This window comes from Rhodnius prolixus, unplaced genomic scaffold (assembly GCF_049639745.1).
Source record: "Rhodnius prolixus isolate KJV_2025 unplaced genomic scaffold, Rpr scaffold_25, whole genome shotgun sequence".
In the NCBI taxonomy this organism is placed as follows: Eukaryota; Metazoa; Arthropoda; class Insecta; order Hemiptera; family Reduviidae; genus Rhodnius; species Rhodnius prolixus.
Window position 1 is genome coordinate 1,316,238 of NW_027411585.1, and position 205,693 is coordinate 1,521,930.

Here is a 205,693-nt window from a genome sequence, read left to right on the forward strand (position 1 = left end):
CACCAGCACACCCACGCATTCTGACCTCAATGTAAAGAATGTTTTTTTTGGGGTGGGAGGTGGAAGGGGGTACAAGGAATCTGAACACGGATATTTCCGGTGCTAACCCGAAGCTTTCGAAAAATCGAAAACCAATGAGAAATATTCGTCACAGCATGTTTTTTTCATGAACTGTACCTTCACTGACGGCCACTAGCATGTACGAAATATGCATAGAAAAATTAAAAAAAAAAAAAGCTATGCGGGCGTTGCCAAATAAACCAGCTGGAACTGATGATTTGTATCTTGCTTGAAGATTACAGCCAGCTAGCGGAGCTGGTGTGCGTATTATGTAGCAGCGATAGAGGGAGGACATGGCCTAGGCTCCTGTATGACGACGGCAGCGCCTTACAAGGTATATACCGGTCGGTATGGAGTGTTCGCTCTAAGGATACCTGTTTCTGGCAACTGAATAGATAGCCTTCAGGCTATATATCTCGCTCTCATCTGTCTGGAACACTCGGCCTCCACCGCCTTTCTTAATCCGCAGTCCTTTGGCCCTCTCCTATTCGGGCCACTTTATTTCAACAAATACAATCAACCCTAACTGTATAATACCTTTTTGCTATAAATAATAATAAACGTAAAAGTCTTTTTATTTCCTGTTTACTGGCTTGAACAGGAAATACTTCGATCTTACACAGTACAAAATATTGAGTCCCGTTTAAGTCCTACATTGAGAGCACCTTGCTAGAGAGTCCCACACTCCTTCCAATGGCTGCAGGATGAGAGGGAATTCTATAATTTGTATTCAATTTTGCGTAAAGCGCTAAGCAAAAGATTAGGCGTTTTTTATTTTATTTTTATCAAATAATTGGGACAAGATGAATCATGTCCGCGCCTTCTAGGAATAAAACCTTCAAGTACTATCCTGTTGAATTTACCCGGGAAGCCAGTTATTAAGGATGAAGGATAGAAGAGAAAGTTAAGAACCCAGTAGGAACAAGAGGAAAGTTGGGAAAAAGACAGAATCATAATAGTGTTTTCCCAGAATGAATCCCACAGTGGGATTGGGTGCAAGGGTGTCACTTCCGGGTCCAATGTCCGTTAAATGTGTTTTTCCTGGAAATTCGCAGAAGAAAAAAGAAAGCCTCGGAATGTCAAGATCTTTCTAATTCAGTCAGCAAGATACGAGTATATATTTGGGGCCGTAGCAAACTGAATTTTTCATCATCCTGCAAATAAAGTTTGATTTTTTTTTCAGCAATGAGGTGTGTATTATATCGTACAATCAACAATTAATATTTTCATCCACATCTGCAATCAACCATCTATTTGAAAATCAACAATTATCCCATACAAAAAAATAAAAATAAATTCTACGAATTAAACACATTTTGTATTGAATACAATTTAAAATTACCAATAAAATTCAATTTAAAATTTATTAGTTAATTAGTTTAAAATTTCAAATTGCTTTTGAAGGTCAATTAATGTTTGATAAGCAATTAAATTGTAGATAATGTTTTATGCAAATAAAGCAAGTATCATATGGTAATGAGCATGTTGAAACATGTTTGTTGTTACTGAGTCGTAACTCACTCTCACACCAGATGGCAGTTTAGTTTCCTGTTTCGGATTTAATTTGGATGTTCAATTATGTTAAAATTTGTCCATTTGTAACTTAAATATTGTGTGTTTAGGGTTATTTAGTAGTTTCTAGCTATCAATATAGCTGGTTTGAGATTAAGAGCTGTTTATTTCTCAGGTGTTGGACAAGGGAAATGCCCTTATAAGATGGGCGATGGTAGGGACAGGTATACAGCCACCGGAGTAGTCATTCTTGCAGCTTTACGCTCTGGAACTCCCTAGATTAGATTTTTTAGATTTTGAACGGCGAAACGGGACCCATGTCCCACGGTACTGCAGCCACCAGAGGCTTATTGTGCCTTCCCCTTTAAGTCTAGTATATGAAACCTCCCCTTCTAAGGAGGTGGAGGGCTTTCCCTATCAGTTCCTTCTGCGCTATAATCTTCTTTGGTCTCAAGGTACCAAAGATATCGTAGCGCAGTCTCTCGATTGCAACGCAATCGAATAACGGGAGGTGAGAGGCCGTTTCTTCCTCAGCAGAACTGCTTCCTGAACCTACCATGCCCTGTGAATAGGCCTGTAATCGGAGTAATCTGATTCCTGCCCAAGCCCAGAGAGTCTCTTTGGTTCTTTGTTTGCACAACAAGGGCATGACCCTCTTGCTGTGGTTTACCCCAGGAAGCATCACCCAGTACTTTTCATGTTCTCTCCAGATCCAGTCTCTGAGAGCCTCACGAACTGCACCCCTAGTGATCCCCAGGACTGGTTCCGGGCCAATGAAAGGAGTACTAGCTCCATTTCTGGCCAACTGATCAGCTATTTCATTCTGGAATTCCCTAAAGCGTCAGGATTAACTACCAGCTATTTGAGGCTTTGCCTTCTTCCCCCAAACAATTTTTTTTTTCTGGATTATCCTTCATCAGAACATCTTGGGAGGGAAATGAAAGACAGTATTTTCACGAAGAAGTGGCTATTCCTGAATTCTCTCGCCTTACTTCAGATTTTTTTCTAAAATCCCTGTAAAATAATCAGAATTTGGAGGTGACGGAAACCTCTTAGAACATTTCCAGATCCTCCTATTTTGGGGGTAGCAGACTTAATAATATCTAGCTGTTATAAGAGAAGAAGAGCAACAGGAAGTGACGTCCTTGTTCGCCGCTCCTCTGGGAACTTTCCCAGAGAGCCTGCGAGAGTAGAAGGGCGCGATGAAAGCATTGAACCCAACAACAGGACGTTTTTCCAACAAACAAATCATTTTAGTGCAGAGACTAAATTTGAATAAAACATTTTCATCATGGGAAAGTAAAACTTGCGTGAAAAACCAAAATTTTGATAACCTTTCGCAACATGAAATACATAATGGAACGTCATAATTAAGTCCTATGGTAGAGGGGTACAACATTCAGCGTTGTACAATCCAGGGCAAAAAGACCCTGATGAGGATTCTGGACAAAAAAAAAAAAAAAAATAGCAACAGAAATCAAGCCAGGGTAAAAAAGTTAAAAGGGAGAAGGGATATACAGTGAAATTACATGAACTGTTGTGAACAGCGAACTGATGTACATTCTGGCGGCCATGATGGGGAAAAAAAAGCAGCACTTTGTTTCTGCAGGAACAGATTAAAGTGGAAACTTTTGCAAATTCCCGGCATCCCGTTCCAATTTCTCTTACATAATCATGTCCCGTTGCTTATTTTTTCCCTGTGGTGTTTATTTTTTTTAGAAACCTGCTCTTTCATAACCTTAATTAGGAGTTTTTTTCTCAGAAACTTTTTCATTTTTTTCGTTTTAACTGGAAATAAAAACCTTAATGGTGTCATGGAAATCTCACTACGTAGTCCCTTTTAGATAAAATTCTAACATAACGATCTATGGCCGTACCCCTATCTAAAGTACCTTGTTGGGGTGTAGAGCAACAGGACAGTACATGGATAAAGTGGTTAGTAGACCACTTCCACTGCAATGCTTCCACCAAATTAATTCATCATAATCTGGGAGAGTTCTGGGAGAGGCAATAGTCTCCTGCAACTCTTCTATTAACATCCCAAGCGAGGGAGGCTGGGAGCCGATAATCATCGGCTATCTCTCTTCCGTTTCCTGCATCGCTCTCTTCCAATGCTTTCCCTGCATTTGCTGAGAATGACACGGTTTGGCCTCGTCTCTACCAAAAGTTTTTTTTTGTTAATATCGTATCTTGGAGGAAACTTTTAAGACGTTTTGGCGTCAACGAAGACGTAAGAACTGGGCCATTGAGGTATTCACCCACCTTAAGGCCAGATATAGTAGAAATAAAGAATTTCAAGTAGAACTAACGAAAATTTTTCCATTTTTCCCCTTTTTTTGTGAACTTCTACCTCCAAAACTAGCCGACATAATGTAAATGATCAAGCTCTGGTATCAAAATAGAATTTTAGAAGTAGAGAATAAGGAATTTTTAGTAAAATGTAGCAAAAAAATTTTATTTTTTTTTTGACCATTTTTCTGTAGCTCTAAATCTAGAACTAGCTGACCAACTGTGCTTTATCCAGCCCTGGAATTCGTAAACAGAATGTCAGAACGAGAAAATTAGAAATTCCCAGTAAATCTAGTGATTATTTTCTAATTTTTCCAACTTTTTCGGAACACCTACCTTTTCCAAAACTAGCAGACGTAAGGCATATTTTTCCAGGTTTTTCTTTTTTTTCGGAACTTCCAACTTTTAAAATTAGCCGATCTAAAGTGTATAATAAGTTCCGGCATAAAAATAATTTTCTTGCCTGTAAATATAATCTATGGCAGCCTAATTATTCAATTAGAACTATCTAACTCAGTCAGTAAAACTCTAGTATCTTTAGGAAATATTCTTAGGTAATAATTCGATCAAGGAAAACAATCTTGTGAGGTTTATTATTGGCGTTTTCTAAAACTAAGTTTGTGGCAGTAAAAATAGCGAAGTATTTTGAAAGCAAACCGTCGTCTCTAAAGGCTGTCATTTCCTATTTCCTGTTTTTATTTCCGAGAGATTGTGACGTTGTACAGATTGCCTTCATCGGTGGCCGTGACCAGCTACAGGATGTGGATCCACTTAAAACACCATTTTTTGGATTACTTTGACCATCTTTTGGCGGTAAACAAAATGTCTTTTCTTTTCTTTTTTATTTGTATTTATATAAATGTTAGTCTATATTATTATTCATGTGGGGCTTAACGTCCAAATTAGGTGTCGTGGACGGAGGCGACTAGCAAACATACTTTACTGTAAATTTTTTTTATTAACCATTAAATAAAATCCAAGGCCTAGACCAGGAGAATCGAACCCACTAAACCAACAATACATCTTAGCATTGCGGGTCTAGTCTCTTAACCGCTCGGCTACAGTGGCGCCCAATGTTAGTCTATATTTCATAGCTTATAGTTCTCAATAATTTGCCCTAAAATGAAGTTAAATTTAATTAGAATGTCGCAAAATTTAACTGTTGCGACAAGAATGTGTTTTGTAGCCTTGACCTGCATAGGGAACGCTTGCAGAAATGCTGCAGATGCAGGTATTTTAGAGTTTTCTGGTAAATTCGTTACTAAATGTTTTTTATTACAACACGAGCATTATGCGGACAATGGAAACCATTTACTACACTGACCTGGTGAGCCTAAATACTTAGTCCACACTCAGAGAGCGCCAATCAGAATAAACTACCAGCCAGCGGGAAATGTACTGTTGTAAATTATGACGTCATTTAGAGTCATTAATTATTAGGTAATCATTTGAGAAAATGGTAGTTGTAGTCCTTGTGACGGCCGTTGTAGTAGTAGCGTTTTGTTTGGAGCGTTATTTGTAACGCGATTTGCGTTTGTGTGTCGATCGTACTTATCTCAATTACACCTAATTAAATCCATTTGGTTATAGTTCAGTTCAGTTCACCCCAACTCGGCTTCATCAGGCTAACAGAATTGATTTTATGAAGTTGCCAAATTTGTAGTTGTCTATGCTCGCAGCATCCCTGATGAATTGAATCTTTATTCAATTTTGGTACTCTTTTTTTTTTTTTGACAACTGCCACTCACGAGTCTTGTTTTTGGAAAAGTTTTCTTTGAACATTGACTTCTTAGTTGTATGTCAGTCGGTTTCAGTCGTATTCACTAAAGACTTCTAAGAGAAGCGTGACATCCCAGAACTCTTTCCTTGAAATCAATGTTCATGAAAAGAATTTAAATGCAAGCCGATAGGACTTTCAAAATACATGAATTACTGTAAAAGAATTACTTCTCAATATTTCACCATTAATTTTATTTCAATATTTCGTAAACATACGATCAAAAAGTTTTAGAAACTTTGGCGGACCAATGAAAAGAAAGTATTGGAAGGCCCATTTACGGTTTGTTGGACTAATGTAAAGCTGGAATTGTTTTTTTTTTTTTTTTTAACCACGCCCATAACAAGTTGGCCACATCCATTACAAATCAACTTCCCCCATTTTCTTAGAAGGTAGGCGTGGATAAAAATTTGTCTAGAGTCAGGTCCTTCTTTTTCTTCTTCTCTTTATTTTGACAGTAAATTCTTATACATGAGTTTGCAGGTACTTTGTTAACTTGTGAAATTGAACTCAATAGTGTATAACTGTCTATTTACGTATCCAACAGTCTTCAAGAATTGTGTACTAGAGGGAATTTCAAAACAACATACGAGTAAATATTGAGGTTAAACGGGCGAAATCAGTGAAACTACTAGTTACTAGAAAATTTTTACTTTTACTAAAGTGCTGGACAATTTGAGTTTACTGAGTCGAACACATTCACTTACAGAGTATGTGCTTAGTGTGAGGCATCTTGGTAAATGAGAGTTTAAAGTGAGTTTGTACACATTTATCATCATGTTAGGTAAATAATATAAATAATCAGAATTTTAATATTCACTATAGATTAACCGTTAACAGCTCGCGGTTGCTCTAAAGGTGAGATCTAGTTGTAGTATCTAGAATTAATACCCTGAGCAAGTGCTGCCCCTTTTGGCAGACATTTGCCCATCTAAGCGTGTGGTTAGTTGTATAGACGCTAGATAGCAGCATCCCATGATCTCACCACGCGCTCATTGTGGAGCTAATTGGCTGAAATTCTGCTATTGTTTCACTAAGTTCAGACTGTCAAGTTAACTGTATCTAACAAATTGCTCCTTTCTCAGCAACAACATTTACGACTCTAGAAACTCTGCAATTATTCATTACATCCGTAGTTCTGCTAACTGCTGTAAAGAAGCAGCACTTGTTGTTTCCAATATTTCTTCTACATATTGCTACTAGATTGTGCCAGTTTTAGTTCAGAGCTGTGAATACAGCCCAACCCTTGTGGATAGCGCCACCAGTCAACGCAGGAACTATGGCACAGTTTTAGAATTTTTAAGTCCTCTAAAACCCATTTTATTTTAACAAAAATGATTTATTTTTTCAACTTTTTTTTTTTTAACTAGTGCAGTACATTTCTGCAACTAGTAAAACTGGGACAACGTGACACAAATAAATACATAAGTATCATGACGGGAGAATTCACTCAATCGTATAACTCCTAAAGAACGCGATGGCAGGATTGTGTGGCAAGAGATGCTTTGGCAATGGCTTGGATTCCGCAACTGGAGGGCGGCTGCGCAGGAAAGAGACGCCTGGCGGCACGTCTTGAGGAAGCCAAGACTCTTCATGAGTTGTAGCGCCATTTAAGAAGAAGTATAACTCCTAAAGAAGAGCATTACCCTACTGAGCACTGGCTCTCTTTTCACTAAGAAGATCACAAGGCCGCCGGCCTCTTCATCCTTCTTAGTGGATTTCCTAGCAATACAATAAGTTGGGAAACGGAATGAAAAGAGGGTTAGGATTTGAGGAAACTAGGCATGGAACTTGTCGTAGCGACCTTAGGGATCTTGCAATTTCAGAAACATAGGGAACAAGGAGATCTCGGCGCTTTGGTAGAGTTAGAAACACAGTAAGTGGAGCATTAGCGATTCTATGGGTTGTTTTTGACTGAAAGGATTGGATTCTAAATTGGCTGAGCCCCAAAGTTCCATTCCGTAAGTCCCCAGGCAGGTTTCAGTATCATTGGGCTCTTCTAAGTCTTTTGTTGTTTAATGAAAGTTTCGATTGTTTGTCGAGAAGTCTGTGAGAGAAGTTTGAATCGTCTGTTTCAGTTCTTTCCGTTTAAGTCTAGTATGCGGATTCCAGGCGTTTGTCCTTGAAGAGTCCTAGGTACTTAACACAAACATACTTCCCCCTGTTTTGGGAAGAGGAAACAGGTAGGCTAGTACGTCTTGAGGATAATGTAGTGTGATTAAATTTGTTTTCATTTTTATAATTCCCTATTTTTTCTTTATCAAGGGATTCTACGTAGGCCTGACGGGAGCGATGAGCAAGGACTGAGTATTATTGAAAGGAGAGGATTGCCGGGTCCTCGGCGTAAGTAGGAAGGATAATTTAGGAAATCTGACATGACGTTATTCATTTTCTTACGAGAAAGAGAATGTAAAACCAAAATCAACTTTTAATAAAGTTATTTTAAGGAAATCCTGAGGTTTCCGGGCACTTCCGGCTCACTTTGAAAGGGCCTCAAAGAATTTCCGCTTCCTACTATTGAAACATTTTATAAAGTTAAGCGATGAATTAAATAATATTCGTTTTAACTCCCACATTTTAGAAATTATTATTTTTTGCTCATTCGGTGGCAAGCGAGTAAATAGATTACAGTCTAAGAGTTTACAGTTTCGACGGGAGGCAGGGCCGGTGAAATTGAATCGTTTGATTTTGCGGTGCAAACGATTTTAGTGGTTACAGCATTGGATTGTTATACACACACACGCGCGCGATCGCTCTGCAGTGCTCGTATGAAAGTGCCTTGTTGCCAATTTACTAGGATAGGGCCAGTTGACCTTTCACATGTGGATATCTCCGTCCTTCAGCTAATGGTAGTGCTGGAGAACTAAATTGGCAGGTGTTATCTTCTATGAGGTCGTTACTCCCCCAGTTCCTACGGCCTTAGACTATTGTCTAACCTGCAAGACATTACAGCACGATATCTCCAGTAGCGACTTTCTGACGTTAATCTCCAGCACTAATTTCCGGCTTTTACAAATATTATTTAAAAAAGTATCATAATTAAACCATAACTTCTACTTTCACTTACTACTAAAAACACTTGAGTATTGTAATCACATAAATCGATTTTTGACAGGAAACATCCGCTTTGATTTGTGTGTGTGTCTGCCGGAACTAAAAAAAAAAAAACTCCGGAAGATCAAAGTTGACATTTCACTGAGGAGAGGCTCCTTGTGTTTTGATCAAAATAGGTCTGCCGGAAGTAACGTTTTACTGAATTGATTCTTTGTTCGACCGTTTCTGGCCGCTACGATTAATTTAGTCACGGTACACTAATTAGACAGACACATGTAGTTATGTGTGACGTTTATTCACATTTTTCTAAGTGAATTTTTATTTAGGGTTCCTAATCATTGAATTGGTCATTTTTTCCTCTGAAGGGTCCCTTTTGGGTAGCAGTACTAAGGTACACTGGGTGCGGAAAGGTTAAATGAGTCCCGGAAAATCTGAGTTGATAAAAATTGCTTTTCTTTACGGATTCACCACTTTTTTGAGACTGTTTCGTTTTTTACATAAACTTTATATACTTGACGTAATACTTAGATATACAGGTTGATCCATTTAAAACGCACGAAGTAAACTATATGTTTTTTTGGGCCTAGTTTTCAAATTTTTTACCTCCGATGCTGTATCTTAATTTTTGGTGGAGTTACGGCCAAAAACTTGATTCGAGTTTCATAAGGACCACTGGTTTTGACAATGATTATGAAAACTACATAAAAAACTGTGAAAAATGACGTTGATCCCGTTTCGATATCCGTAATATTTTTTGAAATATTTAAGATCAAAGTTACAATTTTTTCTATTCGTGAACGGTTTTCAATATTAATTTTCCACCAGAAATACATGTTATGGGAGGTCCTCTGATTGCAAAAAATCATCAAATCATTTTAATGCACCCAGTATGCAAGACTTTTTGACTTATGATTTCGGTAAGAATCTCTTGCCAGGATGTTGGTCTAATGGTCAAGAGCGTGGCTTTGTAAAAGGGAGATCTCCCGTTCGAATTCCGCGTACGCAGTCATTCGTATTACTTAAAAAACCATACTACTTGTTTAAATAAAATGTAGTCATACGCGGGATTCGAATTGGAAATCTTCCACTTTACAAAGCCACGCTCTTGACCACTAGACCAACACCCGCCCATCCTTTTGCAAGATATGCTTACCGTAATCATAGGTCAAGAAGTCTTGCATACTGGGTGCATTAAAATGATGTGATGGTTGCTTTTATTTGATGATAAAACAAATTTATCCTGACTCATCCATAACCACTACATTACACTACACGTTTTAAAATCTTCAATTATTATTATTTTTCTTCATGCGTCACAAATAACATTTTTCGCAATCAGAGGACCTCCAAAAACGTATATTTCTGGTGGAAAATTAATATTGAAAACCGTTCACGAATAGATAAAATTGTAACTTTGATCTTAAATATCTCAACAAATATTAGGGATATCGAAACGAGATCAACGTCATTTTTCAAAGTTTTTTATGTAGTTCTCATAATCATTGTGAAAACTAGTGGTCCTTATGAAACCCGAATCAAGTTTTTGGCCGTAACTCCGCCAAAAATTAAGATACAGCATCGGAGGTAAAAAATTTGAAATCTAGGCCCAAAAAAACATATAGTTTACTTCGTGGGTTTTTCCAAAATTCCTCTTTAATAAAAAATTATTAGCGATTGGTGCGTTTTAAATGGATCAACCTGTATATACAGTACATAATATTTCATATTCACTTACTAAGAGATTTTGGACACGATTGCAATACTTCTCCCAGGAAGAGGAAGTAATGAGTATTACAAGAGGAAGAGCGGTTTGCAGCAAGTATTTGACCTAGATGTGATTAAAGGCGGACAGGCGAGTTGGCAAGCGTATTCAACAAGCATGCTTATCATGGAGGCAAGTTAGCTGGGGGAGCGGTGCGCGGTGTTGGCCTGATTGTGAGCTCTAACCACGTTCCCTACAGGTGGTGTCTCGCTGGCCCCCGCTTACCTCAGGCGCTCGCTCTTCATGTGATATTCAGTGGCCTGGTCCGAAGGCGCCGCCGTAATAGGCTCCACAGTGGTCTACCTCTGAACGTCACATTATGCAAGCATCGTACAGGATACTCTGTGTCCAGTTTACGCTCGTCAGCGTATCTTCTGCGCTTGTTTTCAATGGTAATAATTTATCGTTACTAAAATATACAATTCCGTTTTGCCATTTTCCTTTTGTTTTTCAGCGAGAGGAAACACAGCATTCGTGTAGATTGAAAATTTCCTGTAGATATACAGTAAAACCCTGAGTCTGAGAATATTGATTTTTCAAAGATACTATGCTGTGTTTCCGGGCTCTTACACTCGAACAGCGGAAGATGACAAGAAGTACAAAATTTCTGCTGATTATAACGGGTTATCTTTAAATCTTACGTATAGTTGTAATGGTTAGATGTAGCGAATAGAGGAGTAGTGGGGGCACATGCATATGGCGAGAGAGTGGGGACAGCGAGGTGCTGGTCAGAAAGGCCTAGGCCAGAGAGACGTGCACTAGTCTATGTGTCCCTAGAACCTAACAAAAATAGAAAAGGGTTGAGAGAGAAATTAAGAGGAAGTCCCGCACTGGTTTCCGGTTTGAGGAGGTATTATCGGCGGTGGGTGAGTTCTATGTGGTGGAGGATTGGCGAGACAGACTTGGTCGTTTCGTGTGTTTCTGTGCAGCAGTAATATTCGTTATTTTAGTTATTAATTATTGTAATATTATTTATTAAAGAGATTGTTTTTCGGTTAACATTAAGTATATATGTTATGTAATTAAATATATTAGCTGTAATAATTAGTACATCTATTAGTTAGTATTTATTAGTTAAGTAAAAAGTACGTAGGTTAGTTAGGGCCGTAGTGTGGATGAGTGTGAGTCTGTTTGTCGGTTTGTCGGTTAGGGCGGTGTGTTTGTTTCTGATTACTGTTAACTTGTAAGATAAGGAATTATTTGTAAATATTGTAAATAAACTAACTGTTAAAAAAGAACTGTTTTGTAGAAAGCCCTTGGCTCCGTAACCGCTAGCTAGGCCGGTTACAATAGTTATTAAGGGTGTTCCTAGAGGGCATTATCTAAACCGGGGTTTTACATTTATATAAAGACTAATACGTGAATATAAAACCCTGGGGCAATCAAAATGCGCATATAGACACGAGTGTGCGCGTGCGGAAGCGGCTAAATCTTGAAACGAATTCCTGAGTAGTTACTAACCGAGGGTGGTTAGGAGGCAGTGCAGAGCCCCCCCTTTGTAGAGGAGAGGGTTTCTACGGAGCTGCGTGACCCAAACACATACTCCAAGGAGACAATGCAGGGGTCGTGCGCCTTGTAGTACTTCTTGTAGTCTACAATAGAAAACTCTAGGGCAGTGTAAACAACATCCTAAGGCGCTCGAATATAAATTGCCCTTTTTGCAAAAGGATTGCCACTATAAAAGTGAATAATGAACGAATTCATCTAAATTAGTTTACTTTAAACAAATGCTTGGCAAAGAAAAGAATTTTTTTCTGCAATTTTTGTGGTCATTTATGGGGAATTTCAAAGAAATGCAAAGACTCTCGTGCCTGAGAGTCATTAAAGTGAAATAAAAAAAATGATGTAAGATTAACCAGAAAGCGAATTGAGAAAATCCTTTAACCGTTTGCAATTACCACTTGAGTTACACTAGTCTAGATGAGATAATTTAAAGTTAACTCCGAAGTCGTGAATCCATCTCGATGTGGTTTTTATAACCGTTTCCTAACAGCGTCGTGGTGGCACCGGAACCAGCGTTTCCGGTCTCTTAATAAGAGGCGTGTTTATAATAATTTTACGAAATCAACCGAAGTCACGGATTATTTTTCACTTTGATTAATACCCGATGTTAAAAAATCGCTAATTTTTTTCAGGGTTGGCTTAACCTCCAACTACCAATTAGGCATTACGAACGAGGGTGAAAACATACGTATTATCAATTTTCCTAACAAATAAAAATTAGGTACACCCGGAATTCGAACTGGGAATCTCCCTCTAACAACCACTACACCAACACCCCGCCTCGATTTCAGGAAACAGTGGAGCGGCGAAATCAAACACAAGTTAACATATGGGACCGCGCGTAGTGGGGAGCAAAGCGAAGAGCTCGTAGAGCAACGCTATCTATAGAGAGGGTTTGTTTTCGCCGCTTTGCTCTTCGCTATCATCGCCGCTATGCTCGCCGCTCCACTATGTTTCCAGCCTTATAGTATTAACGCAAAAAATAATTTTTGTTAATTATTCTATTTTTTTTAATTGTAACTGACTGCCAACTTTTCGACAAACATGTTGTGGTCTTTATCAAGCTACACCTACAAAAAACTTATTATTTCTCTAAACCTAAAGGTATTCTTCAAACTTTAAATTACTTTTCAGTAAATTTTAATGAATGCCTCAATGTAGTTTTAGTAAGATAAATTTGGATATTTAAGAAGAGACACTTCTAGACAATATTCAATTTGGTTATCGCCATAAGCGTTGAAAACGGTCTACAAATAATTTAGATGCAGAAAAACAAAACTAAAACAATAAGAAATACTGTAGAAAGCAATAGAAGTCAGTTAAAAGTAAAGCTCCGCCGTTGGATACTTAAATACAGACTTATTAAGTGCGGAGTGATATAGTAGGACATTTAAAGCCAAGCTTTACTGTAAGTTCTAAATCTAACTTTGGAAAGGAGACCCTTGTTAGTGGTGCTTGGAGAATGAAGGTCCAGTTTACACATGGTAATAGCCTGCCTTATCCCACAGTCACAGAACTGGACCTAAGAATGTGGATACAACCAGATAGATACAACCAGAGAAGGTTTTGGTTTTGTTAGGGTTAGGACCGCCGCTCTAGTTGACCATATGGTATGCGAAACGGGATAAGTTAGATTCACAATATAGCGGCTTTACATGTTCTCCAGGCAAGTGTGTAGATTCAGTGAGTGTATAAACAGATTACATTACCAGCGTACAAGGAATTTACCACAAACATTACTAAATACCTAATTTAGCGAACTACCTCTGCGACCCAGTTTGCAAATCTTCTAAGTTCTTACTTTCCGTTGTGAGTAGCTGTCAGGAAACTGCGATTGTTTTCTTCTCTTAACCACAATTTGTACTTTTTCTCAACACTGTTTGCCTTGAATTCCTTTGTTAGCCGATCTCTTACAGCCAATAGTGTAGCGAGGTTTTAATTTTTCTTTTTATTTGGCTGATCCCTAGTAGATCACGATTTGTTGGACAGTAAAAACTCAAAACGTTGACTTCCTTTTTTCTGTTATTTGGGAAAGGATAAAGGAAAAAAGGGAAAATCCAGAAAACTTGTGGCTTATCAGTGCGGATGATTCAGGATGAAAAAGCCGTAGTGAAGGTTTCACGTGGAGGTTCACGTATTTGATTAAATTATGGCTCGAACGATGCTAGAATCGTGGCAGCACGGGCGATCACTGATATCGATATTAAACGCAGAGGGATGGGAAAACTTCTGAGGCACTTTCCCAGCGGTGGGGTGGGGGTAAACAGAGTTTCCATTTGTGGTGAAGCTGCCGGCGGCGACCGTCCCTAAAAGAAAAACTTTGTTCCAGATACTTCCATCACTTCGTCAGTTCCCGGTAGACTGCCCTATATTTAGTCTTGCACTTCAGTTCAGGGACTGGTCTAATTACTGTCACTAAATAAGTGTTTCTTTACGTCACTTGTTTACTTATTTTTGTTTCCTTTATCTGTCTAAATGAGCCTCAGTTATCACCCTTTATAAACGATAATTCCTACCAATAGCTTCGCGATTTCCTTTCTCTTAGCGATGTGTGCAATTAGCTTACAATCCTAGGTCGCTTCTGTGGTTAGATCCGCAGTGTTGGATAATATCGCTGATTTATCCATTGTGATTGGAAATTCTATCGATTCTATGAAATACGAGCTAGTCCATAAAAGTAAAGTAACGTAGTACCCAAACAGATGTACATGATGCCACGAGCTGGAAAGACCGTCCAAACACGCCTACAGACTCAGTGACGTAGCACAATTCTGACTGTATTTTCTGCAACACCATCACGACAATAAATCATGCACGTCCTTAATTAGCTTTCCCCAACCCCCCTTTGGAACTTCGTCACCACAGGTATGGCTGTCAATTCTAATATTAGATGACAAATTTGCCACAATATATCGCACTGTTCTGTGTGATCTATTCAGCAGGCTGCCAGTCGGTGAATCTCCTCACTGATAAATGTTTTCATTGTTAGGGTCTGGCCCCCTTCTCTTCCTTGATGATGTCATCAGTTGCTACGTAATCATGAATGATATTCATAATTTATGGATATTTAAGGACTTTATGTGTGACGCAACTTCCTCGGCAAGTTTTCCTTAAAAAAAAGCCCGATGTGATCCCTCACAGGACTTCCGTTTACTGCTGCTCTCAAGACATGCTCAGTTTCCGCATACCTCTCATTTTCAATAATGTTTCTTACTTCATTACTTGTATTTTATAGTAAAATATGATCCTCCACACTTTAAAATCAATTGACTTCCTTGAAAAGCGAGAGCATTCACCCGAGTTCTGGTATTACGTACTCCTCCTAGGATGCAAAGGATTCCTTGCAACCCCTCTCTTTCTCAGACATTCCAAATTAGGAAGTTAAGAGTATTCTAAGGAGCATATACAACCCTCAAATCCTAGTATAAGACTCGCTGCGGAAATCTCAAGGATGAGGGAATCCAGCAGGTTGGAATAACCACTTCCTGTTACCTGACTCTCTTCCTGAAGAGATTCTCCACTACCCAGTAAGTAAGGGGTTAAAAAAACGCATCCAAAATTTATAAGAGTAAAAATTTACATGCTTTAACTTGCTCGATTGCCCGTCCGATCTTTGAAGTACTAAACCCACATTATTGAAAAAAGATTTCAAAAGAAATAGTATCTTACTAAGTTCACGTTAGGTCTTTGGAACATGGGTGTTCGTTACCACCTAATTGATGTCACTGGGATGGACACTTTGGTTGGGATTAGAAGAGCTCTGTTTTATACGACCCTCAAGATATCTCCGTGACCACGCCCACGAGCGTATAACCTGATTGAGCTTGAGTAATGCATCACTGAGACATGTTGGACCATGTAAGGAATCCTGGGAACTCGAGGACTTGACGATGATTACCAAGCAGTGTTGGCCGTTTACTGGTAAGTCCATAATCAACAATTACAAAAGAAATCTCCGAGAATTCAGGTGAACTAATTCGTACTAAGCTAGGTCGGCTTAATTCAAGCAGTCCTAATTCGACGATTTAATAGTGTTGGTCATCAAAGTTACGACGCTTAACCATTTTTCAGACGACTCAACGAAAAATTGATGAAATTCTCCCTTTGATGGCTCAATCATTGTTAAAACTGAAGCCTTCCCTTATAACAACCCTTTATAACTAATAAATACCTAATCAATTATAAGTATACCGTATCGCGTTTATAAAACCCTTATTAATATTATTGATGAAATGATGGCGATTGAGTTGATTGACGTTCATCATTATCCAATTAGCATTCAGAGCTTGGCACAGACCGTCTAATTCAAGAATATCTTTGTTTCATCAAGTTGCTAGGTTATTAGAGGATTGGCTGCTCAGTGGTAACGCCCCCCGTTATCTGTGCAACAGTCTAATTGGCTTTCAGCCCCCCTTCGTCTTGCCGCTCAATGTAGATCTGCTAGACTTAGATAGAAGGCTCTATGTGGATATTAAAATATCGATCTTTCTATTAATTATACCATAGTTATTATTGCAATTTAAACAGTGTACCCTCAAATTAGTGGGCTTATAATTGGATTTTAATAACTGGTTAGCTTTAATTTTATTAGCAATTTTGTCCCAGTAGTTTAATGGGGGTGACATTCCCAAACTGGTTGGGGGGAATCTCTGGAGATTATATATACCTGCCCACAAATCAGGTAATTATCATAATCCCATTTTAGATTGAGTTTATTATCAGATTTGTGGGATTCCGGTGTGAAAACTGAGGATGTTTACTAAATTCCACTTTCTTTCATTTTTAGTATCACTAAAATAAAATAATCATCGATAGTAGTTTGGGTTCCTCGATAACTTCCTTATAATCGTGGCGAACAAGAAGAAAGATTGCCGGTAAGCAAAAAACAGATAGCAGCACCATCTGAATAGAGCGGGTTTCATAGATCGGGGTAGTTATGGTCCAATCTTGGTGGGCGGGAATGACATCTGTTGGGGCGGTAATATATGGACAACATGATAATGCTGAACTCCCAGGGCGAGTGTAGGACCTCTACACTCAGAGCGGAGACCTACTCGAGTGTTAGCGATCCGTGAAGGTAATTTGTGTATTGGATCCATTGCGAACACTCCAAAGCTTCTGCCAGCCCTCCAAACCCTGACCTGCCACCACTATTCGACATCAGTGTAATGGCCAGCGGAGTCTGTTAACTCACTACTGAGAATGTTAAGCACTTATGAGTTAATTTATGAGTAATAAAGGTAACGAATGCGAGCAACCCGACCGGACATGAGAGCTGTGACAAGTGCCTTGTGAATTAGTTTGAATGAGCTACAAACTTGCACCATGTGCTAGATTACTGTATTTAACACCCACTCTAGGACACCTACTAAATGTTCAAATTAGAACGTCATATTACAGGTTTACTGCAGCGGAAAGCGTGAATATTGTTAGCTCTAACTTCCTGCAATATGGTGGTGTTTTTGTTAGCATACCTGTGTAGTAATAATGGTTATTATTACAATTTGTGTAGCGCCGACCTGCCTTTCTAAGTTCACTCGTGCTAGGATGGCGCTTTCTTTTCTTTCTGCTATGCTTTATCCATCGAATCTAGAGAGACGCCTTGACAGAGATGTCTTGTCATCATCATCATCCTACCTGAAAAAAAACTTTGAAGGGCTATAATAGACCTTCCTAGGCAAGGACGATATCAGGGAGAGCAATATGGGAAAATAAAGGTGTACAGACAGATAAGGGGAGACCGGTGTGGTGGACGCCACAGCCACCCAAAATATCTTCACAAGAATTAGATAAAATAACACTATTTTATTTTACGAGTAAAATACAATATTTTATACAATACAATATTTAGTTTTATACAAAAAATACAATATTTAATAAACGAGTAACACGCTTATTGGTTGTTGACTTAATTTTTTTTTTTTTTTGTAATCTTTTATTGCAATTTAACACTGCAACAGTTGTTGCAACAAGCAAATATGGTGAAAGGGAAAAGAAATAACGGAAAATCATGATTGGAGAAGGCACCCAGTGGTGCCACTCCAGTAACGTGCTTTGCTCTCACGATAAGAGAAGATCACGAGGCCATCTTCTCTTCAATCTCCTTAGAGGTGTTACCTGGTAATGTGGAGGAAGATAGGTGTTCTATGAGAGAGGGTTAGGATGAGCTGCTGTAGAGGAATGAAATTTGAAGAAACGAGTGTTAGCAAGATCTGTAATGAAAGGGATTTTGAGGTCATTATGGATAGTGAGGTTAGATACATAGAACGGAGCGTTAAGAAGTTTTCAAAGTATTTTTGACTGTAATGCCTGGAGGCGTGTAATGCTTGGATGTAAGGATGTGAGTTGGAACGCTTAGTCGATTCCCATACTTCGATGCCGTATGACCAAATAGGTTGCAGTAACAGTAGATATAAGAGTCTTTTGTTATGTAGGTTAAGTTTCGAACGTTTGTCTAGTAGTCTGGCGAGATGTTTGTAGCGTTGGTTGGTTTCTTGTCTTTTCAGTCTAGTATGGGGATTCCATGTCAACCGTTTGTCTAGGTGCAGTCCAAGGTAGCGTACTTTGTCCACAGTTGGTATAGGAATTTGGTTCAAGATGATGGGAGGTAGGATTTTCCGTCTGAGTGTAAATACTATAAACTTTGACTTCGTAACGTTGGTTTTGATTCTCCACTTGAAAAGTATTGACTTAATATTTAATTATTATTTCTAAAAATATGTACAAACCTGCCTGGCTAATTCAAAAGGATCATGACCCAATACACAAATTAATTTAAATCAATTTACTTAAAGACAAGTAACACAAACTTGACAATTCACAACTTAATATGGAAATAGTTTTCAACTGGCAACTTAAAGCTAAATTCAAATATCCAGACGGTCAACAAGTTCAAAATTATTACTGGCCAAGCCGAATGACGCTATCAACACTTCTACAAATGGCGGACAGACGCACAAGCCAGATAAAGTCAGTAGTTACCCCCTGCTCTCTTGAGATGCCCAAGGGCAACTGCTAGAACTTCCAGGCACAAGCTGGAGCCCCCACTCCTTCCTCTTCACCAGTTCTGCCAACTGGGCAATGATGCGCTATCAGCGCCAAAAGACAAATTCTATGCCGGGGGGGGCCGCACATCCTTTCGAGGATCGCCGCGTGTCTTTCTTCTTTCTTGAAGCTGTACTCTTGCATAACTTTGAGCCAAAGCCGACCTTTTCTTTACGTCAATTTGCCCCTCTAACCTTTTTTTTTCAATTAATGAAGAAATTTCCAACTTGTGTTGTCGTCAAAAACTTGACAGATACATCAGAACATTTATGGCCATCCGGCGGAAGTATTCACCTTAAAACAGTGCACTTCCGGAACATTGACGCGATCACAATACTCCTCTTAACAGACAGCTGATTTTTTTTTTTGTTATTCCCCCTGAAACGAATACTTCATTTTGAAAGAATTTCCTCCTCAACAGCTGACTATAAAAAGTTGGTTCGGCAGTTTTTCACTTATTTACTTTGTTGGCCTCTAACGTGCTTGCCACGCTTGGTAGAACTTTTTTAATATTGTTTTTTGCCCTTCTTTCGCCAGAAAGAACTATTTATTTTTACATCATCTCCGCTTCAGTGAGAAGCAGACAAGTTTGTATCTTAATAAAATTTATTTTATGGGCCGAAAATAAAGACCCCCCCCTTTATTTTTTCAGAAATTTAAATAAAAGAATAAAATAGTAATTTTTTTTAAAAAAATAGGTAATTAATGTTCATTAAATTTGGACGACTAATTAATTATTATGGAGGTAAAGTATGCAATTAACTTGAAAAATTAATTTCGAATTTGACAATGGCGATGTTATGAAATGTACCTCTGTCTATCAAGTTGATTTACCATCATGAATTTACAATACAAATAACAAAACTCTTAAATAACAAAACTTGGCAGGTCAAATCAAGTTTAAATGAACACTTTTTCAATTAGGATGAAAACTATTTAGGGTAAGGAAAAGACATGTGAGTGTACAGTCCAGATTATCGTCAGAAGGCTCCACCAAATTTTGGGGGTCCTTTTTTTCCCAGTACACTGCCAGGATCCGATCAGTGTTCTCTCTCTCTTTATTGGCAACACTGTCCATGGTCAGTGGGTGAGGCACATTTAGGGCTTGAATCCGCTAATTCCGTTTGAGATTCTGGGGACAACCGATCACTTTTCCGAGCCAATCCATGCCGGATTTCCATTTTTTGTTACTTTTCCATTTTATTGTCACTCAGTAGTTCCTTGAAAACCTCTTATTAGCCATAATTAATATCGTTCATTATACACGTTAACATTATTAATTACAAACAGAATATCTTATACGGCCAAAACTTACTTGTACAGCCAATAATTTAGAAACGTATCTGTGCGACTTGACTGTTCTAGAAGCTGTTCATCATCAAGACCAAAAGTCTCTGGATTTAGCCATTGTCATGGAAATACCAAAGGTTGAACCAGTATACAGTGGGAGATAGTGGGTTTTGTGAGGGCCGAAGACAGAGAGTATAGGAGACGAACTCTGTGGGGAATAGAATACCAATCAGCTCACAGCCCCAGAGGAAATCCACAGCCTGTCCGCTTTTCCCTTTCCCTACACACACTATCCTTCCTTCCATTTAGGGAAAAACAAGCTACAAAAAAAATAATCCTTTTTTCCCATAGAAAGTTATTATTTATTGACGTGGAAACTTTTTCTTATTCTAAAATAATATTTACGGGGAAATCTATTAGGAAAAAACATTTAGTTTTTCATAATGAAAGAAAAACAATCACAGAAGTCTGAACAACAACACGGCCATTCTCTTTCTGCTTCTTCTTTTTTCTTCTTGCTATGTTCCAGATTGTACTTCCTTCCGGTCATTACACGGAAGTGGCACTAAAAGAAAACGTACCTGAAACTGCCCCAAAAAATGTGGTTCCTAGAAAAGTGATTGAAGTAAATATTATAGATCCGAATTTATAAGAGACGCCAGCAATCGTCTGGACCAGTTGGCAGGAAGTATATCAAAAACTCGGAAAATCAATTCAGTGAAGTGTTTATATTTTATTTACTCTTGGAATTTTAGCTGGAAATTCAATTTTTCTTAACGGTGGAACACTAACTGATGGAACTGAAGAGCTACAGAAGAAAGCCTGCCCACTCTTTCTCAAGAAGGTCCTGGAGGAATGCTTCAAATAAAAGTTGTAGACCCACCACACGGTTCCCCAGTGGAAGTCCACAGGAAATGGTTGGAAATCGGTTTTCCACTCAAGTATAGGGGGATCTCAAAGGAAATTTCCAATGAAAAGTCATTGACTTTCCTTGAAGCTTAGAATTAGAATTTAAAACCTAGTTAGCCTGAATACTTTACCAATAATAATAAATCACCCACCGAAACGATATTCAGTGATTTTTATGCGATGTTATGAAAATCCCATTTGCTCGCGAGTTAGGACTTGAGTAGATCTATAAAACGCCAAAAATCCTACAGCATCTCAAAAGATCTTCCGCTTAAAATTCATGATACAAAGTCACACGCCCCCCACCGCACATAAACATATAAGCCAAAGGCTAAATAATATTAAAAAGGAACCCTTGCTCCAAGATAAAAATGCCAAAGCAAGAAAATAAGAAAAAAGAAGAAAGAAAATCTTCCCTTTATTTTCCTTTACCTCAAACCCCCCCACCCATTCCTTGCGAGTTTTCCAAGTTTTCCCTTGGCCCTCCTAGGCTCCAGCTCTACCAGTTCTAGGTGTATATGTGCAGTCGCAAAGAAATCTACAGTTCTTACAAATCTGATAAGAGGACTAATACCAACAACTTGCTTGTATCACGCAAATGCAAGTTTATATCGTCTGCTGTTATCCTGTATTTTCGTCCTGCCGTCACATTCTTATCCTGCGAGTGTACACACATAAAAGAAATAGAAAATTCTCACTTTTTTCCCCTTCTCGGTCTCCTCTAAATATTTACATATTTCCTATGCGCATTATCAGGATGTGGTTACATCCATATCACATATGTTTATTGTAACTCTTGACTTTTTGTTGTGTTATTTTAAAACCAACCTTTTTTAATAAATTCCAGATTTTCATTGGGCTAGCACCCTAATTAATATCACATTTTGCAATAAATGTAAAGAAAATCTTGCAAAGTAATACTTTTCACTTCCTCCTATCCTTCGGGAATACAGGAAGTGTCGCAATCGAGCAGATATCGACTACAAAGCCATTGCTCAAAGCCGTACATCGTGTTATTTCGACTGATAATTTCGATTAATCATAAATACTATAGGTGCACAATACTTTGAAATTCCGCAACATTTCCGGTCTGCTAGTATTTCTCGAGCATAATTGTGGAGGCACCATACTGTGCTACAGCAGGAGAGCATGTCCACATACTTCGAGTCAGACTTATTTAAATAAAATTGGTTACTTAGTTGGTCAAAAGTAATGTTAAGTAGAAAAGTAAAAAAATACAGATAAATTAAAAAAATACCATTTTATTACAGGCCAAAGAGGGCGTGGCCTGAGATGCATGGGAGTGGGCGTGGCCTGATAAAAGTTCTCGCTTCTGATTGGTTTTTCATCCAACCTATTTTTCACACTTCCATTCTTCACTGAGATTGGCCAATTCTTTATCAGTAATTATTTCTAAGAAAAATACAAGTTTAATTTTTTTCACTAATCCCCCCCCCCCGTAGGTATTTGATGGAGAATCAAATTATGTAATAAAACATTTTTCTCAATAAAAACATAAAAAATAGAAGATTTTTCTCTCCTAATGTCTTGTTTTCCACACTAAGAATGCAAGGGTAAACAGGAAATTGGGAATAATGGTTATTTTCTTGGGAAGTAGGTAAAAGGAAATTGTGGGTCATGTTTCATCTATTGTTCCCCGCCATTTTGTATGTTTATCTGCTTAGGGCTGTTATTTATCGATTTTTCGAAGATTTATTGATCGATAGTATAATACTTCTTATTACAGTCAATCTAACTTGTATTTTGTAGATGAAAATAGCCAACATAAAGTTTTATGACATCTAATAAATTCTAAACAATATTAATGAAAATTTAATACAGTAAAATTACTTAAAGATATTGTTATAAAACTTCCAAAATATCCAAAAAGCTTTATGAAAAGTTTTTATCTAACTTGTCAATCTAACTACAAATATTTTGTAGATGAAAATAGCCAACATAAAGTTTTATGACATCTAATAAATTCTAAACAATATTAATGAAAATTTAATACAGTAAAATTACTTAAAGATATTGTTATAAAACTTCCAAAATATCCAAAAAGCTTTATGAAAAGTTTTTATATGGCTGAAATTACGAGCTAAAGTATGAATGAAATCCTGGTTACTTGTTGATTAATCACCACTTATACTGAACTCTTTGTGGCGCCACGGTAGCCGAACGGTTAGAGGCGAGACTTGCGAAGCTAATATGTGCTGTGATACTGGGTTCGATTCCCGGACTTAGGCCTTCGATTTTATTTAATGGTTCATAAAAGAAATCTACAGTAAAGCATGTTTGCTAGTCGCCTCCGTCCACGACACCTAATTGGTAGTTGGACGTTAAGCCCCGCCTGAAAAAATAGGCGATTACTTTACTTTTTTGTACCTTGATGTAAACAAGTTGAAATATATCTAATGATAAATAAATATTAGGATATCTAGAATAATTAGGCTGACTTACGCCGAGTGTAGAGGATAAAAAGTATTTATTAATTGAGATTCTTGGCGCACATATAAATAAATCAATTGACATCAATATCATAGAATTCATTAGAAACAACCAAGATGAATAGATAATGTCCAAAACATACCAGGAGATCTGTCTGCAAGAAAAAAAAAAGAATAAAGGAAACCAAAGAGTTAAAAGAAAAGGGACCAGGGCCTTTTTGTAATAAAATAAAACTAAACAATACTCTGACATAACTCCTGTTTATTCTGTTGTCCTGTTTTTGTTTTCCCTTATTATTTTGTTTGTTTGTTTACTTATGTTTGTTTTGTTTTACAAATAATATATATATATATATATGCTATTTATGTACACATCGACAAACAATTTTTTGTTTTCGTTTTTTTACGTTTTTCTTTTTTATTTATTTATTTTAAATTAAAAAATTATTTTTAACAATATAATTTATTTTATTTTCAATCTAAATATCATATACATACATTTATATACAGACAGAAATAACTTTTTCTTTTGTCACAATATAGAATTTTAATTACAAAACTTTTTTTTTTTTAGTTTTTTAATTTAGTTTTTTATTACAAATGACAAAATTATTAATTTTCATTTTTTATACAAATTACATTATAATTAATAAAAATCGAACAGTTTATTAGTGATAATGTTCCATATACAACAACAGAGACACTAACGCTATCTATGTAAACACAGATGCACTACATTCAGTGCTTTTTCTTCTATTACATAAATTATAATATTTATAGAGAATTTTTTACACAGTTTTAAACTTTTTCCCTTCAACTTTTCAATTTCTTCAATTTTCTTTATTTATTTATCCTTATTTTATTTAATTTTTTTTTTTTTTTCTTGAGCAACACATAAATTATGTAAAATAAGACTGTTTTTTTTTTTATTATAAATTTCTCTCACTTAAGGTAAAGAAAATTAAAAGATGTTCTATGAAATTCTTTGGAATGAAATCAAAAGAAAACCGAAAATAATTTGTAAGAAAAATGTTTTAATATCGTAAGCGGTTTTGTTAGCACGATTGTCCACAAGTGGTCCATGTGCCATAAACCATTTGGGGCGCACAGCCTCAGCCCGGTATGGAGAACCTATGACACTTGGGTCAGAGGTGACAGGGGAACTCATTTTGGGTGCCACTCATCGACAGAGACAATATAAAATAATATAATTTTCCCAACAAAATATAATTTTAAATAATAATACAGCGATTTGTGGAGTACTAATGAAGAAATTACAGTATTTATTGAGAATATGGATCTGGCAAACTTTCCTCAGATCAATGATCATAAAAGTGGGTCAATTAATAGATCTTATTTTTTACTGTGGTTGCAGATATCAAAAAATTAGGAATATTTCTGTATGTGACCCAGCAACAGAGTTAAGTTATTGTTTTTTTTTTCAAAATTTGGACACACCCAGCTCAAAAGATTCCCTAGCATTGTCCTAAGCCCAAAGAACGGCCTCAAAAAATAATAATAATGCTAATTTTGTATTTTTTTACTCAAAATTTTGTAGCGGTACAGCAAATGTCTTTGGATTTGCTTCTTTCAATAAGTTTAATGAGCTGTTTATTATATAAGCGGTGAGACGCCGACTCTTAGGAATTCAGATCACTCTTCAGTTGTGACCGTACGCATTGATTTAATAAGATATAAGTTGAAATAAAATTTCGAAATTGGTTGCAATATGATTGATTACTTTAAAGACATCTTCCAAGAAATTTGTAACACAGGAATTTCTAACATAAAGACCATAAACAGCACAACCTGGCAGTTGGATGGCAGTTATAGAGCAAAAGCAGCTGTCTTAAAATGGGCATCCCTGTAATGGATTCCAAAGTTTATTCTAAGAGCGTGTCTAGATACCCAGGCCCAGCATGAAATCAGAAAATATCTCCACAGGGTTTTCTGCAGTAACAAGGGCGTCCCGCATTGTAGGAGGTTATCTTATCGGTCTACCGTCCAGATAGCGTTCCAAGCAGATCTGAGCAGATAATATACTCGTACAAGTGGTGGTACCTTACAATCTCTCCAACGTCTTAAATACTTTACATTGCAGCATAGATTATGGGTTCGAAACTAGTTACAGGCTCTTAGATTTTCTCTGATTAAATTAATAAAATTTAAAATGTGGCTCAATTTAATACTTATTAAAATAAATATTTCCCTTAAAAACCAACCCCCAAAATATATAATATATATATTGTTTTTTTTGTTAAAAAGAACATTTAGTAGATTTACATATGGTAATAATTGTACTAGCTGGCGACCAGATAGCTTACTAAGAATGTGATGACCCAACAGTGTAGCGAGGATCTCGTACTACTGCTTGGCGAAGTCACTGGAACAAAAAAAAACAGCAGAAATCAAGAACTTTGTTAGTTTGATGAAGAATCGATTTCATTGCAATTGGTATATACTCGTACAAACATACATATACGATGTATGTAATTAATTGGACCAAAACTGATGGAATCAACCAATCGATCAGAAAGGGATCACAATGTGATCATGATTTGAGATTAACAAAATTACAGATGCACACACGTAATAAAATCGAAGATCCTATTTTCGAATAATCTCAAGAAAGTGAAAAAACAAAAACAAATGGAGTACTTCCGGCTAAAGAATTCTCTTCAATCAGAATTTCCTCTACGAACATAACTTTCGTTTATTTCATTTAAATGGTATGAGTGTACACTGCACTGAAATGGAACTTCAGAGGAAACTCACATAAGCCCTTACCTTGGTTTACTGAACTGAAATAAATGTTACAGAAAAATATTTCCAGTAAAAGATGTAGGGTCTGTAGCTGGAAATCGATGGAGTCATTAAGATATTTCGTTAAAATAAACGAGCAAAAGTAGAAATACCTTTTTTCGACTTCATGTCTTCGACATCAAAATGTTTATTTAATGGGAAAACCCCCAAACACCAGAACTTGAACGCAAACGTATGGTAACCTTCCAGAAGAAGCAGAAACAATTGAAAGGTGATATTCTTCCATTAATAGCCAATCAGGAAATGTAATTTTTATTTTTAATTTGAGGCGTGTCAACATCTAAGATCATTGGTGACCGAAGCTTTTCTCAGGGCATTCCCTGCCTCCGGTCAGTGTTCTCTTGTAATAGACAAAAACTGCCCATCACTGGTAAAAAGTTTGCTAACGACCTAGAATTATGGCCCTTGGCAGTGCCAAATAACTGTGTAAGTAGCATGAGCCAAAAGCGGAAGTATGAGAATGACAGAGAGAGGATTAGCGGGGGCCATTAATGTTGAGCTTCAATTTGGCTTTAGAAAATGGATTGGCAGAACTGCAGCTCCGTGAATCCATCCGGTGGGACTGTTCAAGGATGGTTGAAGACTTGAGCGTAAGCAGGGAGTCTGGAGCACACTCTACTGACTCTAAGAGGTACTACTGGCCATATCTGCGGGTGTTAGGCGGACGGGTATGTGTACGTATTGCCCTACTTCCAGAAGATCGTTCTGCTTCCCATCCCATGACACCGCTATCTATATAACACTCTGCTGCCAGGAGTATCTGACAAGGTAATAAATTTACTATCAAGCCGAAACACCCGTGGACTTGGCTAAGCCCTAGGAGCTACCTTGATCGCTAGCAATTTGTCCTTACATAAATCTGGCACCTTCCAGCAACGGACAGGCTCAACAGAATCCTCCAGCAACACTGTCCAGGTTACTGTAATTTGTTTTAAGGAATGATTTCAACTTTATTGTTTGTCTGTGAGTTGGATCTTTATTGATTTTTAGGGCGGGGAGTGGGGGGAAAGAGGAGGATAGATCTTGATGGGGTTTTCTGTAATTCTATTTTATTTCTTTTAAGCTGCACGAGAGAGTTACAACGTTTTCCCATCATTCCTAGACATTTTGACATCGCTTCAGTTGTACTCTTTTCAGATAATTCAACGAACTATAAAACTGACATTCGCAGCTAATTCGTAACAGAATGACAAACATACGATATCTTAGTTAAAAAGCGGCTAATCACAGAGAATGTAACCACAAATAAAACCTACCAACAATTACGCCATCTTGGTATCTATCTATTAGCCATCGAAGATATAGAAAAAGACAACTCCATCCAAGGCGCCACGGTAGCCGAGCGGTTAGAGGAGAGACCTGCGAAGCTAAGATGAATTGTGGTACAGGGTACGATTCTCGGTCTCTAGGCCTTGGACTTTATAGAATGTTTAATAAAAGAAATTAACAGTAAAGTATGTTTGCTAGTCGCCTCCGTCCCACGACACCTAATTTGGTAGTTGTACCTAAAGCCTGCCTGAAAAAATAGGCAATTTCGATCTTAACTTTACTTATTACAACTCCATCCTTTCGTTTAATAGCCAATCAGGGACTGTAATATTTGTACGTTTAATTTAAGGCGCGTCAAACATCTGAGATCATTGGCGCCCGCGCAGCTTTTTTTTCATTGCCGGTCTCCGGACAGTGTTCACTCGTTGCTGGCAAAACTGTCCATCACGAGTAAAAAGTTTTTGTATAAAGTTTACTAACGACCTAGAATTATGGCCCTTGGAAGTGCTAAAATATCGTAACTACGCGAGTAAGGGAAGGACAAACTCGTTGGTTAGCGAACACTGGCTGCACGGCCCTTAGATTTCCTCTTCTTACAGCTTCCTGTCCGGTGATGCAAAGAGAGAGAACCCGTGTCCCGAGGCCGACAGTGCACCAGGCGCCAACGACCACCTCAGATGTTGAAGCGTCTTAAATTAAAAATTAAAAAGGAAATGAAATAAAGATTTTAATCTCAACTCGAACACCGAATTAACTTCATTACATTGGACAACCCTTGCAAAATTTAGACAAAGGGATTGATCAATTTCAATGCTGCCCATAGAAATATACACGCCATAAAGTATATATAGTATTATATTATTACTTTAGGGAGGCCCTTTAATTGTAATCTAGTGGAGTTAAAGCCAATATCCCAGATATGAGTGCTGATTGTATCGTAAATATGCGAATGAAATCACACATTCCTTCTTTGTTATTATTAAACGTATGAATTAGCTGCGGTGAATGTGGCGTAACTATGGAAATAATGAAAATTAAACTTCTGTTCTAGCGTGATTTGCAATAATAGGACGGACTTTAATGAGTATCTCACATACGCACACTAATATATACATGTATAAACGCCTCATTAAAGTTATTGTATTGAATATAAGCTGCCTAACAAAGCAACAATGGCATTGGGATTACAATCTGGTACAGACTCCCATTCGCGTACAATTACAGCCAGATATAATAAAATTACAGAATCGAAAACCAACATTTGGCTCGGCTCCGTCGGGAATTCAATGATCATTAGTGGAGAGGTCCGGGGATATTATCTGCAATTATACATTACATGCAGGTTTAAAAGGATTGTTCCTGTACCAGATGGACAGGTTAGTTCCATACTATATTTCCCACTATATCTCTGTCAGAATAGAACACAGTCTAGACATGGTAATGTGAAAGTGTTCATTTATTCATTAGGCACATACGAGGTGTGGCTATTAAATAACGAGACTGATGCTGCTACAGAAGAACTATGCTTACCCCAAATCCTAACGACCGACACAGCTGTGCAGCGTAAAGCCTTCTCTTTCGATTGCAGCGTCTCACGTGTTTTGTAGAGAAATCTGTCTGACCGGTCACCGTCGTTTGTGTAAGAGGTGTTAGTTTCGTTTTGCCGAAAACATGATACTACACATATGTAGTAGAGCAACGAATTGTCGAGAAATTTCACATCAAAACTTGGTAAAACCTCTACTGAAACTTATCTTTTATTAAAAGAAGTATATGACGATGAATTTTAAACACGTGCGCGAGTTTTTGGAGTGGTTCAAACGATTCCAAGATGGCCGAGAAGACGTCGGAGATGATGACCACCCAGGTCGCCCTTCCACGTCCAAAACGGATGAAAATATCGATTATAATTAATCAACATTACTACCTTGTGAGGTGCTTGCTCAACTCCGTGAAAGAGTCAAGGAAAAAAACGCCCCGATTTGTGGAAGAACTTTGTCCTCAGGGGTTTCCATCAAGACAACGCGCCGGCTCACACTGCATTATCTGTCAAGAAGACGTTTCTAGCCAAGTACAACATCCCAGTTTATAAGGCCATCCGCCTTATTCGCCTGACCTGGCCCCATATGACTTTTATCTGTTGCCCAAAGTCAAATCTGCATTAAAAGGAACACGATTTCAGTTCATTGAAGCTGTGAAAGAAAAAGCGGCACGCGTCATGCAGGAGCTCAAAGAAAAAGACTTCCAGCACTGTTACTGAACAATGGTAAATTCGCATGGAGCGTTGTAGGGATAGGGGAGGGGTGTATATTGAAGGTGATAATAACTAAATATGTATAAATTTAAAATAAAATGTTTTATAGCAATAGTCTCGTCATTTAATGGCCACACCTCGCATATTCACAAATAAATAATTGTACATGTGTTTGAACATACATTTTTGTAAATAACAACTAATTTCTCTCATCGCTATTTACGAAAAAGGAGACAGCTTATTGCCAGTTACTGTCATAAATTTGCATTTATTTTTGGCTAAGTTTTCGACTAAGGAGCTGCTAGGTCATCTTCAGATTAGTGTGGGTTTAGTCCGGACTTCTTCAAGAGTCACGAGTGTTGTAATTGTTAATAGCATAAGACTGATGATGACCTAGTTCCTAGGCCGAAAGTTTGGTAAGGAAATATAAATATGATGACCTAAATTGGTATTCTTTCTTACTTTTTACAATATTCCATTTTCTTTTCTTTGGCTCGGGAAAACTTAAAATTGAACTTCTCTTAAGTAAGAGAAAAAATGAAAAACAAGAGTTACAAGAAAGTAGAAATGCATCCTAAACTTTGGTAAATTAATTATCCGGAATGGAGGGGGCGCAGCATTGTAGTTTGGCAGCGTTACTGTCCGGGTCAGAGCTGGTGGCGTTCCCAAGCGGATTAATGTCCAGTCACTAGACAACCGACCGCAACTGCACCAATCACCAATTGTAATTAGCCAAAAGCGGAGGGGATAGACAGAGTTCTCACACTAAATAACCTCCCACTAATTATAATATGTAATCCTTTCGTGATTGGCTCATTCTAATTAACATAGTTTTGGCTTTCTTTTTTTTAAAAAAAGAAAAATTTACAATCTTTTTTTAACGGAAACGTAGTTATGACGTCCCAGATTAGGAATAAGTAGCTTGATCTCTGCAAATCTTTTGTTGCTTCGACGTATATGTAACCAATCGTAACACCGAAAATACCAGAGTATTGGCACTTCATTTGGTTTAAAAGTAACTGCTCTGAGGTCTAGACAGTAACCTTTCGGACCAGAATCAGCCAACTAGAAGAATTACATTAATGAATTGAGTTTGCTGTTTTCGTGGTTCTGTTTCTCGATTTCTGCAACTTTTATTTGAAACATTGTTTTAAGGAAATTCATTTAAGGAGAACGCTTAGGAGGAGATGGATCTGTAAATAGGAGGATTAGACTCTTTAGTGAGAGGATGTCATTGAAGATTTTCCCAAACAATGGGACATGTTCGAGAATGAAGGTTTTAAAAAAGTGAGGAATATCAGGGGGCTTTGAGGAGAGGTTTTGAAGGAGGATGAAAACTAGAAGAAATAGCTCAAGAAGTCAGTAACAAAATAAAGAGATATTTAAAGGAAATGGGAGAGCTGAACTGAAAAATAACACTGCCTAAAACAAATTTGGAAAAGCAGACTGAAAATAAGAATTAGACTAGAAAAAGCAGAAAATCTAAAGGGCTGAGGGACGCCACCAACACACTAACTAACAGAGAATATGCAGCAAAAATATTCTTTATCTACAATTAATTCAGTTGTACATAAACACAGAATAATGAGGTATAAACCATAAAAGATATAATTAAACAGACTTACAAATTGTGTACCTTCACAACAAGACAAATAGTTGCAATATTAGTACGTGCTTGGCTTTTCATTACAATTTATGTTCCTTTGCTATTACACACCTTGACACAATAGAGATACACTTCGCGACATCACTAGGCAAGAATGGCCATTAAATAATTATATTGTAAGTATTTAAGGGGGACACAAGACTGGGGACCTACACCGGTATGGACGGGACGACATCTTGCAAAAACCCCAGGGCAAGTTTGGCTCAAACTCCCAGGCACAAGCTGTAGCCCCCACTCCTTCCTCTACCAGTTCTGCCAACTGTTGATTTTTATAAGCGGAGGGGGGCCGAATTTCTTTTCGGGAATCGAACAGAGAACATTATCAATATTGTTCAAAACAAGAGAGTTTGTAATTGTTTAGATTATTGTTGTATTGTTTCAGGGTGAAGAGCAGTTGTACAATATCCTGTAATAATAAAAGGTGAGACTTTGCAAAAAGTCCTGGAGAACTGTAGTGGGAGGAACTGGAGCTGTTTACTGGAATGTGAGGGTGTGGAATAAAATCGAAAAAAATAAAAATAAAAAAAAAAGATCAAGGTCACTTGGAACAGGGTCGATCTAACTTTTATGGACTGTAATCCAGACGGCTGGATGATCCATGGCCATGGATCGAGACCGAAGGGATTAAACATTAACACACAGGAACCTTGGAAAATCATTCCATTACACAGATGAAAAATCTATTAACATTTCAGGTCCTCTCCTGCAAGAGACAGGTTTGTTTCAACTGGAAGCCCCCGTTTCCTCCCTTGGGGATATTTAATAGACCGACAGGAATGTGTGTGTGTCTGTTCGTGACCCTACCCTGGAGTTCATGGTCGACCGCTGTGAGTGAATGCGGCTGACCCATCCAACTAACACCACTCCTTTCCACGCTACTTTTTTAGATCCGGTGGGTTATTGTTAAACCCAGGTCTTTGAGTTCAACAAAAGGTTTAATATGTATTAAATTTACTGTTACTGTGTAAGACGATAAAGTAGTTTTAGATACAGAAACCGTCATGGACAATACGTCACAAAGTATTTTCCATTGTGATCCTTTGTGAAGATGTCTTTTCCAAACGAAATACTCTTATATATCCTTATAAAGGAAATGTGTTTTCCCCATTTTCCTCTTTGTGCACTACAAAGACGATGCTTATTTGGGGTTGTCTGTCAAACAAACGGCCTGCCCATTGTATTGTACTTAGTGCACTCAATAGACTAAGTGGATGAGATGGACTTAATTTACTGAAAACGATCATTTGAGTTAGTTCAGTTCAGCGCCACTTACATTAAAAATAAAAAACTTGATGACCACCATAATTTTGTGTTTCCGTTAAGATAGTTAAGACCTGATGCTTTAGTTTTCGACTAAATTGATTGTTTAACTTTAGGGTCTAGATTTCTTAGTTTTCCGGTCGTTTATCGCAGGAAAACAAGAAGTGGGTCCCATTCCACAGGCATTGCAGCAGCATATTGTGCAGCTCCTGAAGATCTTAGTAAGATCCCGCTTCATGCAAGGGCCACAATGTTTACTCACCATTCGTTGTAGCTTTATTCAATCAATCAGGATATGAAATGAGAGGTTTTTTTTAAAAACACAATCTGCGAATTTTCTACCTGAAATACCATTCCCCGAGGGCCTTCAAGTGCTCCCAGCTTAAGGGGCACCTCCTGTACAGCCAAACAAGAGACGAGGAAGTTACAGAAGCTGACAAAGCGAAAAGTGAGATGGTAAAGCTTTGCCTTAGTGATTTTTTAGTACACCATATCCGTTATCATTACGAGTATTAGTCCAGCTGCCTAAAATGGCGAGTTTCAAGGACACACCATTTGCGCCCAACCTGCAGGAAGCTCACTCCCTCTCTCTCACTTTTCTCAAGTCTCAATATTCTCCAGGGAAATCTGTATCAAATGATACATGCTTTAAAAAAAGTGTTACAAAAATAATCGCTTATTCTCTTTCTCTTCGACTTGTGAGAGAAAGCCGCGAAGATTTCCGTTTTCGAGTACTCACCGGAAATGCCCGCTTTGACCTTCGCCTCTTCGATAAAAAAAAAAAAGAAAAATAGTTCTGACAGAAAATTTGTCTGTGAGTGCTGCGCGATATTTATGTTCAAAGTTTAAAGTTGCTGTTACGAATCGGTGCGACCATGGCGGCAGCTATCAATAATCAGCTTGAAAGCAAAACCTCCCTACCGGAAGTGACTCTTTATTGGATCTAATGAAGTTATCGTTTTGTTTTTATCTCGAAAACCATCCCAATGACTTTCAATGCATTTTATACGGCTCAATGCACACATTTGCTCGATAAATGTAATTTCAAGCTTTTTTTTTTTTATCAATAGAGTGGAGAAAAGCTGGATTATGATTCTCTCTAACGTGCCGTACAAGAATAATGAGCGACTTCACCACCTGCATAATATTAATAGAAATCAAATATTTCAGTTAAATTGAAAATAAAAAAAAATCGATTGAGTGAAAGCACCATTTTACTGGAAAACTTTTGGGCTTTTCAAGATATTTTTTAGCAAAAAAAATTTTATCAGCAAACTGCGGTAAAAGAAAGGCAAATGCGTGATTCACAGCTGACATCTAACTTAGTTACATACTGATATAGACCGATCTCTTATTAATATTGTTGCAAAAATGAATTCTGTTACTAATTAAGCTCAAGCGCTGTAATATACTCGTATAAAACAATTAGAACGTTTGTTTTTTTTACAACTAGTTACTGCAATTTGAAAAGTTTTCAACTAGCAATAAGCGCCACGGTAGCCGAGCGGTTAAGATACTAGACCCGCAAAGCTAAGATGTATTGTTGGTTTAGTGGGTTCGATTCCCAGTCTCTAGGCCTTGGATTTTATTTAATGGTTAATATGAGAAATTTATAGTAAAGTATGTTAGGCGGTTATAGTAGGCTAGACCCGCAATGCTAAGAAGTATTATTGGTTTAGTGGGTTCGATTCCCAGTCTTAGGCCTTGGATTTTATTTAATGGTTAATAAAAGAAATTTACATCAAAGTATGTTTGCTAGTCGCCTCCGTCCAAGACACCTAATTTGGTAGTTGGACGTAAAGCCCGCCTTAATAAATAGGCAATTACTTTACTCTACTTTACTTTTACTACTGCCGTTTTGAATTTACTGCTGCAAATATAATAATGGGCTTATCGGTACCGATTTCAGAGAGAAAAACTTGTTTACAATTACCTAATATAAAGTTTATAATTTTCATATTATCCAACTTTAGTAAACTGAAGTTCAACCAAAAATGATAATAAAATTCTCAGATGGGATTTGTGCAGATGAAATTAAATCGATTTCGACCCAATAATCAGGTAGGTTAAAGCTTTGTTCGAGTTCTCCATAGAAGGAAATAATTTAGCTAAAGCAAATGATAGGCACATGCAGGACATACATATCTAATTGTTGTTAGATTTGTAGTTTGGAATTGAATATAATTAATTTATAAATGTATTTCATATAGCAGTGCCATTATTTGTGACACCAATCAATACTTGCCAATTTCGCACCCCCTCCTCAGACCGAAAACAAATGAAACATTAATCTGTTTCGGGATTGGTCCGTTACTCCTCAACCTATTTGCCAAAGCTAAAGCTATTTTATCCAATCGTAATAAACACTTTAATTTATTTATCTATCAATTTCCATAATTCAATAATTAATACCATCGTAAAGTAATGAATGGCCATTAAGCCTTACGGAAGTGCTAAACTAGACCGAGCAGTTAAAATATGAGCTGTAAATCACTCACAGATTTCCTGTTTGCGTTTTTTGTTTTGTTTTTTTTAACTGCGCCATTTTAGCTTTAACAGGAAATATGGCGATTGAGTAAAATTTGTGTTATCGTTTCGTTATTTCCACCGGAAATAATTTCAAGTCTACAGCGGAAACTGGGGTTGATTTTATTCAAATTGTTTTTTTTGGGGGGAGAGTTTTAGAGAGATTGCGGATTTTGGGCATCCTCCTGAAGTGCCAATTCTGGGAACACCGCTGTTTTACTAAACTACTTATGTTACTAGAAATGTGTTCTTAAAATTTGAGTTTGCGGAAAAACCTCAAGAATAATATAACAGAGCTTTCACTAGGTACAGGAAAGTTTTGCGAGCGTATCGTCCAGTTTCCATTCTGCCCTTTTAAGGGTTGTTTTAAAAGGGCCCCTAATAAAAATACATTAAACAAGATAGTGATGAAATAAAGTAAAGATGTAAGAAATAGTTTAAATATGTTCTCAGCTTGTCGGTATTAAGTTTTATATCAACTTTTGCAGGTATACAGAAAGCTGCATGCAATGTGTGAATGTAATATGCAGACAATAAACTGCATTTACAAAAGGGTCCAAGTGTGTGTGTAGATGGACGCCAAAAGCGGAAGTTGCACTTAAACTTTTATCCCCCCTACTTCGCACACATAGCCCCATTATACCACCTGTTGTCTCTGTGCAGCCCTACGCACAACCCTGCACCCTGCTCAAAGCTGCCCGTGAACACTTAGCCCTTTCAACCCTTATACCTTTTACGCACACTTATTTAGTATCCTCCGCCTTCTCTCCCCCCAGTTATCATCTTGTTTCACCACATCCCTTGCCTTGTTTTTCTTCAGCGTACCCCTTCTTTTCAACAAAGTTTTCTTTTGCGTTTGTTGCATAATTTATTATTTACTAAGTGTTCCCATAGAATATTGTTTAGCCAGCAGTTTATAGATGGGGATAAATTATTCAATGTGGTCCCTTAGTAGAGCCCAAGTTTGTCGTGCGCAGGGGAAAAAAAAATAAAATCTGGTTTTAACCAAATATTTCACTGTTTAAAACGAAACGAAAATTTAACACTAAATATCTCGTTTCCTACTAGACAGATTTTTACGAAATTTTATACAATAATAGACAAAAGTTGTCTACATATACACATGAAATATAAACAAAATCTATCGAGTAGTTTTCCAGATATTTGAAGTTAAATATTTCACTGTTTGAAACGAAACGAAAATTCAACTCCAAATATCTCGTTACCTACTCGACCGATTTTTACGATATTTTATACAATAATAGACAAAAGTTGTCTACATATACAAATGAAATATAAACAAAATCTATCGAGTAGTTTTCCAGATATTTGAAGTTAAATATTTCACTGTTTGAAACGAAACGAAAATTCAACACTAAATATCTCGTTTCCTACTCGACAGATTTTTACAAAATTTTATACAATAATAGACAAAAGCTGTCTACATATACACATGAAATATAAACAAAATCTATCGAGTAGTTTTCCAGATATTTGAAGTTAAATATTTCACTATTTGAAACGAAACGAAAATTCAACTCTAAATATCTCGTTTCCTACTCGACAGATTTTTACGAAATTTTATACAATAATAGACAAAAGTTGTCTACATATACAGATGAAATATAAACAAAATCTATCGAGTAGTTTTCCAGATATTTGAAGTTAAAGATTTCACTGTTTCAAACGAAACGAAAATATAACACTAAATATCTCGTTTCCTACTCGACAGATTTTTACGAAATTTTATACAATAATAGACAAAAGTTGTCTACATATACACATGAAATATAAACAAAATCTATCGAGTAGTTTTCCAGATATTTGAAGTTAAATATTTCACAGTTTGAAACGAAACGAAAATTCAACTCTAAATATCTCGTTTCCTACTCGACAGACTTTTACGAAATTTTATACAATAATAGACAAAAGTTGTCTACATATACAGATGAAATATAAACAAAATCTATCGAGTAGTTTTCCAGATATTTGAAGTTAAATATTTCACAGTTTGAAACGAAACGAAAATTCAACTCTAAATATCTCGTTTCCTACTCGACAGATTTTACGAAATTTTATACAATAATAGACAAAAGTTGTCTACATATACAGATGAAATATAAACAAAATCTATCGAATAGTTTTCCAGATATTTGAAGTTAAAGTTCACTGTTTCAAACGAAACGAAAATTCAACTCTAAATATCTCGTTTCCTACTCGACAGACTTTTACGAAATTTTATACAATAATAGACAAAAGTTGTCTACATATACAGATGAAATATAAACAAAATCTATCGAATAGTTTTCCAGATATTTGAAGTTAAATATTTCACAGTTTGAAACGAAACGAAAATTCAACTCTAAATATCTCGTTTCCTACTCGACAGATTTTACGAAATTTTATACAATAATAGACAAAAGTTGTCTACATATACAGATGAAATATAAACAAAATCTATCGAATAGTTTTCCAGATATTTGAAGTTAAATATTTCACAGTTTGAAACGAAACGAAAATTCAACTCTAAATATCTCGTTTCCTACTCGACAGATTTTACGAAATTTTATACAATAATAGACAAAAGTTGTCTACATATACAGATGAAATATAAACAAAATCTATCGAATAGTTTTCCAGATATTTGAAGTTAAATATTTCACAGTTTGAAACGAAACGAAAATTCAACTCTAAATATCTCGTTTCCTACTCGACAGATTTTACGAAATTTTATACAATAATAGACAAAAGTTGTCTACATATACAGATGAAATATAAACAAAATCTATCGAATAGTTTTCCAGATATTTGAAGTTAAAGTTCACTGTTTCAAACGAAACGAAAATTTAACACTAAATATCTCGTTTCCTACTCGACAGATTTTTACGAAATTTTATACAATAATAGACAAAAGTTGTCTACATATACAGATGAAATATAAACAAAATCTATCGAGGAGTTTTCCAGATATTTGAAGTTAAAGATTTCACTGTTTGAAACGAAACGAAAATTCAACTCTAAATATCTCGTTTCCTACTCGACAGACATTTACGAAATTTTATACAATAATAGACAAAAGTAGACTACATATACACATGAAATAAAAACAAAATCTATCGAGTAGTTTTCCAGATATTTGAAGTTAAATATTTCACTGTTTGAAACGAAACGAAAATTCAACTCTAAATATCTCGTTTCCTACTCGACAGATTTTTACGAAATCTTATACAATAATAGACAAAAGTTGTCTACATGTACACATGAAATATATACAAAATCTATCGAGTAGTTTGCCAGATATTTGAAGTTAAATATTTCACTGTTTGAAACGAAACGAAAATTCAACTCTAAATATCTCGTTTCCTACTCGACAGATTTTTACGAAATCTTATACAATAATAGACAAAAGTTGTCTACATGTACACATGAAATATATACAAAATCTATCGAGTAGTTTGCCAGATATTTGAAGTTAAAGATTTCACTGTTTCAAACGAAACGAAAATTTAACACTAAATATCTCGTTTCCTACTCGTCAGATTTTTACGAAATTTTATACAATAATAGACAAAAGTTGTCTACATATACAGATGAAATATAAAAAAAAACTATCGAGTAGTTTTCCAGATATTTGAAGTTAAAGATTTCACTGTTTCAAACGAAACGAAAATTTAACACTAAATATCTCGTTTCCTACTCGTCAGATTTTTACGAAATTTTATACAATAATAGACAAAAGTTGTCTACATATACAGATGAAATATAAAAAAAAACTATCGAGTAGTTTTCCAGATATTTGAAGTTAAATATTTCACTGTTTGAAACGAAACGAAAATTCGTGCGCAGGGGAAAAAAAAATAAAATCTGGTTTTAACCAAATATTTCACTGTTTAAAACGAAACGAAAATTTAACACTAAATATCTCGTTTCCTACTCGACAGATTTTTACGAAATTTTATACAATAATAGACAAAAGTTGTCTACATATACACATGAAATATAAACAAAATCTATCGAGTAGTTTTCCAGATATTTGAAGTTAAATATTTCACAGTTTGAAACGAAACGAAAATTCAACTCTAAATATCTCGTTTCCTACTCGACAGATTTTACGAAATTTTATACAATAATAGACAAAAGTTGTCTACATATACAGATGAAATATAAACAAAATCTATCGAATAGTTTTCCAGATATTTGAAGTTAAAGTTCACTGTTTCAAACGAAACGAAAATATAACACTAAATATCTCGTTTCCTACTCGACAGATTTTTACGAAATTTTATACAATAATAGACAAAAGTTGTCTACATATACAGATGAAATATAAACAAAATCTATCGAGGAGTTTTCCAGATATTTGAAGTTAAAGATTTCACTGTTTGAAACGAAACGAAAATTCAACTCTAAATATCTCGTTTCCTACTCGACAGACTTTTACGAAATTTTATACAATAATAGACAAAAGTTGTCTACATATACAGATGAAATATAAACAAAATCTATCGAATAGTTTTCCAGATATTTGAAGTTAAATATTTCACAGTTTGAAACGAAACGAAAATTCAACTCTAAATATCTCGTTTCCTACTCGACAGATTTTACGAAATTTTATACAATAATAGACAAAAGTTGTCTACATATACAGATGAAATATAAACAAAATCTATCGAATAGTTTTCCAGATATTTGAAGTTAAAGTTCACTGTTTCAAACGAAACGAAAATTTAACACTAAATATCTCGTTTCCTACTCGACAGATTTTTACGAAATTTTATACAATAATAGACAAAAGTTGTCTACATATACAGATGAAATATAAACAAAATCTATCGAGGAGTTTTCCAGATATTTGAAGTTAAAGATTTCACTGTTTGAAACGAAACGAAAATTCAACTCTAAATATCTCGTTTCCTACTAGACAGACATTTACGAAATTTTATACAATAATAGACAAAAGTAGACTACATATACACATGAAATAAAAACAAAATCTATCGAGTAGTTTTCCAGATATTTGAAGTTAAATATTTCACTGTTTGAAACGAAACGAAAATTCAACTCTAAATATCTCGTTTCCTACTCGACAGATTTTTACGAAATCTTATACAATAATAGACAAAAGTTGTCTACATGTACACATGAAATATATACAAAATCTATCGAGTAGTTTGCCAGATATTTGAAGTTAAATATTTCACTGTTTGAAACGAAACGAAAATTCAACTCTAAATATCTCGTTTCCTACTCGACAGATTTTACGAAATTTTATACAATAATAGACAAAAGTTGTCTACATATACAGATGAAATATAAACAAATTCTATCGAATAGTTTTCCAGATATTTGAAGTTAAATATTTCACAGTTTGAAACGAAACGAAAATTCAACTCTAAATATCTCGTTTCCTACTCGACAGATTTTACGAAATTTTATACAATAATAGACAAAAGTTGTCTACATATACAGATGAAATATAAACAAAATCTATCGAATAGTTTTCCAGATATTTGAAGTTAAATATTTCACAGTTTGAAACGAAACGAAAATTCAACTCTAAATATCTCGTTTCCTACTCGACAGATTTTACGAAATTTTATACAATAATAGACAAAAGTTGTCTACATATACAGATGAAATATAAACAAAATCTATCGAATAGTTTTCCAGATATTTGAAGTTAAAGTTCACTGTTTCAAACGAAACGAAAATTTAACACTAAATATCTCGTTTCCTACTCGACAGATTTTTACGAAATTTTATACAATAATAGACAAAAGTTGTCTACATATACAGATGAAATATAAACAAAATCTATCGAGGAGTTTTCCAGATATTTGAAGTTAAAGATTTCACTGTTTGAAACGAAACGAAAATTCAACTCTAAATATCTCGTTTCCTACTCGACAGACATTTACGAAATTTTATACAATAATAGACAAAAGTAGACTACATATACACATGAAATAAAAACAAAATCTATCGAGTAGTTTTCCAGATATTTGAAGTTAAATATTTCACTGTTTGAAACGAAACGAAAATTCAACTCTAAATATCTCGTTTCCTACTCGACAGATTTTTACGAAATCTTATACAATAATAGACAAAAGTTGTCTACATGTACACATGAAATATATACAAAATCTATCGAGTAGTTTGCCAGATATTTGAAGTTAAATATTTCACTGTTTGAAACGAAACGAAAATTCAACTCTAAATATCTCGTTTCCTACTCGACAGATTTTTACGAAATCTTATACAATAATAGACAAAAGTTGTCTACATGTACACATGAAATATATACAAAATCTATCGAGTAGTTTGCCAGATATTTGAAGTTAAAGATTTCACTGTTTCAAACGAAACGAAAATTTAACACTAAATATCTCGTTTCCTACTCGTCAGATTTTTACGAAATTTTATACAATAATAGACAAAAGTTGTCTACATATACAGATGAAATATAAAAAAAAACTATCGAGTAGTTTTCCAGATATTTGAAGTTAAAGATTTCACTGTTTCAAACGAAACGAAAATTTAACACTAAATATCTCGTTTCCTACTCGTCAGATTTTTACGAAATTTTATACAATAATAGACAAAAGTTGTCTACATATACAGATGAAATATAAAAAAAAACTATCGAGAAGTTTTCCAGATATTTGAAGTTAAATATTTCACTGTTTGAAACGAAACGAAAATTCGTGCGCAGGGGAAAAAAAAATAAAATCTGGTTTTAACCAAATATTTCACTGTTTAAAACGAAACGAAAATTTAACACTAAATATCTCGTTTCCTACTCGACAGATTTTTACGAAATTTTATACAATAATAGACAAAAGTTGTCTACATATACACATGAAATATAAACAAAATCTATCGAGTAGTTTTCCAGATATTTGAAGTTAAAGTTCACTGTTTCAAACGAAACGAAAATATAACACTAAATATCTCGTTTCCTACTCGACAGATTTTTACGAAATTTTATACAATAATAGACAAAAGTTGTCTACATATACAGATGAAATATAAACAAAATCTATCGAGGAGTTTTCCAGATATTTGAAGTTAAAGATTTCACTGTTTGAAACGAAACGAAAATTCAACTCTAAATATCTCGTTTCCTACTCGACAGACTTTTACGAAATTTTATACAATAATAGACAAAAGTTGTCTACATATACAGATGAAATATAAACAAAATCTATCGAATAGTTTTCCAGATATTTGAAGTTAAATATTTCACAGTTTGAAACGAAACGAAAATTCAACTCTAAATATCTCGTTTCCTACTCGACAGATTTTACGAAATTTTATACAATAATAGACAAAAGTTGTCTACATATACAGATGAAATATAAACAAAATCTATCGAATAGTTTTCCAGATATTTGAAGTTAAAGTTCACTGTTTCAAACGAAACGAAAATTTAACACTAAATATCTCGTTTCCTACTCGACAGATTTTTACGAAATTTTATACAATAATAGACAAAAGTTGTCTACATATACAGATGAAATATAAACAAAATCTATCGAGGAGTTTTCCAGATATTTGAAGTTAAAGATTTCACTGTTTGAAACGAAACGAAAATTCAACTCTAAATATCTCGTTTCCTACTAGACAGACATTTACGAAATTTTATACAATAATAGACAAAAGTAGACTACATATACACATGAAATAAAAACAAAATCTATCGAGTAGTTTTCCAGATATTTGAAGTTAAATATTTCACTGTTTGAAACGAAACGAAAATTCAACTCTAAATATCTCGTTTCCTACTCGACAGATTTTTACGAAATCTTATACAATAATAGACAAAAGTTGTCTACATGTACACATGAAATATATACAAAATCTATCGAGTAGTTTGCCAGATATTTGAAGTTAAATATTTCACTGTTTGAAACGAAACGAAAATTCAACTCTAAATATCTCGTTTCCTACTCGACAGATTTTTACGAAATCTTATACAATAATAGACAAAAGTTGTCTACATGTACACATGAAATATATACAAAATCTATCGAGTAGTTTGCCAGATATTTGAAGTTAAAGATTTCACTGTTTCAAACGAAACGAAAATTTAACACTAAATATCTCGTTTCCTACTCGTCAGATTTTTACGAAATTTTATACAATAATAGACAAAAGTTGTCTACATATACAGATGAAATATAAAAAAAAACTATCGAGTAGTTTTCCAGATATTTGAAGTTAAATATTTCACTGTTTGAAACGAAACGAAAATTCGTGCGCAGGGGAAAAAAAAATAAAATCTGGTTTTAACCAAATATTTCACTGTTTAAAACGAAACGAAAATTTAACACTAAATATCTCGTTTCCTACTCGACAGATTTTTACGAAATTTTATACAATAATAGACAAAAGTTGTCTACATATACACATGAAATATAAACAAAATCTATCGAGTAGTTTTCCAGATATTTGAAGTTAAATATTTCACTGTTTGAAACGAAACGAAAATTCAACTCTAAATATCTCGTTTCCTACTCGACAGATTTTTGCGAAATTTTATACAATAATAGACAAAAGTTGTCTACATATACACATGAAATATAAACAAAATCTATCGAGTAGTTTTCCAGATATTTGAAGTTAAATATTTCACTGTTTGAAACGAAACGAAAATTCAACTCCAAATATCTCGTTACCTACTCGACAGATTTTTACGAAATTTTATACAATAATAGACAAAAGTTGTCTACATATACAAATGAAATATAAACAAAATCTATCGAGTAGTTTTCCAGATATTTGAAGTTAAATATTTCACTGTTTGAAACGAAACGAAAATTCGTGCGCAGGGGAAAAAAAAATAAAATCTGGTTTTAACCAAATATTTCACTGTTTAAAACGAAACGAAAATTTAACACTAAATATCTCGTTTCCTACTCGTCAGATTTTTACGAAATTTTATACAATAATAGACAAAAGTTGTCTACATATACAGATGAAATATAAAAAAAAACTATCGAGTAGTTTTCCAGATATTTGAAGTTAAATATTTCACTGTTTGAAACGAAACGAAAATTCGTGCGCAGGGGAAAAAAAAATAAAATCTGGTTTTAACCAAATATTTCACTGTTTAAAACGAAACGAAAATTTAACACTAAATATCTCGTTTCCTACTCGTCAGATTTTTACGAAATTTTATACAATAATAGACAAAAGTTGTCTACATATACAAATGAAATATAAACAAAATCTATCGAGTAGTTTTCCAGATATTTGAAGTTAAATATTTCACTGTTTGAAACGAAACGAAAATTCGTGCGCAGGGGAAAAAAAAATAAAATCTGGTTTTAACCAAATATTTCACTGTTTAAAACGAAACGAAAATTTAACACTAAATATCTCGTTTCCTACTCGTCAGATTTTTACGAAATTTTATACAATAATAGACAAAAGTTGTCTACATATACAGATGAAATATAAAAAAAAACTATCGAGTAGTTTTCCAGATATTTGAAGTTAAATATTTCACTGTTTGAAACGAAACGAAAATTCGTGCGCAGGGGAAAAAAAAATAAAATCTGGTTTTAACCAAATATTTCACTGTTTAAAACGAAACGAAAATTTAACACTAAATATCTCGTTTCCTACTCGACAGATTTTTACGAAATTTTATACAATAATAGACAAAAGTTGTCTACATATACACATGAAATATAAACAAAATCTATCGAGTAGTTTTCCAGATATTTGAAGTTAAATATTTCACAGTTTGAAACGAAACGAAAATTCAACTCTAAATATCTCGTTTCCTACTCGACAGATTTTACGAAATTTTATACAATAATAGACAAAAGTTGTCTACATATACAGATGAAATATAAACAAAATCTATCGAATAGTTTTCCAGATATTTGAAGTTAAAGTTCACTGTTTCAAACGAAACGAAAATATAACACTAAATATCTCGTTTCCTACTCGACAGATTTTTACGAAATTTTATACAATAATAGACAAAAGTTGTCTACATATACAGATGAAATATAAACAAAATCTATCGAGGAGTTTTCCAGATATTTGAAGTTAAAGATTTCACTGTTTGAAACGAAACGAAAATTCAACTCTAAATATCTCGTTTCCTACTCGACAGACTTTTACGAAATTTTATACAATAATAGACAAAAGTTGTCTACATATACAGATGAAATATAAACAAAATCTATCGAATAGTTTTCCAGATATTTGAAGTTAAATATTTCACAGTTTGAAACGAAACGAAAATTCAACTCTAAATATCTCGTTTCCTACTCGACAGATTTTACGAAATTTTATACAATAATAGACAAAAGTTGTCTACATATACAGATGAAATATAAACAAAATCTATCGAATAGTTTTCCAGATATTTGAAGTTAAAGTTCACTGTTTCAAACGAAACGAAAATTTAACACTAAATATCTCGTTTCCTACTCGACAGATTTTTACGAAATTTTATACAATAATAGACAAAAGTTGTCTACATATACAGATGAAATATAAACAAAATCTATCGAGGAGTTTTCCAGATATTTGAAGTTAAAGATTTCACTGTTTGAAACGAAACGAAAATTCAACTCTAAATATCTCGTTTCCTACTAGACAGACATTTACGAAATTTTATACAATAATAGACAAAAGTAGACTACATATACACATGAAATAAAAACAAAATCTATCGAGTAGTTTTCCAGATATTTGAAGTTAAATATTTCACTGTTTGAAACGAAACGAAAATTCAACTCTAAATATCTCGTTTCCTACTCGACAGATTTTTACGAAATCTTATACAATAATAGACAAAAGTTGTCTACATGTACACATGAAATATATACAAAATCTATCGAGTAGTTTGCCAGATATTTGAAGTTAAATATTTCACTGTTTGAAACGAAACGAAAATTCAACTCTAAATATCTCGTTTCCTACTCGACAGATTTTTACGAAATCTTATACAATAATAGACAAAAGTTGTCTACATGTACACATGAAATATATACAAAATCTATCGAGTAGTTTGCCAGATATTTGAAGTTAAAGATTTCACTGTTTCAAACGAAACGAAAATTTAACACTAAATATCTCGTTTCCTACTCGTCAGATTTTTACGAAATTTTATACAATAATAGACAAAAGTTGTCTACATATACAGATGAAATATAAAAAAAAACTATCGAGTAGTTTTCCAGATATTTGAAGTTAAATATTTCACTGTTTGAAACGAAACGAAAATTCGTGCGCAGGGGAAAAAAAAATAAAATCTGGTTTTAACCAAATATTTCACTGTTTAAAACGAAACGAAAATTTAACACTAAATATCTCGTTTCCTACTCGACAGATTTTTACGAAATTTTATACAATAATAGACAAAAGTTGTCTACATATACACATGAAATATAAACAAAATCTATCGAGTAGTTTTCCAGATATTTGAAGTTAAATATTTCACTGTTTGAAACGAAACGAAAATTCAACTCTAAATATCTCGTTTCCTACTCGACAGATTTTTGCGAAATTTTATACAATAATAGACAAAAGTTGTCTACATATACACATGAAATATAAACAAAATCTATCGAGTAGTTTTCCAGATATTTGAAGTTAAATATTTCACTGTTTGAAACGAAACGAAAATTCAACTCCAAATATCTCGTTACCTACTCGACAGATTTTTACGAAATTTTATACAATAATAGACAAAAGTTGTCTACATATACAAATGAAATATAAACAAAATCTATCGAGTAGTTTTCCAGATATTTGAAGTTAAATATTTCACTGTTTGAAACGAAACGAAAATTCAACACTAAATATCTCCTTTCCTACTCGACAGATTTTTACGAAATTTTATACAATAATAGACAAAAGCTGTCTACATATACACATGAAATATAAACAAAATCTATCGAGTAGTTTTCCAGATATTTGAAGTTAAAGATTTCACTGTTTCAAACGAAACGAAAATTTAACACTAATAATCTCGTTCCTATTCGACAGATTTTTACGAAATTTTATACAATAATAGACAAAAGTTGTCTACATATACAGATGATATATAAACAAAATCTATCGAGTAGTTTTCCAGATATTTGAAGTTAAAGATTTCACTGTTTCAAACGAAACGAAAATTTAACACTAAATATCTCGTTTCCTACTCGACAGATTTTTACGAAATTTTACACAATAATAGACAAAAGTTGTCTACATATACAGATGAAATATAAACAAAATCTATCGAGTAGTTTTCCAGATATTTGAAGTTAAATATTTCACTGTTTGAAACGAAACGAAAATTCAACTCTAAATATCTCGTTTCCTACTCGACAGATTTTTACGAAATTTTATACAATAATAGACAAAAGTTGTCTACATATACAGATGAAATATAAACAAAATCTATCGAATAGTTTTCCAGATATTTGAAGTTAAAGTTCACTGTTTCAAACGAAACGAAAATATAACACTAAATATCTCGTTTCCTACTCGACAGATTTTTACGAAATTTTATACAATAATAGACAAAAGTTGTCTACATATACAGATGAAATATAAACAAAATCTATCGAGGAGTTTTCCAGATATTTGAAGTTAAAGATTTCACTGTTTGAAACGAAACGAAAATTCAACTCTAAATATCTCGTTTCCTACTAGACAGACATTTACGAAATTTTATACAATAATAGACAAAAGTAGACTACATATACACATGAAATAAAAACAAAATCTATCGAGTAGTTTTCCAGATATTTGAAGTTAAATATTTCACAGTTTGAAACGAAACGAAAATTCAACTCTAAATATCTCGTTTCCTACTCAACAGACTTTTACGAAATTTTATACAATAATAGACAAAAGTTGTCTACATATACAGATGAAATATAAACAAAATCTATCGAGTAGTTTTCCAGATATTTGAAGTTAAATATTTCACAGTTTGAAACGAAACGAAAATTCAACTCTAAATATCTCGTTTCCTACTCGACAGATTTTACGAAATTTTATACAATAATAGACAAAAGTTGTCTACATATACAGATGAAATATAAACAAAATCTATCGAATAGTTTTCCAGATATTTGAAGTTAAAGTTCACTGTTTCAAACGAAACGAAAATTCAACTCTAAATATCTCGTTTCCTACTCGACAGACTTTTACGAAATTTTATACAATAATAGACAAAAGTTGTCTACATATACAGATGAAATATAAACAAAATCTATCGAATAGTTTTCCAGATATTTGAAGTTAAATATTTCACAGTTTGAAACGAAACGAAAATTCAACTCTAAATATCTCGTTTCCTACTCGACAGATTTTACGAAATTTTATACAATAATAGACAAAAGTTGTCTACATATACAGATGAAATATAAACAAAATCTATCGAATAGTTTTCCAGATATTTGAAGTTAAATATTTCACAGTTTGAAACGAAACGAAAATTCAACTCTAAATATCTCGTTTCCTACTCGACAGATTTTACGAAATTTTATACAATAATAGACAAAAGTTGTCTACATATACAGATGAAATATAAACAAAATCTATCGAATAGTTTTCCAGATATTTGAAGTTAAATATTTCACAGTTTGAAACGAAACGAAAATTCAACTCTAAATATCTCGTTTCCTACTCGACAGATTTTACGAAATTTTATACAATAATAGACAAAAGTTGTCTACATATACAGATGAAATATAAACAAAATCTATCGAATAGTTTTCCAGATATTTGAAGTTAAAGTTCACTGTTTCAAACGAAACGAAAATTTAACACTAAATATCTCGTTTCCTACTCGACAGATTTTTACGAAATTTTATACAATAATAGACAAAAGTTGTCTACATATACAGATGAAATATAAACAAAATCTATCGAGGAGTTTTCCAGATATTTGAAGTTAAAGATTTCACTGTTTGAAACGAAACGAAAATTCAACTCTAAATATCTCGTTTCCTACTCGACAGACATTTACGAAATTTTATACAATAATAGACAAAAGTAGACTACATATACACATGAAATAAAAACAAAATCTATCGAGTAGTTTTCCAGATATTTGAAGTTAAATATTTCACTGTTTGAAACGAAACGAAAATTCAACTCTAAATATCTCGTTTCCTACTCGACAGATTTTTACGAAATCTTATACAATAATAGACAAAAGTTGTCTACATGTACACATGAAATATATACAAAATCTATCGAGTAGTTTGCCAGATATTTGAAGTTAAATATTTCACTGTTTGAAACGAAACGAAAATTCAACTCTAAATATCTCGTTTCCTACTCGACAGATTTTTACGAAATCTTATACAATAATAGACAAAAGTTGTCTACATGTACACATGAAATATATACAAAATCTATCGAGTAGTTTGCCAGATATTTGAAGTTAAAGATTTCACTGTTTCAAACGAAACGAAAATTTAACACTAAATATCTCGTTTCCTACTCGTCAGATTTTTACGAAATTTTATACAATAATAGACAAAAGTTGTCTACATATACAGATGAAATATAAAAAAAAACTATCGAGTAGTTTTCCAGATATTTGAAGTTAAAGAATTCACTGTTTCAAACGAAACGAAAATTTAACACTAAATATCTCGTTTCCTACTCGTCAGATTTTTACGAAATTTTATACAATAATAGACAAAAGTTGTCTACATATACAGATGAAATATAAAAAAAAACTATCGAGTAGTTTTCCAGATATTTGAAGTTAAATATTTCACTGTTTGAAACGAAACGAAAATTCGTGCGCAGGGGAAAAAAAAATAAAATCTGGTTTTAACCAAATATTTCACTGTTTAAAACGAAACGAAAATTTAACACTAAATATCTCGTTTCCTACTCGACAGATTTTTACTAAATTTTATACAATAATAGACAAAAGTTGTCTACATATACACATGAAATATAAACAAAATCTATCGAGTAGTTTTCCAGATATTTGAAGTTAAATATTTCACAGTTTGAAACGAAACGAAAATTCAACTCTAAATATCTCGTTTCCTACTCGACAGATTTTACGAAATTTTATACAATAATAGACAAAAGTTGTCTACATATACAGATGAAATATAAACAAAATCTATCGAATAGTTTTCCAGATATTTGAAGTTAAAGTTCACTGTTTCAAACGAAACGAAAATATAACACTAAATATCTCGTTTCCTACTCGACAGATTTTTACGAAATTTTATACAATAATAGACAAAAGTTGTCTACATATACAGATGAAATATAAACAAAATCTATCGAGGAGTTTTCCAGATATTTGAAGTTAAAGATTTCACTGTTTGAAACGAAACGAAAATTCAACTCTAAATATCTCGTTTCCTACTCGACAGACTTTTACGAAATTTTATACAATAATAGACAAAAGTTGTCTACATATACAGATGAAATATAAACAAAATCTATCGAATAGTTTTCCAGATATTTGAAGTTAAATATTTCACAGTTTGAAACGAAACGAAAATTCAACTCTAAATATCTCGTTTCCTACTCGACAGATTTTACGAAATTTTATACAATAATAGACAAAAGTTGTCTACATATACAGATGAAATATAAACAAAATCTATCGAATAGTTTTCCAGATATTTGAAGTTAAAGTTCACTGTTTCAAACGAAACGAAAATTTAACACTAAATATCTCGTTTCCTACTCGACAGATTTTTACGAAATTTTATACAATAATAGACAAAAGTTGTCTACATATACAGATGAAATATAAACAAAATCTATCGAGGAGTTTTCCAGATATTTGAAGTTAAAGATTTCACTGTTTGAAACGAAACGAAAATTCAACTCTAAATATCTCGTTTCCTACTAGACAGACATTTACGAAATTTTATACAATAATAGACAAAAGTAGACTACATATACACATGAAATAAAAACAAAATCTATCGAGTAGTTTTCCAGATATTTGAAGTTAAATATTTCACTGTTTGAAACGAAACGAAAATTCAACTCTAAATATCTCGTTTCCTACTCGACAGATTTTTACGAAATCTTATACAATAATAGACAAAAGTTGTCTACATGTACACATGAAATATATACAAAATCTATCGAGTAGTTTGCCAGATATTTGAAGTTAAATATTTCACTGTTTGAAACGAAACGAAAATTCAACTCTAAATATCTCGTTTCCTACTCGACAGATTTTTACGAAATCTTATACAATAATAGACAAAAGTTGTCTACATGTACACATGAAATATATACAAAATCTATCGAGTAGTTTGCCAGATATTTAAAGTTAAAGATTTCACTGTTTCAAACGAAACGAAAATTTAACACTAAATATCTCGTTTCCTACTCGTCAGATTTTTACGAAATTTTATACAATAATAGACAAAAGTTGTCTACATATACAGATGAAATATAAAAAAAAACTATCGAGTAGTTTTCCAGATATTTGAAGTTAAATATTTCACTGTTTGAAACGAAACGAAAATTCGTGCGCAGGGGGAAAAAAAATAAAATCTGGTTTTAACCAAATATTTCACTGTTTAAAACGAAACGAAAATTTAACACTAAATATCTCGTTTCCTACTCGACAGATTTTTACGAAATTTTATACAATAATAGACAAAAGTTGTCTACATATACACATGAAATATAAACAAAATCTATCGAGTAGTTTTCCAGATATTTGAAGTTAAATATTTCACTGTTTGAAACGAAACGAAAATTCAACTCTAAATATCTCGTTTCCTACTCGACAGATTTTTGCGAAATTTTATACAATAATAGACAAAAGTTGTCTACATATACACATGAAATATAAACAAAATCTATCGAGTAGTTTTCCAGATATTTGAAGTTAAATATTTCACTGTTTGAAACGAAACGAAAATTCAACTCCAAATATCTCGTTACCTACTCGACAGATTTTTACGAAATTTTATACAATAATAGACAAAAGTTGTCTACATATACAAATGAAATATAAACAAAATCTATCGAGTAGTTTTCCAGATATTTGAAGTTAAATATTTCACTGTTTGAAACGAAACGAAAATTCAACACTAAATATCTCCTTTCCTACTCGACAGATTTTTACGAAATTTTATACAATAATAGACAAAAGCTGTCTACATATACACATGAAATATAAACAAAATCTATCGAGTAGTTTTCCAGATATTTGAAGTTAAAGATTTCACTGTTTCAAACGAAACGAAAATTTAACACTAATAATCTCGTTCCTATTCGACAGATTTTTACGAAATTTTATACAATAATAGACAAAAGTTGTCTACATATACAGATGATATATAAACAAAATCTATCGAGTAGTTTTCCAGATATTTGAAGTTAAAGATTTCACTGTTTCAAACGAAACGAAAATTTAACACTAAATATCTCGTTTCCTACTCGACAGATTTTTACGAAATTTTACACAATAATAGACAAAAGTTGTCTACATATACAGATGAAATATAAACAAAATCTATCGAGTAGTTTTCCAGATATTTGAAGTTAAATATTTCACTGTTTGAAACGAAACGAAAATTCAACTCTAAATATCTCGTTTCCTACTCGACAGATTTTTACGAAATTTTATACAATAATAGACAAAAGTTGTCTACATATACAGATGAAATATAAACAAAATCTATCGAATAGTTTTCCAGATATTTGAAGTTAAAGTTCACTGTTTCAAACGAAACGAAAATATAACACTAAATATCTCGTTTCCTACTCGACAGATTTTTACGAAATTTTATACAATAATAGACAAAAGTTGTCTACATATACAGATGAAATATAAACAAAATCTATCGAGGAGTTTTCCAGATATTTGAAGTTAAAGATTTCACTGTTTGAAACGAAACGAAAATTCAACACTAAATATCTCCTTTCCTACTCGACAGATTTTTACGAAATTTTATACAATAATAGACAAAAGCTGTCTACATATACACATGAAATATAAACAAAATCTATCGAGTAGTTTTCCAGATATTTGAAGTTAAATATTTCACAGTTTGAAACGAAACGAAAATTCAACTCTAAATATCTCGTTTCCTACTCGACAGACTTTTACGAAATTTTATACAATAATAGACAAAAGTTGTCTACATATACAGATGAAATATAAACAAAATCTATCGAATAGTTTTCCAGATATTTGAAGTTAAAGTTCACTGTTTCAAACGAAACGAAAATTTAACACTAAATATCTCGTTTCCTACTCGACAGATTTTTACGAAATTTTATACAATAATAGAGAAAAGTTGTCTACATATACAGATGAAATATAAACAAAATCTATCGAGGAGTTTTCCAGATATTTGAAGTTAAAGATTTCACTGTTTGAAACGAAACGAAAATTCAACTCTAAATATCTCGTTTCCTACTCGACAGACATTTACGAAATTTTATACAATAATAGACAAAAGTAGACTACATATACACATGAAATAAAAACAAAATCTATCGAGTAGTTTTCCAGATATTTGAAGTTAAATATTTCACTGTTTGAAACGAAACGAAAATTCAACTCTAAATATCTCGTTTCCTACTCGACAGATTTTTACGAAATCTTATACAATAATAGACAAAAGTTGTCTACATGTACACATGAAATATATACAAAATCTATCGAGTAGTTTGCCAGATATTTGAAGTTAAATACTTCACTGTTTGAAACGAAACGAAAATTCAACTCTAAATATCTCGTTTCCTACTCGACAGATTTTTACGAAATCTTATACAATAATAGACAAAAGTTGTCTACATGTACACATGAAATATATACAAAATCTATCGAGTAGTTTGCCAGATATTTGAAGTTAAAGATTTCACTGTTTCAAACGAAACGAAAATTTAACACTAAATATCTCGTTTCCTACTCGACAGATTTTTACGAAATTTTATACAATAATAGACAAAAGTTGTCTACATATACAGATGAAATATAAAAAAAAACTATCGAGTAGTTTTCCAGATATTTGAAGTTAAATATTTCACTGTTTGAAACGAAACGAAAATTCGTGCGCAGGGGGAAAAAAAATAAAATCTGGTTTTAACCAAATATTTCACTGTTTAAAACGAAACGAAAATTTAACACTAAATATCTCGTTTCCTACTCGACAGATTTTTACGAAATTTTATACAATAATAGACAAAAGTTGTCTACATATACACATGAAATATAAACAAAATCTATCGAGTAGTTTTCCAGATATTTGAAGTTAAATATTTCACTGTTTGAAACGAAACGAAAATTCAACTCTAAATATCTCGTTTCCTACTCGACAGATTTTTACGAAATTTTATACAATAATAGACAAAAGTTGTCTACATATACACATGAAATATAAACAAAATCTATCGAGTAGTTTTCCAGATATTTGAAGTTAAATATTTCACTGTTTGAAACGAAACGAAAATTCAACTCCAAATATCTCGTTACCTACTCGACAGATTTTTACGAAATTTTATACAATAATAGACAAAAGTTGTCTACATATACAAATGAAATATAAACAAAATCTATCGAGTAGTTTTCCAGATATTTGAAGTTAAATATTTCACTGTTTGAAACGAAACGAAAATTCAACACTAAATATCTCCTTTCCTACTCGACAGATTTTTACGAAATTTTATACAATAATAGACAAAAGCTGTCTACATATACACATGAAATATAAACAAAATCTATCGAGTAGTTTTCCAGATATTTGAAGTTAAATATTTCACTGTTTGAAACGAAACGAAAATTCAACTCTATATATCTCGTTTCCTACTCGACAGATTTTTACGAAATTTTATACAATAATAGACAATAGTTGTCTACATATACACATGAAATATAAACAAAATCTATCGAGTAGTTTTCCAGATATTTGAAGTTAAAGATTTCACTGTTTGAAACGAAACGAAAATTCAACTCTAAATATCTCGTTTCCTACTCGACAGACTTTTACGAACTTTTATACAATAATAGACAAAAGTTGTCTACATATACACATGAAATATAAACAAAATCTATCGAGTAGTTTTCCAGATATTTGAAGTTAAAGATTTCACTGTTTCAAACGAAACGAAAATTTAACACTAAATATCTCGTTTCCTACTCGACAGATTTTTACGAAATTTTACACAATAATAGGCAAAAGTTGTCTACATATACAGATGAAATATAAACAAAATCTATCGAGTAGTTTTCCAGATATTTGAAGTTAAATATTTCACTGTTTGAAACGAAACGAAAATTCAACTCTAAATATCTCGTTTCCTACTCGACAGATTTTTACGATATTTTATACAATAATAGACAAAAGTTGTCTACATATACACATGAAATATAAACAAAATCTATCGAGTAGTTTTCCAGATATTTGAAGTTAAAGATTTCACTGTTTCAAACGAAACGAAAATTTAACACTAATAATCTCGTTTCCTATTCGACAGATTTTTACGAAATTTTATACAATAATAGACAAAAGTTGTCTACATATACAGATGATATATAAACAAAATCTATCGAGTAGTTTTCCAGATATTTGAAGTTAAAGATTTCACTGTTTCAAACGAAACGAAAATTTAACACTAAATATCTCGTTTCCTACTCGACAGATTTTTACGAAATTTTACACAATAATAGACAAAAGTTGTCTACATATACAGATGAAATATAAACAAAATCTATCGAGTAGTTTTCCAGATATTTGAAGTTAAATATTTCACTGTTTGAAACGAAACGAAAATTCAACTCTAAATATCTCGTTTCCTACTCGACAGATTTTTACGAAATTTTATACAATAATAGACAAAAGTTGTCTACATATACACATGAAATATAAACAAAATCTATCGAGTAGTTTTCCAGATATTTGAAGTTAAATATTTCACTGTTTGAAACGAAACGAAAATTCAACTCTAAATATCTCGTTTCCTACTCGACAGATTTTTACGAAATTTTATACAATAATAGACAAAAGTAGTCTACATATACAGATGAAATATAAACAAAATCTATCGAGTAGTTTTCCAGATATTTGAAGTTAAATATTTCACTGTTTGAAATGAAACGAAAATTCAACTCTAAATAACTCGTTTCCTACTCGACAGATTTTTACGAAATTTTATACAATAATAGACAAAAGTTGTCTACATATACAGATGAAATATAAACAAAATCTATCGAGTAGTTTTCCAGATATTTGAAGTTAAAGATTTCACTGTTTGAAACGAAACGAAAATTCAACTCTAAATATCTCGTTTCCTACTCGACAGACATTTACGAAATTTTATACAATAATAGACAAAAGTAGTCTACATATACACATGAAATATAAACAAAATCTATCGAGTAGTTTTCCAGATATTTGAAGTTAAAGATTTCACTGTTTCAAACGAAACGAAAATTTAACACTAATAATCTCGTTTCCTATTCGACAGGCTTTTACGAAATTTTATACAATAATAGACAAAAGTTGTCTACATATACAGATGAAATATAAACAAAATCTATCGAGTAGTTTTCCAGATATTTGAAGTTAAAGATTTCACTGTTTTAAACGAAACGAAAATTTAACACTAAATATCTCGTTTCCTACTCGACAGATTTTTACGAAATTTTACACAATAATAGACAAAAGTTGTCTACATATACAGATGAAATATAAACAAAATCTATCGAGGAGTTTTCCAGATATTTGAAGTTAAAGATTTCACTGTTTGAAACGAAACGAAAATTCAACTCTAAATATCTCGTTTCCTACTAGACAGACATTTACGAAATTTTATACAATAATAGACAAAAGTAGACTACATATACACATGAAATAAAAACAAAATCTATCGAGTAGTTTTCCAGATATTTGAAGTTAAATATTTCACTGTTTGAAACGAAACGAAAATTCAACTCTAAATATCTCGTTTCCTACTCGACAGATTTTTACGAAATCTTATACAATAATAGACAAAAGTTGTCTACATGTACACATGAAATATATACAAAATCTATCGAGTAGTTTGCCAGATATTTGAAGTTAAATATTTCACTGTTTGAAACGAAACGAAAATTCAACTCTAAATATCTCGTTTCCTACTCGACAGATTTTTACGAAATCTTATACAATAATAGACAAAAGTTGTCTACATGTACACATGAAATATATACAAAATCTATCGAGTAGTTTGCCAGATATTTGAAGTTAAAGATTTCACTGTTTCAAACGAAACGAAAATTTAACACTAAATATCTCGTTTCCTACTCGTCAGATTTTTACGAAATTTTATACAATAATAGACAAAAGTTGTCTACATATACAGATGAAATATAAAAAAAAACTATCGAGTAGTTTTCCAGATATTTGAAGTTAAATATTTCACTGTTTGAAACGAAACGAAAATTCGTGCGCAGGGGGAAAAAAAATAAAATCTGGTTTTAACCAAATATTTCACTGTTTAAAACGAAACGAAAATTTAACACTAAATATCTCGTTTCCTACTCGACAGATTTTTACGAAATTTTATACAATAATAGACAAAAGTTGTCTACATATACACATGAAATATAAACAAAATCTATCGAGTAGTTTTCCAGATATTTGAAGTTAAATATTTCACTGTTTGAAACGAAACGAAAATTCAACTCCAAATATCTCGTTACCTACTCGACAGATTTTTACGAAATTTTATACAATAATAGACAAAAGTTGTCTACATATACAAATGAAATATAAACAAAATCTATCGAGTAGTTTTCCAGATATTTGAAGTTAAATATTTCACTGTTTGAAACGAAACGAAAATTCAACACTAAATATCTCCTTTCCTACTCGACAGATTTTTACGAAATTTTATACAATAATAGACAAAAGTTGTCTACATATACAAATGAAATATAAACAAAATCTATCGAGTAGTTTTCCAGATATTTGAAGTTAAATATTTCACTGTTTGAAACGAAACGAAAATTCAACACTAAATATCTCCTTTCCTACTCGACAGATTTTTACGAAATTTTATACAATAATAGACAAAAGCTGTCTACATATACACATGAAATATAAACAAAATCTATCGAGTAGTTTTCCAGATATTTGAAGTTAAAGATTTCACTGTTTCAAACGAAACGAAAATTTAACACTAATAATCTCGTTTCCTATTCGACAGATTTTTACGAAATTTTATACAATAATAGACAAAAGTTGTCTACATATACACATGAAATATAAACAAAATCTATCGAGTAGTTTTCCAGATATTTGAAGTTAAATATTTCACTGTTTGAAACGAAACGAAAATTCAACTCCAAATATCTCGTTACCTACTCGACAGATTTTTACGAAATTTTATACAATAATAGACAAAAGTTGTCTACATATACAAATGAAATATAAACAAAATCTATCGAGTAGTTTTCCAGATATTTGAAGTTAAATATTTCACTGTTTGAAACGAAACGAAAATTCAACACTAAATATCTCCTTTCCTACTCGACAGATTTTTACGAAATTTTATACAATAATAGACAAAAGCTGTCTACATATACACATGAAATATAAACAAAATCTATCGAGTAGTTTTCCAGATATTTGAAGTTAAAGATTTCACTGTTTCAAACGAAACGAAAATTTAACACTAATAATCTCGTTCCTATTCGACAGATTTTTACGAAATTTTATACAATAATAGACAAAAGTTGTCTACATATACAGATGATATATAAACAAAATCTATCGAGTAGTTTTCCAGATATTTGAAGTTAAAGATTTCACTGTTTCAAACGAAACGAAAATTTAACACTAAATATCTCGTTTCCTACTCGACAGATTTTTACGAAATTTTACACAATAATAGACAAAAGTTGTCTACATATACAGATGAAATATAAACAAAATCTATCGAGTAGTTTTCCAGATATTTGAAGTTAAATATTTCACTGTTTGAAACGAAACGAAAATTCAACTCTAAATATCTCGTTTCCTACTCGACAGATTTTTACGAAATTTTATACAATAATAGACAAAAGTTGTCTACATATACAGATGAAATATAAACAAAATCTATCGAATAGTTTTCCAGATATTTGAAGTTAAAGTTCACTGTTTCAAACGAAACGAAAATATAACACTAAATATCTCGTTTCCTACTCGACAGATTTTTACGAAATTTTATACAATAATAGACAAAAGTTGTCTACATATACAGATGAAATATAAACAAAATCTATCGAGGAGTTTTCCAGATATTTGAAGTTAAAGATTTCACTGTTTGAAACGAAACGAAAATTCAACACTAAATATCTCCTTTCCTACTCGACAGATTTTTACGAAATTTTATACAATAATAGACAAAAGCTGTCTACATATACACATGAAATATAAACAAAATCTATCGAGTAGTTTTCCAGATATTTGAAGTTAAATATTTCACAGTTTGAAACGAAACGAAAATTCAACTCTAAATATCTCGTTTCCTACTCGACAGACTTTTACGAAATTTTATACAATAATAGACAAAAGTTGTCTACATATACAGATGAAATATAAACAAAATCTATCGAATAGTTTTCCAGATATTTGAAGTTAAAGTTCACTGTTTCAAACGAAACGAAAATTTAACACTAAATATCTCGTTTCCTACTCGACAGATTTTTACGAAATTTTATACAATAATAGAGAAAAGTTGTCTACATATACAGATGAAATATAAACAAAATCTATCGAGGAGTTTTCCAGATATTTGAAGTTAAAGATTTCACTGTTTGAAACGAAACGAAAATTCAACTCTAAATATCTCGTTTCCTACTCGACAGACATTTACGAAATTTTATACAATAATAGACAAAAGTAGACTACATATACACATGAAATAAAAACAAAATCTATCGAGTAGTTTTCCAGATATTTGAAGTTAAATATTTCACTGTTTGAAACGAAACGAAAATTCAACTCTAAATATCTCGTTTCCTACTCGACAGATTTTTACGAAATCTTATACAATAATAGACAAAAGTTGTCTACATGTACACATGAAATATATACAAAATCTATCGAGTAGTTTGCCAGATATTTGAAGTTAAATACTTCACTGTTTGAAACGAAACGAAAATTCAACTCTAAATATCTCGTTTCCTACTCGACAGATTTTTACGAAATCTTATACAATAATAGACAAAAGTTGTCTACATGTACACATGAAATATATACAAAATCTATCGAGTAGTTTGCCAGATATTTGAAGTTAAAGATTTCACTGTTTCAAACGAAACGAAAATTTAACACTAAATATCTCGTTTCCTACTCGACAGATTTTTACGAAATTTTATACAATAATAGACAATAGTTGTCTACATATACAGATGAAATATAAAAAAAAACTATCGAGTAGTTTTCCAGATATTTGAAGTTAAATATTTCACTGTTTGAAACGAAACGAAAATTCGTGCGCAGGGGGAAAAAAAATAAAATCTGGTTTTAACCAAATATTTCACTGTTTAAAACGAAACGAAAATTTAACACTAAATATCTCGTTTCCTACTCGACAGATTTTTACGAAATTTTATACAATAATAGACAAAAGTTGTCTACATATACACATGAAATATAAACAAAATCTATCGAGTAGTTTTCCAGATATTTGAAGTTAAATATTTCACTGTTTGAAACGAAACGAAAATTCAACTCTAAATATCTCGTTTCCTACTCGACAGATTTTTACGAAATTTTATACAATAATAGACAAAAGTTGTCTACATATACACATGAAATATAAACAAAATCTATCGAGTAGTTTTCCAGATATTTGAAGTTAAATATTTCACTGTTTGAAACGAAACGAAAATTCAACTCCAAATATCTCGTTACCTACTCGACAGATTTTTACGAAATTTTATACAATAATAGACAAAAGTTGTCTACATATACAAATGAAATATAAACAAAATCTATCGAGTAGTTTTCCAGATATTTGAAGTTAAATATTTCACTGTTTGAAACGAAACGAAAATTCAACACTAAATATCTCCTTTCCTACTCGACAGATTTTTACGAAATTTTATACAATAATAGACAAAAGCTGTCTACATATACACATGAAATATAAACAAAATCTATCGAGTAGTTTTCCAGATATTTGAAGTTAAATATTTCACTGTTTGAAACGAAACGAAAATTCAACTCTATATATCTCGTTTCCTACTCGACAGATTTTTACGAAATTTTATACAATAATAGACAATAGTTGTCTACATATACACATGAAATATAAACAAAATCTATCGAGTAGTTTTCCAGATATTTGAAGTTAAAGATTTCACTGTTTGAAACGAAACGAAAATTCAACTCTAAATATCTCGTTTCCTACTCGACAGACTTTTACGAACTTTTATACAATAATAGACAAAAGTTGTCTACATATACACATGAAATATAAACAAAATCTATCGAGTAGTTTTCCAGATATTTGAAGTTAAAGATTTCACTGTTTCAAACGAAACGAAAATTTAACACTAAATATCTCGTTTCCTACTCGACAGATTTTTACGAAATTTTACACAATAATAGGCAAAAGTTGTCTACATATACAGATGAAATATAAACAAAATCTATCGAGTAGTTTTCCAGATATTTGAAGTTAAATATTTCACTGTTTGAAACGAAACGAAAATTCAACTCTAAATATCTCGTTTCCTACTCGACAGATTTTTACGATATTTTATACAATAATAGACAAAAGTTGTCTACATATACACATGAAATATAAACAAAATCTATCGAGTAGTTTTCCAGATATTTGAAGTTAAAGATTTCACTGTTTCAAACGAAACGAAAATTTAACACTAATAATCTCGTTTCCTATTCGACAGATTTTTACGAAATTTTATACAATAATAGACAAAAGTTGTCTACATATACAGATGATATATAAACAAAATCTATCGAGTAGTTTTCCAGATATTTGAAGTTAAAGATTTCACTGTTTCAAACGAAACGAAAATTTAACACTAAATATCTCGTTTCCTACTCGACAGATTTTTACGAAATTTTACACAATAATAGACAAAAGTTGTCTACATATACAGATGAAATATAAACAAAATCTATCGAGTAGTTTTCCAGATATTTGAAGTTAAATATTTCACTGTTTGAAACGAAACGAAAATTCAACTCTAAATATCTCGTTTCCTACTCGACAGATTTTTACGAAATTTTATACAATAATAGACAAAAGTTGTCTACATATACACATGAAATATAAACAAAATCTATCGAGTAGTTTTCCAGATATTTGAAGTTAAATATTTCACTGTTTGAAACGAAACGAAAATTCAACTCTAAATATCTCGTTTCCTACTCGACAGATTTTTACGAAATTTTATACAATAATAGACAAAAGTAGTCTACATATACAGATGAAATATAAACAAAATCTATCGAGTAGTTTTCCAGATATTTGAAGTTAAATATTTCACTGTTTGAAATGAAACGAAAATTCAACTCTAAATAACTCGTTTCCTACTCGACAGATTTTTACGAAATTTTATACAATAATAGACAAAAGTTGTCTACATATACAGATGAAATATAAACAAAATCTATCGAGTAGTTTTCCAGATATTTGAAGTTAAAGATTTCACTGTTTGAAACGAAACGAAAATTCAACTCTAAATATCTCGTTTCCTACTCGACAGACATTTACGAAATTTTATACAATAATAGACAAAAGTAGTCTACATATACACATGAAATATAAACAAAATCTATCGAGTAGTTTTCCAGATATTTGAAGTTAAAGATTTCACTGTTTCAAACGAAACGAAAATTTAACACTAATAATCTCGTTTCCTATTCGACAGGCTTTTACGAAATTTTATACAATAATAGACAAAAGTTGTCTACATATACAGATGAAATATAAACAAAATCTATCGAGTAGTTTTCCAGATATTTGAAGTTAAAGATTTCACTGTTTTAAACGAAACGAAAATTTAACACTAAATATCTCGTTTCCTACTCGACAGATTTTTACGAAATTTTACACAATAATAGACAAAAGTTGTCTACATATACAGATGAAATATAAACAAAATCTATCGAGGAGTTTTCCAGATATTTGAAGTTAAAGATTTCACTGTTTGAAACGAAACGAAAATTCAACTCTAAATATCTCGTTTCCTACTAGACAGACATTTACGAAATTTTATACAATAATAGACAAAAGTAGACTACATATACACATGAAATAAAAACAAAATCTATCGAGTAGTTTTCCAGATATTTGAAGTTAAATATTTCACTGTTTGAAACGAAACGAAAATTCAACTCTAAATATCTCGTTTCCTACTCGACAGATTTTTACGAAATCTTATACAATAATAGACAAAAGTTGTCTACATGTACACATGAAATATATACAAAATCTATCGAGTAGTTTGCCAGATATTTGAAGTTAAATATTTCACTGTTTGAAACGAAACGAAAATTCAACTCTAAATATCTCGTTTCCTACTCGACAGATTTTTACGAAATCTTATACAATAATAGACAAAAGTTGTCTACATGTACACATGAAATATATACAAAATCTATCGAGTAGTTTGCCAGATATTTGAAGTTAAAGATTTCACTGTTTCAAACGAAACGAAAATTTAACACTAAATATCTCGTTTCCTACTCGTCAGATTTTTACGAAATTTTATACAATAATAGACAAAAGTTGTCTACATATACAGATGAAATATAAAAAAAAACTATCGAGTAGTTTTCCAGATATTTGAAGTTAAATATTTCACTGTTTGAAACGAAACGAAAATTCGTGCGCAGGGGGAAAAAAAATAAAATCTGGTTTTAACCAAATATTTCACTGTTTAAAACGAAACGAAAATTTAACACTAAATATCTCGTTTCCTACTCGACAGATTTTTACGAAATTTTATACAATAATAGACAAAAGTTGTCTACATATACACATGAAATATAAACAAAATCTATCGAGTAGTTTTCCAGATATTTGAAGTTAAATATTTCACTGTTTGAAACGAAACGAAAATTCAACTCCAAATATCTCGTTACCTACTCGACAGATTTTTACGAAATTTTATACAATAATAGACAAAAGTTGTCTACATATACAAATGAAATATAAACAAAATCTATCGAGTAGTTTTCCAGATATTTGAAGTTAAATATTTCACTGTTTGAAACGAAACGAAAATTCAACACTAAATATCTCCTTTCCTACTCGACAGATTTTTACGAAATTTTATACAATAATAGACAAAAGTTGTCTACATATACAAATGAAATATAAACAAAATCTATCGAGTAGTTTTCCAGATATTTGAAGTTAAATATTTCACTGTTTGAAACGAAACGAAAATTCAACACTAAATATCTCCTTTCCTACTCGACAGATTTTTACGAAATTTTATACAATAATAGACAAAAGCTGTCTACATATACACATGAAATATAAACAAAATCTATCGAGTAGTTTTCCAGATATTTGAAGTTAAAGATTTCACTGTTTCAAACGAAACGAAAATTTAACACTAATAATCTCGTTTCCTATTCGACAGATTTTTACGAAATTTTATACAATAATAGACAAAAGTTGTCTACATATACAGATGATATATAAACAAAATCTATCGAGTAGTTTTCCAGATATTTGAAGTTAAAGATTTCACTGTTTCAAACGAAACGAAAATTTAACACTAAATATCTCGTTTCCTACTCGACAGATTTTTACGAAATTTTACACAATAATAGACAAAAGTTGTCTACATATACAGATGAAATATAAACAAAATCTATCGAGTAGTTTTCCAGATATTTGAAGTTAAATATTTCACTGTTTGAAACGAAACGAAAATTCAACTCTAAATATCTCGTTTCCTACTCGACAGATTTTTACGAAATTTTATACAATAATAGACAAAAGTTGTCTACATATACAGATGAAATATAAACAAAATCTATCGAATAGTTTTCCAGATATTTGAAGTTAAAGTTCACTGTTTCAAACGAAACGAAAATATAACACTAAATATCTCGTTTCCTACTCGACAGATTTTTACGAAATTTTATACAATAATAGACAAAAGTTGTCTACATATACAGATGAAATATAAACAAAATCTATCGAGGAGTTTTCCAGATATTTGAAGTTAAATATTTCACTGTTTGAAACGAAACGAAAATTCAACTCTAAATATCTCGTTTCCTACTCGACAGATTTTTACGAAATCTTATACAATAATAGACAAAAGTTGTCTACATGTACACATGAAATATATACAAAATCTATCGAGTAGTTTGCCAGATATTTGAAGTTAAATATTTCACTGTTTGAAATGAAACGAAAATTCAACTCTAAATATCTCGTTTCCTACTCGACAGATTTTTACGAAATCTTATACAATAATAGACAAAAGTTGTCTACATGTACACATGAAATATATACAAAATCTATCGAGTAGTTTGCCAGATATTTGAAGTTAAAGATTTCACTGTTTCAAACGAAACGAAAATTTAACACTAAATATCTCGTTTCCTACTCGACAGATTTTTACGAAATTTTATACAATAATAGACAAAAGTTGTCTACATATACAGATGAAATATAAAAAAAAACTATCGAGTAGTTTTCCAGATATTTGAAGTTAAATATTTCACTGTTTGAAACGAAACGAAAATTCGTGCGCAGGGGGAAAAAAAATAAAATCTGGTTTTAACCAAATATTTCACTGTTTAAAACGAAACGAAAATTTAACACTAAATATCTCGTTTCCTACTCGACAGATTTTTACGAAATTTTATACAATAATAGACAAAAGTTGTCTACATATACACATGAAATATAAACAAAATCTATCGAGTAGTTTTCCAGATATTTGAAGTTAAATATTTCACTGTTTGAAACGAAACGAAAATTCAACTCTAAATATCTCGTTTCCTACTCGACAGATTTTTACGAAATTTTATACAATAATAGACAAAAGTTGTCTACATATACACATGAAATATAAACAAAATCTATCGAGTAGTTTTCCAGATATTTGAAGTTAAATATTTCACTGTTTGAAACGAAACGAAAATTCAACTCCAAATATCTCGTTACCTACTCGACAGATTTTTACGAAATTTTATACAATAATAGACAAAAGTTGTCTACATATACAAATGAAATATAAACAAAATCTATCGAGTAGTTTTCCAGATATTTGAAGTTAAATATTTCACTGTTTGAAACGAAACGAAAATTCAACACTAAATATCTCCTTTCCTACTCGACAGATTTTTACGAAATTTTTTACAATAATAGACAAAAGCTGTCTACATATACACATGAAATATAAACAAAATCTATCGAGTAGTTTTCCAGATATTTGAAGTTAAAGATTTCACTGTTTCAAACGAAACGAAAATTTAACACTAATAATCTCGTTTCCTATTCGACAGATTTTTACGAAATTTTATACAATAATAGACAAAAGTTGTCTACATATACAGATGATATATAAACAAAATCTATCGAGTAGTTTTCCAGATATTTGAAGTTAAAGATTTCACTGTTTCAAACGAAACGAAAAAATAACACTAAATATCTCGTTTCCTACTCGACAGATTTTTACGAAATTTTACACAATAATAGACAAAAGTTGTCTACATATACAGATGAAATATAAACAAAATCTATCGAGTAGTTTTCCAGATATTTGAAGTTAAATATTTCACTGTTTGAAACGAAACGAAAATTCAACTCTAAATATCTCGTTTCCTACTCGACAGATTTTTACGAAATTTTATACAATAATAGACAAAAGTTGTCTACATATACAGATGATATATAAACAAAATCTATCGAGTAGTTTTCCAGATATTTGAAGTTAAAGATTTCACTGTTTCAAACGAAACGAAAATTTAACACTAAATATCTCGTTTCCTACTCGACAGATTTTTACGAAATTTTACACAATAATAGACAAAAGTTGTCTACATATACAGATGAAATATAAACAAAATCTATCGAGTAGTTTTCCAGATATTTGAAGTTAAATATTTCACTGTTTGAAACGAAACGAAAATTCAACTCTAAATATCTCGTTTCCTACTCGACAGATTTTTACGAAATTTTATACAATAATAGACAAAAGTTGTCTACATATACAGATGAAATATAAACAAAATCTATCGAATAGTTTTCCAGATATTTGAAGTTAAAGTTCACTGTTTCAAACGAAACGAAAATATAACACTAAATATCTCGTTTCCTACTCGACAGATTTTTACGAAATTTTATACAATAATAGACAAAAGTTGTGTACATATACAGATGAAATATAAACAAAATCTATCGAGGAGTTTTCCAGATATTTGAAGTTAAATATTTCACTGTTTGAAACGAAACGAAAATTCAACTCTAAATATCTCGTTTCCTACTCGACAGATTTTTACGAAATCTTATACAATAATAGACAAAAGTTGTCTACATGTACACATGAAATATATACAAAATCTATCGAGTAGTTTGCCAGATATTTGAAGTTAAATATTTCACTGTTTGAAACGAAACGAAAATTCAACTCTAAATATCTCGTTTCCTACTCGACAGATTTTTACGAAATCTTATACAATAATAGACAAAAGTTGTCTACATGTACACATGAAATATATACAAAATCTATCGAGTAGTTTGCCAGATATTTGAAGTTAAAGATTTCACTGTTTCAAACGAAACGAAAATTTAACACTAAATATCTCGTTTCCTACTCGACAGATTTTTACGAAATTTTATACAATAATAGACAAAAGTTGTCTACATATACAGATGAAATATAAAAAAAAACTATCGAGTAGTTTTCCAGATATTTGAAGTTAAATATTTCACTGTTTGAAACGAAACGAAAATTCGTGCGCAGGGGGAAAAAAAATAAAATCTGGTTTTAACCAAATATTTCACTGTTTAAAACGAAACGAAAATTTAACACTAAATATCTCGTTTCCTACTCGACAGATTTTTACGAAATTTTATACAATAATAGACAAAAGTTGTCTACATATACACATGAAATATAAACAAAATCTATCGAGTAGTTTTCCAGATATTTGAAGTTAAATATTTCACTGTTTGAAACGAAACGAAAATTCAACTCTAAATATCTCGTTTCCTACTCGACAGATTTTTACGAAATTTTATACAATAATAGACAAAAGTTGTCTACATATACACATGAAATATAAACAAAATCTATCGAGTAGTTTTCCAGATATTTGAAGTTAAATATTTCACTGTTTGAAACGAAACGAAAATTCAACTCCAAATATCTCGTTACCTACTCGACAGATTTTTACGAAATTTTATACAATAATAGACAAAAGTTGTCTACATATACAAATGAAATATAAACAAAATCTATCGAGTAGTTTTCCAGATATTTGAAGTTAAATATTTCACTGTTTGAAACGAAACGAAAATTCAACACTAAATATCTCCTTTCCTACTCGACAGATTTTTACGAAATTTTATACAATAATAGACAAAAGCTGTCTACATATACACATGAAATATAAACAAAATCTATCGAGTAGTTTTCCAGATATTTGAAGTTAAAGATTTCACTGTTTCAAACGAAACGAAAATTTAACACTAATAATCTCGTTTCCTATTCGACAGATTTTTACGAAATTTTATACAATAATAGACAAAAGTTGTCTACATATACAGATGATATATAAACAAAATCTATCGAGTAGTTTTCCAGATATTTGAAGTTAAAGATTTCACTGTTTCAAACGAAACGAAAAAATAACACTAAATATCTCGTTTCCTACTCGACAGATTTTTACGAAATTTTACACAATAATAGACAAAAGTTGTCTACATATACAGATGAAATATAAACAAAATCTATCGAGTAGTTTTCCAGATATTTGAAGTTAAATATTTCACTGTTTGAAACGAAACGAAAATTCAACTCTAAATATCTCGTTTCCTACTCGACAGATTTTTACGAAATTTTATACAATAATAGACAAAAGTTGTCTACATACACACATGAAATATAAACAAAATCTATCGAGTAGTTTTCCAGATATTTGAAGTTAAATATTTCACTGTTTGAAACGAAACGAAAATTCAACTCTATATATCTCGTTTCCTACTCGACAGATTTTTACGAAATTTTATACAATAATAGACAATAGTTGTCTACATATACACATGAAATATAAACAAAATCTATCGAGTAGTTTTCCAGATATTTGAAGTTAAAGATTTCACTGTTTGAAACGAAACGAAAATTCAACTCTAAATATCTCGTTTCCTACTCGACAGACTTTTACGAACTTTTATACAATAATAGACAAAAGTTGTCTACATATACACATGAAATATAAACAAAATCTATCGAGTAGTTTTCCAGATATTTGAAGTTAAAGATTTCACTGTTTCAAACGAAACGAAAATTTAACACTAAATATCTCGTTTCCTACTCGACAGATTTTTACGAAATTTTACACAATAATAGGCAAAAGTTGTCTACATATACAGATGAAATATAAACAAAATCTATCGAGTAGTTTTCCAGATATTTGAAGTTAAATATTTCACTGTTTGAAACGAAACGAAAATTCAACTCTAAATATCTCGTTTCCTACTCGACAGATTTTTACGATATTTTATACAATAATAGACAAAAGTTGTCTACATATACACATGAAATATAAACAAAATCTATCGAGTAGTTTTCCAGATATTTGAAGTTAAAGATTTCACTGTTTCAAACGAAACGAAAATTTAACACTAATAATCTCGTTTCCTATTCGACAGATTTTTACGAAATTTTATACAATAATAGACAAAAGTTGTCTACATATACAGATGATATATAAACAAAATCTATCGAGTAGTTTTCCAGATATTTGAAGTTAAAGATTTCACTGTTTCAAACGAAACGAAAATTTAACACTAAATATCTCGTTTCCTACTCGACAGATTTTTACGAAATTTTACACAATAATAGACAAAAGTTGTCTACATATACAGATGAAATATAAACAAAATCAATCGAGTAGTTTTCCAGATATTTGAAGTTAAATATTTCACTGTTTGAAACGAAACGAAAATTCAACTCTAAATATCTCGTTTCCTACTCGACAGATTTTTACGAAATTTTATACAATAATAGACAAAAGTTGTCTACATATACACATGAAATATAAACAAAATCTATCGAGTAGTTTTCCAGATATTTGAAGTTAAATATTTCACTGTTTGAAACGAAACGAAAATTCAACTCTAAATATCTTGTTTCCTACTCGACAGATTTTTACGAAATTTTATACAATAATAGACAAAAGTAGTCTACATATACAGATGAAATATAAACAAAATCTATCGAGTAGTTTTCCAGATATTTGAAGTTAAATATTTCACTGTTTGAAATGAAACGAAAATTCAACTCTAAATAACTCGTTTCCTACTCGACAGATTTTTACGAAATTTTATACAATAATAGACAAAAGTTGTCTACATATACAGATGAAATATAAACAAAATCTATCGAGTAGTTTTCCAGATATTTGAAGTTAAAGATTTCACTGTTTGAAACGAAACGAAAATTCAACTCTAAATATCTCGTTTCCTACTCGACAGACATTTACGAAATTTTATACAATAATAGACAAAAGTAGTCTACATATACACATGAAATATAAACAAAATCTATCGAGTAGTTTTCCAGATATTTGAAGTTAAAGATTTCACTGTTTCAAACGAAACGAAAATTTAACACTAATAATCTCGTTTCCTATTCGACAGGCTTTTACGAAATTTTATACAATAATAGACAAAAGTTGTCTACATATACAGATGAAATATAAACAAAATCTATCGAGTAGTTTTCCAGATATTTGAAGTTAAAGATTTCACTGTTTTAAACGAAACGAAAATTTAACACTAAATATCTCGTTTCCTACTCGACAGATTTTTACGAAATTTTACACAATAATAGACAAAAGTTGTCTACATATACAGATGAAATATAAACAAATTCTATCGAGTAGTTTTCCAGATTTTTGAAGATAAATATTTCACTGTTTGAAACGAAACGAAAATTCAACTCTATATATCTCGTTTCCTACTCGACAGATTTTTACGAAATTTTATACAATAATAGACAATAGTTGTCTACATATACACATGAAATATAAACAAAATCTATCGAGTAGTTTTCCATATATTTGAAGTTAAATATTTCACTGTTTGAAACGAAACGAAAATTAAACTCTAAATAACTCGTTTCCTACTCGACAGATTTTTACGAAATTTTATACAATAATAGACGAAAGTTGTCTATATATACAGATGAAATATAAACAAAATCTATCGAGTAGTTTTCCAGATATTTGAAGTTAAAGATTTCACTGTTTGAAACGAAACGAAAATTCAACTCTAAATATCTCGTTTCCTACTCGACAGACTTTTACGAAATTTTATACAATAATAGACAAATGTAGTCTACATATACACATGAAATATAAACAAAATCTATCGAGTAGTTTTCCAGATATTTGAAGTTAAAGATTTCACTGTTTCAAACGAAACGAAAATTTAACACTAAATATCTCGTTTCCTACTCGACAGATTTTTACGAAATTTTACACAATAATAGACAAAAGTTGTCTACATATACAGATGAAATATAAACAAAATCTATCGAGTAGTTTTCCAGATATTTGAAGTTAAATATTTCACTGTTTGAAACGAAACGAAAATTCAACTCTAAATATCTCGTTTCCTACTCGACAGATTTTTAAGATATTTTATACAATAATAGACAAAAGTTGTCTACATATACACATGAAATATAAACAAAATCTATCGAGTAGTTTTCCAGATATTTGAAGTTAAAGATTTCACTGTTTGAAACGAAACGAAAATTTAACACTAATAATCTCGTTTCCTATTCGACAGATTTTTACGAAATTTTATACAATAATAGACAAAAGTTGTCTACATATACAGATGATATATAAACAAAATCTATCGAGTAGTTTTCCAGATATTTGAAGTTAAAGATTTCACTGTTTCAAACGAAACGAAAATTTAACACTAAATATCTCGTTTCCTACTCGACAGATTTTTACGAAATTTTACACAATAATAGGCAAAAGTTGTCTACATATACAGATGAAATATAAACAAAATCTATCGAGTAGTTTTCCAGATATTTGAAGTTAAATATTTCACTGTTTGAAACGAAACGAAAATTCAACTCTAAATATCTCGTTTCCTACTCGACAGATTTTTACGATATTTTATACAATAATAGACAAAAGTTGTCTACATATACACATGAAATATAAACAAAATCTATCGAGTAGTTTTCCAGATATTTGAAGTTAAAGATTTCACTGTTTCAAACGAAACGAAAATTTAACACTAATAATCTCGTTTCCTATTCGACAGATTTTTACGAAATTTTATACAATAATAGACAAAAGTTGTCTACATATACAGATGATATATAAACAAAATCTATCGAGTAGTTTTCCAGATATTTGAAGTTAAAGATTTCACTGTTTCAAACGAAACGAAAATTTAACACTAAATATCTCGTTTCCTACTCGACAGATTTTTACGAAATTTTACACAATAATAGACAAAAGTTGTCTACATATACAGATGAAATATAAACAAAATCTATCGAGTAGTTTTCCAGATATTTGAAGTTAAATATTTCACTGTTTGAAACGAAACGAAAATTCAACTCTAAATATCTCGTTTCCTACTCGACAGATTTTTACGAAATTTTATACAATAATAGACAAAAGTTGTCTACATATACACATGAAATATAAACAAAATCTATCGAGTAGTTTTCCAGATATTTGAAGTTAAAGATTTCACTGTTTCAAACGAAACGAAAATTTAACACTAAATATCTCGTTTCCTACTCGACAAATTTTTACGAAATTTTACACAATAATAGACAAAAGTTGTCTACATATACAGATGAAATATAAACAAATTCTATCGAGTAGTTTTCCAGATTTTTGAAGATAAATATTTCACTGTTTGAAACGAAACGAAAATTCAACTCTATATATCTCGTTTCCTACTCGACAGATTTTTACGAAATTTTATACAATAATAGACAATAGTTGTCTACATATACACATGAAATATAAACAAAATCTATCGAGTAGTTTTCCATATATTTGAAGTTAAATATTTCACTTTTTGAAAGGAAACGAAAATTCAACTCTAAATAACTCGTTTCCTACTCGACAGATTTTTACGAAATTTTATACAATAATAGACAAAAGTTGTCTATATATACAGATGAAATATAAACAAAATCTATCGAGTAGTTTTCCAGATATTTGAAGTTAAAGATTTCACTGTTTGAAACGAAACGAAAATTCAACTCTAAATATCTCGTTTCCTACTCGACAGACTTTTACGAAATTTTATACAATAATAGACAAATGTAGTCTACATATACACATGAAATATAAACAAAATCTATCGAGTAGTTTTCCAGATATTTGAAGTTAAAGATTTCACTGTTTCAAACGAAACGAAAATTTAACACTAATAATCTCGTTTCCTATTCGACAGATTTTTACGAAATTTTATACAATAATAGACAAAAGTTGTCTACATATACAGATGATATATAAACAAAATCTATCGAGTAGTTTTCCAGATATTTGAAGTTAAAGATTTCACTGTTTCAAACGAAACGAAAATTTAACACTAAATATCTCGTTTCCTACTCGACAGATTTTTACGAAATTTTACACAATAATAGACAAAAGTTGTCTACATATACAGATGAAATATAAACTAAATCTATCGAGTAGTTTTCCAGATATTTGAAGTTAAATATTTCACTGTTTGAAACGAAACGAAAATTCAACTCTAAATATCTCGTTTCCTACTCGACAGATTTTTACGAAATTTTATACAATAATATACAAAAGTTGTCTACATATACACATTAAATATAAACAAAATCTATCGAGTAGTTTTCCAGATATTTGAAGTTAAAGATTTCACTGTTTCAAACGAAACGAAAATTTAACACTAAATATCTCGTTTCCTACTCGACAGATTTTTACGAAATTTTATACAATAATAGACAAAAGTTGTCTACATATGCAGATGAAATATAAAGAAAATCTATCGAGTAGTTTTCCAGATATTTGAAGTTAAATATTTCACTGTTTGAAACGAAACGAAAATTCAACTCTAAATATCTCGTTTCCTACTCGACAGATTTTTACGAAATTTTATACAATAATAGACAAAAGTTGTCTAAATATACAGATGAAATATAAACAAAATCTATTGAGTAGTTTTCCAGATATTTGATGTTAAAGATTTCACTGTTTCAAACGAAACGAAAATTTAACACTAAATATCTCGTTTCCTACTCGACAGATTTTTACGAAATTTTATACAATAATAGACAAAAGTTGTCTACATATACACATGAAATAAAAACGAAATCTATCGAGTAGTTTTCCAGATATTTGAAGTTAAAAATTTCACTGTTTCAAACGAAACGAAAATTTAACACTTAATATCTCGTTTCCTACTCGACAGATTTTTACGAAATTTTACACAATAATAGACAAAAGTTGTCTACATATACAGATGAAATATAAACAAAATCTATCGAGTAGTTTTCCAGATATTTGAAGTTAAATATTTCACTGTTTGAAACGAAACGAAAATTCAACTCTAAATATCTCGTTTCCTACTCGACAGATTTTTACGATATTTTATACAATAATAGACAAAACTTGTCTACATATACACATGAAATATAAACAAAATCTATCGAGTAGTTTTCCAGATATTTGAAGTTAAAGATTTCACTGTTTCAAACGAAACGAAAATTTAACACTAAATATCTCGTTTCCTACTCGACAGATTTTTACGAAATTTTATACAATAATAGACAAAAGTTGTCTACATATGCAGATGAAATATAAACAATATCTATTGAGTAGTTTTCCAGATATTTGAAGTTAAATATTTCACTGTTTGAAACGAAACGAAAATTCAACTCTAAATATCTCGTTTCCTACTGGACAGATTTTTACGAAATTTTATACAATAATAGACAAAAGTTGTCTACATATACAGATGAAATATAAACAAAATCTATTGAGTAGTTTTCCAGATATTTGAAGTTAAAGATTTCACTGTTTCAAACGAAACGAAAATTTAACACTAAATATCTCGTTTCCTACTCGACAGATTTTTACGAAATTTTATACAATAATAGACAAAAGTTGTCTACATATACACATGAAATATAAACAAAATCTAACGAGTAGTTTTCCAGATATTTGAAGTTAAATATTTCACTGTTTGAAACGAAACGAAAATTCAACTCTAAATATCTCGTTTCCCACTCGACAGATTTTTACGAAATTTTATACAATAATAGACAAAAGTTGTCTACATTTACACATGAAATATAAACAAAATCTATCGAGTAGTTTTCCAGATATTTGAAGTTAAATATTTCACTGTTTGAAACGAAACGAAAATTCAACTCTAAATATCTCGTTTCCTACTCGACAGATTTTTACGAAATTTTATACAATAACAGACAAAAGTTGTCTACATATACAGATGAAATATAAACAAAATCTATCGAGTAGTTTTCCAGATATTTGAAGTTAAAATTCACTGTTTCATGCGAAACAAAAATTTAACACTAAATATCTCGTTTCCTACTCGACAGATTTTTACGAAATTTTATACAATAATAGACAAAAGTTGTCTACATATACAGATGAAATATAAACAAAATCTATCGAGGAGTTTTCCAGATATTTGAAGTTAAATATTTCACTGTTTGAAACGAAACGAAAATTCAACTCTAAATATCTCGTTTCCTACTCGACAGACTTTTACGAAATTTTATACAATAATAGACAAAAGTGGTCTACATATACACATGAAATATAAACAAAATCTATCGAGTAGTTTTCCAGATATTTGAAGTTAAAGATTTCACTGCTTCAAACGAAACGAAAATTTAACACTAAATATCTCGTTTCCTACTCGACAGATTTTTACGATATTTTATACAATAATAGACAAAAGTTGTCTACATATACACATGAAATATAAACAAAATCTATCGAGTAGTTTTCCAGATATTTGAAGTTAAAGATTTCACTGTTTGAAACGAAACAAAAATTCAACTCTAAATATCTCGTTTCCTACTCGACAGATTTTTACGAAATTTTACACAATAATAGACAAATGTTGTCTACATATACAGATGAAATATAAACAAAATCTATCGAGTAGTTTTCCAGATATTTGAAGTTAAATATTTCACTGTTTGAAACGAAACGAAAATTCAACTCTAAATATCTCGTTTCCTACTCGACAGATTTTTACGAAATTTTATACAATAATAGACAAAAGTTGTCTACATATACAGATGAAATATAAACAAAATCTATCGAGTAGTTTTCCAGATATTTGAAGTTAAATATTTCACTGTTTCAAACGAAACGAAAATTTAACACTGAATATCTCGTTTCCTACTCGACAGATTTTTACGAAATTTTATACAATAATAGATAATAGTTGTCTACATATACAGATGAAATATAAATAAAATCTATCGAGTAGTTTTCCAGATATTTGAAGTTAAATATTTCACTGTTTGAAACGAAACGAAAATTCAACTCTAAATATCTCGTTTCCTACTCGACAGATTTTTACGAAATTTTATACAATAATAGACAAAAGTTGTCTACATATACACATGAAATATAAACAAAATCTATCGAGTAGTTTTCCAGATATTTGAAGTTAAAGATTTTACTGTTTCAAACGAAACAAAAATTTAACACTAAATATCTCGTTTCCTACTCGACAGATTTTTACGAAATTTTATACAATAATAGACAAAAGTTGTCTACATATACACATGAAATATAAACAAAATCTAACGAGTAGTTTTCCAGATATTTGAAGTTAAATATTTCACTGTTTGAAACGAAACGAAAATTCAACTCTAAATATCTCGTTTCCCACTCGACAGATTTTTACGAAATTTTATACAATAATAGACAAAAGTTGTCTACATTTAAACATGAAATATAAACAAAATCTATCGAGTAGTTTTCCAGATATTTGAAGTTAAAGATTTTACTGTTTCAAACGAAACAAAAATTTAACACTAAATATCTCGTTTCCTACTCGACAGATTTTTACGAAATTTTATACAATAATAGACAAAAGTTGTCTACATATACAGATGAAATATAAACAAAATCTATCGAGTAGTTTTCCAGATATTTGAAGTTAAATATTTCACTGTTTCAAACGAAACGAAAATTTAACACTGAATATCTCGTTTCCTACTCGACAGATTTTTACGAAATTTTATACAATAATAGACAATAGTTGTCTACATATACAGATGAAATATAAACAAAATCTATCGAGTAGTTTTCCAGATATTTGAAGTTAAATATTTCACTGTTTGAAACGAAACGAAAATTCAACTCTAAATATCTCGTTTCCTACTCGACAGATTTTTACGAAATTTTATACAATAATAGACAAAAGTTGTCTACATATACACATGAAATATAAACAAAATCTATCGAGTAGTTTTCCAGATATTTGAAGTTAAAGATTTTACTGATTCAAACGAAACAAAAATTTAACACTAAATATCTCGTTTCCTACTCGACAGATTTTTACGAAATTTTATACAATAATAGACAAAAGTTGTCTACATATACAGATGAAATATAAACAAAATCTATCGAGTAGTTTTCCAGATATTTGAAGTTAAAGTTCACTGTTTGAAACGAAACGAAAATTCAACTCTAAATATCTCGTTTCCTACTCGACAGAATTTTAAGAAATTTTATACAATAATAGACAAAAGTTGTCTACATATACACTTTAAATATAAACAAAATCTATCGAGTAGTTTTCCAGATATTTGAAGTTAAAGATTTCACTGTTTCAAACGAAACGAAAATTTAACACTAAATATCTCGTTTCCTACTCGACAGATTTTTACGAAATTTTATACAATAATAGACAAAAGTTGTCTACATTTACACATGAAATATAAACAAAATCTATCGAGTAGTTTTCCAGATATTTGAAGTTAAATATTTCACTGTTTGAAACGAAACGAAAATTCAACTCTAAATATCTCGTTTCCTACTCGACAGATTTTTACGAAATTTTATACAATAACAGACAAAAGATGTCTACATATACAGATGAAATATAAACAAAATCTATCGAGTAGTTTTCCAGATATTTGAAGTTAAAGTTCACTGTTTCAAGCGAAACAAAAATTTAACACTAAATATCTCGTTTCCTACTCGACAGATTTTTACGAAATTTTATACAATAATAGACAAAAGTTGTCTACATATACAGATGAAATATAAACAAAATCTATCGAGGAGTTTTCCAGATATTTGAAGTTAAATATTTCACTGTTTGAAACGAAACGAAAATTCAACTCTAAATATCTCGTTTCCTACTCGACAGACTTTTACGAAATTTTATACAATAATAGACAAAAGTAGTCTACATATACACATGAAATATAAACAAAATCTATCGAGTAGTTTTCCAGATATTTGAAGTTAAAGATTTCACTGTTTTAAACGAAACGAAAATTTAACACTAAATATCTCGTTTCCTACTCGACAGATTTTTACGAAATTTTACACAATAATAGACAAAAGTTGTCTACATATACAGATGAAATATAAACAAAATCTATCGAGTAGTTTTCCAGATATTTGAAGTTAAATATTTCACTGTTTGAAACGAAACGAAAATTCAACTCTAAATATCTCGTTTCCCACTCGACAGATTTTTACGATATTTTATACAATAATAGACAAAAGTTGTCTACATATACACATGAAATATAAACAAAATCTATCGAGTAGTTTTCCAGATATTTGAAGTTAAAGATTTCACTGTTTGAAACGAAACGAAAATTCAACTCTAAATATCTCGTTTCCTACTCGACAGATTTTTACGAAATTTTATACAATAATAGACAAAAGTTGTCTACATATACACATGAAATATAAACAAAATCTATCGAGTAGTTTTCCAGATATTTGAAGCTAAAGATTTTACTGTTTCAAACGAAACAAAAATTTAATACTAAATATCTCGTTTCCTACTCGACAGATTTTTACGAAATTTTATACAATAATAGACAAAAGTTGTCTACATATACAGATGAAATATAAACAAAATCTATCGAGTAGTTTTCCAGATATTTGAAGTTAAATATTTCACTGTTTCAAACGAAACGAAAATTTAACACTGAATATCTCGTTTCCTACTCGACAGATTTTTACGAAATTTTATACAATAATAGACAATAGTTGTCTCCATATACAGATGAAATATAAACAAAATCTATTGAGTAGTTTTCCAGATATTTGAAGTTAAATATTTCACTGTTTGAAACGAAACGAAAATTCAACTCTAAATATCTCGTTTCCTACTCGACAGATTTTTACGAAATTTTATACAATAATAGACAAACGTTGTCTACATATACACATGAAATATAAACAAAATCTATCGAGTAGTTTTCCAGATATTTGAAGTTAAAGATTTTACAGTTTCAAACGAAACAAAAATTTAACACTAAATATCTCGTTTCCTACTCGACAGATTTTTACGAAATTTTATACAATAATAGACAAAAGTTGTCTACATATACAGATGAAATATAAACAAAATCTATCGAGTAGTTTTCCAGATATTTGAAGTTAAATATTTCACTGTTTCAAACGAAACGAAAATTTAACACTGAATATCTCGTTTCCTACTCGACAGATTTTTACGAAATTTTATACAATAATAGACAATAGTTGTCTACATATACAGATGAAATATAAACAAAATCTATCGAGTAGTTTTCCAGATATTTGAAGTTAAATATTTCACTGTTTGAAACGAAACGAAAATTCAACTCTAAATATCTCGTTTCCTACTCGACAGATTTTTACGAAATTTTATACAATAATAGACAAAAGTTGTCTACATATACACATGAAATATAAACAAAATCTATCGAGTAGTTTTCCAGATATTTGAAGTTAAATATTTCACTGTTTGAAACGAAACGAAAATTCAACTCTAAATATCTCGTTTCCTACTCGACAGATTTTTACGAAATTTTATACAATAATAGACAAAAGTTGTCTACATATACACATGAAATATAAACAAAATCTATCGAGTAGTTTTCCAGATATTTGAAGTTAAAGATTTTACAGTTTCAAACGAAACAAAAATTTAACACTAAATATCTCGTTTCCTACTCGACAGATTTTTACGAAATTTTATACAATAATAGACAAAAGTTGTCTACATATACAGATGAAATATAAACAAAATCTATCGAGTAGTTTTCCAGATATTTGAAGTTAAATATTTCACTGTTTCAAACGAAACGAAAATTTAACACTGAATATCTCGTTTCCTACTCGACAGATTTTTACGAAATTTTATACAATAATAGACAATAGTTGTCTACATATACAGATGAAATATAAACAAAATCTATCGAGTAGTTTTCCAGATATTTGAAGTTAAATATTTCACTGTTTGAAACGAAACGAAAATTCAACTCTAAATATCTCGTTTCCTACTCGACAGATTTTTACGAAATTTTATACAATAATAGACAAAAGTTGTCTACATATACACATGAAATATAAACAAAATCTATCGAGTAGTTTTCCAGATATTTGAAGTTAAATATTTCACTGTTTGAAACGAAACGAAAATTCAACTCTAAATATCTCGTTTCCTACTCTACAGATTTTTACGTAATTTTATACAATAATAGACAAAAGTTGTCTACATATACAGATGAAATATAAACAAAATCTATCGAGTAGTTTTCCAGATATTTGAAGTTAAAGTTCACTGTTTGAAACGAAACAAAAATTCAACTCCAAATATCTCGTTTCCTACTCGACAGATTTTTACGAAATTTTACACAATAATAGACAAAAGTTGTCTACATATACAGATGAAATATAAACAAAATCTATCGAGTAGTTTTCCAGATATTTGAAGTTAAATATTTCACTGTTTGAAACGAAACGAAAATTCAACTCTAAATATCTCGTTTCCTACTCGACAGATTTTTACGAAATTTTATACAATAATAGACAAAAGTTGTCTACATATACAGATGAAATATAAACAAAATCTATGGAGTAGTTTTCCAGATATTTGAAGTTAAATATTTCACTGTTTGAAACGAAACGAAAATTCAACTCTAAATATCTCGTTTCCTACTCGACAGATTTTTACGAAATTTTATACAATAATAGACAAAAGTTGTCTACATATACAGATGAAATATAAACAAAATCTATCGAGTAGTTTTCCAGATATTTGAAGTTAAAGTTCACTGTTTGAAACGAAACAAAAATTCAACTCTAAATATCTCGTTTCCTACTCGACAGATTTTTACGAAATTTTACACAATAATAGACAAAAGTTGTCTACATATACAGATGAAATATAAACAAAATCTATCGAGTAGTTTTCCAGATATTTGAAGTTAAATATTTCACTGTTTGAAACGAAACGAAAATTCAACTCTAAATATCTCGTTTCCTACTCGACAGATTTTTACGAAATTTTATACAATAATAGACAAAAGTTGTCTACATATACAGATGAAATATAAACAAAATCTATGGAGTAGTTTTCCAGATATTTGAAGTTAAAGATTTCACTGTTTCAAACGAAACGAAAATTTAACACTAAATATCTCGTTTCCTACTCGACAGATTTTTACGAAATTTTATACAATAATAGACAAAAGTTGTCTACATATACAGATGAAATATAAACAAAATCTATCGAGTAGTTTTCCAGATATTTGAAGTTAAATATTTCACTGTTTGAAACGAAACGAAAATTCAACTCTAAATATCTCGTTTCCTACTCTACAGATTTTTACGAAATTTTATACAATAATAGACAAAAGTTGTCTACATATACAGATGAAATATAAACAAAATCTATCGAGGAGTTTTCCAGATATTTGAAGTTAAATATTTCACTGTTTGAAACGAATCGAAAATTCAACTCTAAATATCTCGTTTCCTACTCGACAGATTTTTACGAAATTTTATACAATAATAGACAAAAGTTGTCTACATATACAGATGAAATATAAACAAAATCTATCGAGTAGTTTTCCAGATATTTGAGGTTAAATATTTCACTGTTTGAAACGAAACGAAAATTCAACTCTAAATATCTCGTTTCCTACTCGACAGATTTTTACGAAATTTTATACAATAATAGACAAAAGTTGTCTACATATACAGATGAAATATAAACAAAATCTATGGAGTAGTTTTCCAGATATTTGAAGTTAAAGATTTCACTGTTTCAAACGAAACGAAAATTTAACACTAAATATCTCGTTTCCTACTCGACAGATTTTTACGAAATTTTATACAATAATAGACAAAAGTTGTCTACATATACAGATGAAATATAAACAAAATCTATCGAGTAGTTTTCCAGATATTTGAAGTTAAATATTTCACTGTTTGAAACGAAACGAAAATTCAACTCTAAATATCTCGTTTCCTACTCGACAGATTTTTACGAAATTTTATACAATAATAGACAAAAGTTGTCTACATATACAGATGAAATATAAACAAAATCTATCGAGGAGTTTTCCAGATATTTGAAGTTAAATATTTCACTGTTTGAAACGAATCGAAAATTCAACTCTAAATATCTCGTTTCCTACTCGACAGATTTTTACGAAATTTTATACAATAATAGACAAAAGTTGTCTACATATACAGATGAAATATAAACAAAATCTATCGAGTAGTTTTCCAGATATTTGAGGTTAAATATTTCACTGTTTGAAACGAAACGAAAATTCAACTCTAAATATCTCGTTTCCTACTCGACAGATTTTTACGAAATTTTATACAATAATAGACAAAAGTTGTCTACATATACAGATGAAATATAAAGAAAATCTATCGAGTAGTTTTCCAGATATTTGAAGTTAAATATTTCACTGTTTGAAACGAAACGAAAATTCAACTCTAAATATCTCGTTTCCTACTCGACAGATTTTTACGAAATTTTATACAATAATAGACAAAAGTTGTCTACATATACAGATGAAATATAAAGAAAATCTATTGAGTAGTTTTCCAGATATTTAAAGTTAAATATTTCACTGTTTGAAACGAAACGAAAATTCAACTCTAAATATCTCGTTTCCTACTCGACAGATTTTTACGAAATTTTATACAATAATAGACAAAAGTTGTCTACATATACAGATGAAATATAAAGAAAATCTATCGAGTAGTTTTCCAGATATTTGAAGTTAAATATTTCACTGTTTGAAACGAAACGAAAATTCAACTCTAAATATCTCGTTTCCTACTCGACAGATTTTTACGAAATTTTATACAATAATAGACAAAAGTTGTCTACATATACAGATGAAATATAAAGAAAATCTATCGAGTAGTTTTCCAGATATTTGAAGTTAAATATTTCACTGTTTGAAACGAAACGAAAATTCAACTCTAAATATGTCGTTTCCTACTCGACAGATTTTTACGAAATTTTATACAATAATAGACAAAAGTTGTCTACATATACAGATGAAATATAAAGAAAATCTATCGAGTAGTTTTCCAGATATTTGAAGTTAAATATTTCACTGTTTGAAACGAAACGAAAATTCAACTCTAAATATCTCGTTTCCTACTCGACAGATTTTTACGAAATTTTATACAATAATAGACAAAAGTTGTCTACATATACAGATGAAATATAAAGAAAATCTATCGAGTAGTTTTCCAGATATTTGAAGTTAAATATTTCACTGTTTGAAACGAAACGAAAATTCAACTCTAAATATCTCGTTTCCTACTCGACAGATTTTTACGAAATTTTATACAATAATAGACAAAAGTTGTCTACATATACAGATGAAATATAAAGAAAATCTATCGAGTAGTTTTCCAGATATTTGAAGTTAAATATTTCACTGTTTGAAACGAAACGAAAATTCAACTCTAAATATCTCGTTTCCTACTCGACAGATTTTTACGAAATTTTATACAATAATAGACAAAAGTTGTCTACATATACAGATGAAATATAAAGAAAATCTATCGAGTAGTTTTCCAGATATTTGAAGTTAAATATTTCACTGTTTAAAACGAAACGAAAATTCAACTCTAAATATCTCGTTTCCTACTCGACAGATTTTTACGAAATTTTATACATTAATAATCCACAAAATATTTGCAGAATATTTGCAGTTTGATGCAAATTGAGGCTCTTCCCTGCCTGCCACACATCACAATTAACCATTTTTTTTTTTTTTTTTAAAAAAAAAAGGAAGATTACATACCTCGCTCTGGAACGGGTTCACTGGTCCTTGGACCCATGATCAGCTCGGACGTTCTTCTATACAGGGTGGCCACCAACGCTGTACACCTTAAAACTAACTGCCCGTTTGGACTAATATGTGCAGGTTCTACACGCAGCTCTAGCGGCAACACTGCGTGCAATAATCCGTCGCCTGCGTTATAGTGCCGCGTCCCAGGCAGGCCAACCTTTCAACGTAAACAAAAAAACAAAAAATACACTTATTGTTTTTTTAGGAAATATAAGCGAAAATAACTAGAAAAGATGGTTAATATTGTAATCTAAGGACAGATCAATTTTTTTTCAGTGCACTGCCTGCCAGCGGTTAGTGTTCTCTCGTCACTGAAACTATCACCGGTACAGTGTGTACTGTTCAGTGCCTTTTATATTATAAAGTTTGAAGAAACTTCCACAATCGGAAGGACAATATTACTCCACGGAAATTACACTTCTCAGAATTTATTTCCCTCAATCCGCCTCCAACTATTTCTTCTTCTATTTACAATTATAATATGATAAATTTTAGGCGCCACGGTAGCCGAGCGGTTAAGAGGTGAGACCTGCAAACCTAATATGCATTGTGGTACTGGGTTCGATTCCCAGTCTCTAGGCCTTAGATTTTATTTAATGGTTAATATGAGAAATTTATAGTAAAGTATGTATGCTAGTCGCCTCCGTCCACGACACCTAATTGGTAGTTGGACGTAAAGCCCCGCCTGAAAAAATAGGCAATTACTTTACTTTTACTTTTAATATGATAAATTTTTCTCAGATAATTCTTTTTAGGAAATTGTGAGAGACGGATTTAGGTGGCTGTTGAAGAGTCCAGGTATAAGGTGCAGTTATGCAATTTTGATGTCAAGAAAAATTGAAGGTGTTTGAAAATGAATAATTTAGAATCTGAAGAATCGTAGTAAGAGGAATCGTGTGAGTGGTGCAATCACTCTCTCTCTCTCTATGGGGGGGGGGGCAGTATCCATTTGAGGAGTGCAATGATAGAAAGTGGATAAAGCGGGGGTGGAAAGGAACGGCAGTTGATATTGGAGTGGATATGATTGCGACTCCCCGGAAGGAAGTGCCTGGGTCTGTGCAGTGGTTTCCTCCAATCCATTAGTGGGCCACTTTGGTGATGGATATTGATATTGTCTCTCCTCTCTCTCTTTCTGTGTGAGAACAACACCAGGATAGCGTCCCCCAAGTGAATATCTTAGTGCTACCACCCCCAAACACAGACAGGTTATCGAGACAAAACATGAACGGCACCCCGCAGCACCCCTCTCAAGTTCATTTCCATTCTTCTGCAGCGTGACAGAGTATTGTTCCTCTTCCTCTCTCTCTTCTGCAGCTTCACTGAGCGGCCACCCTCTCTTCACCGCGGTAATATTACTTATTGACAGTTCTCTGAGATTGTATTTCAAATATCGAATGAGAAACTGGACCAGAACGTCGTTACCATTTCCTCGACAATGCAACAACATGGAAGCATTTTATTTATTCACTCCGTGATGATAGATGATGATGACCAGCCATTGTCTAGCATCATTACTGACAATATTAACGATAATAGAGCGTCCGGGAAATACAATATCCCATAAATACAATATAATATTCGTATTACTCCAATTCCCACCGTTCTAAAACACATTACTTTTATAAACTTCGAATATTCCAAAAAAAAAATTTAATTGTTACACAGACTAAAAAGTTCATACATCGTAAAACTGAGCATTGCACAGTAATTACAGTTTAAAATGGGAAGTCTACCAACAATCCCCTCTTAGTATGGCCCTAAAACCAAAAGTATTATTTCTATTCCACTAACTCCACAAAACGAATCTAGCGTGGAAGTTCATTATGAAGAGGTGAATTCCTTAATTATAATGCCAGTAATGGGGTTCTACCAGTATTCCTGTTGAGATGACCTTGACAGACACAACATCATCTAATTCGCTTCTAGCCCATTGGAGCCATTTGAATTTAAAACTTCTCCAAAGTCAACAACTGTTGAATTCAAGAAGTTCATTTAAAGTAATGACGCAGCAATTACTTAAAAGCATGGTTGCTTCAAAAAATTAAGCAGAGACATCCCCAAATTACCTAAAAATTGCTGGAAAAAACTTAGACTGCTACCAGAAAGTTCATCGATTATTTTTATTTGAAGTGGGAGAAAAAGAGGGAAACCCTGGCCAATTAGGGAAGTTCAGGTGGTAGAAAGGGAAGGCACAGGTAGATGGTCTCGGGTCTCAGAACTGGAATCCCTTCAGGGTGGAGAGGACCCGCGGGTTGTGGTTGCGCTATCCACTCCACTAATTAATATTCCTACAAGTTTTATTTCTCCCTAATTACTCCAATGATTTTATCTGGAACCACTTTACTGACTACGTGCGGCCGCCCACCACAGCACAGTTCTTTTGTTTTTATTTCTCTCTCCCCAGTTTAAATACAAAATGGAGACCCATTTTTTTTTTTAAACTTGAAGTATCAAAAAATTACCTTTTTCTTGCTCCTGGGTCTCGTACGTATTCAGGAAAGGAATTAGCTAAGTACTTAGCCAGGTTCGAATCCAATTGTCTATTAATAGAATAGTCTCTTCCTATGAGGTCACGACCTCATTGTCCGGGGGTAAATACGATAATTTTGTATGCAACGAGAATATTGTCTCCAGCAGTGCACTGGAAATACTCAGTGCCAATGAATTCAGATGGTAACGCGACTTCAAAAATAAGGAAATAAAATAAAATAATAATTAAAACTGTCCGGTAGGACAGTTGTATTAAAACTGTCCGGTAGGACAGTTGTATAAGGGTTGATCGTCAAAAACTGCACGAAAAAGCGTAACGTTGAAAAACACCCAACTTTGACAATTTTTTTCTCTTTTTCTATAAAAGATAAAATTCTCAAATTTTCTTTATAATATAGGGCAAATCCTCCTTTATGACTGTAATTTTTTCGTAATAACATAGATTAATTAGTTTTCGAGAAAAACGATGCGAAAAATGCACAAAAACAACATTTTCAAAAATTGTTGTTGTTCTTCTTCTTGTTGTTGTTACCTTTTTTGTAAAGTGCATAGCGCCTAAACGCGCGAACCGATTTTCATGAATGAGGTGTCATTCGATTCGGAATTTTATGTAGATGTGCCTTTTGGGGGTCTCGACGCTGTACATTGAATGGGAGAGGAGTTAGCCCCATGTATGTGAGACCCCCGCCAAAATTATTATTGCTAATAACTCTGTAAATATTAGCACGTTTTTGATAAAATTTGGTAGGGTGAAAGGGATAGGGCTCCCCTACCTAAAATTAAAGCGACGTTCTGCTCTTACACCTACTAAGGGGAAGTTTTGCAATCTTTTCAAATTGTAATGGTTGAGGAGAGTTGTTGTTGTTGTTGATTGTTGATTGATAAATAACACTTTTAGTATCGGTATAAGATATTATATTTGTATGTGACTGACTGCCAAGGACTGTATACTTTACACAAGAACCGAACAGACTGACTGACGTGGCTAAACGATGTGTACAACTGAAGTGTAAGACTTTGAGCAGAAACTTCGAACTGAATATGTAACGCAATATCAATATGATCTATCACTGAATTGAATCCCAGTTGAATCTCAGTTGAATCTCGAATCCCTTTGAATTTCCTCTTGTTCTTATATATCTTCGTCGAGCCTCCCTTCTCTGTCTAGAGTGGATGAGTGGTGGGGTTTCACTACCCCTACGCTAGAGTGGATGAGTTGTGGGGGGTTCACTACCCCTACATCAATCCCCCCTCCTGGAGTAATTTTTCGTTGGCGAAAAATTAGCGTTGGTAGCTTGGCTGAATGCTGGCGAAAAATTAGCGTTGGTAGCTTGGCTGAATGCTGGCGAAAAATTAGCGTTGGTAGCTTGGCTGAAATGATGTTGTTGATGCTGCTAAATTTATAGCATATTTGGCTAGTGATATGCGACTAGCATGCTGTTTTTATGAGAGCCAGAATTGTCATGTCTAGAGTGGATGAGTGGTGGGGTTTCACGACCCCTACGCTAGAGTGGATGAGTTGTGGGGGGTTCACTACCCCTACAAAATCATCGTCGCAATAACCAATTTTCGTGAATGAAGTGTCACATTATTCAAAATTTTATGTAGATTTGCATTTTAGAGGTCTCGACGCTGTGCATATTTGGGAGGGGAGTTCGTCCAATGAATGTAAGGCCCCCTCCAATATTATTGTTACTGATAACTCTGTTTATCTTAGCCCAATATTGATAAAATTTGGGAGGATGAAAGCGTTAGGGCTCCCCTGCGTAACAGTAAAGCGACGATCTGCTCTTACACCTTCTATAGGGAAGTTTTGCAATCGTCTCAAATTATCAAATGGTCTGACTGTGAGTGTATGAAGGTAGCACATTTTCTCAGAAAAGACTTCTGAGTGTTACTTTCTTCAAAAATGGACATTTTATTGCCCGGTAGATTAAGCTTTCCTTAAAATGTATCGAGCGGCCTGAAAAAATCTTCTCTCTCTCTCTCTCTGTTTCAGTGTGTGTTTGTGTGTGTGATTATCAACTACCAGAAATCGCAGAACGTTAAATGTCTTAGCTCAGATGATCCAATAAGGTTTAGTCAAAATCGGTATACCGGAAGTATCACTTTAATGAGTAGATTTTTCAGTTTGTCAGGAATTTCTGGGAAACTTAAACAGGAAATCCGATTAAGCCTAAATTTCTATAGTTATAATTAAATATAACAAACGTGCCAAGTTTGTAGAATATTTGTGAGTTTAATTTAAAGAATAAGATTAAGAGGAAGTCGTGAGAGTGTTTCTACCAGATTGTTTTCATAGAAATTATAATTTCTGAGAAAATCTCATTCCAAAAGTTGCGATAAGAGAACTTCATCAGGTAAAACTGTTTGAATTATTAATTTGTATTTGTGGCGATAAGACAGAGTGAATAATAATAAAGTTTTCTATAATTTAATGAACCATGAAGAAATGTCTACATAGAAACATTCAGAAATAATATCCGTGACTAATCCCCAACTTGATGAAATAAATGCCATTAGACTTCACTCTTTCCACCTGAATTAGTAAACAATAGACATGGTTATGGTTTTAACATAATAAACTTCAAACTTATGGTGACGTATTTCCCCCTCCTTTATCTTTTAAATGCACTATAAAGTCGAAATAATTAAAACTGTCCGGTAGGACAGTTGTGTAAGGGTTGATCATCAAAAACTGCACGAAAAAGCGTAACGTTGAAAAACACCCAACTTTGACAATTTTTTTCTCTTTTTCTATAAATGATAAATTTCCCAAATTTTCTTTATAAAGTAGAGCAAATCCTTCTTTATGCCTGTAATTTTTTTGCAACATAGATATAATAGATTTCGAGAAAAAAGTTGCTGAAAATGAGCAAAAACGGCATTTTCAAAAATTGTTGTTGTTACCTTTTTTGTAAACTACGTAGCGCCTAAACGCGAGAACCGATTTTCATGAATGAGGTGTCATTCGATTCGGAATTTTATGAAGATGTGCCTTTTGGGGGTCTCGACGCTGTACATCGAATGGGAGAGGAGTTAGCCCCCTTTATGTAAGGCCCCCTCCAAAATTATTATCATTAATTACTCTGTAAATCTTGGCCCGATTTTGATAAAATTTGGTAGGATCATAGGGTTATGGCTTCCCTACGTAACATTAAAACGACATTCTGCTCTTACACTTGTTAAGAGGAAGTATAGCAATCGTTTCAAATTATCGAGACGTGAACCGATTTTCATGAATGAAGTGTCATTCGAATCGAAATTTTGTACAGATTTGCACTTTTAAAGCCTCGAGGCTGAGCCTCATAAGGAGGGGAGTTTGCCCCACCCAAGTAAGGCCCTTTCTAAAACTATTATTACCAATATTTCTATAACGCTTAGTCCGATTTTGATAAAATTCAGCTCAAATAAGTGGATAAAGCTCCTCTACATGGCTGTGAAGTGCTATCACGCTCTTGCACCTATTAAGAGGAAGTACTGCAATCGTTTAAATTATCAATGAGTGAACCTATTTAAATCAATGAATTGTCGTTCGATTAAAAAATCATTGCCTCTTTGCCTAGAAGTACTGCAATCGCAGTTTATTTTTCTTACTCCTCTTAAATGAAGTACTGAAATCGCAGTTTAATTTTGCTATTTACGTACAAATACCTTCCTATGTTATTCAAAACGCTTTTTCAAAAAAAATTGTTATTGAGGATGGTTTGGGGGAACGCAACTATAATCATTCTTTAAAAAGATCTCTCTAGTGGTAGTTACGGTTCCGACTTAACACCTTATCAGGTTATAATGATAGAATTGCTTATTCCAAATTTAAAAAAATCTGTAAAGCGGATATGTAACTTTGCAAAATAGACGAAAAGGAAAATCTATCCAAAAGGTACAAAAATCTCTTTAACAAAAACTTACAGTTTAAAATGTTAAGTATAAGGGTTGATTAAACGCCAAAAGGTACACAAATCAGCAAGCACCCAACATTTCATTAATTCTTCATTAATATTTAAGTAATTTTACTGCATTAATATTCATTAATATTTTTTAGAATTTATTAGATGTCACAGACCCTTATGCTGGCCAGTTCATTCATAATATTTTTTTATTATAATTATGATAAAATGAGTGATGAATTATTCTGAGTAGTCACATATACATGCATGTTAAAGTAGAAAAAAACAAAGTTAGAGTCGGCCACTTTTTAAATTTCAATCACGGAGGATTTAAAACAATATTTCAGTCTTGAATTCGTCTTACCGAAATATTCGTGAGCACAAATAACACAGTTAATAACAGTAGATTATTCAACAATAATTATTCATTTCTCAATTGTAATTTAATTTAGTCTCCCTAATTTTACTTATAGTAAAATACTGGAATAATTAGTTGTCCTAAAAATATGCATATTTTATTTACTTTATATTACATATATACAACATTGTGGGATGAATACCTAGATTAAGAATGTAATTGAAGAAAACTATATTATTTGCGATAAAGCCAGATTAATTATTACCTATTATAATCGTTTGACTGCTACATAAAATAACAATTAGGTACTTTAATGGAAGAATGAAGTTAAGCCGACGATTTTTATTTAAAAATAAATAAATAAAATAAAATAATTAATGTATGTTGGTGTGAACACTTTTTTTTTAAAGTTTTTGAATTTTTTAGCCTCATATTTTTTTTCTTTTTAACCTGTAATTAACAGTTTGATTATTATAAATAACTAGATATTACAGTCAATCTACAGTGCTACTTGAACATATATTTTGTAGACGAAAATGGCCAGCATAAGGGTCTGTGACATCTAATAAATTCTAAAAAATATTAATGAATATTAATGCAGTAAAATTACTTAAATATTAACGAAGTATTAATGAAATGTTGGGTGCTTGCTGATTTGTGTACCTTTTGGCGTTTAATCAACCCTTATACTTAACTTTTTAAACTGTAAGTTTTCGTTAAAGTAATAATAATAGGTAATAATAAGGGAACGGATTAGCTATGAGGTTAGCAAACTGGACTACCACGCGGAGGTCCCGGGTTCGAATCCAGCTGCTGACCCTTAGATTTTCTCTTCCTAGGAGCTTCTTACAGCTCACTGTCTGGTGATGGACAGTGTTGTCTGTAACGAGAGAACACTGTCCGGAGGCCGGCAGTGCACTGGAAAAAGCTCCGGGCACTAATGACCTCAGCTGCTGATGCACCAAAAAAAAAAAAAAAAATAATAGCCTTATTGTGCCGATTTAGAAAAATAAAACAAAACATTATCACTAATAACATAAAGGCTTTTATAAATACGTACAACTGATTGCTATTATGTTATAACATCACTCGACACTAGGTAGTTTCACTGGAAAAGACGTTATAAATAACCACCAATTCTCTATTTAATTTACATGTTTAATCTTTGAAATATTTGTTATAATGATGTTTTCTGACTTGACAACTATTTGAAGCCGTTACCAACTATCACGTCCGTGTCAAATTTGTTATCAATTTGCTGAATGAATTTTTTCACTTTTTCTGGGACTTTTTGAAAAATGTTCCTTAGTTTTTCCAGGATACCTGATATATTAAGTTGTTCTATATATATTGGTTTTTTTTTTTCTTAATTTTTGTCGAAACATTCTTGTTCGGCCAATAGATGTGTGATTTAGATATACGCAATCCAGGGTATCCGGTCTATCTAAATACTGTTTTAAAATTCAGTGTTTGGTCTAATTTTTAAATTTAAACCACGAAAAAGGAGTCTGAAATAGGATTGTATTTCCTGTAATATTTTAAAACATTTAAACGGAAGATTTTTTTTTTTTTTAGTAAATGCGGAAATGAAGAATATTACCTTAAAAAAACAAAGAGATTTAGAACTTCAAGACGTAACTCCTAGCAAGAATCCATCAATCAGAAGATAGACTGCACTTAGTCTACATCCATTGTTCCCCTTGGTCTTACATCACATTAATTTCAACCATTAATATCATTAATATCCGTCAGGCTGTATTGTTGAAAGTTTCTCCATTTTCTGGCCACAACGCTAGCCCCGAGATATGTTCAACTGGGAAATGGTAAGATTTGGTAGTAACGATGTTTGTGAATTTAGTAACAAGCGGATTAAAAATACCTTACTGTCCTCAATGAATTCAATCCCTGGAATTCAGTGTTGTATTGAAAACTGCATTTATTTTTTCCCATATTTAAGATTCAAAGCTCTTCAGCTTCCATAAAATCAGTAGCAATATCTCTTGATTGTCATTGATGAAAACGTACGCTTAAGGAAGTTGATTGAACATTTTTTTTAAAGCTAAGTTTACACGCGTTACAGTACTTTTTTTTTTTTTATCACTTTTCTTTTAATTTACAACAGCCTATTGGTAACAAGTAAATCAGATTACAATACATGAATAAAAATGGCAGCGAAAGATTTGAATGAGGGCGATCATGATTCGACTAACACAGGATGCCGTTGAAGTGAATTCGAAAGGATGCCCTTTTTTCTATCATTTGATCAGATGATCGCGTGGCCACCGACGCTCCAGTCTTCGGGCGAGGACTCTACGGGAAGAGTAGACTGGGACAGGTTGTGGTATGAGCAGGTTGAAGGGTTTGGGGAAAGTATGGGAATGAACTTTGGTGTAACGGGACCTTGGAAAGGTCAAGGATCAAAGGGATCTTTTAGGCCAGTGTGGATGGTGTGATTGCTTACGTAGAAAAGAGACTTAACAACCAATTTACATTCAAACAAAAAAAAAGTACCATATTTGTTATCTCATTTCATATAACTTATTCTCACAGACCATTAAACCAAAATCAAGTATAAGATTGAAGTATAATGATGAAGCGTCTTCCAGGACCAACAGGATATCAAAAGAACAAAGGAAAGTACGGTAAAGTTGACACTTAGTGGCAGAAAATCGTTCCAATCCATACCAACAAAATTCTGGAGATGATCACATAACCAAAATTTCACCGTTACTAAAACAATCTACACGAGTTAAACAGAAAACACAACTCCACAAATTACGGTTATCACCAAAAACATTAAAATCTAAATAATAGGAAGAGAGATAAAACGGTTTGAAATTTGAAAGAATTTGAAACCTCCTAATTTTAAACTCCTACGTCACATTAACTACTATCACTAAAACATTCTAATTTATTCCAGTTACAGACCTAATCAAAAGATTTTCCCGAAATTTTATACGTTGTCTCCAAATTCAGAAAAATATAAGTTTGGTATTTTTGGAAACAGTGAAATCTTTAACTTCAAATATATCGAAAACTACTCGATAGATTTTGTTTATATTTTACTTGTATATGGATACATATATAGTCTTTAATTGTATAAAACTCAGTAATAATCTGTCGAGCAGTTTCCAGATATTTAGTGTTAAATTTTGGTTCCGTTTGAAACAGTGAAATCATTAACTTCAAATATCTCGCCAACTACTTGATAGATTTTGTTCATATTTTATTGTATATGGAGACATACATTTTCTATAATTGCATAAAATTTAGTAAAAATCTGTCGAGTAGTTTTCGAGATATTTAGAGTTAAGTTTTGGTTCCGTTTTAAACAGTGAAATCTTTAACTTCAAATATCTGGACAATTTTCTACAATTTGGTGAAGAGAGTGTTTAATTCTGAACAGTAAGAACGGAGATACAAAGGTTTGAAATTTGAAGTATTTGAAAAGCTTCAAATTTTAACCTTCCATATCTCATTAACTATTGTCACTAAATCATTACCAATTATATCATTTATAGAGCTATGTTTTCTCTACAACTTGTTATAGAATTAATTAAAATCTGAACTTTACTTGTTTTGGTGTAGTTTGAAACGATCAACTCTTATACAACTTTTCTATCGGACAGAAGTGTACATGTCTCGCACATGCTTTTTTTAACTTTAGTCAAGAAAAGAATTTTACTTGTTTATGGATAGATGTAGGAAGTGAACATGTTAGGCGGTATTTTGAATAAGCAGAGTTGCGGCAGAACTTCCAACCGGAAGTAACTGAGTCCCGTTTTGTATCCTGCCTCAGCGGGATCCCCTTCATTGCGAGCAGGGTAATAATATCCCAGTTCTCCTTTGTGAACAGGTTACTACTATGTATATTAGTCTGTTATACATGAAGGAAAAGTAGTTGGGACAATTGGAGGGTTTTTTTTTTTAGCTCTGGAGTGTGGGTGTAGGTTTTGGCGGGGAGACGAAGGTACGGAGTAGAAAGCGGCGAACTAAGGATGTGGGGTCATTACTTGAAAGGAGTCCTGGTTTGTGGGAAGTACGCTGTAAGATTGGGCTGTAGTTGGTCTGTTCGTGGGTAAATAGACGTAGAAATATAGGCGCGTTGTATGGAAGGCGCCTCGGAGTCCAGGCCAACACAAGGCCGTCTTTCCAGTACTAAAGGAAGCTCGTTCTTTCCTTTAACTGTTTTCCACTTCCTTCCAGTTGGGCTAAGATATTCCAGGAAATATGTGTTTGTATCCCACAATGGGTGTTTCCGCACTGCAAACGTTACAAAAAAGATACTGATGCGACCATTCTCATGTCTAACTCTACCTCCATTTAGTACACCTTGCTGTAAGCACTTAATTTCATAGGACGTATTTAATTATGTATTAGACTTGTGAAAAATGACAATTCTGATGGTTACAACCATGCTAAATTCTCCGGAAGTATGATCTAGATGTATCAATGATATCCATGATCAAACCACCCCCAAGAGTACCTCCAGCTTGAACTAGTCGTATTTTTAGACAGTCAACCCTAATCACGAAAATGTTACTGCAGTCGCAACACGTGGGAGTCGGCGGAAGAGAGAGAGGGAAAAAAACACCATTTACTGTCGACCTAATTTTGGAGATAATGTTCTTCTGCGGTCTGACGTAGTTCCGCTCTAGTTATTGTGGTCTCTTTCAAGTTGCAACTATTCTCTTGAGCGGAATTATGTCCATTTTCGTCCCAGTACAATCGAACTCACACACCAACCAATTCTCAAACTTGGATTCCTAATGAAGAGGCCGGAAACAAAAAAACCTCGAAATTTTATATGAATAAAAATACGTATTAATAATACTAATAATAGAAACCTTTAATAGAATAATACTTCCGGTCAGATGACTTTCTCTCAACTCCGAATTTCCGGTCAGTTCATTTCAAAACACAGGAAAAGGGGCAACCATCACCTACCGCTTCCTAATTTTATGCTCCCTAACTATTATGCAGGCTTAAGACGTTCACAGTGCACAGTAAATTCAGTCTTTGCACTAAAATTCAGCACAGAATTTAGTTTTTATTTGATATTATTGTGTTTGGTCCTAAAGTTTCACTAAAATGACTATTTGGAAAACAGCTTGTCCCCCCCTTCCACGAAAAGTGCCCTTGGGAATGCTCCAGAGATAATCAGTCTAATAGAAGCTGTAAATGGACAAACGAGACAGACACACGTACAAACCAATTTGTGGAAAAACCACTATTTCATTATCAGGAAGTTTTAAAATGTGTATTTCCGGTGAAAAGAGTGAAAAAAATAGCGTTACTTCCGCCCAAATTAGCTGAGTAAAATTTTGTTGCAAAGTACATACAATGACCTTGAAACAGTCTATGTCCTGCTCAATCTAAGTTAGGTTAGGTTAGGTGGTGGAAATAGGAATACAGTAAACTAGGGAGAAGATTGCTTAGAGGGTCCCCAAAGGGGGGATGAAACGTGTACTTTACTCACTAGAGGAGAAAAGTGTTGTGAAATAGAGGGAAAGATAGTGGCGGGAAAAAAAGAAGAAAATCACCACAAACTTTTGCATAGTAAGCAGAGATGCGAATACATGATAAGCCCAGCTTAGCGGGGGTGTGTGGTAGAGGCAATGTAGCTAAAAGGGTGCTTACTGTATCCCCTCGTTGCCCACTCCTTTCTGGGGCTCTCCCACTTCACATACACACATACAATAAACTGTGGTAGTTATGCCCATGTACTCATATGTGTTTCCATCTGCCCAAGAATCTTATCAGATTGCGGGAGGGGAAGAAAAATATACAAGAAAATGATTGAAAAACTCTTAGGATGGGTTTGATAAATTGCGTAATTTTTAAATACATTTTAGTTTATTTAAATACTAATACATTTGCAAAAATAAGAATGTAACCAGTAACTTATTTTAAATTTCCATTTCAAAAATTTTTGAACTCCAAGAAAAAGATCTTGCCATCGTGCCCAAATTAAGGTTAAACCGGAAATGTGTGTTATGGGAAACTCTGTGTCCGCAAAAAGAAAAGTGTACTTCATGTAGTTGGTTAAACTAGAAAATGAGGGAAAATCGCTGACAGTTTATAGGGTAATTGCTAAGGAAAACCTTAAAAGCAATTTTAGACGGAATTCACGCATACGGTTCAGAATCTTGGACTACCTCACAATGGGGTCTAAGAAATGGATTATTTGAGGCGGTGTATTCAGAAAAACCAGTGCAATCAATGATAAACCTCACAGAGGGTCTAGGAAATGGATTATTGGTAGCGATGTATTCAGAAAAACCAGTGCAATCAATGATAAACCTCACAGAGGGTCTAGGAAATGGATTATTGGTGGCGATGTATTCAGAAAAACCAGTGTAATTAATGATAAACCTCACAGAGGGTCTAGGAAATGGATTATTGGTGGCGATGTATTCAGAAAAACCAGTGCAATCAATGATAAACCTCACAGAGGTCTAAGAAATGGATTATTGGTGGCGATGTATTCAGAAAAACCAGTGTAATTAATGATAAACCTCACAGAGGGTCTAAGAAATGGATTATTGGTGGCGATGTATTCAGAAAAACCAGTGCAATCAATGATAAACCTCACAGAGGGTCTAGGAAATGGATTATTGGTGGCGGTGTATTCAGAAAAACCAGTGCAATCAATGATAAACCTCACAGAGGGTCTAGGAAATGGATTATTGGTGGCGATGTATTCAGAAAAACCAGTGCAATCAATGATAAACCTCACAGAGGGTCTAGGAAATGGATTATTGGTGGCGATGTATTCAGAAAAACCAGTGTAATTAATGATAAACCTCACAGAGGGTCTAGGAAATGGATTATTGGTGGCGATGTATTCAGAAAAACCAGTGCAATCAATGATAAACCTCACAGAGGGTCTAAGAAATGGATTATTGGTGGCGATGTATTCAGTAAAACCAGTGCAATCAATGATAAACCTCACAGAGGGTCTAGGAAATGGATTATTGGTGGCGGTGTATTCAGAAAAACCAGTGCAATCAATGATAAACCTCACAGAGGGTCTAAGAAATGGATTATTGGAGGCGGTGTATTCAGAATACGAGTGCAATTAATGGTAAATGTCAAAATTGAGAAGGAAACCTCAAAATTGGCGGCAAAATGTTTCCGTGCCGTGGGCCAGGATGTGCTGCATTAAGGGGAGCAACAACCGCCAGAAACTAATGATTCCGGTGATCAAAAGTGGAAAACACTACCGGAAATGATGACTTACAACACAATTTTCAAAGGAAATGATTGATTTTTGTTTTGTTCTCTGCAGCTGTGGTTCTCTTTTAAACTGTGGGCGAAATGGTCGCCCTATGGATCGACAAAGAAAAAATACCAAAAGTTGAAAAAAAAGAAAAAAGTTAGTAAAGAAGAAAACTCTCGTTACATCCGCCGCATGGGTGGGAGCTGTCGGAAAGGAAATAAACCATTACTAGCCACCAAGATTTCGCTAATATTTTGCGCACACACACTACGGGTGCAACTTTTCGTGAAAGTTGTGGGGGCGACAGAACTTGGTTTGTATCATTATTAGTTTAAGGAGGGTACAGCGCAGAGGGAGCGGTGCCCTGCGGGTTTTGTCTGGTCTGCACCCACTTCGTGTGCCAGTGTCAGCAACATTACTCTCCGACTCCGGGTCCAAAAGCTTCATGATTATAACTTTTCAAATAAACAACATATTATGTAACAGGTGTATATGAGCTTGGTATATATGGCCATTGCTGGCCTTATACATTACACTACATAATTTTACAGCAATACATTTATCTACGCAAACTACGAAGTAACAACAAGTTGGAATATCCAGAATAGAGGGGAAATAATAGTTCCCAGAAATCCCAGAATTTAAAAAAAACTTTTACACCAAAAATTTATTTAAAAAACCAAAATATTTGTAGTTCACTCGCACGCCTTTCAATCCAGCTGTTACAATTCGAAAGTATCTCCGAACAATAACAACGATTTCAATTAATAACCGGATGCGAGCGAGATTTACAATATTAACATGAAATCATTTTTATCGCTTCCTTTAGAGTGATTCTTGATCTAAAAAAATAATAAAGAGATATATAATAAAAAGTGCTTATCTTACCTGAGCACACTTAGGTTTTTTAACCACATCATAACCATAATGTAACCTACCCCTCGCGACCTCGTCAGCACCTCTATCTTACTGATTGGCTGGTCCGTCCTTTCCAATAAAAATCGATTTAAATGAAATTTTGATGCTCTCACATACAAGAAGATGGTTTACCAAGATGATGATAACATAAAATTTAACGATGAAGCTCATCGCTAGGAGGATGTACCACATTCATCCCCTCACACTCCCCACACATTTCACTTAGTAGCCGGAGGGAGGGGCTTTGTAATAATGAGTATGGGGGGGGAGGAGACTACATACTAACATTACCACCATTATTATATGCCCCGCCCCATTTTATAGGCCATTTTTTCCATTCATAAGTTTTTGTAATAAATTTTGAGAAAATGTATTTACACTAGCATCTTACCTTGAGGGTCTGTTTGTAGTACGCGCGTTTTGGCTAGCAATATATTTTCATTTGCTAACTTCGCAACGATTTAAACTTCTCACATATTATTTGTTCTTAGGGGGGATAGCATCAAGAACTACGTCATGCAATCTCACACTACTAGACCATCAAAGGCAAAAACAAAGCAACCAATCCCTTGTTTAGGGCAAAAAATCTAATCCCGGACTTTGGCCATCTAAAAATTCAAGCTCCTGAACGAATCTCAAGACGTTGTTCAAGCTCAAATCTATGCTCTTCCATCGTTAATCGGTTCCAATCAAAAATCTTGAATGAAGACACCCCTCTGATTGGATATTATTGGGGCTTTCCTTGACTATTTTACCAACTCTACAAAAGGATAACCTGGAATCCCAATATAGCTGTCTTCCTAAATCACAATGCCCTTCAAGAGATCCAATCTGTACTCTGAGAAATCTGTCCGTCATAAACACATCTCCAGAGGTGGAAGTGGACATGCCACTTCTTCAGAGACCTTAGCATCTCTACAACAACACACAAGCCTGACTTTTTGCACACAAGGTAAACGAAAGCCAGCAGAGGTAGTTGATGTGCACAGCTTGTTGGGTTGGCACCACTGCAGGCAAACTTTAGCTCATCATCTTACAAGCATTCACTTATAGACATGTATGTACAAGCTGGGGTAACACAACGGAGCCACAATATATTCTTTAGCTAGCAGTGTAGGGATTTATAGCCACCCATAAACGATTTTTATTCGGACTAAGTCAAAATCATGCCTAGTCTGAAGCCTTACTCAGCAGGTGAGCCAGCAACCTGCTCAGCTCACCCACAAAGATAAAATGCTGAGAAGCTGCCAATACCTGAAAGCTAGACAGACCCAGACTGATAGTAGCAGCGTTGTTCAATAAACGGAAGAGAGGCACCTAGTTTGGAAGCACTTTCTCTTTACCTCGGTGAAGAACATCGAAGGTAGAAACTGCTTCTTTGAAATCCCGGAGCATTTCACCACAATCGAGCTGAAGACCTAAGAATACAAGGCCTTCGGCCCGACTATAACAACTTTTGGGGACGTTCCGTTTCGCTCTTAGGTAGAACCTACAAAGAGACTCCACGACATTCAGTAAAAATTCCAAATTAGAACAAACTGTAGTAAAAGAAGGTCATGCAAGTGTTATCCAGATATTCCAGACATTTCGTTTTAAAAAATAAAGAAATACATTCCAAAATGAGCATAAATTTCTGGATGTACTTTAGTCAGTCTGCCGGAACAAAGTTAAGTCAAGTTTATTGAAAGGACTTAAAATTTCTTTTCACAGCTGAACAAATCTTCACTTTAGCCTGCTCAACGTCACTCATCAATGAATAGAATAGCTTTTAGCCGGAAATTGCTCCTTTCCAAATAGTTCTATTTTGATTAAAGTTTAAAATGTGGCGCGATATTCAATCAATCAATTGAATATGCAATCGAGCTTTATCAATATTCATGGTGCTTTAAAATATTTCTATCTTATTAAAAGGCTTATCAGAAATATATACTTATATATATTTTTTAACGGATTCCTAATTTGAATACTTTTCGTCGTATGGGAATACTTTTCAAATATATCAGGATCGATGGGGAAATATATCAGTATAAGGTAGATAAAAATGAAATCGTTAAATAGTTTAAAATACAAATAAAAAAAAGCAATAAAATCAAAGGATTGATCTTGATTTACCTATTATTGATGAATTAATTGATTTAATACAAATTATAAGAAAATTACCAGTACAGTTTCCTCTCCTTTTATTCTTGGTCCATTCTCAGCTTCTTTAAATCATACCCAATGATTTTACCCAATAGAATCATTTATTATTTTGCAATGAATTTTTCTACTTTTCAATACAACCGAAGTCCACAATTTATAAAAGATTTTACTGAGGCTACAGTTAAGAGCAACGTGGGGAGGCTGCGATCTCCCCAAAATGTCCGCACTTCCTGCTCGCTCAATCTTCAGGGGGATGTAGGCGTGTATAGGTAGTATATTGTGCACTGTAAGTGTATGTATATAAATTTAGATAGTTTCAATTGATCATAATAGCAAATTTCAGGTTGCGGACAGCGGTCTCTAGTTGTAGACAACGTGAACTAGTACTCAAGCATTAAGAGCTTCTTTAGGACGGTGAGATGTGTTCGCTGAAACCGTACGGACTGAATAAAGGCTATTGCCGACAATCACAGATAGATATTTACCTATTAAACATACACATAAAGAAGCACCAAGGCAATGAAACATTACAACCTGTTTCCTTTCTGTTCTGAGATAAAGCACGGGAATTACAAACAGGGAAAACCTGCAGCTTGATGAGCAGGATATGTTTTAACCCTTTTTTTACCCTCCTCTTGCCACAGTGAGGAGGGTTGCCAATTCCAGTACTTGGAGAGGGTATTTGTTTCTAAGGGTTTTTTTTGCTGACGAAACTCAAGCAAGGAAATGGGATATTGCTGGAAGAGAGACTGTCTTTTATTTTAAATTCCTTTAGAAGTAATGCTTGGCAGGATGATTAGATATGTATTATGATTAAAAGGAAGAAGGGAAATTGAAAAGTTGAACTTTTCTTTAGATTATAAAAATTCCAGATTAACAATACTCTAAGAAAAGTCTAAATAATTTAAAGATGCTAAAACTTTTCTTATTTTCTCTTTGAGAAAATTATAATTACAAGCTCAAGTAATTCTCTAACTGAAGATTCAAGTAAAGTCGTAAACGCCACGATATCTGATTCTCATTACTGAAGGGGAAATTTTTTAAAGGAAAATCTTCTATTAATTCTGGTTTATTAAACATCCTTATTATCTGATTTTGCTTTTAAAACTGTCTTACTTTAGTACATGCCATTCTGGTCCCTTATCTAATTACTTTTGGTTCCTTGTAAAAAGAAGGAAAATGCCATCCCAGTTCTTCTTAATACTGAATTTTTCCCTTATTGCTTTATCAATCTCTGATTTCTGGATGGATAGTTTTTTGCCTAACCTAAATCGAAGAAGAAGAATAGTTGGAAGGGCTGGTCCTCATACGACTTCCTGTAAATAAATTCTCTCGTTGTTTACACCCCTGATCTTTTTAAACTCCAAATATTTTTGGACACATTAAATTCTAACAAAACAAAAATTACGTGGGAAAAATACATTATTCTGGAATGGTCCTCTGAAGGGCAGTCCCTTTCCTTACAGCTGGACCTAAAATGAATTTCTTTAGAAAAATAAATAGGTTCTGAATGTGGGAAAATTGAAGAAAACTGTCTGAGCATTTTCTTTTTTTGAGAAAATCTTATAAAGAGTGGGGGGAAAAACCTTAGCAGTGGGCGGCTTCAGGAGTCTTCAGGCACTGATCAGTAAGGAGGTATATGTTCCTTGATAGAGCTTCCTCTGGCTTCAAATCGTAATGACGTATGTTACCAGACCGGAAACAGGTGACCGCTTCCTCCCCTCTATACAGTGCTGAGCCTATTATACAGTGAGATTCCCAAAGGAGTTGCATTTTTTTTTTCTTTTGAGCCTTTACTCCTCTACAATATCAATCTGGGGCGAACTCACTCTTTCTACTAAGTCTCAAGGTGCTGACAACAAGAGGAACATTTACACTTCCGTCTCAAAATGCCCCTCACCAAAAAAAGAACAAATCCCCCCCAAGAAGTAAGCAACCAATCAAATAAAATAGTTCTTTACGGTTATTGAATTTTCGGCAAGCTGTGTTTGTTGGACACAGAATTGTGTTCATCGTTCTGGAAAAGTGCTTTAAAGGGAAATTTTCTTACTCCCCCCTCCCAAAAGTCCCTTTAACCAAATTTTCCTTGGAAAAATTTCACAAATAAAAGTTGAGATTCACCCTAGGGCAGTAAATCATTGGAACCATTATATGGAGAAACTCTCAAAAAAGTGAAAACTTAATTTGGAAAAGTGGCACATCCGGTTGGAAGAATTGGATCGATACGTTAGTCACCTAGGAAGGGCCCAATCTCAAAACAACAGGTTACCGTTTCCGGTGATTTTTTACTTTTTGAGATATTTCATTCGCCCACACACGCAGACCATTCTCTAGAAACCACTATTTCTGACTCAGCCGACTTCTGGTGCTTATATTTCCTGTTGTTGGGATAGTTTCGCCTTCCGCCTCCAATTAAAATAGTAAAACTTGAATCCTCAAGCTTCCAGAAAGCTTAAATATAAAGACTCGGCGATTGAAAGCCGTTTGTCTCTACATCTGTGTCATCTACTTATAGTTTGTCGTTAAGTTTAAAAAAATATAAATAAAGAAAAAATACGTAAACTTTGCCAGGAGGCTAAGCCTGTAAGGGATGTTGAAGGATTATTTTGCAAACCTTTAGAAGGGTCAGTGCCTATGCCAAAACTTTCATAAACTTAGGCAGTCTGTTAGGTATTAATTAATAATAATGAGGGTTGCAGAAGTTGTAACTCTATGGAAGTTGGTTTTGGACGTATCTAATACACAGAGGGTGCAGTACCTACGGGGATGTTCCTCCTAAGCAAGAGGAGATACTTTTGCAAACAACACACTGAGGAGCTTTTGTGCGCTTCCCTCATCCAGCCCTTCCGCACCCTTCCACCCCGAGAGCTAACATTACACTGTACATACACACCCATACTAAGCCCTGAAGGGTTGGCTAGAGTGACTGTAAAGGGTATATTTTCCGACCAACTTCTCCCTTTAAGGCGTACTCACAAACAGCTCACTTTAGACTTGCAAGGACTGAGCTTCGTACCACCACAATGAAGATGCAAAGAGTAAAAGGGGTCATGATGGCAGTTAAAGGCCTTAAGCAATCCTCTCCTGTTCAGTATCCAGGTATGTTTAGGTGTACCTGAGAGAGATTCTCCAAGCGAAGCAAACACTCCCATCCCGAAACCCTGGTACCTGTTCCCCCCACCAGTATTAAGACCCTAATCTCTCTCTCTCTCTCTCTCTCTACACCCCACTTCCGGCCCGGGGTACACACACAGTTGTATTCGGCGATGACAATTTCCAGTAAACGTGCTTGGCTCACAAAACAGGTTTTGCTTTCATATTGACAGCTTAGCATACTTAGTTTCCCCTGTTTTGAGTATTATTGTTCCCCCCTATGAGTTGACGTACTTTGCCACTACAAACTTCGGGAGGCCAGTCACTAGAAATACCCTACTTCAACCACTCAACAACTTAGTGGCGTAACTTTGTATTCCACCCAAGATAATCTTAGTTTTTAAAAAAAACTTTCATCAGATTTCTGAAATAGCAGTGATTTTTAATTACCTCCAAGTAAAGCTTTGTCCTTTATTTATAGAAATATCAAAAGAAATCTCTTGCTGACACTTTTCCTTTATCACAACAACTTGCAAGCTGCTAATTCTTCCACAAAACACAGGACCGTTGAAAAGAGTACTTTTCCGCTTTTCCGTCAGCGGTGAAATGATGGAAGATTGACGGTGAGGACTTTACAGGGTATTACAGTGCCATAGGCGCTAAAATTACGCCAACTCTTCTCTGTAACCAAACCAGTTTAGATATCTAGTTCAAGGTACTACGTCGATAAGATCTTAAGACCAGATTTTCTTTAAAAACTGGTCCCAACTAGTTTACCAATTGTTTTATTCTCGAAGATCCACCATATTTATTAAAAACACAGACGCCAAGGTAGCCGAGCGGTTAGAGGCTAGACCCGCAAAGCTAAGATGTATTGCGGTACTAGGCTATATTCCCCAGTCTATACCTTTAATGGTTAATATGAGAAATTTACAGTAAAGTATGTTAGGCGCTCATAGGCTAGAACCGCAATGCTAAGATGTATTGTTGGTTTAGTGGGTTCTATTTCCCCGGTCTCCAGACCTTGGATTTTATTTAATGGTTAATAAAAGAAATTTATATCAAAGTATGTTTGCTAGTCGCCTCCGTCCACGACACCTATTTGGTAGTTGGACGTAAAGCCGGCCTGAAAAAATAGGCAATTACTTTACTTTTACTTTATTAAAAACCCTTTTCCATGAGAAATTCAGATGTTACTTTTATGGGAGAAGGTAGGTTTAGACTTCCGCCTAACGCGTTCTTTGGGTGGCAAGTTGGTCCAACCATTTCTACAGGTTTTAACTTTATGAAGTGGCACTGGAATTCCAAAGCTAAAGACTTTTCCTAAAAAGGAAGTTCCACTTTTGAAATTTTTCCGGGAAATGGTTAACCACAATTTCCTCTAAATTTTCTGTAACTTTAAAATAAAATAAAAAAGAAAATCCGTTTTATGGCTTTGCGGAGAAGGGGGATGAAGGCATTTTCTAATAGTTTTAACTCCAGCGAAATTGCGGATTTACTATATCTTATGTTATTAACAGTAAAACATGTTTTGAAATTCCAAGATTTAAAAAAATTGTGAGTTCGAAACTTGAAAAGAGAAGTAAGAACAAATCGATAAGGTTTAACAATTATATCTTTATCGATAAAAATAGAACTCCAACTGCTCGCTGAATTCCCAGCTTAAAAAACTAGTGGCGTCCCCAGAATAAAATAATGGAATTCAAACTTCCTATTTTTCAGTTTGGACTCACGCAACTACATCAACTTAAAAAAAAAATCGATTTCAAAAAAAAAAACCTGGTAAACTCACAATTCGAAATACTACAAGCTTGACTACGATACATCGATACTTTGACTGTACGTAAAATGTAGAGACGTGATGTTAAACAATACAAAATATATTGAACTCACGTGACAAGCCATAAATCGTGTCGTGTTCGTTAAACATTTGCTTGTACCTTATTACACTAGTGGAGCACGCGAACCTTAATTTCCCTTTCAACGGTTTGTAATGTTGATGTAATTTGGTTACAAATTGATGTTATTTTAACAAAATGTCCATGTGTTGAATAAATTAAATTATGAATACAAAGAAGAATGAGAAGTTAAAAAAACAGCGAGATTACAACTTGGGTCAGTTTATTACACATTAGCGACTCATTAAATTAAAAAGAAGCCAACAGCCGGCGTGGCATCGATAACTGGGTCGATTTCACTGGAGTGCTAATGGCCCTTGAGATACCACAGTTTTGGACATGATCACTCAACTAGAAGAGCAACTTTTTATTTATTTATTCCTAAAAAATAGACACCAATAACTCCTGACAACCCATGCTAAGCTAAGCTTGAAAATGGATTGAAAGCTCTATGAAATGAGATGGCCTCAAGACTAGTAGTAAGATGCAGCTTCAAATCCTGACTTGGAATCATTTTTGCAGGCTTTGGGATAGACTTCACCTGCAGGAGCTTTAGCTGCAAGAGAAATTATGAAGAGCAACTTCTCCTAAACCACTCACGCGGTTTGAGTAAACGGAAGAGATCTCAGGCGAGCCTCTTACAAGTTTGGCAAGCCTGGTTAGATACATCCTATGAAGAGTAGACGCTGGCTGCAAGAGAAATTATGAAGAGCAACTTCTCCGGACCCCACTCCCGCGGTTTGGGTAACCGGAAGAGATCTTAGGCGAGCCTCTAGCGAGTTTGGCAAGTCTGGTTAGATACATTCTGTGAAAAGTAGACGCATTCTGATTTTGCCCAAAACGGAAAATCATAAATTGCCTCTTCAATGAAGTCAAGTAGATTGTTCATGAGGGCGTTATATTTTCAAAATAGGCTATAAATGTTGTTCAGCGCAATTAAAGTTGAAGTAAAAAAGTATAAGTATTTGATGAAGATGGTAGGGCTTCCAGGGCATCCAGCCAAATTGTTCAGGTAACAGCATGCTCTCAGATGTAACTCCTCCAGCGGCGGGGAGGGGGGGGAGTTACCTATTGTGGAAAGTCATCTCCTACAGCCTGGAGCGGCGTTTGGCATGGAGTTATGCCAACTAAGTTTGTGTACACACGGCATAACAATGCACTCTAACATATAGTATACACAATCTCCTGGCTGTTCAGTAGTCTGCCCTCCACACTCGTCACATCCTTCTACAATAGATTGCATCTCCAAGCTCATTCTAACCCTTTAAAGCAATCCGCGCCTCACCTACTCTCTATTTGCATCAATGGCTCAATATCATTCCTATGCAATCAAGTTATATACCTACATAGAAAGATAATATTTATTTCGATTCAACAACTTGTGGTAAATTTCACAAAAAATAAACCAAAAATAAATGAACATACTTACGGGATTCTCATTGAGAAAGAAGCTGAGACTGGCTCCGGGTTTACTGGGCGGAGAACTGCAGTTTGCTTTCAAGAAATCTCCCACATCGTACCTCTCCTTCTCAGTCTGGATTATCGGCCCCCTTTTGGGGAACTCTGCAAACATAATGAAATAGAAAGACTGTATTATATTTGCAAACAGTGCAAATTGTAGTAACTACGAGTACATTCTCACCTTACTGCTATTAAATTCGCAATTTTGTTGCCCTTTATTTTTTAAATGTAGTTTTTACTGTGAAATCTGGCGAGGAGTTCGAAAACGAAAATATTCAAAAAGCTTTCAGAAGAAACCAGCCTACCGGAAGTCCCACTTTGTTAGTCACGATTTTCTTAAAAAGCGGCTAGATTTCCTTTAATCTTGGTATACTTATTGCGCTCATACAGAACTACAACCTCTATTTTAAATAGTTTTCCGGAAAAATTAGATCAAGACCACTTCTGTGGGAAACATCGACGTTAACTTACGATTCTATTTCAGTGTAATGTATGGATCTATTACTGTTACAAATAATAACGATTAAATATATAACTTAAATTCCGAGGCGAGAGTTGGTCTAGTGGTCAAGAGGGTGGCTTCGTATCTCGGAGATCGCCGGTTCGAATCCCGCGTTTGGCTACTTTTTATTAGAAAAAAAAAATTGTTTATAATAAAGTATGAGCTTTCGCCCCCGTCCACGACACCTAATTGTTAGTTGAAAGTAGAAAAAATTACTTTATAACTAAACTTCCCAAATTTTAATAAAATTGTTTATCCTTAATGCCACTATTAAATCGATTTTCTTGGTCTTTAAGGTTTTCGCTTACACGAAGTTCTAAAACATTTGCCTAGGGAAATTGATATGAAGGGCTCCCTGGGTAAAGAAGAGTAGGGGATACTTCTTCTATTGGGCCATTTGTAATTAACATCAACGAAATCCCTACCAATTAACGTTCAATGCCCTTCAAAACTAGGGCTGCCATAAATTGCAGACATCTCCCACCCGGTAATCCGGGAAATTTTAATGATTTATCTGCCACCCTCCCAAACAGAACACTCCTTAAACCAACTTTTCTGGATTTTTTCCCCCAAATAATAGTGTTTGCCCTGTAGGGATTAGCTGATTGGTTAGCATATTGGATTCCCATGTGGAGATCACAGGTTCGAATCCAGCTGCTGACCCTTATACTTTCTCTATTTAGGAGCTTCATACAGCTGACAGTCTGGTGTCGAACAGTGTTTTCTGCAAAGTTGAGGCTAGCAGTGCACTGGAAAAAGCTCCGGGTGCCAATGACCATAAATGTTAATACGCCTTAAAAGAAAAGAAATGTTTGATAGGAGCTTAAGAGATTAGTGCTGGAAAGGAGCTGCGGAGATGTACGGTTTACTAGAAGCTGCCCAAGACTTAAATGTTTCAAAAAATCCGAGGATTGAACTTAGAGTGGTAGGGAGAAAGTCGGATTTCTCCGAACAGTTTCTCTAGAGGGCTTTAAGGGAAAATAAAACAAACCAGAAAATATTTTTCAAACAATTTCAACTGGAAAAGTAGATTTTCCCCAGTAAAAGTTTTCCCGATTAAAACAAAAGAAGAGAAAGCAGTCATCAGTTCGGTGGCGGCTAGCCACTTACCACTTTGGCTCCAGACAGGAAGGAAGGAGTTCATTTCTTTTTTTCGGTTATCGATTCCTGTTTATCGTGAGGTCAGAGTAGTGGAGGGGATGGTGTTTTCCAAACGGGTACTTCTACATCCGCTTGAGCCTCTTTCGCTGACCAAAACAACTGTTCGTCTCATCTTGTCCAGCCTCCGCCAATGACGCTAACAAATATCTTCCATCCTTACGACCACACCTGTCGAGAAATGCTCTCAATGTCGGATTAATGTCCTGCCAATGGCGATGGCTGGACACTATCATCGCGCAAGCGCCCAAGACTCCACCCACATACGAACAAACATACAATGTCATCCTGTAAGTGGCTTTTTGTTTTGCGGTCAAAGAAGAGAAGAAGTTTTATTGCTACTGATCACATTGGATGAGTTGCCACTATTTTTCTCTCGCTGACAAAGATACATCCTCCCAAACCAAATGAGAAAAACAACGGAAATCCTCTATTTCTCATCGTCAATTGTTTTTTCTCTTTCTCCCGCGATATGCGTGTGTGAGTGAGCAGCCGATCACTGCCATTAATATATCAGTTTTTTTCACCTTTATTTTCACGCACGTTTAGTTTAGAATTAGATCAGAGAGAGAGGGGGTCCTGTTCCCATCATCTGACAGGAAATAGGTGGACATTGCTCCTGCCACAGTCTGCACTGAAATTGAACTGGGGATGATTTCTTCTTGGCATTCGGCCTAATCCGAGTCAGCTTCCTGCGCCAAGCGGAAGCTAATGGTGTCATCTGGAATGGCGTCTCAAGTTACTTCAAGAAAGTATTAAACAATTTCTAGTTTTAGGATAAATACCTTTTAACAAAACAAATCCATCACTAAAATATGAAGATACTCAGCCGCCTTGACTTCTAACGAGTTGTTAGACCACTTTATAAGTTTTCTCGTAGATTACATAAGAAGAACCAGCCAAAGATCTCGCAACGTAATCTAGAAAAACGACGCTTATTGCGACTAACCTAGAAGAAAAAGTTCGGTATCTTCCAAGATCCACGATTTCCTATAGGTTGCATTATCTCTAGTGGCCTCCAAATGCAAGAGTCTCACACTTTCTGTCTCAGTCATCTACTTTAATGGTCAGGGCTGAAATAAACACGAAGGGTAGCCTTCTTTTTGGAAAAGAAAAGATGAAATGCAAGGCGGAAAACTTCGAATTGGCTTCCAGTTCGTCTAGATTTCTAGTTTTTCTGTCACAGTCACCGTAAGATTAGTTAAAATTTGGGCAATCCGGCGACCATCTATCCTAGAGGTTGCCAGGAGATGAGTCTAACCTCTTGACCAGTACGCAAGTCTGAAACCCAAAAGTTTCGGCCAGTAGTTGTCCCTCAGTGTCTAGGCTAGGGATGGCGAACCTTTTTGAGACGTGGGTCAAATTTTGTTCATTTTTTTTCAGTACTAGCTCTTGGGTCACTAATGCCCATTTGCACGAGAGTTAAGTTTAAAAATTTTAAACTGAATATTTTCAAAACTAAACATCTTTAAAATTCAGTTGGCTTAACGGGGTAAAACAGGATGAAACAAGGGTGCTATGGAAGTCTCTTTTTACAAACATAACCTGAACAAAACCTTACAAAAGTGGGTTTTATCTGAAGAAAAATCTAAATATGGTTATTTGCTTTGGGTTATCGATTTTTTTATCAAAACAAAATATTTGTATGAGTAAAATTATACATTTTATTATTTGATATTTTTGTAAACACTTTTGCTTTATTTCAAATACTACAAAAGCATTTGTCGTCATTTGCGTTTTAGAACTGTAATGATCAAACTAAAGGTTATAAATAGCATTTAAATTGCTTTTGTGTCCAATGCGTGATTGAAAAAAATACAGATAGAATATAAATTATCCACACAATTAGAAAATCTAAATCAACCCGCGTAAACAAACAAATGGTTGCCTAGCAATTTTGGGTCAGTGAAAAAGGGTCGTTGGTTCGCCATCACTGGTCTAGGTCTTCACAAGAGGTACTAAGTGAATGTCGTCACCCAACCCTGGCTGCCAAACCATCGCTTTAAAGGAATCTATCCAAACTTAGATAGCAGATATCCCAGACTTGTAGCTTAACCATCCAAAAAACAAAAAAAAAACAGTACCTGCTAATCTCACATGTCAAGAAATTAAAGCAGCATTACGGACCTGGAGATCAGTGAGGTTTATGCTAAATTTTTAAAAGTAAAAATACCCATTTTGAAGTGATTACAAGAGGCAGGTACTGTTAACATGTCCTGCTATTGATCTGTTCCATAACCATCACCAGATGAAAGAGGATCCGTTTGGATAAACATAGTTACCAATCACATCTAGATCAGGTGACAATTAAGTCGAGCTGATTGACGTGTTTGTCGATCGTCAAATTAAGACGCGAGATGTGTACACACAAACTAGAGCTCTTATTTCCCTTCAATTTGGGAGGTTTACATTTGCAAAGTAAAGCTCACTTCTGGGAATGAAAAAAAAAAGCCACCTCTCCTTCTTTCCCAACTTTTCCATTAATAATTAAAAGGAAAATTGCTTAAATGGATGAAAAATAATTGGAAAGTATTCCCCGCCCCCAATCAAGCCGCCTCCAACTTTCTGTGGTCGGATATTCAATTAACATTCATCAGTTTTAATTAGGAACTTTTTTTTTAATTTTATTTTAGATTTTTTTTTTTTTCACGTATTGTTTTTTAATTAATGGCGAGACAAGGCTCGACGAGGTGCACTGCAGCTCGCCTCTCATTCATTGGTTAATTGACAGCGTCTGTCAGTCTGTAATTATTTATTTCTTTGATTACTTCATCATATTTAGCATTATTCAAATTTCGTAACCACCTAATGAATGCTTAATTTCCTTTAGCATTGCTTCCGCACGTAAAAGGGACTATTGTAATCAAATAGGTTTTGTGTATCCACCGGAAACAGCATATGAGTTATCGCTTCGATTTCATAGGTGCTGGGAATGTCGGTAAGAGCATAAGAACCTCGGACAAACTCATGACAGCAGTGCATTGGTTGGAGAATTTACTTTAATTTCGCTATTTTAGCAACAATTGAATTGTCCTCTATAATCAAAGGAAACAGGACGATTGTGTAAGGTCGAAGTGGCCCTTTACAAGGAACCCTGTAATTTTTTTTTTGCGTTTATTGTGCTACAATCTTCACTTGAGAGGAGATCACGAGGCCAAACTGTCTCTTAAGACGTCTTATCCGGGTTATCAGGAAGAGTTCTAGAAGAAAGATTTTGAGCTAGAGAATTTATATGAGATTGCAGGCTGAAGTGGAGAGTTTTCTGTATCGTGTTTTAGCAACTTCGGTGACAAAAGGAATGTTGAAGGTCAGTGTGTATAGTCCAGGTTGGAGACATAAAATGGAGCGTTTACAATAGTTCGAAGTATTTTAGATTGTTTTTATTTATTAATTTATTTATTTGCAACTGTACAAAATATATATCTGGCAAAATGTGTATTTACAGATAAACATTTGGTTGTGTCACAGAGCTGGCTCAGTGCCACAACCAGGATGACGGGATGAGTGAAACCAGCCAGCGCTGGAACTCTCTAGGAACTTATTGGGGTTTAGGAAGCAATGAGGTCACGTGGCCAACGCCGTTTTAGACGACGTGGAGGGATTGTCAGTATGGGACGATGTGGATAGTGATTGAGCCAGAGGATTTGGGGATGATCAGAGAGTTTGTTGTGGAAATTTTAGGAATCGGATGTGGGAATTCATTTACATACGGAATATTGAGATCATGATGGAGGGTGCGGTTGGAGGACATAGAATGGTGCGTTAACGATTCGGCAGAGGACTTTAGACTGGAAAGATTGGATAGGTTGTGGATGTTGGTTGGATGGTTGGGCGGAGATGGTTGTTTTGTAAAGTGTAACTTTGTTTTGTACGTTCATGGAGGATTTCGGTCCAAGGAGTCTCTTTAGTAGTCCGTAACGTCTGTTCCAGTACTTGTCTTTTAAGTCTTGTGTGGTGGGTTAGACGGCTGTCTAGGTAGAGCCCTAGATAACGAACCTGTGTGGAAGTCGGTAGGTTAGTATTGTTAATAGTTAGTGGAGGGCAGGTCTGTCTTCGTAATGTGAATGTCACCTGTATACATTTGGTAGTGTTAAGTTTAATCCTCGCATGTTCTGCACCAAGCTTCTATGAGCTCAAGGTATTCTTGGACAATGTTAGAGACTTGAAGAGGATCAGGAAGATGGTATGGCGGTGTCATCGGCGTAGGTTGTGATTAGAATTTGGGGATAGGGTAGGGATGTCAGCAGTATAGATGGTGTATAGGATCGGTCCAAGTATGCTGCCCTGTGGCACGCCGGCATTTATTGCATGAAGAATTTTAGATTGTAGCGATTGAATCCTTATGGAGATTGGAGCGTTTGGTTGAACCCCACAGCTCTATTCCATACGCCCAGATGGGTTTCAAAATAGAAGTATAAATCAGTCTTTTGTTGTCCAGAGAGAGTTTTGATCTGTCGTCTAAGAGTCTTTTAAGTAGTCGATAGCGTCTGTTTAATTCTATTCTCCCTCTGTAAATAGGTTACAAATACAAATTATAATAGATACAATAAAATGTACTTACGGTGTACCGATTCTGAATAGAAACCTTAATGCCGCTTACCCTAGTGATTATGCAAAATATCAAATTTGTCGTATCCGTTTTTTTTCGTGCTTCTACGAACACATGCACACAATTGGAGAAAAAGAGGCGCCAATTCGTGAAAATCTCTTTGTAATTTTTGCAGGAAGCATCAATTATTCTCGATGGCAATAAACGATCTCGTTATGAGGAGTAAGAGAAAACGTGGTTTGAATGGATTATCGTGCCAGATTTGTCTTTTTCCTTCCACTCGACCTGCTGGATCATCGTCTATCCTACAGGAACTTAAATTAACCGCGGGGATAAATGCCCTGTGTGTCCTTTTCTAAATAATTAATTACTAAATCACCTCAAATGATTACAAGTGGAAATTTCCCTTTATAAATTATTTCCCCTTTAACCACATGTGTATGTAGTAGATATTTTCTTATTAAATAATATTTTCAAGCTTTTCATTATGTAAATTCCCTTTGACCGGCTAGCGTGTGTAACATGGAAAACCGACCACCAAATTTAATATAGCAAAGTAACACGTGTTTTTCCACGTGCTAGCTATTATAGCAAACATAAGCTGGATCTAATTAAACAAAGCTAATTCTCGTTTACAGTTGAACTATATATTTGTAATTGGGCGAGCGCTATGAAATAATTATACAAGCAAGATGTGGGTACCGCTTCTGCATTTTCTACATAAAGTAATATACAAAAAAAGAGTATATTAATTGTAAATAAATGTAATGCATATAGTATTCGATATAATAATTGGGCGAGTACAGTTCAACTATATATTTGTAATTGGTCTGTGGGTTACCTGACCCCAAGTAATTGAACACTCTCTGTGGGCTTCTATGGTAATAAGCAAATCTTCTAAAGAAAGAAGAACATCAAACTAGAATTGTTAAAATTGCAGTAAGAGACCGGATATTTGATTGATCAAAACCGATATTTCGATTTATGCCATTGATCCATAAATCATCTTTTAAAATATAAATACGTTTCTTGGACCACCTGCTTACACAACATGGAAATTGTATTTAGAGTAGAAGGAAACAGGAAGTGGAATCTTTAAGGAAAAGCTCGTGGCAGGGAGAATCATTATTCATGAATATTCATGATGGTGGAGACCAAGTGTATCTTAACGAGATGTTCTTAAGGTAGAGCATCCGGTCTACCCGACTGGAAAACTGCCGTCCCTTCCACTTCCCAGCAGCAGTTCCTCTCCACATTGTACTCCAAAAGATCTTCAGCAATGTAGATGAAGAGAAAAAGAAAAGTCAATGAATAATGGGATGGACAAATATGGTAAATAAACTGAATACAGCCTCCGACGAAAATCAGATCGTATAATTAATAGTCTGACGGACCAGATTGAGATTGTATACGGTATGAGGTAACTACTAAAGTCCATTAAGTTCTCTAGGCAATCCGACGAGCTCTTTCTGCTGGCTCCAGGTCATGAGAAGAGGGAAGGCGCGATATCATGTCATCAAAAGCCGTGCTTTTTTGTTTTGCGAGCGGAAGCAGCTCATTTCAGAAGATCGAATCTTCGGTTTGGGTTGAAAGGGCCAACGATTCGTACAGACAGACCTTTCGGGCCCTTTCATTGAGAAACTTATCGCGGGGGTTAGTGTTATTTAAAACTTACAAGATGAAAATGATGGAAATCGACTGAAACTAAATTTAGCTAAGCAAAATGGCTGAATTAAATCTCCATTACTGTTTTCAGTAACAGCAAGAGGACTGTCAGGGCTTAGGTCTCTTAAAATAGCTTTCCTTAACAACGCTTCCCAACAAATATTTCATCTATTAATACTCGATAAACTTAGTTTGATTGCAAGCGAGCGGATCTTTTAACAATTGGGGCGCTTCACCCCTGGTAATCCTGATGCCCAGTTAACCACGGTGGGTGGACGCTTAGGCTAACTTTACTGTAATGAATATTCTATGATGCTTTAAAGTTATGAGGCTACTTTGCAATTACTGTACTTTCAACTTGCGTGCAAAGTTCACACTATGTCGGCTTCACAAAGAGGTTAGTAAATTTATTTCATATTTTTAACAAAACGTGCAGGCTTCCGTAGTTCTCTCCCAGAAAGGATAACAGGGTCCGGGGCTACTCCCTCCTAATAATAGCCCCAACCACCTAAATCCTGTATCCGAAACTTTTGCAAGGCGCGGGGGACTCAAGCAAACTGCAACTTTAAGCACTGCTCCTGGTTGAGAACAGGGCAAAGTCCTGTTTCAAAAGAAAAACAAAAAGTGATTCAAAGTCATTAAAATAAAGTCAAAACTTTTCAAAGCTACACCCAGCGAAAGTCAGGAATATTCTTCATTTACACAGTTATTTACAGTATTTTGACTAGATTCAATCTAACTTGTTACGACAGTCGATCTACCGTAAACTCTAGAAGCTCTAGTGAAGCTTGCAGCACCAGTTCGTCCGGTTATTACTGCATATAATCCTAGGAGATCCTGAGTTCGAATCCAGCTTGGTGGTTCTTTAGATTTTCTCTTCCTAAGAACTTCCTAGATCTGTGCTAGACAGTGTTGCCTATAACGAGAGAACACTGTCGGCAGTGCACGGAAAAAGCTCCGAGCGCCAATAACCATAGATGTTTGGCGCGCCTTAAATTAAAAAAAAAAATTAATAAGTAAATAAAAATTAGAACAATCTCACCTCTCGATCTATCTAAAAAACTTGCCATGTATTTTTAATAGGGATCTCAGGGATAACGCTACACCTGGAGAACTAGATTTCCCCCAGAATCCTGGTAGTAGGACGAAAGCGAGCCCAATTTCTGACCTAGATCCAAGTCAATGTTATTACAAATACAATTAATTAGTACTCCTTACAAATAATTAGTTATACTATTGTAACACAATCCCGCCAGTTCTATGAGAATTTAATGCAATAATCTTGACATCACCAACGCAAGCCCCTCCTTGTCCCGCCCTGGCCAAGTTTATCTCCCACTGATTTACATACAGATATCTAGCCCAGCCTCCTCCATCCCTGGTAATCGCTTTAAATTATATACATATCAAAACATTACCATTGATTATCCAATTAAATCAAATACAATTATCTTAAATTATGGTAATTCAAATTAACTTGTTTAGAGTTTCGAACTAGCGCCGTCTTAATTGTACTGATGGTTTCCAGGGAATAAAGGATCAGTTTATCGATGGAAAGTATGATTATCTTAGTATCGATTTTCGCTTGACGAGTAAGAAATTACACCATTGCTTTGAGGACCCCAGAGTCGGAAAATTTGTTAAAAGAAAAAGCAACTTCCCAGAAGAAAATAACGTTCCTTAAGGATCTGGTAGTCCCGTTTGTGGGTATCCGGGCATTCAGGTTATAAGGGAAACGAAGCGGCAGATCTATTGGCCCGGGAAGTCTGCGGGACACTTCGTTGGTTCTGCTTGTCCTGTTTAGGGTTGGTCTTTGGAAGACGAGTGGCCATTAACTTATGGGTGCAGAGTCATGTCTCAAGAGTGGTGGCTTGCCACCACGGGACAGAGACAGGTGGAAGGAGTTCATTAAAGGCTATTCGCACGAGGCTGTCTGCAGAATTAATCCGTCAAGGCCCGCGTGGGTCTATAAGGATGATTGTAGGCCTATTTAACTGGGCCACTGCAGGCTCAGAACTGGCAGATGGCTTAGCCTTTGCAGGTTCTGTCAGGAGTAGGAGGAGGAGGAAACGGGGCACTCTGCATGTGTTGCGTCAGTGCGAGGGGCTTGTCCTGGCTAAGGATGTTATTTTTCCGGGGAGGTAAAACCAAGGCCTGTGAGAGTTTTACCCCCAAGAGCCGCTCTCCAGCATCAAGAGTTTGATTAAAAGGACAGGTCTGGGAGGGTGAGCTTTAGAGTGAGGGGAGCCACAATAGATCCAAAGGGGTCGCAGTGGCGTAGGTCTTGAGGCCGCCCTAGTTTAATCTAATCTGGTTGTCCCAAAGGGAAGGATATAAGGGAGAGAGAAAACGTTTCTTTACTTAAAGTCATAAAGAAATGAAAACTAAGCAGAATAGGGGAAAAAAGCAAAATCTCAAGTTGTCGTTTGTTTATTTTCTATAAAAAAATAAACAATAAAAGAGGGAAGACAGGACATTTTTAAAAGGAAAGAAAACAGGCAATCTAGGGGTGAGGAGGAAAGCAAGGACCGGATGATATATAATGTCACGGAATTGGCAACAATAGTGAACCCAAAGCCCCAGCTCAGAGAGTTACGACCCCGAGCATCAACATCATCATGATCATCTGCTGGCGCGCAAAACAAGAGTTAAATAGTGGTAGTTTGTCTTCCCCCCTGGTAGAAAGCGCAATGGTCTGCTTGTTTGGCCAGCAATGAGAAGTACCACGTTCACAGTCAGTGGGTGACATCCGGTCTCCTGGATAAATTTCATACTTCATGGTACTGGAGTCTTCAATTCTGGTGAATTGAGTCACTAGTTGGTTCTAGTGGCTCATAACACTGACAGCGGGCATTAGAAAAAAATGTGCTCGTTAGAAATACTCTGACAAATCTGGATGTAAGAGAAAATTTGTCTTCTGAGACTCCGGAAGGAAGTACATTGTTCTTTTTCATTTCAATTCTCTGTTATCCGCTAACTCCGTCATCTCAAAGTGCATTAATTGAATCTTTCATTATCTCCAATCATAATTACTTCTCTTACCTCAAATTGATTGAGAATCAAATTCTCTTGAATTAACTTTAACTGAACACTAATTGCAATAATAAATTTACGCACAATAGAAAGATCAACTTCCGCACAATGGATTTACTTACTTCAATTACAGAATTCGTCTTGCTTGCATATTTCTACTGTTATTAAAATGAGCTCATAAAATCCCACTATTTCTTATAAAAAGAAGAAAGTAGCTGATTTTATGTTACAAAAGGCAACAATGAAAAACTTATTACTGAATTCTTAAATAAGATTTTTGATGACTTTCAAAGAATCCCTTAAGAACCTGTGTAGTAAGCTTCAATATTCTTAACCTATAATTTAGTAAGCTTATCATTTAATTTTATCGCCAATCATAAAATTGGAAATGATAAATTTGCTGGAAAAAATAATTAATTTATTCTGCTTCATTAAATTCAGTTATGTTTAATTTTAGATAATGCACAGAAATGTTTGGCATTGTTTAGAACGATATCCCCTATGCCCAAATTACACTTCATTTAATGAAAAATATAAATGGGATAAATTAGGTCATGAATAACGGAGGGGAATTTAGGATTAATTTCAAAGAATAGCCCAATATTGAACGGAAGACTTTGATGAACTAAATTGGAAATATACAGGGTGTCCCATTTAAACGGGACACTTTTGAAATAATTCTTAAAATGAAGGGAGATATCAAAAAAACGAACATAAAGTTTGTTGAAGTATTTTCTCTCTAGTTTGTTGATGGTGTTAGTGTTTATTGATTTTATTGCCGCCTTACCCCTTAAATAGGGTGGGGTAGAGAGGGGAGATTTCCTTTTGACCCCCACTTTTTGATACTGTATTTAAAAATATTAAGAAAATGAAGGAAAATGCCGTTTATTTCACTTCATTGTTTCACACCGTTGCCGAGATATTCAATTGTAAAGATGGAATTTTCGTCGTTTTCTCTCGCCTATTTCTCTTTTTCAAAAACTAAAATTAAAAGCGTATTTTCTTATTAATTTCTAAGAAATCTTAAAACTTAAAGCCATAAGCTTAAAAATCAGGTAAAATATCATTAAAACATAAAATATTCCAGTTTATTTACAAAAATTGATAAAAAAAAAAAAAACCTGCGGCTGTGTCATGGACACGGCCGCGTGTTGTACGTGAATACGTTTACGTAACGGGTTATATTTTTTATATAAAATATTTTTATTTATGTATTTAGGATGAAACAATGTGTCTTCATAGTCGATGATCGAACACAATCTATGGTCTATACAGTCCGTTGTCGATGTAGAAGCGATTTCATCATCCACTTGCATAATTTCAAACCGCCCCAGCTGCAGATGTACTGACATCGTCGTTGATACCGCTCGGCCGCATTCATTCTTTTACATTCACGGCACAGCTTGACTCGGTCATATGGTGTTTTATTATTACCATTCCATTGTTCTTGAGAAGCCCTTTCCAACCGTATACGATCTCTGTATTTGGATTTGGCTTTTCGACGCGTATAGGTCGACATTATATATTTTTGATAATATTTTTTTATTCTAACACCTTATTATATTCACTGTCACTATTTTACACTAATGTTTTATATACAATCGATAGATTGTGACGACAGCTGACGATTAAAACTTAAACGAACATCGTAGCTTCTCCGAGTCAAGAGTTATACTAATTGCCAATCTCGATACGCAGCAAAATTACCTCAAAATGGCGGCGCTTCCCCCTCCACCGCGCGCAATGTGTCACAGTCCTCGCTTATCGTAATGAATTCTTTGATCCTTTAGCTATCCAGTGGTCTAATTTAATTTTGGATGTAGCCGATAGATTCGAAACTATAATGCCAAACTGTATCCCCCGATTTTGTTATCATTAGGTTTTTTGGATTGCCTCCATATGATAGCAAATTTAAAGACGTATTCACGTCAAAATATTTCCTATTTATTCAAAATGAAAATGTTTCACCTCATTTTTATGCCCGCTTTACGAGAAAAATTGCCCGCCACTTCTTAAATTTCCACTCCTCAGAATTACTTTAAGATGGGTTTTCCTGTGATGTCACAGATACAAATAAGTGTGTTCAATGACTAAAGAAAATCTTTCAACGCTTTTTCATGAAAAATTTCCAAAAATGAAAAAATAAATTGGGAGAAGTTAGATCGCTAGCTGACTTAGCGGAATACTGCAAAGTTCGCATTTCCGCAACTTTTTGAATGAGAGTTTGTGGACCGCGTACAAACAGACTATTTCTAAACCATCCCTTCTTTTTTATACTCGCTGGCCTTTACTTAAATTGGAAATGGGACAGAAGAAAAAGGAGATGCGAGAGGCAAGAGGAGAAGTTTGCGATCGATGGCTGACTACTTACCCACTTACCTTTGGCTACTTGATAGTCCACAACCCTTTCATTCAAACAGCGACTACTTTACCATGATCTCCATCGTTCTGCCTGTGTGGGACCTAGCTAGCCAACCTGTCCGGGCGGCGCAAAGAGACTGTGAAAGTCAAAGAGAACCCCTTGTGCACACTTCACATAAACAAAAAGCGATCCTATTACCTCTTCCGGACTTCTACTACCTCAATATGTCCTGGCCTGTCCTGGTCACTTCTGCAAAAACCCAGTTACTAAATCTTCCTTCTATTTCCATCTCTGTAGCGCTGCTTTGCCACGACCCTGATGGCCATTCATTGGCAGTAACCGAGCAGTTTAGTTACACGCAGAATGTGCTGGCTGTTAAGCACACAGAAAAGCCAATCCAGTTAAGATACTACTTTGTAAACTTCATTCACCGGTAATGCCGCCTGCTCTATTGCCACTTCATGATCAAGTCCAAGAAGTAGGTCTTTTAACTTCGCCAACGGACTCCAACCTTAATTCGCCGAGGAAATATTTTTAAAGCCCAAAGCTCCTGATTCTAAAACAAATACTTTTTTTTTATCGAGTAACGACTAACTCATAGTTCACTAAAAAAATAAATAAACAAAAGCAAAAAACACGTGATTTTAAAAACTATTTTCAATAAAGCATTATAACAAAGTAATCAGAAATGAACATTAAATAAGACGAATAACAAAAAAAACGCCTATTCATGAAGATAGAAAGATGTTGCGAGAAATTTTTTATACAAAACAAAAGAAAATAATAAAACAAAGCTCACTTACAGAAACAACAAGCCACCACAAAAACAACACGAAAAAAACACAAACAAATCAGTGTTGCCAAGAAACATAGAAAAATACGTATCTCTACTAATCGATTACTCTACATTTTGCAAACTGTGGCGATAAATTATTTGGCAGATCCATGCTTGAATTATGAACAGCTGTATTTTTGTGGAGGAAGTAGGAAAACATTGCCACGGTTCACGTTCTACATTTTTCTGGGGATCGGGGAAACTAAACGGAATAAATTTCCCTTATTTTTCCCCTCTCCAACATTAATCAAGTAGTACAGTGTTTGTTTTTTTTTGCTTTGTTGTGTAAACATTATTGACAATACAAAAAAAAAAATTTCCAAATTCTAACCTATCTTTTGGGTAACAATAAAGTTAATGAAGAATTATCTTCATCGTTAGCATTCAGCGAGAGAAAATCTTTCCTAACGACCTCATTACGGTGAAGCTGGGGGTACCAACAGGACCAAACAATTGCCAGTAATGAATTCGGGCACAACTCATACCCTGGATTCTGGGTAATATCAAGTTTTAAACAAAATGTCTCGCCATCATCAGGTGGTAAGATTAATTAAGTAAAATACTTTCTCTAACTATAATGTATCAAATTCATAAAGAAAAAAATATTTTAATTAGTTAGATCAGCGTTTACCAAAGTGTGGGTCGCAGAAAAATTAAGCTGGGTCGTGGCAAAAATTGTAAAAACACAAAATATCTATAACATTTTACTCTAAATTTAATATTTTTCAAAACTTTTATAAGTACTGCAGGTGGCAACTCTTTACCACCGTTTCCTACCGGACCATTTAAATTCGGATGCTCTGATTGGCTGACTTCAATTCGTCATTCAGTGCCTTCTGTCGATATTGAAAAGGAAGAAATGCTTAATCTTAGTGAACAAGAAGTTGATAATTTAATTGAAATTTCATGCGACACCGATTTTAAAAAAGTGTTTGAAACTGTACCACTAATTAATTTTTGGTTGCGCTGTCAAAAGGAATATCCAAGCGTAAGCGAAAAAGCGATACAATTTTTAATGCCTTTTATCACCACTTATACGTGTGAAACTGCGTTCTCAGCCTTGGAGTACTTAAAAAATAAGTATCGAAACAGATTGGATGTCGAACCTAATTTGAGAATAAAATTAACATCATTAAGTCCTAATTTGAAATTACTATGTGATGAAAAACAACATCATACTTCGCACTAAGGTCAAAATATGTAAAACAAAATTTACTTTAGGTTTTAAAGATGCTGGATTGCCTTAATTACTTATGTTTTTGTTATATAATTATTTTGTAATTTTTGTGTATGAAATAAACAAACAAATAACTTGAATTTTGATTTTTATTAAAAAATAAAATTTGTTTTGTAAATAAATGTTTTTTTATAAGGTGGGGCGCGAAAAAATTTAAAATCTCGTACCGGGCCGCGGTCAAAAAAGTTTGGGAAACGCTGTTTTAATTCTCTTTGTTCAATCCTCGAAAGGATGTGCGGCCTCCTCGCCTAGAATTTGTCTGTTGGCGCTAATAGCGAATCATTGCCCAGTTGGCAGAACTGGTGAAGAGGAAGGAGTGGGGGCTCCAGCTTGTGCCTGGGAGCTCGAGCTAGTTGCCCGGGGGCTTCTCATGGGGAAAGTCGCTCTCTGGGCTACTCAAAGGAACAGCAGTCTGTGTCACTTTGTGTATGAAGGCTTTGCCGCCATGTCAAGATGTCGTCCAGCTTCACCGGTGTAGGTCCTCTTTCATGTGTCTCCTTAAAGACTGTAATATAATTATTTAATGGCGCGAAATGTATGTCTATTGTGTCAAGGTGTCAATCATAGTTGTAATTGCAAAGGAACATAAATTGTAATGAGAAGCCAAGCACGTGCTAATATTGTAACTATTTGTCTTGTTGTGAAGGTACCAAATTTGTAAGTCTATTTAATTATATCTTTCATGGTTTATACCTCATTATTCTGTGTTTATGTACAACTGAATTAATTGTAAACATTCCCTTCCCTTTCCTTTGTTTTATGTTATTCTAATTTTCAGTCTGCTCTCCCAAATTGCCCTGGAAGGTCTACTATTGTCCCTCAGTCATTCTATGATTTTCCACTCTTCTATCAATAGAAATCAAAATCAATTGACCTCATAAAATTCGATGGCAGTTTTAACGGCCCGGTTTGAGTATGCTTTGCCTGGCCCCTTTACAATCCACCTATGTAATAAGGTACAATGCTCAAAAAAATTACCCGTTTTAAGTTAAATTTCAATCCACAAAAAACTAGACGTAGTATTTTAGGCTATTTATGGAATTATATAAAGGACAAAATACTGCAGGCGATATGAATATTAATAAGAATTGCATAACGATTGCTATTATAATATAACTGCATAGAAATTAAATAAAGAAAGCTGACAGTATTAAATGCAATGATTAAAACATCATTCAGAAAGACCATCAAGAAAACAGTGAATGTTTATTTAGAAGATGGAACATTGAATAAATGGAATCGCCCCATCCAGATTCTACTTTTTTTTATCTGTTTTTCCCCCTGTAGAAGACAAGTTCTGGTTTTGATGTAGCGCTTGTTCAGAATAATATCTATGCAAATCGCTAAGTGTCCCTTATCTTAGGGGACACTCTACAACGCCTGGTTTTAATTAAAAATTAGACATTCTGCCCACTTCTATTCGCTCAAGAGAAAGCAAACAATCTTTTAAAGACGATAAAAGAAAAAAAAATAAATAAAAGAATTTGAAAGAATTATAAAGTTAAGTAATTCTTCTTTATTATTGAATTTAAATTAATAACTATTTCGTATTTCTTTGTAGACTTAAATAATTTAAATCTAAAGGCTTTAAAACTTATGATAAATAAATCCATTATTCTCAGCATAAATACTAACAGCATTAAAAGGTTCCAAACGCCACGGTAGAGCGGTTAGAGGCGAGACCTGTGAAGCTAATATTTATTGTGGTACTGGGTTCGATTCCCGGTCTTAGGCCTTGGAATTTATTTAATGGTTAATAGAAGAGATTTACAGTAAAGTGTGTTTGCTAGTCGCCTCCGTCCAGGACACCTAATTGGTAGTTGGACGTTAAGCCTGCCTGAAAAAATAGGCGATTACTTTACTTTTTTTAAAAGGTTCCAAACTTAAGATTATTGCTTTAAGAGTGAATCGGGATAGCTCAAAAAGTGGGAAGGAAGAGAAGGATACTGTTACGGGTTAGAAAATATCTGTTGAATAATTTTTTTCAGGCGGGCTTAACGTCCAACTACCAATTACGAGCAGGTGTCGTGGACGAAGGCGACTAGCAAACAGACTTTACTGTAAATTTCTTTTATTAACCATTAAATAAAATCCAAGGCCGAGAGACCGGGAATCGAACCCATAAACCAACAATAAATCTTAGCATTTTTACAGGTCTCGCCTCTAACCGCTCGGCTATCTTCTGTTGAATAATATGGTAAAAACAAAGAAAGAGATTGGATTGGGAACGAAGAATGACTTACAAAACCACCAAAATTTAACCTTCTATATCTCAATAACTATCAGCACTAAAACATTTCTACCTATGCGAGGTGTAGAGCTAACTTTTCTCTACAATTCAAAAGGATTCATTAAAATCGAAACAATACGAAGAGAGATATAGAGGTTTGAAATTTAAACGATTTGCAAAACCTCCAAAATTTAATATTATCGTAAGAGTGGCTTTGTGAGTGGGAGATCTCCGGTTCGAATCCTGCATATTACTTTTTATCTGCTAATAAAAATTTTTTATAGTAAAAAAATGAACTTTCGCCCCAGTCGAAAATAGGCGATTACTTTACTTCACTTTTACTTATTTTATATTTAAGAATTGTATTCACCATACATACGGCTTTGGATGTTGCCTTAGAGCTGTCCGGAGCCCTGCACGAAATATAGGGAACAGGGAATGCACCGCCTCCAGCTTTTAGGAGAGAGAGAGAGAGTATTGGTTGAGCTCTTTCTCAGATATATATTTCACACTTTATCACCATATTGGGGGCGGCTATTATTACCAACCTGGGAATGCCGGCTACTGGCGGCTGGTGTACCCTTCCTCTTTCTAGGTCTCCGCTAACACTAAACCTACATATGTATACATGCGATCACCTTTAAAAGCTTCAACATACATATTCGCGTCTTTTGTGGGAGGTTATAGTACTACAGGTTATGGACAATCTTGAAGGAAATTTATTTTACTGTTCTACACATATCTTATTTCTAAAGTTTCTCAATTGGAAATAAATTTTTCGTGTTTTTTTCCTTTAATTTTTTAGTTTTCCTCTTTTTAGCGTTTCCGGTACTAGAAAGAATACATCAAGCCTGTACACTCACACGACTTGCTGTAACTTCTTTGCTCGAAGTTCGAACTTTAAATACTTCTTCAAACTCGTATCTCCTAAGTCGTGAGAGTATTACACACCACATTATTTCCTGTTTAGTTTGAACTATAATTTCCAAAAATTTATTACACTTGGTCTAAAAATTTTAGTCTCATTTACTAAACTTAAGATTTATTTCTGACAAAATTTGTCACAAAAGTTTCAGTTTAATTTATTACAGCGATTATTTTGTAACTTTAAACTCATTTATAATTTCTGCAGAATTATTTGGTTGTGTTTGTTGTGAAATTTATGTTTTCAGACCAGCCTTGTGTCTTAAATTAGTGTTTTATAAATAATATCAGGCAATTTGTTCTGGTTGTAGATTTGTTTTGTTCTCTGATATGAATTATTTTCGCCAAAAAAAGAGCATCAACATGGCGAACCAACATACAGGGGCTAAAAAAAAAATCATATTTCAAAGAATCGCCGATTTTTTTTTAGACTTACGAATCAAATGACAGTTTAGGGCTTATAAAAAGCTCCAAGCCTAACTTATCTACAAAATAGCCTTTTCCTTTAATGAATTAAGGTAACTTGTAAATCAGAGGGATAATGTTTAATATCGATTATTTTGTAATTAATTGAAAGCTATACCTTAGAAACTTGACATGTAAGCTTTCTATGGCTTGTGAATTACCTGCGTCAATGTGCACAGTTGTGGATGTGCGCAAATGTTTGACTTACAGACAAACTAGCCGACAAACAATATGAAGACGGCTACAATCTATGAACAAATACTCCACTTAAAGGAGCTACAACAGGACTTTTTAAGGAGGGTTAATATCCCTGGAGATTGGCGTCAGAGCTTTTTTCCCGCATACTGCCAGGTTCCGGACAGTGTTCCCTCTTTACAGATAACACTATCAATATGACAGTGAAGAGGACCCTAGGAAGAGAAAATCTATGGATCGACAGTTAAACTCGATCCCATGATTGGGGAAGTCGCAACGCCCTAACCACGCAGCTGTTTCCTTCCTTAAGGGAATAAAAGAGGAATTAGGCTTATCGTTGTTGTACTGGAAGATGAAACAGAAAGTATACCATTATGTGGTAGCGCAAAATCACTAAAATGATTTGGAAATGGTAACCAAAGCAAGCCATGTTTTGTGCATCGCCGCCATTTATTTTCATGGTAAAGAGCCATCTTTGTTCAAGGAATAGTAACCCGTTCCTTGTCGTCAATCATTAAATCACTTCCTGTTTATTGCTGATTCATGCTCGCCCATTGTATAACAATATGGACAAGTTTCAAATGGAAGTGAAATATGATCTTCTCTTGTTTGTCTTTAAAAACACAATCTTCGGAAGGAGACCCTTATACTTAAGGTAACACCGTCAATGGGAACCGCTTACGAGACCTGTGGAGGACAATTTTACTCCAATGATTTTGTCAAGTATCCTCAAAACTTGAGGTGCATAAAACAGAAAATTAACAAGATGGGAAATAAGAAAATGCAAGTGAGAAAACACACGGAATTTCCTCTTTAAAAATTACACTTTCTTGATGAAGAAAATTTTTCCATTAGTACGACACAAAAATAAACGGAAAATCTATTAAGAAAAGAAGTCTGCGAAAAAGTCCAAAATGAATGTGGAAAATGAGTCGCAAGTGAATTCACAGCCGAGAAGTTTTCTTTTTTTTTCCATCATACAGCACTTTCTATTTAATTGCTCGGAAAATTCCAAACATTTCCGGCTAGATTGAATTTAATTATAAGGCGGAACAATTTCCCACCTTAGTGAGGAAAATCGTTGCCACTTAAGGTACCATTTACTCAGCAGATTGTCGTTTCTCTGTTTGAGTGCACCAGGAGACACTGAACCTTCAAGAGGCAATCTTTCACATTTCCTCAATTTAGTTTATTTGAAATCTCTTTTAATCGTTTTAAAATATTTGGATTATGAAAAATCAATTTAATCTAAACATCGTAACCTCTTTTCGGACAGAAGCCATTCACTTCTTCAGCTAGTAACGACTTGTTAGGGAGGGATAAGAGTACACTAGATTCCCACGCGGAGATGCCGGGTTTGAATCCAACTGCTGATCTTTAGATTTGTCTTCTTTTTATTTTTTAAAGAGCTTCTTACAACTCACACTGACCGGTGATGGACACGAGAGAACACCGGAGGCCAACAGTGCACTGAAAAAAGCTCCGGATGTCAATGATCTCAGATATTGACGGGCCTTAAAACAAGAATCCAATAAAAATGACTTGATTTCATCCTAAGTTTTCAGCCGATAGGATTGAAATACTGAGAAAAGCGCTTTCCCAATATTTCCCGGGTCTGTGAAAGTATAAAGAAAATTTGTTGACCGAAGGTGTACGCTGCAATTTTTTTTTTTTTTTTTTTTTTTAGATTTTCCTGAATTTTTGGATTTACTGTTTATTTATAAATTTTTCTTGGTTCTTTAAGCATATTTTTGATGCTTACAATGTTCGCTAAAACACCGCTACTTTGAAAGTTTTTGTTGATGCCGCAATTTTTTAAATAACGTCAATTCTTTGATAAAAGTTATTGCATTTATTTATTTTTCAGCTGAGATAGATCAACACGATGTGTATTGTGCAATTCAATTTTGTTTTTTTTAACGATAAAAAGATGGCGACTTAATGTTATTTGTTATTTTATTATTTTTCTAATAAAAATTCTTCCTAAAACTATTCGAAATCGGATTATAATAGTTTATCAAAAAAGTTGAACGTTGAACGGGTATTCACAACTATGACAAATAAATTTTAATAAAACCAGATTAGCTGAGAATATAAATTCATGCACAGGAAGAGCCACCATTAAAACTGTACTAACGATTTTAACTTGGGAGGCGGAAATGAGATAATAATTCTCCAGGAATTACGTGTGATAAAAATAAATAATAATGACTATTGGGTAAGAGTTTAGAGGGTGTGAAAGGATAAAGTGGGGATGGAGCAATTGATTAAATTCACCACTAGAGCTCGCCACCAGCTCGGAAAACCCATTAAAGTGAAAAATATTTTCTGGGCCAATCCAATTTGCAGTGACCAGTCATGTTTTAGAATTTAAATGATTGTTCCACTATTTGCAATCAGTCAATGGGCTGATGTTTTTTTTTTTCTTTACTTAAGTGCGTGATTATTTTTTGCATTTTTATGGCATAACATCGCTAGACGGGACGGCAATCGATTTTTTTGTAGCATCATTGTGTTGGTTTGTTTAGTACTCTCGTTTTATAGATTCTATAGTGTATATTCTAAATTTTGGTAGGGAAGAATTGTGATCATGCCAGATGTTTTCTATTTAAACATGGAGATTTCCCAGCAAAGAAAACTTTTGGGGTCGAATAAGACCCCCCCCAAAAAAAAGGTTTGTGTTTGTGTTGGTGTTCATGTGAATAAAATATATCTATAATCTCCAAAATCGTAGGTAGAATGCAACTTGGCGTTGGGAAAGTACCATTTTACTGAATGTTATTTTCCATTTTTTTTTTCGTTTTCTCCAAAATGGTTCGATTTCTTCAAAATTAGGGCCCTGATGTAAATGTGCAACTTTTATTTAGTTGAAACTACGAGGAAAATTCACTTTCTTGGAATGGAGGAGGTTACAGCATTGAATTGTCCTCTTAGGGTCACCCATCCAGGTACGAACCACGCCCGTTGTTGCTTAACTTCAATGATCGGACGAAAAACGGTGTATTCACCATGCTATAACAGTCATTACGATTTTCCTCTAAATTTCGTAGTGTACATTAGATCGGTAAATATTATTTGAACAAAATTCCGATAATTGTTCTTTTCAAGGCAGTTCCGGGAGGAGTGGAGGGGTAGACTAATCCTCAGAATCACTTTACTGTAAGATGTAAGCATTACAAACTGTAAACTCTTTAACAAAAACTTACAGTTTAAAATGTTAAGTATAAGGGTTGATTAAACGCCAAAAGGTACACAAATCAGCAAGTACCCAACATTTCATTAATACTTCATTGATATTATTTTAAGTAATTTTACTACATTAATTTTCATTAATATTTTTTTGAATTTATTAGATGTCACAGACCCTTATGCTGGCTATTTTAATCTACAAAATATTTGTTCAAGTAGAACACCATTTAACTTAGATTGACTGTAATAAGATAAATAAGATATGCATATTTTTAGGACAGCTAATTATTCCAGTATTTTACTATAAGTAAAATTAGAGGGACTACATTAAATTACAATTGAGAAATGAATAATTATTGTTGAATAATTTACTTGATATTACCTACGCGTTATTTGTGCTCACAAATACTTCGGAAAGACGAATTCTAGACTGAAATATTATTTTAAATCCGTGATTCAAATTTAAATAGAAGCCGACTCTGCCTTTGTCTTTTTTTACTTTAACGTGCATGTACATACATACGATATATGTGACTATTCAGAATAAAGAGCATAATAAAGATAAATCAGAAGAATAATTTGGAATAAAGCTAAAATAAAGTACCTATTTAATTACGAAAATATAATGTACATTTTATCATAATTATAACAAAAAAATAAAATATTATGAATGAACAAAGGGAAGGGATTAGCTATGCGGTTAGCATATTGGATTCCCACGTGGAGGTTCCGGGTTCGAATCCAGCTGCTGACCCTTAGATTTTCTCTTTCTAAGAGCTTCTTACAGCTCACTGTCCGGGTGATGGACAGAGTTGTCTGTAACGAGAGAACACTGTCCGGAGGCCGGCAGTGCACTGAAAAAAGCTCCGGGCGCCAATAACCTTGATGTTGACGCGACTTAAATCATAAAAGAAAAAGAAAATGAATGAACTGGCCAGCATAAGGGTCTGTGACATCTAATTTTTTTTTTTTTTTTTTTTTTTTTTTTTTTTTTTTTTTTTTTGGGCGCATCGACTGCTGAGGTCATTAGCGCCCCTAATCGTTGTAAGCTTTTCTCTTCCTTTATCCACTCGAGCTGGGTCGGCACGCGTTTGCTGTGGGCTTCCACATACTGCACCTTGCATAGCAAGGTAGGGTGGAGCCCAGGTATGTTGGAGAATATATCCCACTCATCCCCTCTTATCCATCGATCCAGTCGACGAGGGGGAGAGTGGAATATATTTGTGCCTTCCCGTATCTACATCAACTTAAGATAACAAAGTAAGACCAAAAGTGTTATTATTAATATAACTAATTACTAAACCTACTCTACCATAAGGAGGCTATTTTCCTTAGAACTATGGTAATGTGCAGTACTTTTAACAAATTTTCCTGCACATTCTAAAATAAACTTAGTCTAAAAATTAACCTAGAGGGGTTGAAATACTTTTATAAAATTTCTTTCAACCCCGGACTGTGATCTATCCTAAACATTCATACAACTTTCTTGCTAATAAATACATTCAAGCTAATAAATACATTCATGCCAATAAATACATTCACGCCAATAAATACATTCACGCTAATAAATACATTCACGCTAATAAATACATTCACGCTAATAAATACATTCACGCTAATAAATACATTCACGCTAATAAATACACTCACACCACATTTCACACAAGGGGAAAGTACTCGATATTCCTTTCCCCTTTAAGAGAACTAAACTATAAACTAACCTAATTCTTAACCTAGATTTTACAATATAAATTAATATGTTTTAAATATGTAAATAGCCTCCTTATGTAAGGAGAACCCTCTTCAAGAATCGCGCGCTTGTCATGTGGCAGGCCTGCTCTTTCTCTTTGGCTACGCAGTGCCTGACACCCTTCCAGTACGTGCGACACTGTCAGCCTTTCTCGGCATCGGGGGCACCTCGGCCTTCTTTCGGCGATTAGGAGGTACCCATGTGTCACACGTGTATGTCCAATCCTTAGCCTTGTCAAAATCACAGATTCGTGCCGCGGGTAGTTCTCGACTGTAGCATTCAGAACACGTGGTTTGATTTCTTTCAGTTTTTCGTTTGTGCGGTCCCACTGCCCTTGCCATTTACTTCTCATTATAAGTTTCATATATACTTTTAGGTCAGTGGGACGCACAGGGATGACTTCATCAGTAGTTGTAGAGGCGGCGCGTCTGGCCGCCTCGTCCGCTCGTTCATTACCGGACACACCAATGTGGCCCGGGACCCAAGCGAACGTCACCCTTTGACCACGTGAACGTAATTCAGATAAATAATAAAATATTTTGGAGACCAACGGGTCCGTCGAGAACTTATCCCGGAGAGCCATGACTGCACTTAGTGAGTCAGTTAATACCAACGCTTTATTGTGATTTTTGTCCATTATTAGCTTTAGGGCCTGGCATATAGCATACAACTCGGCCGTGTACACCGATGCATAATGAGGGAGTGTCCAACTAAGGGTAACTCCCTCTGTGTACACAGCGCTACCCACACCGTTGCCCATCTTCGACCCGTCCGTAAAGACAGGTCGGGAGTCAAAGTAAAAATTCATAATTTCTAATAACTTTTGTCTATAGACAACGGGGGGAGTTTCTTCTTTTTTGTGGATTGCCAGGTCCATGCGGACATTTGCAGAGAGCGATAGCCAGGGAGGGTCAGGAGCAAAACCCCAATTCATAACCTCTCCTAACTCGATGCCCTCCGCTGCTAAAATTTCCTTTGTCCGGACCCCGAGGGGCCTCGTCCGCGTGCGTTGGTGTCGAAATTCCATTTCATGTGGGCTCTCAAATATGGCGGGGTACAAGGTATGAGTCCGTTTCCCCCATATTCCGGCTGCGTAGGCCAGGGTGAGTTGTTCTCTCCTGAGCTGGGGTGGCAACATCCCTGACTCTACGTAGAGGCTTTGCAGTGGACTGGTTCGGAAGGCGCCTGTAAATAATCTAATTCCTTCATTATAAATTCTATCTAGTAGTTTCAGGCGTGACTTGCGCGCAGAGCTATAAACCGGGGCTCCATATTCTAGTTTTGAACGGGTGAGCGTAATGAAAATACGTTTTAAAATTTCCCGCTCCATCCCCCACTTATAGCTTCCTAAAAATTTTATTATGTCGAGGGTTCTCCTTGATTTTTTGCTAGCGTAGTCAATGTGATCCTGCCAGGATAACTTAGTATCGAAAATGAGGCCCAGGAAACGAACGTTGGGTTTGTACTGAATGGGTGTGCCTTCCAAGTATAACGTTGGAGCATTATGTTCATGTCTTAAGCGACAAAAGTGTAGGCACACCGTTTTGGTTCTAGAGAACTTAAACCCGTTCCTTTTGGCCTCATCAGCCACTCTGACTATCGCCTGTTGTAGGAGTACATTAACCTCGTGTAAGTCCTGGCCTGCTAAATAAATGGCAAGGTCATCAACATACAATGATACTTTTAGGGGATCTCCTACAACTTCGGCTAAACAGTTGACCGCTATCGTGAAGAGTGTGACACTTAGAACCGATCCCTGTGGTATTCCATTTTCCAGATGGTACTGGTCTGAGAGTACTGACCCCAGACGCACTCGAAACCTTCGTGACTCCAAAAATCCGCGAAGGAATTTTGGTAATTTCCCTCTTAGACCCCATTCGTGACACTTCCGCAGAATCGCATACCTCCACGTTGTATCATAAGCCTTCTCGAGGTCAAAAAACACGGCCAGCACGTGCTCTCTACGCATAAATGCGTTTTGCACATAGACCTCTAGGTGGCTCACTTGATCCAACGTGGAACGATGTCTGCGAAATCCCGCTTGATGCTGGCTATAAAGTCCTCTAGTTTCTAATACATAGGCTAATCTATAATTGATTATAGATTCGAGGACTTTACTCAAGCAAGTGGTCAACGAAATGGGTCTGTAACTGGAGGGATCGCTAGGGTCTTTTCCTTCTTTAGGGATCGGTATGACAATTGCTTCCCGCCAACCATCAGGATATTGGCCGGTCTCCCATATGGTATTATATAACTGGAGAAGGCCTTCTTTCGCAATTGCATTCAAATTTCGAATCATAGCATATGGGATTCCGTCCACACCTGGGGCAGAATCTCTACATTTCTGTAAGGTATTTTCTAATTCATGTATGGTTAGCGGTTCATTATAAGTTTCATTGATAGCGGTTTCAAAGTCGAGTGGCTGCTGCTCCTCGTTACCTTTTCGCCGGAGGAATTCTGCCGAGTAATTTTGTGAACTGGAAACTTGTGCAAAGTAACCAGCCAAGGACTCAGCTACCTCTCGCGGCTCGGTAACGACGACATCATTGATTTTTAATATTGGTATCGACGGGGTTTTGCGTCCGCCAGAGAGAGTCTTTATTTTGCTCCACACCTCCTTCAAGGTCGTTGAAGTGGAAATCTTCGACACGTAGGAGGTGAGACTTGCCCTTTTTGATTCATTAATTATACGCCTCTCTCTGGCTCTCAGTCTTTTAAAGTTTATTAGATTTTCATCCGTCGGATACCTCTTGAATCTATTCAAGGCCTGCTTTGTAGCTGCTATGGCGCTTTTACATTCTGGGGTCCACCATGGGACGGGGGTTCGTGGGACTCTCCCGCCAACTCTCGGAATAGAACCACCAGATGCCTCCTCCAGGGCCTTGACAAACAGCTCGCTATCCAGAGTGGTATTTCCTGTAGGAGGTGGTATAGCCACTCTGGCGGCATAAGCAGGCCAATTCGCCTTGTTGATGTCGTATCTCCGTGGAATTAGAAAGTCGGATCTGGAGATGGAGCTCGATACTAGGATTGGGAAGTGGTCACTATTATATAAATGGTCTAGTGTGGTCCATTCTAGACGTACTGCTATGGTGGGAGTTGCAACACTCAGGTCAATCGCACTAAAGCCTCCCGAGTGTGCATTGAAATGTGTTGCTTCACCACTATTGAGGAGCATCAGGTTGCTATTATCTATAATCTCCTCAAGAGCTCTGCCTCGAGCATCAGTCCCAGCTGAACCCCACCAGGTGTTGTGACAGTTGAAATCTCCCATCAACAACACCGGGGCAGGGAGCTGCGAGAGCAGATTCTCCAAATCACTTCTACGCCAATAGATGTCTGGCAGATATACGCTAGCTAACGTGATCTGTAGTGGTGTAGTTAGACGCACGGCAACAGCTTGTATATTAGTTTGTAGGTTGAGCCGCCTGCTAGGGATATTATCCCGTACACAGACGACTACACCACCGTGCGCCCTCCCACCTGGGGCAGGTTGTACCTCGTGACTGTATATTTTGTACCCAGGTATGTGAATGATATGACCTGGGCGTATCTTCGTTTCCTGGAGGCACAACCCAAAAGGACGATATTCCGCCACCATTCGGCGTAGTCCTTCTTTATTACTAGTATAGCCCCGCATGTTCCATTGTATAATGGACTCAAACATCTTGATTTTTCCCAATCATAAAACCTGGCAGGATCTTTTTAATATCTATTGCATTTAAAATATTTAATAAATGTAACCTACTATTCATTATGTTATAAAATAAATTCAAAGTATGGAAATAGCTGCTAAAATACATGGATGCTGTGATTTGGTTTAACATTACAATGCATTTACTCAGTGGCACACTTATCCTTGGGTTTGCCTTTAGGCCAACCCTTTTTCCTACGTCTAGGAGGGTTGTCGGATGTATTTCCACCCTCCGATTCTGAGGCTTCAATGTCCGTCCCCAAAAGAAGCCACTGCTTCCTGGGGGAACGAACACTGGATTTTGAGGACGTTTGTCCTTCCGTTAGAGATTTTTTCCCCCTAGTCCTAGTAGGGTAGGGGGGAGACAGAACCGGCTTTACTTTCCGCCTCAGGGAGCGTTTAGGTGGACTGACCACCTTCCACTCCCCTTTAGAGGCGGTTGCATTTTTAGGCGGGTTTAACCCCACCTTTATGTCGCTCCCACTAGTAGTGGGAGCAGTTGATTGTAGCCTTGAGGCTACTGGCTCCCTGTGAGGGGAGCTTAGTTTTGATGGTGGGGTCGAGCCCACCTTCGGAACTACTCCCCTTAAAATAGGGGAGGTGGTTAATGGTGGGATTTCACCCACTTTTACAATTGTCCCCTTTAAGGCAGGGGAGGGGCCTTTTATTAAGTGCCCTTGAATTTGGGCGGAGCTTGTTAAGTGTGCCACTGGTATGGGTGCCCTCAATTTTTCTGCAAAAGTTATTGCACTCGAAGCGTACGCAGCACTTTCTACTATTGCCCTAGCCTCATGGTAGGGCAACTGCTGCAATGTCTTAACTTTTTGAATTTCCTTTTCTTTTACTAATGTAGGACACCCAGAGGATCTGGCAGAGTGCTCCCCGCCACAGTTTACACAGGTTATTGGAGGTGTGCATTCACCATCATGCGTTGGCTTTCCACATGTGCACACCGCTTCTAGAGCCTTGCAACGCGTTGAGGTGTGCCCGAATCTTTGACACTTATAACATCTCATTGGAGATGGTATGTACGGGCGCACCTTTAGTTTATAAAACGCTGCATCTATTGCCTGTGGCGGTTTCGGTCGATTGAAGGTGAGTACAAGAGAAGCGGTGTCCACTAAGGACCCATCTTGCCTTCTCTTAATCCTCCTCACCTCTACTACTCCTTGATCTGCCAAACCCTCTTTTATATCTTCAACCGTGCTATTTAAGAAATCCCTACAAGTAATTACCCCCTGCGAACTATTTAGTCGCTTATGGGGACCAGCCTCAAGTTCAGCATCCATGTATTTTTGCAAATTTAAGATTGCTGCTGCTTGCATACGGTTCTCCGCTTCTATACAAATAGAACCATCGTTGAGTTTTTTAACACTTTTGGTCTTGCCAACTATGCTCTTAATAAATTTATGCAATTTAAAGGAACACTCGTTTAAGAATGTACCCTCCTTCTTTTTAACTACAAAGAATCTTCCCCAGTTGTCCTCTTCAAAATCTATAAATTTATTACTTACCTGACTCTTGTTGCCGCCCTTGGCTTTCTTCCTTGGCGGGGAAGAAGGGCCGAATGGTTGCAAGGTAAACTGCAAACCCGATTCCGTTTTTCCTGTCGAAATGTCCATGTCCTCGCCTTGTCGTTGCCTTGTTGTACCGGTCGTTATTGGGAGATTATGAGGATGGGAGATGGGGAAGGTATGATTAGGAAGTGGCTGGTTTGGAGCTGAGAGAGGTATAGGGAGAAGATTATTTGGAAGAGGTAAGGGATTGGGGATTTGGGTAGGGAGAATAGGTGGGCTAGGCCCTAATGGGTTGATTTGATTATCCATGCTAATCAAATGGGATTCATCGGGGCACGTGGTCCCGCCTCCACGGACGCTCAGATGGATCCGGTTACTTTCCGGATAGACCATCACACCCCGACATAGACCGGTGCCACGGAAGACAACGTTCCGGTACCAGGTACCGACCCGTGCCCCCGTGACCCCCTTCCTACCCCTAGGAACCTGTCTGAGACAGGGTTCCCTAGCCGATTTCCTGAAGTAGGGGTATCCTCCAGGTGGAGCTCTCGGGTGAAGCCGAGGCCAAAGACATGTGTTGGGATAAGAAGCCCGCAGGTCAACGTCTCCCTCAATGCCCAGGATCCTCTTTTCCACCCTAGCCCCAAAGCCTCGCCACGGCACGCGAGGGAGAGATATTTATACTCTGACTCTCGACGAGTGCGTGTCCTTGTTCGTGCAGTGTGTGTAGTCGTCTGTATAGTGTGAATGTTAAGGTGTGAGTGAGTGTGTGTGGTGGGGAGCTCGGGTTTACCTGTAGGTTCGCTAAACCCAAGTAGCTGCACACAGCAACTACCTCTGCAGGTCCTAAGTGTAGTGTGTGAGTGTTAAGGGGTGTCAGTGTGAGTGTTGAAGTATTGTTAGACTGGGATACCCGCAGGGACGCCAAGCTCCCTGAAGAAGTGGCTAGTCCACTTCCCCCTACGGGGTGTGACATCTAATAAATTCAAAAAAAATATTAATGAAAATTAATGTAGTAAAATTACTTAAAATAATATCAATGAAGTATTAATGAAATGTTGGGTACTTGCTGATTTGTGTACCTTTTGGCGTTTAATCAACCCTTATACTTAACATTTTAAACTGTAAGTTTTTGTTAAAGAGATTTTTGTACCTTTTGGATAGATTTTCTTATTTGTATGTTTTGCAAAGTTACATATCTGCTTTTCAGATTTTATTAAAATTGGGAATAATAAATTTAATTTTATCATTATAACCTGAAAAGGTGTTAAGTCGGAGTTACTACCACTGGACAGATCTTTTTAAAGAATGATTATAGTTGCGGTCCCCAAACCATCCTCAATAACAATTTTTTTGAGAAAGCGTTTTGAATAAAATAGGAAGGTAATTTGTACGTAAATAGCAAAATTAAACTGCGATTACAGTACTTCTCCCTAAAAGGCAAAGAGGCAAAGATTTTGAATCGAACTACAATTCATTGATGAAAATCGGTTCACTCATTGAAAATTTTAACGATTGCAATACTTCCTCTTAGTAGGTGTAAGAGCATGATGGCACTTCACAGCCACGTAGAGGAGCTTTAACCACTTCTTCTTACTAAATTTTATCAAAATCGGACTAACCGTTATAGAAATATTGGTAATAATAGTTTTAGAAAGGGCCTTACTTGGGTGGGGCAAACTCCCCTCCTTATGAGGCACAGCGTCGAGACTTTTAAAGTGCAAATCTGTACAAAATTTCGATTCGAATGACACTTTATTCATGACAATCGGTTTACTTTTCGATAATTTGAAACGATTGCTATACTTCCCCTTAACAAGTGTAAGAGCAGATCGTCGCTTTAATGTTACGTAGGGGAGCCCTAACCCTGTCATCCTACCAAATTTTATCAAAATCGGGCTAAGATTTACAGAGTAATTAATGATAATAATTTTGGAGGGGGCCTTACATAAAAGGGGCTAACTCCTCTCCCATTCCATGTACAGCGTCGCGACCCCCAAAAGGCACATCTACATAAAATTCCAAATCGAATGACATCTCATTCATGAAAATCGGTTCACGCGTTTAGGCGCTACGTTGTTTACAAAAAAGGTAACAACAACAACAACAAGAAGAAGAACAAGAAGAACAAGAACAAGAACATTTTTTGAAAATGCCGTTTTTGCTCATTTTGAGCATCTTTTTTCTCAATATCTATCAAATCTAGGTTGTTGCAAAAAAATTACAGTTATAAAGGAGGATTTGCCCTATATTTTAAAGAAAATTTGGGAATTTTATCTTTTATAGAAAAAGAGAAAAAAATTGTCAAAGTTGGGTGTTTTTCAACGTTACGCTTTTTCGTGCAGTTTTTGATGATCAACCCTTATACAACTGTCCTACTGGACAGTTTTAATATAAAATAGAAATCTATTAAAATTACTGAGTTTGACAAAATGTTGGAACCAGAAATTTGGGAATTCCAGTTACGGAGAGATTTGCGTTCACACGAAATTTTTGTTTTGTTTTCAGTTGACTTCATAATGTAATTCCGGTGTTAACACAATTTGAAAAAAACTGAAATCTATTGCAAAAATACTTTTCACTAGAGAAAAAAGAAAAAGTAAAAAATTTAAGCAATCTTTTTCCAAAAAAAAAAAACAATTATTTATGAAAACCCTGAATGGGAAGATGAGTAGGGAGACGCATTTTACATCCCAGCATTCAGCCTCCGTCGACTCCAATCTCAACATTCCAACAATCCTTTAGAATTCCCCACAAGTATTGTTGTATTCGTTCCATTGTTATACTACCGAAATTATTAGACATATATTACGGTTGCTAATTTAGTAGAGGATATATGGGTTCTTTGTTCTGCAAGTTTGTGTATGCGCTAGTGTATTTGTGCAGTTTGTTTGTATGTAGCAAGTTTTTGGCTAGAACATGCAAAACAGATAGACAGATATAAATGACGTATATCTTGGCCAAACAATCGTGCGAACAACAAAAACAAAATGCCATTTATATGTTTGCAAGCTCGTCTGTCTGTCTGTCCGTATAGCGTTTTATTTATTTGTTTCTTTTTGGTTGAAATAAAGCAAATATATTTAAATATGTATTCTGTGGCGGATTTGAAAGCGTTTTTTAATCTTTCCTTTTTGTTTAATTTAAAGCACTTCAGCTAATTGGCGCCTGTAGCCATTTTAGAGCATTGCCGGCCTCTGGCCAGTGTTCTCTCGCCACAAAATAATTTTTTTTTATTTTTTGTACAAAAAAATGGATTACGTGACATCACGTACCCACTTGAGTTTAGCTTTAGGTTCAAAATGTACATTCTGTGTGCACACACATACAATGTGTGGATTCAATAGAATGAAAAAATAACTGCCAATTTCAGCATATTTTGTATGTTTTTATTATGCCAAGCTTTCGACTTGGGGACTAGGTCATCTTCAGGGCTGTAGAATGTTTATTTACATTGTGGTAACAATATAAATGATATACATATCAAATACAGAAAACAGTCTAAATTTCAAAACTGATACGAAAAATTTAAACAATATATACGCCAGCTTATAACAAAAATACTTGACAATTCGCAACACTGACTTCCTCACAACCGATAACAACATACTGCTGATCACATCTCAGTCCCATGAGCAGACAAGACAGAAGACACACCCAGGGCCGGATTTTCCTATTGACTAACTAGGCTTCAGCCTAGGGCCTCAAGATCAAGAGGGGCCTACGAGGGTCGTTTGAAAAGTCCGTGCAAAGTCAGAGAGATAGCATTACTGGCGCGTATCGAGGTTATGTTTAGTTAGTAGCATCTCTTGGAAGAACACACACCAAGTTTCAGCCAGATCGGTCTATTTCTTTGTGTTTGGCATTCGTTTGAATCGAGGAAGTCGAGTGATTTTCAAAAAGTGGACGAAAAAGAATATCGTGTGTTGATTAAACACTACTTTATGAAAGACAAAACGCCTCAGGAGACTAAAGAGAAGCTTGATAAACATTATGGTGACTCTGGACCTTCGATTAGAACAGTTTATAAGTGGTTTCAAAATTTTCGGAGTGGCCATATGGGCACAAGTGACGCTGAACGTTCTGGACGCCCTGTTGAGGTTACTACTCCAGAAATCATTGATAAAATCCATGATATGGTGATGGATGACAGAAGAGTGAAGGTGCGTGAGATTGCTAGTGCTGTGGGCATCTCGAATGAACGGGTACATAATATTTTGCATCAACATTTGAACATGGCAAAGCTATCCGCAAGATGGGTGCCGCGATTGCTCACGCTTGACCAAAAACGAAATCGTGTGAAGTGTTGCAAGGACGGTTTGCAGCTGTTCCAGAAGAATCCGCAGGACTTTAAGCGTCGTTTCGTCACTGTGGATGAAACATGGATACATCATTACACTCCTGAGACCAAAGAACAATCTAAACAATGGGTTACCAAGGGGGGAATCTGCGCCAAAAAAAGGCGAAGACCGTTCCTTCGGCCGGAAAGATTATGGCGACTGTCTTTTGGGATTCGCAAGGGATAATCCTCATCGACTATCTGGAAAAGGGTAAAACTATTACAGGTGCATATTATTCATCGTTATTGGACCGTTTGAAAACCGAGCTGCAAGAAAAACGCCCACGATTGGCCGACAAAAAAGTCCTTTTCCATCACGACAACGCACCAGCTCACACCTCAGCAGTTGTGGTCGCAAAATTAATGGAAATAGGGTTCCAACTCGTTTCACATCCCCACTATTCTCCAGACTTGGCTCCCTCGGACTACTATTTGTTCCCCAATATGAAGAAATGGCTGGCGGGAAAAAGATTTTATTCAAACGAGGAGGTGATTGCAGAAACGAATGGCTATTTTTCAGACTTGGACAAATCCTATTATTCGGAAGGGATCAACAAACTAGAGCAGCGTTGGACGAAGTGTATAAGCCTAAAAGGAGACTATGTTGAAAAATAAAAAAGGTTTACCCCAAAATATTAAGTAGTTTTTATTTTTGCACGGACTTTTCAAACGACCCTCGTACATTCACATTGTTAGCAACATTAAAATAACACCATTCTAAAAACATAACATATTATTATATTAACATTTAACATATTGATATATATCACAGTAGTGATGTATTTTATTATCTCTCATGTAATTTACAAAATTTAAAAATGGGAGGTGAAAGGGCCTCATAAGTGGAATAGCCTAGGGCCTCTTTTCATCTAAAGCCGGCCCTGGACACACCAACCCTTTAAGGTAATGTGTAAAACAGTACATTGTCGATTAGGTAAATAATTTTGTAAATTACGTTACATTTACACATATTCATTTTAATATAATTATTGTTACCACATCTGTAAATAGCTCCACAGCCCTGAAGATAAACTTGTTCCTAGGACGAAAAATTAATATCATGACTGAAATTGGCATTTATTTTTTTCATCCTATTGAAACAATGAATCAGTCTCCAAAAATAATGAACAGTAACTCTATGCAGGACCGGATTTAGATAAAAAAAGGCCCTAGGCTATTCCACTTATGAGGCCCTTTCACCTCCCATTTTTAAGTTTGTAAATTACATGAGAGATAATAAAATACTTCATTACTGTGATATATATCAATATGTTAAGTGTTAAAATATAATATGTTATGTTTTTAGAATAGTGTAATTTTAATTTTGCTAACAATTTGAATGTAGGCCCTTCTTGATCTTGAGGCCCTAGGCTGAAGCCTAGTTAGCCTATAGGAAAATCCGGCCCTTAAGTATTTATTTTTACAGGATATGACAATAATCAATAACAATTTATTAAAAAAAAAAAGAGTTCATAATGCGTACCAAGTATCATTAGAAATAGATTAAGTTCACACGATGTCTAATGGTAGCGAGTTACGTATTATAAGAAAATTATAATTACAGTGAATAGCGCAGAAGGACTGTGTAATTAATGTACATCATTCTTTCGGCCATTTTCTTAAAAAGAAAGTCAAATACGAAATTTAATTATGAACAGACTACTGTTGGCAGCACTTCCTTAATTAGATTGAACTCATAATTCCGAGGAATATGGAAATTAGTACAAATGTAGCCCCACCCACATACAGTGGCTATAATTAATGAATATTTTCCACAGCTGCTGGTGATAATAATTCTAAAAATTTATATTGGTGGAAATTTTAAGTCCTGTAATTGGTGAGGTTAAAATGGTTAGCGAATATTAAAAACTATAAATTAAGTCTGCGCATGCGCTGTCTGTACCAATGAAAATGGAACTCAAATACACTCTACCCAATTAAACTGATTAAGAAAACCTATTGTGAAACTAGCCTTACAGTCATCTGGAGTGCAGAATAGAGCGCACTTTGTGCTTAACGTCTGAAGGTGAGCTTAACAAACTGGTAAGAGCGAGTGACAGACCCACAAGAAGGGTTTAAGCCTGGAAAAGAAAATAGTGAGGGAGTTAATACTGACTGGTGCTGCTGCGCAGCGGCGGTAATTAAATTACTAGTCTCGAAACTGTCGCAATTTTATAGTCTCTATCACTATTTGTAGAACCAAATCGCCAAATTACCTCAAAAGCAAACCACAATTTTCCATTCAAACTGGAATTAATAAACGTTAACTTTTAAAATGAACAAATACATAGATAAACTTAGGTTTACCGCAATTAACGGTTTCTCAAGTTTCTTCGTACTTGAAATTAGCAGCGATCGAAACGTGAGTCGCAGTCAGTTTTAAGTTGAGTAGTTAAGCTGTCCACTTAGTATTTCAAATATCGCTAATATTAAAGCAAAAAATCTGAAACCTCCACTTGCACGAATTTTTGACGTGAATACATCTTTAAATATGCTATCATATGGAGGCAATCCAAAAAACCTAATGATAACAAAATCGGGGGATACAGTTTGGCATTATAGTTTCGAATCTATCGTCTACATCCAAAATTAAATTAGACCACTGGATAGCTAAAGGATCAAAGAATTCATTACGACTGTGACGCATCGCGCGCGGTGGAGGGGGAAGCGCCGCCATTTTGAGATAATTTAGCTGCGTATCGAGATTTGCAATTAGTATAACTTTTGACTCGGAGAAGCCATGATGTTCGTTTAAATTTTAATCGTCAGCTGTCGTCACAATCTATCGATTGTATATAAAACATTAGTGTAAAATAGTGACAGTGAATATAATAAGGTGTTAGAATAAAAAAATATTATCAAAAATATATAATGTCGGCCTATACGCGTCGAAAAGCCAAATCCAAATACAGAGATCGTACACGGTTGGAAAGGGCTTCTCAAGAACAATCGAATGGTAATGATAAAACACCATATGACCGGAGTCAAGCTGTACCTAGGAACATAAAAGAATGAATGCGGCCGAGCGGATGAACGGTGTCCAGTACATCTGTAGCTGGGGCGGTTGAAATTATACAAGTGGATGATGAAATCGCTTCTACAATAGACAACGGACTGTATAGGCATAGATTGTGTTCAATCGTCTATTATGAAGACACATTTGGCAGCAGCTAGTGCACGTTTCACTAAGACGTTTGTCAACAACCCATTCGGAAATAAGTGTGATGTGTGTGATCGTCTATTGTTTCTGCGCTCATTGAAGCTAACAAAAGAAAAACACTTACCGCAGCTTAATAATATATTATTATTATTATTATTATATTATTATAAAAAATATAACCCTTTACGTAAACGTATTCACGAACAACACACGGCCGTGTCCATGACACAGCCACAGTTTATTGTTACCTTCCAAAGGTCTAGTTCACAAATTTACAATTCTGTAGATTTAATTCTCATTCGTTAACCCAGCATTGCCAATGCCCGAACTTGGTCAATTATTGCCAATGTCATTTTGACTCCATTATTTATTTTTATCTTTTTCATATTGATTTCAATTTTAATAATAAAATTTGCAATTAAAGGATGAGAAAGAATAGGAATTAAGAACGAAAAACCCAACATTTTGGCGCTGTCCACAAATTGGCTTCAACATTTCTCGCAGTAGGAATTAACTTCAGCATAGAATTGCAGTATTTTCTAGAACCCTGATTGGCTGCCTTCTTATCAGGGACTTTTTCATTTTTTAAAAATTACATTCACTATTTTTTTTCAATTGCTGTGCGCTGTTGACACGGATCGGAAATTACCCCCAATTCGCTGCAAGTTTTTGCTGCAATTCGAAAACAGAAAATCAATTCTAGAAAGAGGCTTTTTTTTGTGCCTTGATACTTTCTATGAAAATTATGTAAATTTATCAAATAAGCATTTAGGCAATAATCTGGAGTCAAGTTAATAACAGAAAATCTACTTATATTACCAATCAGTAGTCGAAATGACTCCGATATATTTACGTGTAATGCCAATCTGGAGTAAAAATGACTCCTATGATTCAAGTAAACTAATCTGCAAAAAGAATTCCATGGACTTCAGCTCGTGACTATCAAATGGTGAGAGAGTGGGGATAGCATATCTAAGAGCATTTTAAGATAGCTATGAGATGTGGGGAAACAGAGACCATTCCTATTTTTTTTTTGGAGTCAAATTTTCTTCGGATTGGCAATGCAGTGATAATAATTAGCAGTAATAAACCGCAGTCGTTTCTGAAGTTTTGTTTTGGGGTTTACCAATCCGTTTTTAAGGATTTATTTGAATAGCAAAACGTTTTTGTCTCTAGTTGGGACTCGAGCAATCCTTAAAGCTTTATTGGTTGCAGAAAGCTTATTCCTGCATAAGCAGAGATCCACTCCAGCCGTTTGGTTTCATGACTGATTAAAGTATCCCCCTGGAGAACTGAAATTGACGGAACTGATACATTTGAATATCTAGAGGTCTTCCATTAATATGTATCCCTTTAGAAAGTAGAGGGATGAGCAAGAGGAATTCTACAGGAAGTTCCTGTTTGGAGAAGGTTGGGATTGGAATGTAACTACTCTACTGTGTGACAGGGTGATAGAGTGTTCTGGAAATGGGGCTGTTGTGGGGTTAGGAGGGTAAAGTTTTTGGAAAGTAGGAGGTGCTGAAGATGGTGCCAAGGGGATTGATGGACGAGAGAGAGAGGGAGTAAAGGGACAATTTAATGAGGAAGCGGAAGGTCCAATTCCTTCCCTCACCCCTACATCCGGCCAAGGACGACCTCTACTTGCTCATTTTGTGACGACCTCAAGCGTAACTATGGAATGAGTAGAGTTTGGCTGACTTGAGGCTGTTATAAGGGGTGACACAAGATGGAAAGACACATTCAAGTGTCTTGCCTTCAATCGTGTTCCTTAAGCTGGCCCGCTCCACCACTAGAGAGGCTCTATCTGAGGGCGGGTAGCATCTTGGCCTGGCCGCCGCGGCAATGAGGTGGATCTTCTCTCAGCCGCCCTTAACTGGAAATGTTGGAATTCCTTGCCCATTAAACTGCACAACGTTTTGCACAGACCGCTGCCTTTATAATCACTAGATGTGCCGCCTCCATTAGACACATAATTGAATTGAAATTTAACTTTGTGTATATACATCCAAGAAACTATATATAACAGAACAATCCCCATTACAGTAAACAATCTCTAAGTACCATCGTTTAAGACGATACTAAATCTAAATTACAGCATCCATTCCAGCTTCAACATGCAATTTATGATTAAACAAAGGAATATATTTTCGGGGGCTTTTAAATGGGGGAACACTCTTACTGCGTTTATTGCAGTTTGATAGCAGAGCGGCGTGGGAAGAAAGCAGCAAAAGTAAGAAGTTTTTTTGGCAATGAGTTCGATTCCCGGTCTATTTTATTTAATGGTTAATATGAGAAATTGACAGTAAAGTATGTTAGGCGGTTATAGGCTAGACCCGCAATGCTAAGATGGATTGTTGGTTTAGTGGGTTCGATTCCCGGTCTAGAGGCCATGGATTTTATTTAATGGTTAATATGAGAAATTTACAGTAAAGTATTTTAGGCGGTAATAGGCTAGACCCGCAATGCTAAGATGTATTGTTGGTTTAGTGGGTTCGATTCCCCGGTCTAGAGGCCTTGGATTTTATTTAATGGTTAATATGAGAAATTTACAGTAAAGTATGTTAGGCGGTTATAGGCTAGACCCGCAATGCTAAGATGTATTGTTGGTTTAGTGGGTTCGATTCCCAGTCTAGAGGCCATGGATTTTATTTAATGGTTAATATGAGAAATTTACAGTAAAGTATTTTAGGCGGTAATAGGCTAGACCCGCAATGCTAAGATGTATTGTTGGTTTAGTGGGTTCGATTCCCCGGTCTAGAGGCCTTGGATTTTATTTAATGGTTAATATGAGAAATTTACAGTAAAGTATGTTAGGCGGTTATAGGCTAGACCCGCAATGCTAAGATGTATTGTTGGTTTAGTGGGTTCGATTCCCAGTCTAGAGGCCATGGATTTTATTTAATGGTTAATATGAGAAATTTACAGTAAAGTATTTTAGGCGGTAATAGGCTAGACCCGCAATGCTAAGATGTATTGTTGGTTTAGTGGGTTCGATTCCCCGGTCTAGAGGCCTTTGATTTTATTTAATGGTTAATATGAGAAATTTACAGTAAAGTATTTTAGGCGGTAATAGGCTAGACCCGCAATGCTAAGATGTATTGTTGGTTTAGTGGGTTCGATTCCCCGGTCTAGAGGCCTTGGATTTTATTTAATGGTTAATATGAGAAATTTACAGTAAAGTATGTTAGGCGGTTATAGGCTAGACCCGCAATGCTAAGATGTATTGTTGGTTTAGTGGGTTCGATTCCCCGGTCTAGAGGCCTTGGATTTTATTTAATGGTTAATATGAGAAATTTACAGTAAAGTATTTTAGGCGGTAATAGGCTAGACCCGCAATGCTAAGATGTATTGTTGGTTTAGTGGGTTCGATTCCCCGGTCTAGAGGCCTTGGATTTTATTTAATGGTTAATATGAGAAATTTACAGTAAAGTATGTTAGGCGGTTATAGGCTAGACCCGCAATGCTAAGATGTATTGTTGGTTTAGTGGGTTCGATTCCCCGGTCTAGAGGCCTTTGATTTTATTTAATGGTTAATATGAGAAATTTACAGTAAAGTATGTTTGCTTGTCGCCTCCGGCCACAGTTAAGATGTTTGAAAGTACAGAGCTTTTTTTTAAAAAAAAATATTTAGCAGATAAATGTAGATTACAACAGCTCAGAGTGTAATACATAAAGAGAATTTTCTCTCAAGAAATTGATCTAGGATTCTTCTTTCGTCTTCCTGTGATGTTGCTCCTCCTCGATGTCTTCCTCCTTAGGGCTGCTTCCTGCTGTTCGGGGCGAATGATAAAAAAAAAAGTTTTTACTTTCAAACATCAGAACTGGCGCTCGCCAAAATGGGACTCGAAAAGATTAAAAAAAAATTAATTTTACGTGGTCATTCGCCCCGAACAGCAGAAACTGTTGTAATCTACGTTTTTCTGCTAAATAATTTTTTTTAAAAAAAAGCTCTTTGTACTTTTAAACATCAGAACTCACGACAACTAATCAACTAGTCCGCCCGCAAAGTAGGCAGTACTTTGCTTACACTTAATGAACTTAGAAGAAGAAACTCTGTAAGCTAGAACTTCGAGCACTAAGTCGCGTGAGTGTCCACATCAGACCACTTTGCTTGATCCTCCTACTTTAGGTCATGGTGGAGGCTCTCTCTTCTTCTGCAGGTCCACTAAGAGAGTAAAAACCACTTCTCTTTATAGGCCGTCATATTTTTAAACAACTTGAAAACTCAACTTTTATAAGAAAGTTTAAGTCTTGAAGGAAGTTCCTTTTTGGTACTTAATTCTGATGACATCTTCTTTCGTTGGCCACCATCCTCTGTCTTGGTGCTTGATCTCTCCATCAGGGAGGCTTAAAAGATTTCCCTCATCGCTTGGCAAAGTTAAAATTTTGTTGTTAAAGTAGCCGAGTGAACTCTTAATCATGAAATGTTATTCATTTCTTCTTTGCAGTTCTTCCTCCATCATTCTTTTCTCTTCGATCTGGTGGTGACACTCACACGACTTCCTCTTATGGCATCGTACATCCGGTATTTGCATCATTACCTTAAAGCGGAATAATTTACATTTAATCTTAGAATAGCCCAGTAACCAGGGGATTACCCGTTCCTTCAGGATTGTCAAGTAGATACCACCACAGTCCACAGAGGAATGAAGAGGAAATCTTAGACATGGAGAGAGTGTGGAAATCATGACAAGGAAATCATGAGAGAAGGGATTAACTGAGCGGGAAAATGCTCTGGACTGCTTCACGGAGATCTTGGGTTCGAATCCGCTTGCTCTGCTTTCTCCCTGTGCGTTGAAGGAAATGTTTTTAAAAAGAAAACATCAGCTCAGGGCGGCTCCGGCTGACAATGACCACTCATGATGACGAGTATTAAATTGTAAAAAAATAAAAAACCGTTCAGTAAATTGAAGCTTAAGCTGGCAATTAACTGACAGAAGCAACAATTTTTTTTATAAAAATCAAATAGTCAAATTTCGACCTAATTAATATTGCCGACTAAATATATCTTGACAGGGTTGAAGACACAACATCTCCCAGCTGGGGAAAAGCAGCCCAAGCCAAGAGTCGGCCCGTTGTCATAACAATAAGGGGAAGTGGCCATTACAGCGGCTGGCGTCTCACCTGGAGCCCTTAATTTAAATGTACTGTTGATATGGGCCCACCTTACTGGGCTACACCCTGTGGACCCTGTAATGACCTATCTAGAGCTTTCCTTCTACTTGAATTTATCCCGCCTTCTAATATATTACAGGAACAGCCCTTGCTCAATTTGTATTGTTTACACTTTCTTACCTTGCCAATTTATTCTATTTACATTTTACAATCTTTTGGTTCAAACTGTAAACACAGAGTTGAGCACTTGTACTTTCTTTAAAAAGAAAAACAGGAAATATAAATGGAAAATGGAAAACTGTCAGCTTGAAGAGAACCAATCAACTTAAATGGACGCAAAAAAAAAATACTAAGGAAGAACATGTTGTGACGTAAAAAGCTGATGATGTCAGCAACGCCATATTGAAGTTAGAATACGGGGGGGTCGCTAAATTTACAACTTACCATATAAGAGAATGCACCTGTATCGAACATTTATCTCGAGATATATAAAAAGAAATTTTGTTTTAATGAAAATTTAGAATATTGCAAGAAAGACGATATAAATTAGATGCTGGGATGCTGGCCAATCAACAGTTTAAAGACACCCCAATTGTTCAGAAACTCTTTTACTAATGATGATCTGAGAAGATGGTTATATTTCCGGAAATGGGAAGCTGGATAGAGTATTAGCCACTTCTCATCACGATCTTCAGTTAGAGCAACTGTTCATTGTGCACGTCTACTGTTTCATTTTCTTCATCCCTGCAGCATCACAGCAGCAGAACCCCTTGCAGTTACTTATTACAGTACTCAATAAAGTGGACAAAAGTAAATTGACTCAGAAACCCCCTAAACACATGTATTGGGGCTAGACCCACAAAAAAGGATGGGACATTGTAACAGCATAAAGGTTACAAGATAAAATTGTGACTACGTGAACACTGCAGTAGAAGTATTCACAGCAGTCTATTAACTAGGTTGTCTAATCATCTGTTCCAGGACTACGGTAAACACAAGGGAACCTATCGCTTGGACTACGGTAAACACGATATAACATGTTGCCGTCTAATCGTCTGTACTAGGACTAGAGTAAGCACAAGCGGACCTATCTAGTCTTCAAGTCGACTACTTTACTCTCTAGTTCAGTGATTCTCAACCTTCTTTTTTGTCGCGGCGGCACACTTTTAACAATTTCAAAATTTGGGGCGATACACTAACAATAAGATAAGTTTAAAACTATTTTACTTATCCCATAATACACTGTGTAAAATGGTTTGTTTATTTTCAATATAAAATAAAATAATATTTAGGGGAGAGGGGCGCACCTTTGAACAGTTTTAATTTCTCGCCAAATATATAAAACATTTATGATTGGTAATTTTCTCCATATGTTGTGGTAGACCTGTTGTATAATTGACAGAGTTTTTCTTCATTTCCATTGTTTGTAAAGTCCAGAATTAAGGAATGTTATATTTTTGTAAGGTGGAAGTAAATTCTTTTGTTGCAGCTTTGGGAAGTGTATTGTGAAGATTGTAGTGGACAAGGTGTAAGTATTGTTAGTCACCATACTGACATTAGGAATTCGTATTTTTATATCTAGTATTTACAAAAGTCTTTTTGCTTGCAAAAAGTGTTGGTAATTATATTTTCTTTTATGGAAGGAGAGGGGGCACCAAATTTCAACATCACCAGTTAAAATGTGCCGCCCTACCGACCTTTGCAAGTTTGGGACTTTTTTTTTTTGTTTAATCGCAGAGAAGGGGAAAGTGGTCCGAACCTACATTAAGAAGCGCCGAATATTTTGTTCAAACTTCTTAAACCCATCATCACTTCGGGTACAACATCCCCGAACTGAGTGATTCTTGATTTTTTGAACCAGATTTCAGTGGTTTAAATGAGAAAGTAATTGTAGTAGAGAGAGAAATAACTGATAGAAGGTAGATTCAGAGTAAAGCAATATCATTTCTTTCTATTTTATATTGTGTTCAAAGGGTACACCAACCAGTGGGGCAGATATTAACATTTGACACAACATTTTTAAATTAAGAAAATCTAGACATGTAAGTATATAAAGTACCAACTGTTTATTGATATAGATCTGTTAAGAAGACTTGAAAGTTGTAGAAAACAAAATAAAAAGGTTCAATAATACGATTCTGTGCGCACTCTGTAACAGAAAATGTAAATTCTGTTCAAATGTGTCCCCCTCTCCACTACTACAAAAACAACAGTATATGTTTATTAAGAGGATTAATTACAAGTTAATAATAAGAATACTTTTAATGAGAAATTTGAGCTTGATGTTTTTTTGATAATTACAGTTTATATTTGGTCGTATAAATGGTGATGCTACTCTCATATCGTCTTCTACATTTTTATATATAATTTTTAATGTATGCATTTCTAAAATTTGGCGGCACACTTCAAAACTTTCACGGCCCAGTCGTGGAGAATCACAGCTCCAGTTACATAATCAAAGAAATACGATTAAGCAAACAAAGTTTAATTTCGCTCAAAGAGACAAAGCCAATTAAACTAACTTCAATATCCGCTCCTCTCTTGCTCACACTACGTAACGCGATAAAAAATAACAAATAAATAAATTAAATGAATGGTTATTTATTAGATCGGTAAACGGAAGTGATGGCAGGAGGGACTCTGTAGTATAGTTAATGATTCAATACAATCTGAGTCCCGTATATTTCCTCTATTATTGTGGATTTAGAGAAATTGGCCATGCTCCAATCACTTTGCAATACCGTGGTCCATTATGGTCTTCTATTTAATTTACTCACGCCCACTATTTTTTCCTGTTTTTTGTGCGCACGTGTGTGTGTGTGTGTGGGTATTATTGAAGAGAATAAATGATCTGTAATTTATTTTGTGACGGATGTTAGCGTCCATTAAATTAAGTTCCCTTGTTTTGTAAATTTCATTCATTAATTTGTTTTTATGCAATTTTTGAGTTTTAAATTGCCTGATTTTCAATGACTTGAAAGATCATGGTGTTATTGACGAGCTACATCACTTGATGTGTGCCGTCTTCAGTGGCTTTGTTAGGTTATCTAAGCGATGGAGGTTAGAGGCTAGTGTCTGGTAATGACGTCATGATTTGGCGTTGTTCTTGAATGGTTTTTAACATTGAAGACATGAAAAATTCTTGTCCACGATGTAAGGACAAAATGAATGAACTCTCTGGCTTCTGAAAGCTAGAGCCATTGTATTCTACAAATTACTGACAATCAGAATTCTAAATAAGCAAGTTAGTACGTAAACTAACTTCGTTGTACTGATCAAGATTTTGTACAAAAGAGAACTGAGGAGCAAAGAAGTGGAGGAGACGAATAGTCAAGAGAGATATCTTTTTCTAAAGGAAACCACTTCTTTAGCTGCCGGAGAACCAGCTACAACAGTCTTGAGTGGGCTAGAAGGAACCGGAAACTAGTTCTTAACCAGTTAAGCGTGTTTGATGTGAATACACGTCAAACCAAATCTCTATTACGGTGCGTTCGACGTGTACTATACTCGAGGTGAAAAATATAAAATTGCCATTAACTATAAAAACTCGAAATTTTAATAAAATGCAATAAGAATATTATTTGGTGGGATGTTTCCTTTATCTTACCCAATAGAACTGCGGTGGGAGTCAGCCAAATGATAAGTGTTTGGTACATGTTTGGTCTCCGCATTAGAGATTGGGGAATTACGCATACAGATAGAAGTTCTCAACCCTTGTGCAATGCGCGTTTTTACCTTAGATAAAAATTCAGACCTCACAGTACGAGCATGAATTCATTTTGCACAGAATTCAAATAGCTCTTTTCTTGTGCAAAGCTCTTGGCGTCCCTAGTTAACTGGAGCAATGCATACTTGAAGAAGCGGTGCATAGATTTTTGAATGAACACAGAATGCTCTCTGGTAATCTCAAGACCCCAAAGAGATTGCAGAAAAAGTCGCATGCAGTACTACTATTACAACGTTGTTAACTTTTGGTTGTTTTGCCCTGCGTCAGACGTCATTGTCTGGTTTTAATTCCGTACACTGTGGAGGTGGGGTTTTTAAAACTAAATTCCACGCTTAACTGGTTAAGAGAAGCAACATTTGAGATGAACTAAAATCCTAATTTCCTCAGCTCTACCCATCCTAGAGCCAAATATGTAGCCAAAGAACCTTCTCTGGGCTCTGGCGGTCCACCGGGCAATCCTGTGTAAGAACTTTGAAGGTCTTTAAGAACTAAATTTGGAAGTTATTGCATCATAAGACAGATTTCTGAGGCCATCATTATAGCGCTGAATGTCTCTTGTAAACTGAGTATTATTTCAGCACACCTTACGTGTGAAAAATCTTGAATTAATTTCCTTAAAAAAGAAAATAAGGAATATATGGTTAAACCCTTTTAGCTATCAATAAGGTAATTTCATTTTCCATTAGTAAGATTTAATTAGTCATAAAGTCTAGAATTATGTTCATCTGGAAGAAGAGAGAAAGAAAAGGAAGTACTAAGAAAGGAAACGGAAGTAACAGGAGAGGATGTAGGGCGAGGGATACGATAAGAAATCTGACTGAGATGCAGAAAGGAAATGGAATGACTACGTAATGAGAATGTTGGCAGCCCTACAGGCACCTCACCTCCACTTCCTGAAGTTATACACTTGTCAGACGTGTCAAGAAGTGTGAAACAGCAGGGTCGGCACAAGGTTAATGGGTACTCAGAGGTACAGTTCGCCAACCTTCAGTCAGCTCTTTGCTATTACGGCAAAACAGATATACTTGCTCCTTCTTGTTACGAAGTTATGTTAATGATATTTACAAGTGAAGAGGCGTTTATTCTCGAACGTCTTGCTTCCTTACTTCTAAGAAGGAAAGTGCGCGCAATTATTATTATTGCGTTGACAAATCTGTTTTTGATGTATCCCAATACATTTGTGTTGTTTTAATACCAAACAATATCAGCCTTGAAGAGTTCCAGCCTAAAGTGGTTATCTCCGTTGAGGGTTTGTACAAAGAAGATACTCTAGATCCAATTTCATATACACAATGTACGATCTTCCTTATCAAAGTAAGATGGCCAATGATTCTGACATTCTCTCTTCCTGAAAATCCTCTTTATATTGTCTTGAAAGATATTCTCCTTAAATAGGAAACTAGCCTTAGAAATGGAGAGGAATCAGCTACCAGAAGTTGATAACGCGGTGGATAAGTTCTCAGAGCTTTGACAGTTTGCTGCATAGGATTTAGCACAGAAAAACCGTGTCTCTGACGTAAACAACACTTGCCGGTCTCTGTACTATGTTCTCTCGTTGCAGACAGCACTGTCCATCACCGATCAGTGAGTTTTAAGAAGCTCCTAAAAGGAAAGCAGCTGGATTCAAACGCGGTGATCCCGGGTTTGAAGCCAATAAATGCTAACTACTGAGCTGAATTATTTTTATTTATTTATTTATTTTGGGCGCATCGACTGCTGAGGTCATTAGCGCCCCTAATCGTTGTAAGCTTTTCTCTTTTTTTATCCACTCGAGCTGGGTCAGCACGCGGTACCTTCGGGCTTCCACATTCTACACCAGTGATGGCGAACCTATGACACTGGTTGCTAGGCAACCATTTGTTTGTTTACGCGGGTTGATTTAGATTTTCTAATTGTGGTGGATAATTTATATTCTATCTGTATTTGTTTTCAATCACGCATTGACACAAAAGCAATTTAAATGCTATCTATAACCTTTAGTTTGATCATTACAGTTCTAAAACGCAAATGACGACAAACGCTTTTGTAGTATTTGAAATAAAGCAAAAGTGTTTACAAAATATCAAATTAAATGTATAATTTTACTCATATTTTGTTTTGTTAAAAAAAAAATCGACAACCCAAAGCAAATAACCATATTTAGATTTTTCTTTAGATAAAACACACTTTTGTAAGGTTTTGTTCAGTTATGTTTGTAAAAAGTGACTTCCATAGCCACTTGTTTCGCCCCGTTTTACCCGTTAAGCCAACTGAATTTTAAATATGGTTAGTTTTGAAAATATTCAGTTTAAAATTTTTAAACTTAACTCTTGTGCAAATGGGCGCATTAGTGACCCAAGAGCTAGTACTAAAAGAAAAAAAAACAAAAAATGATCAAAATTTGGCCCACGTCTCAAAAAGGTTCGCCATCCCTGTTCTACTCCTTGAGCGGAGCAAGGTAGGAGGTAAGTTGGAGTATCTCCACTCATCCCCGAGCTGAATTATTATTACTATTAATATCGTTATTATTATTATTAAAACTGTCCGGTTATTATTATTAAAACGGCTTTTTCAAAAAATGTTCTTGTTCTTGTTCTTGTTCTTATTCTTGTTCTTGTTCTTGTTCTTGTTGTTGTTACCTTTTTTGTAAACTGCGTAGCGCCTAAACGCGTGAACCGATTTTCATGAATGAGGTGTCATTCGAGTCGGAATTTTATGTAGATGTGCCTTTTGGGGGTCTCGACGCTGTACATCGAATGGGAGAGGAGTTAGCCCCCTTTATGTAAGGCCCCCTCAAAAATTATTATTTCTAATTTCTCTGTAAATCTTGGCCCGATATTGATAAAATTTAGCAGGGTGTAAGGGTTAGGGCTCCCCTACGTAACAGTAAAGCGACGTTCTGGTCGTACACCTATTAAGAGGAAGTACGGCAATTGTTTCAAATTATCAACGCGTGTACCGTGAATGAAGTGACAATCAAATCGAAATTTTGTGATTTGATGACAAAAATCTCCTTAACAAAAACTTACAGTTTAAAAAGTTAAGTATAAGGGTTGATTAAACACCAAAAGGTACACAAATCAGCAAGTATCCATCATTTCATTTATACTTCATTGATATTATTTAAGTAATTTTACTGCATTAACTTTTCCTTCACATTTTTAGAATTTATTAGATGTCACAGACCCTTATGCTGGCCAGTTCATTCATAATATTTTTTCATTATAATTATGATAAAATGAATTATGAATTATTCTGAGTAGTCATATACACATGCATGTTAAAGTAGAAAAAGACAAAGTTAGAGTCGGCCACTTATATTACATATATACAACATTGTGGGAAGAACACCTAGATTGAGAATGTAATTGAAGAAAACTATATTATTTGCGATAAAGTCAGATTATTTATTACTTATTATTACAAACGTTTGACTCCTACATAAAATAACAATTACTTTGATCGAAGAATGAACTTAAACCGACGATTTTTATTTAAAAATAAAAATAAAAAAATGAATAAAATAAAATCATTAATGTATGTTGGTGTAACCATTTTTTTAGAAAAGTTTTTGAACTTTTTAGCCTCATACTTTTTTTCTTTTTAACCTGTAATTAATAGTTTGATTATTATAGATAAATAGATACTATTACAATCTAGTCTACAGTCTTGAAAAAATATTTTGTAGATGAAAATGGCCAGCATAAGGGTCTGTGACATCTAATAAATTCTAAAAATGTGAAGGAAAAGTTAATGCAGTAAAATTACTTAAATAATATCAATGAAGTATAAATGAAATGATGGATACTTGCTGATTTGTGTACCTTTTGGTGTTTAATCAACCCTTATACTTAACTTTTTAAACTGTAAGTTTTTGTTAAGGAGATTATTATTTTTTAAATGATTTAAGGCGCGTCAACATCTAAGGTTATTAGCGCCCGGAGCTTTTTTCAGTGCACTGCCGGCCTCCGGACAGTGAGCTGTAAGAAGCTCCTAGGAAGAGAAAATCTAAGAGTCAGCAGCTGGATTCGAATCCGGGACCTCCGCGTGGGAGTCCAATAAGCTAATACTATTATTATTATTATTGCAGGTTGTATTATTTTAAAGATCTGAGCTCGTCAATATTGAAGTGAACTATTCTTTCAGTAAAAATGCTAAATTCCAAGAAAATTAAATTAAAAGTCTAATTTAAATAACGGTATGAAAAAAAGTCTGATGAGTGTTCCCAGCAAAAATTCTTTAATATCCTGAGAACCACACTTGAGAAAGTTTCAGTAAAACTGACGACTTTTTCAATGCGCTTTCTGAGACAACGACGTTGGAAAAGCTAGATAATAGAGTGTAGATGTGAAGCGATTCAGAGAAGCATTTTGCTTTCTAGCTTTTATCACAATCCTTGCCAAGCTTTTTATTATTTACTATTCGACTAAAAGTTGAAATTGCTCTTACGACAAACTTGACGACAGTGAATGGTCTGCAATTTTAATGTTCCCAGCACTTATTTAAGAAGAAGAACGTAGAAGGGAGCCCTTAAAGTGTTTGAACACTTTCTGTTCAGCTGCCTTAGTAGTTCGTAATTCCTTATAATTCATAGTGAGAGCTGTTTATATTGTAATCGACGGGTGTAAGCGAACAGGACATTGAGGGATGAATTATAAATGAAGCAGCGTCTTTAAGAAAATAAAAGAGGTAAAGAATGAAACTAATTGGAGATCTAGGTCTGAAACCAATTGATAGTTTAGCTAAAAATGAGTGAATTCCTTCTACAGGAAGTGAGTTATTTAAAAAGAAATGCAGGGCAGAAATAGCTCCTTCCTAAAATGGCAAAAATCTCCTCCACAGTTCCTTCAGAGTTCTGGATATAGAGAACGTAGCAGTAGCCTGGGTACAGGATGAATGCAGTCATGATTGAAATGTGACGTCTTGGATGTTTGGGTCACTTGCAGAGATGACTAGCTTGGCTCCAGAAATGCGAATGAAAGGTGGGTGCAATGCTGCTAGGGATCGGGCTGAAAAGTCTTTTAATATCCAATTTAGTCAAAAAAAAAAGTGATCGAGTCGCCTGAGACTGCTGCGGGAGCCTACTGCGGGAGACTACTGTAGGAGACTACTGCGGGAGACTACTGCCTGAGATTACAGCGGGAGCCTACTGCCTGAGACTACTGCGGGAGCCTACTGCCTGAGACTACTGCGGGGTTCGGCCTAATCCTGAAATCTCCCGAGGCCATCACATCGGCTCCTAAATGAATCCAAGAAACCTAACTCTACTTCTATTTCCTGAGCAGCTATTTCCCGCCAAAGGTGGTTAAAAAAAAGGGCTTAACATCCCAGTTCCCCTCAGAATCCCCCGGATTAAGTGCTTATGGTTCTTGAACTAATGGGTGATCACTTACAAACAGGCATACAACTTTTTTTTTTTAAGTTCAGCGAGATAAAGGGCAAACTTATTTCCGCGGTCCACAAACAATTTAAAAAAAACAAAGAGGTTAGCAAACGCTTAGATTACAAAGTATTTGGTCACATAAAGTTTACCATTCTACGACGTAAACAAAAAATTAAAGTTTGTCTGTCGTTTTTTGTCTTGAACGGAAAACAACATATTGAAAAATGCTACACTCAAGACTACGTCATGTCCGGCCTTTTATCTTTCTTCCTTTTTAAAAGAACTTTTTCTTATTCTATTCATTTCCTGTGCTTAAATCCTGGGCTAAAATTTCTTTTCTTTAACACTTTAAGCATTTTGTTTGACTTTACTGAGCCAAAGAGACGTTCCAAGAAATAAAATGTATGAAATCTTCTCGATTTCCATTGGTAGGATATTGAATTAAACAAATGTTTGCCAACGTCACCAACGCATGGTGCTGTGTTAAATTTAAGTTAACTGAGTTAGATTAAAATTAAAATTAAATAATAAGAATTTTCATTGATCAAAGTAATTCTAAATTTAGTTCTAATCTCTTTAAAACACATCCTCTCTATCCGCAATTTAGTAACCAAGTCGGTAGGTTACATTAAAGTAGTATTCGTCTACTTTATAAGTGGCCAGTCAATCCAAGGTTGGTTCAATCTAACATAAAGTGAGAATGACTACATATAATGTTTGCATAAGACTAAGAGAATTACTCACAAATTAACTGTGTAATGTAGCCTTACATGAGATCTTTCAAAAGCAGGAACGTCCTACAAAACGAGGTTTCACCAGAGTGGGAATAGCAAAGGTGAAGTAGCCCACATTACTTACTTCACTAACATGGAGATGTGTAGTAGATTAAATGTCAAAATAATAGACCAATACGTAAATAGGTTACATGTAATGTGGTGAAAAATAAGTTAAATATGTGTGTAAAGTGGACTAAGTCTAGTGAGTCGCCAACATGGTTAAAAGTGAGTGCAGTAATAGCATTTATGTTTACAGAAATTGCCACTAGAGTTCTCCACCGGATGGAGTATAAAGTAAGCTTACAGCCCGCATAATGGCGGCTTACAAGTCTACAATATGCCCATTTCTCTTTTATCTATTTCACGATTAAACAGTACAAATTCTGAAGTTTTTTGTTTCTGTTAACTGTAATTGTGTAAAACATGAAGTATCATTCCAAAAGAAATATTATTTATCGTATTTTTAAAGATAAATTTTTTTCTAGCTTAAATCGAAAGTTTATCAAATACCTATGGGAGAAATGTTGAGAAAAAATTTTTATACTAATTATTTCATTGAAATTATTGAGTTCAAAGTAGTGGCCAATCACAATGCAGTACGGTTGTAGACTGTGGGCGGGTCATGGCCCACCTCTGGTGTAACCACGCCCCGTCCAATGAAAACAAGTCATGGGTGGATCTAAGCTTACTTAACAATGGTGCTTCAATACCTTTCACTTATTTTTCTAAATCTTTCATTATTTTCTCATATTTTATTATTTCTTGTTATTTTAGAAATAATATTAATCTTACGTAGATATTGGAAAAAATGCTAACAAATTATTCGGGAAAAAAAATCATTCTCAATTTTCAAGAAATGTTTCATATGTTAAGATCGTTTTCGCCAGCTTCACTTTACTTTCTCAGGAAAAGAATCTCGTATGAACACACACATGACTTTTTCTTACCATAATTTACGAATATAATTGAATTTGTTTTTGTAACTTAGGATTGTATAAAAAAAAATTAATAGGAAGGCGACACATTCCCTCCGAACGAAAATATTAATTGTGAAAAACATTACAAGCTGAACCGACATTTAAGCTTGTAGATCAGCTTCAAATGAATCCGTTCGGCAAATTCATAGTAAATTACAGGAAACGTGAAAAAGCCTTTCTTTAAAATTCCACTTCCGGTGCATTGATTTTCTATTTTGGATCTTCTAAAGAAGGGCATTCTAGTGAGGACTTTTTTTTAATTATTATTAAACTAAGCACATATCATCTAAAACGTACCCCACTAATTAAGAATGTCTTGGATGATGAATACTGACTGGCCAGGTCTACAATAAGTAGACTGATGATGTAATGATGCTGTTGTTACCTTGGAAACTGGTCACACGATAATTAGCTAGTACTCATTGGCCATTCTAATAACTTATTTTAAGTTTTAATTACTTGTTAGGAGCGTGTTTCTTTTCTTTCTTTACAATCAAGTATATTTGGTTTGGTTTAACTGAATACCTTCAGGAGGTGAAGGAGGCGTGATAACCTCATCCTGTCAAGAATTTAGGAACACTCTTTGTCCAGATATGTATCAAGGAAATCTGACTGGAGCTGGAGAATAAGGATCAAGTAAAGAAATAGGCACTAGCCTATCGGCAATAGCAATAAATGGTAGGCTTAAATGCCTGCCCCATAGTCTGAAAATATTCTTTACATGTAAACTGTTACGTGAGTCACATAAGTAATATGTTATTACACCGGAAACAAGTAATTTTCCAATAACTATGGCGGCAATCTGATCTACGAATATACGAATATTCTACGAATTCAGTTAAAACTGTATAATGAAGTTTCCGCTGGCAAAGTGTAGGTATCAAATAAAAGTATATAATAAACTGGAGCCGAAAAATTCGGGTTGATGGTTATGAGCTGGGACTTGTATATGGGAGATTCTCAGTTCCGAGTATACTTTTTATTTAACCGGCGAATTTTAAAGGTGCTTTCATCTACGTTACGCCTAATTTGGTAGTTGGACCAGCCTACAAAATAGATGATTACTTTACTTTTTATATCGCCAATAATGGACTAAAGCGGTTGGAAAAATTGACAAAACTAAATTAACAAACGTTTTCGTAAAAGTTAATCACTATTTTGGATTAATTTCTGGTTAATAGTTTTGGTGTGTCAACTCACCAGCTGGCACCATAAACTATGATTAGCGACGGTGCTGCCAGACAATATGACGGTGGCTGTAGTTAAGCTTGAAATGGTGTAAAGAGGGGGGGAGGTTTTTAGCGGGAAATTGTGACCGGCGGGAAAGCGGGCCCAACGTTCATTAAGTTGTATCCATTATTAAATAGCCTTAATTGTATCGTTACTTTAAAGCTTGCTTTTATTATTATTTATGCTTAAGGGTGTAAGCATTTATCTGCTAACAAGCTTGGGCCGTACTTAATATGGGCTTAAATAAGGGTTTCTGCTGTGGCAGAAGGTGGTGAATAAAACTGTTATCTCACAACAGATCGAGGTATTGGGACTAATTAAGTCTCACAGAAATAAGAGCGAAGCCTTTTACTAAATTTACGGGACAATATCCACCGTGTGGTTTGACCCAGAATGGGATAAGTAGAAATCTGGTGCTACTTTTTTGCCGGCTGTAAATCTTACAAATTCTAGCAACAAATTAAACCCTTCCTTCTAAAGTATAATTCTCAGATCTTCTTTACATTCTACTGATATGGGTACTTTAGGGGAACACCCTATTCATCCTTCTCTCTCTGAGTGCCCTAAATCCCATTTTCCTGGAGAAATGATCTGGATAAAAATTGTACCCTAACATGGGTGCAAAAGTACGTATCTTGAAATTTTTTTCTTTTTAAATTGATTCAATTAAGTGATGATTTCCCGGTAAAGTGACCGATTCAACTTCCTGATACTTTACTTGCTCAGGAGGCCCTAACACTGATATTTCTGGAGGACTTATTTTATAGAAAGAAATTTAGGTGGATAAAGAAATTATTTGTTTTGCGTTCTTAGTAATTTAAAATAAATTACAAAGAAAAAACACGACTATTTGGCAAGTTTGCAAAGGGGGGGAGGTAATTTTGGAAAATTTGGTCGATTGGCAACACTGCCACTGTTACTGCAGTCACACGCTTATTGTGTATTACGATTTGTTGAATAAATTCAAGTTTAAAATAGTTGTTTTCTATCGAACTTAAGCTCTTACGATTATGATACTCAATTTACCATCGCCCACAGCTAATCTACCCTCCAGAACTAAATTCTTCTTTAACCTCGTCAATGTGGCTGATGGACCAAGACCAGCCGCGAAAACCCTCTGGTTGCTTAAGACTTTATTAAAAAAAATGCGAACATCCAATTACTAGCTTCAATTGTTTCAACTTTCCAAGCAACAATAACCCAATTTTCTTTCTTAGTGTTTTCAAGTGGGGCTGCAAGGAGGTGGAGACTAACAAACAAGGAGTTAAAATTAGTTTTGGGGAGACACTAGCTAGAAGAGCGGGGAGTTGTAATCTCCTGGAAAGAGGGGACAAGATATTTCTCGTAGTTGTCTTGGAAACAGGCAGCTTACATTATTAAACTTGATATTGTGACTGCTCCCACCTTTTGCTTCTACTCACTGTGGACTTTAAGTGGAAAACGCATTGAGCTGCAAATATGTTAACCATTCTAGTACTGTTACTATTAAAACATAAAAAAAAAGAAGAAGAAAATACCTCCACCACGGAGCGTCTGCCCAAATGGAAACCACGGAGACCAAAGGGAGTGCGCTACAGGATGGGGGAAAGCGCTGGTGCGGAACGAAAAGACTATTCCTTCTCACTTCCACGAACAGGATAACCTCCTGAGGGCAAGCTAACCTCCTGCCCTGGAACAGTCGGACGAGAAAGGCACGCCTAACAATTACCAGAGACCTCTCGTCCCCGTCGTCCTAGTCCTTTATCGTCTTCATCTTGTCACCCTTAGCTTTAATTTAATTTTCACCCAAACTTCCCTTCTTGTACCCGTTGTTTCCCTGCTTGGCCATTTCCACACCTTAATTAGACTGGTTATTTATACCTGGGTCAGGTGAGAGAAGGGCACTTTTCTCGCCGTTAACTCCCAACCATTGGTTCCAAGTAACTTACATTGGAACAGAGAGAGGAGAGAGGAGGTATTCCCTCCCAACAAGGATCATCCCTACTTAGGTAGCTCTTGCTCCTAACTATTTCCACCATTAGTTTCTATCCTTACTTTTTCTTCCTTTCGAAGGTAAACACCTTCTTTCTTCCTTTTTACTCTGCCACTTTATCTTTAACTGTTTCAACCAGTAAATTCACTGAGCTTACGCTAAACCGAGCAAAAAATTACAACAGATGGCCTTTCTCTGCCTCATCCCTTTTTTCTCACAATCACCATCCCTTTTTTTTCCTTTTTAATTTCTTTATTAAAGGGTCGTGATTCCCTCAGGAGCAGTTTTTATCAGATTATTGCAAAAGTAAAGATACTGTTGGAGTTGTTGGGAATAAGAAGAAAATGGGCCGAATTTCTTTACTTCCTTCTTTACTGTCCCAATAGAAAATGATTCAGGGTTGGTAAACCTGATTTCCCATGCTACACTTTTCATTTATTTAACTTCCGCTTAGCACTTCCTGTTTTTTTTTTTATATTTTCTCAAAAAAAAAGCTCCAATCTTCTTTGAAATTGGTGCAGTTTTTGCACAGAGAAATGTTTGCAACTTTTATTAAAAGTAAAATTCACTATAAGGGCACTTCTTAGTAAAAGGGTTGGTTGGGTTTTCTTCATAAAGTGCCATTATGAGTATTAAGTGTGAGTGTATGGACTCATCACTTATTAAATATCCATAAGGATTTATTATACTGGCGATATTCAAAAAATTTTTTTAAAAAAACTATGGCTATGTCATGGACACGGCCGTGCGTTGTACGTGAATACGTTTACGTAACGGGTTATATTTTTTATATAAAATATTTTTATTAAGGTATTTAGGATGAAATCAAGGAAACAAATCGACGATCGAACACAATCTATGCCTATACAGTCCGTTGTCGATGTAGAAGCGATTTCATCATCCACTTGCATAATTTCAACCGCCCCAGCTGCAGATGTACTGACACCATCGTTGATCCGCTCGGCCGCAATCATTCTTTTAGAATAGAATAGAATATAGAATAGAATATATTTTATTTTGCCTGTACATATGTTTTACATACAATAGACTCGTCATAATAATCACAATAAACTAGTTATAATGAACTTTGAAATGATCCGTCAAACAATGTCTTTGTACAATTTACTTCAGTTCACTCAACTTTGAAGTGAGTAACAGTCCATCTACTTGACAAGAAGTCCTCTATTTTATAAAACATATTATTCAATAAGAAGTCTTTAATAATTTTCTGAAATTCCTTTTTCTCTGTATTTCTTATTGATTGTGGAATTTTGTTGAACATCCTGGCTGCCATCATGCCCGGCGCCTTGTCAGACCTACACAATCTCCGTCTAGGCAAATGTAAGTCATTTTTGCTTCTTAAATTGTAGGAATGTTCATCACTTCTTAAAACACGTTCCCGGCACAGCTTGACTCGGTCATATGGTGTTTTATTATTACCATTCGATTGTTCTTGAGAAGCCCTTTCCAACCGTATACGATCTCTGTATTTGGTTTTGGCTTTCGACACGTATAGGCCGACATTATATATTTTTTTATTCTAACACCTTTATTTTATTCACTGTCACTATTTTACACTAATGTTTTATATACAATCGATAGATTGTGACGACAGCTGACGATTAAAACTTAAACGAACATCGCAGCTTCTCAGAGTAAAAAGTTATACTAATTGCAAATCTCGATGCGCAGCAAAATGATCTCAAAATGGCGGCGCTTCCCCCTCCACCGCGCGCGTTGCGTCACAGTCCTCGCTTATCGTAATGAATTCTTTGATCCTTTAGCTATCCAGTGGTCTAATTTAATTTTGGATGTAGACGATAGATTCGAAACTATAATGCGCCAAACTGTATCCCCCGATTTTGTTATCATTAGGTTGTTTGGATTGCCTCCATATGATAGCTAATTTAAAGACGTATTCACGTCAAAAAAGGCACCGGAAGTGCTATTTGAATTCTGAGTAGGTTTTTTGGTAATTTTTAGTTAATTTCCTCCCCAAAATTGCTCATTTAAAGTGAACGTGTATAATATTGATGTCTTCTTTTTAGTAAAAATTGAAAGTTTCAAAAAAATTTATGTGAAATACGATGAGAGGAAGTTGTGTGAATATTAGCACCAGATTTATCATACAACAGACCATTTTTGGATTTACATCCATCATCAGGGGTCGTATTTTTTTTTTTTGTAGAAAATAAGACTTCCAATTACCAGTAGTGGGAGCAAGTGACTCGGAAGTCCTGCATTGATGGATGATTTTAATAATTCCGAGGTAGTATTCTCAGCAGGCACTCCAGGATTGGAAATGTGACGACATGAAGAACTGATGGACGCCATCAAGGGAAATTTGAATTGAAAGGAAAGTGAAGTGAGTTGGAAAGGAAATCAAGGATGGAGAGGAAAAAAAGAAAAGAAAGGAAATACTTGAGCGGGCTCTGGAGGGCGGGAGATGAATAATTGGAGTTGAAAGGTTAAGAAAACTCCAGATCAGAGCTGTGATTGGGCCGAAAACCCGAATGTTGAACACTTCCGTTAAAAAAACATCTGTAATCAGATTGCCTTGTCACGAGGCAGCTCCCCTCTTTGCTGCCCCCAAGCAGGAAACACAAATAGACGTCATTCAGTTGCCGCCTTCCGCTTTCCCACTGTCACTCTTTCCATTTAAATGGAATTATGTTCCTGTCTATCATTTAGGTTTTCCTTTTTCCGCCATATCTATTTTTTTTTAATTTTATATTTTAATACTTTTCTTGTAATTTGTAGATGAAGAAGGTGTAAAGTAATGACCTATTTTTCCAGGCGGGGCTAAACGTCCAACTACCAATTAAGTGTTGAGGACGGGGGGCGGAAGCTCATTCTTCACTATAAACAATTTTTTTCCAACAAATATAAAAATAGTCACACGCGGGATTCGAACTGGCGATCTCTCACACACAAAGCCAAACACTTGACCACTAGACCAACACTCTCCCCAGATGAAAAGGTGTTTCCAAGCATTTTTACTAGACCCCGTAGTGCTACAAGTCTACTACGCCCTCTGACAATGACATAATTTAGGCTTGCATTTAAAAAATATTACAAATATTTTCCAGAAAAAATGCAAATTAGGGAACTTTTGGGTGAGACGGTGCATGGTTACGCTTTCCTTTCAGTCATACCTCTAACGTACTATTAAGTTCGAGTGAAAAATCTGTGCAATCCCGAGTTGCAAGCAAATTCCTTAAACACAAGTATCTGTTCACAGCATCACTATGTAGAATACGCAAATCTTATACCCTAATTCTAAAATTTTCTTCAAGGAAATTTTAATTTTAGGGCAGAACTAGTGTGGAACGGAAGTAGTCTTCCCTATATGTAGTGTCAATTTAAGGAAATGAACCAACTGTGTAAAGTTTCGGAATAAATTAGTTTAAAATTTCCGAGAGCTCAAAGAGGAAGTATTGGTTGAAATAATTGATTAACAGGAAGTTATGACAGTGTTTACCAGGATTTTAGAATTTCTCTTAACCATAACGATCGAGTAGCATTTGGAATTTCAGTTTTTGCCGGAAATAACCGAGTCTAACCAAGCGAGGTGATCCGTTAAAAGAGTCATAAAAATTAATGAAAATTTTGCCCACGTAAAGAAAGAGCGCATGAATATGAAAAAGTCAAATGCACGACCTCTTTTTAGGATAATTTATTAATGGAAAATTCTAAAAACAGGAAATTGTTTGGAAAAATGGTATTTCCGTTCAATCTTTACAGTTTTCGTTCAAATTATTTTTCGAGTTTTTTTCAGTTCAAATTTAAATTTCTAGAAAATTTATCGCGATAAAAGAAAATCGGGTTTAATTTTCTCACTAAATTTGATTTTCTTTTTTTCCCCTAAGGGGATCTAGAGGGAATACATTTTCCTTGAGAGCACATCTTGACTTGGTCTCGTAACACATCTTTTTTTCTGATTACAGTAACAGGATAGTAAATAGGTTCGACTGGATAAAGGAACCGGAAGGAAGTACAGTACATTTCCTTACAAATCTACAATCGATCTGTATTTAAGCCAATGCTACCTAAAAGAGGAAATTACATTAAATGACGCATAAATCTCTTTCACAACTCTAGAAGGCATCGATAAACAAAAGAAAAGAGTAACCTAGAACCCAATCCCAGGATTTGAATTCACTTAAAGGCGAGAGAAGACGAGCGAATTGATTTGTATCGTGGGAATTGTATTGGGGTTGGGTGAGTGCCTTGAACTTTATTGATGTCGACGAAGATGGTGGTCCTCAGAGAGAGAGCAGCGGGATGCTGTGCACACTGTCTGTGGACGAGCTCTGTTTTAATTGAAACTTCAGCCTCACTTTCAAATTACTTCCAGATAGCTGCAAACAAGGCTGGTTTTCTTTTGTTTAACTGGGAAATTATGTCACGCGTTCCACACGTTTTTAGCCCCCCCCCCAAGCTTTCAATATTTACGCAATCATTTAAAGTATTTTATTTTTTACGCTTTATTTTATAGCATTTATTGGATTAATTAAATATTTGAAATCGGCTAGTAGTTACCTTTTTCTGATCCAATTAATTAAACGACTTAAAAACCATTACATCAATAAATAACAGTAATTGCTATTAACATATGTTTGAGGATACCTAACCTAACCTAACTAAAACAATAAATGATGACGACAAGCTAACGCATTCAGTAAGTATCAGTTTCCTCTCTCTCTCCAGCAAGTATGACGTGTCTCTAAGCTGCCCAGGGGATTCCCTCTCTAGAAAATAAAAATATTATATTTCCACAAGCGTAATAATAATATTTTCCGGTGATTTATTTTGTTTATAAAATATGGTGTGTTCAAAAGGAACTGTATCCGGTCGGCGAATGAACGCGTTCTGAGAATTATTTATATACAGGCTCAGAGTGTTGGTGAGTGGTAACGTCGGTGTCGTACACACATTGCTGGATACATGAATCCTAGCATCGCGCTAAGAACGTGGGCCAGCCTTCAAGATCACATCCGACTGCCGTCTGGAATATAATCCTAACTCTATCCGTTTGGGACAGAGAGATATTCTGCTAGCTGACATACAAATTCTAGAAAGATCACCTCGTATTGTGGTGGTAAATACTGTGAAATTAAGACGCAATATTATGGACCAGATCGCGAAGCGCTGAAAAATTATTTCAGCATAGTACTTCCGGTAAATGAATTTGGGCCAAAGGCTTTATCAGTTTAGGCATTAAGATTGAGATTTTGAGATAATCTGTTCACGCAGATAGACCCACAGATATACCTATCTACACGTTATTATGCGATCGTGGCCAGTCTTCTATCAAGAATTTTCCGCCGGAAATGACCGCTTTGAGTGTTTCCTAATTAACCCCAATTAGAAACATTTCACGCACTTCTCCTCAATAGCCTTAAAGCTAAAGAAATAAGAGATCTGACACAGTTATCCTTCAATCTGTCGGCTCCTTAATTACTGGGATTACCTTAGTGTGGGCGGGTCCTAGGATTGGAGAGGACACCCTCCTAATATCCATCTTTCGCTATGGGGAAAAAATTGAAATATCTGTAGAGAGATTTGGGATGCAAATGACAATAAAGGAATTGTAGGTTATTATCGGTTCCTCTCACCTTCCTTGGAAAGTTTGGTTCCCTTTTGACCTGGGGGAGTCATTCCTAGAACATGTGGAGTGTGTAATATGGGAATTAACTTTCCTAGAATTCTCCAGAGTGGGCAATCTGGGGACGAGCGACTTGGCTACACTGGGATATCCCTAGCTGGTGCTCTGACTTCTTCCCGAAGTTCCTTAGAATTGGCAGGATGAGTTTTATAAACAATAGGTTACATTTGCCGACTGGAGCTGCAGTATTCTCCAAGCATACTCCTAGATTTAATAAATCACCGCAAAGCTGAACAGCCTCCCCCTCCAAACAGAACCAATCGGAAATTTGTCCAAAACGAGTACTTCCCCAAAGAATCCCATAATGTCTCCCTTTAATAAAAATCTTTAAATGAAACTATGATTTCCTGCAAAAACATCAAACTTTGAAAAAGTTTACTCTAAAAGCTGCTGTTCGTGGCACAGTGGCGGATATATGATATGCGGCGAAGGAAAATGTATCCTACTTAGTTTCAAAGTGAAAGAGCGCATGACAAGGAGCTTGCCTTCGTCGAAACTACTTTGTATCAAGTTCGTTCTATTATATTAAGTTGTAAGGAGCGGAAGTTAGGCAACAATGGTAGGGGTTGGAGGGGACTACCCCCTTCTTTCGTAGTAATAAGTAATATGTCGCAGTCTAGGCTCCTAACAAACTAGCTAATGTTGGTTGGTAAACCTGTCCTCTTATACCAGACTTCCTCCCTTGTCTGCCGTGCAACCTTCCTCTCCTTCGGGTTTGAATATTTATAGGCATTAATCTCATATGAAGAGATGGAATTATTTGGAATTAATTCCAAGTTTGTTACGTCACAGTGTGAGCAGGCACGGGGGGTGGTGGTTGCCGGCTAGTAGAGCTCGCTCCAGGTCATGTCAATGTTCCCTCATCCCTAACTCCCTAACTAAACACGGGCGCGGTCCTACTCTTAACCCTTTTCGGTTAATTCAGGGTTTTAGGGCCACAAATATTTGAATACAAGAAAGAGTAGATTTAATATACATGGACTCATCAGGTTATATAACCTACTGTGAGATGGTTTAAATAATGCCACACAGCTGTGGGTGGGTAACAGCTCTCTGTGGGTAGTAGTCATGTTGCTTTTACAACCTCATGGCAGCCCTCACACTTCGGAGTTCTCTGTCATGCATAGAATGTGGAGGCACTGTTGAAAAGGCCAGTCTGGCGGAAATTCTGAACTCCCTTAGGCCGTACAAACTGCTTTTGATAACAAGTGCCCCCAAACTTCACAGTTCATTATCAGTTTAAGCGTCAATTTAGAATTAGTAGCATCCTCTGGGTAGACTGGGCCAGCGACAGGTTGTTAGAACTGGCAGGAGACACTCACACGACTTTAAGCCGCCCTCCTCAAGTTTTTCCGGACTTTGCTCGTTGTCCGGAAGTTGTAGCAGGGATAGTAATTTGAGTCCTGCTATCAAATCTGCGTCTAGTTGGCACTCTGGGCGAAAACGTTCTCTCACCACCAGAAGTGCCCACGTGTCAGTTGCTCACGTGGAAACTAATAATTCTAATAATAATTAATGATAAACATTAAGATGAATTAGACGGAAGTACGTAGAATTAGGGGGATCGTACCACTGTAAGAAATATCCTTAATGTTTAAAAATCTTTAAAAAAAACTGCAGTGACCACTCACACGACTTCCTTATATTACAATTCTCCAGGATCTGACTCACTCGATTCCTTCAGACTCGGAACTATTTAGTACAACTGTATAAACCACATCATACTGTTCCTAAATCCGCACATCATAACATTGAAATCACTCGTTTCCGGCGAGTCTCCCCAACAGCTAGCTGTACTAATACAGAGTTTTCTAGAAAAGAAGTAATGGTTATGGCTATCTATGGGTTTATAATGAATCTACAAAAGTTTAAATCTGTGGCTTGGTGCAAGAAGTGGCAATGTCAGATTTTGGTAAAAATTAGTAAAAAATCTGTTTTGATATATTAACCATCCAAATTTTTCTTGCAAGGAGTGCCGAAGTCAATTTCAAAGTAGTAACTGAGTTACTAAAACTTACCAGTGCCAATGTCAAAATTTAGCATCAATATTTCCCCCCTCCAGGTAAACCAAAGAGGACGTACACTGGTAATCCTTTTTTTGATATTGGCACTTCTTGCACCAAGCCACAGATTTAATCTTAAATAGCAAAAAACAATCAATTAAGCAAAAAACTGTACTTCCGTTTACGACGTTTTAGTCTAACTCGGAATTTTGAGTAACACATTTAATACTCCTTAACAGTAGAGCGAATTCACACATCCTCACTTCCGGAATTTACCCTTAATTGAATTTTCCGGTAAAAATGTTCCAAAACAAAAGTTATGTTTGTGTAAGCATTTACATGTTGGCGCTTGTTCCAACATTATTATTTTATTACAGCGAGCGAATATTTTAAACGATTTTTTTAAGTACAAATCCCAAGTTTTAAGAACATTACACAAAAAACAAAAAAAATATATATATATTGCGACAAGAGAAAGTTTTGTGTAGACTAAAATCATTGAACATCTTTAAGACTTAGATTTTTTTTTTAAGCATTACATGTTTCAGCATCGTAAAACATTCAGTCTCTTTCCGGTTTTAGAATGCTAAGTCAATAAATTTATGGTTGAATACGTTGAGTTAATGAACGCACCGGAATTAGTAGCGAGTTTTAGTGAATACATTACGGGGACCAGAACTATTCATTACGCCATAATCATGTACAGATTTTGTACGTAGCTACCAAAACAGATATGTATATACACATTTTGATTAATACACGCGTACTTAATTCTAGTAGCGGTAATCAACATTTACATATAGATGTAATATGTAATAATGTTAGTGTGTATAAAGCGAGAGATAGTTAATCTCTTATCTTAAAAGTTAATGTTGAAAGTTCCAGCATCCTCTGTAAATATACATTCATTTAGCAGCTTAAAGTGTAAAGTCCACAGCGAGCTGGCAAACTTAACTTTAAGCTCTTATGAAGTTGTCTCAGAGAGACTAGGAGATAGTTTAGTGGAATCCCTCCCGGCCTCCCCTAAACTTTCATTTGTAAGTGAATGTGGCTAGTAATGAGCTTAATAAGAAGATCGATTAGTTTGGGTATTGCTATCGATACTGTTAGAAGATTTAGAGCCGGATGACTCCTTTTTGCTGGCACGTCGAAAAGGTGCGGGCTTCTTGTATAGAGGGACTATGTCCAGTACTCCAGTACCAATTTCTTGCTGAAGACATTGCAGCACAGCGTCCTGATCGCAGCTTGTCTATCAAAAGCAAAAACAATTCTTTTGGGTGAATTTCCGCCTTGAATTTCTTCCTTCGGTTCCAAGTTTGGCTACATTGTCGAGACAGCACATGAAATCAAAGCCAAACGTTCTACAATCCGCCGTTAGGTACACAGTGGACTCATAGGCCTTCATACCCATGCGGCACTTCTTGTTCTTCCAGCAATCGTCGTCTCGTAAGCTCTCGCAGCTACTTGCTGATCTTGTATAACCATCACGAACCCAGTTGAACAGTGTTGGCAGCTCATCTATCAAAAGCATAAAGAATTCTCTTTCTTTTGGGTGAATTTCCGCCCATGAGATGCTGTGCCATCTTCCTTGGGTTCCAAGTTTGGCTACATTGTCGAGACAGCACATGAAATCAAAGCCAAACGTTCTACAATCTGCCGTTAGGTGCACAGTGGACTCGTAGGCCTTCATACCCTAGCGGCACTTCTAGTTTTTTCGGCAATCGTCCTCTTGTAAGCTCTCGCAGCTACTTGCTGATCTTGTACCTAGTTGAACAGCGGTTCTTGTCAATATCGGTCAGAGCCCTTACTTGTTTATTTTCATGAAACGCAAGACGCGCATTCATAGAAACATCGATGGACCGCGGATCATTCCCTAAGAACCAGTGGTTCAATGTTTCAAACACCTAACCGTGCAAAGAGGAAGTCATATTTAATGGGAATTAGTGAATATTATTTAAACTAGTGAGAAAAAGTTATGGCGTTTTGTTTTTTTGATTAATTCGCTCGCTTGTGATCATTTTCCGCGGTTTAAAAAGATGTTTTCTTAAAATTTCCTTTAATAATTTACTTCGCATTTCCGCTGCAAGTAACCGGAAACATAGCAACAAATGAAACAATAAACTGACGTGATCAAAGAGCATTATTCCACTTTTTTAGTATTACTATAATTGTATGATAGACGAAAACTGTATTTATAAATACAAATCTTTTAATATTCCCCTGTTTATATCAAAGAGGCTGTGTATATCCACCCCATCCGGAAACCACGCGCGCGGCACATACATTACCCTATTTTGTGCCATCATGTGAGCATATCGCGACGAATAATTACTAAGTTTTTCTTTTTTCCACCAGTTTTTTTTACCAGTATCCTTTAATTACTAGAATTTCCCAGTTTGGAAAAGCCAACATTACCATTACAGAGACGTTCTATGTAAAAAATATAGCAAGCAATATCCTTGTGATGACGAGCGGCGATATTTTGAAACGATGAAAGGGTTTCATCAAGATTAAAGAGGTTTTGAGATGTGATTCTCCCCCCTCATCTCCCTCCTGCCTTCTCTTGCGTCTTTTTTTTTTTTAATCACATCCTCTTCCTTTTTGTCCAGATCAAAAAGGAAAATATAAAAACAAATATTGGCAAAAATAAATAATAAATAAATAAATTGAGTGCTAAAACTCACACGACTTACTCAAGGAAACAGGAAGGAAGTATAATCGTGCCTTTACACCGGAAATACTCGTTTTGACAGACCGATTTGTGTGCGCCGACCACAACTCTAAAAACCGAAATACCTCAGATTTGATACTTCACATTCAGGCCGATTGAGTGCGCTACAATCAGTCCACCGGAAGTACCATTTTTTATGCGCGTATCTTTTTTTGGCGCGACAACATCTAAGGTTATTGGCGCTCGGAGCTTTTTCCAGTGCACTGCCCCAGCCTCCAGAGACTGATAGTTCTCTTGTGATAATGATACCTAGAAAAAAATATTATATCCAAAATATCCTCTAAGTTAGCCATTAAAAAAACAGGTGGTACTTACCAATCACCATCAGCTCTTCAGAAACTAGAGCCGTTGAAAAAGCAGGTGCATCCGTTGTAACTTCACAGCTCAAATTGCCGGCCAAATTGAATCCAACCTGCCTCAAAACCACTTGAGTTGCGTTCGACATTGATACCTGCAACAAGAATGATTGTAAGATGATTTTTTTTTAAAGTATGTTTATCTCAATTTCGATTTTTTTTACCGGAAATGGTCTGAGTGTGTCTGTGTGTGTTTTGGGCAATGTGTTTCCAAAAAAACAGGAAACTGGACTTTAACATGCCGGTTGGGCCCTACTGAGGTGACCTGACTGCAACCTCGTATCGCTAAAGCGGAAGTGTCACTTTGCTGAATAGATTCTTCACTTTTTTTTTGATAATTCTCGAAAAGGACTTAGTTTCTCTTTAAACTTAGCGGCTACTTTGCATTCCCCCACTTCTCTTAGCCGATTTTCTCAAAAAAAAAAAAACCCATACATTATTAGAGTACTTCCGGTAATTTCCTGGAGGGGGTCTTACTTTCGAATTTGTTGCAATCTTTGCATTTTTATCGTCTTCAACCCCCCTTTAGTAACCTAAAACATGCAGAGTCGTGCATTATACTGAAATGGCACCTAAGAGGGGAGAATACCCCCACCTTCCGTCTCTCCCAAGAGTCCTTTTAACCGAACGAGCTACTTCCTGTCGAGGGATTTCCTCTAAAACACAGAATTTGAACCCTCCTTAATATAACCTAAATCATTAGGACCATAATACGGTTCTTAACACTGAAATGGCACGTTAGAGGGACATCATACTGCCCCCTCTCTTCCTAAATACCCGAAATAAACAAATTCCCCCCCTCCAAATGTTTGAAATAAAAACAAAAGAATGTTTGGAAAATACAATTTAAAAGAAAATCGTTGGAGCCGATTTTTCTTGAAAATCTGAAAAACCAGGAAAACTGATTCAGAAGGGGAAGAAACTTTTCCAGATAAGGGGGGTTTTGGTCGCTGTCAGGTCTCAAGGAAGTGCTAAAGTTTCAACTACGATTTCCTGTTTTTGTGCTCAAGAATAAAACGAATAATTGCGGTTCAGAAATTGTTGTGATCGCAGGACTTCCTATTACCGGTAGAAAGAATGTTGTTAAAACATACAACAGAACTGAACGTTGAAATAAATACAGAAGCTTTCGGCTCAAATTATAGAAAATAATACGCCCAAATGCTTCTAGGTGTTGTTGTCAGACTTGAGCACTGTAATGGAATATCGATTTTGGGCAGCCGTCTTGTCGTAAGCATTGAGCTGAATGGGTACAATAAAAAATTATATATATTCCTTATATGAGAACCATATCAAGTTGGCACTGTTATATAGTTGTTAAAAATTCTGTATATAAAAGAATTATTATTTTCTATTACCTTCCTGTTGACATAAAACTGACCAAAGTGTCCAACTTGACTAGAAATCTGGCCAATCAGAGATAACGATCGAAATCCCACTTCCGGAAATACTGCGATTACAAAGCGGATTCTCGGAAAACGGCACAAAAATAATTTCTTTAAAATTTTGGTTCACGTTTAGATCTAAAATCTTTTATTAGCAAAATTTTCCAGGTAAGTTCGATCAAGAGCACTTTCCGGTGTGAAGGTTCCCTAAGGAGCTCTCCTCAACTGAGTTTCCGGAATTATTGTGAGTTTGAAGAAGAAAATACCGCGGCCGGAAGTTCCAGATTTCCGAATGGTCCTTTCCATGTTTATCCAGGTGAATTCGATCAGAGAGGAATAGAAGTGTACGAGTCTAGAACGTGCTATTTCTCGTAATTACACCGACTTACCACCTCAATTAGTAACTAAATAAGTGACGTCAGGCAATATTAGGAATGTTGCTGGAACCCCACGATTAAAGCAAATATTTAAACCGGAAGTTGATCTGTTGATCGATTTCTTGTTAGCTTCCTGTCTATAGACTGAGTTTTTTGTCAAAAATTCTGATAAAATTACGATCCCAAGTAGTATTCAGTAAACATTCCTAATTTGAAGATTTTTGATGATTTTAAGAGAAAGTCTTGTGAGTCTTTTACACCAGATTTCTTTTCGCTACGATATACTTGTGTAAAGATACTGAGCTGGACAATTCAAAGAGATATCAAGAGTAAAGTTACCAAAGAGATAATTAATTGAATTACGTATTGTTTGTTCAATTTAATTTAAGTGCAAAAAAACAAACAATTTACAATTTAAAGTTGAAAATTAACAAATGAAAAAAAGAGGGCATTTACAAAAACATTTTCATTTCAAGGGATAAAAGTACAAATTTAATGGTTTAGCACACAGTTTAAAAGGGAAATAGAATTTAAGAGCAATTTATTACAGTTTTTATTTTCCCGGAGAATACCAGAATAAAAGGAGAAAATATTTTCTTTTTCACCAAATGCTAAGATAATCCTAGTCTGCTGGAGATTCAACACGCAATAAACTGCTAAAATTGATGTAATAACAACTAGACTGACCTTAGATGAACATAAAACCGAGGTCATCTACTCTGAAATGAAATTGAATTCAGTGGGAAAGTTCAGAAGAAAAGGTTACCATCGTAAATGATCACTTACGGCTGTGAGAAGAGCTGTTGGCAAGTAATTGGAGGAGCAGTGAAGAAGGGAGAAGATCCTCGTTTGCTTCCTTTTCCCAAGGCTATGGCAAAGCCTTTGGTGGGGATGTAAGGCACCAGACTCCCTTTTTCCAAGCCGATAACAAAGCTCTTGGTGAGGATGTAAGGCATCAGACTCCTTTTTCCCAAGCCGATTGCAAAGCCCTTGGTGGGGATGTATGGCATCAGACTCCATTTTCCCAAGCCGATTTGGTGGGATGTAAGGCATCAGACTCCCTTTTCCCAAGCCAACAATGAAGCCCTTGTTGGGGATGTAAGGCATTAGACTCCCTTTTCCCAAGCCAATAACAAAGCCTTTGATCGGGATGTAAAGCATTAGACTCCCAAGCCGAAAACAAAGCCCTTGGTGGGGATGTAAGGCATCAGACTCTCTTTTCCGAAGCCAATATCAATGCCCTTGGTGGGGATGTAAGGCATCAGCCTCCCTTTTCCCAAGCCGATAACAAAGCCTTTGGTGGGGATGTAAGGCATCAGACTGCCTTTTTTCAAGCGGATAACAAAGCCCATGGTGGGGATGTAAGGCATCAGACTCCCTTTTCCCAAGTCAATAACAAAGCCTTTGGTGGGGATGTAAGGCACCAGACTCCCGTTTCCCAAGCCAGTATCAAAGCGGAGATGTAAGGCATCAGTAGCAATCCGAATACAGAGACCAGTCAAAGAGATTATGACTCTTCAAACGTCAAAACCCTGTGAACATCGATCTGATAGCCGAAGCCACACTTTCTAACAATGCAGGTTCCTCTTTTCCGTTAGCTAGTCTAGTTTAATTTGTATAGAGTATAGTCTGAGTATAGGGTGATTTAATATGTGATTTCATTCGTTATCATGATACCTAGATTTATATTTCTTACACCCACGTACTCTTCACCCCAAGGGAACAAACCTGATTATGCTCCACCCGTCCGGGATATAATACTCGTATTCTCAAATTGTTTCCCACAAAATTTTAATCTGGGTTACTCGAACATTATAGGAAAGTTATTCCAATCAGATACCTGGGAATTTCTCTAGAAAGAACTTCCTTAATTTGGGATACCATCTTTGGAATAACTGGGAAAGTTTACATGGGACATTCATTTCCGGCTTCCCTGTCCTCCTAGAATTATTCTAGATAGCCTGATTCCCTTAATATGGAAGTGCTCAAGCATTTGATGGGAGCATTGGAGGGGCAAGTTTGAGTTGTTGTAGGCAGAAGTTACCCGTAACTATTGGCTCCCAATTCTAATCACAGAACTCATCTTTCATATCTCCTGGAGGTAGGATATAGGGTCAGAAAGAGATATTTTAGGACAGCGATTGGGGGGACACTCGCAACAGAGACTTCTGGATTAGATTTAGTGGGAAGTACTGGACGCCCAGGGATTCACACAGGTAAATAAAAGACTTAAAACATGGTTTTATACAAGTGTCCGAATTAGAAAGTTAAATTAGGCAATTATAAATTATTGTACTCAGTGGAAAAGAGGCACCAATTTGACCCAACATGTGGTGGTTATAACCATTGTCCACATAAACTATACCAAATCAATTATTACTTTTGTTTTTGTTTATATTATTTAATGTATAAAGTTGGCCAGACTGGAGGCTGTCGAATGTTTTCCCGCTTTGAATTAGTTCCGTCAGTTTTACGTGCTGCTAGTTAGTAGCTTAATTCCGGATGTAAATAGGTTTTACTCTAAATTGACCAGTTAAACTTTAATGGCCAGTTGGTTAATATGATTTGGTTCATTGATTCGGTTACTGAGTTTAGTTTGACCTTTAGTAGTTTTTTTGGGATTCATTTCATGTCTCAACATGAAAATAAATTTATGAATACTGGTCACTCTCGTCAATAAATGTTAGGATATCTTCTCTCCGGCCGAACGAATTCTGACAATGCTTTTCGTACTATGATAGAAAGTTACAATTTTGTAGACGACACTGTTCACCAATGGGGGAGTGAACATCATGACAGTATCTGTGGACCGGCAGCTGGTTTTGAATCCGCGATCTCCGAGTGAGAATCCAGCATACTAACCACTGAACTAATATCTTCTCTGGTTTTGTTATTTAGTGTAAGTATAAGTATAACAAATGAATATATATAGGCTTCGTGACCGTAAATTATTAAACTAAGATTGGCGAGGAATCGGTCCAAATAAAAAACAACAACTCGTCTTTTTGCCAACGTTTCAACAAATATATTGTCTTCTTCAGGGCCTGGATATTACAAATACAAAAATACAAACAATTTAGAGAATCAGTAACATAGAAAATCAGTAAAAAAACAATTTTAAGTTTTCAATAATTTATTGTATTCTACTTTTTTTATTTTATTTTTATATTACATTTTTCTTACTGATTTTCTGTCTTACTGATTTTCTGTCTTACTGATTTTCTGTCTTACTGATTTTCTGTCTTACTGATTTTCTGTCTTACTGATTCTCTGTCTTACTGATTCTCTGTCTTACTGATTCTCTGTCTTACTGATTCTCTGTCTAACTGATTCTCTGTCTTACTGATTCTCTGTCTTACTGATTCTCTGTCTTACTGATTCTCTGTCTTACTGATTCTCTGTCTTACTGATTCTCTGTCTTACTGATTCTCTGTCTTACTGATTCTCTGTCTTACTGATTCTCTGTCTTACTGATTCTCTGTCTTACTGATTCTCTGTCTTACTGATTCTCTGTCTTACTGATTCTCTGTCTTACTGATTCTCTGTCTTACTGATTCTCTGTCTTACTGATTCTCTAAACTGTTTGTATTTTTGTATTTGTAATATCCAGGCCCTGAAGAAGACAATATATTGTAAGTAGTAGTAAAGTAATTGCCTATTTTTTTCAGGCGGGACTTAACGTCCAACTACCATTTACTAGGTGTCGTGGACGGAGGCGACTAGCAAACATACTTTACTGTAAATTTCTTTTATTAACCTTTAAATAAAATCCATAGCCTAAGACCGGGAATCGAACCCACTAAACCAACAATACATCTTAGCTTTGCGGGTATAGCCTATAACCACCTAACATACATTAGTGTAAATTTCTTTTATTAACCATTAAATAAAATCCAAGGCCTCTAGACCGGGAATTGAACCCAGTACCACAATTCATATTAGCTTTACACCTGAAGAAGACAATATATTTGTCGAAACGTTGGCAAAGAGACCAACCAATCTTGAATCCTTAGTTTTATAAGTATAGCTTTCTTAAGTTATTTAACCTAGTTTAAAGCCTCATTCACTCTTACACTCTCAGCATCTACAAAATTTCTGTACTAATGGCCCACTTTCTACATCTCCTTACAGCTTCTCTTAAACAATTTTTGTCCCAAAATACCGTGAAGCACGAATTGACAAAGCAAAGCTCCCTTTTCAGACACCAAGCACCGATCTTCAAATCGTCTTTGGTTAACAAATGTAGACTTTTTTCTTCTTTTTTAGTTCACTAATTTTTGTTCTTAGTTGCGTGCTGAACATTGAATTCAGTTTTAAATGCCCGAGTATAATTTCAATGCTGTTTGTGTCAACAACTCATTCAATTCATTGGCGGAGCTGAAAACATGGACTTTTATTACTGCCATTATTTAAATAACAACGAAATAATTAGTAATAAAAATGCCATCAAACATGAATTAGGAATATTGTTTAAATCTTAATATTGATCAACCACTGTATTATTTACGAAGAATAGTAACATTGAATGGAACCACTTTTGCTTTATATCTCAGATTTTAGACTTGTAACTAAGAGGCCGTACACAATCTACGATGGCTTACGTAATAAACAGAGTCCCCGAGAGAGAGAGAGGATGTACAAGGGTACTAAGGATAATGATATTCTGGAGATAGCTGGCCCGGCTTGGGTATGGTGGGGGTGAAGCAATAAAGGCTGCTAATTCTGGAGCACGAAATGACTGCGCGAGTATAACAAAGCAATAGTGGCTGGCTGGAGCGAGGCTCCAGACAAGGTCGCTGTGGGTTAAACCTCTACCAGAGAGATAACACTCAGATTTATGTCTTAATATCAATTTTTTTAAATTATTATTATTATTCAAACAAAACTTGTGCGAACTCACATCAAAACTTAACTGTCCTGCGCACAACTGCAACAGGCTAAAACAAGGAGGATCAAATTTGAGCCTTAGGCGAGCTTTCGTTTTTGAGTTGAAGGAGGGGTTACACACTCCCTCACACTCACACACAAAAACTATTTCCTGAAGCTCTCTATCCGAGGAAGAAGAGCTTTAAAACGGTCATTTCCGTTGCAAGCTTTTTTTTTTTAACAAACTTTAAAAGAACGCCAACAATTCCACGCCAACAATTCTACGCCAACAATTCCACGCCAACAATTCCACGCCAAAAATAGAGAAAAGGAACAAAACTATTTGGCAAATTGTTTAAATAAAAAAATCTTTCAATAAACCAATGGTATTTTAAAAGCAGAACACAGTTTTTTTTTTGGGTGACGTACAATTTATTACTCTGCTATCCAATATGCTGCGTCCATTTGCAAACAAAATGCTTTTTAGGTGGAATTCAATATGGCACAAATGTGACAAATTTATGCCAACAGAATTTTGCAATTAATATAGCTTTTTCAACCTCTCTCTCTCTTTTTTAAACAAAACTTTTTTATTAATGGGGGCAGGGTATCAAAAAAACACTAACAGGAAACAGTTGCTAATTTTGTCGAGAGGGGAGAAAGAAAAAATTAGACCAATGACATCACTGATTACGTAGTTGATTGGATCATCAATAACCCTGTTCTCTCCGTGCTAAGTGATTTTCAGGCAATTTTCCTTCTTCAAGTTGATCGCATTGTGGGGGGGTTGGGAGCCGCAACACCGTGATCTCTTGGGTAAGTGTATTTGCCTTCTCAAAAAGGGAAGCCTTCCTTATAAGAAGGGTAAATACATTTTCCGTAATTTCCTACTTAAATTGGAAACCATTCAGGAATTTTGGGAATATAATTCTCTAAACCAAAATGTCATTACTATAAGTATATACTTTTTCATGCATATTACTTTCCTTTAGAGAGCGGAAACCACCACAGTGTTCGCATCCGAAATATCCATTCTGAGGACCGTAAAGTGGCTGTAACAAACTGGACCAGAGGAAACTGTAAACCCACCGACACCGTGCCACCATGAGGTCGAGCTTCCGGACAAAAAAAAAACACCAAACAACTGGAAGTTCCGCTTTATAGCCTCTATTTTCCAGTTTTTAAGCGGAAATAAGGTGCAATGAATTCATTTAAAACAGCTGTGCACCTTGCCCACATGTAAAGTAATGCATTTTGTATATTCAGACAAGCTTTACGTCCAACTACCGAATTGATTTTGAGGCAATTTTTATTTACGGTTCATGAATAATTACAGAATATGTTTTATTTCAATTATCAAGTGCCTAATTTTGATTTGATTGAAGAATTTTGTCGGAATAAAACAGTTAAGTTGAAAATTACATTAAATTTTCTTGCATAAATTGATTCTTTATGAAATACCTACGGAGAGAAAAATAGTAAAAAAATTCTAAACTACTATTTTAGTACAAATAAATACAATTAAAAATCCTAATGGCGGATCGTACAAGCGCCTTGTGGGCGTGTCTACTGGCCAATAGAACCGTATGTAGATTGGGAGTAATCCATACTCAAAAACACGCCTACTACGTTCCACCATTAAGACTTTTTACACTAATTTTCAGTCTCAAAATTGTAATCTAGAATTTTTTCACTATTTTTTCCTCCATAGGTATTTAATAAAGAATGGAATTATGCAAAAATAATAATAAATTTTTTTGAAGATTTATTTTACGTCACACCATCCACTACGGTTTGAGAATGATTGCAGAATATGTTTTATTTCAATTATCATGTGCCTAATTTTGATTTGATTGAAGAATTTTGTCGGAATAAAACAGTTAAGTTGAAAATTACATTAAATTTTCTTGCATAAATTGATTCTTTATGAAATACCTACGGAGAGAAAAATAGTAAAAAAATTCTAAACTACTATTTTAGTACAAATAAATACAATTAAAAATCCTAATGGCGGATCGTACAAGCGCCTTGTGGGCGTGTCTACTGGCCAATAGAACCGTATGTAGATTGGGAGTAATCCATACTCAAAAACACGCCTACTACGTTCCACCATTAAGACTTTTTACACTAATTTTCAGTCTCAAAATCGTACTCTAGAATTTTTTCACTATTTTTTCCTCCATAGGTATTTAATAAAGAATGGAATTATGCAAAAATAATAATAAATTTTTTTGAAGATTTATTTTACGTCACACCATCCACTACGGTTTGTGAATGATTGCAGAATATGTTTTATTTCAATTATCATGTGCCTAATTTATATTTGATTGAAGAATTTTGTCGGAATAAAACAGTTAAGTAGAAAATTACATTAATTTTTCTTGTGAAAATTTTTATTGCATAATTTGATTCTTCAAGAAATACCTACGGAGGGAAAAATAATAAAAAAATTCTAAACTATTGTTTTAATAGATAAAAAAAGCTTTAATAATCCTAATGGCGGATCGTACAAGCGCCTTGTGGGCGTGTCTACTGGCCAATAGAACCGTATGTAGATTGGGAGTAATCCATACTCAAAAACACGCCTACTACGTTCCACCATTAAGACTTTTTACACTAATTTTCAGTCTCAAAATCGTACTCTAGAATTTTTTCACTATTTTTTCCTCCATAGGTATTTAATAAAGAATGGAATTATGCAAAAATAATAATAAATTTTTTTGAAGATTTATTTTACGTCACACCATCCACTACGGTTTGTGAATGATTGCAGAATATGTTTTATTTCAATTATCATGTGCCTAATTTATATTTGATTGAAGAATTTTGTCGGAATAAAACAGTTAAGTAGAAAATTACATTAATTTTTCTTGTGAAAATTTTTATTGCATAATTTGATTCTTCAAGAAATACCTACGGAGGGAAAAATAATAAAAAAATTCTAAACTATTGTTTTAATAGATAAAAAAAGCTTTAATAATCCTAATGGCGGATCGTACAAGCGCCTTGTGGGCGTGTCTACTGGCCAATAGAACCGTATGTAGATTGGGAGTAATCCATACTCAAAAACACGCCTACTACGTTCCACCATTAAGACTTTTTACACTAATTTTCAGTCTCAAAATCGTACTCTAGAATTTTTTCACTATTTTTTCCTCCATAGGTATTTAATAAAGAATGGAATTATGCAAAAATAATAATAAATTTTTTTGAAGATTTATTTTACGTCACACCATCCACTACGGTTTGTGAATGATTGCAGAATATGTTTTATTTCAATTATCATGTGCCTAATTTATATTTGATTGAAGAATTTTGTCGGAATAAAACAGTTAAGTAGAAAATTACATTAATTTTTCTTGTGAAAATTTTTATTGCATAATTTGATTCTTCAAGAAATACCTACGGAGGGAAAAATAATAAAAAAATTCTAAACTATTGTTTTAATAGATAAAAAAAGCTTTAATAATCCTAATGGCGGATCGTACAAGCGCCTTGTGGGCGTGTCTACTGGCCAATAGAACCGTATGTAGATTGGGAGTAATCCATACTCAAAAACACGCCTACTACGTTCCACCATTAAGACTTTTTACACTAATTTTCAGTCTCAAAATTGTAATCTAGAATTTTTTCACTATTTTTTCCTCCATAGGTATTTAATAAAGAATGGAATTATGCAAAAATAATAATAAATTTTTTTGAAGATTTATTTTACGTCACACCATCCACTACGGTTTGAGAATGATTGCAGAATATGTTTTATTTCAATTATCATGTGCCTAATTTTGATTTGATTGAAGAATTTTGTCGGAATAAAACAGTTAAGTTGAAAATTACATTAAATTTTCTTGCATAAATTGATTCTTTATGAAATACCTACGGAGAGAAAAATAGTAAAAAAATTCTAAACTACTATTTTAGTACAAATAAATACAATTAAAAATCCTAATGGCGGATCGTACAAGCGCCTTGTGGGCGTGTCTACTGGCCAATAGAACCGTATGTAGATTGGGAGTAATCCATACTCAAAAACACGCCTACTACGTTCCACCATTAAGACTTTTTACACTAATTTTCAGTCTCAAAATCGTACTCTAGAATTTTTTCACTATTTTTTCCTCCATAGGTATTTAATAAAGAATGGAATTATGCAAAAATAATAATAAATTTTTTTGAAGATTTATTTTACGTCACACCATCCACTACGGTTTGTGAATGATTGCAGAATATGTTTTATTTCAATTATCATGTGCCTAATTTATATTTGATTGAAGAATTTTGTCGGAATAAAACAGTTAAGTAGAAAATTACATTAATTTTTCTTGTGAAAATTTTTATTGCATAATTTGATTCTTCAAGAAATACCTACGGAGGGAAAAATAATAAAAAAATTCTAAACTATTGTTTTAATAGATAAAAAAAGCTTTAATAATCCTAATGGCGGATCGTACAAGCGCCTTGTGGGCGTGTCTACTGGCCAATAGAACCGTATGTAGAGTGGGAGTAATCCACACTCAATAACACGCCTACTACGTTCCACCATTACGACTTTTTACACTAATTTTCAGTCTCAAAATCGTACTCTAGAATTTTTTCACTATTTTTTCCTCCATAGGTATTTAATAAAGAATGGAATTATGCAAAAATAATAATAAATTTTTTTGAAGATTTATTTTACGTCACACCATCCACTACGGTTTGTGAATGATTGCAGAATATGTTTTATTTCAATTATCATGTGCCTAATTTATATTTGATTGAAGAATTTTGTCGGAATAAAACAGTTAAGTAGAAAATTACATTAATTTTTCTTGTGAAAATTTTTATTGCATAATTTGATTCTTCAAGAAATACCTACGGAGGGAAAAATAATAAAAAAATTCTAAACTATTGTTTTAATAGATAAAAAAAGCTTTAATAATCCTAATGGCGGATCGTACAAGCGCCTTGTGGGCGTGTCTACTGGCCAATAGAACCGTATGTAGAGTGGGAGTAATCCACACTCAATAACACGCCTACTACGTTCCACCATTAAGACTTTTTACACTAATTTTCAGTCTCAAAATCGTACTCTAGAATTTTTTCACTATTTTTTCCTCCATAGGTATTTAATAAAGAATGGAATTATGCAAAAATAATAATAAATTTTTTTGAAGATTTATTTTACGTCACACCATCCACTACGGTTTGTGAATGATTGCAGAATATGTTTTATTTCAATTATCATGTGCCTAATTTATATTTGATTGAAGAATTTTGTCGGAATAAAACAGTTAAGTAGAAAATTACATTAATTTTTCTTGTGAAAATTTTTATTGCATAATTTGATTCTTCAAGAAATACCTACGGAGGGAAAAATAATAAAAAAATTCTAAACTATTGTTTTAATAGATAAAAAAAGCTTTAATAATCCTAATGGCGGATCGTACAAGCGCCTTGTGGGCGTGTCTACTGGCCAATAGAACCGTATGTAGAGTGGGAGTAATCCACACTCAATAACACGCCTACTACGTTCCACCATTACGACTTTTTACACTAATTTTCAGTCTCAAAATCGTACTCTAGAATTTTTTCACTATTTTTTCCTCCATAGGTATTTAATAAAGAATGGAATTATGCAAAAATAAAAATAAATTATTTTGATGATTTATTTTACGTCACACCATCCACTACGGTTTGTGAATGATTGCAGAATATGTTTTGTTTCAATTATCAAGTGCCTAATTTTGATTTGATTGAAGAATTTTGTCGGAATAAAACAGTTAAGTAGAAAATTATATTAATTTTTGTCGTAAAATGTTTTATTGCATAATTTGATTCTTCAAGAAATACCTACGGAGGGAAAAATAATAAAAAAATTCTAAACTATTGTTTTAATAGATAAAAAAAGCTTTAATAATCCTAATGGCGGATCGTACAAGCGCCTTGTGGGCGTGTCTACTGGCCAATAGAACCGTATGTAGAGTGGGAGTAATCCACACTCAATAACACGCCTACTACGTTCCACCATTAAGACTTTTTACACTAATTTTCAGTCTCAAAATCGTACTCTAGAATTTTTTCACTATTTTTTCCTCCATAGGTATTTAATAAAGAATGGAATTATGCAAAAATAATAATAAATTTTTTTGAAGATTTATTTTACGTCACACCATCCACTACGGTTTGTGAATGATTGCAGAATATGTTTTATTTCAATTATCATGTGCCTAATTTATATTTGATTGAAGAATTTTGTCGGAATAAAACAGTTAAGTAGAAAATTACATTAATTTTTCTTGTGAAAATTTTTATTGCATAATTTGATTCTTCAAGAAATACCTACGGAGGGAAAAATAATAAAAAAATTCTAAACTATTGTTTTAATAGATAAAAAAAGCTTTAATAATCCTAATGGCGGATCGTACAAGCGCCTTGTGGGCGTGTCTACTGGCCAATAGAACCGTATGTAGAGTGGGAGTAATCCACACTCAATAACACGCCTACTACGTTCCACCATTACGACTTTTTACACTAATTTTCAGTCTCAAAATCGTACTCTAGAATTTTTTCACTATTTTTTCCTCCATAGGTATTTAATAAAGAATGGAATTATGCAAAAATAATAATAAATTTTTTTGAAGATTTATTTTACGTCACACCATCCACTACGGTTTGTGAATGATTGCAGAATATGTTTTATTTCAATTATCATGTGCCTAATTTATATTTGATTGAAGAATTTTGTCGGAATAAAACAGTTAAGTAGAAAATTACATTAATTTTTCTTGTGAAAATTTTTATTGCATAATTTGATTCTTCAAGAAATACCTACGGAGGGAAAAATAATAAAAAAATTCTAAACTATTGTTTTAATAGATAAAAAAAGCTTTAATAATCCTAATGGCGGATCGTACAAGCGCCTTGTGGGCGTGTCTACTGGCCAATAGAACCGTATGTAGAGTGGGAGTAATCCACACTCAATAACACGCCTACTACGTTCCACCATTAAGACTTTTTACACTAATTTTCAGTCTCAAAATCGTACTCTAGAATTTTTTCACTATTTTTTCCTCCATAGGTATTTAATAAAGAATGGAATTATGCAAAAATAATAATAAATTTTTTTGAAGATTTATTTTACGTCACACCATCCACTACGGTTTGTGAATGATTGCAGAATATGTTTTATTTCAATTATCATGTGCCTAATTTATATTTGATTGAAGAATTTTGTCGGAATAAAACAGTTAAGTAGAAAATTACATTAATTTTTCTTGTGAAAATTTTTATTGCATAATTTGATTCTTCAAGAAATACCTACGGAGGGAAAAATAATAAAAAAATTCTAAACTATTGTTTTAATAGATAAAAAAAGCTTTAATAATCCTAATGGCGGATCGTACAAGCGCCTTGTGGGCGTGTCTACTGGCCAATAGAACCGTATGTAGAGTGGGAGTAATCCACACTCAATAACACGCCTACTACGTTCCACCATTACGACTTTTTACACTAATTTTCAGTCTCAAAATCGTACTCTAGAATTTTTTCACTATTTTTTCCTCCATAGGTATTTAATAAAGAATGGAATTATGCAAAAATAAAAATAAATTATTTTGATGATTTATTTTACGTCACACCATCCACTACGGTTTGTGAATGATTGCAGAATATGTTTTATTTCAATTATCAAGTGCCTAATTTTGATTTGATTGAAGAATTTTGTCGGAATAAAACAGTTAAGTAGAAAATTATATTAATTTTTGTCGTAAAATGTTTTATTGCATAATTTGATTCTTCAAGAAATACCTACGGAGGGAAAAATAATAAAAAAATTCTAAACTATTGTTTTAATAGATAAAAAAAGCTTTAATAATCCTAATGGCGGATCGTACAAGCGCCTTGTGGGCGTGTCTACTGGCCAATAGAACCGTATGTAGAGTGGGAGTAATCCACACTCAATAACACGCCTACTACGTTCCACCATTAAGACTTTTTACACTAATTTTCAGTCTCAAAATCGTACTCTAGAATTTTTTCACTATTTTTTCCTCCATAGGTATTTAATAAAGAATGGAATTATGCAAAAATAAAAATAAATTATTTTGATGATTTATTTTACGTCACACCATCCACTACGGTTTGTGAATGATTGCAGAATATGTTTTATTTCAATTATCATGTGCCTAATTTATATTTGATTGAAGAATTTTGTCGGAATAAAACAGTTAAGTAGAAAATTACATTAATTTTTCTTGTGAAAATTTTTATTGCATAATTTGATTCTTCAAGAAATACCTACGGAGGGAAAAATAATAAAAAAATTCTAAACTATTGTTTTAATAGATAAAAAAAGCTTTAATAATCCTAATGGCGGATCGTACAAGCGCCTTGTGGGCGTGTCTACTGGCCAATAGAACCGTATGTAGAGTGGGAGTAATCCACACTCAATAACACGCCTACTACGTTCCACCATTACGACTTTTTACACTAATTTTCAGTCTCAAAATCGTACTCTAGAATTTTTTCACTATTTTTTCCTCCATAGGTATTTAATAAAGAATGGAATTATGCAAAAATAATAATAAATTTTTTTGAAGATTTATTTTACGTCACACCATCCACTACGGTTTGTGAATGATTGCAGAATATGTTTTATTTCAATTATCATGTGCCTAATTTATATTTGATTGAAGAATTTTGTCGGAATAAAACAGTTAAGTAGAAAATTACATTAATTTTTCTTGTGAAAATTTTTATTGCATAATTTGATTCTTCAAGAAATACCTACGGAGGGAAAAATAATAAAAAAATTCTAAACTATTGTTTTAATAGATAAAAAAAGCTTTAATAATCCTAATGGCGGATCGTACAAGCGCCTTGTGGGCGTGTCTACTGGCCAATAGAACCGTATGTAGAGTGGGAGTAATCCACACTCAATAACACGCCTACTACGTTCCACCATTACGACTTTTTACACTAATTTTCAGTCTCAAAATCGTACTCTAGAATTTTTTCACTATTTTTTCCTCCATAGGTATTTAATAAAGAATGGAATTATGCAAAAATAAAAATAAATTATTTTGATGATTTATTTTACGTCACACCATCCACTACGGTTTGTGAATGATTGCAGAATATGTTTTATTTCAATTATCAAGTGCCTAATTTTGATTTGATTGAAGAATTTTGTCGGAATAAAACAGTTAAGTAGAAAATTATATTAATTTTTGTCGTAAAATGTTTTATTGCATAATTTGATTCTTCAAGAAATACCTACGGAGGGAAAAATAATAAAAAAATTCTAAACTATTGTTTTAATAGATAAAAAAAGCTTTAATAATCCTAATGGCGGATCGTACAAGCGCCTTGTGGGCGTGTCTACTGGCCAATAGAACCGTATGTAGAGTGGGAGTAATCCACACTCAATAACACGCCTACTACGTTCCACCATTAAGACTTTTTACACTAATTTTCAGTCTCAAAATCGTACTCTAGAATTTTTTCACTATTTTTTCCTCCATAGGTATTTAATAAAGAATGGAATTATGCAAAAATAAAAATAAATTATTTTGATGATTTATTTTACGTCACACCATCCACTACGGTTTGTGAATGATTGCAGAATATGTTTTATTTCAATTATCAAGTGCCTAATTTTGATTTGATTGAAGAATTTTGTCGGAATAAAACAGTTAAGTAGAAAATTATATTAATTTTTGTCGTAAAATGTTTTATTGCATAATTTGATTCTTCAAGAAATACCTACGGAGGGAAAAATAATAAAAAAATTCTAAACTATTGTTTTAATAGATAAAAAAAGCTTTAATAATCCTAATGGCGGATCGTACAAGCGCCTTGTGGGCGTGTCTACTGGCCAATAGAACCGTATGTAGAGTGGGAGTAATCCACACTCAATAACACGCCTACTACGTTCCACCATTAAGACTTTTTACACTAATTTTCAGTCTCAAAATCGTACTCTAGAATTTTTTCACTATTTTTTCCTCCATAGGTATTTAATAAAGAATGGAATTATGCAAAAATAATAATAAATTTTTTTGAAGATTTATTTTACGTCACACCATCCACTACGGTTTGTGAATGATTGCAGAATATGTTTTATTTCAATTATCATGTGCCTAATTTATATTTGATTGAAGAATTTTGTCGGAATAAAACAGTTAAGTAGAAAATTACATTAATTTTTCTTGTGAAAATTTTTATTGCATAAATTGATTCTTCAAGAAATACCTACGGAGGGAAAAATAATAAAAAAATTCTAAACTATTGTTTTAATAGATAAAAAAAGCTTTAATAATCCTAATGGCGGATCGTACAAGCGCCTTGTGGGCGTGTCTACTGGCCAATAGAACCGTATGTAGAGTGGGAGTAATCCACACTCAATAACACGCCTACTACGTTCCACCATTACGACTTTTTACACTAATTTTCAGTCTCAAAATTGTAATCTAGAATTTTTTCACTATTTTTTCCTCCATAGGTATTTAATAAAGAATGGAATTATGCAAAAATAATAATAAATTTTTTTGAAGATTTATTTTACGTCACACCATCCACTACGGTTTGTGAATGATTGCAGAATATGTTTTATTTCAATTATCAAGTGCCTAATTTATATTTGATTGAAGAATTTTGTCGGAATAAAACAGTTAAGTAGAAAATTACATTAATTTTTCTTGTGAAAATTTTTATTGCATAAATTGATTCTTCAAGAAATACCTACGGAGGGAAAAATAGTAAAAAAATTCTAAACTACTATTTCAGTACAAATAAATACAATTAAAAATCGTAATGGCGGATAGTACAAGCGTCTTGTGGGCGTGTATACTGGCCAATAGTACCGTATGTAGAGTGGGGGCAATCCACACTCAATAACACGCCTACTACGTTCCACCATTAAGACTTTTTACACTAATTTTCAGTCTCAAAATTGTAATCTAGAATTGTTTCACTATTTTTTCCTTCATAGGTATTTAATAAAGAATGAAATTATGCAAAAATAATAATAAATTTTTTTGAAGATTTATTTTACGTCAAACCATCCACTACGGTCTATGAATGATTGTAGAATATGTTTTGTTTCAATTGTGATGTGCCTAATTTTGATTTGATTTAAGAATTTTGACTGAAAAAAACAGTTAAGTTGAAAATTATATTAATTTTTCTTGTGAAAATTTTTATTGCATAAATTGATTCTTCAAGAAATACCTACGGAGGAAAAAATAGTAAAAAAATTCTAAACTACTATTTTAGTACAAATAAATACAATTAAAAATCGTAATGGCGGATAGTACAAGCGTCTTGTGGGCGTGTATACTGGCCAATAGTACCGTATGTAGAGTGGGGGCAATCCACACTCAATAACACGCCTACTACGTTCCACCATTAAGACTTTTTACACTAATTTTCAGTCTCAAAATTGTAATCTAGAATTTTTTCACTATTTTTTCCTTCATAGGTATTTAATAAAGAATGAAATTATGCAAAAATAATAATAAATTTTTTTGAAGATTTATTTTACGTCAAACCATCCACTACGGTCTATGAATGATTGTAGAATATGTTTTGTTTCAATTGTGATGTGCCTAATTTTGATTTGATTTAAGAATTTTGACTGAAAAAAACAGTTAAGTTGAAAATTATATTAATTTTTCTTGTGAAAATTTTTATTGCATAAATTGATTCTTCAAGAAATACCTACGGAGGAAAAAATAGTAAAAAAATTCTAAACTACTATTTTAGTACAAATAAATACAATTAAAAATCGTAATGGCGGATAGTACAAGCGTCTTGTGGGCGTGTATACTGGCCAATAGTACCGTATGTAGAGTGGGGGCAATCCACACTCAATAACACGCCTACTACGTTCCACCATTACGACTTTTTACACTAATTTTCAGTCTCAAAATTGTAATCTAGAATTTTTTCACTATTTTTTCCTCCATAGGTATTTAATAAAGAATGAAATTATGCAAAAATAATAATAAATTTTTTTGAAGATTTATTTTACGTCACACCATCCACTACGGTTTATGAATGATTGCAGAATATGTTTTATTTCAATTATCAAGTGCCTAATTTATATTTGATTGAAGAATTTTGTCGGAATAAAACAGTTAAGTAGAAAATTACATTAATTTTTCTTGTGAAAATTTTTATTGCATAAATTGATTCTTCAAGAAATACCTACGGAGGGAAAAATAATAAAAAAATTCTAAACTATTGTTTTAATAGATAAAAAAAGCTTTAATAATCCTAATGGCGGATCGTACAAGCGCCTTGTGGGCGTGTCTACTGGCCAATAGAACCGTATGTAGAGTGGGAGTAATCCACACTCAATAACACGCCTACTACGTTCCACCATTACGACTTTTTACACTAATTTTCAGTCTCAAAATTGTAATCTAGAATTTTTTCACTATTTTTTCCTCCATAGGTATTTAATAAAGAATGGAATTATGCAAAAATAATAATAAATTTTTTTGAAGATTTATTTTACGTCACACCATCCACTACGGTTTGTGAATGATTGCAGAATATGTTTTATTTCAATTATCAAGTGCCTAATTTTGATTGAATTGAAGAATTTTGTCGGAATAAAACAGTTAAGTAGAAAATTATATTAATTTTTGTCGTAAAATGTTTTATTGCATAATTTGATTCTTTATGAAATACATTTTCCTAATAAAATCTATCACCTAAGGTGACATTACGTTTTATCTCTTTTATTTAAGTATACTCGTAATATAATAATTAGATAGAATTGCAAGTTATTAGAAAAAACAGTAGAGTGTTATTTTCACTAGATTAGTGAAGGAAACTATTTCTCAAAGTGACCAATTTGAGATCCTGAGTTTGAAGGATTCCTCCAGAGGATCAGAGTAGCAAAACTTCTGCGGAAATACCATCACAGGTTTGTGCTCAATTCTCGTATTTGTGGAAAATTTATTTTTAGTGTTTTTGTTTACCCGCCTTTTCCACCCTCGTGGAGATTTGGCCATCCATTTCATCTGTTTTTCACATTGAATACAAATCATGAAGAGAAAAATTGTCCATTTTTTTTTTTTTTAACACGTATTTCCGCTTTCTACCATTCGATGAATCACTTAGAGCTTTCGTAAATCGATTCTTTCAAGCATTACAGAAATTGAAAAAAAAAAAAAATACTCGAATAAAAGATTCGAAGTAATAACTTCATCAAATAGTCTTTTCTATGTTTTTTAAATTAATTACAAATTGAACACTGTCTTATCGATATATCAGACTAAGTTTTGAAAATCGATCAGCTTTTGCAGGCCAATTTTTAGCTTTAAATTAAAAAAAAAAATAATTTCGATATTTTATAGTAACACCAGAAATTAGTATTCTATAATAAAATAGTTTTATTCTTTCATTTTTAGTGAGCAGCCATCTGTGTTACATTATTTATGGTTTAAGCAAGAAAAAAACTATCGCTGAATGTCATTAAATTTTATTACCCTCATCTGGCCAAGATAGATACAATCTTTATTACTGTATATCTGACTGTGTGTGTGTGTATGTGTGTTTAAAAAATAATACTATTAATACGAAGACCGGAACAAGTGAAGCTGTTGTTGTCGTATTAATTACTTTATTGAAACTAATAGCTGCAATATTTGCCAACCGGAAACAGTAAATAACATACGCGGCTGATTTGAACGATTTTTATCTTTTTTTCTCTATTTATTTACTCTTTCAAAGAGGAAGTGCTGCTATCGTGATAAATTTTCGAAATTTTTAGTTTACACCGGAAGTTAATGGTATTATGGCGTTCTCGAACCGGAAAAATGGTAATGGTGCGTATGTGTGTGTGTAAAGTCAGCTTAAATAATAGGAACTCACCGGAAGTTGGAAACTCCTTGAAAGAGGAAGTGCTGCGATCGTTATAAATTTTAGAAATTTTTAGTTTACACCGGAAGTAAATGTTTTATGGCGTTCTCGAACCGGAAAAATGGTAGTGGTGTGTGTGTGTAAAGACCGCTTAAATAACAGGAACTCACCGGAAGTTGGAAACTCCTTGAAACAGGAAGTGCTGCGATCGTGATAAATTTTCGAAATTTTTAGTTTACACCGGAAGTAAATGTTTTATGGCGTTCTCGAACCGGAAAAATGGTAGTGGTGTGTGTGTAAAGACCGCTTAAATAACAGGAACTCACCGGAAGTTGGAAACTCCTTGAAAGAGGAAGTGCTGCGATCGTTATAAATTTTCGAAATTTTTAGTTTACACTGGAAGTTAATGGTATTATGGCGTTCTCGAACCGGAAAAATGGTAATGGTGCGTATGTGTGTGTGTAAAGTCAGCTTAAATAATAGGAACTCACCGGAAGTTGGAAACTCCTTGAAAGAGGAAGTGCTGCGATCGTTATAAATTTTAGAAATTTTTAGTTTACACCGGAAGTAAATGTTTTATGGCGTTCTCGAACCGGAAAAATGGTAGTGGTGTGTGTGTGTAAAGACCGCTTAAATAACAGGAACTCACCGGAAGTTGGAAACTCCTTGAAACAGGAAGTGCTGCGATCGTGATAAATTTTCGAAATTTTTAGTTTACACCGGAAGTAAATGTTTTATGGCGTTCTCGAACCGGAAAAATGGTAGTGGTGTGTGTGTAAAGACCGCTTAAATAACAGGAACTCACCGGAAGTTGGAAACTCCTTGAAACAGGAAGTGCTGCGATCGTGATAAATTTTCGAAATTTTTAGTTTACACCGGAAGTAAATGTTTTATGGCGTTCTTGTACCGGAAAAATGGTAATTGTGTGTGTGTGTGTGTGTGTGTGTAAAGACAGCTTAAATAATAGGAACTCACCGGAAGTTGGAAACTCTTTGAAAGAGGAAGTGCGGCGATCGAGATAAATTTTCGAAATTTTTAGTTTACACCGGAAGTAAATGTTTTATGGCGTTCTCGAACCGGAAAAAGGGTAGTGGTGTGTGTGTGCGTAAAGACAGCTTAAGTAACAGGAACTAACCGGAAGTTGGAAACTCTTTGAAAGAGGAAGTGCTGCGATAGTGATAAATTTTCGAAATTTTTAGTTTATACCGGAAGTAAATGTTTTATGGCGTTCTCGAACCGGAAAAATGGTAGTGGTGTGTGTGTAAAGACAGCTTAAATAACAGGAACTCACCGGAAGTTGGAAACTCCTTGAAAGAGGAAGTGCTGCGATCGTTATAAATTTTAGAAATTTTTAGTTTACACCGGAAGTAAATGTTTTATGGCGTTCTCGAACCGGAAAAATGGTAGTGGTGTGTGTGTGTAAAGACCGCTTAAATAACAGGAACTCACCGGAAGTTGGAAACTCCTTGAAACAGGAAGTGCTGCGATCGTGATAAATTTTCGAAATTTTTAGTTTACACCGGAAGTAAATGTTTTATGGCGTTCTTGTACCGGAAAAATGGTAATTGTGTGTGTGTGTGTGTGTGTGTGTGTGTAAAGACAGCTTAAATAATAGGAACTCACCGGAAGTTGGAAACTCTTTGAAAGAGGAAGTGCGGCGATCGAGATAAATTTTCGAAATTTTTAGTTTACACCGGAAGTAAATGTTTTATGGCGTTCTCGAACCGGAAAAAGGGTAGTGGTGTGTGTGTGCGTAAAGACAGCTTAAGTAACAGGAACTAACCGGAAGTTGGAAACTCTTTGAAAGAGGAAGTGCTGCGATAGTGATAAATTTTCGAAATTTTTAGTTTATACCGGAAGTAAATGTTTTATGGCGTTCTCGAACCGGAAAAATGGTAGTGGTGTGTGTGTAAAGACAGCTTAAATAACAGGAACTCACCGGAAGTTGGAAACTCCTTGAAACAGGAAGTGCTGCGATCGTGATAAATTTTCGAAATTTTTAGTTTACACCGGAAGTAAATGTTTTATGGCGTTCTCGAACCGGAAAAATGGTAGTGGTGTGTGTGTGTGTGTGTAAAGACAGTTTAAATAACAGGAGCTAACCAGAAGTTGGTAAACATTATAATCCGCTGCGCAACCTCACACGGGGCCGTAAGTTATCTACGAACTATCTCAGCAATCAGAACAAACACTTTCAATATTTCACACGTTGAGATTTTTCTCAGAAAACAGCTTAAAAGACTTTAATAAACTTGAACACAAATATAAACTTCGATTTCGAATTTATTTTCTTAGTAAATTTGATTAAGTATTCATATAGTGCTTCTAGTTGAAGACTTATTGTTAAAAGTGTAAATATTATGGTCATGCAACTTGCTAGTTATTAACATGATTAAAGTGCGTTGTTCTAATAACGAGTTAGGCAGGTAATGGCGTGACCGGAAATGCCAATTTCTTGGTTAGTCTTTAATGAGAAGTGGAACAAGATAATATCATTATTAGTAACAGGAATTTGCAGACAATGTTTTCATTAATATAGAAGCAGAGCTTTTAGCTCCGTCTGGCACATTTTTCTTTCTTGGAATTAATTAGACGTCATTTCCTTTAAACAAACAAATCTAAAACAAATCTATCTGAATTCTTTAAATCTGTTTAGGCGGGGCTTTACGTCCAACTGCCAATTAGGTGTCGTGGGCGGAGCCGACTAGCAAACATACTTTACTGTAAATTTCTTATATTAACCATTAAATAAAATCCAAGGCCTAAGACTAGGGGAAACGAACCCACTAAACTAACAATACGTCTTAGCATTGCGGGTCTAGCCTATAACCGCCTAACATACTTTACTGTAAATTTCTTATATTAAGCATTAAATAAAATCTAAAGCCTAGCGGCTGGGAATCGAACCCACTAAACCAACAATACATCTTAGCTTTGCAGGTCTTGCCTTTAACCAATCCCTGCTGAGGAAGAGGTTATCACGAGATTATGTGAGAGTCTAGTGGCAAACACGGCTCCTCGGAAAGCCCTTTTTCTTATTCCGGAAGCGTGAGAATCCATTGGTTGTTTGGCCCAATAACAGCTGTTATATCTAGGTAGCCTGGTTCCCCGTTCTTCTGAAAGAAGCTGGTCGAAATATACCTTACTGTTTACAGGTAAGTTATACAAGGTTATAGGTATTACAGGTTATCAAGCGCTTTTTAATAAAAGGTCCATCAAAGTTAGTGCTACTGCATACTGCTTGATGATCTTCACGGGAGGAACTGGTGCCCGTGAAAAGAGCAGGAACTGGAAGGGGTGCCTTAGCAGATCCTCTGGATCGCCTTGCCTGGGATGTCCCCAGGATCTAATCCACCAGGAAGAGTAATCACCCAGGTAGCAAATCCCAATTAACATTTTTTAATTAGCGTTAATTTTAAATCACCACTAATGACGTCACTGAAAGGAAGGAAAACGCGGATCAGAGCGAGCCGTGTCTGGTGGAGGGGTAATGTACCGCTTGATGTTGATATTAGGTAATAATACAGGAGCGTTACTACACAGGTCTAAGGAGAGTACAGATCTGTCAGCTATTGGCTTGGTATACCAGAGATTGTTTTGCGCTCGTGTGCAGTGCTATACCAGTAGCCATGCACACTCTGCTGAGGCTCGCAAGTTGTGTACAAAGTGTTAATCGATTATTAGCGATTGAATGAGTTCAACTAGGATAGACAGACGCCACTAGACCAGTACTTGTGCCCAGTGTATGTTCTACATTACAGTCATTCCCTGGGATCATCCGATCCGGCTGGATGCGCTCCTCATCACCACTACAATGAAACCTTTGTCCTGGAATCAGATCCTTGATCACTAAATAGAAAATTCCCTTCAAATTACATGGATGAATTGTTATTTCAATCAACTATCTAGCCAATAAGATCTAGTTTACGGTGATCGAGTTAAGTAAAATGGCCGCCATATTTGGAATATCTGAACTGAAACGGCAAAAGCCATACCTAAATACTAAGAATAAATTGTTGTAAATCTACAATCAACAATGCACTTTCTGCAACCAATTTTCTTTACAATTGTAGAAATGTGGGCAACACAGAGTCTAGAAATCCCAATTCAAATGGAACTGCTTCTTGAAATACGACCTGTAACACACGAGCAGTAGCGTCGCAAATATCACGAGGCAGCCCTAAAGAAGCCCGATCGCAGCTGCAGAGTTGCAAATATCGCGAGGCCGCCCTAAAGAAGCCCGATCGCTGCTGCAGAGTTGCAAATATCGCGAGGCCACCCTAAAGAAGCCCGGTCGCAGCTGCAGAGTCGCAAATATCGCGAGGCAGCAGTTCTGCGTCAAAATATTTAAAGAATGAATTTTTAAATCTAAAAAAACATAATCCATTTCTCTAACAAGCTTTTTTTCACTTCTCCCTAGAATGTCATAAAGAGAAATAATGAATACAAATTTGATGACGACATTGTACCCTGCTAACTCTATGACATCATTCACAAGCATCTACTTCCACAAAGGAAACGGAAATGTAATACAAGAAGAGTGGAACGAACAAAAAAAAAAAAAAATCTGTAAATATTAAATGAACAGGGACTAATCGATTCCTATAAGCAGTCGATATTGGTTGAAAGAAATAAAAGATTAATGTGCAGGAGAGAAAATAGAATTATAAAGCCCAGCATTGCCACAAATCTGCTTATCCTTGGGTGGATTGTAAGCGGAACCCAGGTAAGCCGTAAGCTGATTAGTGCTTGGTACTGTACTGGTTATACGTCTTTTATAAGCATTTCCCCATTTTCTGGAAATACTTCCACAAGATGGCGACATTATTTTTTTTATTATTATTATTTCCTGTTTTCATTTTTAAATTAGAAAACGCCATATTCAAGTTCGTCTCTCTTCAAAAATGCTTTAAATTGATAATATGGTATTGAAATTAAGTGTGGTTTCCCGGCGGAAAACTAGGTACACCTGGAAAAACGGCAGAAAAATGGACATTCACATGAATGTCTCTTACTACGATTTTGGAGTTGCCTTGATCCCCAAAAAAGCCCAAAACAAAATCTATCCAGAAAATTTTTTCAAATCTAAGTAAGAAGGTTTTTCTTTTGAGAAAAGAAATCGCCAGGAAAAAAGAAAACTCCATCCTAAATTTTCTGGTAAAATCACAAAAGCCTAGAATGAGGCTCTGCTGGTTTTGACTGCCACCAATCAGAGTAGTTGGCCATTCTTTGGGGCCCCCCCTCTGGATTTCGTTTTGTTATCTTCTTGTTATTATAAAATAAAAAAGGAATAAAAGTATGTATCAGCCAAACATTTAATTAAGATTCCTTATCAGGGAGGCTGTGAAATTAGTAAAATGCTGATTTAGTTAATGACATCATAGCTGATCCTCTACTTTTTTCTTGCAACTACCCGGCGGAGGCGTAGCTCGCCAAGAAATCTGTGACCCATATATTCGGCTCAAGAGTAATTATCTGAACATAACACTCTTCTACGGCACCTACGTAATGGGATGGTGATGGGCCCCAGCATAATCACTGAGCCTCCCCTCCTTCCGGGGGGTGGTTTTAGAGACTTAACTCCCATCTCTTCACAGCCAGCCAGAAATGATGCTAATCCTGCCTGAACGTGCCTCGCACCGAACAAATCGCTTACCCCTTATCAAGACTATCGCTTATGAAGCTTTTACCTCCTTTCGGACCATTTCTTCCCAAGTAGGGAGATTCGTTGAACGGAGATCTCTAATGAAATGGACTAATGTAGATGATTGTTTGGACCATTTCCAGCAGTTTTTCCGGCCGTTATAATTTTCACAGGTTAAGAGGAAATATTGAGTACGCGACAGGGTTCCAATTTTTTTTTTTTTAAGTACCCAGAAGTGGAAATAGTGAATTTCACAAAACTGATATCTTAATTTGGTCCGCGTAAATCAGAAAACTGAAAAGCGGGAAAACATTTCTTTTTTTTTGAGACTCCTAATAAAGCGGAAAGATTGGACGTGTTAATGGGAAGTTAACCGGACATCTTAGAGAAGAAAACTCGCAGATGAATCTCATAGTACCTACCTCTTAATATCCGGTGTGGGTTTTCTCTCACCAATCTCTTAATTTCCTGCCAACTCCAAATTTTTGGAAACATCGCACAGATCTGAACAAACAATCAACCGGAAATGTTCCTGTCGAGGAAAGCTTATTCCCGATCTTCCCTCAGAACAGTCCTTTAAACGAATTTACCCAGAACAATTCATGCTATAAAGGTTGTAGATCCAAATCTAAATTTCCGAGATAAATAGCGGAAATGATGGAAAATCCGTTCGACAAACTGGCAATCCCCAGTTGAGAGATTTTCATGGCCTGACCAGATTTCCGGTAGGTACGCAAACCAAACGTAAAGTCTAGAATTCCTGCAATGTTATTTTCTCAACCTGGAGTGTTCACTTTACAAAAATACAAATTGAAATTTTGAAGAAAAAAACCCTCGAGTTTATGTTAAGGAGACCTTGAAAGCGTTATTTCCGTTGAAAATTCTTTTTATCCAAAATTCTACACGATCGTAATACTTCCTGTAATAAAAGAAAGTAGAAATGGTAACACTATGGAGTTCCTTAAAGTATCACTATTTGTTGTGCTTGAATAGGGAATAGCGCAGAGACTGTGGCCTGTGGCAGAATATTGACAGCGGCTATATGAATCTAGTGTAACAACCGACAGAATGACAGACAAGCTAGAAGCTGTAGGAAGACGCTGGTTATTTCCCAAGTGTATTTCAGACACACGCCCTCAACTCAAACACACTCACACACTAACAAGGAAACCATCCGGCTTTTCGTTCGATTGTATATTTTATTTACCCATAAAGTTGGCAATACTGCAATGTTAACAAGAAATTGTTAACAGCTGGCGCGGAATATGAGAAATGTTACAAAATTTTCAAACCTGCAACACGCAAAGACAAACTAATGGTTCCAAGGCACTTGATTAATGTATCCAGACTTACAAACTTATGTAGGTTACAATTTTTTTTTTTTTTTGCCTGTAGATGCATGAGTGTACGAAATACCCGTAAATGTTTTTCATATTTATTTCAGTAGACTTTGCTCGCAAGCACATATATTTCTCCTAATTTCCCTAGCGATTAGAAAGAAAAACATCAGAATATTTCATCCAAGATGGATACAAACTCTCTCTCTCTCTTACGGCTCTCTTTTACCGCAATTAAACTTCCTGGAAGCTATAAAGGAAGCTTAAGAAAGCTTCATTGAAGAAAGCGTGACGTCAAAGCTCCCAAGATCCCCACTTGGATCCAACCAAAGTTCAAAAGTTCTTATGAAACGGCCGCCTGGAAAGTCACAGAAAGAAAACTCGTGACAGTTTCCGATGGACTGTTATTCCTCGAAGTCAAGAGTTTAAGTTCAAGAAATTTCATAGAACGTATTAGAACAGTGCAAATATTGAAAGGGCATAATTAAGATGAGAGCGTCACCCTTTAGAACTTTTAGAACCTTCAATAAATAATAAACGGTAAATTAAAGTTTTACTCCTATCTATAATATAAGCAATTGGTAATATTCTCAAAAAACTGAAGAACACTCAGTGAAAAGGTATTTCCGGTTGTGCAATTTGACCTTCCGCTTAATGTCACCTTTCCTGTTGAATCTCCTTGAACGATTCTGCGCTTTACAGTGGACTCACACCGCAGGAGGTTAGGAGACCGCAATAACCTTTTTTTTACGTATGTACTTAAATGTTGTAAAAACTTGTACCAGAAACCGGATATCCGATTCCTATACTTTGTCGCTAATGGTTATAGAAAGGAGTAAACTATGAAAAATACCTGTAAATTGCTTTAAAGCGAAAGGGACGAGACTTATAGCACCAAAGTTCTTCAACACAGGAAATAGGGCGTAATTCTGGTGAGGCTGCAGCTGCGTTGCGACAGGGTTTTTGAATATAAGGATATGGTGAGGTTCACTTGTATTCCAGCTGGTCGTACCCCCTTCTGGAAGGTTCTTGCCCTATCAGACCGACTTATAGTTAAGCAGGATTATTAGCGCGAAGTACCTATTAGGGACACCCTAGTAGAGGCAGCTTAGTTTGGCCGAGCAGAACAAAGGGCTAACTTTCAGTAAACATTTTCCAACCTTTATAACTCTACCCTTTAACAAAAGTTTTCAGTTTAAAAAGTTAAGTATAAGGATTGACTAAAAGGTACACAAATCAGCAAGTACCCAACATTTCATTAATACTTCATTGATATCATTTAAGCAATTTTAACTGTATTAACTTTACTTTAATAATTTTTAGAATTTATTAGATGTCACAGACCCTTATGCTGGCCATTTTCAACAAAATATTCGTTAAAATATCACACCATTTAAACTGTACAATCTATTAATCTATAATAATCAAACTGTTGAAGACACTTTAAAAATAAAAACGTTATAAAAAAAAAATTAAAGTAATTACGAGGCTAAAAATTTTAAAAACATTTTTAAAATAATGCTCACACCAATATATTGAATGATTCGCAAAACCACCAAAGGTTAACCTTCCATATCTCATTAACTATTATTACTAAAACATTGCCACTAATATCAGTTATAGAGCTAACCTTTCTCTACAATTTGGTAAAGAGAGCATTGAATTCTGAACAATACGAACGGAGATATGGTGGTTTTAAATTTGAAGGGTTTTGAAAACCTACAAACTTTAACCTTCCATATCTCATTAACTATTATTACTAAAACATTGCCACTAATATCAGTTATAGAGCTAACTTTTCTCTACAATTTGGTTAAAGAGAGCATTGAATTCTGAACAATACGAACGGAGATATGGTGGTTTTAAATTTGAAGGGGTTTTGAAAACCTACAAACTTTAACCTTCCATATCTCATTAACTATTATTACTAAAACATTGCCACTAATATCAGTTATAGAGCTAACCTTTCTCTACAATTTGGTTAAAGAGAGCATTGAATTCTGAACAATACGAACGGAGATATGGTGGTTTTAAATTTGAAGGGTTTTGAAAACCTACAAACTTTAACCTTCCATATCTCATTAACTATTATTATTAAAACATTGCCACTAATATCAGTTATAGAGCTAACCTTTCTCTACAATTTGGTTAAAGAGAGCATTGAATTCTGAACAATACGAACGGAGATATGGTGGTTTTAAATTTGAAGGGTTTTGAAAACCTACAAACTTTAACCTTCCATATCTCATTAACTATTATTACTAAAACATTGCCACTAATATCAGTTATAGAGCTAACTTTTCTCTACAATTTGGTTAAAGAGAGCATTGAATTCTGAACAATACGAACGGAGATATGGTGGTTTTAAATTTGAAGGGTTTTGAAAACCTACAAACTTTAACCTTCCATATCTCATTAACTATTATTACTAAAACATTGCCACTAATATCAGTTATAGAGCTAACCTTTTCTCTACAATTTGGTTAAAGAGAGCATTGAATTCTGAACAATACGAACGGAGATATGGTGGTTTTAAATTTGAAGGGTTTTGAAAACCTACAAACTTTAACCTTCCATATCTCATTAACTATTATTACTAAAACATTGCCACTAATATCAGTTATAGAGCTAACCTTTCTCTACAATTTGGTTAAAGAGAGCATTGAATTCTGAACAATACGAACGGAGATATGGTGGTTTTAAATTTGAAGGGTTTTGAAAACCTACAAACTTTAACCTTCCATATCTCATTAACTATTATTACTAAAACATTGCCACTAATATCAGTTATAGAGCTAACCTTTTCTCTACAATTTGGTTAAAGAGAGCATTGAATTCTGAACAATACGAACGGAGATATGGTGGTTTTAAATTTGAAGGGTTATGAAAACCTACAAACTTTAACCTTCCATATCTCATTAACTATTATTACTAAAACATTGCCACTAATATCAGTTATAGAGCTAACCTTTCTCTACAATTTGGTTAAAGAGAGCATTGAATTCTGAACAATACGAACGGAGATATGGTGGTTTTAAATTTGAAGGGT

General features: G+C 34.6%; 1 protein-coding gene across 1 annotated transcript; it reads right to left on the minus strand.

Moving 5' to 3' along the window:
* Nucleotides 1-24,210: 24,210 nt before the first annotated feature.
* On the minus strand, nt 24,211-175,295 carry LOC141448407 (uncharacterized). Its single transcript, XM_074116766.1, has 4 exons — nt 175,141-175,295; nt 108,429-108,562; nt 84,941-85,145; nt 24,211-26,033 (listed from the first exon to the last, which is right to left on the minus strand). The coding sequence occupies exons 1-4, from the start codon at nt 175,268-175,270 to the stop codon at nt 25,951-25,953; spliced, it is 552 nt and encodes a 183-aa protein (XP_073972867.1). The 5' UTR covers nt 175,271-175,295; the 3' UTR covers nt 24,211-25,950.
* Nucleotides 175,296-205,693: the final 30,398 nt, after the last annotated feature.

Excerpts from the sequence above, each read along its gene's own strand:
- LOC141448407 (XM_074116766.1), bottom strand. The coding sequence starts at position 175,270 with ATGTCGAACGCAACTCAAGTGGTTTTGAGGCAGGTTGGATTCAATTTG. Across the intron at positions 108,563-175,140 it reads TGAAGAGCTGATGGTGATTG|AGTTCCCCAAAAGGGGGCCG; the intron begins GTAAGTACCACC and ends TTATGTTTGCAG. Across the intron at positions 26,034-84,940 it reads TGAACCCGTTCCAGAGCGAG|TGACTTCGCCAAGCAGTAGT; the intron begins GTATGTAATCTT and ends TTTTTGTTCCAG.